At 38.6% G+C, this 240136-nt stretch overlaps 1 protein-coding gene across 1 annotated transcript; it reads left to right on the top strand.

Moving 5' to 3' along the window:
• Positions 1 to 60550: 60550 nt before the first annotated feature.
• Positions 60551 to 197094, top strand: TMC1 (transmembrane channel like 1). Its single transcript, XM_065907857.1, has 20 exons — positions 60551 to 60671; positions 95225 to 95272; positions 98822 to 98984; positions 105659 to 105787; positions 124232 to 124322; positions 126016 to 126097; positions 133610 to 133716; positions 137596 to 137694; positions 150746 to 150888; positions 156048 to 156192; positions 156803 to 156997; positions 160451 to 160630; positions 160750 to 160911; positions 170478 to 170606; positions 180144 to 180211; positions 186459 to 186698; positions 191478 to 191603; positions 194958 to 195036; positions 195143 to 195194; positions 197072 to 197094. Exons 1-20 carry the CDS (start codon positions 60551 to 60553, stop codon positions 197092 to 197094), a joined length of 2382 nt encoding a protein of 793 aa, XP_065763929.1.
• Positions 197095 to 240136: the final 43042 nt, after the last annotated feature.

Here is a 240136-nt window from a genome sequence, read left to right on the forward strand (position 1 = left end):
AGTTTGTCCTCTACATCTGTGACTCTACTCCTGTTTTTTAAATATGTTCATTTGTACCCCCTGTTTTAGTTTCCACAGACAAGCAATATCCTATGATGTTTGTCTTTCTATGTCTGACTTACTTCACTCAGTATGGTCCATTAAGTTGCTTCAATTTTCTTTCTTTAAATGCAGCATTATATTTTTTGAGATTTATCATGTAGCTTCATTTTACTCTTTAAAATCTACACTATGGTACAGAATTTTACTTTTCTGATAATACAGTGAGGATAGCACTATATTATCAACAATGCTGTAAAGTGTATCCTTGAACACCTCTGCTTGTATGAATATGAAAGACTTTCACAGAAATGAGACTGTGGGGGGTACCCATACTCAGAGAGTGACAGATGACTTTCCAAAGGGGCAATACCGGCTTATATTACCACCAGTCATTGGTACAGTTTCCTGATTCCTTTCTTTCCTTGCCAATGCTTGATTTTTTTTAGATTTAAAATTTCTGTCAGTCATGTTGAGTACAAAATGGTATCTGTGATGGTAGTTACTTTTATGTGTCAACTTGTCTGGGTCATGCCCAGATATTTGTTTAAACATTATCTGTGTCTGTGAAGGTGTTTCTGGATGAGATTAACATTTGAACTGGTAAAGTGAGTAAATTGCCTCCGCCAGTGGGGGTAGGTCTCACCCAACTCATTGAAAGCCTGAATATAACAAAGAAGAATAAGGAAAAATTCTCTCTTCCTGCCAGTCTTTGAGTGGGGACTGGGATCTTCTCTTGCCTTCACAATACGACCTCGACTAATACTTTTACCATTGACTCTCTTGGTTCTCAGGCCTTCTGACTTAGACTGAAACCATATATGGGTTTCTCCTGGGTCTGTGGCTTGCTGGCTATAGAGCTTGGGACTTTTTGGCCTCCATGATTCATGAACCAATTCTTTATAATATATCTGTATCTGTATCTATCTATCTCGCATATCCTATCAGTTCTGTTTCTCTAGAGAACCCAGACTAATACAGTATCTCATCGTTTAAATAGGCATTTCCCTTGATAACTAGTAATGTTGAGTATTTTTTTCCCACATGTTTATGAGCCATTTGGATTTTCTCTTTGATGGATTTTCTATTCATATACTTTGCCCACTTTATATGTGTCTAGTCACAGCCCATTCAGCTGTTCTCTCCCTCAGATACTTAACTTTAGGGACATTCTTTCCAACTTCACCCCCTGTGGTGGTGTGTTAGTTGCCAAGTTGTGTCTGACTCTCACCCTCTATACCGACAACTTTAAATTTCTTATCTGTTTAAATGTAAGTTGAAGGAAAGGAAGACTAATTCAGGATAAAGAAGGGTGATGTGGGCTGATGAGCAGTGTGTCCTTCTGTAAATAAGGGGTTTAGAATAAGAGAAGGTAGAGTGAATGTGCAGCCTCAAAATCCGCCACTGATGAATGGCCTCAGAGAACATGATGACATTGGCATGCTGTGCTAGCCTTTCCTACCCACCACAGTGATTCAGAGTTGTATGCGGACCTTGGAAGAGAACATACCTCCCTTTAAGCTGTTAAGGAAGCAGGTAATAGTTTCCTGAAGTGGCTAGTCTTGTTCTTTGTATGGTTTATAATGATCCTAAATCACTCTGAGGAAAAAAAATCTCATTCACTTCATACTCTTTAATTAAGATGTCTGTTTTGGCAACATTTTAGTGGTATTTGGGTCAAATGTCTACTTTTTAGAATGTCTCCCTTTCTCTGTCTTTTTTTTTTTCTTTCAGTTTTCATTATTTCGTTAGGCTATAACCATACTCTGTGTTCTGCATGGGTGTTCCTTGGAAACAAAGAATTTTTGAGATGGCAGGATTGGGACTAGTAAAAGAGAACAGGAAGATCCTTGAGCAGAGTCTCCTCCGGAACAGATGGTCAAGGAACATAGACAGGGGAGTGTGCTCAGTGGCCTTCATTTAACGGGGTGTCCAGGCCCCTGGAAGGTCCAGTGTGGGTGGCCATCCTAACTGACCCCGTGGTTTTAGAATTGCTATAATGATATCAGGGATGCAAAACAAAGATCTAAGTATGCTGCAGAGACTACTCCCACTACAGAGGCCGTATACTTCTCCAGTTGAAAATTTTCCTTTGCCATAGTCCTAGTCAAACCAGATTGAATTGATGATCCAGTTTCAAAAAATGTTTTCTTTTATAAAAGGCATTTCATATCACTCTTCTCTCCAATAATAAATATGGAATCAGTTTTGAAACCTGACTGGAAACCTTACCTGTCCATGGGGAGGTTGTAAAAGGTTGCTGGTAACCAGAGGAAGCCCATACTGATAGAAGGAGCCACGCTATTCAAGGTGCTCAGTTGCGCAGTCGTGGCCGACTCTTTGCAACTGGACTGTAGCATGCCAGGCTCCTCTGTCCATGGAATTTTCCAGGCAAGAATGCTTGAGTGGGTTGCCAATTCCTTCTCCAGGTGATTCAAGGTGAATATTGGTTATTTCCTTGTCACTTTCTATACCTATCCTTGCTCTGGGGTTATGAGAGTTATGATACATGCCAAAGGCAAAACTTAATAAATCAACTCCTCTGAGAAGTATTCTCTTCTCTCTTTTCCTACAGTCCCCACATACTCTCACACCTTCCTGTGTATTAATCAGGGTTTTCCAGAGAAACAGAAATAATAGGATGTGTAGAAATATATGGAAGAGGAGATCTATTATAAAAATTGGCTCCCACAGTTAAGGAGGCCAAAAAGTCCCACAGTCGGCTGTGAAGTTTAGAGTCAGGAAAGCCAGTGGTGTAATTCATTCAGAGTCTGAAGGCCTGAGAGCCAGGGGAGCCAACCTGTGTGGGCAGGAGAAGATGGATGCCACAGTTCAGACAAAGAGATCAATTTCGCCCTTTCATTTTTTATTTTTTTTAATTCTATTGAGGCTGTCAACAGGTTGGATGATGCCCACCTGTATTGGTAAAGGCAGTCTTCTTTACTTAGCCAACTGACTGAAATACTGGCCTGGAAACACCCTTACAGAGCACCAAGAAATAATGTCTTACCAGCTATCTTGGCATCCTTTAGTCCATTCAAGTTAACATAGAAAATTAGCCATCACACTGTATTTGCCCCCATTGTTAGAATTACTTACTCATTATAACTGTTCACTTATCTGTCTCCATCATAGAGCTTAGACTCCAGACTCCTAGAAAGGTAGAGCTGGTCCTATCTGTTTGATCTCCCAGACCATGCCCCCTAATACTTGTGGGACAATTTTAGTGGCTAGAATTGTGTGCAGGGAGAGGATTCAGCTGCCAACTGTCATGTAGCTTCTATACTTCTTTTGGCCAGACTTTCCCTCCCAACCCCCACCCTGACCTCCCTTTTACCTCCATCTTTCTGCTTAAAAGGAGATAAATAATACTACACTTGTACAGTGGGTTTACATGTATTGTGTCATCCGTATTATTATTCCACAATAGTAGATGAAGTTTAAAAACTAAATACCATGTTCTTAAATTTGCAAATGTCTGGAACAAGAATTGGGAACAATGACAATTGTTGAGCTTGTTATTTTGAGCTCCCCAGAAGGTAATAACTATGGGGATTTTGTGGACATCTGAGAGAAGTGTATGCACAGATGGTTTGCCTTTTATTGGCCCATTTTGCCCAGAAGGCAACACTAGCTGAAACAAAGGAGCCTTACACCAGAAGGGTACAGGGTCACAGCCTTCAGGGTGGCCCCGGCTCCTTGCTCTGTTCTCTCTCTCTCTCTCTTTCTCTCTCTCTCTGGCCTGTTCTATACTGCTCATCTCGTTACTTCATAATCTGGGACTTGGGACACTTTTCTTCTCCGGACTGGAAATGACAGAGCTGTCAAGCATTCATTTCTGGTTGGTGTCTCTGAGTCAAGTAAGTGATTAAAACTGGGCTCACACATGTCCTCCCAACAGCCAAACAAGCATTTGGAAGTATAAGAAGAACTTGTTGGGGGAAGACACCCAGGAGAATGTTTTCTATGGTAAAGTCAGTGAGAAGCAGGTTTCCTTTGTGCCTAAAGAGATGACGCCACTGGGCAGGCACCCTGTGGCAGACTCTCCATTAAGATGTCAAAGTAAACTGTAAGAAATTGCTGCTAGAAAGCAGCTCAGATGAAAAAGCCCAGCATCACAGAGCAAGAACTGTGATCATGGTCAGCTCTGACAACTATAATATAGTTGGCCAAGAGGGGAAAAATGCACTTGAACTCTGAGGAGGCCCATGATATCTTGGATAATCTCATCCAAATGTGTCATGGTCTTTTCTTTCTCTCTTCCCTCTCCCTTTTCTCCTCCTGCTCCTCTTTTCCATTCCCTTTCTTTTTCCTTCTTGACCTCTTTCTCTAGACCTTCTTCCTTCTGTTCCTTCCCTTCCCTTCTCTATCTTTGCTAATCATTCCTTCCTCTTCTTCAAATGCTCAGTGCCGCTTTGCATCAACAAACATGTACCAAACTACTGCTTGTGCCAATTACCATGCTAAGAGCTGGGCTATCAGGGTGAATCACTTCCATTTCCTGCCCAGCACCACGGGATAATTTGACGGGTTTTACTCAGCCCCTTCCTGCATCCCCAACTCCTATTTCCTGGAACACGTTCCACTCACCAGTCTTGGCATTCTTAATACGTAATATGGGCAACTGGGATTTTTCTCAATCTTACCAAAATTATCCTCAGAAAAGCTTATTTTTTTTTTTATTGATGTATAGCATATATTATAAGGGTAAATGTGCTCATTGTACAACTTGTTTCTAGTCAAGTCCCTGGGGTACAGCCTCCAGCTGTTCCTTTTCCAGTAACATCTCTGCCCATTTCTCTCCTCTTAGAAATTCTGGAGCTGCCATTATTCCTGCCCTCAGGTAGTTTGCCACCTAGGGGAGCAAAATTTAGATTAATTGCTTTAAAATTTTTTGATCACTCTGATAATCGATAAGACTAGCTGACATAACTGATTTAGCAATGCTCAATTTAGCAGACTGTTGTGTTTGGGACCCAGGAAAGGGTGAAGCAGAGGAACAAGAAGCCAATTCTCAGGGCACTCACTAGGATTGCATTAACAGCGAGAAGCATCAGTTAACACAGGTTCTCGCCAAAACACCCATAATGCCTTCATTTCCAGCCAGAGCAGAAACAGTTCATTCCGTAAGTAAAAAATAGCTTAGTTTCTGTTGCTGCCTGATTGAGATCAACCAACTTTTAGGCAAGGAGCATGACTCTTCCTTGCTAAAGCTTTTGGCAAACTCTTTTCAGCTTTATGCAAGAGATTAGGTTAACTCTTGCAAAACTGGTTCACCAGGAACAATGACTAAGTGGATTTTTTTAGTATCTGGCATATTATGTCTGAGTGGCTATAAATATATTTACAAGCTGGAGTTTCAAGGGAGGGGAGTATTAGCTTGCTGGAAAACAAGCCAACTGCATTATGGACCTACACCCAGCCAGCAGGCTGTTTTCATCTTCACCTCTTGTACTTTTATTTTCTTTCTCAAGGACTTTATGTCATTTTTTTCTTTAACACTAAGGATTTCTCTCTCCCTTGTTCTTATTGTGAATGTGCATATCTGTTGTATGTGTGTGTATCTCTCTACGAGGGGGTGGAGAATCCTGTGCAGGTGTGTTCATGTTATTAAATGTATATCTGCTTATTAATCTCTCCAGTGACGAAAGGCAATCGACAAACAGGTGATGCTCTTATCCCTCCCTTTTTGCAGGTGGTGAATCTGAAAGCCAAGAGACGTTTTCTTTCAAACAGGAAGTGTTTTGGAGTCTGAACAATTTTGCATTTAGACAGAGCAGCTTTCAGCTCCAGATCTTGGCTGTGGGGCAAGCAGAGGGTGTGTCCGCTGCAGACTTCGCCACAGGGCAGTGTTTCCTGCTTCTGTTCCCAGGAGCCACTGGCAGGAGGGATGATACCAACAAATTGATTGAAATAAGGATTTCCAATGAGGGAAATTTCTTGAAGTATAAAATATACTAATGTGCTTTGGGCATAGTCAAGAATGAGTTAATAGTACTTGTCATTTTTCATATTTATCATTGAAACCACATCACCTGCAGTCTTTCTCTAAGCCTAGCATTCTGAGAAACACTTTAGCAGTGCCCCAGGGCACACGAAAGGAATGGAACGCGCGAGGCATCGCAGAATAGAAAACTAACCCGTCATAGTTCCTGTCGGTCGGTAGATAGTTTTCCACTTTTCACCACTGGAATTGATCTGAGGAGAGTAGACCAAATTGGGGACTCCTGTTTGAGGATACAGGGCTTCTGGAATTTTCTCTATTGCTTTATACTTTGCTCTATCATGTTCACTTTGAAAAATCAACATATTCCATTTGACTACAGAACCAAACCTTTCTCCAGAGTGAGGGGTTTTAACCACACATCTAGTTAGGTGTTATTTTTTTATCTGTTACTTTGTCATTTTTTAAGTTCAGGTCAAATTCTGGTAACCTAGGCACATACTGAAACTGATCCTTTTACCACTCCTTTCTTCTCTGCAAGCTGCTTTCTCTGGTTTCTTCTAACTTATTACTACTCTTGAATTGACAGCCTTGTCTTCCCAGTTCCCTGCGTCATCTGCTTGGTCTCTGCTGTCCAGTTCTCTGCCTTGGAAATCTCAGACTCACATTTCTACGTGTTCGTGGTCTCCACTCTGACTGGCCTCAGAATCCCCCAGTGTCCATGCCAGTTCTCCTGATACCCAGTGTTTTGACTCAAGGATGAGACCCAGAAGTCTCCACATCTAAATGATACCCCAGTGGATTCTGATGCTCACCTCAGATTGAGAAACACTGCTGTAGGTTCTGGGCACATAGGCTCCTATCTTTTTTCCTGGAACTCCTCCTGGATCATGATTCCATTTCCCCTTCCTCTGAGCTCAGAAGGAATAACAATGGAAATATTTGTAAAGTTTCTACTAGGTCTGAGACGCTTGAAATATGTTGCTTCACTTAATCTTCACAATACTCTTCCAGGGTATATATCATCATCTTTAAGGATGAGGAAACCAAGATTCAGAGGGTCTGGGTAATTTTCCCAAAGTGCACAATCAGGAAATAACAGAGCGGTAGTTCAGACCATCACGTGTCAGCATCTGCAGCCCTTACTACTTAAAATGTGTCATTCCCGGATCAGCAGAATCAGCGTACTTTGAGATCTTGCTAGAAATTCAAATACCTGGGTGTCATCTCAGGCCTACTAAAACAGTTTCTCTGGGTGTGGAGTCTAAAAATCTGTATTTTACCCTAAGAAGCACCAACCTAGAGTACCATTTATTTCCCCACTATATTGTCTGGTGTATTTTCCCTCATTTCTTGCCTCGAAATAATTGCCCTATTTCTTTCCCGGTAACACCGCTCTCTGCTCACTGTGAAGTCTCACTCGTTTCTTTCTCAAACAGCAGTTTTATTACATACACCCTTCTCATTTCCTTTGTAGTCATGGTATCTGACTGGACGCACACAGGGCTCCGGCCCAGCTTGAGGTTTTGCCTTGCTTTGACTCCATCTCTCAGTATCTTCGCTTGCGCAGTTTAAGGCTGACTTCTAAACTTGAAGGTGCTCATGTACCTATGGGCACAGGCTACACATGAAGACTTAAGTTTGATCCTGCAAACTAGTTGCCTCATTAATGTCTGTGCACTACAACTAGAAGTATCTCCTAGTGGTAGTCTACTTCAGCTTCGGGTTTCCAGACAAGAAATGCAAACATCCAGTGGCCTTGGAAGGAAAGTTTCATTTAACATTGAACTGTGTCTCTTCCAAGTGAAGCAAGGGTGGGAAGATTTTTGAATATGGATCTGCTGATAACATGGCACCTCCTCAAAGCTATAATCTCATTCAGGGGTGGATTATATCTAAATCAAACCAGAAATACTCCCATGATACTCTTCCCTTAGTCAGAAGTTTCAGGGTGGCAAACACCTCTTGGTATCTCTGCCTCTGTCTACATGTGCAGAAAGTTCAGGTTGCTCGGCAAAAGTCTGATTGCTCTAGAAAACATTTTGATTCTAACTTCAAAAGAATTTTTATGCTATTTGGACTATATTTGAAAAATGAATTTATGCCAATATCTTTAGCCTCACAAATAATAATGATTAGCAAAAGATTAGCATTTTGGAGTTCAAATTATATAAAGTTTATTCAGATGGTTGATGCATCATTGTCATTTATTTATATTGAAGTATAGTTGATTATAAATGAATTCATATTAGCTTCATGTGTACAACAGTGATTCAATATTTTTATAGATTAGACTCCATTTAAAGCAATTATAAAACAATACCTCTATTTCCTTGTGCTATACAATATATCCTTGCTGCTTGCCTATTTTATACATAGATTTGTATCTCTTAATCTCACACTTGTATATCCCCTGTTCCCACCGCTGACTGCTAGTTTGTTCTCTGTATCTGTAATGCATCATTGGTAGAAAAAGACGAAATAGAAGGTTGACAGGAAAAACTTACTTCAGGGGTCTTTAGTTATTTTTCTTCAGTTACATTTAGCTTCCCAGATTGCTTCTTCAATGCCACCTTTCACAAGAATATTCCATGAATAAATATTAGGTTCTGTCCCGGGCCATCTGTAATGGTCATGTTATTCTGTTCAGTGACTTGTTTATGGAATTGTATCCTAACTGGAATTGCAGTTGATACTTCAAGATGCATAGGATACATTTATATCTTTCTTCTTTATTTCTAAACGTTTCTCACTGGGTTAGAGCTTCTAGCCATGAGTCCTCATGAGTCAGCTTAATTATTAAAAGAAGAATTATAGTTTTACCATATAGTGACCTCGCAAGAAGCATTAATGCAGCTTGGCTTCAAATTCTGTTCACATTTAAGTGTATTTTTTGATGTATTTTGTTTAGCAGTCTATTCACCTTCTCACTACCACTGTTTTTCCTGAGCATAGAACTCTATACCTAAACTCAATAATAAGAAGTTACACAGAAGTCTGGTTATTTTATTAGTAAACTCCACATCTCACATTCTTATATCCCATAGAACTGTAAATAAGTCTGAATTTTTTTCCTTTGGGTTAAGAGACAATTTTGGAGATAACGGGCAGAAAACAAAATTAGTCAAACAGTGCTATCAATTTTTTGTTGAATAATTTTCGAGAGAATGATGGCATCTTATATTTAACAATAAACATGCAAGGATTTGTAAAAGTTGGCAAACTGCAAGAAGAACACATTTAGAAAATTGTGCTATGAGTTAATATTCTGACTATACAGCTTATTTTTTTCTTTTCTAAATGTTTAAAATGAAATTTAAAGTACAATTGATCTTGGCTTGCGTAGGCAGTCTGTATATTAACTGGGGATTTAGTTAATATCCAAAAGCTGATCTACTTCTGACAGTGAGGCCCAAATAGCCCCCTTGGAAGTTTCCACAGAGGTTGATTAATCTTTTTAAGTCTCTCTCCCTTCTTGTTGGCCTCTGCCTTCTTTAGTTGTGTGCTAATTTGCTACATTGAATCTTGATTGTATAAAATTGCTACCTTGATGTATGGGGGAAAAGAAAACTTAATAAAACCCTTGATTTTGAAAATCTTGAATTTTTCATATTAGATTTTTTGAAGGGAAATCATTTAAATTTATTTCTGTTTTAACAGTAAAAGACCCTGATGCTGGGGAGGATTGAAGGGGGGAGGAAAATGGAGCAGCAGAGGATGAGATGGTTAGAAAGCATCACCAACTCAATGGACATGAGTCTGAGCAAACTCCGGGAGATAGGGAAGAACAGGGAAGCCTGGCAAGCTGGAGTCAGTGGGGTCACAAAGAGTTGGACACGACTTAGCAACCGAACAAGAACAAAATGGTGTACTGATTAGATGAAGATTTGTTCAGTATGCTTTTTCAGTGTTTTACTTCTTAAACCTCAGACTGAACCTCAGAAATATTGAGTCAATGATCTCTAATTCCCTGTTCAAAATTTCCATAAAGCAGAAACCTAAATGTCTCCTTTGTTATGACAAACAAAACCAATAACAACATCAAAATTTTTAAACTTCTAGGATTTTGTGTTAGGCGTTACATGGGTTTTACTTCTTAGATATGTTCTAATAATCTTTGTTATTAAAGAGCAGATAAATTAACTTCACTACTTTAACCTCTTTGGCTCTGCCTCTTGCCACATGACTCATTAGCAGTCTAAGAACAAATTATGCATCAGAATTTCAAATAAGAGTCCTTGTTTGCCTATTTAATATCCCCTCTGAGAAATATTGTGTGAGACCTTTTGTTTCAGAACTAAGTGCTAGGAAAATTTTGCTTTCCTCAAGTAATGGCATTTTTTTTTTCCTTCTGTATAATGAGATCCATGTAAGTGAACATATTTACCTTTGTGCTTTGGCTGCCAGGAAGCTCAGAACCAAACTTGTAGCCCAACTTCTATGGCTGTATAAGGTTCTATGGCCCACCTAGCTGGGCTCTTGATATTGATCTTTAGTCTTGACTTTTGTTGACAAATTATGGCATTATAAAAAAGTTGTAAAAGTTCTACAGGCTGTCTGAAATTATGATAGATTAAAGTAGGCTATCAATAAATCCATCAATTCATTGTTTAAAAAATAATGCAGTTATTGCAGGGAGATGAATTTGTGAATGCTCTTTGGATTCATAGTCCAGAATGAATCCCATATCATTTCAGCATACATTTCATGTGCATTTACCATTGCCAGACAAATATGTTCTGGCAGCAGGGTAGTTTCTAAGCGTTAGCAGAGTTAAGTTTCTCAAGGATCTTTAGAGACTCTACAAATTAAGTAAGGCTAAATGAGATAGATATTGAATAGCAATAAAGTTTTGATATGAGAGTACAGGGAAACAGACAGTTTATTCTCCAACAGCTTAAAAGATAGACGTTTTTAAAAGGCAAAAAACTGTGGTCATTTCAATTCAAGGAGTTTGTAAGAATAAAGCATAATGTCACTAAATTGCAATGAGTAATGACAAAATGATGTTGCTACAGAATATTATTAATAGCAACAGATTATCATTAACACTGCTTCTTGGGGAAGATAGGTTTATATGGAGGTAGGTAGAATTTTTTAAAGGGGACTTCTGGAAATTTCACTACACTAGTCTTTATCATATGCATTTCAGCTGAAAAATTGTATTTCTCCTAACAGACTCACAGACTTAAGAGAACAAACTTACAGTTACCAGGGGAGGGTGAGGGGGGAAGGGATAGTCAGGGAGTTGGGATGGACACAGACACACTGCTATTTTAAAATGGATAACCAACAAGGACCTACTATATAGCACAGGGAAGTCTGCTCAACATTATGTATCAACCTAAATGGGGAAAGAATTTGAAAAAGAATAGATACACACACACAAACATATATATATATATCTGAGTCACTTTCTTCTATACCTGAAGCTAACATAACATTATAAATCAACTATACTCCAATATAAAATAAAAAGTCAAAAAAAAAAAAAAAAGAGTAATAGACATTGTATTTCTCTTTTTTTCTGGATAGAAGAGTATCTCTAATGCCTATCAATCATAATTTGGGCTATTTCTGAGTTGACAGTAACAATAAAGAGAGGAAGCAAATGAGGAAAGGAGAAGATAGTACAAGAAGAAACAGGAAGGGAAAAATGATGACAGGATTAACTGTATTTTCCTGAAGTGGAGATATCACATGAAAATATAGGGTATGTGAAAGTTTTCAAGGTAAAGAGTTTCTCAGGATTAGAATTGACCAAAACAGAGAATGCTAAAGAGACTATGGGTATGGAAATTTCTCGGGAAGGATGGCAGTGAAAAATTATTAGATCAGATTGCTCTTTTGTTAGGGTCGAACATGGTCGCAATTTGACAAAGAACACAGTCTGATACAATTAAGCCATCAAGCTTAGGATGTGTGCTGTGTAGGGATGGGGCAGTGGGTTGGGGCACAGGTGGGCAGATAGGAGAAATCATGTATCCTTTCCCATGTATTAATGCTGGATTCTGCTGACCATGTCACCACCTGAACTGGTTGGTAACTAATTTATAACAAGAAGAGTTGCTTGAGCAGAACCAGAGGGAAATTTCATAAGCAGCAATTGCAGTGATTCCTACTGGCTGGGTGTTTTCAGAAACAATTTACACAAGGGCTGATTCTGACATGCACTAATGTATACAGTTTAGCTGGTGTTTTACATGGAAACTGCAATAAACCATTCTAACTGCTGCTTAATTTACATAGATTAGAGAGTTCCACAGGCCCACACATTCATGCTTGGGGATTTGGGGTCTTTTAATGGAGATGCCAGCTTGATTCAGATAAATATCCAATTTTAGGAGATCCAGTTAAAGTTTGCTTGATACAAACCAGACCATCTTATTTTATTTTAATTTGCTTTTTATCTACCAAGTTATTTATTTGGCCAATGATTGTAATATTAAAAGCTTGGAGAAAAATGTCCATCAACAAGGAACTGATTATCTAGTGTCTACCCATGAAATTAAATGTGTGCCTTTAAAACAATGAGGCGTGTAACAATAGCACACCATCTAAGATGTGTATTTAAATTAAAAAGGAATATGCAGAACAATGTGTAAATTATGCTAACATAAGTGTTTAAAAAGTGATGGCATCCCGTGTATACATATAACCTGTATATGCCTGGCGTTCCAATGGAAGACCACTAATTAGAGAAACTAAAGACAGTGGCTGGCCTGGAAGGAAATATTAGGGGCCGAGAGTAGGAAAGAGACTTAACTTTTCACTGTCTCTTTTCAAACTAGTCAGTCTTAACTTGAGTTTCTTTTACTTACTCTTGTCTAGGGCGCTTAAATTAGCTTTCCATCTCTTTCCAAGATTCAGGACAAAGAGAATCACTGTGTCAATATCAGGCAGGAGAACTTTGACTTTTCTAGTCCCATTCTATATATATCTGGATGTGTCCCCCACAACCTGGATCAGAGCATCCCCAGCCTTAGTGTGATTTTTGTAAAAGGTTCTTCTTCTGCCAGATGGATGAGGACGATTTCCTCCTTCTGCTTGGAGATAGCACAGTGAGCAGAGTTGGGTGGATCTCATCCATGGCTTATCTCTGAGGTTAGGTACTGTTGTGGAGTCTGCACACTGCACTACCATTTGCGGTGGCCCTGATCTGTGTCACCTTGCAGAGAGACTATGAGTTCCAGGTTCCTCACCTGGTGTATCACTAACAGAAAACCCAAGCTCTGGGTAGATCACTGCACCTGCCCTAGTTTTCCACCTGCTCTCACAGTCTCCCAGGTGACAGGGTCCAAGGAAGTAATTGTAAGTTGATGTGATGAATGATATATAGCCCCTCACAGCCCTTCAATCTGTGAAGGGCTTACAAAGAGTGAAGAGGAAGCCACTCTGATGGTGGAAGTTGCATCAGGTGGGGCTGTCTAGGTCAGAGTTTCTCAACCAGGGCCCTCTAAGGGACCTCTAGTGCACTTCGGAGACGTTTTTGGTTGTCTCAGCTGGGGGTGGTGGGGTTACTGGCATCACCAGTGGATGAAGGCTAGGGATGTTGTTGAACATCTTTCTGTGCGCAGAATAATGTGCCCCAACAGAGAACTATCTAGCCCAAAATATTAATAGTGCTGACATTGAGAAAGCTGGTCATATGCTGTGGTGGCAAACAATTTTTTAAAATCTCAGTGGCTTAACTGAACAGATAGTGATATCTCCCTCATGCTGGGTTGGCAGTGCAGCCCTGCTCACCGGCATCACCACCTTTCAGCCTGGCTGGTAAGGGAGGCCTGGGGAGTCAGACTCCTTCCACTGGGGAATCTGGCTAATGGTGTCCGTGTGGACTTCCACCATCACTGTGACAGGAGAAGGGAATTTGGTGGATGGCACAGGAGATTTTAGACGTCTGCCCAGAATTGGCACATATAATTTCCGTTGGCGGTAATCTATCATATGACCAAACCTAAATTCACAGCAGGTGGGAAGTGCATTTTTGTCTTGTACCCAGAAGGAGGAGAGAGTGGGAATTGCTTTGGACTGCCCACGTGGCTGCTATACTGACGGTCGTGCCGGCTGTGGTGATGGTGCAGGGATTTAAGGGAGTCTGCTGCTGCCTAACAAACCACCCCACACTTTGGGGCTGAAGATAACAGCAGTCATTTAATTAGCTCATGAAGCTGAAATCTGGCTAGGTCTGGGAGGGAACAGCTCATCTCTACACCATGTGGCGTCAGTTGGGACAGTTCGAAAACTGGGAGCCGGAATCATCTGAAAGCTTGATCGCTCATATGTCTGGCAGTTGATACCGGCTCTAGACTGAGACCTCAGCTGTGACTGTCAGCTGGACCACCTACACTTGGCCTCTACATGTGGCTGTTTGGCTTCCTCACAGCATGGTGGCTGGGTTCCAAGGCAGAAAGTAAATGCTGCCAGTTTCTTAAAGCCTGTGTCTGGAAACTGGCACAGCGTCACTTCTACCGTATTCTCTTTATTGAGAAGTTACAGAGCCCAAATTTAAGGGAGAGAACATAGATCCCGTGTTTCAATAGGAGGAAGGCCGAAGAATCTGGGGGCTATGTTTTAAAACGTTCTCAGTTAAGTGACACAGTAGAAGAAATGGCAAGATTTCTTTAGGTGGAGTTTGGGGAATGAGCATCCTGGACAAAAGCACATGTAATCTGAATTAATTCTCAGTGTTCTAGATGGTCTTGCCTCCTAGCTACGCACTCCTAGTGCTGACATAAGCCTTATAAAAATGTTTCAATCCATTTATAAAATATATACCAAATGTGCTGTTTTAATAATGTGGAGTGCAATCCAGGTTTGTTCTTGTTCAGTCACCCAGTCATGTCCGACTCTTTGTGCCCCATGGACTGCAGCATGCCAGGCCTCCCTGTCCTTCACCATCTCCTGGAGTGTGCCCAAGTTCACGTTCATTGCATCGGTGATGCCATCCAGCCATCTCACCCTCTGACATCCTCTTCTTCTGCCCTCAATCTTTCCCTGCATACTTTACTAGCATGGGAGATGAGTGCAATTGTCCAATGGTTTACACCTTCAGACCTGGGGGACTCATCTTTTGATGTCATATCTTTTTGGCCTTTTATACAGTTCATGAGGTTCTCACAGCAAGTATACTGGGGTGGTTTGCCATTCCCTCCTGCAGTGGATCATAGTTTGTTAGAACTCTCAGCTCTGACCCACCCATCTTGGGTGGCCCTGCACGGCGTGGCTCATAGCTTCATTGAGTTATGCAAGTCCCTTCGCCATGACAAGGCAATGATCCATGAAGGGGCAATCTGGGTTGATTTTGATTTAATTGTCTAAAATTATACATGCTTTATTCTAATGCAAACAAATGAATTTTAAAAATCAAATTCTTCTGTTAAATGTTTGTTTTCTTTAGTAATAATAATAGTTTAGTTCATAATAATAGTTTAGTTTATCTCGATTTTGGGATTTAGCAGATTAGTGGCACTCACTCTGCTTTGGATTCATTTTGCTTTCAACCACATGGTTCAATTTTGACTTTAAAGCAGGCTGGACTTGACCTGAAGCACTTTCTTCAGGAATCAGATGCAACAGGACTTGAGGAATAGCATAAATGGGCCATTGTTTTCCTAATTTTGAGAAGGGGATTATAACTGCTACCTACGTGTTTTCCTATCTTTCCAGAGTAAACCCTAGTAGCATTGGCTGTGGGTCATGGAACTACAGAATTATACAGCAGAGAGCATCTTTCAAGGTCATCAAAGTTGAGCTTCTTCATCTTGCATGTGGGAAAAGTGAGAAGCGATGAAACAAGGTGACCTCCTGGAGTTACAGCTCACTGTTAACACCGAAACAGCAAGTGCAGTTGGTACATGCGGAGGGGACCCACTGATGAATCACAGGGAACTGACAGTTTCCCTCTGTGTTCCACTGGGGGATAAACAGCTTCTAAGCTTCTGCGGCATTGGCTTCTCTTGTGACCCCATCCCAGCCCTTGGCTGCATCTACTCCACATCCCCAAGCCTGGACCATTCCATCTGCCTTCTGTTTATGCACAGACAGCTGCCTTTCCCCTCATCCTTTGTTCTTGTCCTTTCAAATACAAGGGGGAGCTGCTCCAATGATAGCGAATTCAGTTCATGAAAAATTCTATAACAAGTGTACTTGACAATTTGATCTCTGGCTTCTCCCGCATATTTGCCCTTTATACCCTGAGAGCCATAAACTTCATTTCCTTGGAGCAGATTGCAGTTTCAATGGAAAGAAAATAACTGTGTAGCCTTCAAGCTGAGCTCAGTTCAAATAAGAATTAAGCAAAGCTCAACCCTGGGCATTATGGATACTCAGGCACTAAATCAGGCTATGAAAATCTCTCTGAAAATCACTCTGAAAACACAGCTTTATGTTTATGGTGTTGGAAAACTCCTGACATGGGTTCAAATTCCAGCCACACCATTTCCTAACTGTGTGATGTGGGCAAGATGCTTAAGCTCTGTAGACTCAGTTACTCCTTATGTAATTGGGAACACTAATCAATGTGTCCAAAATGTTGTTTAGCCATTCAACAAATATTTGCTAATACATCCTGTGTGTCAGACTCTTACAGTTTATGATCCAGTGAGGCTGCGGAGTCACAGTGAGTTCAGCAGCAGTACTGGTTCTCAGGCTTGGTCTTCAACATGAAGCTCTTACACAATACCAAAACCTGGGCCCCATCGGCAGTGATTTGGATTTAGTTGTTTAGAGTAGATTCTTGTAGATTGTAATGGATGCCAGGGCTGAGAATTACTTAGAGGGAGGCTTTAATGGATGTGAAGAAGAACAATAGCAAAGCTACGACTGTAGCCCAGAGAAGAAATGATGGAATAGGTTTTTGACAGTAGCAGGGGTTTCCCTGATGGCTCAGTTGGTAAAGAATCCACACGCAATGCGGGAGACCTGGGTTCAATCCCTGGGTTGGATCCCCTGGAGAAGGGAAAGGCTACCCACTCCAGTATTCTCACCTAGAGAATTCCATGGACTGTATAGCCATGGGGTTGCAAAGAGTCAGACACGACTGAACAGCTTTCACTTTCAGGGACCCTGTACCTGTAGCTATAGAGCAGTGATTCTCAGACTGTACAGGACTTCCAATCACTGGAGGTGTTGTTAAAATGCAGATATCTGGGCCCCCTTGATTCAGTAGTCCTTGGTTGGGACCTGAGGATTTGCAATTCTAACCAGTTCCCTGGAGATATTAACATTGCTGGTTTGGAGACCACATTGGAGAATGACTGATCTAGAGAAAAGCTGTCAGATTTGGTAGATAAAATGCACAAAATTTGGTGATAGAGGGTCTGTGTACCTAAGGGTGAGGGAGACTGCAGGGATTCTCTTTGGTTTTCTGAATTTTGCCACTGGAAGTATGGGTTGTGCCATTTACTGATATTCAGGGAACAGCCCATCAGATCAGAAAAGATCATGATTTCAGTTCAGTATTTGAGGGTGTCTTTGAAACAACTAAGTGGATATATCAAGTAGGGACATATATAGAACTTGGAAGAGAGAGTGATTAGAGATTTAATTTGATAATCATTATATACATGGTCCCTGAAACCAAGGACTTATCAATGGGACCACTCCATTTTCCAACTTTCTTTTGCTCTTATCCTTAATTTCAAAGCTCTGGCTTCTCTTTTGCTTAGCCTGTCCAAAGTGCCATAATCCTTCTAGCCTCTGTCCCTTCTTAAATGCGCTTCCGTCTGTTTGGAAGAATGCTTCCTCTCCCCCTTTAAATTTAGCTCCTTATGCATTCCATCCCTCAGGCTTGGTCATTAGCAGCCAGGAATCTTTGCTTCTTGATTTGTAGCACAAATCAAAGTTGGTGATTATGTGTTTGTGTGGTTATTTTCTGAACACTCATCTCTCTTGCTAACATCTAAGAGAACACCACTAAGGGCTTAGCTTAACATCTAATTTCACTTAAGGAAACCCTCTGAGACAGTTGTTAAGTGTCCAGCAGGTTAGTTACAGAGATGGTAGTTGTTAAAACTGGTAATTTCTCAGGAACGAGAAGCAGCAGCAGTTGGTGTTCTTTCATTAACGAGATTAAATTTTGCAGGACTCCATGTGTGAGAGAATTAGCAACAGCGCCATCTGGTGGAAATGAGTGATGCAACAACTATGACCTGGCAGTCTAGGCCTAGGGTTGTTAAAACAAACACTTTAAAAATTTGAGTAATACTTGTTAGAGTGAAGATGGACTTTCTTTTTGACAGAAATAGTTGGAAGAACTGGACATTGAAAAAGATGTTCAGTTTTCAAAAGAGAGTGGCAGTGTAATTCAGAGGGGTTTATTCAAAGGACACATATGAAAGGAAATAAGGGAAGTTGGAGATCTCCACCCAAAACCAGCTTTACAGAAAAAAACGGGAACAGGCCTATTGCTGGGCTTCTCAGACGGATTTGCATGTTGGAACCGATTGTTCAGTGCGGATGTTGCTGTCTAGCTGTCTTGTAGCTCCCTCGATGGCAGATGCAGGCCCAGTGACTTTCTTCTCTCTTGCTCCTCCACTCTGGGCCTTCCTCCTTCGGGGGCATCGTGTTACTAAATGGTGATGTCAGGGCTACACAACTGGTCAGTGATGGTAGGCTGAACGTATGAACGTGGACTCATAATTTTTCTTTGTTTCTAAATTTTTTGCAGAACAGGGAAAATATATGGCTTTTCAGTTTTGTGATAGAAAATAAAAACTGTACCCACAGTTTATGAAATTGATTTCACAATATGCAGCTCTCCTCTGCTTCTAATTCAACTATTCTTGCTGTTACCAGTGGACTTACTGAAGGACTTGAAGCCAAGCGGATTGATTTTGGTCAGTCTGGATTTAATGTCCCTGGATTTAATGTCCCTGTGGACAGAACTTCTGTATCCAGCTGCTTCACAGACCATTACCCAGCCTGCATATTGTTTGCTCAGAAGTCTGGTGCCCTTCCTTATTCCATTCAGACACAGCATTGTTGGGGGTCATATAGTACAGAATATAATCACTGTACCAGTTGAGTGGTTTTGATTCAAATACCTTAAATTATAAGGGAATTTATTTCTTATATAACTGGTAAGTCTAGCAGTAAAATGGCCTTTCCGTGAGAGATGCTCCAGCGATTCAATGATTATCAAAAGCCCTGTCTATTCTTCCACTTTGCTATCTACAATGTTGGCTTCACACTGAGGCTGTCTCCCTTTATTGTCATAGGGTTCGTACAGTCAGGCTCAACTAGATTATGCTACAGTAATATTATAAACTGAGTGTTTGTGTACGCTTAATCCATATGTTGAAGCCCTAATCCCCAGTAGGACAGTATTAGGAGGTAGGACCTTGGGAAGGCAACTTGAGAACAGAGCCCCGAAAGGGGAGGTGACCTTATAAGAAGAGGAACAGACACCAGAGTTTTCTCTCTGTCATGAGAAGACACAGTGAAAAGAGAGCCGTCTGCAAGCCTGGAAGAGGTTTCTTACCCGACACCGAATCTGTCAGTAACTTGATCTTGGATTTCCAAGTTCCAGAACTGTGAGAAAAGTAAATATTTGTTATTTAAATTACCCAGTCTATGGTATTTAGCTCTGGAAGCTAGAGCTGACTAATATAGAAATTGGTACCATGAAATGGAGTACTGTGGAAGTGGCTTTGGTACTGGGTGGAAAATGGAGAGTTTTGAAAGGCAAGATTACCATAAAAGGATTGTTAAAGGTATTTCTGGTGAGACCTCAGAAAGAAAAGAGGAGTTTTATAAAGAAAGCATCCATCTTCATAAAGCATTTAAATAATCATGAATAGCATGATAGAAATATGGACGCTAAAGGTCATTCTGGTAAAGTCTCAGGAATGAGAAATATGTTATTGGGCAATGGCATCCTTTGTCATAAAGTGGCAAAGAACTTGCCTGAATTTTGCTCACGTTCCAGTGTTTCATGGGAGGTAGGACCTGTGAGTGATAGACTGGGTGTTTAACTAGTTTTCTAAGCAAAGTGTTGATGAAGCAGTTTGTTTCTCCCTGATGCCTTATAGTAAAACACAAGAAGAGAGAAATGAACTGTAGAAGCAATTACTATGTGAAAAGGAACCAGAATTTAAAGATTTTGAAAATTCTCGGTGTCTGTCAATATATTGGAGAGAGCACAAAGGGTGTGGTGGAACATCCGTCTGAAAGGATATTAGTGGGATGTGAACCATGGACCTGATCAGCCACCCCAGCAGAAACTCTTCCAGTTTGAGCTGAAAGGGATGGCTGTGGGACTTCTTAGATGCTATAGCCTGGACCATAGAGTCGTCTGGCTGTGAAAGTGTGCTCTTCTTCAAGACAAAGGAAGAACAACCTCAAAGGTGATTCGGAGATCGTCAGAGCTGCCTACCTCCTTGATTTTCTCCCCTTCCTTTCAGGCATTATATTCCCTTCTCTGTAATATTCTCTTGTGAAAATGAAAGGGATCAGATTCAGTCATTACAATAAACTACACTAAAGCCTTAGTGCTCCACGTTCACCAAGCTTCATTCTATGGTCTCCATGGAAAAGGATTGCTCACTCCACTGTTCTTCTCTTCCTTTCTTTTCCTGCAGCTAGGAGCTGCATCATCCCCTGTCCCTCGTGGCTGTTCCCAGGATATTCTGGTAAAGGTGGCACTTCCCTGGTGGATCAGCAGTAAAGAATCCTCCCGCAATGCGGGAGACCTGGATTGGATCCCTGGGTTGGGGAGATTCCCTGGAGGAGGAAATGGCAACCCACTCAGTATTCTTGCCTGGAGAATCCCATGGAGAGAGGAGCCTGGCAGGCTATAGTCCATAGGGTCACAAAGAGTTGGACATAACTGAAGTTACTTAGCATGCATGAATTTGTTGGGGTGGGATTGTCTAGCATAACCTAGATTGTGAGCCACTGACCTAGAGGTTCAACCCCAGGGAGCCACTGTCCCTCTGCTGACACTGTTGCTTCTGACCCTCCCCCAGGTCTTTCTCCTTGAGTCTGTTTGCCTTAGGACACATCGATGTTTCCTCTACTTCTCTCCAGGACTCTGGATGACTCAAGGCCAGTGCTTGTAATTACCTCTTTTTCAAACCCTCAGAAACTTGGTGATCGTTTTCCCAGTCTCTAAAAATGGAGACTGCATTCTCAGTGACTGAGTGTCCTTACTCTTTGGCGTGTAGAAGACAAGGTAAAGAGTGATGCGGGAATTATCAGGTATCTCTTAAGTGGAGGCACCAGGGAAGCAGATATGTGCTACATTTAGTTTTTCATGCAGGTGTTTATTTAATTGCTCTGCTAAAGGTGGGATATTAGTTTGTTTATTTTAATGCAGTATAACTTAAATGCTCACCTGAAACTATTTTTAAGCAAATAAAAAAGCAAGTACCAAAAAAAAAAAAAAACCCACAGTTTTAAGTGTACAGTTTGACAAGTTTTACATATGTTCACATTCATGTAACTACCACCCAGATCATATGGAGAGCATTTCTAGCCTCTCAAAAGTTCCCAATGCCCTTTCCTGGGCAGAACATGCCCCAAGGTATTTACTTTTGAAAAGAATTATATTATAAATGTTTCAAACGTAAAGTATGGAGAAGAACAAAGTGTACTCCTCTACATATCATTCTTATACTTATTACCCAGATTATAAAGATTTTGCCACACAATATTTATCTATTCCCTTTCTCTTTATTCATAGATGTTAACTATTTTAAGCACACCTTCAATATCACACCATTCTATTTTGATATACATCTTCAAAAATGTGGATATTTTCTTACAGAGTCATAGCTTTATTGTACTGTATGTTAAATGATGTGGGATCATTTAACACTCAGTACATATTACAGTTTTCTTAATTGTCTTTGTATAATTTATTTGGTCAAATTGGAATCCTGTTAAGGTCCATGGTAGTTCTCTCTTTTGTCCTTGTCATTGACTTGTTAAAGATACTAACGAGTTGACCTGTAGAATGTCCTGCATTGTCTGTTTCCTTTAGGTGGTATTTAACTTGTTTCTCCAGATGCTTTAAAAAAAAAAACACTGGAACTCAGTTCTACAACCTTGATCCAATTCAGGTTCAGTTTTTTTTTTTTTTTAGAAAATGACATTATATGTTTCACATCACATCACTTTAGGAGGCACATTGGATCTGGCCATTTCACTTTAGTGATATAAATATTGATTCTTGAATTCAAATATTCACAGCCTGATCACTCCCTTTCCTTATTAACCTATCATCTAATAGTTTCCACATTAGCTTTAAACATTTATTATACAAATATTTGTCAGCCTCTCCACTGAGCACTTGTACTGTACAAGACACTGGGGTTATCAAGGTGGACAAAAGGAACTACTTGCTTACAAGTGAAAGGATTGTTTGTATATCCTCAGCCTAAGAGTATTACCCCCGCCCGCTCCTCCCCACTATGGGGTTTCTCTTTTAGAGCAGTTTTTCTAGCCAAGGAAAGGGGTGAACGGAAAATACAATGATAGCCCAGAGCTTCCTTAAGGGTTAATTAAGCCCATTACCTTTTCTTCCTTTACTTCTTCCTCATTTCATTTCTTTCTCTTCTCTCTTCCACTTTTCAATTATTTTGCTTTCATATTATGCCGGGTATACTGAAGTTTGGTGCTGGAGGTATGGTGCACTAACTCATTCTTCTTTGTATGCCATGGTGACTCATGAGGGAGCTGGCTAGATAGAAGGTCACACGACAACCTAATTGCGTGAAGGAGAAAAGTGAGATACAAACCTTGTTGCTCTTCCAAGCTTACACAATAACTGACCCTAATAATGAAGGCTGTCTTTATTCAAAGAATACAGTAGCACACCTTCTGGCAAGCAGCAAGGACTCTACCACCGAGAAAGAGAGTCAAAGGCACATGATGTAAATGTACCCCAAGGCACACCTGAGAAGGAACTGTGTGCCCTGCCCCCTCTGTAAACTCAGCATACTGTGCGTTGATCACAGTTGCTTCGGGCAGCTTAAAGTAATTGAGTTGTATTATCATTAGGTCTGATGCTGAAGCTGAAACTCCAGTACTTTGGCCACCTCATGCAAAGAGCTGACTCATTGGAAAAGACCCTGATGCTGGGAGGGATTGAGGGCAGGAGGAGAAGGGGACGACAGAGGATGAGATGGCTGGATGGCATCACTGACTCGATGGGCATGAGTTTGAGTAAACTCTGGGAGTTGGTGATGGACAGGGAGGCCTGGCGTGCTGCATTTCACGGGGTCGCAAAGAGTCGGACACGACTGAGCGACTGAACTGAACTAAACTGATTAGGTCTTCTTTGTGGGATTCAAATATTATTAAAAACTTTTACTCCACCTTGAGGAAAATACACAACTAACAGAAGAAATGCACGTTTAAAAAGCAGGAAAAAGCAGCAGAGAGAAACCCACTAGGGTCTCTGAAAAGAAGGGTGTGAAGTAGGTGCCGAAGGCCCCTATGTCCTCACTTCATACTGTGACAGGTAGAAGGCACATTGACCGCTAGTGTCCCGGGTGTGTATCTGTGGATTTGAATTTCACAAAGTGAAACACCACCAGCTGAGGGCTTTGCTGCTACTGTTACAGCGCTGTGGCAACTATCACAAAACCCGCCACGTGGGGGAATTCTCAGACGACAAGATGTGGAATTCCTAAAGAGAAAAGTTGATTAGCAAAAACTTTCTAATGCTGTCTCTTTGGAGAAGCACATTTTACACTGGTTTAGGACCCAAGTTTTAGCTGTTGACTTCTCTTCCCGCACAGAGAAGAAAGGATGGCATGAATTAGTGCTGTTCACGTTGGACAGGAGACGTGCTCTTGCCAAGCGGGTCAGCAGGACTCGGGGACTGCACGCCTCACAATAGTGCAGATTGGCTCAGATGTACTCAGCTCTGCAGACTCTCAGTGCTCCCTGACAGATTTCAGTTTCTGGAAAAGGAAGGGTCACCTTGAGGGCACCTGCTGTTTACCCTCTATTAGCTTAGGATCTAAGAACGATAGTAGCTGTTTGTAGCAACTTGGCATGAGGTGATCCTGGCTACCCACAAGTCAGCTCCAGGAAATGGCTACCTTTTCCAAGTTGTTCACCACATGGCCCTGAGTAGGAATTAAAGTCAGTGCTTACTAGGGGCAAGTAGAGAGTTGATAATAGACCTCTCACAAGTCCCTGACCTAGATATAGGGGTTATCTTGCCTTGGATGTTGTTGGCAGCTGCGTTGTGTGTGTTCTGTTTGGCTCCCTAGTGGAGAATAGTAACAGTAGCAACAGTATTAATAATAAAACCCAGATGTCAGCACAGACCTTCTGTTCTCTGTCTTCTTCAAGATTTCTGCACCTTTCCAGGGATTAATGTTGGTTCAGGGCTGGCTCCTCCTTCTTGTTTCTGGGAGAACTGATTCCATGTTCCTAGCCTCTCATCTCCCACACAAGTTCCCTTGTCTCTATCCCATGCTGAACTAACTCTGTACACTTCCCCTTCTCCATGAATTACGTGAAAAAATTACCCTTGTGGGACACTTATGTGTAATAGTCTTTACTGCACATGTGAGAATGCAGAAGGGTGTTTCTATCCTAGCAGAGCAAGTATCTTAAACAGAAAACATGAAACAAAGCAATTCTCGGTCACCACAGTGCTGCTTTCCTGTTATCTTTTTGCTCCCTCCTTTTTGTTTTTTCTTTGAGTTTAAAAAGAATGTGATTAATGAATGTATCTTTAGTCTGTGCTAAGTCTTTGTTGCTGTGCATGGGCTTTGTCTAGTTGTGGCGAGCAGGGGCGACTCTTCAGTTGTATACTCAGGCTTCTTATTGCGGTGGCTTCACTCATGCAGCACAGGCTCTAGGGCGTGAGGGCTTCCGTAGTTGTGGCTTGTGGGCTCAGTAATTATGGCTCGCAGGCTCTAGAGCACTGGCTTAGTTGCACCGCAGCATGTGGGGTCTTCCCAGACCAGGGATCAAACCCATGTTCCCTGCATAGGCAGGTGGATTCTTGTCCACTGTACCTCCAGGGAAGTCCATCTCCCTTCTTCACTTCTGCTGCATCCCCCTTGGAGGTGGAAATAGACCCTACTATCCTCAGTCTCTGCTCTAGGGATCTTCTTGTATACCCAAAGACAAATGAATGTGCTCTTGCTCTGCTAAATTGTCTCCTCTGGTCTCAATCCTTCTTACCTATCAGTCTCTGCCATTGAAAGAGGGCAGCATAGACACTTATTTTCCCAGTAACGTAAATTAATTCCTCCCCCTGTTCTTCCAACTTGGAAGGCAGATTTAATTATAGTTAGTTTTGATTAAAAACAAGCTTTTCTTCCCCTTCCACTACTAGAATAATAATGTAAGGGAGCATTGTGAGGTATGATTATTCTATGTTCATAATGTTATCTATTATTAATAATATCTTTTTCTCCTCCCAAAGTTTGCTGGATAATGTAGCAAATACAATGGACTCAAAGCTCTGATAATAAAATTGCAGAATTCTCCAAGGCCAAGGGCCCAGTTTTAAGTCATGATCTTTGCTCCTACTGCTTGGAAAGCCAAACTGGTTTCCCTATCTTTATCAGTCAATCACATTTAAGGAAGGCCCAGAGAGAGGAAGATGATGACTTTTGAAAGAATGCAGAATTCATATAGTGGAATTCATATTGTCCTACTCAAAGAAGGACTTTAGACTTGCTCCTCTCTTTTTCCTGTACATATTTGGGGATGTCAGAGTCATCCGTTCCTTCTTCTCCACGTGATCTCTTGTTTTAAAGTTGCTTTCTATTGGACCAGTAGAGTGTTTGATACTAACTGGGCAAGGAGAAAGTGGTAGGAAAGACACGGCTGAGCCAGAGAATATCTGCATTTCCCACCATTTTATTTGCAAAGACATTTAGATTATTCTCCATTAGGTAGATGCCAAAGAAGATGGAAGGGGCAAAAGCCTTCTTGCAGGTGTCTCCCAGAAGGACTGTGGGAGAGTGGATCCCAGTTACAAAAAGTCTGTAGGTTAAATGTCACAAGGAAAGGGGTGGGGAGTAGAGGTCAAGATAAAGCTGGGTTTTCCATATCAGACCCTTTGTAGAGGAAGACCCGTCAGGACCCTCCAGTGAGCCAACAATGCACATCCAGTACCGTACACCTCTCACAAGGCAGAGAAGGCCTTGTCAAACTGGTGGATCAGAGACAGCAACAACCACCAGAAAAAATGCACCTGCAGCGAGCAACTTGCTGCACCTCAAGTAAGTCAGTGTTGGCCTTTCCTGCATCAGTTACCTGAAGTTCGAGGGTAAATGTGGGTTGAAGAATCAGAGAGGAGAAAAGGAGAAGGCAGTCATGAAAAGACAGACCATGCCTTCAGTGGGGTGCTGGAAACAGTTCATACTTGCTCCGGAGACTAAGTTTAAATTTTCAGAAATGTTGCCAGTTGTTTGTTGGTAGTTTGGATCAGCCCTGGTGGGACTAGTGTGTATAGCATCAGTACATAGTGGAAATCAGCCAGTGCCACAACTGGGGTCTTTAGCTTTTCTCTCTCCTAAAGAGCTGGTCCACACAGGTGCCACTGCCTTCTCCCTACCCTGGCACGTGCTCTCTGGGGGCAGTGAGAGCCCAAGGGGGTAACGTAGCTGATTATTTCAAGAACAGAAATGAAATTAAATTGAAATGTAAGTTAAGAATCTTGCACCCCAGCAAGAAAAGGGAGGTTAACAAAATAAAATTGTGTCAGTTATTAAAAAAGCAAAACCCATTCTATAGCCTTACCAAAATGGGCTTCTGTACAGGAGGAAAAGCAACTTCCCTCTACTTTTCTGAGTTCTAGAACTGGACATGGAACAACAGACTGGTTGCAAATAGGAAGAGGAGTACATCAAGGCTGTATATTGTCACCCTGCTTATCTAACTTATATGCAGGGTACATCATGAGAAACACTGGGCTGGATGAAGCACAAGCTGGAATCAAGATTGCCGGGAGAAATATCAATAACCTCAGATATGCAGATGACACCACCCTTATGGCAGAAAGTGAAGAGGAACTAAAAAGCCTCTTGATGAAAGTGAAAGAGGAGAGTGAAAAAGTTGGCTTAAAGCTCAACATTCAGAAAACTAAGATCATGGCATCCGGTCCCATCACTTCATGGAAAATAGATGGAGAAACAGTGGAAACAAGTGGCTGACTTTATTTTTCTGGGCTCCAAAATCACTGCAGATGGTGATGCAGCCATGAAATTAAAAGACGCTTCCTCCTTGGAAGAAAAGCTATGACCAACCTAGACAGCATATTAAAAAGCAGAGACGTTGCCAACAAAGGTCCATCTAGTCAAGGCTATGGTTTTTCCAGTGGTCATGCGTGGATGTGAGAGCTGGGCTATAAGGAAAGCTGAGTGCCGAAGTATTGATGTTTTTGAAGTGTGATGTTGGAGAAGACTCTTGAGAGTCCCTAGGACTGCAAGGAGATCCAACCAGTCCATCCTAAAGGAAATCAGTCCTGAATATTCATTGGAAGGACTGATGCTGAAGCTGAAACTCCAGTACTTTGGCCACCTGATGTGAAGAGCTGATTCATTTGAAAAGACCCTGATGCTGGTAAAGATTGAGGGCATGAGGAGAAGGGGACAACAGAGGATGAGATGATTGGATGGCATCACTGACTCAATGGGCATGAGTTTGAGTAAACTCCCAGAGTTGGTGATGGACAGGGAGGCCTGGTGTGCTGCAGTTCATGGGTTGCAAAGAGTCAGACGTGACTGAACAACGGAACTTAACTTTTCTGAGTTCTAGCTGATGCTTCTTTAATAATAGACAGATTAACAAAAGAAAAACAAGTTTATTAACATGTATACCTTATGTATACGTGGGAGATACACAGAATAAATGGTTAGCTCCCTGAGATGACTTAGAATTCAGACTTAAATGCCATCTTAATAGGGAAAGGGGAAAAAGGATGTAGACTTCTTAGTAGAAAGTGGATGATTTTTAGGAAAGTTGAACGGGTCCTTAGAAGAACATATATGTGAGACATGATAGTTTGTGGCAAAGTTTGTTTCAGCGTGGTGTTGACCTCTAACCTTCTCTCCTGTAATAGGAGTCAGTCTTCTCTGCCTAATGAAGCCCCTAGGGAAGAGATTTATGACAAGTGAGTTCCTTTCAGAAGAGCTGTGTTTAGACACACGTGAGGAGTTCAGAGAAAGCCTCTCCCAGCATTTGCTGTTTCTCAAGTGCCTTTGGCTCAAAATAGCCAATACACCAAAGTGACATATTTTGGAGTAGCATGTCCTAAGCTCCTACAGTCATATTTTAAGGTAACATATTCTGCTATCTCTCACTTCTGTTATGGCTTGAATCGTGTTCTCCCCAAAAGATATATTGATGTTTTAATCCCCAGTACCTCAGAATGTGACCTTATTTGGAAATGTAATCTTTACAGAGGTGATAAAGATAAAACGAGGTCATTAGTTTTATTAGGTCATTAGTCCTAATGCAATAGGACTGGTGTCATTATGAGGCATTTGGACACAGACAGATAAGCGCAGAAAAGGAGATGATATCAAGACACACAGGGAGAAGGTGGCCATATAACTACAATGATGCATCTACAGGTCAAGGACCCGAGAATTGCTGGCAACTGCCAGAAGCAGAAGAGGCAGTGTAGGCTCCTTGGTAAGTCAACAGAGAGACCGTGGTCCTGTCAGCGCTGATTTTGGACTCCTAACCTTCAGAACGGTGAGACAATAAGCTTCTGTTGTTCTAAGCCAGTTTTGGTACTTGTTATGGTAACCCTTGGAAACTAATATGGCTGCCAAAATTCAGCTGCAAAATGGCTACTGTTTATTAGTGTTAGTCCCTCAGTCGTGTCCGACTCTCTGCGATCCCACAGACTGTAGCCCGCCAGGCTCCTCTGTCCATGGGATTCTCCGGGCAAGAGTACTGGAGTGGATTGCCATTCCCTTCTCCAGAGGATCTTCCTGACCCAGGGATCGAACCTGGGTCTCCTGCATTGCAGGCAGATTCTTTACCATATTGATTATTTACAATGTATGTGGTGTGTTTCACCACCTAGATTTATTTATATTAACTGCATTAATCCTTACGGAAGCCCTGTAAGGATGAGAAAACAAGCTTCTGTTAGTCATTGCTAAAGAGCATCACAGATGTTTCCAGCAAGGAGGAGTCTCGGATATCTCAGAATCAGCAACAGGGAAAGGTCACTTGGTTTCTCCGGGTAGACAGTGAGGAACTGGTACTTACAGGGAGAGTTATTGTCATTCCATCCAGACCCATCCATTGCTCCAATTTACTTAAAATCTGAAAATGTGTCCTTTGGCTTAAGGGGTATGGCAGTAACTAGGGAGATGATAATGAGCAACTAAACAAATAGGATATTCTCAAACAATTTGAGATTAATTCGAGGTGTTGGTGCTCAAGCACCAAGTGCTTCAGGGACAGAACTGGCTTAGATAGCTTGCTGGGTGTTCCAGCTACCCCAGCCGAATGCTTTGAGGCCGAACAATTTAGCAAGAATGAAATATCAGGGGCACACAGCAGAGCCAAGTGGAGAAGGGAAAGTATTCTAAAATGCTAATCTGAGAAGTGAAACGGTAGCATGGCTGTGAGGGAAGTCAGATGGAGAGTGATGAGTTGTAGATCAGCAAATATTAATAAGTACCACGATTCTGGAGTCAGGAGGTTTACTTAGTAGGCTAACAAATGGGGGGTCAGCTGCCTTAAAAATGCTAAGCCCAGCTTAGCTTTCAGTTTTGACTTAACTCCTAAAACTATAAAGCTCATGGCAAACTGCCTGAGAGAAAGTTTGGAGGTTTCAATGAATATCCGCAGATATAGTAACTTTGGGGGCCAGAATGTCTTAAATGAAATGAGTTTTAGTGGCTCTCAGAAGATAGTGGGAACAGGACATTCCATCTTGGAGACAGTCTGTCAGAATGAGGATGACACTGGAACCTTGGAAGTGGCAGAGCTTTTTCTCAAAATTCAAAGATTTTGGTCCTAATATGGAACTAAGAAAGAGGCTCCAGGTGATGGCTGTATTTTCCTGGGCTGATCTCTAGCTTATGTATAGATCTTACATTTTAAATCCACATAATATCTTTATTTATTAAGTGTCTGTTTTGTACTGGGCTTTATGCCAATTGCTGGGGACACTAAAATGAAAATTGCTTCTTGCCATCAGTAACAGTCAAGTAAATGTCTCGTTTAGAGAGAGATGTGAAAACAATTATAATGTAATGTAAAAATGACTATTAGAAGTCTGCACGTGGTGCTCCAGAAGCTGTGAGTTAGGAAGGACCAACTCCCCAGTGATAGGGAATGGATTGTCAAGGAAGGCTCCATAAAAAAAGGAGGTATAATTATAGGACTGAGGTCCATGAAATAGGTCAACAGGTGCCAGATTACAGAGACTCTCATGCTAGGCTTAAGGGAGCCATTTAAGTCTTTCAAGTTGTTGGGTGACATGATTAAATGTGTTCTTTAGAAACATCTCTGTGGCAGCCGTGTGGAGACTGAAGTGACAAAAATATACACTGTGGCTTACTTTGTTCTAAAAGGCAGTTTTACCTTTAACTGTGTATATACCTTATTGACTATATTCAAGCCACAAAATGCGCAGACTTAGAAGCCCTGCATTACATGCCTGTACCTAGGTTTGTCGCTGATTCACCATATGCCTATGCTGTAATCTTACAATCACATGATCTTGTTTGTGAAATTGGTTAAGACTAATGAGTAATAGACTGTGTTCAAATGTTCAATCTAATAATTATCACCAATACTATAGACTCTCTCTTTTAAGTGAGTTTTTCTATTGTATTCTTGGCTTTACAAAGTACCTTAACACAATTTAATAATAGATCTCTTGGAACATGGTTGTGTAATATAAAGTAGCAAAGCAAAGTCAAAAATAAGATGGGAAGTTATTCTATGGAAATCCTATTGTTTTCAAGCCATTGCTGCATTTCTTTTTCTAGTTATTTGGAAAGAAAGAAAATGAAGCATTCTCTTGCATTTAAGTAGTCACGAAAACAGAAGTTCTTTTTTTTTTAAATTTTTTAATTTTTAATTTTAATTTATTTTTAGAAGTTCTTAATGATAACTTATGTTAAAACTTATTTTGGTTTGTTTGTTTTACCCTATATTCCACAAGCATGGTTCTCAAATTTCAGTAGTTACCAGAATCACCTTCAGGACTTGTTAAAACAGAGTACTGTGTCCCGCCCCCAGAGTTTCTTATTAGTCGGTCTGGGATGAGGCTTGAGCATTTGTATCTTTAAGCTTCAGGTGATGTTACTGCTGCTCGTCCAGGGGCCACACATGAAGAGCTATCAACCTGAAATAATAATGTACACGTGCAGTTGCTCAGTCGTGTCTGACCCTTTGTGACCCCATGGACCGTGGCTCACCAGGCTCCTCTGTCCATGGAATTTTCCAGGCAAGGATACTGGAGTGGGTTGCCATTTCCTTCTCCACTAAAGTAATAGCTAACTTTTATTGAGTACTTTCTGTGTTCCAGCTGTGTTCTGAATACCTTACTTTTCCTTAGCTCACTAAATCCTCATGACAACCCTAAGACTCTCCATTGGTTAAGAGTGTCTCCCTTTGTGTACCAGAAGGAGAAGTTTGGCTCTAAATCACAAGAGAATCTTATCAGTGGAGAAGGTACCCACTTAAATCTGCATAACAAACTTATCCTTGTTTACTGTGCTAATAGCCTCCTGTAACTAACCTTTTCTCAACTTTCCTTCTTTGGTCTTTAGATGAAGATGATATTTAGGTCAGAATTCTAAGCCATGCTAGAGAGTTACTCATTTCCCCCTGTGCATCTACCATGTAAACATGAGGCATACATGTTAGTACATTTTTTTTTTTCATTTTTCTCTGATTAATCTTGTTTTCATTATAGAGGTCTCAGCTAGAACTCAGAAGAATGGAGGGAAAATTATTTTTCCTCCTTTAAAATCATCATAACAAATGAAGAAACAGACTTAAGAAAGTAAAATAACTCAAGCTCACTCAGACAATAAGCAATGGGTGAGGACTATTAATAAATCCAGATTTATACATGTTGGTGAATTATTGTGACTTTCCTGTTGGTGAATTCCTACCTGCCAAGCATGGGAACCCTGAGAACATTGTATTAACGTGTTTTGTGACCAGTATTTCCTTGTTCTGAGATGAACATTATTCTTCATAAAAATATTCAAATTTTTAGGTAGAAACTTACTTCCTCCCCAATGAACACTTCTGACTAGAGAGAAATTGCTGAACTTGTTGACTCAGAACAAAAATAAAGAGCATCTACTATTCAGTTTATGGCTTTTATTTTGGGGAGGTGGTAGGAGGAAGTCTAGACTGCCACCACTATAAATCATTTCATTTTTATCATATTCAACATCATTTTACAGTACTGTACTTAGAGGTGGTCTTGAGAGCTTTGTGGAGACTATTTTTTTCAATAGCACAGATGGTTCTGATAAATATTTAAGGCATCTTGGGGAACAAGAACATGATCCTGAGTCAGGGGAACTCGGTCGTGTAAATCACGTTGTTTTAAGTCCTTTGGCCTCTAAACATCTAAAATGAGCACATAGTTTATTGGCTGATTAACTAATTGCTGGAGTCACTGAAGGCCCAAGCTACAACCTCATGCTTGACCACACACCAGGGATTTTTTTTATTACTTATTTTTCTGGATCTTTGCCTATCTTCCTCTATCCGTAACCACACATGTATAATGGCTAGTGAACGCTCCCTCACAAGCACACACGTTAATACATCACTTTTCATGGATATGTTAGGTCAGAACATTTTCTGTTATGAATCTAAGTATTAATATAAAACATCTTCTCTCACCAAAGGAATGCCAAATTTAGGTTTAAAGTTGTTTTGCCAGAATATAATGGGAGAAAGAGCCATCATCACTTGGAGATGAAGCTTCCTATGAAGGAGAAAACACTGATGCCTGGTATGCTTTTAATTTTCACACTAGTGTGTCAAAACTGAATACACTGAATATAATTCATCTGCTGATAAACTCTCATTTAATCCTGAATATAACTGCAAAAAGGAATTATACACTGAAATTCATCATGAAAATTACCTTAGAAATGAGCAAAGCTAAAATAGGACTATATCCCCATACTCCTGAAAGTTTACAAGATTTGCTAAAAATTATTAATATGGAATAATTATAAGAGCCTCCTCTGTTTACTAGCTCAATATCCTCACATTTCTACTCACCATCTAAAGGGAGTTGATCATGGTCAGAAATGTTTCTAAATCTGGAAACATGGTATATTTTCCATCTATTTGTGTCATCTTCAATTTCTTTCACCGGTGTCTTATAGTTTTTGGAGTACAGGTCTTTTGCTTCCTCAGGTGGGTTTATTCCTAGATATTTTATTCTTTTTGATGTGAAGGTAAATGGGATTGCTGCCTTAATTTCTCTTTCTGATCTTTTGTTGTTAGTATATAGATATGTAACAGTTTTCTGTGTATTAATTTTGTATCTTGCCACTTTACTGAATTCGTTGATTCTCTCTAGGAGTTTTCTGGTAGCATCTTTAGGATTTTCTAGGTGTAGTATCATGTCATCTGCAAACAGTGACAGTTTGCTTCATATTTTCCAATTTCAGCTCCTTTTACTTCTTTTTCTTCTCTGGTTGCTGTGACTAGGGCTTCCAAAACTATGTTGAATAAAAGTGGTGAGAGTGGGCATCCTTGTCTTGTTCCTGATCTTAGAGGAAGTGCTTTCAGCTTTTCACTGTTGAGCTGTGAGTTTGTCATACATAACCTTTATTATGTTGAGTAAGGTATGTTCCCTCTGGGCTTCCTAGGTGGCTCAGTGGTAAAGAATCCACCTGCCAAGCAGGAGATGTGGGTCTAATTCCTGAGTGGGGAAGATCACCTGGAGAAGGAAATGGCAACCCACTCTAGTAATCTTGCCTGGAAAATTCCATGGATAGAGGAGCCTGGCAGGCTGCAGCCCATGGGACCTCAAAAGAGTCAGACATGACTTAAAGACTAAACAATGATAAATGTTCCCTCTATGTCTGCTTTCTGGAGAGTTTTTACGATAAATAGATGTTGGATTTTGTCAAAAGCTTTTTCCTGCATCTATCAAGATAATCATATGATTTTTATTTTTCAATTTGTTAATGTGGTATATCACACTAATTGATTTACAGATATTGGAAAATCCTTGCATCCCTGCGATATATCCCACTTGATCATGCTGTATGATCTTTAAATTTAAAAACTTTTGGATAGCAAAAAAAGCCATAAACAAAACAGAAAGACAATGTACAGAATGAGAGAAAATGTTTGCAATGATGCAACCGACAAGGGTTTAATTTCCAAAATACACGAACAGCTCATACAACTCAATACCAAAAAAACCCCACAAACCCCTAATAAAAAATGGGCAGAAGATTTAAATAGATGTTTCTTCAAAGAATACATACAGTGGCCAACATCTCTAATTATTAGAGAAATGTAAGCCAAAATAACAATGAAGTATCATATCACACTGGTCAGAATGGATGTCATCAAGAGTCTACAAATAATAAATACTGGAGAGGGGGTGGATAAAAAAGAACTCTCCTACACTACTGGTGGAAATGTAATTTGGTACAGCTACTATGCAGAACAGTATGGAGATTCCTTAAAAAATCTAAAAATAGAGTTACCATATTACAAAGCCATTAAAATGAATGAAATAATGTCATTTGCAGCGATATGGATGGACCTAGAGATTATCATACTAACTAAAGTAAACCAGACAAAGACAAATATCATATGATATTGCTTATATGTGGAATCTAAAAAATAATACAAATGAATGTACTTACAAAATAGAATTAGAGCCACAGACATAGAAAACAAACATGATTACCAAAGCGGAAAGCATGTGGGGGAGGAATAAAGTAGGAGTTATGGATTAACACATACACGCTACTATATATAGAAATTGTTAACCAACAAGAACCTACTATGTAGCACAGGGAACTATACTCAATATTTTGTAATAACCTATAAGGGAAAAGACTGAAAAAGAATAGATTTCAGATTCTTTTTTTTGCCGACAAAGGTCCATACAGTTAAAGCTATGGTTTTTCCAGTAGTCATGTATGAATGTGACCATAAAGAAGAACCATAAAGAAGGCTGAGTGCCGAAGAATTGATGCTTTCAAACCGTGGTGTTGGAGCAGACTTTTGAGAGCTTGGACTGCAAGGAGATCAAAACCAGTCAATCGTAAAGGAAATCAACCCTGAATATTCAGTGGAAGGACTGATGCTGAAACTCCAATACTTTGGCCACCTGATGTGAAGAGCTGACTCATTAGAAAAGACCCTGATGCTGGTAAAGATTGAAGGCAGGGGAGAAAGGGATGACAAAGGACAAGATGATTGGATGGCATCTCCGACTCAATGGCCAGGAGTTTGAGTAAGTTCCAGGAGATGGTGAAGGGCAGGGAAGCCTGGCGTGCTGCAGTTCATGGGGTCGCAAAGAGTCAGATATAACTGAGCAACTGAACAACATAAATGAATCTCTTTGCATCTGAAACGAACACAACATAAATCACTAAACTTCAGTTTTTTATTTTTTTTTATTTTTTTTAAAATTTTTCAGTGAGTTTTGTCATACATTGATATGAATCAGCCATAGAGTTACACGTATTCCCCATCCTGGTCCCCCATCCCACCTCCCTCTCCACCCAATTCCTCTGGGTCTTCCCAGCCCACCAGGCCCGAGCACTTGACTCATGCACCCCACCTGGGCTGGTGGTCTGTTTCACCACAGATAATATACATGCTGTTCTTTCGAAACATCCCACCCTCACCTTCTCCCACAGAGTTCAAAAGTCTGTTCTGTACTTCTATACGGATATATATGCGGAATTTAAACTTCAGTTTTTAAAAAAAGAATCTATGGTGCCAAGGAAGCCAGAGGAAGAAGTAAATTAAAAGGGAAGGAATAATGGCAAGATCTTTTTCCGCAAAGAAGTTAAATTTGATAAGGTTTTGGGAGAAGTCTATCAGATTTGGTGATTACAATATTCCAGCAGTTTTATTTAAGGGCTGAAAGTCATGGGGAGCTGAGCAAGCAGGTAAGCCCTGGTTACTGGGATACTATGAGGTTTGTAGTGGATTCAGTAATCAGAGTATTTAAACTTTTTCTATTAATGTTTAGCAGCTTAAAGACATGAGCAGAGGATGTAGGGTGCAGGGAAGGGATGGGTATACCTGATACTTGGGATCGAAGGTTTGAATGGTGGGAATGGGTCTAAGGATTGAAATTTGTTAGAAAAGACAGCATTGAAATAAAGGAGACAAAGTCAGAAGGCCAGAAGAGGATTGAAGAGAATTTTCAAACTGCATTCTTTGTTTCAACTTGGACCAGTGGGTCAGAGATAAGGCCAACGTGTACTGACCTCAGTAGCTCCCCCCACTAAACATCACAAAAACTTTGCTTTGATCAGTGTTGGTTATTAGGGCTTGTGTCAGACGGTAAAGAATCCACCTGCAACATGGGAGGCCTGGGTTCCATCCCTGGGTTGGGAAGATCCCCTGGAGGAGGGCATGGCAACCCGATCCAGTATTCTTGCCTGGAGAACCCCATGGACAGGGGAGCCTGGTGGGCTACAGTCCACGGGGTCACAAAGAGTCGGACATGACTGAAGCACCTAAGCTCATCACAGTACACAGCCCTGCATGCTACGTTTCCTTGCTGTTTGCTCCCCATTTCCACTTTCCACCCTTTTACATTCCGCTCTGTGACCTGGTAGGCTGAAGAATAGGGACCATAACAGTGAGTTTTCTTGCTCTTCTGCTTCTATTTGTATTTAGCTATTGGGGAGCACTGGTCTGAGACTGGAGGGAGGGAGAATGTGAGGGAGGTATTCACTCTTCTGGCTCCCTTATATAAGGATGTTTGGTCTTCTTTCCTTCAGGCCTAGAGACAGTAATAATGCCCAGCTCTCTTAGCCCTTTGTGATTTCTCTATTCTCTGTCACACATTTGAAATTTCCTATATATGCTGCATATGCTTTACTTTCTCAAATTACCCAAGTTGAAAGTTCCATCTGGACCCTGTCTGACACAATTTTTATGTGAGATTTCATTATAAAATTTTGCATCACTAAAAAAAATGTTTGAAATTGGTAGACTAGTACAGGAGCTGGCAAATTTTTTTCCTAAAGAGCCATACAGTAAATATTTTTGGCTTTACAGATTATGCAATACCTGTCATCATTCTTCAACTCTGTCCTCTTAGTGATAAAGCAGCATAGATAAGAAGTGAATGAATGTGCCTATGTTTCAATAAAACTTGATTTACAAAGATAGGCAGTGGGTTTTACTTTTGGCCTATTAGACTGTAGTTTACTGATCCTTAATCTAGGACAAGCAGTCTTCTGCTTGATTCATGAGAGTGATTCTCAATCTGGGAAGACTTTGACCCTTAGGGTATGTTTGACAGTATCTATAGACATTTTTGATTATCACAGCTGGAGGAGGGTTATGCTTGGGGAACGTGTCCCTGAGCTAGTTCTTTTGATTATCATCTTCTGGGGCTCTGTGTTTAAGACTGGATATCTTAACATTTCAGAAGGGGAAAAAGAGGAACTGATAATGCCAACATAGTTATTATACTATGAGTTTTATTTATTTTTTGTACTATGAGTTTTCAATGAAGCTACATATTATCCTGAAGCTATAGAACAAAATTACAATATTTGTATTCCCTGAACTGAACTGACATTTCTTTTGACTAATGTCCTTATTTACTGACAGGGGACCATGCCTCACTCCTCACTCACCCTACCACCGTATCATTAATTAGAGGACAAGATGAAGAACAAGGACACACACAGAAATCTGTGTCTGGATGACATCATGCTTTTGATCAGCTTAACGTCTGCCAGTAGTTCTGAAGAGATGCTTAACTTTTGGAAATCACTTCTTTATTGCAACCAAAGCTATTAAGTTTAAAGGTCCGTAAAGATGAGATAAACAGTCATAAAGACCTTTTGAAATTCATACACAGTGTATTAAATGGATTTAATCACTGTCAGTTAAAAATGGTGATGTTTTAGCAATGTCCATACTCTGGCAAAAATCAGATCACTGACTGCTTAATGGGGGACAAAAATCTCAGTGGATGAAATGCTGTTTATTTGTGACTTCTGAGTCATTTTTACAGGGTTTTCAAGGGAATAACTTGACCTTAGTGTACTACAATGAAAAACAGCTCTATACCTAGGCTCATTCTTTTTAAAATTAATTTTAGAGTTCATTTTTTCTAGTAAACACTTTTATCATAGACTAATTTATAGATTGATAATCCTTAAAAGATCATTTTAGAATAATTCTGACCTTGAATACCAGGAAAAGAAATGCAGTTGAAAAGTTAAGCCAAATTTAGCGAGTGTATAAAATACACAGTATAATCTTAATCCAGTTAGTATTGATTGTTTTCTATGTGCCAGACAGTATACTAAACAGTTTTCACAGATTACCTTTTTAATTCTTTTGGTAAACTGGAGGTATGTGCGATTATCATCACACTCATTCTCTAGATGAACAGAACTGGGGCAGGAAGAGATTACGTAATTGGTTCAAAATCACACAGTAAGGAGTGCTGTTGCAATTTGCACCCAGGCAATTTAATTTCACAGCCTACACTTAACCACTCTCTTATGCTGCTTTCCTTTGCTGTACTTTGGTGGTAAATATGAGAGGATTATTTTGAAGGTATTATGGTATATTTGATCTTAATAACCCAAGTAATGGTTGGGATGTCTATAATACAAGTAAGTTGTGTGGTCTTGGGAAATCACATAACTTGCATCAGTAGAATGAGGGATAATACTGAGTGATTTCTGTTCCAACATGGTGTTTCCAAGATAATGTATACTATTTTTCAACCATATCATTCAATCAAATGGTCATCCTTTTAGCATTAAAATGATTGGAATAAACACTTTCCAAATTTGCAGAAAAATTTCCCAGTGCTTTTTGACCTCATTGGTTGGTGCTTACATGTAATAAGAAACTCCATAGCCAAAATAGGAATAATATTGTTTAAGTCATTATTCTTGTAATAAAAGAGATGTTTTGCCAGTATAGAAATTTCATAGAATTTTAGATCTGTAAAGGCTTTAGCCGTAATCCAATCTGCCCTTATTACATCATAAATGCATAAATACATAAATATATAAATGTATTACATCATAAATGAGGAAGCTGAAATCCAGAGAGGTTCAGGGATGTGTCCAGATTCACAAAGCTACTTCATTCGTAGTAGAACTAGACTACAATCATCTAGGGTCAGATCCCAGATCTCTTTCAATGCATCACAACTACTTCTATCTTAATGTCCCCGAGTCATGAGAAACCACTGGCCAGTTTTCGTCCAGGTTTATTGGAACAGAAAGATCTGGGTTTGAGTCTCAGCTTTTTGCTTACTAGACGTGAAATGCTGGGGAAAGTTAAAATGAAAATATGTGCATATATGTTTATATATAGATATAGATATATACATACATTATACACTAATCCTTCAAAGATAATGAGGGATGACTTTATATAAACCCTGAACATTATATAATATATTATATATATGATGCATATAATATATTATGCATATAATCTATGCATACATAATGTTCACCCTGGTTATTATAGTTCTTATATAATAATATATATTATATATACATTATGTTGACCCTGGTGAACACTGTATATATATATAATATGTATTATATATATGAAATATGTGCATACATAATGTATATGTAAAGGGTTTATATAAAGTCATTCCTCATTATCTTTGGAGGATCAATTCCTGGACCCAACTCCCTGTCCCCAGTGGATAGTTGTTGAATAGAGTGTAGTAGCATTATAAGTCTGTTTGCTTTGGGTCTGGGAAGTCTTGTTATTATATAAGAACTATAATCATAAGCCGTTTACATCTCATTTTGTATTACACATTTAAATTAAGAAAAATTAAGTGAAAAATTAGAGAATTTTTTTTCAAGAACTCTTCATTCATTTTCTTTTAGGCATGAAAAATGCTTGATAGTCCAGTATGAGGACTCCTTTTAGGTGATAGAGATTTTCGTAGACCCTCACATGATGGCAGCTGCATGTTTCAAGCATACTAACTGAGACAATGCCAAATGTTAAAAGACCACTGTGAATTTCAAAGCTTCCAAAATAATTTCATTCATCACACAAGCATTTACATGCATTTTACAAGATGATATCACATGAAAAGGCTATTCACTGCAGCATGGTTTTTAAGAGCAAGAATGGGAACAACTCAAATGACCACCAATAGAGATCATGAACGCATGATGTTATATCAATATTACAAAAATTATGCAGGTGAGATAGGGATGAGAACTACTTCTATCCATAGCCAGGGGTAATCTCAAGGATAAGTTGTTAAGTGAAAAAGCAAGATAGAGAAAACATAACTCATAAACCACCATTTGTCCAAAAATAGTATGTAAGTGTGAGTATGTGTTTGTGCCTATACATAAGAACATATGAGTATAAATATACAAGTGTGTATACGTGATGGTTAATTTTGGATCATCTTGGCTTGGCTGTGACGCCCAGTTATTTGGTCAAACTGGTCTAAATGTTGCTATACAGGTATTTTTTTAGGTGTGAATAACATTTAAGTCAATAGACTTTGAGTAAAGTATTAATAGATTATCTTTCTAATATGGGTGGACCTTATTCCATCAGTTGAAGGTTTTAAGAGTAAAGATCAAGGGTTCCCAAAGAAGAAGGAATTTGACCTCAAGACTGCAAAATCAACTCTTACCTGAATTTCCAGTTTGGTGGCTTGCCTTACAAGTTTCAGACTTGCCACTCTCCATAACTGTGTGATCCAGTTCCTTAAAATCAACCAACCAGTCTCTATCTCTCATTCTTATACACCTGAATGGAAATGAAAGGGATGAAGAGGATGGGGATAGAAGCAAGTGAGACTTCGCTGGGTATAGCTTGTTAGTAGGTATGACTTTAAATCAAGTTAATATTTTCTATAACTAGAAAAACAGCAAAAGAAAAGAGGAACAATTTCTTAAGAGAAAGTGAAAATAAACATATTAACTGTGAATCAAGGTGGTGGCAAGAGAAATTATTTCAAGTGATTTTAAAGCATAATAGTTTGAGTGCACAGCTCTAGTGAGATTAAAAACAAACATAAAAGAAAACATACAAAAGGTCCCTGCAATATTGATTGTACCAAGAAGCAGCAGAGCTATGAACGACTCTAGGGGTTTTATCAAAATAACTTGAGTCCCCAAAAGTGACTCCCATCATCCAGAGATGAAATAATTTGAACATTAATAAAAATAACAATAATTAATTCATAATGTTATGAATGTAATCACATCATAGATATTCATAGCAGCATGTTTAAAAATAATGAAATATCAGAAAGAAGCTAAATATTAAAAAATAGTAATGTGTATTCAAATGTGTATATCATAAAATAGTAATGCGTATATCAAAATGTCATTTAAATCTTGTCAAAAAACAATTTATGATTTAGGAAAATGTTTATAATATATTATTAAGTAAAAAATAAATTATAAAATATGTCTATAGTATATTTTAGTTTGCTAAAAATAATACATGTATAAGAATGTGTATAAAGAAAACTTGATGAATATACTATATGAATATACTTCATGTTAGTAAACACTCATATACTAACTATATGAATACACAACACACCATATCTATATGGCAGGATTCAGGAGATTTTGTTTTATCTTCAACTTATTTTCCAATTTGCTGTAGTTAGCATGCATAATTTTATAATTTTTTTAAGTGAAAGAGGCTGTTTAGCAAGTATTTATGAACTAAAAAATTCAAGTATTTTTTAAAGAGATAGCATGTGAATGGAAAGATTATTATTTTCAGGCTATAAATAATGCCTGTGCTTAGAGATTTGATACTCTGGATAGAAAACTACTGATTGAGTTCAACTTTTTCATTTTGAAGACAGACAAAAAAGACCCCAAAAAAGTGAGATGACTTGCCCGAGGCCATCATTACAAAGCAAAGAGAAAAAGTCCAAAGTAGAAAATGTGATCATAGTTTTAAAATTACATTTCTCTTAATTTGAAGTTAACTTGGACCTGTTGTATTTCTGTTGTACAAAGCGTTGTACTTGTCTCCTAAACCTAGAGAAAAATAGCCAAATTTGGTACAAGTGAATTTCTCATGCACTGATGAGTAAGTGACTAAGAGACTGACCTCCAAGAATCTCAAGGTCTGTTCAGTGTAGATTTATAGTGATTATCTTGCACCACAAGGGTATATTGATATATTGGTATAACTAACTGGTACTTCACCATTTAGAGAAATTTGGCCTTAGAGGGGAATCCTTCTGTAGAGAGTGTCTCATATGGTTCTAAAGAAACTGACACCATAAGTTATCAATCCCAATTCAGCCAAAGAAAGCACTTTGACACAGGAGGGATTGTGTGAGTGTTTATGTCTGGCATCTTCTCTGTCCATGGAATTCTCCAGGCAAGAGTACTAGAGTGGGTAACCATTCCCTTACTTGGGGGATCTTCCTCACCCAGGGATTGAACCCAGGTCTCCTGCATTGCAGACAGATTCTTTACTATCTGAGCCACCAGGAAATCCCAACAGAATATATAGTTAGCCACAGTTTAGGGGAAAACCAATGGAGAACGAGAAAGAAATTTCAGTAGAGAAATGACCTCAGACTCTGATCTTCAAATTGTAGTTTTAAAAATTGCAAATTAGAACACATTTGTGTTACAAAAACAATTGAACAACAACAACAAAATAATCTAGATAGAAGAAAGCAAAAATGAAGTTAAAATCTAAGAGAATAGACTTGTCTTGATTCTGGAATGGTCGGCGGACTGTTTAGCCAGACTAAGGAAAGCAAAAGGACTTTCCACTGCTGCTCCCTCCTATCTTAACTGAATCCAGAAAGCATCACTGAGGAGCTTTTTCCTGCCCCAACTAAGGGTTCTGTTTTCTCACCTTATCAGACTGAGTTCTGCTCTAATTTGCTTGGGATGTTGACTGAACTGAAGGTGCAAGAGAAAGCAAAACCAGAAGTCTCACAGAAAGAAAGCCAGTGGTTGTCAGGAACTGGGGAGAGGGATGTGGGGAGCTACTGTTTAATGTTAGGGTCTCTTTTGGGAGTGATGAAAATGTTCTGAAGCTTGATAGTCGTAATGGTTGCAAAACGTTTGAATGTACTAAATGCCATAAACTTTTCACTTTACTGTGGTTAAACAGTGTATTTTATATTAGTGAGTTTTACAGTAAACAAAATCAAGGTCTCAAATGTAGTGCACTTGAGGCTTTAATTTTTGTAGTAGTGTAGTGGGGAATGATATAGGGAAGAATGAGGAGGTGCTGGCATCATGGAAACCAAAGAGAGTGAGTGTGAGGGGCTCTAGGGACTGAGCTAATATCGGTGGGACACCTGGCTTGGAGATGAGTCCTGATTTTATTTGGTGAATCCACTGTTAGTAGTTCTTTCTTAGCATTACCTCAGCATCTAATTCAGTTCACCCAAAATTATACAGAAGTCCTGAGTGGGCTGTCTAATAGTCTAATGTGGTTTGTGAATTTTTCTTCCTTAGCAACATCTTTTATTTTATTATTTATTTTAGTTAGTATAAATGTCTTTAGATGGAGTATGCTTTCTCCAGTTCTATATGTTCCCTGTGGATCCCTATAATTTTAAATTATTCTTGTTTCATTAATTTATGATAACATGCCTGGTCCATGAAAGCATTTGTATTTGCACTCCTGATTTTTAAGTAGCTTACTCATTTAAAGCACAATGCTAGAAATAGTTTACTCCAAGTAGGTTTTTACCTCACAGAGTGTTTTGAAAATGAAGACACGTAGGCAGGGTAAATGCCCAAATGATAATAAAAATTAAGTGCATTGGAAACAAAGTCAAATGCAAAGACCATGTAATATCTGATTCCCTTCCACTTTTGCTCACTGCATTGAGATTTTGTTGCAGTGAATGTAAAGACAAATGGTATTTGTTAAGGAGCTGGGGAAAAAATACCATCAAATCTGGAACTAATAGTCATCAGGGCATAACTATATCATAACATACTTATAGCTTGGAAATGAGGAGTGCAATTACATCTTTAATGAAAACAACTTTGGTATATATACGCATGTATATATATGTGAAAAAATATTTATTTTTGGATTCTTAGCAATTTAACAGCAATGCTCTCAGGAAATAAAGCAACTATTTATTGAATCCACCTGGGTGCTTTATATATGTTATTTTGGTCCTCATAACAACCCTACAAGTATGAGAACCTTAACATTAGTGAGGGGATGTATCAAATATTTCCCAAGCCCTCAATTTCAAAAATGTGAATGTGGATTTTGGCTTTCCTGAATCACATGTTTTTAGAAAATCAGATGTCATTTATGTGTAGTCTCATATTTCATTAAAAGTTTTTTTTCCAACTATTAGAATCTTAATTTTATCTCTGCTTTGCTAGTCATTTAAATAAATAAACAAACAAACCAAAATCACCTTAGAGAAAGACTCCATGAAGAAATGAGCAGAGCAACAGGAACTGACTTACCTAGGCAGTCAGCTAAGATCACTCACTGTCTAAGGATTTGTTCCAGTACATCAGCCTCCTAGAACTGCCAGTGTGTTGATTCTTCAGACAATTATCTTCTGCCGGAATAAGCATAAATGTTCACACCCTTATGGAGAAGTTTTAAGTGTCTGAATCTTTGACCTTGGTAATTTATTCTACAGGAAATAATTGTGAGACATCCATAAAGATTTATGTGAATTTTGATAAAGTTTTAGCTATAACGGTGAAAACTTGCAAGGTGCCAGTTATCATTTTATTGTCCTGAGCTCCAAATTCACCCTTCTTTGTCTTCCTTTGTGTTACGTAGCTGAGTCCTGTAAACGCTTCTTCTGCCAGCTGGTGGGTTATTCACTTCATCAGTAGAGGGCAGTGTAGAGTAGTTGCAAGAAAACACTTCTTTTCCGGGTTCTAGACTCCAGATATGGAGGAGCCTGGTAGGCTGCAGTCCATGGGGTCGTGAAGAGTTGGACATGACTGAGCGACTTCACTTTCGCTTTTCACTTTCGTGCATTGGAGGAGGAAATGGCAACCCACTCCAGTATCCTTGCCTGGAGAATCCCAGGGACAGGGGAGCCTGGTGGGCTGCCGTCTATGGGGTTGCACAGAGTCGGACACGACTGAAGCCACTTAGCAGCAGCAGCAGCAGCAGCAGCAGACCTCTAGATACATTCTGAGCCCCACAGCCTTAATCAGGAGCTTGAGCGGCGCCCTCAGGCCATCTCTCCTTATCTGCAGCCACTTGAGAACAACCAGCAATACTGGCCACATCTACCGCCACACTCCGGCCTATCGGTACTAGCCAGCAAAGGGATGCCATTCCTGCCAGTCAGCTCCCACCTATCCACACCTACCGGCGATGATGAGCTGTTTTTACAGCTAGTTCTCTCAGCCAAGTGTTTCTTTGTTTTTGTTTTCCTTTTGCCATAGTAAGCTGCCTGTGGTAGTGATTCCTGTTGAAGAGGTTTGAATCCAGCCTTGGGTCCCAGAGGGCATCTCCTAGTCCCTTATTGTCCCTCTTCCTCAGTCTATAGACAGTACCTGCTCTTTTTAAAATTTTATTTTATGTTGGAGCATACTTGATTAATGGGGCTTCCCAGGTGGCGCTAGTGGTAAAGAAACTGCCTGGCAGTGCAGGAGATGCAAGAGACATGGGTTTGATCCCTGGGTCTGGAAGATCTCTTGGACTAGGAAATGGCATCCTACTCCAGTATTCATGTCTGGAAAATTACATGGGCAAAGGGTCCTGGTGGGCTACAGTCCATGGAGTTGCAAAGAGTTGGACGTGACTAAGCAACTGAGCACATAGTTGACTAGCAATGTTGTGTTAGTTTTAGGTGTACAGCAAAGTGATTCAGTTATACATATGCATGTATCTATTCTTTGTCAAATTCTTTTCCCATTTAGGTTATCACAGGATATTGAGAGTGTTCCCTGTGCTATACAATAGATCCTTATTGGTAATCTATTTTAAATATATAAGTATTTTAAATATAGAAGAATCTATATAAATATAGAACTTTAAATATAGAAGTTTGTCAATCCCAAACTATCACAAATTAAAAAGCAGGGAATTTAAAGTTAGAGCCTCCTTGAGTTCAGTTCAGTTCAGTCGCTCAGTCATGTCTGACTCTTTACGACCCCATGGACTGTAGCATGACAGGCTTCCCTGTCCATCACCAACTCCCAGAGCTTGCTCAAGCTCATGTCCATTGAGTCAGTGATGCCATCCAACCATCTCATCCTCTCTTGTCCCCTTCTCCTCCTGCCTTCTACCTTTCCCAGCATCAGGGTTTTCGCCAGTGAGTCAGTTCTTTGCATCAGGTGGCCAAAGTATTGGAGTTTCAGCTTCAGCAACAGTCCTTCCAATGAATATTCAGGACTGCTTTCCTTTAGGATGTACTGGTTGGATCTCCTTGCTGTCCAAGAGACTCTCAAGAGTCTTCTCCAACACCACAGTTCAAAAGCATCAATTCTTTGATGCACAGCTTTCTTTATAGTCCAACTCTCACATTCATGCATGACTACTGGAAAAACCTGACTAGACAGACCTTTGACTAGATGGACCTTTGTTGGCAAAGTAATGTCTCTGCTTTTTAATATGCTGTCTAGGTTGGTCATAGTTTTTTTTTCCCCAAGGAGCAAGTGTCTTTTAATTTCATGGCTACAGTCACCATCTGCATGATTTTGGAGCCTCCCAAAAATGAAGTCTGTCACTGTTTCCATTGTTTCCCCATCTATTTGCCATGAAGTGATGGGACCAGATGCCATGATCTTAGTTTTCTGAATGTTGAGTTTTAAGCCAACTTTTTCACTCTCCTCTTTCACTTTCATCAAGAGGCTCTTCAGTTCCTCTCCACTTTCTGCCATAAAGATGGTGTCATCTGCCTATCTGAGGTTATTGATATTTCTCCCGGCAGTCTTGATTCCAGCTTATGCTTCATCCAGCCTGGCATTTCTCATGATGTACTCTGCATATAGGTTAAATAAGCAGGGTGGCAATATACAGCCTTGATGTAGTCCTTTCCCAATTTAGAGCCCCCTTAGAGCCTACTTTTACCTGTTTTAGTAGTTAGTTTTTTGAATATTTATTTTTCCTTGTTCAAATAACTGTGTGGTTTCTGTCTCCCAACTGTACCTTAATTAGTATGTATGTTAAATGTTCAGCGATAAAGGATTAGTTGAGTAATTGTGGATATATCCATTTAATGGAATAATATTGGGATCTATCGGTGCTCTTCAATCAAAGTCCACCAGGAACACAGGTGTAGCTAAACAAGCTGAGGATTTATTATTTGTAGCAAGGGAAAACACACATCATGGGAAACTGGGGTGTTTCAGTAGGAAGATATTAGAAAGAACCTTTTAGAGGCCTTGGGAGTTGGTTGGGCAATTTGTGGGAAGGTTTAAGAAAGAGATTTGATCTAGATTGGGTGTTGTCAGAATGTGGGGGTCATTCTATGATTGGATATTTTAGAGGTGCCAGAGTGATCTTGTTTTCATCTATACTTATACAAGATTATGAAGAGGCCTTGCTTTATATAATCCTGTCAGGATGTCAGAGTAACCTTGCCTAAGTTTGGTATTATATGAGATTGTTTATGTCCAGTAGGAAACTAACATGGCCTTACTGGGAATGTCAGATCATTTCTGAACATTAGTTCCTTTTCAGGGCTTTCAGCTATCATTTAATAAGTCTGGCTACCCTCAGGCTACCACCTGGAGTGACCACATGCTTACATTTATAGAGAGATGGCCCAGAGTTCAGTCTCCAACTATTGAATGCTGTGTAACAGACAACTGAATAAAGAAGATGCTGAGCTGATCTCAGCCCCAGTCATTGTCTGACCACAACTGTTTGAGGGACCTGTATGCAGTGAGAACTGCTTAGCTGAGCCCAGCTGGCCTCTAAACTGGTGAGAAAAATAAATAATTCCATTGATTTACTACTTTGGAGTGATTTGTTGTTCAGTAATAGAGAACTGTTACAATATCTGGTAGGCAGTTAGCTCTATAGTTCTGGAGCTCAAGAGAGAGATCAAAGCCTGGAGGGAGAGGTTAGGAAGTCCTTTAGCAAGGAGAAAGCAGTTACAGTCATAGATGAAGTCATCAGGGAGATAATGTACATTGAGAAAAAGGGAAAAAAAAAAAGAATCTTGAGTGTCACCTTTAGCAACAACTCTAAAGGGATCAAGATTAAAGAAGCATTTGCAAGGAGACTGAGAAGGAGTTATCAGACAATGTCCGGGAGGGATGATGTCAGGGAAGGCAAGAATGAGAGTGTGCAAAAGGAAGGGCATTTTCCACAGAGTCAAATGCTGTGGAGGGAGGTCAATTAAGACAAGGACTGAAAAGTATTCTTTGAATTTAGCAACAATGAATTTACCTTGTTGGCAGAAGTTGTTTCAGGGAAACTGGAGGCTAAGCAGTGATGGAGACAGAAACCAGGTTGCAGAGATAAGCAAGGAGGAGAAGATAAGAAAGAAATATCAAAGTTCATGCTGTTTCACCACATTATGCTGACTTTCTCCATACTATTCATTGGTATATAATTTTTTCTGCAATTCAATAACCCATAAAACAATCACATCATGTCATGAAACTTATAATTCCAGAATAACATGGATTTATCACATCCTGGTATATATTTAGTGTTATACTTTAACCTGCAGTTTCCAGTTATAAATACATTACTCTGTGTGTTTGCCTTTATAATCACTTTAAACCTCTCATTGTTTATTTCTCTTGAAAGTAAAGTAGTTCATCATTAAAAATAGGACTCAATGTTCATCGGTGCCATGTAGTTACTTCAGAAACACTTTCAGTTTAAAAGTTATAAACACTTGAGGCATCTTTGCAGAAGGAATAGCTTACTTTCACCAGAAAAGTCTGGGGGAAATATTCTAGTCTGAGCCTGCTATTTTGTTGGTTTGATTATCAGGGCTTCCATGACAGTTCATTCTCTTGGGACACTGATATGGACTCTGCTAATGCAAGGGGGAGGTCAAGGCCTTCTTGGCAACAGGGAATGAGCTACCAGGGGGTTGTGGAAAGAATCTCTTCAATTCAACCTGTAAGTAGATCTGGACATAATGGCCTCATTTGACTCCTCTAAGTTTCTCTTTCCCACTTATTTTCAGGGAAGATCTTACCCCTAACTCTTTCTTTATTTGCCTGTGGTTTCCTTGCCATAAATGTGTGGCATAAATGTGTGGCACTATGATAAAGATCAGAGTAAGGCTTTTTGAATGAAGAGTTTACATTTCAAAGGACTTGAAATTTATATTTCAAATGTCGCTTCCAAATGAGCCTTTCCACACAGACAAAACACAATGAACATATTTAGAAGATGAGGAATAACACGCATGTTTAGCTCCTGTTGCATTTCTGGACTACAGTGGCTGTAATATCTTTTTACAAATCCTATAGTTGCCTTGTAAATATTAGCGCTGAGTATATTATATTTAAAAATAGTCTTTTGTTAGGTGTAAAAGTTTAAAATCTACTATTATTGTTAAAAATCTGGCTTTGGCATTTTTTCATATTTTAGGATGTTAGAAACCTCTAAAATGGAAAAATTGTGGGCATTGCTCAGTATTGGAGAAGCTCTGCCAGGGGCAGTAATTTTGACCCTGTGTGGAAAGGTATGGAGGACAATTCTGTGAGTGCTCAGAGGGATTAGAAAAGTTAGAAATGAACATTTATGCACTGAGCACGTTTTGTTGGGCTTAGCACTATACTAGGGGCTACACAGTCTACTGCATTTAATCATGGAGAATTGCCTGGAATGAGGCCTGAGAACACGAAGTCCTGGTGGAGATGGTCCGAGCTGTCAGCACAAAAGAAACTGCAGCATGTGAAACTTAAAAACAGCTTGCAGGGAGTATCGGGCAAGGGTAGAAGGAAAAAGATCTTGGCAGATTTATTCTGCACAAATACTTGTGTCATCCTTATTTGTGCAGACTTAGTGACTTTTTCCCTGAGTTCATCTGGTTGGCAAATGCATGTAAATGCTTTTTAGGCTGGAGGAAGGCATACAGAAGGCACGTGAGGATCTTGGCTGAGCGAGAAACAGAAGCCACGCTTCAGAGAATTTCTGGGATGTGTGCATGTTTGTGTGTACGTTGTGTGCACATGAACATGTATGTGCATGTGCACAGGCTGAACGAACCACGGGTTTACATCTGATTTTCAACTGGAAAGATTTCACATACTTCTTTAGTGTGGCTCAAGTGAATTATTTTTGATAATGAAAAGTAGAGCATGCTCCAAAAGTTCTTTTCTTTTGCCATCAGGGATAGCAGTACTTTTATTTATAGTAATTTCAGGTCCCCGAATACCTTCAACAGTATTAATGGGGCAAACAAAAAAAAAATAATTAAGTAGCAGATGATTAGATCATGTGTTACTTTACAGAGTACTCTATTTTTCTTGCTTTTAGAAAATACAGGTCTTCTTTTCTCAACTGTGGTTACAGCTAATTCTTTACTAAGATTTATTTAAAAGGAATATTCTTGCCCATGCAGCAAGAATATGGTCAGTACAATTGACCTTATCTCTTGGTCTTGATGATTCAAGGAAAAATATATACATAAGAATCAAATCCTTTGAATTGGTTAATACTTTTATAACAGAACATACATGGAATGGAAATATACATGGAATGAAGTTTTAATTATACAGAAGTAATTTCCATAGTGTTATAATGGAAATATACAGAAGTAACTAGAAAATATCTATTATTTATTGAGCCACTACTATGTGCTACGTTCTTTCATATACTCATTACCTAATTTATACTCAAATAATCCTAGTAAGATATGTTTTGTGATTACCATTTGTTCCAGTTCAGTCTCAAAGATAATAATATTAGGTAATGACTCCAAGGACAGTAGCACAGCTGGGACTTTGAACCTAAAGTTTGACCAACTCTGAAATTTATATTCTTTCCACTCAAACAAGCTGCCCCTCAGAGTTATGACAATTATTGGGGGTGACATTCAGTTCTATCACTGGGAATACAGCTATGTTTATTTTTCAGTACTGTTCATATTCACAGAACCATTTGCTGAGTTTCTACTTTCTTCTGCACATGGTGACAAATGATGTGGAATCTAGAGATCAAAGATGAGATGTCCCTGCCCTCACAGAACCCACAGGTTAGGGAGAAAGTCTAGAAAGAATATTAATTATTATGGTGTAGGATGTTAGACATTATGAAAAATGTAGCAATAAGCTATTGGTGGAGCCTGGGAAAAAACATAGGCTCTATGTGCATGTGTGGTATGTATAGTGTGTTTGTGTGTGTTTGAGGTAAGATAAAGGACATTCAAAAGGAGAGTATGTGTAAAGTCAAGTGATTGAGAGCACATGACTGATATGAGAAACTGCAAATTGTTTGGTTTAACTGGAACATAGTGGTAATGGGTAGTAGAGTGATGGTAAATGAGAATAAAATTCTTTGAGAATGGTGAAATCAGGAATTCTACTTTTTGTAAAGACTATAAACTTTCAAAATTGTCTTGATAAGGTAAATATGTTCCTTCTTATCTTCTGGAGACCCACTGTACTAGTCATAATATTTTTCCAAAGAGTAAATGCAATTAGTACACAAGTATATGGGGAAAATAGTCATACTGGTAATCCAAGTAAAGAAAAAAAATTAACCAGTAAAAAATAAAACTGATAAAAATATCCAGTATTGTTAAGGATAAGTCGAGCTAGGCAAATTTGTGTTTTGCTCATTGTTCTATAAACTGGTTGGACACTTGTAAAGCTCAATAGATGTTATAAGTATTTATGCTCTTTAAATCAATGGCACTAGTTTTGGAATTCTGTAATAGGAGAGTTATTATAAATTATAGATATTTATTGCAAATATTTTTAATGGTGAGTCACTGTTGTTCAATATCTCTTTGTGACCCCATGGACTGCAGCATGCCAGGCTTCCCTGTCCTTCACCCTCTCCCAGAATTTGCTCAAGTTCATGTCCATAAAGTTGGTGATGCTATATAACCATCTTGTTCGCTCCTGCCCTCTTCCCCCTTTGCCTTCAATCTTTCCCAGCATCAGAGTCTTTTCCAATAAGTGGGTTCATCCTATCAGGTGGCCAAAGCATTGAAGCTTCAGCTTTAGCATTAGTCCTTCTAATGAATACTCAGGGTTGATTTCCTTTAGGACTGACAGGATTGATCTTGTGGTCCAAGGGACTCTCAAGAGTCTTCTTCAGCGCAATTTGAAAGCATCAGTTCTTTGACACTCAGCCTTCTTTATTGTCCAGCTCTCACATCTGTACACGACTGCTGGAGAAGTCGTAGCTTTGACTATACAGACCTTTGTCGGCCAAGTGATGTCTTTGCTTTTTAGTAGGCTATTTCAATTTGTAATACCTTTTCTTCCAAGCAGCAAGCATCTTCTAATTTCATGGGTGAAGTCACCATCCACTATGATTTTGGAGCCTAAGAAAACAAAGTCTGTCACTCAGTCAGTCAGTTCAATTCAGTTGCTTCATTGTGTCTGACTCTTCAACCCCATGGACTGCAGCACGCCAGGCCTCCCTGACCATCATCAACTCCTGGAATTTACTCAGACTCATGTCCATTGAGTCAGTGATGCCATCCAACCATCTCATCTTCTGTCGTCCCCTTCTCCTCCTGCCTTCAATTCTTTGCATCAGGTGGCCAAAGTATTGGAGTTTCAGCTTCAGCATCAGTCCTTCCAATGAATATTCAGGACTGATTTCCTTTAGGATAGTCTGGTTGGATCTACTGTCCAAGGGACTCTCAAGAGTCTTCTCCAACACCACATTTCAAAAGCATCAATTCTTCGGTACTCAGCTTTCTTTATAGTCCAACTCTCACATGCATACATGATTATTGGAAAAACCACAGCTTTGACTAGATGAACCTCTGTTGGCAAAGTAATGTCTCTGCTTTTTAATATGCTGTCTAGATTGGTCATAACTTTTCTTTCAAGAAGGAAACATCTTTTAATTTCATGGTTGCGGTCACCACCTACATGATTTTGGAGCCCCCAAAAATGAAGTCTGTCCATTGTTTCCCCATCTATTTGCCATGAAGTGATGGGACCAGATGCCATGATCTTAGTTTTCTGAATGTTGAGCTTTAAGCCAACTTTTTCACTCTCCTCTTCCACTTTCATCAAGAGGCTCTTTAGTTCTTCCTCACTTTCTGCCATAAGGGTGGTGTCATCTGCATATCTGAGATTATTGATATTTCTCCTGACAGTCTTGGTTACAGCTTGTGCTTCATCCAGCCCAGCATTTCTCATGATGTATTCTGCATAAAAGTTAAATAAGCAAGGTAATAGTATACAGCCTTGATGTACTCCTTTCCTGATTTTGAACCAGTCTGTTGTTCCATGTCCAGTTCTAACTGTTGCTTCTTGACCTGTATACAAATTTCTCAAGAGGTAGGTCAGGTGGTCTGGTATTCCCATCTCTTGAAGAATTTTCCACAGTTTGTTGTGATCCACACAGTCAAAGGCTTTGGCAAAGCCAATAAAGCAGAAATAGATGTTTTTCTGGAACTCTCTTGCCTTTTCAGTGATCCAGTGGATCACAACAAGCAAACTGTGGTGAATCATTAGACTCAGCCTATGTAGCCGTAGTACACCACTTTGATGCAACCTAACGTACCTTTTGGAGAAGACAATGGCAGCCCGCTCCAGTACTCTTGCCTGGAAAATCCCATGGACGGAGGAGCCTGGTAGGCTGCAGTCCATGGGGTCGCTAAGAGTAGGACACGACTGAGCAACTTCACTTTCAATTTTCACTTTCATGCATTGGAGAAGGAAATGGCAACCCACTCCAGTGTTCTTGCCTGGAGAATCCCAGGGATGGGGGAGCCTGGTGGGCTGCCGTCTATAGGGTCACACAGAGTCGGACACGACTGAAGCGATGCAGCAGCAGCAGCAGCAATGTACCTTTAAAATTATATTTACAAATAACATACAAAATGCATTTAACACAATTATAGCTTAAAAAGTGGGACACTAAAATTATATATATATACATACTATACATACATACACACCTATTTCTTTCCCCATTCCCCTAAACTATATAAAACTATGCATTTTGTATATATACTTTTATGATTTTTATATATTCTTTAATGAGTGTTTAAATTTCAGGAATACTAGTAAATATTTTGTTAATGAACAAGACAAATGCTTGTTCAGTTAAGAAATTCAAAAAAATTCAATTTTGTTTCCTGATGTCTTGGTAAACTATTCTCAGATAGAACTGGCCAGCAAGGGGATAATTCACTTAAAAAATTCCAAGTATTGGCAAGTTTTCTCTTGTTGTAGCTCTGCTGAACTCAAATGAGATCTTTTCTGCCTAAGACCCTTGCCCTCCTGTTTTTTTGAAAGGTGGAATTCATGAAAAATGACCATCTATAGTCTACAAATTGCTGTGCACTACAGGGTCTATTAAACAGTATGACATTTAATTTATTTATTTATTTTTTCATTTATTTTTATTAGTTGGAGGCTAATTACTTTACAATATTATAGTGGTTTTTGTCTTACATTGACATGAATCAGCCATGGATTTACATGTATTCCCCATCCCGATCCCCCCTCCCACCTCCCTCTCCACATTTTATTTTAAGAACTGTATATCCCAGGCTACCATGCTCTGTAGCTAGTCTCACGTCAAATGCAGTCTTCCTGAACAGCCATTTTCTCAAAGTTCCTATGTCTGTGTAAAGTAAGTTGTTAGGAAAGTAGGATAAAAATCTGGTGGCTGAAAACATCAGCCATCCACATGCTCTTCCTCTTTGAGAAAGGCAAATCTGAACATGTGTCTCCTTGTCAAAGATGAACAATCACGAAAGGCTTTCATGAAGCCCATGAAAACAAGAGCAGGGTGTAGCAAAACATGACCATTATGAAGCAGCACAAAGTTACTAGGGAAGAACAAGCCAGGATGAGAAGATGCCCAGTGAGATTGAAAGAGCTATGGGAGAGATCCTTAAGAGTGACAAGGAGCTAAAGCAATACAAAAACAAGGAGACATTCATGCCAGGAAGTAAAGAGCACATCCAATGATGCAGATACTCTCGTGGAAAACAAACTTGAGAAATTTTTGCAGAACACAGAGTAAAAGGATAAGAAGAAGCAAAAAGAAAAGGTCATGTATATAGAGGGCAAAGAATGGAATTTAAGCTAAAGCTAATAATGTTGAGTACTCCTAAGGAACCAACAAAGATAATATAAACAGAATAATTACTAAAACTGTAATGGGAGAAAAAACTTTGTGTTGAAAAAAGTCACATTCTAATAAAAAGCATTCAAAACAGACACTCCCCCCCAAAACACTACAAAATCTATTCTTGCAAATATATTATTAGGTTTTAGAAAAAATAAGTGCTCATGCAGTAGAAAAAAAAATTTTCAATGAAGGAATTAAAATTAAGCTTTAATTTTTCTTATGTAACTCTAAATTCCAGAAGAACATGGAAACATATCTGTACGTTTTGCAAGAGACTAGGTTAAAATGCAGATATTCAAAATTAGGCAAGCACACTTTCATTGACAAAGATAGTAGAAAGATGTATTTTTAGATGTACATAGTAGCTCTCTAACTACCCTATATGCTTTTTTTTGCAAAATATAAGATAAAATATAACTAAAATAAAATAGACTTGACAATGTGCATTAATTACCAAGAGATGATTCAAAACCAGAATTTAATAACAAGAACATTAGCATTTAAAAAGTATGTAGAATTTTTCCTTATCCACTTTGCTCAACAAACCCATGGATCCATTATAACCTGATATATTTTGTGGCTTAAAGGAAAAGGTTGGCCTTACCTTTTTTGTTCTTGCTCCTTTCCTGGTATAGGAGATATATCTTTTTGCTAATCTGTTACTCACCCTATATTTAAGCTGGCATTTGTGGCCCTTTTGGATGGTTATTGAGTTAGATTAAAGGTAGTTTCCTGCCACACGCCTAAGCCACTTTAAATGTTGTGACATGGCCCTCAGCTCCTAATGTGGGGACCACATGCTTTGTCCTACTTGGGTGCAGCCAAAATTGGACCTTGGTGGGCACCTGACCCATGACCATCAAATTATCGGTGATTAAAAGAATGGAAACTGAGTCAGACTGTCTGGGTCCAGATCCAAGATTTGCCCACTTAACTTTGATCTTCATTTTCTTCTTTCATGAAATGAGCTTAATGATTTTTCCTATTTGGTTTGTCTGAAGTAAGGATTAAGAGTTAAGGCAAGCACTCTTTGGTACATGATACTTTATCCTGTTGCATGTTATTATTGTTATTATTTTTTATTGGAAGATAATTGCTTTATAATATTGTGTATTTTTTATTGGAAGATAATTGCTTTACAATATTTATCAACATGAAGCAGCCACAGGTATACAGAAGTCCCCTCCCTATTGTTATTATTATTTGAAAAGATGGGAGAAGTCAATCAAATTCTCTCTTCTTTCTTGAACTGGATTTGGGTAACTCAGAGTCAGCAACTAGCAATGAGAACAGGAGTTTAAAGCATGCACAGAGAGGAGTTATGAAATAGACTTGCAAGGGGTGTTGGCAATTTGGAGTTTGGAGGTAGTGGAAACTATGATTAAACAGAGTGTATCTTTAGGCAAATCTGATATAAGCCCAGAGTCACATCACCTCACTGAATACATGCCCTAAAACACTTGTCTTAAGCATATACACATTCATCCTTTAGAGATTGTCTCTTCTATGACTGTTGGACTTTTCAGCTTCACCAAATAAGGTAGCTCCCTATTATGGACTGAATCAATTTGTATTTCCAAAAAATTTGTAAGCTGAAATTCCCATACTGTGATGATATTAAAGAGGTGGGTGAGGAGGCCTTTGGATGGTTGTTAGATCATCAGGTGGAACCTTCATGAATGGGATTAATGCCCTTACATAAGAGACTTCAGACAGATCTCAAGCCCTCTCTCTGCCATGTGAGAGTACAGTAGGAAGACTATAATATGCAACTAGGAGAGGATTCTCATAGGAACCCTACCATGCTAACTCTCTGGCCTCTGACTTCTAGTCTCCAGAAATAAATCTCTGTTGTTTAAAAGTCACCCAGTCTGTGGTACCTTGTTTAGTGGCTTGAAGTCTAAGACACTCCCTTTATATAGGGAAATCTGCCAGGGTTAAAGGTAAGAAAAGGGAATCTGGGTCTGGGATCTAAAATGGGGTTGACGTGATCTTCCATTCTTTCTGGGATGTCTAGTCTGCCTTTTGTCTCTGCCAAGCAACAGATTAAAGACCAAGCTTCTACACATAGAAGTAAGGCCTGACTTGATTGACGGAGGGTCCAGCTTAATGTAACTTTTCTAAGTGCATTCAGCTGAGAAATTTATGTACATTTCTATTAATAACATATCCAACTTGTTTGGACTTGGACAATTTCTAAGAATAATTATGAACTTTGAGTCATTCAAAAGGTTCATTTTATAAGATTTCAAGATATAATTAGCAATGTGGTATGGAATAAATGAAAGGGTACAGCTTCAGGGTTGATGCCTTGTATATTTATGTCTCAGACCATTCCAGTGCTTTTAATTATTTTGATGATAAAGAATCCAGCAATGAGTGGATCTTTGAGTCTGTGGTGTATAGTAACTGTGAGCCTGGGGCAGTGGCTCTCAACCAGGGATGGTTTTTGTCTCCTGGGAACATTTGTCAATTTCTGAAGACAGTTTTGGTTGTCATAACTTGAGGGCTTATGTGATTGGCATCTATTGGGCAGAGGCCAGGGATGTTGTTAAATATCTTACAATTTAGAGGATGAGCCCCCCTCCCCCCACCACCCTGCAAAAAAAAGAATTATTTGGTCAGATGTGTCGATAGGGCCAATATTGAAAAACTCTGACCTAAAACAGAAGCTTAGGATTTCTACTGAATGTTCTTTTTTCAAGCAACTAATGAGAAAAAACAAGGGGGAGACAAAAATGTCGGCAGTTCTCTATGGTATTGAGTCCCTCAGGTTCGAATTTCAGATGTTTGCTGTTTACCAATGGCAACCAATTTGTTTATTTTCTAAAGTTCAGAGATTTCATGGGGACTTATTATTAAACTGCCTGTTATTTTCTCTTTTCACAAGCCTATTTTAATGGCCTCGTATTGAGATGTCTGACATAGAGATCTTTTTGTTCTGAGTGCTGGATCTATTTTCACTTACTCAAGATTTTTCTAGACAATACATCCTTCAACCTGAAAATTCAAGAATTATAAATCCTCCCCATGGTTCTGCCCTGTCTCTATCCCCAGTTGGCAGGCCTTCTACAATCTCCACATATACGTTGGACATAGCGCTTCCTAACAGCTTCATAATTAGAACGCCCTATTCCTTTGAACTATTTAATTTTTAAAATTAATCTCTCTGATAAGCTATAACCATTCAACTCTGAATCATTCTTCTAGTGTCAGAATAGCAGTCTAAACGGTTACAATATTTACAAGACTAATCAAGATCCCCAAGAAAGCCTTATGGATGTCCCACTGTGTCATATGTAGCATGTGATAGGCTCAGATAGGTCTTGAAAATTTACCTGACAAACACCTTGACATATGATTTTATTAATGAATCCTAGAAACTCATTGGAGAAATTCCTTCTATTCTGAGTTATTCAGGACACTGTTCTTGAATATAGGGGATTCTGCATAAACATCTTCATAACTGGAAAAGTATAAGAGAATGAGTATTTCATCAATAAAGAATCCATTATTTTTTTAGAAAATAAAGATAGTCTAGCACAGAAATGGTTACCTAGTGAATTTTGAAGGGAAATCTGAGGGATGGTTTGGTGGGTTTGTTTGCAATTTGTGGGATATGAATTTCAGAATGCATGCAAAGATATTTTAAAGAATGCTAGTTGTAAGGTTAAGAAAGTAGGCTTCATAAATTTAAACATGGTCCACATAGTTAATAGATATACCCCTAGAACTGGACGACTGAGCAACAACAGAACCTTAGAGTACCCTAGGAGTTTGATCCTAGCTCTGGAAGGCGTAAGAAACCTGATAGCCTCTGTCAAGCAGTGGCTCCTAGCCGAGTACTCAGCACTCCTCCAGGAGAGCCTCTCAAGAAGGAACTGTGTCATGGTAAGAGCTTCCCTTCCTATTGAAAGTGAATTGAGAATCTGTTCTGTCGACCTACCTCTGCCGTGGCTCAAACTCCCAGTTTACTCAGGGGCATGCTTGTAGCCGAGGACTAACCTGTCCTCGAGTTCACTGTCTCTAGAAATGCAGGTGATACAAGGCCCTGTAGAAAACGGAGGTTCTCCAAAGTCCTTGGCAGGCCCTGTAGGCTGTTGAGAGAGGATAGTGAAAATTCCTCCTGATGCCTGGTACACAGAGGGGTCTAGTAGGGGCAACCCATCCACATGGGCTGCACTTGCAATTCAGCCCAACACTGACACCATCTGGATGGAAACAGGAACAAACCATTGTAACCAACGGGCTGAACTTGGAGCATTTTAGCTGGTACTCAAGAACCTTGGCCATTACCCTTTGCACTGGAAGTTGGGCTATTTTAAAGGGATTAATCCTATGGCTTGGACAATGGAAAACTGATGGGTAGACGATCATGAATAAGCCCTTGCAGGGGCAGGGCAGGATATATGGAAAGATATTTGATTTCTCCTCCAAGAGCCTGTGACAGTCCTCACTGTTTTCCACATCCCAGCTCACAAGGTGCTGACACCCCCCGGTAATTAGGAAAGCTGATGCTCAGTAGATACGGCAGCTTGTATATGTAGAAAGAGTGGCCGCCCTAGAGCATGGGGGGATGGTGTAACGCCAAGGAAGCCAGATTGACCTTGAGATACCGTGACGCGATGAATGCACTCACAGCACATCTGTGTGTTCTAAACAGTGCACAAGGCAACTCCCAAAGGACTCTGGGACAATGCCCTTGATTTCCCAGCTGGCTAGGGACTGGCAAATTGTATTGGGACCCTCCTTCTGAGTGAGGGTTCTAGATATGCCTTGGTTTGTGTGGACATTCTGTCTGGTCTAACCCAAGCTTTCTCCTGTGCCTGCATAAACCAGGTTGTCACCTTGTGTGATTAGAGAAACGGAGTGTCATGTTTGGATACCTTCACCAAAGAGACAGAATGTGGGTCACAATCTGAAGGTTGTGTGTGCAAGACCGGGCAAAAGAACATGACAGCCAATGGAGGATCTATCTCCTCTATAACCTGTAGGCAGTGTTGTTGGTAGAAAGGAAAAATGGAATATTAAAGCAGCAGATTAAATTAGCAATAGGTAAAACTGCCTTGGCTGGGTGACTAAAGCACTTCCTCGGGCTTTAATACATTAGAATGATTTGAATGATCAACCAGGGCATGATGACCCAGATGCCAGACTTGGGACCCCTGCTGAGATACCCCACGTTGTAAAGGCAAGGTAACGATGGAATACAGACACTGCCCTGCCTCTCACCTTGCACCAAAGTGCTCTGCTGCTAAGCCCCCATCAAGCTGGGAGAGGCCTTACCTCCTGGAGTTGACAGTGGGATGTTCCACCGGGATGGGTGAGTTGCTTTGTACCCCTGAGTGAGGAGAACTGCTCAGGCTCCAGTAGGATCCTGCTTCCTGCTGCAGATCAGGCCTATTGAAACGTGCTGTGCCTGGGATGGAGCCCACAGCGCTGAAAGAGCGGAGAAGGTATGTGTCCTGGTCTGGCAAGTTCCTACTAAAAGGAATCAAGAAGCCCATACCCATACTGCTTAAGGTCTCAGTCTGAGTTCCTCTAGATAAGACTGGAACTTTCTTATGTTTAGTTACTCTGTGTTCCTTCTGCGAAATTACTGCTCATAGTTTGTTCATTTTTATTAGATTTTATATCTTCCTATGTGGAATATTTGTTCAGATCTTTTGCCATTTATTTCCCTTTCGGGGGTACTAGTTTTCTTCTTGCTGATGGGTAGAAATTCTTTGTTTTTTATGCTAATGAAGTGTTGTGTGAGTTGTAAATATTTTCTTCTTTAAATTTTTGACATATCTTTTTATGTATAGAAAATTTTCACTTTAACATGCTTGAGCTAATCTATTTTTCTTTTTTGGTTTCTGTTTTTAATCTTTTGTATAGTATTTATAATTTTCTGGACACAAGGCTTGAAAAACATCTTTTGTTAATTTGTTTATGTTTACTATGGTTTTTGTCAGAATAGCGTTTAGAGTTATTTCACATTTTTTTTTTTACATAATCTAAGTTCATATAAATTAAATTGCAGTTTGTCCTCACTCTAGAGCATAGGGCCACTAATTTGCAACAAAACTTCTCAGTTTCCTTGTAAATTCCCAAGTTAAAGAACCACTTTAACTTTAAATGTAAGACTTTAAATGTAAGTACTCATATCAGCTATATCTTATCTTACTATTATAATTGAGATCTAGTGTCCAGAATAGGAGAAAACTGAGCCTCACTCTATAGAGCTTTGTTTTAAACTATAATTCCAGGTGTGCTACACACTGCTTTGGCTGAAATCTACGTAGTAGGCTTTACAGTCTAGGAGGGTCAGATGTGTACAGGAATCCGTCCATGAAGCCAAAAACTGCTCTGGTGTAAATGTGCCACCAGGATCCATTTCAAAACAGTGCTTCCTCTTGCCAAGGTCAGTGGCTATCACCGAAGTAACCAGAGAATGCTCATGTTCTCCCTCTCAAAGAGGCAACCTCTTTGCAACATTAAATTTCAGCACTTTTTGTCCCTTTCTTTTCAGTGATGGAAATCTTTTTTTTTTGTTTACCCTTTCAAAGAAAAGATTACCACCTTCCTTTGAGAAGTGTTGACAGAGAGACAAATTTGTTTTTAATTTCCCAGAAAATGTTTCCTTATTTTCTGGGAAAGTTTTATTTTCAAAGAAGCTGAGAAAATGAAAACAATATCTCCAGGTTTCCCCACATTGGGATTGATTGCTAAACTGAATGTGTGTCAGCTTTGCTGCTTAAACATGAACTCTAGATGTAAGAGTATCTTCTTTATTTACTCATTTAATTTACTGATTCAACTTAGCAGTCAGTATTTCTCACCTTTCTAATAGTGCTTTTCCATACACTGCCCTCTGCACATGTAATTGGGATAAAGCCCTAGAATTGGAGGCATTTAAAATGAGGCACATAACTACATATGGGATGAAGCCAGATTTGCTTTGAATACCACTTACATGATCAGTTTAGTTTTGTTTCAAACATGAGCCTCACATACAGCCCTTTTGACCTGAGCACTCCATCCCTAAATGGCAAACTAAACATTCATGAAAATTTAATGGTGAGGAAATTAGTACCTTCTTATGTTTCAGACTGTGAACTGGTACCAGGGAGCACTTTCAGCAACAGGCAGAAGTGTGTGAATGTGCTGGACCAGACCTGAAACGTTTGTCCCTCCAACCTGTCTTTCCTTTTCAAGTTAACTGGCAGCTGAGACGTTCTGAAAGGATACCACCAGGATGCCACCCAAGAAAGGTATTTCAAAATAAAGACCTCATTGTAGGATATTCTACCTTTCTTAGAGATTAGGCACTTTAAAAAGTTTGTTTCATAATTTTTGTTTTCCTTTTGGGGTAACTCCCCTTTCTATTTTTCTGTGGGTAGGGGCTTTTTGTTTCTTGAGAAACTGGGATGGGTTCAATATTTCTTCAACTTCTTTGCTTTAATGAATGTGTGATTTCACCAACTACTAAGTGCTCAAATTTACCTTCCTTTCATTTAGGAAGACAATGGGGGGAAATCAAAATACACTGAGATTCCAGTGCAGCAACTCAGGCTAGGGGTTTAGTCCATAGCAGTGATCTCTTGTTGGATTGGCGCTTGGAGAAACTTTGTGAGGGAGACCTGTCTAGCTTCAGTTTGTGAATTAGATACAGTTCTGAGTTCAGTAAAGTTGATGAGCAGAGCAAAGAGGATTAAGACAGAGAAAGCTAAGAAGAGAGACATAAAACCCTATTGGGGGAGGCATTTATATGAAGGGAAGCAATGTGATGAAGCACTTTTGGTTCCTATGACTTGTCATAGAGATGCATTTTCAGTACCGTGGAGATAGTGGTTAGCATGTTCAGCTGTTATTCTATGATGCTAACACAGTTTGATCTGTTGTCAGCCTCATTTCAGTCCTCAAAAGACAAACTGGTAAAAATTTTAAATATGGAAAACCTGGAAATACATATCTGCTTTTCAGCATAGAACTTCCAATCCAAATGGCCTTGGTCTCCATCATTCCGTTAACCAACATATTTAATCTTAGAATGGAAAGTGGAGAAACTAGAGATCTCATTTTGCTGTTTAGTTTCTAAGTTGTGTCTGACTCTTTGCGACTCCATGGACTGCAGCATGCCAGGCTTCCTTGTCCTTCACTGTCTCCCAGAGTTTTCTCAAACTCATGTCCATTGAGTCGGTGATGCCATCCAACCATCTCATCCTCTGTCATCCCCTTCTCCTCCTGCCCTCAATCTTTCCCAGCATCAGGGTCTTTTCCAATGAGTTGGCTCTTTCCATCAGGTGGCCAGAGTATTGGAGCTCATTTAGAGATAACCTATTAAAGTCATCCAGACCTAGCTCTTAAGAGTCTGAGCAGTATCCTATTTAATATGTTCACTTATTTTGTTGACTTCAAACATCTGGGCAGTTTTAAGAATATTATTATCAAAACAAGTCATTGCTTTTAAAATGCAAAAACAAAATCAACCACTTCTTTTGAATCTCAGCACACTTTTCCAAAGAAGCTATTAGACATAGCTCATATTTGTATATTAACTTTTAACAGGTAAGGTTGGTTTTTCATTATAAGTGTAGGGTTCAAATTTTATATCAGATGTTCAACTTCAGCACCTTTAAGATGTTCCAACCTGGAGTCCTCAAACTTCTTAGGCTATTTTTGTAGTGAAGGTATTGGCAGGCTCTTTTTGGATCTTCAACAATTTTTACAAAATCTTACAATATGGCTGCTCAGGCTATCTTAACCATTTGTAAATGTGATCCTAATCCTGAATTGTAATTTGAAATGTTGAATATTGAGATCTTTCCCCACTCTCTCTCTCTTAGCTGTTTGAAACAGATTAACAAAGTGTTAACTGGAAAAGCTCTTGGAAATTTTCCTTCACTGCATCAATAGATTCTGTGATTTACAGACAGAAACTACCTATTGATAAATGGTGGTCCTAGATGTCTTAGATGAGTAATGTTTGTAAAAGCTATTTGTAAACTTTGATATAACATACAAAATAAAAGTGGCAATCACCATCATGTTTCTTTACTATTGTTTGGCCATATGATTTTTTCAACAGTACAAAAATTTGTGGTACTCTAATAAATGATCTTTTATCATATTTAAAGTTGGAGAGATAGCATTTTCTGTAAGACACAAATAATATATACTTGTGTTGGGATTATTAATTCCCATAGAAATATATTTTATTTGTTCATTCATTTGGTCATGTATTGGTGCATTCAACAAGCAATTCATTTGATTCTTTTTATGTGCTTTGGGAAGAATGAGATGTGATAAAGTTCTTTTTCTCGAGGAGTTTATAGATTGATGTGTTTGGGGCAGTACTGAATAATTATCAAAAGAAAACTAGAGTCAGAAACATTACTTTGCAAGTTCTTGAGGGCCTTGAAAATTAGGAACATTGAGGTGTTTGATTCTAACTTGGCCTGTGTTTTAAGGATTTCCCTGAAGTGGAGAGCACTTCCTGGGTCTAAAGTGCCCATTAATGATGACAAAGGATGGTATTCCTATGACTGATAAAATGTTGGCATTGTTTTATTTTCATTTCTTTCATTCCACTTTAAAAGATCATGTCATTGAGTATAATTTGTGCACATTGAACTGTATACATTTAAAATATACCATTTGTCATGTTTTGACAAATGTATACATGACATAATGACCATCACAATCAAGATTTCCACTTCCCCCAAATGTTCCTTATGCCCTTTTGGCATAAATGCACACAGTTTTCACCTACTTCATATATAAACCCTAATACGGTTTTTTTCACTGTCAATTATCTTGCATTATATAGAATTTCATGTAAATGGAAACATGCAGTATGTACTCTTTTGTGTCTGCTCCCTTACATTTAGCATACTGCTTTCAAAATTCATTCATATTTCAGTAGTGTTTCTTTTATTGCTGAGTATTCCATTGTATGGTACACCACAGTTTGTTTATCCACTCACTTGTTGATGAACATTTGAGTTGTTTCTAATTTGGGCTACTATTAATAACATTTCTGTGGACATTTGAGTATGTGTCTTTGTGTGAATGTGTGAACTGAATGTACGAATTGAAATCAGATTGATTATATTCTTTGCAGCCAAAGATGGAGAAACTCTATACAGTAAGCAAAAACAAGACCGGGAGCTGACTGTGGCTCAGATCATGAATTCCTTATTGCCAAATTCAGACTTAAACTGAAGAAAGTAGGGGAAACCACTAGATCATTCAGCTATGACCTTAATCAAATTCCTTACAATTATACAGTGGAAGTGACAAATAGATTCAAGGGATTAGATCTGATAAAATGCCTGAAGAACTATGGACAGAGGTTCATGACATTGTACAGGAGACAGTGATCAAGACCATCCCCAAGAAAAGGAAATGCAAAAAGGCAAAATGGTTGTCTTGAGGAGGTGTTACAAATAGCTGAGAAAAGAAGAGAAGCAAAAGGCAATGGAGAAAAGGGAAGATATACCCATTTGAATGCAGAGTTCCAAAGAATAGCAAGGAGAGATAAGAAACCTTCCTCAGTGATCAGTGCAAAGAAATAGAGTGAAACAATAGAATGGAAAAGACTAGAGATCTCATCAAGAAAATTGGAGACACCAAGGGAACATATCATGCAAAGATGGGCACAATAAAGGACAGAAATGGTATGAACCAAACAGAAGCAGAAGATATTAAAAAGAGGTGGCAAGAATACACAGAAGAACTATACAAAAAAGATCTTCACGACCCAGATAATCATGATGGTGTGATCACTCACCTAGAGCCAGACATCCTAAAATATGAAGTCAAGTGGGCCTTTGGAAGCATCGCTATGAACAAAGCTAGTGGAAGTAAATGAATTCCAGTTGAGTTATTTCAAATCCTAAAAGACGATGCTGTGAAAGGGCTAAACTCAATATGCCAGCAAATTTGGAAAACTCAACAGTGGCCACAGGACTGGAAAAGGTCAGTTTTCTTTCCAATCCCAAAGAAAGGCAATGCCAAAGAATTTTCAAACTGCCACACAATTGCACTCATCTCACATGCTAGCAAAGTAATGCTCAAAATTCTCCAAGCCAGGCTTCCACAGTACGTGGACAGTGAACTTCCAGATGTTCAAGTTGGATTTAGAAAAGGCAGAGGAACCAGAGATCAAATTGCCAACATCTGTTGGATCATCGAAAAAGTGAGAGAGTTCCAGAAAAACATCTACTTCTGCTTTATTGACTATGCCAAAGCCTTTGGCTGTGTGGATCACAACAAACTGTGGAAAATTCTTAAAGAGATGGGAATACCAGACCACTTGACTCACCTCCTGAAAAATCTGTATGCAGGTCAAGAAGCAACAGTTAGAACTGGACATGGAACAGCAGACTGGTTCCGAATAGGGAAATGAGTAGATCAAGGCTATATATTGTCACCCTGCTTATTTAACTTATATGCAGAGTACATCATGAGGAATGCCAAGCTGGATGAAGCATAAGCTGGAATCAAGACTGCCAGGAGAAATATCAATAACCTCAGATAGGCAGATGACACCACCCTTATGGCAGAAAGTGAAGAAGAACTAAAGAGCCTCTTGATGAAAGTGAAAGAGGAGAGTGAAAAAGTTAGCTTAAAACAACATTCAGGAAACTAAAATGATGGCATCTGGTCCCATCACTTCATGGGAAATAGACGGGGAAACAATGGAAACAGTGACAGACTATTTTTTTGGGCTCCAAAATCACTGCAGTTGGTGACTGCAGCCATGAAATTAAAAGATGCTTGCTCCTTCAAAGAAAAGTTATGACCAACCTAGACAGCATATTAGAAAGCAGAGACGTTACTTTGCCAACAAAGTTCCATCTAGTCAGAGGTCCTTCTAGTCAGGTTTTTCCATTAGTGATGTATGAATGTGAGAGTTGGACTATAAAGAAAGCTGAGCACCAAAGAACTGAAACTTTTGAACTGTGGTGTTGGAGAAAACTCTTGAGAGTCCCTTGTACAGCAAAGAGATCCAATCAGTCCATCCTAAAGGAAATCAGTCCTGAATATTCATTGGAAGGACTGATGCTGAAGCTGAAACTCCAATACCTTGGAGTATGCAAAGGACTGATGCAAAGAACTAACTCATTGGAGAAAACCCTGATGCTGGGAAAGATAGAAGATGGGAGAAGAAGGGGACGACAGAAGATGAGATGGTTGGATGGCATCACTGACTCAGTGGACATGACTTTTATAAGCTCTGGAGTTGGTGATGGACAGGGAGGCCTGGCATGCTGTAGTCCATGGGGTCGCAAAGAGTCAGACACAACTGAGCGACTGAACTCAATAGAACTGAACTAATGAATTGAAATTGCTGGATTGTATGGCAAGTGTTTGATTAACTTCATAAAATCTGCCAAATTAATTTCTTAAATGGTTGTATGATTTTATGTTTTTACCAGCAGGATCACAGTGCTGATGATCAGTAGCCTCACCATGTTTGATATTGCAAGGGAATCTTTTTAATTTTAGCCTTTTGAGAAAGTGTGTGGTTTTTAACCCATCTTTGTTGTTTTATTCTCATAACTTCTTTTGGAGTATTTCTTTTAAATTTTATTTTATTTCTTCTGTTGGTATATTAACTCTTTTTTGTTGTCACTCTATTTTAGTGAGCTTACAATATACATCTTTAGCTTATCACATCCTACCTTCAAATAATGGTATTCTACTTTACATAAATTTTAAGAACATTACCATAGTATAGTTTTATTCCCGTCTTCTATATGTCATGTTATTATTTTTGTATATTTTACATCTATTTATATTATAAACTCCACAATCTATCTTTATTATTTTGCTTTAAACACCTAGTTATCTTTAAAATAAATTTTGAAAAATAAGAAAAAAATGTTCATATTTATCTGTATATTTACCACTTCCAGTCATTTTTCTTCCACATTTCAGATTCAGATTTCTATCTGATATCATTTTCCTTCTGCATGAATAGCTTCCTTTAGTATTTTTTGTGGGGTTTCCCTTGTAGCTCAGCTGGTAAAGAACATGCCTGAAATGCAGGAGTCCACCTGGAATGCAGGAGACCTGAGTTCAGTTCCTGGGCCTGGAAGATCCCCTGGAGAAGGAAATAGCAACCTACTCCAGTATTCTTGCCTGGAAAATCCCACGGACAGAGAAGCCTGGTAGGCTATAGTCCGCGGGATTGCGAGAGCTGGACATGACACACCAATACTTTTTGTAAACCATACCGGAATATTTTTTGTATAACAGGCTTTTTGGCAATGAATTCTCTCAACTTTTGTTTGAAAGAGTTCTACCTTAGGTTTTGACAGACATTTTTCAATGAAAATAGGTTTCTAGCTTGAGAGATTGTTTTTTGTTTTTTTCTTTTAGTGTTTAAAGATTTCTCTCTTTCATAGTTTCTGGTGAGAAGTCTTATCTTTATTATTTTTATCTTTATGTCATTTTTCTTTGCTTTTAAGATGTTCCTGTTACTAATGTTTATTTTTACAATTTGTTTTTACTGTGTCTTTTACAGTTTTATTAATCTCTTTTTCTATTCGGAATCTGCTGAAATTTTTGAATATTTGGTTTATAGTTGCCACCAAATTTAAAACAATTTGGTCATTATTTCCTCACTTTTTTCTGACTCTCACTCTGATTTACATATATTTGAGATTGTTTACCATCATCTTATAGGTCTCAGATGTTATTTTTAGTTTTTAGTCTTATTTATCTTCTATGTTTCATTTTAGATAAAATTGATGTCCTCAAATTGGTGTTCTTTTCTTCATCAACATCTAGACCACTGTTCATTCATCCAATACATTTCCCATTTTACATACTGTATTATTTATCTTTAGAGTCTGATTTGTATTTTTAAATTTTTTAATTTTAAAAATTATGGTCTTAAACATATGGAGTCTATTTATAATAGCTATTTTACTATTGTCTACTAACTCTATCATGCTGGATTTTACTGGATCTGTTTCTATCAATGGATTCGATTGCTCTTCTGGTTGGGAGGCATTATTTTCCCAACTTCTTTGCTTACCTGGTGATTTTTTAATTCACTGTTGAATATGTTAAATTTTACATTTTGGAGTCCTGGATTTTTCTATATTCCTTTAAACATTGTTGGATTGTTTTCTGGGATGCAATTAAGTAACTTTAAATTAGCTGGATGCTTTAGCGATTTGGTTTTAAACTCTGTCAGGGTGTTTTCAGAGCAGAGCTAATTTGGTCTGGATAATAACTTTCTGAAGACTATAACAAATGCTTCATGAGTTCGGAGGTTTCTCCTCTCTGACTGGCGAAAAGTCTGAACTCTTCCTGACTCTTGTGAACTTCAGAAACTATTCTGTTCATCCTTTCTAGTGTTCTTTCTCTGACCTTGGTAATTTCCTCACATGTATGCACACACCGGGCTTCTCTGGTGACTCAGTGGTAAAGAACCCACCTGCAATGCAGGAGACCAGGGTTCGATCCCTGGGTTGGGAAGATCCCCTGCAGAAGGAAATGCCAACTCAGTCCAGTACTCTTGCCTGGAGAATTCCATGGACAGAGGAGCCTGGTGGGCTACAGTACATAGGGTTGCCAAAGAGTCAGACACGACTTAGCAATTAAACAACAACATGCATGTATCAGTACTCAGCCAACATTTGAAAAGGTTTGCTTGCAGATCTAAAGCTTGCCCTCTTTCTCCCCTTTTTTCTTTCTCTCTCTCTGTGTGAAATCAGAATCATGTCTCCTTAACTGAGGGAGACCAAAGACTCTGTGTATGTTCTTTCTCCCTGTGTTACAGCCTAGAAACTCTGCTCAGGCAAAATGTTCAGGCAGTATTCTGGGTGATTCTCATTTGCTTTTTTCTTTGAGAGATCACTGTTTTGGGCTGTCTATTGAGCAGAGTCTGAAAAGAGATGTTTCATGTATTTTTCCTGGGTTTCTAGTTGCATAAGGGAAGAAGGTTGTACATTCTTAGTTGCTTCATTGTGGCTAGAAGCAAAAATTTGAATATTGCATTTATAGTATGCTCTGGCTTGACTGTGTGAGGATTCCCTTTAGTTATTACAGCTGTCAAATGATGTAAGGTAAATACCTTCAAAACATATTTTTTTACTTTGGAGTAGTTTTCACGGGCCTGTTTTTTTTTTTCACCAAAGATACAGATTTTTAGTATCTGAGTTCCATATGCTAATATTCAGAAGCGCTAGGCATTAATATATTAATATATTTTAATGGGGAAAAAAGATAAAATTACACTCTTGTCTGATGTCTTCATAGGTCTTAGAAAGACTTGAAGAAGGGGCATGAAGTTCATAAACCATCGAGTGAGAGATATTTAAATGATCCAAACCAAAGTTGCCCTAGACAAGAAAAATATCTCTGTGTAGAAGTTGAATCTCTAAGGCCTTTCCTCATGCTACAACAATTGTTTCAGTTTGGACATCTATCCCTAACACTTCCCTGATAGCTCAGTTGGTAAAGAATCCACCTGCAATGTGGGAAACCCCAGTTTGATTCTTGGGTCGGGAAGATCCCTTGGAGAAAGCATAGTCTACCCACTGCAGTGTTCTTGGGCTTTCCTTGTGGCTCAGCTGGTAAAGAAACCACCTGTAATGCGGGAGACCTGGGTTTGATCCCTGGGTTGGGAAGGTCCCCTGGAGAAAGAGATGGTTACCCACTTTAGTATTCTGGCCTGGAGAATTCCATGGACGAGTCCATGGGGTCGCAAAGAGTCAGACACAACTGAGTGATTTTCACTTTCAAATATCTAATGTTAGTGTGTGAGAATTTTTCCTCCTCTTCTCTTTGTGGTATGGGGAAAAGTCAGCTCCCACCAATGCGGAGATTCATATTTGCCAGTACTGTTATTAAATTACCTTATTCTCTTGTGTTTGAACAAGGTGTCTTCTTTAATTTTAATTCATTTAACACAATACACACAAAAAAATAATAGAAACTCCTTGACTTCAAGAAGCTCATAACCTATTTGAGGAGATGAGACAAAGAGTAGAAAATATTAAAAAGCAGTACCATTATGAGAAAGATGCTTGAGTGCAGGATATGAAGTATCAATTGAATTGCAGAGGCAATGTATACTATGCACCTTTTCTCATTTCCAATTACTTAATCCTCTTCTATGACACCCTACTGAACATTCTTCAGTTTATCCAGGTCAACCCTTAGCTATGGAGCTGAAATTTTTCAGGAGATACAAATCTGGTAGGTCCTGGATATGTTTGGATGACCATTTTAAAGTTCTGACTACTACAGTTCTGTTTATGCCAAACCATAGGTGCTCATTCTTACCACCACATCATATCATTATCTCTTGGCAGATATTAGGGTTAGGACAATTAGGGTTAGGGTTAGGGTTAGTGGGGAGTGGAACAAATATTGGAATCATGCAGACCTGGGTTTGAATTCAATCCTTGCTTCACTTCTTCTTGTAAGCTTTAGATCTTATTGGTTAAGGGCAATTTGGTTACAGACAACATATCCCAGGTTAGCTAACCTAAGCTAAAAGATCCTGGGATGGGTGGGTGCAGGGAGAGAATCCAAAGAAAAAAGGAGGGTGAGTGTCTGTCTCAGCTTGAACCAGAAACTGAAGCCCTACAGCAAACCCAGGAAATTCTCTTTGTCTCTTACTTCTGTACATCCACTTCATTCTTTCTGGTTGCATATGGTTTTCTCTCCTTTTGTAGTAAACATGACAGGTAAGACTAAGGCTTATAGTGCCTAAAACTTCCGTTTTCTCAGCCATATGGGTGAATAAATGTGTGTATGATTATGTCAGGATACAATTCACAGAAAATGTTGGGGAGGTAGTAGAAAAGTTCCCATAGAAGCAGAGTAACTGGGATAATAAAATGATAGTTGTTCACTGCTGCTGCTGCTGCTAAGTCGCTTCAGTCGTGTCTGACTCTGTGCGACCCCATAGACGGCAGCCCACCAGGCTCCCCCGTCCCTGGGATTCTCCAGGCAAGAACACTGGAGTGGGCTGCCATTTCCTTCTCCAATGCATGAAAGTGAAAAGTGAAAGTGAAGTCTCTCAGTCGTGTCTGACTCTTAGCGACCCCATGGACTGCAGCCTACCAGGCTCTTCCATCCATGGGATTTTCCAGGCAAGAGTACTGGAGTGGGTTGCCATCATTCCACTTCTTTTAGTTCAGCTTACTTCTTTATAGGAGATCTTCCATAAATATTAATTTTCTTGTCCCTTACTTCCTTTCTAGCCAATCTTCACTCTCTATCCTAAACAAGTTTCAGCTAAGAGTATATAATATGTACTACCCTCAAATAGAAATATATCTCAATAAAACAGAATTCTTGAGAACAGCTTCCATTTCCATCATTTATCAAGGGAAGAATTCATATATTCTTCCTGGGCCACATAGATACAGTGGAAAGTATCCGGGATCGAGTCATTTGAATGAGTCTTCATCCAAGAAGGCTGCTTGTTGGAGTGAGGTTTGTACAGATACAGAGGCTGCCTAAGGGATGAACTGCTGGGGTTGTACTTCTAGGAGTGCTACAAAAGGCCCTCAGGAGAATGCATTAACCAAGTCTTAGACTGAGTACTTTAGAGTGCACTGTGCATTGTAATGCCTTGATACTGGAAAATGAATATGGCTTATCAGAATGAGGCGATTCTTATAACTGTAAATTACCAGAAAGCTGAAGGATCTGCCTGAAATCCAGCTTGGAAAGTGAAATCTCATGGAACATGATTAAAGGTAGTATTTATTTACTTTCTAAATTAACAATCTACATTTACTGAAGTAGCTACAGTTATAGTTAGTAGGACACGTAATAGATTTTGATGTAAATCATTTTGGTTCAGTTCAGTCGCTCAGTCGTGTCCAACTCTTTGTGACCCCATGGACTGCAGCATGCCAGGCTTCCCTGTCCATCACCAACTCCTGGAGCTTACACAAACTTATGTCCATTGAGTCGGTGATGCCATCCAACCATCTCATCCTCTGTCATCCCCTTCTCCTCCCGCCTTCAATTTTTTCCAGCATCAGTGTCTTCTCCAATGAGTCAGTTCTTCACATCAGGTGGCCAAAGTATTGGAGTTTCAGCTTCAGCATCAGTCCTTGCAGTGAATATTCAGGATTGATTTCCTTTAGCATGGACTGGTTGGATCTCCTTGCTGTACAAGGGACTCTCAAGAGTCTTCTCCAACACCACGGTTCACTCAAAGCATCATTCTTTTGTGCTCAGCTTTCTTTATAGTCCAACTCTCAAATCCATACATGACTACTGGAAAAACCACAGCTTTGACTAGACAGACCCTTGTTGGCAAAGCAATGTCTCTAATGCTTTTTAAAATGCTGTCTAGGTTGGTCATAACTTTTCTTCCAAGGAGCAAGCGTCTTTTAATTTCATGGCTGCAGTCACCATCTACAGTGATTTTGGAGCCCCCAAAATAGTCTGTCACTGTTTCCATTGTTTCCCCATCTACTTGCCATGATGTGATGGGACCAGATGCCATCATCTTAGCTTTCTGAATGTTGAGTTTTAAGCTAACTTTTTCACTCTCCTGTTTCACTTTCATCAAGAGGCTCTTCAATTCTTCTTCACTTTCTGCCATAAGAGTGGTGTCATCTGCATATCTCAGGTTATTGATATTTCTCCCAGCAATCTTGATTCCAGCTCCTGCTTCATCCAGTCCAGCATTTCTCATGATGTACTCTGCATATAAGTTAAATAAGCAGGGTGACAATATACAGCCTTGACGTACTCCTTTCCTGATTTGGAACCAGTCTGTTGTTCCATGTCCAGTTCTAACTGTTGCTTCTTGACCTGCATACAGATTTTTCAGGAGGTGGATCAGGTGGTCTGGTATTCCCATCTCTTGAAGAATTTTCCACAGTTTGCTGTGATCCACACAGCCAAAGGCTTTGGCATAGTCAGTGAAACAGAAGTAGATGTTTTTCTGGATCTCTCTTACTTTTTTGATGACCCAGTTCTTTTTCTTAACGGAGCCAGTTAGAAGCTTTGAATAAGACAGCTAAGGAATCCCTTACGGGGTGGTATGGCCCATTTATCCTGTGTGTCATCCTGCTCCCTGTATGATCTGGCTTGGGCTCTCTAATTCTAAGACCTTAATTATGTATGACAGAGTTTTCACAATCTTTGCTTTTTAACTCTGGGAATGACTTCATGATGCTCTCTTTTTATGCACCTGAGGGCTAATGGTTTATCTGTCTTATTCCTCACGTTTGTTCTTTCTCCTTGAAGGTGAAGATTGTCTAAAAATTGTGCAGACTGAAGAGGCCTTCCTGCCCTTTGAGTGTTGTTCCCACCTGCTGCTGTTAAGTCTAAACTGAAAATGGGTCCCTCATTTATGCAGCACCATGACATTTCCTGGGTAATGAACAGTCTTACAGCAAGAGTAGTTCATTTTGTTTTTATCATTCCACAGCTAATATTATGTGCAAGTTAAACTTGCAATTAGTCCACACCTTAAAATATGGTGATTTTGTGAAATGGAATTCTCTGACTTCAAATAGACTTCCTTTTCATTGAACTGACTGAATTACATTCAAGTCAATAATTCTGTTCTTAAATATCTGGTTTTTGAGAGGCAGTGACTAATACAACAGAATCTCCTACCCCAATTCTATCTGCCTTTAAGAAAATATTTTTGACTCAAAGGAAAAGATATGTTTTCCTGCTCTTCTATTTCTGTTCCACCTCCCCAAATATGCAAAAACTCCGGGTTTTCACAACTCCAGAGTTTCTCTGACTCCACATAAAAGATTTCAATATAGAAACATATCGATAATGCTAACCTCCCACAGAATACTTAGAAAATAATGCAAGAGTCTTCTTGCAAAAACGTCTCCTGGGCCCTGCAGGAGATACTTGCAAGTTCCAGTCAAACTTATGATGTAGCCCTAGATTTGTGTCCTCGTGTGGCTTCTCCTTATTATAATATCACCGTTGTGATCTAGGATCCAGTACTCTAAATTCTCTGTCCTTTTCATTTTAGCTTGCATTTATTATTTTTATCCAGGTATTTGGGTGGAAAATATCAATATATTATTTTTACACTAGAATTTAAATTATTGATGGGTAAAGGAGTGCTTTTTAGTGTTCTTCTATGGCTCATATTTTTTCAGACCTTGCCTAATTCCTAGATTGTCATTTCCTTCTGTCTCTTCCTTCATCAGAAAGCTTAGATGGTTTCTGTCGTTGCCACGCAACATTTAGATTTCCCAAACCACTATGTCAGAGTCTTCTGCCATTTGAACCTAGTTTTACTCTATGTTCTTATTTGATCTGCTTGATCCGCTTTCCATTCCTTACCCGTTTGATTAATAAGTACTAGCATCACTTCTCTTTTGGCTTCCCACTTTCTGTGCTTCTTTTTCTGACCAATTCTTTTCTTTTGACTGCTTTTGTCTTTCAAGTATATCAATAACATCATTTTAACTACTTTTTCTGCCCTGGGAGCCATTCTATCTCTTTAGTAAGCTTTTGCCTGTGTCATATCTCATCTTTTATGTTTTGATGTTTAATAGCAGGCAGAAGTTTTATTTTCTTTTGTTTTAATAAAATGAGGAAAGTGTCCTCACTTAATGTTACATTTTAAAAAATTGTTACTTTAAAAAAAATAAAGAATAGAAAATTCAACAATATGTCATAGCTAACAAAATATTTGTAATCAGGACTCTTCTAGAAATTTCAAGATGTATCTTATCACTGATTACACTGGAAGACATGGGAAAGCAGGGGGATGGTTGACTTTTAATACCATATATCTTCTACTGCCATAAGAATACTTAAGACTTAGTATTTATTGAGTGACCGATTGACTGTACTGTGATTAGGTACGTGGATAGTGAGTAGAGTGATCCTTGGCTTTATAAGACACCTCCTAAGACCCATTTTCAGGTAGGTGTAAGATGTGAGTGTAATCTAGGACCCCACTCCTTGTTCTTAGCTCACTTTCGCAGGGAGAATTAGAAAAGGAGGTTGGCCTCTGATACTATTTTCCTTGGTAGGTTATATGAGATCAAAGGCAGAAATTAAGGAAATAGGTCTATTTTTAGACTTGGTGACTTATTTAGATAGGTTGCTGTAGAAGGTGGTGCAAAGATATTCACACATAGAATATCACATCAAGGGTGCTTTAACACTGCATTCCAATGATCTGGGCGGGGTTGGGCGGAACAAGTCTGGAAGCAGGTGACTCAGGCTGTGGGTCAGGAGACCTGAATATTACCTCTGGCACTATGATGCTTCCTTAGCTTATAGACTTTGAGATTAATCTAATAGACCTCTAATCATTTGTTTTATCTAAAAAAATCTGTGGAGCTTTTTGCTTCTCTTTAAACTTCTCTGGTCTATAGGTGAGGGCACCAGATGCCTATGAGCTTATCAGCACTGACCACTAGGAAGAAAAATTATCCCACTCATGAGAAAGTGACATTTGCTTTCTCTGTGAAGAGGAATGATATGTGTAACTGTGTGCAGAAGTGGGAACACGGCCTGCAGTTCCCTGCCATGTTCCCCTCCATCCCCCTGCAGTTATGTTTCATTTGTGTGGAGGAGGCCGGGGTTATGTGAGGAGCAGAGCTGCCAGACTGAACAAATGCTATAGTGAGAAGGCAGGAAATTCAAATATCAAAAATTTCAAGGGGAAAAATTTACACTAGCTACATTAAAAAGTGCTTTGATGTTGAGAGGTACGAGAGATGCAGTTAAGGAAAACAGGATCTTCTCTAAGGAAGTTAGGAAAGGAGCCTAAAGAAGCAGCTCTCATCTCTTGGGGCACAGCTCTTATCTGTTCCCTCCACGGCCTGTGCCTCCTCCTTCCTGTGACTTTGCTCAGTATCTTTTTTCCTCTTGGAAAGGTTTCCTATATTAACCCAAAGGCCCCAAGCAAGACTCAGGGGGAAATACGGTAAGTCTGAGACTGGAAGGAATTTACTGTATAATATCCCTATTGTTCACTGGTGGACTGGTTTATTCATTCATTTATTCATTCACTCATTTGTGTTACAAATATTTACTGACCGCTACAGTTTGCCAGGCACTAAGACAAAGAGTTAAAGAAGGCCAGCAAAGGTTGATCCTGGAGCTTACAGCTTGTAGAGAAAATGAACAGTGGCTCAGTTTACAAAGAGCTGGACTACATAGTGTCAGACCGCGACAGTGCTCTGAAGAAAACTAAAGCAGGGTAGAACTAGTGATACCTGGTAGTTTTTTATTTCTCCATATTTCTAGTTGCTCTTGCAGGTAGCATGGCGAAGGAAATTTCCAGCATTGACTTTCAAGTTAGGGCATTTTTCTACCCTATATCTCACCCCTACATTCTCCCTCCAGCCTGTAAGATCTATTCCCTTGGATTTTGCCGTGTAAGTCAGCTTCCTTCCTCTTGGCTGCCACATATTCACTATAAAAATGTACATGCACTACCTTCCTTTGCCTAGAGATACCAGACTTCTCTGTTCTCTCATTTTTGAAATGTAGAGATCGCTCATCTGCTGATATTCCTTCTTTCCCTTTGTCTTGTGGATTTGTACCTTTTAAGATTCCTTCACTACCATTAGCTAGATCTTGGGAAGTACTAAAGGCAAACCTATATACAACCCACTATATTTAAATGAATTTATCCACTTAATCTGTCTAAAATTTGAGATAATAACACAACCATCACTGGGTTTCTCTGTGGGTTCTGGACATTTTTTTTTTTTTTTTTATTTAATTTTATTTTATTAGTTGGAGGCCAATTACTTCACAACATTTCAGTGGGTTTTGTCATACATTGACACGAATCAGCCATTGAGTTACACGTATTCCCCATCCCGATCCCCCCTCCCACCTCCCTCTCCACCCGACTCCTCTGGGTCCTCCCAGTGCACCAGGCCCGAGCACTCGTCTCATGCATCCCACCTGGGCTAGTGATCTGATTCACCATAGATAATATACATGCTGTTCTTTTGAAACATCCCACCCTCACCTTCTCCCACAGAGTTCAAAAGTCTGTTCTGTACTTCTGTGTTTCTTTTTCTGTTTTGCATATAGGGTCATCATTACCATCTTTCTAAATTCCGTATATATGTGTTAGTATGCTGTAATGTTCTTTATCTTTCTGGCTTACTTCACTCTGTATAATGGGCTCCAGTCTCGTCCATCTCATTAGAACTGATTCAAATGAATTCTTTTTAACGGCTGAGTAATATTCCATGGTGTATATGTACCACAGCTTCCTTATCCATTCATCTGCGGATGGGCATCTAGGCTGCTTCCATGTCCTGGCTATTATTAACAGTGCTGCGATGAACATTGGGGTGCACGTGTCTCTTTCAGATCTGGTTTCCTCGGTGTGTATGCCCAGAAGTGGTATTGCTGGGTCATATGGTAGTTCTATTTCCAGTTTTTTAAGAAATCTCCACACTGTTTTCCATAGTGGCTGTACTAGTTTGCATTCCCACCAACAGTGTAACAGGGTTCCCTTTTCTCCACACCCTCTCCAGCATTTATTGCTTGTAGACTTTTGGATAGCAGCCATCCTGACTGGTGTGTAATGGTATCTCATTGTGGTTTTGATTTGCATTTCTCTGATAATGAGTGATGTTGAGCATCTTTTCGTGTGTTTGTTAGCCATCTGTATGTCTTCTTTGGAGAAATGTCTGTTTAGTTCTTTGGCCCATTTTTTGATTGGGTCATTTATTTTTCTGGAATTGAGCTTCAGGAGATGCTTGTATATTTTTGAGATTAATCCTTTGTCTGTTTCCTCATTTGCTATTATTTTCTCCCAATCTGAGGGCTGTCTTTTCACCTTACTTATAGTTTCCTTTGTAGTGCAAAAGCTTTTAAGTTTCATTAGGTCCCATTTGTTTAGTTTTGCTTTTATTTCCAATATTCTGGGAGGTGGGTCATAGAGGATCCTGCTGAGATTTATGTCAGAGAGTGTTTTGCCTACGTTCTCCTCTAGGAGTTTTATAGTTTCTGGTCTTACATTTAGATCTTTAATCCATTTTGAGTTTATTTTTGTGTATGGTGTTAGAAAGTGTTCTAGTTTCATTCTTTTACAAGTGGTTGACCAGTTTTCCCAGCACCACTTGTTAAAGAGGTTGTCTTTTTGCCATTGTATATCCTTGCCTCCTTTGTCAAAGATAAGGTATCCATAGGTTCGTGGATTTATCTCTGGGCTTTCTATTCTGTTCCATTGATCTATATTTCTGTCTTTGTGCCAGTACCATACTGTCTTGATGACTGTGGCTTTGTAGTAGAGTCTGAAGTCAGGGAGGGTGATTCCTCCAGTTCCATTCTTCTTTCTCAAGATTACTTTGGCTATTCGTGGTTTTCTGTATTTTCTGGACATTTTTAATCCCTGTAATTTTTCAATTGCTTGGCAGTAACATAGTCACGTATGTTGACCTAAAACAAACAGATTGCCAGGTATTTCTCCACCAAAAAGAGATTTATTGGGGATCTACAGAAAATTGCAATTAGGGGTCTGCAGTCATGGTGAGCCACATGCAAGTTCCTGCATGGAGAGAAGGGGGACACTTTTAAAGAGAGGAAAAGAGGGGGGTGTAAACTGGGAGACTGGGATTGAGACATACACACTAGTGTATATATATAATAGTGGAGAAGGAAATGGCAATGCACTCCAGTATTTTTGCCTGGAAAATGCCATGGACAGAGGAGCCTGGTGGGCTATAGTCCACGGGGTTGCAAAGAGTTGGACACGCTGAGCACACACACAGCCACACACATACAAAATAGATAACTAATAAGCACCTACTAACTCTAATCAACACTCTGAAGAGTGAATTAATGTATATGCATCACTGATTCACTTTACTGTATAGCAGAAACTAGCGCAACATTGTAAATCAACTATACTCCAATAAAAATTATTTTTAAAACTGTGATAGAAAGGAAAAGGAAATCGATAGGGCTTTAGTAAGCCAAGAGTCCATGGCTTCTCATTGGCTGAGTCTGCTAGGAAAAGAAACTGTCTTCCTACTGGGCTGTTTTGGTCACAGGGTGTGAGAGCTCCCCCTTCTGGTCTCCAAACTCTATTTAATTGAGGTTTTTATTTATTCATTTTTCATAGCTAACAGTGCCTATTGCTATAAATTCCAGCCCCCATCTTGTCTACCTCAGAGGGGTGGTAACTTCCTCTTTACCAACTCTGCTTCTTTTTTATTAAGATTATTTTTTTTTTTTACTTCTGTTTTAGGGATTCAGTTTAACTCTCAGAACTGTTCACAGGGAGCCTTCAGCAGTTGATCTATTACAGTTTCCATGGGGGGTTCTGCTTGTAGATTTTGCTCTGGTAAATTGTAATACTCTGTATTAGCTTGTCTCTCTCTGTCTAATTTTGGGGGCTGCCTTGTGACCTTGATTCTCTGACTGTTGTTAGAAGAGTTATTGACTTTCAGTTTTAACAGCTTTTTTCTTGTTTTGGGGGTGGGAGTGATGACTTCCAATCTCTTTACATCTAGAGAGTCAGTGGGAGTCTACCTCTTTAATGCAGCTTGTTCTGACTATTTCGACTCTCTGGGATGTTTCCTCTCTCTTAGCTCCTTATTTTTGACATTTAATATCAGGGTACTTACATTCCACCTTACTCCAACTATTTTATTTGTGCGTAGCCTATCTTCTAGCTAGACTGAGCCTCTTTAAATGAAAGAAAAACATTTTATTTACTTTACGGTTCCCCAGATTTCATTAAATTATTATAGATTTTGAGTACTTCTGTATATCAGACACTGCCACATACATTTTATGTATTTAATTATCATAACACTCCTATGAAATTATTTGCTTTTACAATTTGTTGAAATGAAAGCTGATGCTCGGAGAGGTTATATGTAGCCTGTGGTCATGCTTTTTGAAGTGGCAGAACTGGGTTTTGAACTCAGGTCTCCCTGATTCTAAGAAGAAGACAGTTCCTTCAGCTAAGCTATAAAGTCCTTCCTAGTGCTTTGCTGAATTCTTGTTGATTGAGTGAATTAATGAATGAATTATCTGGATATTTCTGTAGTGTTCTCTCTCTAAGTGAAGATGATGGCAGGTACTTGACATGTGAATAAAACAGTCAACTGAGATCTCCTAATTTGGTAACCAAGAGAAAGTAGAGTTAATTAACTGAAACTCTCTCCCATCACTTCTCCTTAAACTTGCAGGAAGTCCGAGATATTTTTCTGAGCTCCAGTAGAAGGTGGAACATTTTAGCTACTTCTGAAGAAAGCACTAAACATTTTCTGAGTTGGCTCTTTCTTCCTAACACTGTGGGAAAAAGTGTTGTTTGCTAAGTTCTGGCTGTTTTATTCCTGTTTTTTTTTTTCTTATGATGCTTTATAATCCAGGCCTTCTTTACAGGGACACAGGGGTGGTTTATAACTGCAAGGGTCAAAGAAATAAGTTTATGTGAGAGTCTAGAAGACATAGTGAAGCAGTAACCTCTTACTTTCTGTAGCTTTTTTCCTTTTTTTCCCAAAAATTTCCTTTATTTTTTTGTCTCCCTAAGTCTCAGTCTTAAAATAAAAAGCAAAACACAACTTTGCATTTTGAAGTATCTTTAAAAGTGAATATGGTAAGTAATAATTTACCATAATAATAATTTGGAAATACAGAAATAATCTAAAGAAGAAGAAACTTTCTCACAGTTTCATCATCCAGATGTGTCTGCTAACATTTTGGCATATTTCACCTCAGCCTGCACACCCTTTTTGCATAAAACATTGATTTCTGATCTCTAATTACCTGAAGGTATTGGATATGAAACAAAAAAGAAAGAGCCAGGAGGCAGCCAGGGCGCTTGACTCATGTTTTGTTTTGCTTTGTTTCCCACATGTGGAAAAAAAACTCAACCTACAGAATGCTAGAACATTTAGCATGAATAGATTTCTTGTTTGGTCAAGATACTAGATTTACTCTCCTCTCTGAAATAAATTTTTAAAAAGTGGACAAAATATATGAAACAACAGTTTTCAAGACATTATACCTCAGACAACAAAGGATAGTAACCTCTAGGAGATGGAAGACAAATGAGGTGAACCCTACAACTGCCCCAGCTACTGTCTAGAGAGTCTCCAGGCCGCAGTGTGGGGAGTAGGGATGTATGCAGAGATTAATGAACTCCCTGGGTTGAGGAGATACAGCTGAGAGCCCAGGGACACTAAAGCAGCTAAAATTCACAGGGCTGAACAGAAGAGAAAGCTGAACAGAGAGAGAGTGCATTCTGGAGAAAAGAAGAGAAAGCTGAACAGAGAGAGCATTCTGGAGATTTGCAGGGTTTCTATGCAAAGAGTCAGCCACGACTGAAGCGACTGAGCAGGCACTGACACTTCAACTGAATAATGATCTTTGCTTGCAGGTGTTTGGGGAAAGAACCCCCAAAAGGCTTAGAGGCAGAAATCACTATAGCCCACACAATTCTGGGAATAGTTTGTCTTTCTATCAGCAAGAATCTAAAACCTTATAATTCATGGAATCCAGGTAGAGTACTCAGAAGAGTTTTTCCTTAGCAAAAAAAGTTAGCCCTAGACCAAATGTTGCTCTGGTCCCACCTAACAGCTTAAAAGTGAATCTCTGAAGAATAAAACTACTTTAAGGTAACTTAAATGCATACCCAAAACAAAATTGAAGAGTGTTTATAGGAATATAAAAATATTTAACACTCAATAAGGGCACATTTATAATTTCTATTATGTAACCAAATATTATCATGAATATAAAGAAGCATAAAAATACATATAATTATGAAAAAAATCAATGAAACATAATTACCCAGATGATACAGATACAGATAATATAAATAGTAGACAAATAGTTATTATAACCTTATTACACACATTCAAGAGGCTAATGGGAAAATTAAGTAGAGGCATAGATGAAATTAAAGAGATAAAATTAATCTTTTACAGACAGTGTCTAAGATGAAGCATATACTGTATGAGATTAACATCAGACATAAATGGTATAAATACCCAAATTAATAGTTAGGAACAGTTAGACTAGAGTCAAAAACCAAGATTCAACTATGTGTTGCCTATGAGAAACTCACTTTCAGTATAAATATACAAATAGTTTAACAGTAAAAAAGATGGGGAAAAAAAAGATGTATTAGATTAATTCAAAGAAAGCTGGAGTAATCATGTTAATATTGGTCAAGTTCTATTTCAGAACAAAGTATGTTACCAGGATTAAAGAATGCCATTTCATACAAATAGGGGCAAATTAATCAAGAGGAAATAACAAATTTAAATATTTGTATACCTAATAACAGAACCTCAAAATATATAAAGCAAATACTGGTAGAACTGCAAGGAAACATACACAAACTCACTATTATAGTCAGATTTCAGTACTTTTTGTAATAATTGATAGACAAACAAAAAAATTAATAAGCATATAGAAGGCCTCTACAACACTATCAACCGTTTTGAACTAACTGAAATTTATATAAGTCCACCTAAGAATAGCAGAATATGCATTCTTTTCAAGTGGATATAGAACATTTAGCAAGATAAACCATATTTTAGGTTGTAAATAAATCTCAATATATTTGAAGAGATTCAAATTGTACAAAATATATTCTCTGGCTACAGTAAAATTAAACTAATTAAATTAAAATCAGTAACAAAAGACTTATCTGGAACCCACCAAAATTTGGAAAGTAAATATCACACTTTTAAATTACTCTTGGGTCAATGTTCATCGCAGCACTGTTTATAATAGACAGGACATGGAAGCAACCTAGATGCCCATCAGCAGATGAATGGATAAGGAAGCTGTGGTACATATACACCATGGAATATTACTCAGCCATTAAAAAGAATTCATTTGAATCAGTTCTAATGAGATGGATGAAACTGGAGCCCATTATATAGAGTGAAGTAAGCCAGAAAGATAAAGACCAATACAGTATACTGATGCATATATATGGAATTTAAAAAGATGGTAATGATAACCCTATATGCAAAACAGAAAAAGAAACACAGATGTACAGAACAGACTTTTAGACTCTGTGGGAGAAGGCGAGGGTGGGATGTTCTGAGAGAACAGCATTGAAACAAGTATACTATCAAGGGTGAAACAGATCACCAGCCCAGGTTGGATGCATGAGACAAGTGCTCAGGGCTGGTGCACTGGGAAGACCCAGAGGGATGGGATGGGGAGGGAGGCAGGAGGGGGGGTCGGGATGGGGAACACATGTAAATCCATGGCTGATTCATGTAAATGTATGGCAAAAACCACCTACAATATTGTAAAGTAAAATAAATAAATAAATAAAACACACCTTAAATTGTGAAAAAAAAAAAAAAAAGAGTAAAAAATAAATAAATAAATAAATTACCCTTGGGTCAAATAAGAAAGCAAAACAGAAATTAGAAAGTGTTTTGAACTGAATTAAAATAAACATATAGCATTTAAAAATCTTTTGGAAGCTGCTAAAACAGTATTTAAAAGAAAATTTGTAGCATTATACACCTATATTTAAAAAAAAAGGAAAGGTCTCAAATCAGTGATCTCAGTTTCTACTTTAAGAAACCAAAAAGAACAGAAGAGTAAATAAAACTCAAAATAAGCAAAGGAAAGGAAGTAATACAGGCTGGAGCTAAAAATCAATGGAAGATAAAAACAATAGAAACATTGACACTAAAAACTTGTGTTTTGAGAAAATCAATAAAATTGATAAACTTCTGGCCAGACTAATCAGGAATTTATCAAGAGGAAATAATTTTAATTGAACATAATTATTCACCTAGTAGAAGACAGAAATGAGAGAAGTGACACCTCTACAAATCCTATTGACACGGAAAGAATAATAAGGCAATATTATGAACAACTGATGCTGAAGCTGAAGCTCCAATACTTTGCCCACCTGATGAAAACAGCTGACTCATTAGAAAAGATCCTGAGACTTGGAAAGATTGAAGGCAGGAGGAGAAGGGGACAACAGAGGTCAAGATTGTTGGATGGCATCACTGATTCAATGAACATGAGTTTGAGCAAGCTCCAGGAGATGGTGAAGAACAGAGAAGCCTGGTGTGCTGTGGTCCATGGGGTTGCAGAGAGTTGAACACGGCTGAGTGACTGAAAAACAACAATGAACAACTCATGACAATAAATTTGACAACTTAGGTAAATTGTACAAACTACTTCTATGATAGCCTGCTAAAGCTGACTCAAGAAGAGATAGATAATCTGAATAGAAATTGAATTTACTGTTTAAAACTGGTCCACAAAGAATATTTGGCCAACCAAATAGATGGTGAGAATAATGCAGAGGCTATGAAGAGAAATCTAGGATTCTGAAATTTTCCTTGAGGCTTTTAAAATTCTCTTTCTCTTTCTCTCCCTCTCTTCCACACACAAACACACACACACACGCTTTCACAGTGACATCTCATGACACATGAGACAGGATGTGAAACTGAACAGTTCTGATGAATGTCTGAGTGACAAGATCTCACTTCTAAGAGCAAAGAGCTGAAAGGCTACTCTGGCTCTGTAAGACCTAGAAACTGGTTTCTTGGGGAATACTTGATTACATTAGGTAGACCAAATAGCTTCTGAGGCTACCATTACAGTTTTAGCCCTACCTTCAACTGCCTGAAAAATGTACTATACTAGATTAGGAAACTGAGTCTCGTGTGGTCTGGTCTCATGTGGTCTGGTCCTGCTTTCTGGATTTAGGATGTGGTTTGTCTCAATAACCAAAGTAAGTCCGTCTTATGGAAAGAAAAGCAGGGAATAATGGGAATTTGAAAATGTAATGAGCACCTGAATTTGTTTCTCTTTTAAAGGGGTCTTTTTTAATAAGCATCAGCTTTCTATCCTGCCTCCCACCTGGCTGTCATAGGACTAAATTTAGATCTTAATATTTGACCATTGCCCTTCCCTATGAGACATTAATAGTTACAATTATAGTCCCAACCTTCTGGCATTTAATCAAGATAAAATTGATTACCTTTAACTGAAAACAAAAAAGTCACTTTTGATCAGGATGCTGATTCCAATTTTTAGTAGACTTAGCAGACTGTCAGGTACTTACTGAGTGCTCCTCATCCTGTTTCTCTCTTTTCTGTTGCTACATAGTCCTAAAAGCTTGTCCTCTGGATGTCAGAGTACTGACAAGAAAGGAATTTGGAAGCTAAGTAAGAGAGGATATAAAAATCTCTCATTCCAAAGTCCACAGACTTCTCTTTGTATGAAACTAATTTTCTGTGTCACTGGAAGATGATTACTCACAATGGCTATTGGTCCCTTGTTTTTTGTTCAACTTAAACCTGTGCTACAAATGCTCCAATTAGTGACAAGCAAAAATTGGCTAATGAAGTTGACTGTTGGCTCAGAGAGCATGACTTTCAACAGTGGCTGTTGTCATAAACAGGTGTGGTGAGGAGTAAAGCTAAGAGTATCAAGAGATGGAGTGTTTTGGCTCAAATTTTATTCCTTGTTTTCATTTTTTGGTGATTAGTCTTAAATATAATACCAGACTGAATATTATGGCAATTTTCTTACTTGCAGAGTGCAAGATATTAAAGTAAAGCTGTGTCTTCTTGTCTTCCTAGAATTTTACGTGAAAGATGTAAGATTTTTTTTAAGTATGCATAAAAGCATTTGAACCGTGCTTGTAGATTACTAGTCCTGAAGGAGATCAGTCCTGGGTGTTCATTGGAAGGACTGATGCTGAAGCTGAAACTCCAATACTTTGGCCACCTCATGCGAAGAGTTGACTCATTGGAAAAGACCCTGATGCTGGGAGGGATTGGGGGCAGGAGGAGAAGGGGACAACAGAGGATGAGATGGCTGGATGGCATTACCGACTAGATGGGCATGAGTTTGAGTGGATTCCGGGAGTTGGTGATGGACAGGGAGGCCTGGCATGCTGCAATTCATGGGGTTGCAAAGAGTCAGACACGACTGAGTGACTGAACTGTAGATTACTATAACTTTTGCTATGTGTGAGGCACTATATTATATGCCAGTATTTGTTATTACATTTAGTTCTCCTGGCATGATGGTTATTATTCCTTCCTTTCTCTAAGACATAGAGAATTTAAATGAATTATCCAAAGTTATGGCATAAAATTGTGGCAGAGCCAAAACTCAAATATGAGTTTGCCTGACTTAAAACCTCAGGCTCTTTCTACTAGAGCCAGCTGCCAACTTGAAAGCTCAGAGATGCCTTTTCTAGTTCTATGATGTGAATGAAATAATCTTAGGAACCCAAATAAGCATAAGTCCTTTTCTCCTCCTATTATCAGTAGTAGGCCAGTGATAGAAATAAACTTTGTTCTTTATGGCCATGATCTTGAAGGAATTGGAATTAATCCAAATGGAATTAAGTAGTGAAACATGTTCATTTGTATTGATTAATGTTCTGCTTATTTCCAGAAATATTTAAAGAAATGTGACAAAAATTGAATATCCTGAAGTCCTAATGAGCATAATCTCACTCTCTTATGAACTCTAATAGATATTTATAGAGTTCTAATATCTAATAGATATTTACAATAGACATTTATGCTTGTATGTCTCTGGGGAACTTGCCATTATATCTTGTGTTATTGTTTCTAGTATTTATCTAATTCCATCAAAATGACCCTGAAGGCAGATACTCTTTGTATTAGTCAGGATTCTTTAGAGAAACAGACCAATAGTTCTCTCTCTCTCACATTTGATTTCATGAAGTTCACTTCTAAGAAGCATTACTTTACTTAACAAATCATCTAGTGTTAGTTTGAGGTAGAGATGGCTGAAGTACTTCTGACTAGTCTTTTGGATGTTAAAACTTCATTTCACTATTGTGGATTACTAACTAGAGTATTCATATGTTAACCAACTGCCCTTAGGATATAAATGAACACATATATCACATTTTATGTGAGCTATTTTAATAAAATGACAGACTACCTACGAATTACTTAAGGGTTTGGTCTTATTGAATATTATAAATTGAGTCTGTGAGGAAGAAATTAACATGGGTGGATAGTTGATCACAATAATTACAAATTCCTAAGTGTTAGTCATTCAGTCCTGTCTCATTCTTTGTGACGCCATGGACTGTAGCCTGCCAGGCTCCTCTGTCCATAGGATTCTCCAGGCAAGAATACTGGAGTGGGTTGCCATTTCCTTCTCCTGGGGATCTTCCTGACCCAAAGATTGAACCCAGGTCTCCTGCATTCCTAGGGAAGCCCAGGTGGCTCAGATCATAAAGAATTTGCCTGCAGTGCCGGAGACCTGGGTTTGATCCCTGGATCTGGGAGGTCCCCTAGAGAAGGGATGGCTACCCACTCTAGTATTCTTGCCTGGAGACTTTCATGGACAAAAGAACCTGGCAGCTATATAAACTCCTGAGGATACTTAGAATTCAGAATTCTTTTTCATTAACTGATGACAGTGTTATCTAATATCCCTAATTGAGTAGCAAATCCTATAATGTGTAATTGTTCCCAAACAGCTAAAGAGCAGAAAAAAGAATGATTCTTTCTAGTCAATGACTTACTTTTTCTAAGGAAAAATAAATTATTTCATCCTTAATCCTATTAACATTTTGTCAGAGAAACAAATTCTTAATTTCAGAAAATAAATTCAAGTTCTAAGCGGCTCTCATTTTCTTTTTTCTGCCTGTCTTGTTGGAGCCCTTCTCTCACCATTCAGCTTTCATCTTGACTCTCTGCCCCCACTGCCTTTTGTTCTTTAGAAGACAGTCATTAACATTTGCTAATGTATGCTAATTAGTATTAATAAGCATCTTCTGTGTGAACAAAGGCTGGTGCTAGAAGGATGGGTAGAGACTGTATAGAGTTCAGTCAGCCTTGCCTCATACTTTTTTATGCTCTGAGAGCAATCATCTTCTTTCAGTCGTTTCAGAGTTTTTGTGTTTTTTGTTTGTTTTGTTTGTTTACCCGTGAATCCGGACAATCCTTCTTCTTCATGACTGGGAATATTACAGAAATTTTATGGGCGACAGAAAGATTCCTTTTTGTTCTAAGCAATCCAAGGATATAGAAGAAAAGTCGTCAGGGTTTCTAACACACTATTTTCATTGGGTTAATAGCCACAAAAACTCTCACAGGAGAATGTATTTTCATTTTAGCACATTTATTTACAGCGGTTGCCCTTTGTTGTGGTAACTGTAATGTGAGAGCATACACTCTGAATATATATTATGACAGCATGGCTAAATAAGAAATGTCCTTCCCCCCAAAATAATCTAAATGCAAAGAAAAAGAAAGACACCACTTACTTTTTTGTAACTATAGAGAACTCTAAATGCCTTTGTAAATAGCTATTTATTTCCTGGATATAGTTAAAATAAAGACAACCCTCTAAACCACATAGAATAAGAGTTGCTTTGTTCTTTCTGTAGACCATGGTGTCAAGAAATATCTGATTGCAGCTTTTTGCAAACACTCCTGTATATAATTTGCCATTTGAAGAATGATGCTTCATCATTTCATATTTGCTCTTGACGGTCAGGGGGTGAGTGGTAGAATATGGAAACATACCAGCTACCCATTTCACTCAGCCTGTTTAATTTTAATTTTATATACTATGGAAACAAGGAAAAAGTGCCAAAAAATTTGGTGTGTATCCCCTCTTATTTTATTTGTGCAGTTTGCTCAGCGTTCAAAAGTTCTTTCAATGAATTTGTAGGGGAGAAAGTGGTCTCCCCATCCTATTCCTCCGCTATCTTAGCTCCTCCCCGCCTCTTATTTTAATTGTGAAAGGATAGAAGGTGTGATCTTTATTTTGAGTGAATTTTCATTTTTGTCTTTGTTTATCTCAGGGTTGTCTTGCTGGAACCTTGTGGTAAAATGTGTTTCTCCATAGACTTAATTCTCTTCTATTTGGCAAATACAATATTTTATATTGTGTTTTTAATAAAGCAGGCATTAGCAGCTACTTATTTTCTATTTCTTAAGGGCCACAGAGCCTTAAAAATAAATATAATTCAAAAGGAAAGACATTAGAGAATGACAGTTACTACAGCAGTTATATATATATTTTTGCCTGCCTCCCTCCCTCCTTGAGTGAGTCTTAACAAAAACCAAAATTATTATTCTTTTTTTGTGATTTTGTAACCACAGAGATGTAAAATAACTATTTAGTATCTCCAAGATATTATAATGTTTGAAAATATGACCAGTCTTTTGGCATTTATTATACAAATTTCCATTAGTGTATTGTTGAACATATGCACCCCATGATTTTTTCAGTGGTTTTAAGGAAGACCTTATGATTTTAAGGTTTTTAATGGTATTAAGGAAAGATGCTGGCACCTGCAGAAAGAATATCAGCCTAGGTCTGTCAGATTAAACCTTTTCCCAAGATACCTTATTGACAGTTGTGTAATGATCTCATTCTTTTATTCCTAGTTCAAAGGGTTTTTTAAAATGTCTTATAGTTTACAGGTTCATTAATGTATTTGATGGATATAATGGCTAAATAATTGTTCTTTTTACTCTGTGGCTTCCAGAATATCATGCTCAAGTCCATGACTTGAAGGACTTTGGATTGTTAGAAACAAATGTCCTGAATATCTTTGAGTGCATGTGTGCTAAGTCACTTAAATCGTGTCTGACTCTCTACAATCCTATGTTCTGTAGCCCGCCAGGCTCCTGTGTCCATGGGATTCTCCTGGCAAGAATACTGGAGTGGGTTGCTGTGCCCTCATTCAGGGGATCTTCCCAATCCAGGGATCGAACCTGAGTCTTTTATGTCTCCTGCATTGGCAGGCGGATTCTTTACCACTGGCACCACCTGGGAAGCCTGAATATTTTCTTATCCTGACCTAAAACTAGTAAAAAATAAATGGAGCTGCTGAGTTGAGCTGAATCAGATCTTATGTCCTTGGTAGATATATGAGAAGAAGAAAGATCACATTCCATCATTTTTGTTCACTTTCATGGACAGTGGCTTCCATTCCCTACTTAACATCCACCAATGATAGTGTTTTGATAAATTAATGGAAGCCAAGTGCTGGGCCATTCTCTGTAGGGGAAATGATACCTCTATATGGTTTGGTGATTTCATCTAGTCAGATTAAACTCCTGAACTTCAACAGTTGCTACTTAACCTATTTTCCCTAGAGCCTGCTATCTCTCTTTCTTGCATCTCCACTCTCCCAGTTACCCAGGCCAGAAGCCTTGGAACTATCCTTGATTCTTCTCTTCCTCTCACATCCCACATCATACCACATACTGATGACATGGGTTCTTCACTGAAGACTTGGAAATGTGCTTGTTATGGCATGGATTAATGTCTGTCTCAGGGCAGTTTAGTCTGAGCTGAAAGGTTTATTTTTTTAATTTAATTTTTATATTTTATTTAATTTATTTTAAATTTTTCCTTAAGTAATACAATTCTAATTTAATTAATGAACAGTTTCTTACCATTTTGCAGGCAAACATGAAAGTATGTTTATATGCCCAGTTTTGATAAAGGCAGTACTTTTGTTTTAAATATCAAAGTTTATTTACTTCCTCTTATTGTTTGTGACTTTTTACATCATTTTTCATTTTTCCATTTTTAAAAGGTTATACTCCATTTACAGTTATTATGAAATATTAGCTATATTCCCTGGAAATGTACCCCATTTATATGGGAAGAACTGATGTTGACATTTGCTCATACACAAAGGAACCCTAAAAAAATAACACTAGTACATTGTTAATATGGAGAAGGAAATGGCAATCCACCCCAGTACTCTTGCCTGGAAAATCCCATGGTCAGAGGAGCCTGGAAGCCACCGTCCATGGGATCGCAGAGAGTCGGACACGACAGAGTGACTTCACTCACTCACATTGCTAATAAACATAACTAGTAGATTACTGCAATAACCCAAGTAAACTAGATAAGATATTCATACCTAAACTTGAATCTCATCGTTATAAAGTCATTCTTTTCCATGAAATAGCTAGTCCTTAAGGACTATCACTTTTCTTCTAGAGTCTACAAACTACTCCAGAACACTTTGCTCTACAGATCCTTGTAAATGCACAATAAATGCTAATTGAATAAAAGAATTCTCAGTTTCCAAAGGAATGACCCGGTGCTGCAATAATCCCTTCATGAGCTAAATGTGGGTCAGAGGAACAGGTGATATCATTCAGCTCTTTCAGCTACTTGGCCACTCTGATCCTGAAGAACCATAAAATATTTTCAGTGCTATAGACTGAAAAAGAAAGCCTGGAACAACATTCACTTTTCTGAACGATTCCAGTGCCTCTAAAATGTGACATTTTACTGTTGTTTCTTTTTACTGTTTCTAATTACTGGGTCTATTTGCATGAAATGAGGATCTGGGTTGCCTAGGAGTTCATCTGCTCCTATTTCATATTCTTCTCTTAAATAAGCATACTTCAGTGTAGTTTTGCTTGCTGCCTTCAACATTTAGAAAGGACCCTCCCCCCCCCCCAAAAAAAAACTGTCCCACTCTCCTCCCATCACTCCCCAGGAGAGAGGTAATTTTTAAAGTATATAATCAATAGACTTTGGGAAACATCCAGAACATGAGAAGGTCATATGATTGGGAGCAAGCTACCAGGGATTGCTGAGAGAAGGGATGGCAACAATCCATGCCAAAAATTGTCTGAGAAGGGAAAGACAGTCTGTAACTCGCATTTAAGTGTTCTGAGTTATTCTTTTGCACAGGTTTTTGTTTGGGAGGGGCTTTTCAGCTTGGTTCTTCAGCATTACTTTGAGTTTCAGTAGCTTCTCAGACTAGATAGCGTTACATTAAAACCAAGCTTCATCTGAGGCTCTTGATGGAGTCTTCAATCTCCTGGCCATGGTGCTGGTATGTAGTTCCTGATGCTGATGCTGCCTTTGCTGAAGGTTTGAATCAAGAATAAATCAGTTATGGTCACAATACTTATAAAAACAATGGCTCTATAGCTCCTGACTCAACTGCCAGACAAAAGAAACATTGTTAAACAAAGAATGCACCTACTGAGAATGTGCAGATGATCATGCACAGATGAGTATCGCTATTGGAAAGTCACCTCAAGAGGAGTGAAGAGGCTATTTCTGCAATACTGTCCGTTACATCACTCAGAAACCATAGCTCTTTTTTCTTCTCTACTTGCAACCACAGCAGAGCTATCTCCTCTTATGGAGTTTTATTTAATGGCAATTTATAACTATCTTTCCTGTACCTTAGAAGATGATCCATGACTCCAGCCCTGCATTTTCTCTCTTCTGGTTATCAGAGGAAATTGATTTGTCACTTATCTCCTTGGCTGGGACATTTCATTTTGCTGTTTTTGTTTCATATGATTGTAATCCTTGCTAATGATTTGCTTGTATCTCTATTATTTAGTATTTTCCTCCATTTCATTATTTAACTTTAATCATGTCTAGTGAGTTGATTATTAAAAATCAGTTTAGCATTTTGTGTGAATTTTTGCTTTGGCTATGCATGGTGCAAAAGAGGCTGTGTGTCAGCCTTTGCTATTTGTCCTCAGCTATTCCTATATTATGCCACTGATCAGACCTTAGTCTAAGGCTAATCTTATATCATTAAGATGCCTTCCTAAGTGAATTCTTCTTTGACTGAAGAAATTTGGTGGTAGCATTAATTGCAAGTAAAGACCATGACTTATTGTTGAACATAAAATATCTTCTGAGAAGTGTCTGTCGTCACTACTGTGAACTCTCAGTAGTGACATAAAGACTTTTGTCCCCTGCAGATCCAGTTACAGCTAGTGACAAAGGCATATGTCCACTCTGAACAAAGAACACTTATTTTCCTATTCCATGGCTGACATTGAGTGATAACATTTTTGCATATTGTAAAAATTTTTATGCATATGCTGTTTAAAGGCAAAAAGTGCTTTTACAATAATCTTCTTTGTGAATAGAATTTAAACTCTGTATGTGCAGCCTCTTCAGTATGGCTGTCAAGCTCTGAATAATAACCTTTGACAGTGCTGAGCAGAAACAAAACCAGGGGTTGTTTCCTCTGTCCACAGCACCATTGTTTATTATCTTTGCTGTTTTGGACTTAGGTTCATCCACCTTAAATAAAATATGTAAATTAATATTTTAAATGAGTTACTAGACTGTGGTTTAAAGAAATAGTCTGCTCTGATTTTTGCCATGGCAAGTCATAGATCTTTGTCTCTGGCCAACTCAACCTGTGATGAACAGACAGTAGTTGACAAGGGGGAAAAAATCTGCCAATTAATATATTTTCTGATATTATTGTACCATTACATTTTTATAAAATTTGTATATGCCTTTATAAAAATGGAGCTAATCTGAAAACAAGACCCTGAGGATGAGGGGAGGAATAAACAGAAAAAACATTCTTTGTCTTGAAAGAACTGTTAAATCACCTGTCTCTACATTGTCAAAGTAAATCATATATGGGAAAATTTAGGCTGCATATAATATGTATAGAAATAGTTAAAATAGGAAATATCAGCTTTTAAGCATTTTTGTAAGGTTCTTTGACACTGAGTAACTGGTTAGAATGAAATATTCTCTATTTTAATAAGTTAATTTGGTTATAATAACCAAATGGTCTGTACATGTGGATATAGCTTTGCTAACAATTTTCTTTAAAATACAATGAAATGATCCAACAAATCCTAAGTCAACTTACTGCAGAACAAAATTTATTTTGGTTGAAGTTATTTTGAATTGAACTGACAGGCTTATGATTAACATGTTTTGCAAATTGTTGAAGGTGATGAAGCAGAAAAGTCCTTGCACAACACTCTATAAGATGCTGTAGCTATATATTTTTAATAAACAATATTCGTTTTGACAAGTTTATTGAAAAAATTTAACTGCACAGAAAACTTTACAATGAAAGTAACAACAGTAAAAACCAGTTATTAGCAATTGTGCTGTCATTTAAAGAATTGCTATATTTTTTTCTTTCCTCGACAGTGCAAATCCAAGTGGAGGAGAAAGAAGATGATACTGAGGAAAGTTCAAGTAAGTGGGGATGGACCCAGTTGGGATATGTTTCGTGTGGAATAGCAGCAAATTTAGGGGATTTGTCTTCTTATCTTGTGGGAATATGAGACCCTGTGCAAACACAGGAGCACAAGTAGATGATTTTTAGTGGTCTCACAAGAGCAATCAAGCCCATCAGATAGACTCTTCACTTGAGAGTCCATTCAATTGGCACACACACATTCCACTCAATTTATAAACTGCTCATCATTAAGTGGATGGTGGTCCAGAAAAATTTGCTTTTTTATTTCTTTACTATTTTCTTTGTCCTAAAACATTTTCCCTTAGGTTGAATCTATTACAATATAACAGATTGGCCTTTTTTGACTAAAGTGATCAGATTGCTCAATAAAAATGAATAAACCTGTTCTTTTAAATTCATGAATATTTTGTCTAAATTGTCCTGTTATTTTTACTTTGAATAGGTTCAACTCAAGAGCCTGGATTGTGACCCCTTCCCAGGCATGCAAACCACTCATGGACTAGAACAGAGAAAGATCATTTTATGAGCAGAAGTTTTGAGTTTATCAAAACTGAAAGTGCAGCATTTCAGGGAGAGTTCAATTAGAGAATACATCAACACTATCAATTAAAAACCTGAGCCCAATATGACAGCCAGCGAATGTTCATGGTGACAGTTGTTTTCATTGATTTGGTGCATTGTGCATGCAAACAGCCCAGAGTCTCACATAGATCCTAGAGGCTCTGACTAGACTACTATAGGGAAGGAAAAGTAATTTTTCCTTTACCCTTCTGAGTTTCTTAACTGATACTCCTATAATCTGAGACAGTTTAACAAGAAAACCAAACCAAAACAGAAGTTTATTAACATATACACCTCATGTATACATGGATGATACCCAGAAAAATACTGAATAATTGTGTGAGGTGGCTTAAAATTTAGACTTAAATGCCATCTTAATAGGGAAAAGGGAGGGGTATGCAGGTCTCTTGGAAGAGAATAAGTTTTAAGAGAATAGATAGGAGGTATGATAGTTTATGATAAAATATGTCTGCATGTGGTGTTGACCTATAGTCTCCTCTATAGAACACTTCTGTAGTGTTCCTTGGGGACGAAATTCCTGGGGAGGGGATTTATGACAGTTGAGTTCCTTTTGGCAGCTGTTTTCAGGCAGACAAGAGAATTCAGAGAAAATCTCTTTCTGCATTTGCTGTTTTTCAAGTGCTGTGTCTCAAAATAGTCAATACACAGAAGTGGCATATTTTGGGGTGGTATATTCTGAATGTCTTTTTGAGGTGGTATATTCTGCTACTGTTCAAAACTAAAATGAGCCCATTCCAAAAGGTAATGTTTATGCAAATCCACCTTTAGTAGGCAACTGTAAAACACTCCTTGTATAAAGAATTTGAATGTTTGGAAACTAGTGAAAACACTAAAGACAACCTTTTTGTCCAAAGTGCTAGAAGATAAATATAATGATATACTTTTCATCCATGGTAAAACTCTGCAAGTTTAATAGCTTAGCTTTAATGTAAAATATACTAAAATGCAGACTACCAAGTGGCTTCTTGAATTTTTGAGTTATTTGAGGGTGAAATTGTTTCTCAGTTCCTATGAGGTTCTTGTTCTTTCTATGATTAGTGACTGAAATGAACAATAAAGGCTGGGTAGATTTTCAAAATGCCAGAGTGGGGTTTGAATATCATGCAACATCTCCCACAGTATTTAACAAACTTTTGGTTTTGATGACAAGAGTATAGTTTTCAAAACCTAGTTAGAAAAGTAATTGTTCTGTTTCTCTCTGCTAGTCAAACTTTAGTAATATTGGTAATGTTTAGATCTTATTTAGATTTGGAATATCAATAAAGGTTTAACAAGTAATGTTGAAAAGATAACAAAATTTATAAAAAAATAAAATGACACACACTATGTAAAAATGAACATATTTAACTAATAAATGAGGAATCCGGTGAGCCATTCATAGCAGTTACCAGTTCAAAGGAAAATTAAAAGAACAGATTCATTTATAGATCAGGAATATTGAACTGATTGTGCAAGTGAAGACTTGACTGTTTTGTGGGGTTTTTTCCTTTTCTTTCTTTTTTGGTGGTGGAAGGTTGTCCGCACTGAAAAGAGTTCACTTGCTTGTCTAGGGACAAGAACTATTTTGCATTGCTATCTAGTGATCTCAACTTACAAAGTTACAAAATAGCTTCCATAGAAGCAGCATCAGACAACACAGAAGGGTATGGTACAGACATTTCATAGTTTTCCATTAAAGCACAATTTTTTCCCTATAGTAGCTTTTATTTTAAAAGATAGTGATAATTGTGAGTAATATTTGTTTTTTTAAATAGTAATTAAGTCTAAATATCAGAAGTTAAAAAGCTAAAGTGAATGTGAAGTAGGATCGTCTGTTATAAGCAGTGAAGGAAGGAAATGAATTCTCCCCCTACTCTTTACCAGAAACCTTCCAAAGAAGTTATGGATATATGAGGCATAAATTGTCAGTTGGTGAATAAAATAATATTATTTTCTCAATCTTATATTAAATTTACTAGTTATCTATTTCTAATCAAAAAGATAGAATGATCAGCAAAGTTTTTTACTATCAATTTCATCTAAGAAAGAGAAAGAAATTTAGGAAAAATAAGTATTTGAAGTTAAGAATGAAAATGATTTTACATAAAATAGATAAGCAACAAGGATTTATCATGTAACACAGGGAATTGTATTTAATATCTTGTAAAAACCTATAATGGGAAATAATCTGCAATATATATTTTTTATATATATATGTAAAACTGAACCACTTGCAGTACACCTGAACAAGTAATACAATGTTGTAAATCAACTATGCTTCAATTTTTAAAAAAAAGTTTAAAAATAAAGAATGAGAATGATTTGAATTAGGAAGGCATTTGAATTATGTCAAGGCATAAATTAATTTCTTCAAAATTATTCTAATTTATAGCATTTCCTTGCATTCTTATTGTTTGTTCTAAGATAGAAGTAATATTAGCACATAGTGATTAAAACATTCAACCCTTATGTATTGAATTGATAATCTACAATTAGAATTATGTCAAGGCATAAATTAATTTCTTCAAAATTATTCTAGTTTATAGCATTTCCTTGCATTCTTATTGTTTGTTCTAAGATAGAAGTAATATTAGCACATAGTGATTAAACACTCAACCCTTATGTATTGAAGTGATAATCTACAAACTTGGTCTGAGAGGTCATGGTATGATATCAAACTCCCAAGTCATCTAGTTATACAAGTAAATGAAGGCTGGAATTCTAAGCATTGTTAGAATTTGGGGATTGATACTCACATATGTGAGTAGATAAACCACAAGAAATGAGAATGTAGATAAGTGTATTTAAATGGCAGACTATGAAATATATATGGCATGGTGCATTTTATATTGATATGACAAATTGCTAGACTATGGTTTCAGAGGTGTGTTAAAGATAAGTAAAAAGTAGGACTGTATTTGGGATCGGGAAAGCACTTTTCTGAAACTACTCACTGAAGCATTAACTGCTGTGTTTAGGCGAAGAGGAAGAGGAGGAAAACAAACTACCTCGAAGAGAGAGCATGAGACCAAAGAGGAAACGGACCAGAGATGTTATCAATGAAGATGATCCAGAACCTGAACCAGAGGATGAAGAAACAAGGAAGGCCAGAGAGAAAGAGAGAAGGAGGAGGCTAAAGAGAGGAGCGTAAGTTAGTTCTGATCTATAATTGACATTATTTTTCATTCATAAATGCCTGATGCTGAAAGATCACTCTTTAGGCACTCCCTAGCCTTAAAATTGGTAACTAAAACTACTTTCAAAAAAACAAGCTTAGTCTGATACCACCATTTTATTTTACTTAGTTAAATGTATTTTGATATTAAAATAGAATTTTTAAATGAATATATATTGAGAATGGACTTATGAGAGATTTCCTTATAAGAGGTCGAAATTGTCATGGGTCATTAACATAGTTAATTTAAATATTTTAATGTTATTCTGTTAGTTAAATGCATCATTAATGAAGTTAAATGAAAAACATAAACATGATCCCAAATCACGTATCTTATAGAGCAGGAGTTAGAAAACTATGGTTAATTTCAACCCAAGAGACAAGAATGGTTCTTATCATTTTAATCAAACTGTAATTTAAAAAAACACACAAAGAGGAATATGGGACAGAGCTGTATGTACCTCCCAAAGTCTAACGTATTAACTCTCTGTCCCTAGAGAGGATTGGATCGTCCTTTCCTTTTTAACATAACTCTTTCACTTCTAGCAGGCCAATGATTTTCTGAGTGCTGCCTTTGTCTAGAATAATACATTAAATGCTGTTTAGGGGAAAAAATCCAAGAAAATAATTTTCTGGTCTTTGCTTCCTGGAAAATTGCAAATGGTAAGCAGGTGGAAAAACTGTATATGTGAAACACACTTATTAATAGGAAACCTAGGCCACTTGGAAAGGATTCAAGAGAATAACTCCTCTGCCACCCCTAGGTGGGGCATGGGACTCACCATGAGGCGATAGGATCTCTCCTCTGAAACAGTCCTAGAACTTTAAATGCTGAAGAACTTTCCAAGATTTCCTCCCAAGATGACACCTTGTGGTATTCAATAACTAGCTATTATTTGTGAATATTTTGTCAATAGAGAAGTTCAGCATTAGTTGACGATGGTTTCTGTTAAAATAAGAGTAACCCCACCCATTTCTTCATTGTATTTTTGTTGACTTAAGGTTTTAAATCTCTTCCTCTTCTTTCTCCTTCTCTTCTTTTTTCTTCTTCTCCCCAATATCCTCTTCTTTCTTCTATCCTTCTTCTATTTCTTCTATCCTTGAATCGCCTGCTTTCCGTTTTACTCTGATTTTTTTATGTCTATCTTCAAGTATTTTTATGTTTTGTTCTTTTCAAAAACAAAGCACCCTTTTAAGTTTCATGTCTTATTGTGGTTGTTATTTCTATTATTAGGTAGTAATATTTCCTACTAGCAAAGCTGATGCTTTCTGACAGTGGTATTTCATTGAGGAAACATCACCAATAGACATATGAATGATATAGATTGTGTTCCAGAATTTGCCTTTTCCTCTCCATCTGTGCTTCAGAGAAGTCGCTTTTAAAATATGACTCAGATGGGTATTCCTTTGCTTTCTTGGTCTGCTCAAGGCCCTCCTGTCAAGGCTCAACCTCTAGAAATAGGACCATGTGAATCAACTGGGTCTTGGCACCTGCTACCTGGGGCAATCTTGTCCCTGTGACAGGGTCTTCCTTAGCTGGTCCCACTCTCATCCTGATTCTGAGAAGCCAGAAGCACCTGTCTCCCTTCCTCCCCTCTCCTCTGCAGAACCAGTCTTGACTAAAATGAATTTTATCTCCATAGGTTTTACAAATTATATTATTACCACCATAATTTTTACAACTATTTTAAATAATATAAATTACTTAATGATGATTGACAGTTTTGATCACTATTTCAGGGTCCACATTCTATTGTTCACTTTGAAGATAAGCCCTTATGTTTTTAAGAAAATGTATTAGCAAATATGTTTTGAGAAAGATTAGTAGGCAAATCATGGCACATTTATTTAGGTTAATTAATTCATGATCTTCTTTTATTTAAATGTTCATGTGAAACACCTTAGGGAATTTTTCTTGCACTGAAAGAACATTTGAAACCAACTAAATCCAAGGTTGTAATGCTAACTGTCTTTGGAGATGGTTAACAAAAACTGCCTTGTGTGTTGGCATTTTGAAGTATTTCTAATAATATTATATGCTTTTCTTGACCCAGTTTTAAGTGAATAAGTAATACGTTTATAGCAGTGAGAAATTCAGCACATTATGCCTCCTTTTTCCTAACAACTGTTGTTTAAATAAATCAAAACTAAGATAGAAAGTCATTCCTACACAAATTAGCCCTACATTTTAGAAGCAAAGCATGCTTGTGCTATGCGCTTTTAATATGATTAGCACTTTCTTTGAGTGGTTTCCTGGAAAAGCAGTTTCCCTGTAATGCAATGTTTAATTATGCATTATTATATTTAAATTATGCAAAAAATGTAATGTCTTAATTACCTGCATATTTGAAGGTAACTTAGCTGACAACAACTATATATTGTAGCACAGCGTGATCTTCCTGGAACAATCGACAATTAACAACACAAAGATTTTTTTTTTTCCAGTGGGTTTTGTCATACATTGATATGAATCAGCCATAGAGTTACACGTATTCCCCATCCCGGTCCCCCATCCCACCTCCCTCTTCACCCGATTCCTCTGGGTCTTCCCAGCCCACCAGGCCCGAGCACTTGATTCATGCATCCAACCTGGGCTGGTGATCTGTTTCACCACAGATAATATACATGCTGTTCTTTTGAAACATCCCACCCTCACCTTCTCCCGCAGAGTTCAAAAGTCTGTTCTGTACTTCTGTGTCTCTTTTTCTGTTTTGCATATAGGGTTATCGTTACCATCTTTCTAAATTCCATATATATGCATTAGTATACTGTATTGGTGTTTTTCTTTCTGGCTTACTTCACTCTGTATAATGGGCTCCAGTTTCATCCATCTCATTAGAACTGATTCAAATGCATTCTTTTTAATGGCTGAGTAATATTCCATGGTGTATATGTACCACAGCTTCCTTATCCATTCATCTGCTGATGGATATCTAGGTTGCTTCCATGTCCTGGCTATTATAAACAGTGCTGCGATGAACATTGGGGTGCACGTGTCTCTTTCAGATCTGGATTCCTCAGTATGTATGCCCAGAAGTGGTATTGCTGGGTTGTATGCACAAAGATTAAAAATATACCAGTCTGAGATCATTTAGTGTAGGAATAAATATCTTTTCATAACTTGGAAGACATTGTTATATTTTATTTTAGTGTACTTGTTGGTAATCCCGTCACCCAGAAAAATTCTGCACATAAACATTTATTTAATAAATATTTATTCAGCTCCACTTCTGTCGAAGATAATTTGCTAATTTCTTTGGAAGATATGGATGTGAATGTGAAATTGCCTCCATTCTCTACAAATTAATAACATAGTAAGGGAGAGGCCACTTAAGACACAATTATTATGGAATAAGACTGTATAAATGTGCCAGAGAAGTGAAAAGTGATTTAGAGTCTTAAAGAAAACTATCTCATAAGGACAATCAGAAAAGGGTATTGAAGACATTTCATATGATTTTTGAAGGAGTCATAGAATCTGAATGTTAAACATATAAAGTACTGGGTTTAAGACAGCAGGAAACTACATAATTAGTATTAGGAACATAGAGAAATGTAGAGAAATAAGCTTTAATTACATGGTAAATCCAAACATGAAATAGATCATTCTTTCATTCTGTATAAGTATTTTGTTATCTTCGTACAGCACCATAGGATTTTCTATGTGTGTGTGCTTAATTGCTCAATCGTGTCCGACTCAGCAACCGTATGGATGGTAGCCTGCAAGGCTCCTCTGTCCATGGGATTCTCCAGGCAAGAATACTGTAGTGGGTTGCCATGCCCTCCTCCAGGGGATCTTCCCAAGTCAGGGATCAAACCGGCCTCCTGCATTGCAGAAAGATTCTTTACCATCTGAGCTACCAGGGAAGGATTTTTATATAATAAACATCAAATATTTAAAATAAAAACAACTTAACGACATTCAGAGTTGTATCTTAGTATGAGTGTACTTCCATAGTTCACTTAAACCAGGATTACTATTCTAAGAAAAATATCGTAATTGGTTAAAAAAAAAACCAACAAAACTATCAATGACAAACGTTATTTTAGAGGGTTAATTAAATTTCTGTTTCAGTAACCATGACCTGATTAAAAACTCTGGTGGTGGTTTAGTCACTAAGTCGTGTCCAACTCTTTGTGACCCCATGGACTGTAGCCCACCAGGCTCCTCTGTCCATGGGATTCTCCAGGCAAGAATACTGGAGTGGGTTGCTGTTTCCTTCTACAGAGGATCTTCCCTATCCAGGGATCGAACCTGGTCTCCTGCTTTGCAGGCAGATTCTTTACCAACATAGCTACAAGGGAAGCCCTAAAAAAAAAAAAAAAAACCCTAAGAAAACTCTGGGTTGGTGGGAAAGAAAGGAGATTGTGAAGTTATTTTGTAAGGTGGGCTATAAAACTATGGGTATGTTCTCCTATTATTCAGCTGAAACTGTCAAAAACATCTTTTGCCATAGCCCTACTGTGTGTGGTCATGAGTTTAGTGAACAACAAAACATGTTTCTGACTAACCCTGAGTCATATTACACCTTCTTTGTCAATCAAGGTCTAGTTAGGAGAAAGGAACTCCAACAGTTAATCAAAGAGAGAGTGTTTAATAAGAGGACTATTTAGTAGGTGCCAAAGAATTGATGCTTTTGAACTGTGGTGTTGGAGAAGACTCTTGAGAGTCCCTTGGACAGCAAGGAGATCCAACCAGTCCATCCTAAAGGGAGTCAGTTCTGAATATTCATTGGAAGGACTGATGCTGAAGCTAAAACTCCATTAATTTGGCCACCTAATGCAAAGAACTGACTCACTTGAGAAGACCCTGATGCTGGGAAATCTTGAAGACGGGAGGAGAAGGGGCCAACAGAGGATGAGATGGTTGGATGGCATCACTGACTTGATGGACATGAGTTTGAGTAAGCTCAGGGAGTTGGTGATGGACAGGGAAGCATGGCATGCTGCAGTCCGTGGGATCACGAAGAGTCGGAATGACTGAGCAACTGCACTGAACTGATTTAGTAGGTATAAATAATCACTAGGCTAATAATAATTAGGTTACTGGAAAGGTGAAAAGAAAATACTAAGTATCATGGTAATAGCAACTATAGGAAGCAAATAGCACACCAGGGCCTGGAGGAACAATGGAAAGAGGTTGAAATTAAAACCTAAAAGCATAGAGGAGAGACCTGGGGAGTTGAAACTACTGCAGTGGGGGCAATGCTCAAGTGGTGCTGGTGTCTACAGGGCGAGTGATGAAGCTCGTTCTGCTAATGTTGGGGAAACTGGCAAACTAGTCTCATCCGCAGCTATGGGAAGGCCCTGCAGCTCTTGGGGTGAAGAAGAATTGCTGAAGGGTAAGCATCCACAAGAGGCAAACAGGAAGCCGAGGGAAAAACCAAGTCCCTTCTTAGTATACTCTACTGGCAGCCGATTATGACAGCAGAATATTGAGCCAACTGACAAACCAGAAATGGGTCCTACAGAGTCACAGCCACAGCATCACAATATTAAGTCTAAAGGGGTAAACTGGAAGTTAAGTGACCATGTTGTTGTTGTTTAGTCACTAAGTTGTGTCTGACTCTTTAAGACCTCAAGGACTGCGCCACGCCAGGCTTCCCTGTCCATCACCAACTCCCAGAGTTTGCTCAAATTCATGTCCATTGTATCAGTGATGCTATCTAACCATATCATCCCCTGTCACCTTCTTTTCCTTTTGCCTTTAGTCTTTCCCAGCATCAGGGACTTTTCCAATGAGTCTGGCTCTTTGCATCAGGTGGCCAACGTATTGGAGCTTCAGCATCAGCATTAGTCCTTCCAATGGATATTCAGGGTTGATTTCCTTTAGGATTGACTGGTTTGCTCTCTCTGCAACAATAACTCATAACTGAAAAAATCTCTTACCAAAAACATTGTTCTCTACAACAGGGCATTACATTCTTCAATTTAAAAACCTTGTCGCTCATGTTTAGATTTTGTTTTCTTTGAGTTTTGGACCCTTTGATATTTTTTGCAATACTAGGAACACAGAAGAGAAAAGATCCATCTCATTTGCTCAGTGAGAAACTAAATTCCTTTGAAGGCCTCTTCAAAGGATTGACTTCTATCAAGTACACTTTGAGTTCAATTTTATCAATTGAAGTTTTGAGCTTAATTAACAGATTAAGTTACCTTAGAGGAATAGATTCTTTTTATTTTTTCCTATTTCAGTTTTTTTCTTTCTCTTGAGACAGGGCTAACAAATTTTTTAAGGGCACTTCAAAGACACTTTCACCTCTAATTTACTATCCTTGTTGAAAAATAAAGTTTTTAAATGAAACGTAGAATTGGAGGGGGAAGGTGTACAGTGGAACAAAGAAGAGAAGAAAATATATTAATAGCTTTTTATTTCCACGGATTTTCTGAGAATTTGAGACTATGGACATAAAATGGTTTCTGGACTTCAGAATACAAATACTATTTTTTAAAGTTACAGTAATTCCAGAAATCCTGCCTCAGCGTTCAACTACGAGCTCTAAGGCTTATGGATCTCAGCATTCACTGTATACAACCAAGTTGTTACGCATTAATCAGCTGAGTCTATGATAGCATTCTTTAAGTTTGGAAGTCAGGCAAATCTTAACTTTACTAAAGAAGGTTTTTTGTTTTTTGTTTTTTAAAGGGAAGAAGAAGAAGAAATAGATGAAGAGGAATTGGAAAGATTGAAAGCAGAGTTAGATGAGAAAAGACAAATGATTGCTACTGTCAAATGCAAGCCTTGGAAAATGGAGAAGAAAATTGAAGTTCTCAAGTATGATGCTACTTTTCATAATTAGAAACAGTTTCCTTGTTATTGATTTCCAAAATTCTCTATTTTCTATACATTATAGATAATACTATATGTAGTACATCATTTATATAAAGCACTCATTATATATAATGTTCACGGCCATATATACATAATTAATGTATCAAATGTTAACATATCATACATGTACATACACACATATATATCATACATGTGTACATGTATGATATATATATATCATATATATACATATATGATATATATGATACATATATATATATCACTAGAGAGGCTGGGATAATGATTATAAAAGAAAACAACCATAATTAAATTCATTATTTGGAATCTTACAACCTCTGATCACTTTTAATTATTTGCTCCTTGAACTGAGAATTTCCTTAGTTTAATACATTCATTACTATCTCTCTGAAAAAGATACTATATTTGATTTTTACAAGTTTGTTGGATTGCACACTCTAGTTTCTCTGCAGGGTTCCAGCATCAAACAATGTATTCATGTGACAGCTCTTATTAAAGCACAGGGAGGATGGTAAACCACAGAACAGTAAACGCGATTCCAATTAAGGCTTATGCTAATAGTTATTCCCTGGTAACATGTCAGCAACCTAGTTTCACTCTTATGTTGAGTGTTGATGCACTCAGAGACACATAGATTTATAAACTCCTGATAAAAAAAAGTCAAATGATTATCCCTTTCCTGGGACTGCAAGCGGATTTGCCTCAGAGGATCACACTTTATTTCCTTGCCACAGTGGTTGGGGAAGCGGGGCATGAATAAAAAGGATGTGTCTGTGATAACAACCATGTTTGCATCTCACAGATGTGCTACAGATTACATTTTCCCCACAGAATCAGTTTTATAAACGATGGTAAATTTCCAAAGCTATCCCTCCACAAGTCTATTTAACTAATAACATTAAATGTTTAGTGTATATATAATACAGAGATTAAATAATAAATAAATTAATAGATTAAATAAATAAATACAGAGATTAAATACAGAGTTAAAATTAGAGAAAAATGTTACTGTCTCTGGTGATGAAAAAAGAACTGAAGCAGCTATCAGGGTAATTCACTACTAATCTTGGCTCTGGAAGAGGCTGTGCATTATTTAAAGAAATAGCTTAAACTTCTGGGACCTCAGTTACCCTGTATTCAAAATAAAACAAGATATTCCAGCTTTCCCCTATGATGTGGGAACCTAGGTATCATTTCTAACAGTATTGTTTTGTGGAATAAAGTTTTCCAAGTTCCAAAGAGTGGCCTTCCCAGAAAACTTCTGCAACACCACACAGCTGTAGGCTGGGAACCGCCTATGCTTGTTGATGTACACCAGTCACAAATGAGGCCAAAGATAAGCAGCATTTCTGGTTCCATGAAGCTATTAATGTATATGCATGTGCATATACGTGTGTGCGTGTATGTGTGTTTGTTAAAATGGTTTCCATTCAATGAAGTGATAGTGATGCTAAATAATAGGTTTAAAAAATATCCTTACTTAGCAAAATAGAAGTTTGGCAACCTTATGTTGGTTCCCAAAATACGTCTTAAAATATTGCTGACCATGAAATCCCCAAACCTGGAAATCACAGGTAACTGTATGTGGAAAGTTGTAAAATTATATAGTAACAATATTTTGAACTTTCAAAGTATGGTGTGAAATTGAGTAAAAATGCCAAAAAATATATCCTTCCTTTCCATCTGCATGGAGGTGTAGAAATAGCCCTTATTCTTCCTGTCTGCATTTCCCATATAGAGCAGTGGAGAAGGGATGGGCATCAGGCTTGAGTCTAAATCTCAGATCTTCCATTTAAAAGCTGTGCAAATTTGAATGAACTGTGTAGTCCTCTGACCTCAGGTTTCATTTGAAATTTTACTAATTTACAGGGTTACTGGATTCATAAAGTGGGTTCTTTCATATGAAACACTAATCAGAGTGCCACAATATTGCACAAAGCTGGGAACCACAACTTGTAATTATCATTTTGTCTCAGGGCAGACTCAGTGTTGCCTGATTCCCTGCAGTATAACAGGAGAGATGGGGAGGGTATAGGGCTTGGCAAGACTGGGTGGAAGCATACTTAGCCACAGGCAACCCCAGGAGCCTTGGGGGATGGTGGCACATCCATATAGCAGTCTGGACAGTCTGGCAGGATGGACAACTGATTTTGATGCTCCAAGGAAGAAAAGAGGGTATCTTGACAGTTCAGCAGAATCTATGGTCAGCCACTTCTAGATTTTTCAAAATGTACCCACAAGGTCATCTTGTAGCAGATTCCAGATCCTGGGGCCTTAGGCTGGAGTCCAGGGATTTAGCCATTTTTAGACACAGGGAGAGATAAAGACTGGGATAGAAGGAAGGGCAACACAGGTCCTATTACTAGAGCAGAGGTCAAAAATGGGGAGTCTGCAGCTGAATCTAGATTATAAATGGTTTTTATTTGGCCCAAATGCTTTTTGTTTCTTTTTAAAAATTATGATTAAATATATGTAACATAAAATTCAACATTTTAATCATTTAATAAAAATCATAATTTTTTTCTTTGTTCTTAAATTTCAAAAGTAGATTTCACATTTTAAAATTCAGATATTCATCTTTTCCTTGACAGGAAGACAGTCTGGTCCACATTGCTACATGAAAATAATAACTGGGACTAAGCAATTGCTGTCCCCTACTAACAAGTATTCACTCTTCAGTGTGTGCAGTTCCCAAGCAATCCACATCACTTATTCATGCTCCTTGGCTGGACCTTATAAGCATTCATTTGTTGCCTCCTACACCATGCATCTGGGGAGCACGTTAGGCATGCTACCGAGACAGTGATTCAGAAAGTTGGAGTGAAAGCCAGCTTGCAGAATGGAAGCACAGATTTAGGCCCAGAGAAGAAACAACTGTGGCTTCTCACCTGTCAGCAATGCTCATTGTCTTGTGATGATTCTCCATAGCCAGAAATGGCTCCTGCTTTGTGGCTTTGCGGTATTCTGCACAGCTGGTACCATTGGCCATGATCAGCTTGATTCTCTTGGTTTCGGCCTCTGTGATAAAACTGTTGGTACTACAGTGCCTGACCTATTTCCCTTTGCAGGTTTCTGAATGCTGTATTGAGGTTCTCCCCCAAGGAACCTAATTACATACTAGAATCAATACTTCATAGTATTTATATGTAGGTAAAGTTTTCCCTGGGGCTTCCCTGATGGCTCAGAGATAAAGAATCTGCTTGAGGTGCAGGAGACATGGGTGCAGTCCCTGGGTTGGGAAGATCCTCTAGAGAAGGAAATGGCAACCCACTCCAGTATTGTTACCTGGAAAATCTCATGGAGTCACAAAGAGCTGGACATGACTTAGTGACTAAACAACAACAATAAAAGTTTTCCCTACCCCAATGTTATTAAAACATGGGAGCCGGGCATCTTTCCTCCCACCATTTATTCCTTTCAGAGACTTCAAACTCTGACAGCGTGTGTCAGTGGACTATGTTATTCTTGGAAGTAGCCTCCAGTCATCACTTCTGGCTAAGTCGATGGAATCCAAGACACTAGGCTCAATATAACTGGAACAGATATTTTCATCATAGGTTTGGATCTGTATCTGGGTTCCAAGTCTTCCCATCTGGCTCTGGACTCTGAAAAACTTGTGAAACTTCTAAAACAGATTTTTACAGAGGGTCAGGGTTTTAAGACATGTTTTAGAGTAAAGCCTCAGGAATGGAGGCTTATGGTTCTGAGGATGAATATTGTGGGAGACCCAGGTACAGTTCTCATAAGCCATACTTCATCTTGGGACTCTCAAAAATTTTTGGAGATGGTCTTGTCCATCTCCAAACCCTCATGGTCATCATTGTCAATAACTAATTATTTCTAAATCAAAGAGCTGGAATTCAGATTTTGACTTCAGATTGTGGAGCTCCCTGATTTTTTTAATCAAAAGCTTTAAAATTCTGTTACTATAATTACCGGAGCCATTGAAAGCTTTGAACATAGAGATGACATGTTCAAAGTGGTATTTCAAAAGAAACTTAAAATGCAAAGTCATTCCTATTGTACAGATGAGAAAACTTTACAGAGGTAAGGTAGCCTCACACAGCTAATAACTATTAAGGTAAACATTCAAATACAGTTTTCTTCATTTGCAAAACCTCATAATTTTCCTACTGTCATACTATTTCTCATTTGAACCATGTTTTCCAGCAAAATAAAGAGTCTTCCCTAGACACTCTGGTAGACTTGCTCACTTTGCTTCAGGCCCCTCTCCATTTGTCTGCAGCCTATGCTTCTTTCAACTGAGTTCTATCCCCTTCATGAATTATTGTCTCCCTGTGGTCTTTTTTCTGCCAAATCCTATAGAAAGAGAACTCAGATAGTCTCTCTATTACTCATTTGGCTCTGTTGTTATGCTGCATTATATTGCATTTTAAAATTGTATATAAATCTCTTTTCCTTTAGAATAGATTGTGAGCTCCTAAGAATATGACAGGGGTCTGACAGCTCTTTATTTCTTCAGGGTCTAGCTTGTGCTCTGTACATCATAAGCATTCAATTACTGTTTCTGAGTATCACTGTTCATGGTGACTTCTTTTGTTTTTGGACACTCATTCCTAAACCAAGAGAATCATTAACATAACTGAGACCTATTAAAGGCCTAGGTAAATGTGTGAGTAAAAGACAGGAATGTGCTGAAACTTTGATTCATAGTGTTTGCCAATTTCCATGGTGTAAATATTCCCACTATGATTAATTTCAAGCTACTAACAGTTTAAGAACCAGCTCACAAAAGTCATGAAAATTTAACAGTCAGTGGCTGAGTCAGCTGTAGCACCTCAATGGGGGGATCTAGTGATGCCCTTTGATTAAGCTTATATTAGAGAGATCTTAATCTGGGGCAGTTAAGAGCAGAAGCTAAAGAATAGAACCTATTTATTATGATAGAGCATACTTCCTTTATTTAAATTCTAATCAACAATGAAATGCTTAAATTAGGACTACCTGTAAGAAAAAAAAAATTACAATTTCAGGACTCTAAAGTTCAAAGTGCTGTCAACTGATGATAAAAAAACAAAAAGTCCCCCGTACAACCCCAAAGTTCCAAGTTATACTTTATTTGGGGACTTTACTGAGTACTATAGTCTGGGAGACAGCTTCTCAGATAGGTCTGAGGAACTATACCAGAGTTTATGGAGGAGCCAGCATGTATAGGAGTTTTTGCTGAAAACAAACAAAAAATGTGGTCAAACATGAGAAGATCACCGCTAATCACAGAAAAACAGACATCTCACTTGAATGATTTTAGTGCTTTTTTATGTATGGGAAGATGCAAGAGTCCAGGCTCACTGAAATTATTTCTTAGATATGCATCTTAACTATCTAGGGTCAGTGTTCAGTTTTTCTCCACCTGAAGTTCCCTTAGGTTCAAAGGTAGGAGGTGACTGCAGTGACTGATGGCTTGATAGCAGGCAGCATTCTTTGTTCACTAGAGTGACAGCAGTTTTTTTTTTTTTTTTGTCCGCGGTGCATTAGTAACTTCTTATCCTACTTATTTTATCTTATCACCATGCTAAATTTCTTTTTTAAGCATATTTAGAGATTTTCAATCTTTCTTTCTTCTTTCCTCCTATTCTGCTCTTTTCAAAATTCATTTTAAAGAGGAAAAGATTTTATTCAAGAGTATTCAGTTCTTGATTGATTTCAGAAATCATTTACCTTAGAGTTCACCTGCCACAATTGTCTGTCTCATCATTTTCATGGTTTTAGAAGGAACCTTTCCATATTAAATAAGAACAGTGTCCCCAACAAGTCTTTCTGTCTTGGGATTTAGACTGTTAATATTTGCTGTTTTATTGTGAGTCCTTAGAAAATTATTGTGGTTATTTTAATAATGCTTTTCTAATAATATTTTGGAATTCTCCCTTGAAGGATATTGAAAGGAACCAAATGAGAAAGTGACTTTTTTTGCTTGGGACTTGTATGTTCTGGAAACTTTTTCAATTGTTAAAAAAGTAGTTCTGAATTATTTGAGAGAAACATACTTTTGTCTACCAAGAATTCTCTTTCTTTATTTGTTTCATGACTCATTGAATTTTTTTTATCCATATTGTACCATTTTACCATGGTTGCCTGGAGATGTTATGTTCTTCATCTTGGTTTGGCAAGCTTTTCAGGTGGCACATGGACCTGTATACATGCTCCTATATCTTTTGGAGAGCTGTGGAGGAATTTATGACTGTTCTATCTCAAAATCATACAGGCTAGTTAAATCAGCCTGAGATTCTGCCCATATGGCTGGTGGAAGTATATTAGTCAATGAAAAAAATGGGTTAAAAATGCTAATATTCAAGGATGCTTACCAAGATTCTTGGCAATCTTATTTGCTACCTTCCATGAACATTTGCTTATCCAGAATTCAAATAATCCTACAGTTTAAAGAAACAGGGATTTTTTAAATGGCACACTATAATATAATAATTATAATAAAAATAAATGTTAGCAACAAAGAAATTCCAAAGTTTTCTTTTAGATAGGTGACATATCATTGTTTTCATCTTCTTCTTAATTGCATTTCATTGTACACTACTTTCTCATTGTATTATCAGTCCGTGTATTGTATACGGTAAGACACACTGAGTTAGTTTTTCCAGCTTACCAAATAACATAGCCTCCCAAAATTTTTGATAAATAGCAATTTACCTAACTTGCACTCCTTAGAATTTTAGCTGTCAGTGATAGCCAATTTTCACAACTTGTTCTTAGACTGTCCATAAATACATGATCTTTGGAAACTGATTAAAAGGAGAAATTCATTGACTATGACTTAAAATTTTTAGGAATGCTATTAAATATATTTGATGTAATACATTAACAGTAAAAAGAAAGCAACTCTGCACATGACAAGCACAAAATAAACTTAATTTGAGAAATGTGTCCTTGTTGTTTTGGGAAAGTATGATACAGATATCAGATAAGATACTAATTATGAAGATAGCCCTTAACTTTTTCAGGTTTATAATAAAAGAGAATAACTAAGGCATTTTGAAAATGCTTTTATCTATATAACCAAGAAATGGCAGGTAGACCATTACTTCAGGGGACTTATATAAGCTTGTTGCTATAGAACAAAAACGGTTACATTTTGTTAAAATGCATATACTAGAAGTAAATTCAGAGAACAGTATACTAGAATATCATAAAAAATAAGATGAGCTGAAGAAAGGGGAATAGTCTTTCATATTCAATATATTATGTCGAAGATGTCCTGATTTTAGAAACTTTTAAATTAAATATAAATTATTTCTTTCAAATAGTCCTGTTAATTATGCTTTTGTAATATATGTACACACATGTGTATGCATATGCTACTGAACATATACATACATATTCACATTCAAATATCTATAAGAGATACATGATTCTTTGGATGAATTAATTTTTATATTTTATGCATACTATTATAGTGTTTCTTGGCCAGTGGTTGGTCATATGGGTGAGGAAAGCTTAGAAGGAAGGCTATGGGAGGAGACTGTGAAATAGTAAGACTCCAAGTCAGTTCAGCAGAAAGATTAATTCACATCGGAATATACTATGCTCTGTGGATGACCTTGCATAAGTTGTGTTGACAGATGCTCAGGAGAGACCTAGATCTAAGTGTATCTTGTAGCAAGCAATTTACCAGGTAGTCTTCATTATTTGTAGAGTTTACTGAACTGCCGTCATTTAAAGTTTCTTGCCCACTCTTGGATCAAAAGGCAGAACACACTGTTCTAACAGAAAACTAAGGCTTTCTGGCATTCCTAAATATCATCACACAAAATTTTGAAAAAAAATATTTCACAATACTTAGAAATGTTGACCAGGGACTAAATATGAACACACAGGTGTTGTGCAGAAATATTTTACCAAAACTTTCAAAACAGAATGGTTCCTCTCATTCTGAGGCAGTGCCCTGTGAAACCGTCTGTTTCACAGTATTCAGAATTCATTAAACATGCTTCATTAGAATGCATATAAACCAACCAAGCGAAATTAGCACAGTCTGTCTACAATCCCTGAATGTTAGTATATCTAAGAATATGAGATTGTACTTGAGATTCATGGTGGAAATATCTCCTTTGTTGAGGAAATTTCTGCAAATTTATGCCTGAAATGCCTTTCTCTGCCTACTCAAGTCTATAAGCCCTTTAATGTCCTGTTTAGTTCTTATCTCATCTACAATGTCTTCAACAAGCTCTCAAGCCTCCACTGCCCTCTCCCTTTTCACTTCAAGGATGTCTAGCACTGTTGTATAACAGTTTTATGGGCCTATATCTCATTTTTTGTTAATGGGATTTACGCTTCAGGAAGGAATCTCCATGTTTCTTTTAGTTTTTTGAACCACTTAAGTCTGCTAAAAACATAAAACACTCTCAATGAATACTTAGAAAAAAATGGCTAACTAGAAAGGAGAATGAAAAATTATAGAAATAAATTTCCTTGTTGATCAGAATTTCACATAGGCCCTTCTTACATCTATGTGTAGAAATCTACATTTTCAGTGCTATTTCTACCTAACTGTGAGTATAATTTTCCCACAACGAAGGTAGGGAGAGGATACACTGCTATTTTGAAAATCTTTGGGGTTAAGAATAGTCAAGATAAGATTTTAGATTTCACTTTTCTTATTACTCTTGAGCTCTTGATTTTAAGATCCATTTGTGTCTTTAAGGACTTGTTCTCCTTAAATCTCATTTCTGCCCCAAAGTCAAAGCAATAGCAATATACTGGGATATACCTAGCTGTCTTAGGTATATGACCCAGAACTCTGCAGCCCACGTAATGCCACCCCTACTTTCAAATTTCAGTGCTGCTAATTGCATGCTCATTGATTCATTAAAACAAGACAAAAACAAAAATAAAACAAAAAAATCCTTGATATAGAGCTTAATAAGATCTGGAGAGATATATATAAAGTTACTGTTATAGATTGTTTTAGATGGAAAAAGAATTCTTTTTAGCAACTTATTTGCACATCATCTCTGCCTACAATTTACAAATCTTAGAATTTTTTGGTGTCCTCATAAAGCAGAAAACTAGTTTATGTTGTGACCAATATCTAAAACTCAGCACAAACTTTTAGCTCCTGGGAAAATCTATATTGTCTTCTTTCTCCTCTCTCTACTATTATAATAAAAAGGACTGCTGTTAAACAGAAACTGATTTTTAAATTAATCAGGTAGAACAGAACTAGGAAAACATTTAATCAGCAAGTAGAAAGAGGATCTAGTGTTCTTTCTTTCTTTATTAAACTACTAAAGCCCAGCTATGTTGTTTCTCCCTTGATTCATCTAAAATTACTCTGAGATGCCTGACTGACCTCTAGGGTACAACTAAATTATGTTTGAGTTTTTAATTGACATTTAAGCCAGTCATCAAAATTAGCATTGTTCTATACTCCCAGGGAGCAAAGAAATTATCTTAGTTCTGAAGAATTTCTATGGGTAGTAACTTTGAACTTAATACAGATTTGACCTACCCAAGCTTTGCTTTAGTTTTTTACCAATACCAGCAGCTGGCTTTGATGTATTCTTTTTTTATTGAATTTTATTTTATTAGTTGGAGGCCAATTACTTCACAACATTTCAGTGGGTTTTGTCATACATTGACACGAATCAGCCATAGAGTTACATGTATTCCCCATCCCGATCCCCCCTCCCACCTCCCTCTCCACCCGACTCCTCTGGGTCCTCCCAGTGCACCAGGCCTGAGCACTCGTCTCATGCATTTGATGTATTCTTGCCTAGAGAATCCCGTGGACAGAGGAGTCTGGTGGGCTGCTGTCCATGGGGTCACACAGAAACGGACGTGACTGAAGGACTTAGCATGCATGCATGCATTGGAGAAGCAAATGGCAGCCCACTCCAGTATTCCTGCCTGGAGAATCCCAGGGACAGAGGAGCCTCGGCTGCCGTCTATGGGGTTGCACAGAGGTGGATATGACTGAAGCGACTTAGCAGCAGCAGCAGCATGAATGTCATCAGAGCTGGTGAAAACAGATCATTGTAATGTTTATTGCTGATGAAATGTTTAGAGGTGTTAATGATCTCTCTTTCTCTCTCTCTCTAATATATATATAAAATCTGTGAAACCTGTGAAGGGATGCTATTAAAAGGAGGCAGACCAAAATAAGCCACACATATAGGCTAAGAGGTTATATGAATATTCTGCCAACATTTTTGGTGTTCTTTGTTGCTTGTTTTCAGATTGTTTCAGAAATTTTTAGTCAGTTTCCTTTAGGGATACAAGATAGAGTGAGCTAGTTATTTTTCAAGATAAAGTTATTCACCAAAATAAATTTATCAAGTTTCAAAATATGTAGAGTATTGTCAATGCCAGGGTACACCAAAATAATCATATTTGATATAATAACTTTTTAGCCCAACACTCCAGCAACTTTTTGGACATATAAAAATCTCTTAAGTTTACTAGTCTCAACAAATAAAATTTGGTTTAGTTCTGAATTTGATCCTCAACTTGTTTACATTGGAATCATTTAGGGACCTTGGAAAGTATTGTTGCCTATGTCCCATCCTTAGAGATTGTGACTTAAGTGGACTGGGGATGGGGACACTTGACCTTTGGAATTTTTGAAAGATCCCACAGTTATCCCACAGCAGACTATCATCTAGTCTTGGAGGTGTTCATTCATTCAAACAGCATTTGTTGAAACTTACTTCTATGCCAGGTGCTATATTAAATATTGGGAAATTAGAAATTGAGACAGTGGACCTTGCTCTCAGGAAATCCCAGTGCAGCGGTGAAAGTGGATCATGGGTTAACTTTAACATGCGGTGTAATTACTACATAAAGGGCAGAGGTTAAATCACCCTGACATGTGGCTGGATGTAAGTGTTAGAAGGGAAAACCAGGAAGGAGCTTATGCAGGAGCTGTAGTATGGACCTGGCTGTGGAACTGAAAATGAAAAGGAAGAAATCATGTGGTGAAGAGGGGAAGGGCATTCCAGAAAGAGGAAGCAGCTTGTATAAATGCGTTAGAAAACAAGTTATTAATACATCCAGCCTCTCATTTGGTTTTCCTCTAATTCATCTTGCAAATCATTCTTGCAACATTTTTCGGATAGCACATTATACTGCACGTATCAGTGTCCTGCTAAAAAAATGCTTGTGGTCCTTATTAACATCGGAATGAATTCTGCACTGCTTAACCTGGCATTGGGCATGCCGACTCCTCCTTGAAGCACTTAGACTGTTTTCTTCATCACCCATCTGAAGGCCCCAGATATATTTCCATCTCTGCACCATTGTTCACACCAGTTCCTTGCGCTATAACATCCTTCCAGCAACCTTGACTATGTATCTGAATCCTCCTTTTGTTCAAGTTTCCTTCTAACCAGCCTACTCTTTCATCTGAATTTTTCTAGCCCTTAATTTTACGATTTACTCATTTGGTAGCAATTAGATGATTCCCTGAATATTTATCTATGTCTTAGCTTTCTAATGAAATTAGAAATGCCTTGCGGAAAAGCACAGACCACATTCTTTTTTTCCTTCATATGGCACACACAGTGCCTTGAAACAAATAAAAACCTGTATTTTATTATTGTAAATCTTATTACTATAAACAAAACTGCATGACAATATTATACATTTAGAAGATAGAGGAGCTAATTATTTGCATAATTGCCCAGTGTTTGGCCATTGGCACAGATAATTTTTACAGAGTTGTAAAGATAGTGTACATGCGTGCTCAGTTGCTGAATCATGTCAGAATCGTTCTTTATTCTGGAGTTTTATTGAGTGTATTATATACACTTCCCCAGAAAAATAATAAATATTTTTGAATGCTAATCAAAAGTACCGTATACCCCTGGTATACCAAGAAACTGTTTTGTTTATGCTGTCTCACCTTTTATATGTCCTTATGCCAATCCCATGAGGTAAGTAATGACGTTATTCTGAGGAAGCTGGAGATACAGTTCCTAGCTGTGCTGTGCCACTTATTCTGGGTAAATTTGGACACCTCTTTTACTGACCTAATCCTCAGTTTCCCCATCTCTGTGATGGGGATAACAATAGTTCCCACCTTGCAGGATTTGGTGGAGATTAAATGAGATGATGGATGTAAACTGCCTGGCTTATGGCAGACATTCAGTACATTAACTGTCACTGCTGTGACTTTTCCCTGGTCATATTTTATAGGCGAAAAAGCTTGGGATCAACAATAGCTCCTCAAAAGCACACGGCTGATTTTAATATGTGACAGAGCCAGGACTCAAATCTGTGTCTCAGTTATAAGATAGAGATCACAGAATTGAATAGAAATGTGGTCCTAGTCAAGGGAGTGTGTGTGTTAGTTGCTTAATCGTGTTCAACTCGTTGTGACCTCATGGACAGTAGCCCATATTATTTTCCAGGTGAGAATACTGGAGTCGGTAGCCATTCCCTTCTCCAGGGAATCTTCTAACTCAGGGATCAAACCAAGGTCTCCTGCACTGCAGGCAGATTCTTTACTGCCTGAGCCACAGGGAAGCTCTTTTTGTCTCCTATCACAGACTCCCCAGCTGTCCAAGCGTCCTGTACTCTGCAATATCACAGCAAGGCAGGAGCAGGACTTGGGCTGGCACCTAGCACTGCGCTTCTCCCAGGAGCATTGTATCCGGGGCTTCTGAAAGCGGACACCTGGGCCCCCTCATCAGGTCAGATGTAAGGCTGAATTCTCTCCTGCTCCTTTGGTAATAAGGTGAATTCCCACTATACTCATATCTCATTATGGTCACAGTGTAAGGGGAAATGGACCGGTTTTCCGCAACTGCCTGGAAGTATCTAGTCCTCAACTTTTTACTTATTTGGAGAGTCAGCACAAAATTGGTCAGCCTTATTAGTTCCATTGCTGTTAATGATAGTTACTGTTTCTGGTGATCTTCCTGTTTTCCATGGGCACACTACATACATTTTCACAAAACACATCATAGACATTCTTTCCTATAAAGCATAAACAATCCTTGGGATAGATATTACTATTTCTATTTTAAAGATGAAGCAGCTGAATATCTTACCCATTATGACTACTGTCACCAGCATCTTTGTTTTAAAAGCACATGTTTTGATCATCAGTTCCAGTATTAGGATGATTTAAAATAATTCTGCCAGTCTAATTATGGAGTTATATTATCTAAGAAGGTCTATAATCCTTATTTTCAATTTCTGTACATTAGACTATCTTCTTATCTCCTCAATTTTCTTTCAATTACTCAGTAATATTTTAGGGAATGTTAAAGGTCTAAGTTTTAGTCAATTTAAATTGATCAGTGTGTGTATGTGTGTGTGTGTGTGTGTGTGTGTTTTAATGGTGGTGCTTATTAGAAAAAGACTTCATTCTTCTGGTTGCTTTATTGGGAAGTAGTGTTCATGAGCGCCAGTTTTGATGGCAGTTGGCTTAAAGACCAGTTTTGAAATGTCTTTCATTTACTTGAGCAATAAATGGGTTGCTCAATGATACCATCAAACTGAAAACAAGAGGAAAGAAAAGTCAACTTAACCTAACCCAAATGAGGAGCACGTTTCCTGGGATGAGAATGTGTCAAAGGCTGCATAGCATGTCCTAACTCCCTTGTGGAATCAGGGTTGTATCACGTGTTAAGGGTAAATTATCTATTTTGTAAGTTAGGCCAAAGTGTGCTCCTTCAACTAACTGTGAAAGCCTTCTTGAATGCCCATGAAACTTTATTATTCTAATTACCAACAAAAGGGGTTGATAAATGAATGATGAAGCCAGGTATTATTGTCATTAAATAGACCTTGCTCAATTATTTATCCCTGGATCTGGGGTTACAGCTCAGAGAGCTGAGCATATTGTACCAGGGCTTTGAGCTCTGAGACATGGAGACTGGATTACAGACTTGGCAGGCAGCTTTTGTTGAATGCAGTTCAAGGAGATGACACACATTTTTCAGTCAGATATTTGGTTGGTTTGAGGCTAGTAGGTGTTCAGAATTTATCCCCAAAAGCCTATTTCATGTTAGCCGTGAAAAATGGCTAGAAAAATCCCTTTAAATTATTCAGAACAATACAAATGGATAAGAAAATAGATTCATTACAAGAAAAATATAATTTTTTTTTTTTTTTTTTGTCATTTGGTTTTCAAAGACTCTGCTGTTTGTCTTCCTACATTCTGGCATCTGTTATGGCTACTTTAGTGTCATAAGTATCACTCAGTGTTTATCTCCATATTGGATATTTTCTTTTTGTATCTTGTTTCTAATAGCACAGTTAGAAGATATTGTCTTCTGGTTAAGAAATCTGCTACCAGGAAGGATGGGATTGGGTGATGCTAGTTTCTTCCATCCTAAAATCATGCCAGCTTATTGTAAAGGTCAGCCCTGAAAATAATATAAAAATTTGTTTTTTCTCTGAGCTCTTCCACCTCAATTTCCCCTCTTCTGTGCTCAAAAGAAGCAAGATGCTTATACCCCAAGTGCATCAGATTAAGGCGATCAAGAATCTGTTCTTGCTTAACAATTCTTCTCTGCCCACTACCCCTGGTAGGTATTTGGGCCTGGTGGGCAGTGGGGAGCCGGAGGAGCTAGAATGGCTGGCCAAGGAGCCCTTAGGTGTGAAACTATGAAACTTGGGGAAGACCTCTTGGAGATAGAGGATGGGTGGGGTACTGTGCTGTGCTTAGTCACTACTCGTGACTGACTCTTTGGAACCCCATAGCCTGTGGCCCGCCAGGCTCCCCTGTCCATGGGGGATTCTCCAGGCAAGAATACTGGAGTGGCTTGCCATGCCCTTCTCCAGGGGAACTTCCCAATCCAGGAAAAGAACCTGGGTCTCCTGCATTGCAGGCGACTTCTTTATCAGCTGAGCTACAGGGAAAAAAAAGTTCATATTTGCAATTATATGGAATGAAGTGAAGTCCAGACTTTTGCTTGAAAACTCAGGATGTGTATGTATGTTGAGGGTGGGGTAGGGTAGCACTGGAAGAGAAATATGAAACTACATCTAGCACAAGGGAGAATTTGGTGATTTAAGAGACAAAAAATAAAAACGGGTTTAGATCATTCAAAGGAGAAGTATGTCTGTAATAACTGATTTAAAAACTCTTATGAAAGCCATGTAAGTAAGTTTCTGTATTTTATAATTTAATTTACAATTAATTTTTTGGTGACTTCAATTTGGTTATAACCTTGACTTTCCTGTCTCTTAAGTTTTGCTAGTTTACTGTTCCTGTAACATAATTATCAGCTCACAAAATTTAAAACCTATGGTGTAGAATAGCTATTTCTTTACACTTCTGATTGCTTAGAGCAGTCTGGTTTTCTAATTGCCCACTCAAGTAGAAAGCAATATAATTCTAATAGGCCAAACTGATGTTCTTTAATTATATCCTAAATATCAAGAGCTGTGGATATGTCTGTAAAGTGGTCACTTTATTATATTTGAAAAACAAATTTTGATTTTACTACTAAGAAGAATTTTTGGTTCTCCATTTATATATTTTTATTATAATAGAGAATGATGTGATAATTCCTACATGTACTTGGTCTTAAGAATTTCAAAATTCTTGATGCCAAATAATTGTTATAACATGATGAACGGGTTCCTAAAAATCACCACACCTTGAAGATTGGGTAATGAAAACTACAGGGCTTACAAAATAATGGGAATGGGGCATAATATTCAGGAACATCATAGAAAACATATTTTAAAAAGAGAAATTTAAGAAAATGGCAGCAATATTTTACACATGTTAAATGGCTGAGAAGTGCATAAATACTGCAATAAATATGGCTATTTGCCTTTAAAAAGATCTGAAGTTTGCTTGTGGAAATGGTAAGACTGCAGTTTGTGAGTTATTGTAAAGCCTGGTAAGGAGGGTCATTGTAAGTCAGCTCTGAATGGATGTGGCTTTTCTGACACATGGGGTGTCATGAAGTAGCTGATTGATGAAGTGTGTGCATTTTGTGTATACCCTTCTAGGTTAAGGTGGATGTGATTTTTCTTTTCTTTTTTTTTTGCATTCACTTAGTGTTTCTTGTAGATAAAAATCACACATAAGCAAACACAAAGTTTGTGTTATGTTCAGGTTGTTCCATAGTACAACAATCATGTGAGAACAGATTCTTGGTTTCAAAACAAGTGTTACAGTGGAACTGACAGTGTAGCAAAGCCTTCAGCACATTCACATCTATGGTCACACCTTGGATTTTCACCAGCACCCAAGCAAGCAGGAAGCATTTGTTCAATTTCTGTTTGTTTGTTTGAGAATCCTGGACCTGTTAAAAGCTGCACAGTAACTGAAGGAATCTGTGCAGAATTTGCTCAGGTGTGTGCAAGTCCTGAGCAAGTGCACTTTCTTTTGAAAAATAGGATTCTCCTCAGCATGGGTATGAAAGAAAGTGAAAATGTTAGTTGATTCGTTGTGTCCGACTCTTTGCGACCCGAGAGACTGGAGCCCGCCAGGCTCCTCTCTCCATGGAATTCTCCAGGCAAGAATACTGAAGTGGGTTGCCATGTCCTCCTTCAGGGGATCTAACTTGGGTCTCCTGCATTGCAGGCAGATTCTTTACTGTCTGAGCCACCATGGAAGCCCCAGCATGGGTATAGAGAGTGACGAAAACATGGACCAGGTTATAGAGACAAATCACAGAACTGGGTTAAAATCAGGTTACTTGATTTTCAGTTTATATCAGTTCAGCATTTTATAAAGTGTCTGCTAGGTACCATACTCACTTCTGTCTTGTCATCTGTATAACACATAGTTAAAGCTTAACTGGGATATGCTTGGTTTTGATTGCCTGCATTTAAAACCCAGCCATGAGAGTTCAGTTTATACTTGTTGATATGGCTTTATCGAACATCTTAGACTGTGTAGAATGTTTTAGAAACTGTTTTTCAATTAATCTTCACAGCCCAGAAGTCCTGTCATATGTCAGAGTGTTTCACAAGGCCAGCCTAATAACTCTTCTTCATTTCTAGGAAGCTGCCCTATTTAGTTTCTGAGAAGACAAAAGAGAAGGGCGTGATTCCAAAGTCTAGGAATGACTTTGCCTTCGAGCATTAATTGATGTGGATAATACAGTTTTTAGACATTCCCCTGTTTCCATCTACCTGAATGATGCCAGTCATGTCTATTTCAAGTTTACTTGAAAACAAGTTTACTAAACACCTCTTATGATCCAAGTAGTGAACAGTGCTGTGGGAGAAAAAAGGATACGATATTGTCCCTGCCATCAAAGAAATGATGTGGGGAGTCTGACGTCTGAAGAGAATCTTCTCCATTGTGCTTGTGTTTTTATGGCAGGCCATGGGTAGGTGTCCATGTATGGGTGAATAATGGGGCACCATTGTTTAGTTATCGCCTAAGGTAGCAGGCATGTGCTATTTTGATCACTGGGTATTGTAAAATCACGAGCTTAGCACTGATACTGAGGAACACAGAAATATCCCTCATCACCTTAAGGATGAAGTTTCATCTTTCACGTTTTAAGGGATACTTTGTGTGTTGTTTGTAGTCGTGTGTCGAGGGGCCACCCAATTGATGACAGTGTTGTATTTGTAGAACCAATGTCCAGGTTTGGATTATCCCTTGGTTCTCTTGGGTTATGCCTTTTATGGCCCCTGAGAGGTCAGGGCAAGTCTGGACTGCCTCTGTTTGTAAAATTCTTCCCAAATTGCAAACAGACAACAATAGCAAAAATGACTAAAAAAGGTTATAAAAGTTGTAGTATATTTAACATGTTCACTCTATCCATTTTGATGAGTTAACGCTTTTTATCACACACACAACGACACTAATGTGACTACTGCAAAAGTACAAATATTTGGGAAGAATGTTAAGGTTTAAATTTGAAACCCTTTGAGAATGTGAGGCCAAAGATTATGCCTTTCCTTTTCTCTCTTCCCTAAAGCCTTTTGCTTTATGTAGTATGATTTTTCTGTTTTAAGTCATAATTGCTTTTATGAGATTAAATACCAGGTCAATAAGTGTGTTCTATGTCAGTTTGTCCCAAACTCTCTGCCCTATTTTTTTTTTTAAAGCAATCCTTAAAAAAGAAGAAAAGTATTTTAAAATAAACATTCTGACTGCCAGAATCTGAAATAAAGTTCAGATTCAATATTTCATGTGGTAGAAATGAGAACTGGGGTTTCTATTTTGATGTTTAGCGCAAATTCCTTGCTTTTTGATGACTCCAGCTGATTAATAAGTGAAACTAAAACATCTTATTCTTCCTGGCCAGAATTTTAAAAACTTAAACACTTGGCCAGAATTTTAAAACTTAAACATCTTTTACAAATCCCAAGATTGTGAAATTCTGTCACTTGTTAAGAGTTTAAAAGGGTCAAGGAGAAATAAAGCAGTAGACGTAATAAAATTAAATATCCACTACCTATATACTATATTAACCTCCACCCAAATTTTATTTTGTTTTATTTTCTCAGGGAAGCAAAAAAATTTGTGAGCGAAAATGAAGGGGCTCTTGGGAAAGGAAAAGGGAAACGGTGGTTTGCATTTAAGATGATGATGGCCAAGGTAAGTATTTTCATAGCTCAGTCAGTTTGATGTCATATAAACTCTGTGGAAACCACATTGCCTCCAAGGGGCTGTAAAATTGGTTCTGTTCTGAGAGAGTGAAAAAAAAAAATCTGACATGTTATGTGTATACTTAGGTACATTATACTAGATACACAGTACTCTGTGTTATTGAAATTTGGAGAAAGGGGTGATTCAGGAAAAAAAAAAATTGTCCTGAAAGGCTCTTTAAAGGAGTTAAAATGAAAAATAAGTTGAGAAACATTGATTTGTGGCAAAAGATTGACTTGTATGATTTTATCACTTCCAAATGTAATAGACTGTGCCCCTTTCGTTTTTATTCACTGGGAGTTATGTGGTTCTGGGTCAACGTTTCTTTCTCAAATGTCTACAAGTTACAGAGCCATGTAACTCTTCTCTACTAGGTACATCAGCTATAAATTGGATAGTAAATAAGAGAAAACAAATGATATGCCAATATAAATGTAGATTTTTGGAAAAGATAGAAAAGAGACTAACATTTATTTAGCACTTACTATGTTCCAAGTACTGAGTTAAATCCTTCTATAAAAATTGAGTCCTTTTTATAAAAGTCCTACCACATTTAATTCTCACAACAAAGTAGGTATGTAGACATTATTATCTACTCTTTACAAATGTTATACCACCTGAGGCTAAATATGTTCTAATAGAGATGGAGTTTTGTGAATAAAGTTCATTTATCTTAAATATGAAATCTATAGGTAGATCTGATACATATTTATATATCATGGATTAGTTTTATCTGTTTTTACATTTTAAATAAATGGAATCATACAGCATTTATGCTTTTGTTTCTTGCTTCTTTGAGCAATGTTATTTGCATGAAATATGTCCATGTCATGGGAGTTATAGTACATTTTTATTTATATGTTATATTCTATCATATGAAGATATTGTAATTTACTTATCCATTCAATTATAGATGAACATTTGAGTTGTTTCTGGTTTAGGTAATCTTTTGAACTTCAGACTTGTATCAAATCTTATTTAGGTGCCACAAACCTATTTAGCTCATCCATTATCCCAGCATTATCTATACAAATGCAAATTTATCTGTCCCACCCTCATTCTTCTTCTTATGGGTAACCTAACATTGTTGGATAAAGTGGAAGGAAGGTCTTTTACAAAAACTAGTTTATGATTCTTTTTTTTTCTTCCCTTTCCTATAGCACCGTGCCTTTCCATTTAGACAACTGTTTTATCTCTACCAGAATGAAAAGTCATAGCACTTAACATCCTGTACGGTGTACTTGACCCAGAAGCCCTTCAAAGCAGGAACTATGCCTTATTTATATTTCCTTAATTTCTTCATGCAATGAATATTTAATTAAACACATACCTTATTAGGTGCTAACTCAGTCCCTGCTCTCTTATTGTGTAGCAAAATAAACAGATCATTTTCAGTGGTCGGCATATTTTCTGTAAAACAGAAAGCCAGTAAACATCTTTTAATTAAATTGGTGCAGGAGTGGGTGGGGAACAGGGGAACAAGTGAAACCTAGCATCTTCCTCTTTTACAAAAAGCACTACGTGATGCCAGAGGGATCTTTCCAAGTTCATTGTCATGTGATATTTTGGGGCGAGTGTGGGGGATAAACATCTTAACAAACAAGCAGTTGGGTTTTATTGTTGAACTTGGCTTTCTTTTCAGAAATGGGCAAAATTTCTCCGAGATTTTGAGAACTTCAAAGCTGCTTGTGTCCCATGGGAAAATAAAATCAAGGCAATAGAAAGTAAGTGCTCATTTGATCTCATTAGATGAGGAATATTGTCCTAGATAAATGTCTTATAAGCTTATCAGATGGTTTTCTCAGTCCTGTACTACTGAAAAGATTAAAAACAAGAAAACAAACAAATAAAGACATTTTATGTCCTCTTTGCTCACTGTGAAGCTTTGCTAGCACTTAGTAACTGCAGCACCGGAGACTCCACTCTCCTTTTCTGCATTAGACCAAATTATTCTCATTTTGACCTTGTATTTTCTTCTACACATGAAAGTCAGTATTGTGCACAATGACATTGAGTCATATCATTGGGAAAGCAGAGCTTTTATTTTGGAAATGAACATGACATTGAAAATACATAATCACTTGAAATATTGTAAATCAACTATACTTCAATTTAAAATAAACTCATATAGAAATATCAAAAAAAGAAAATATACATTCACTTGGATGTTAGACAATAATTAAAATGAGCCATATCTAAAAATAGTGGAGAAATCTTAAAGCATCATTTAAAAACAAAACAAAACATCATTTTCAAACCTCTGAAGTGAGAATAAGCAATAATCATCCAGAAACTCGCTATCTGAATATCATATTGTAAATTCATTTTGTACAATGTTCATAGTGTACAGAGAAAACAGAATATACTCAATCAAAAACCTATTTATTATAGTGCTCTAGGCTTAGAAAAAGGAAGATAAAAATTTTTAAATATTGTAAATATGATAGTATGTCATTTTAAAAATAATAAAAGAAAATTTTAAAAAGGGGATAACATTTAAAATAATTTTGAGCATAGCCTTGTTATATTCAGGTTTCTAATAGTTTTGAGTAGAATCTGATTTTCCTCCATACCCCTCTGGATAGCAGGGCAGATTTTCCTGCTGGCTAAATGTGGTGTTGCCTAATTAAAGTGGAGGCTCCATAGGGAGATAACACAGTTGATGGATATTTCACTGACAAGATTGGACATGTTTTAGGAGTGACGACCTCTCAGTCCTCTGTCTCTCATCATCAGATGGCAATGAATTAAAATACATCAGCTTATTAATCGAATACATAATACATAGTAAAATAAATCAGTTCATTAATTCCTCCCACATATTCCTGTGCCAGCCCTTTCTTGCTATATTTTTCTCCTCAACACTTATCACTATCTAAAATACAGTATTTTTCATTTAATTTAAAAAAGTATTAAATAAATAATAAATAAAATAATTAAATGAAAAATACAGTCATTTCAGTTCATTTTGTTCATTTCTTCCAATAGATATGAAGGCAGAAAATTTGTTTTGTTCACTCCTGGACCCCCAGAGCTAGAATATGCTTGGTCTTAATGAATATGCTGAATAAAATTAAATAGCAGGCATTTTCCAAATGGAAATGGAAAAGTAAATTTCTAAAACTCTTGCTGTTTCCATTTTGATTCCAGTAGGTCATGGATCCTAATACTAAAGTGGACCAGGTACTCGTTGACTCTCCACTTTCTTCCATATAAAAAATAGATTTGATAATTCTTGCTGTGAAGTTTTGTGTCATATGGTGATGCCATGGAGTTTTACTGTTACATCAGCCTTGTAAAAAGACCTTGCCTAAAACCCCATGGTTACCTGCTGAGAAGCACCTTATCAAACCACATTGGATTGCATATTTTGCTGAAGAAGCTGTACATTGGTACTCCAGGAGTACAGATATAACCTATAGTGTTACTATGAAAACCATGGATTAAATCATTGAATTTTTTCAAGTTGGAGATTACAAGCCTTTCTCAGAATCAAAATCTACTTCTTCCTAATAGTAAATTACAGCATCAAAGTTAAAGTGTGATACAGACTTAGAGAACAGATTTATGGTTGCCAGGGGAGATGGTTGGGGGGAAGGGATAGTTAGGACGTTTGGGATGGACATGTATACACTGCTATATCTAAAACGGGTAACTAACAAGGACCTACTGTGTAGCACAGGGAACTCTACTCAATGTTAAATGGCAGCTGGATGGGAGGGGAGTTTGGGGGAGAATGGATGCATGTATGTGTATGGCCGAGTCTCTTCTTTGCTCACCTGAAACTATCACAACATGGTTAACGAGCTATACAAAATAAAAAGTTTAAAAAAAGACAGTTTTCAGAAACAGGAGGCATAAAAAATAATTAAGGTGTGATAGACTACTTTTTTTTTTTAAGACCAGAAATAGCTTTAGACAGACAACCTTAAGCACAGAGTTTAAACTACATGTTTCCCTGCTGGCCTAAGGGCTCCAGAAAAATGTAAATTAAATTTGCCACATTTAATTCCCCATCCCTAGATCAGTTTGAAAGAAACTGTGCTCTGAATCCTTGCCTAACAAGATGGTATTTATATTGTACTTTACAGCAGGTAATTTAATTGGTCTTTTCCCATTTAGAAATGCTCATATTTATCTGCTTGTCTTATTACCCATCTGTTCAAGAGGAAATTATACATGATGACAGACTACAAATTACTCTGTCTTAATAATAAATATCCAGAGGGAGATATGAAACCTTAACATTAATTTAAAAGATACACAGGAAAATTCAAGAAAAAGAATATTGCATAAGGTTTAGACTTCATTTTAATAAATACCAAAAACTTTTAATATATTAATAATTTACTAATGAAACAGAATGTATTCATTAGATTAAAGAGAAAGGAATTGGTCATTGATGGGCACAATCCAGATTTGTAAATTTGATCAGCCTTAGCTGTTTGATGGATATTACCTATATCTATTCTCTCACACACACATTCATTGCATATTTATTCTATATAGCATAAAATAGTTTTTTTAAAAAAACATTTTTTAGATGAATTTAACTATGATTTTCCCAGGTGGCACTAGTGGTAAAGAACCTGCCTGCCAATGCAGGAGACATAAGAGTTGCAGGTTCGAGCCCTGGGTTGGGAAGATCCCCTGGAGGAGGGCCCAACAACCCATTCCAGTACTCTTGCCTGGAGAATCCCCATGGACAGAGGAGCCTGGCGGGCTGCAGTCCAGCGGTTCGCACAGAGTTGGATATGAATGAAGTGAATTAGCATGCAACTGTGATTATACTTGGGGAGCAATATTGCACTGTGGATAAGAGAAATGTCGATTTGGAGTCAAACATCTATGGATAAAGACTATCTGATTTAGAACTCTGGCTGCCTCATTTACTATTTACGTAAACACAGTGTAACTTGGCTCCATCATTTCCTAGATGTGTAACTATGGAGTTAAGTCTCTGTAAAATGGGAGTGCAATAGATTCTCTGGCAGGGATTTGTTAATAGTTAAATGAATTAATATGCAGATATCAGATAGATGTCTGGAACAAAATCATTAAACTTTAGCAATTATTATTATTAATAAAGTCTTGGATCAGTCAACTGCTGTGTTTGTTTTTGATTTCCCATTCACACAGTTGCACTAATAATACTTAACCTTACCAAATTGTCAAGGCAGTAAAATGAATTGATGCTAGTAAAGTTCTCAGTATATGTAACTGACCATCAAAATATGTTGGCTACTACTATTATTACTGTTCTCTACAAGAATAAGTCAGTTTTATTTGAGAGACTGAGCACATGGAAATGACTTTTTTTAATTATGCTCATTTAGCTTCACTATAGAAAGGTTTCTTTTTTTAAGGAAATGCCCTTTTCAGTCAACAATCTCTGAGAGGCTAGAACCACTGGGCTAAATGAATGTGAAGAGGGGAAAATGTCTTCTTTTTCATTTTTGTGTTGAGAAAGGCAAAGGACATATGGAACTTTGATGTCAACCATTGATTTGTTTTCTCCTCTTTATGATCTTTGCTCTTTGTTTCGTTATTGTTCTTTCCTCCTCTCGCATTGGTAGGTGTCACACAGAAGGAGCATTGCATTCTGGGCTCCTCAGTCTCTTTGACCTGTGTCTGGATCTTTCCTACAATCACTCTGGCTTTGATGAAATCTATTTTCCTACAATTCATTTTCTTTATACCTAGGATTTTGCAGAGAAAAGCCTTAGTTTTCACTTCTCTGCCTCCAAAAAAAATTGTGGTGAAGCCACTTTCAAGTCTAAAAACTCCAGTTTATAAGCTTTGGAGTTGAATGTATATAATATATATGGATTATATATAGGGCAGATGTGTTTGTGCATCCTCTGTTGCTCAGTTGTGTCTGACTCTTTGTGATCCTATGGACTGTAGCCTGCCTGCCAGGCTCCTCTGTCTGTGAAATTCTCCAGGCAAGAATACTAGAGTGGGTTGCCATTTCCTTCTCCAAGAGATTTTCCTGACGCAGGGATTGAGCCCAGGTCTCCTGCATTGCAGGCAAATTCTTTACTATCTGAGCAACCAGAGAAGCCCATATATCATGGAAGGAGTACTTTTTGAAATATTTTAATTTGCTTCTCTCTTTTGCTTTTAGGTATATTTACACTCATTTGCCAGGGATTGTGTTTGGGGAACTGGGAAAGGGTGGGCCCTGGTGCTAATTAGAAGAGCAAAAGCATAAAAGGCCAGGAAGGAAGGGAAGAAAAAAAGGAGGGAGGGAAAGAGGGAAGGATGGGTCAGTATCCTATGCTCAGAACTCTCTATCAGAGGGTTTCACGTGTGTTTTCAGGGAAAAGCTTGCCACGGAAACCTAGAGACAAATGTTCTCCAGTTAATGAGTAACTGTAATGACTAATAAGCTGGAAGTCCACTGCCTTCAATAAAACATGATAAGTGAACCTGGCTGAGGCAGCCCTTGGGTTGTTGTTGCCAGAGAACACAGATAACGACCATGAAATGATATGACATCACTGGGAGCCAGGTGGATGATCAGATGTCCTAGGAGAGGAGGATCTGCTCCAGCATTTCTGCAGATAGACCAGTGCATCCAGTTACAACACCTGGGGGGCATGTTTATCAACAGCACACACTTTTAGAAGTTTTGTAGAACTCAGTACCCCTCTACAAAATGAAATGAATTCAAATACAAAATGTCCAACTGGGGCTTCCCAGGCTCTGCTAGTGGTAAAAACCCGCCTACCAGTGCAGGAGACACAAGACACATGGATTCAATCCTGGAGTCAAGAAGATCCCCTGGAGGAGGGCATGGTAACCCACTCCAATATTCTTGCCTGGAAACTTCCATGGACAGAGGAGCCTGGCAGGCTACCTGTTCATACATAATGTTGCAAAGAGTTGGACATAACTGAAACAATTTAACATGCATTCATGCATGCACAATGTCCAATTAGACATTGAATCCCTTTTAAGTTTCTATAAAAACTGCCACTGTGTCCTGAGAGTAAGTAAGATGGTACCTAAAGAATAGACTAAATTCTGGAAATAGAGGTCGGACTCTCATATGAGCTTGGCTTTATCTTAGTAAGCAGAGGCTGAAATTTGCTCCACATTAACTTCCCTCCTCCTGTAATAAAGCTTCCCCATCAGCAATGCTTCAAAGCTAGAGACCCCAAGAAAAGCAGTGTTCCCCAGGAAGTGCTTTGCTGAGTGAGTCAGGTCAAAGGGCCTGATGCAGAGAGTAGCTGAGAGTGTTCCCTGGTTCTTCGTGGGCAATGAAAATGAAAATTAGGAAGACTGGGGAAACTAGCAACTTGATATTGAATCTTAAATGATTATCAAAGAATGCTGGCTTTTATTAATCTGTGAAATTTTAACCTGAGACTCAAATTCAGTTTTTTCTTCCTTTTCCATTCTCTGATTTAAGAGAATGCTTTTGTTTGGTTTTTCTTAGTCAATAAGAATTGGACAGATCACTTTACTTTCCCTGAGGTGTGAGTTGACAGCATATTCTTGCCTGTCCCCTCCCAGTTAATTCCACAGGCCTGAAGGGAGTGTTCAAATTGAAGTCTCCCCACCCACCCCCACTGCTTAACACCTCTTAGTGGCTTTTCGTCACATTTGAGATAAAACGCTCACTTTTTACCTTTCCTTAAGAGGCCCCCCACACACTGTGGTTTGGTTTCTTCACCTGCACCCATCTCCCTTTTCCTTTATTCATTGTGCTCCAACCGGAAGCCTTTAGGTTTGTTCCTCAATTGTCCTGAGCTCTGGCTTCCCTCATGATACATGTTCCTGCATTTTCCTCTGCTTGGGCTGTTCTTCTCCAGCCCCGGGCCTTGCTGCCTGTTCCTTCAGCTTCAGATCTCTGCTTAAATGTTACCTTCTTTCATTTCAGCCTCTGCTTACTAAGATGAGGCCAAGCTCACAGGAGAGTCAGACCTTCCTCTACAAACCCATCTAAAGCAACCCCTCTCAGTATTTTATCTTCTTCCCTCTAAGACTGATCTGGATAAATTTTTATACATACTTTTATAAATAAATGATTATAATGTAATGTAGTATATATTATGATGAGTGTATACTTCTTTATGTCTTTTTAAATTATTGCATATTTCTTATTTCCACACCTCAGTAAAACATAAGTTGTATTAGAGCAGCAATCCTGTCTCTGATATTATGTTTCACATCTAAGATAATTCCTGACAGAAGGTAAACATGTGAAAAATGATGAATGCACTTCAGCTTCTCCACTATCTGTGAAATGCCCCATCTGCTCAGAACACCACAGGATGGTCTATAGGATGTGTGTGTGTGTTCGTCACTCAGTTATATCCAACTCTTTGTGACATCATGTAGTCTGCCAGGCCCCTCTCCATAAAAGATGTGATAAACTTTGGAAAGAATTTTGCTGCTTGAGAAAAAAGAGGAAGAAGCACAGTAATTATAATTATAATAATAGCTAACTACTGGCCAGGCATTGTAGTAACTGTAATAGGGAGGAATTTTTGTGTTCTGTTGTGTTAACCACTAAAGGGATGTTGCCTGTAAGTTTAAATTATACATAATGGCCCATTTCTGGGAATCCTGCCTTCCAGGTAATGAGAGTTAAGCTAAAATATCTCTGTTTAGCTCATGAGGAACATTCTCACCAGGTCCACCTATGAATGACTCAAGGAAGGAAGAAATTAACACATTCCCTCTGAAAGCTAGTTGGAACTAGGAAATGTTTGACTTTTCCCCTCCCCTGTTAGTATAAAGGAAGCCTAAATTCTAAACCAGGCCAGATAGTTCTTTGGGGGCGTAACTTCACCATCTTCTTGGTCTGCTGGCTTTCTGAATAAAGTCATTATCCCTTGCCCCAACAACTCATCTCTTGGTTTATTGGCCTGTTGTGTGGTGAGAAATATGCGCTTGGGCTCAATAACGTAACCAGTTTATATACATTTTCTCACTTAACTGTGTTAACTCAAAGAATAAAATGGGCTCTTCAAATGGCAACTCTGGCTGCCGAGCAAAAGGCAGGAAGATGGACTCTAAAGATGTAGTCATTGTGTAGAATGCACATCTACTTTCATCATGTTAACATTTTCTCTTTCTAGATAGAAAAAAAAATTTGCTAGAGCCTTTAAAGTGAACAAAAATATCAATGTGTTGCAATGAGACGACTCAATTTGGAAGACACCAAGACTTGGCTTTTGTCTTGTTTGGCCCCCTCTCTCAGACTTCTATTTTCTTTTCAATAGGTCAGTTTGGCTCATCAGTAGCTTCATACTTCCTCTTCTTGAGATGGATGTATGGAGTAAACATGGTTCTCTTTATCCTGACATTCAGCCTTATCATGTTGCCAGAGGTAAGATTCTGACTTCTAGTTTATAAAACATGCTGTAACAAGCTTCTTATGCAAGCACTCTACTAAAAAACTCCACTCTTTGAGAGTAGAATGCCTACCTAGCTACCTATGCTGTTAGAGTAATAGTATTTGTAACAAATTAATCTTCAAAATGGTGTCCATCAACCAAAGGTCCTAATTTTTCTCTGAAGGGTATGTGGCCTCTTGAAATAATAAATAAAATGTGTGTGCATGTTTAAATGTACATTTCTAAGTGGAAAGGTTCACAGATTCTCTCAGATTCCCAAGGTGGCCCCTATGCCCAATATTAATTGCTCAAGAGAAAGACTTTGACATCTTGTGAGTTGCATGTATTTATTTTGCCAAGTTTGCTTTGAAAAAGATACTACTCAATGCAACTTTGCAAAAAAGCAGAGGAGAAAACAAAAGATATAAGCATCTGAATGCAGAGTTCCAAAGAATAGTAAGGAGAGATAAGAAAGCTTTCCTCAGCGATCAATGCAAAGAAACAGAGGAAAACAATAGAATGGGAAAGATTAGAGATCTCTTCAAGAAAATTAAAGATACCAAGGGAACATTTCATGCAAAGATGGGCTCAAAAAGGACAGAAATGGTAAGGACCTAACAGAAGCAGAAGATATTAAGAAGAGGTGGCAAGCATACACAGAAGAACTGTACAAAAAAGATCTTCACGACCCAGATAATCGCGATGGCGTGATCACTCACCTAGAGCCAGACATCCTGGAATATGAAGTCAAGTGGGCCTTAGAAAGCATCACTACAAACAAAGTTAGTGGAGGCAATGGAATTCCAGTGAGTTATTTCAAATCCTAAAAGATGATGCTATTAAAGTGCTGCACTCAATATGTCAGTGAATTTGGAAAACTCAGCAGTGACCACAGGACTGGAAAAGGTCAGTTTTCATTCCAATCCCAAAGAAAGGCAATGTCAAAGAATGCTCAAACTACTGCACAATGGCACTCATCTCACACGCTAGTAAAGTAATGCTCAAAATTCTCCAACCCAGGCTTCAGCAATACATGCATCGTGAACTTCCAGATGTTCAAGCTGGTTTTAGAAAAGGCAGAGGAACCAGAGATCAAATTGCCAACATCTGCTGGATCATCAAAAAAGTAAGAGAACTCCAGAAAAACATCTATTTCTGCTTTATTGACTATGCCAAAGACTTTGACTGTGTGGATCACAATAAACTGTGGAAACTTCTGAAAGAGATGGGAGTATCAGACCACCTCACCTGCCTCTTGAGAAACCTATATTCAGGTCAGGAAGCAACAGTTAGAACTGGACATGGAACAATAGACTGGTTCCAAATAGGAAAAGGAGTATGTCAAGGCTGTACTAAGACCAATTAACTAAGACCAAGAAACAAGACTGGGGTTGTGTACTTAACCATAAGAAGTTAAATGACTCTGACTTCTTTGGATGCTTACCATACATAAGTTGGGTTAGGCTTTACTTAACCTACAAAGGATCTTTCCAGATATCAGTATTTCAAAAGCCGATTTGTTCACTACACCATTGGCAACGGCCAAAACTAATTGAGTATTTTTTATCCCTGTGGTTTCAAATCAGAGCCAGCTTTTGTATCAAGCCTCCCCACAAGAATAATACCAGTGCCTTACTGCTTAATGAGTTTCAGTTTTTAGCGTGGAAAGTACTTTCACTTCTTTTACTCACTGAGCCTCTCAACAAATTTATAAAGTAGAATATAGTCGAGTTTTTCTTTCTCCATTTAAAAAATGTGGAATCTGAGTCATATAGTGCTGATTGGACTTAGCTGATATCACAGAGTGAGGAGGTTGTTATTTTATTTTATTTTTTTAAAGCTGATCTGGAATGAGTGTTCATCTTATGTAACAAGCTTATGCACCCTCTTTTGCTAGTTTTATAATCTTTGAGATAATTTGGGGGGTTATATGACTATCTGGCTCGTAGAAGATGGTGGACTTAGATCAAAAGTCCTAAGATGTCCAAGGTCATAAGTATAGTACATATCCTAAGCAAAAACTTTAAGCAATGCAGCAGAATGTATTTCACCTATTTCGAGTCAACCACAACATTGTTTTTGCTCTTCTCTAAGGAAACCTGAAACTATCACCAGTTACTAGGATGCTTCTCAGTGTCAGATGCAGGGTATACAGGGAATCTTATCAGCTGCATTTACTCTTTTCCCCCTCCACCATGCTGCCTCCCTGTGGAGGAATGACAGGTTGTTGCTAATTCATTCCAACTGTAGAAAATTGTAGGATGCTCCTGGGTTGGGAAGATCTTCTGGAGAAGGAAATGGCAACCTACTCCAGTATTCTTCCTGGAAAGTTCCATGGGCAGAGGAGCCTGGCAGGCTACAGTCCATGGGGCTGGGAAGGGTAGGACATGACTGAGCACCAATCACTCATATGTGGTGCAGGAAGCTAATACTTGTTCAGTTAGATGTGTTCCCAGAACTAGGAAGCATAGTGGTTTTGGATGCTTTTTTCCAGGTTGTGTTAGATGTTGAGGGGCATCCTGTTTTCTGGGCATTGATTACCAACTCCAGCAAGCAAACAGAAGAGGATGAGCTCCCTGCTTGCTGACTTTACAGAACCAACAGAGGGCAGGACTGGTTGCCTCCCAGCCACAATGCTGGATTTTTCAGGGGCCTCCACCCAGTAACCTTACTCAGCATTCCTCCGATGCATTTGCCCTTTTGCTCTAAGTTCCTGCTCCCTGTGCAAACCGGAGACCCTAATCTTCTCTGTTTTCTGTGGCCTCCAACTCTGGCGAAAGAGAGTGTGAGTGGAACCCACGCTCTCTTCTGTTCTGTCTAGGGAAGCCAGAAGGACTGCTGTGGAAGCTGTGCAGTTTGGGTGGAGGGAAGGAGTAGGGGCTGATTTTCAGCCGTTGCCCAGTCAATCTCTGCACCTAGGTTTCCATCCATGTTCTTCCTCTTCCTCCGGCCACAGCCCCAGAGAAGGGATGTTTTCATGTTACACAAGAAGCCGCATCTGCTTGGCCGATTTTGTGCCTACGCTGGGGCTAGAGCTCTGCTCCCTGCTCTGCTCCATCACTGACTTCCTCCACCCCTAATCACATGTCTTCTAATCTGGTAGCACAAGGTCTGGGCAGTAAACCTGAATCAGTGATGCAGCAGACATCACGGTCAGGGTGCAGTCTTCCCTCCTAGTTGAAAAGTGAAAGTGTTAGTTGCTCAGTCGTGTAAAACTCTTTGTGACCCTGTGGACTGTATCCCACCAGGCTCCTCCGTCCATGGGATTTTCTAGGCAAGAAAACTGGAGTGGGTAGCCACTCCCTTCTCCAAGGGATCTTCCCAACCCAGGGATCGAAGCCAGGCCTGCATTGCAGACAGATTCCTTACCATCTGAGTCACCAGGGAAGCCCCTATTAGTTGACACCCTCTAATTGTGTGAATGACTCTCCTTTTTCTTCTCTTCCTTGACATGAGGGAGAGATTCTCCACCACCCCAACCCCTGAGGGATATTCCCATCTGACTATGTGGGTAGTATGGTCTTTTTGAAAACTATTGTCCCCCAAAGGCCACCTCTCTCCTTTCCAGACCTCCTAAATGGGACTAGTATGGCAGTGGTGGTGGGTAGAGGGCTCTCAGCAAGCCTCTGGGCAAAGTGGGGGGTTAGATCGCTGGCGGTCTGCTGAAGTCAGAATGCAGGGTCCTTAGTGTTCCCTTTGTTCTGAACTCTGGATTTAGTAGTCGGTTCCCAGAAAAGGGGACCCCACATGGAGACCCGCAGAGTCCCCAGGAAAAAGTTTCAGAAGAATTCTAACAAAAACCATTTGTGATCACGTGTGTGGCTCAGACGTTGTCTCCAATTGTTAACTGCTTTCTTTGTTTTTCCATGTAGTACCTCTGGGGTTTGCCATATGGCAGTTTACCTAGGAAAACGGTTCCCAGGGCTGAGGAGGCATCGGCAGCCAACTTTGGGGTCCTGTATGACTTCAATGTAAGTATTTCCGCACAGCTGTGTGGTGACAGACTTTTCCGTATTCTGTAATTCCATGGCCCCTCTTCTGTAGCTGAATGAAGGTCTTAAGGGAGAGGGTTCTGCCCCCTTTAAAAAAAAAAAAAAGAAAAAGGAAGGAAAAGTAAATGGAGTTTAGGAATATGATAAGATGATTAAATGGGAATATAGATTATTGAATGAAAGTTCAGTCCAGTCACTCACTCATGTCCAACTCTTTTTGACCCCTGGACTGCAGCACGCCAGGCTTCCCTGTCCATCACCAACTCCTGAAGCTTGTTCAAACTCATTTCCATTGAGTCAGTGATGCCATCCAACCATCTCATCCTCTGTTGTCTCCTTCTCCTCCTGCCTTCAATCTTTCCCAGCATCAGGGTCTATTCAAATGAATCAGTTCTTTGCATCAGATGGGCAAAAGTGTTGGAGTTTCAGCTTCAACATCAATTCTTCCAATGAATATTCAGGACTGATTTCCTTTAGGGTGGATTGGTTGGATCTCCTTGCAGTCCAAGGGACTCTCAAGAGTCTTCTCCAATACCATAGTTCAAAAGCATCAATTCTTCAGTGCTCAGCTTTCTTTATGGTCCTACTCTCACATCCATACATGATCACTGGAAAAACCATAGCTTTGAATAGGTGGACCTTTGTTGGCAAAGTAATGTCTCTGCTTTTTAATATGCTATCTAGGTTGGTCATAACTTTCCTTCCAAGGAGCAAGCATCTTTTAATTTCATGGCTGCAGTCACCATCTGCAGTGATTTTGGAGCCTCCCCCCCCTCCCAAATAAAATCTCTCACTGTTTCCATTGTTTCCCCACCTATTTGCCCATAAGTGATGGGACTGGATGCCATGATCTTAGTTTTCTTCATGTAAATATTATTGTCTCTGTTTGGAAAAGGACAAAGCAAGAGTTTGCAAAGGTGCTTTTTGGAAAATCTTGTTGTATTCCTCAGGTTTTGATATTTTGTATTAGCTTCTTCCCTTCTTACATGTGTCTATTTAGCATTATTGAAGAGTCAATACTAAATAAAACTAGATAGTAAATACTAAATAATACCAAATTCTAACTTTTATATAAAATGAAAATGAGTATCACTCGATTGTGATACCCAAATGGGGATTATCCAATCATAGCACTAAAATGAGCATTACACTTTGAGCTCCCCTGGGTGGGGATTATTATGGCAGGGATTCATTGTTGCCTATTGAAAAATCATTTTGGAGCGTGATTCAAGTCTGTGACAATGATTCAATTCTACACATTCTTCTTAAATGTGTAGTGGCCAGATTAGAGATGTTCCGAAGTATATAGGATCAGAAAGTAGGATGGGGGAGATTGGGGAATTAATAATTAGGAATCTTTGAAGGGTAGCAAGTGAGAATAAAATTTTATGTAGAGTGGGGGATGAAGGAAGGAGAGAAAAACAATGGCCTTCATATTTATACTATTTATATGCATATTTCACAGATGTTTTGAATTCTACCCTCAACCTCTCTAAATTGTGAGTTTCCTAAAGAAGGAATAACATCTGCTGCATCTTCGTTGAAGTCCTTGACATAATACTCAACCCGCAGAGACTTAATGAATCTTGTTTCCTGGGAATCCTGAGCAAGGGGGAGGATTTGTAGAGCATTGAAATAAGAACCAAAGAATTTGATTGATGTGAGCAGTACCGGGAAATATAAATTTAGGAAGGGTTCCCAGCCTCTGACTCAACAAGGCAGTTATAGAATAAGCACAAGCAGAGTGACAGCCTCAACTTTGTGGCCTTTGGAATTTTAATTTACACCTGTCAGTTGGAATTTTCACTTAAATTCAACATTTATTAAATATAGACAAGCCCTGGTTTTACAAAGATGAATGTGACATGGTTCTTGACCTCAAGGTAACTATGACAGTAGAAGAAAGCTCTTGCACAGGCAACTAGTATACAATGTGTTCTGTACTTAGTAAAATGAAGGAGAAAAAAATACTGGGGAGCCCTGAGGAAGCAGGTTGTTTATTTCGCTTGCGTGCCTGGGTTTCAGAGAAGATACGGCCTTTGAGTTAGATTTGACTTCTTATCTTTTCTTTCTCCTTTCCAGTACTTCTACTTCTTCTATTTCTCCCTCTCTCTCCTCTCCCCATTTACATTTCAATTAATTTATTACTATGCCTCCAACATACTATTTTTTTTCTCATTCTCTTCCTCTGATTAGTAACATAGTAAGCTTCCAGTCTGGTTAATAAGACCAAGAACTAATAATATTGCTGGCATTTTCTGATGTTTTAGTCCTATCAGGGAAAGGGAGAACTAAAAGTATGAATAAAAGGCATTTTGACTTCTAAACACATATTTTTGAAGGTTCTACACTTGCAGATTTGTCAAGTAATGGAAACGAAACAATGTCCATTTTGCAAACAATGTCTGTTTGAGATTTTAGAGGTGTTAATTAACTGAGAAAGACAAAGAGGAAGGTGACGCAGGGAGAGTTGCTAGGGAGTGGACTAGAGAGTCTAGGAGGTGAACACAGCAGGAGACTAGAGGAAAGGTTTGGGCAAAAGTATGCTTTCTAAGATTTTTATTATTGCCCTCAACAGCTTTCTCCTGTCCGGTTTGGTGAAGTATTATTTTTTATTTGTGCACCAGGTCTTAGTTGTGGCATGCAGCATCTTTTCATTGCTGTGTGTGAGATCTAGCTTCCTGACCAGGGACTGAACCCATGCCCTCTGCACTGGTATCACAGAATCTCAGCCACTGGACCACCAAGGAAGTTCCCAGTTTGGTGAAATACTATTTACCATGGATAGAAGAAGATGGAAACAGGAATATCCTATAATATTCACTTAGGCCAACCTAGAAATTATTCTAAGGCCATGAGAGATTATTGAAAGGTCAAGAAAAAAAGTCATTAAAGTGATGGTATGCACTTATTTCTTTCTTAATTTTTTCTGAGGACTGTGATCACTCAATTGTTTGACATATCACAAATAATAGATTTAAGAGAGTAATGAGAGCTCTAATCCCATAGAGACTTTCTATCCCATGTCCCACATTATGAAGTTAGGGAAATGTTGAGTCATAGAAGCATGTTTAAGGTCTTATGGCTAATAAAAGCCTCTTAATCTAGTGTTCTTTCTCTGTCGTGTATCACATCAGTCATTTTTTGGTCATAATTTCCAACATCCTTCTCATTGACAGTTTCTGGAACACAGACTGACTCCATTTAATGTTGTATCTTGCAAGGGAAAAAGGAGTTGAGCAGTTGGATCGCATTTCCACCTTTTGTAATAAACATGCAATTCTTAAATTAGCTTCTCAAGTAAAAAGGTTCAATATTTAACCTTGCCTGAATTCTTTACTTGCTGCTCTGAACAGTTACCTGATAGAGATGTCCTCTTTGTATTATCAAGTGATCTAACTAGACAGCCCACTATTTCATCTATCATAGTACCGTGGCGGAAACCTTTGGCCAGATGTCCTTGAGGTCCCTGGAAACCCAGAATTCTGTACTTCCAAAGAGCCCAGAGATGCCAGGAGAAAAAGTTTTAGGCCCAGGGTAGAGATGACTGGTGCCCAAATGGTCTAATCAGAACATGAACTTTTTTCCCTTCATTTAAGAATTTTAATATATCAGATTAGGTAAGCAGTGTCATATAGACACAGGTAAAGAAAAGCAGAATCAACTTATAGAACACTGGAAAATAGATGCAAGCATGACCTCTTGTGGTGGAAGACCCTGTAAGTCAGAAAGGATCAGAAAATTTTCAGGTGGAGATGGCAAGTTTGTGGGGAGCTGGTTTTCTGTTGAGTTCATGTTAGAACCTTGGAATTTCTCTCTGGATGCTCCCCCTCCTCATTCAGAAGGTCATCCAAATTCCCTTTAATTAATAGCAGTTGCGTACTGTTTGATACATGCAAGGCCAGCCAGTCTTATGGATTCTCGAAGTCACCATTTACAAAGCACCAATTTTTAATTTATTTTTATTATATACCCAGTGGTGGGTCTTGCTGGGTAAGAAGAAAGTATATTTTATTAAAATAGTAAGAAATAAGAAGGTGGTATAATATGGATATTATGAATCAAATTGACAGAAATAGTATTATTTGAAGCAATAGAACTAGAAGAACAGGTTTAAGTCAGTAAGAAGAGGATGTCTTTGTTGGCATGATATTGGAGACACAGAATGATGTAGGAATGATGAAGAGACTAGAGAGCTTTGATATTCTTGTGAGAGAGAAAGGGAGGAACTGAGGTGGAATTTGGAATGAGCTTGAGCTGTTATCAGACAGTGAGATCATGTGGATAAAGATTTGAGTTGTGAGTCAAGGGAAATGCATTTAGCTTTCCAGCTTGAGGGCATTTTGTACCTTGTGGATGGAGATAAATGATGAGTCAAACTTTGTCTTCCCTTTTCCCCTGGTCATCATAGATATGGGGGCTGTGGAGAGGAGAGGAGAGTTTATATCCATTATGTATTAAACAGGCACATACATTAAATTTTATTTTTATAACAATCCTTCAAAATGAAGATCAATAATCTTTTTATATTTGAGGAGACTGGGACTCAGGGAGATTCACTGGTTTCCCAAAGATGGCACAGATAATTAATTTCTTTAATTGAAATTTTGAAATTCAAGCTAAAATGTGGCTGACAATGTAAAATTGTTTGTTTTACTCTAATATATCATCCCAAGTCTGTGCCTTCTTCCCACTTTTGCCACATCTCATTTTTGAGGTTTATCCTCAAAGGAGACTGTCACAGTCTAAATGTTAATAAACAGCAGTTCAGGTCCTTGTTTTATTGGCATCAATGTTTCTTTTAAGTAGTGATCTAAAGCGAGAGTGTCCTCTCAGACAGTCTCAGTTCTCGAAGTTCCTTCATCTCTTACTGTACCAGCCACACTTAGAAGAGATATTTTTGTAATTCACATTTGGAATGATGCATCCTTTCTTTAGAAATATTTCAGTAGTTCAAATGCACTTTTGTTTTTAGGGAGCTCCCCCTTTTTACAATTGAGGTAAAATTGACTAAAACATTATATTCGTTCTAAGGCATCATGATTTAATATTTATACATATGTTGCAAATGGTTACCACAATAAGTCTAGTTATGTCTCTTACTGTACATAACATAGTTACAGAATTTGTTTTTCTTGTGATGAGAATTTTTAAGATTTGCTCTGTCTACTGAAAACAATGCATAACCTAAAAGTTGAAAATTGTGCTTTATTCGGTGGCTTTACTGAGGTTCATAGCCTGGGGTGGCAGTCTGTCAGATCGCTCTAAGGGATTGTTCCAAAGAGGTAAGGGAAGAGTCAGGATATATGGGAGTCTTTACTGGGAAAAAACAAAAACAAAACACAGCCCATATAGTGGAACATAAAAGGATTACTGCTAATCACAAAAGCCAAACCTCTCAAGTTAATAATTTTAGTGCATTTGTTTGTATGAGGAAGATGCAAGAGTCTGGTTTCATTGAAATGATTTGTTTGATATGGTTCTTAAATATCTAGGACTGGTCTTCTGAATTGTCTTAAAAGTGTATGGTTGAGGGTACCTGCAGCGGCGAATGGTTTGATGGCTGCATTGTCCTCTGTTTACTAAAATGGTAAGCAACTTTGTCCATGATTGTTTAGCGATTTTCAGATATGCAATACAATATTATTAACTACAGTCACCATGCTGTATGTTATAGCCCCATGACTTCCTTATTTTATAACTGGAAGTTTGTATTTTTTGTCTCCCTTTATCCATGTCACTGTCTTTTGAAGGAGGTCTTAGCAGCTGCTATATTGTTGTTGATGGTGTCTACTCTTGAGACCCCAGGGAGGGTAGCCCACCAGACTCCTCTGTCCTGGGATTTCCCAGGCAAGAATATTGGAGTGGGTTGCCATTTCCTTCTCCAGAGGATCTTCTCAACCCAGGGATTGAGCCCGTGTCTCCTGCATTGCAGGCAGTCTATTCTTTACCCACTGAGCCACCAAGGAAGCCCATATTGGGATTACTTAGTTTCAACAAGTTTCAAGGCATGGCCCCTTAGCCAAGGCTATTGTCTCAGCCTAGCCCAAAGCTGACTCAGCAGACTCTGAAATCCTAGAACATAAATAATTCCCCAGTGAGGGCAAAAGTATTACCCCATGCCAGGCTGCTAAGCCTCCTGTAGATTCCCAAGTCCATCCAGAGATATGGCTCTTCCCTGGGATGGAGATCCTCAGGTTGGAAGGGGTGCGCATCCTTTCACCTGTGGACTTGATGAAACTCTTATGAAGGCTGCGCTGAAAGAAGCAGCTGCCGCTCAGGCATATGGTGCTGGGATTGGCAGCATCTAAGGACTGTCTACTCCTGGCTCCCACATTTGCTTTACTTCCTCAATGTCCAGTGCAGATCTCTCTGATTCAACAGGCTCATTAAGGTTGGTTTAAAATGAGGCATATCAAATTCTGCTCCCGTTCATAGGTCTTTTTCTTGCTTCATAGGCTTCTTATCCTACTACTTCTGGACTTGTTTATGACACATTTATAGCCTCTAATAGGAGAGATCCTTGGGTTTACTCTTAGCTTTCTTGGTATCCTTTTGTTCTCCTGAATTTGGAGAACTGATTCCTTGGGATCTTCTTTCTTTGCTTCAGCAACAACTCCTAGTTTTCAGCATCTCCTTTAAACTGTACCTGCCAAACAAAAGACGAACTTTCTTTTTGCAAAACTTTGGAATGCCTATGATCCTAATACTATACTTACAACATGAAAATGTTGTTTTCTTCTTTAGAAACGATCACAGAAACAAGTCTTCTTCTGATTAACTAAGTGGACATTTATTGAAGATTTTCCAGGTGCCAGGTAGTATGCCAGGCATTAAGCAAAGGTGAACAAAAACCAACAAAACCTCTGCAATCAAATAATCATAAAAATAAATGTAATTGCAACTGTGCCATGTGCTAAGAGAACATGTATCAGGAAGCTTGGTTTATGGCCTAAGAGAGGGAGGTAGATAAGAGCAGGAGTTTTTCTGAGAAAGTAACATTTGAATTGGGCTTTGAAGAACCAGAGAGAATAGATGTTCTAGGCAGTGAAATCAGCATCTGCAAAGGTCCTGTGATGAGAGAGGGTTGCCTTATTTAAAGGACAGAATGGAGGCTGGTGAAACTAAAGCTGAGAATGTGAAGGGGCATCAGGGACAGATATCGTTAGAGAGATAAAAGGGTATTAAAGCATGTGAGACCATCTCGAATCTAGACCATAACACTTTACTTTTTCTCAGAGTAATTGAAAATAATTTGAGTGGTGAGTGAGTAGTGACATTATCAAACTTGGATTTTGAAGAGATCAGCAGGTTGGAGAAAGGCAAAATTGATGTGAGGAGATCAAAGGTGAGTCTATCAATATGTCCAGAGGAGAGAGACTAAGATTGTTTAGAAGAGCTCAGTTTACCTAGGAGGAATTTGCTGATATCTAAATATTGGCACCAACCTAATAGGCTGAGCTTGGTAAATTCAGCTGAAAGGCTGAGTTGTTGAGTTAGATTAGAACCTTACAACCTATTAAATTATATTCTGTAACATAACAAGCAACCCCAAGTTATGAGTCTAATACTTCAGCTGTGACAAGTAGATTACCTAAGTTTGCAAACTTTTGAAATCAGTAAAAACTCTGTCTGATATTTCATCATCATATATTACTTATGGATATTATTTGCTTATATATTGTACTTGAAATTATTTGCATTTGATAATCTTAAATATTTGAAATAAAATGTATGCTGTTCATATTGGATTTTAAAACTTCTGAATTTAAGTTTTTTCTAAGTCATTTCAATATTTCCTCTACATTTTGGGGGTACTTTTATTTCTTCAAAAACTCCTTGTTAAATACTAAGATAATATTTACATACTAGGTAATACTAAAGTGCTCCCAGTACAACCTGTGTCTAGACAACTACTTGGATCACTTTTCATGTATGACTTGACATTTCACGACTTTAAAGAAGTAGTGGGCAGATTTATATAGAACAACAAAACCCCATAATATAGTCCCTTTAATCTCCTCTTGTGAAATAAAAGATCGTTTTTCCTATGTAGAAAGAAATCACATGTAGCATCTCATTTTATAGCACCGGGATTGTCTCATTTAGAAGAGTTTTAGGCAATTAAACAGTAGGAAAAATTGAAGAGTTTTGTCAGATATTTTCTGGGTGTTTTGACTCATTTAATCCCAACAAAAGATCATTATTTTCATGTTTCTGTCTTGAATGATTTACTCTATTTTATTAAAATGAGTAGTAGAGAGCAGAATGATAGAAAAGGGTGGTTTAGATGATAATTTGAAGGAGCTTCACTGCAGCTATGAAATTAAAAGACACTTACTCCTTGGAAGGAAAGTTATGACCAACCTGGATAGCATATTAAAAAGCAGAGACATTACTTTGCCAACAAAGGTCTGTCTAGTCAAGGCTATGGTTTTTCCAGTGGTCATGTATGGATGTGAGAGTTGGACAGTGAAGAAAGCTGAGTGCCAAAAAATTAATGCTTTTGAACTGTGGTGTTGGAAAAGACTCTTGAGAGTCCCTTGGACTGCAAGGAGATCCAACCAGTCCATCCTAAAGGAGATCAATCCTGGGTGTTCATTGGAAGGACTGATGCTGAAGCTGAAACTCCAGTACTTTGGCCACCTCATGCAAAGAGTTGATTCATTGGAAAAGACCCTGATGCTGGGAGGGATTGGGGGCAGGAGGAGAAGGGGACGACAGAGGTTGAGATGGTTGGATGGCATCACCGACTCAATGGGTATGAGTTTGAGTAAACTCCAGGAATTGGTGATGGACAGGGAGGCCTGGCATGCTGCGATTCATGGGGTCGCAAAGAGTCGGACACGACTGAGCGACTGAACTGAACTGAAATGAACTGAGGGTTGCTAATGACTACCAGAAGCAATTTCTCTGTTCATTTAACCATTCCACAAAGATGAGTGTGGGATGCTAGAAATACAAAGATGATATATACTCCCTGTCTTCAGGGACATTATGGTCTATTTGGACATGCAAACAAATGAATGCCATACAAGGTGACAATCTCAAGCTCACAGATGTGTGTCCTGGGCACATGGAGGCATAATGAAGGAGGATTCAGGGTTGGAGTTTACTGGGATTCAGTTTATTGGCTTTCTTAGAGGATCCAGTAAACAGTAACTCTGTTTCTCATCTGAATTCTAAATTTGAAAGGCGAGCCAAGTTAATTCACTGACCTATCAGAGACATCACTATATCTTCCCTGGGGTGGAGTGAGTAAAAAGCTAGAGGAGGGATGGGGTGAAGTTCATCTAGTGGCACTTTGTGCTAATGAAAGAAATGATCATTCATTTCCTCATACACCTGGCTGTGGTCTAGAGGTCAGTAAAGTCTTTACAAATGCATTTTCACCTATTTTAAAGAAATAGAAGGGATAACCTGGGCTCTGAAATGGGGAGAATAATAGGGAATAGTATTCTTAGCAGAGGGATCAGTATGTACAAAGATATGGAGGCAATAAACAGTGCTGTGCACTCAATATCTGTGAGTGATTCAGCCAAGCTTGTATGTAAGGAGAGAGAAGAGTGGTGGAAGATGAGCGTGCCATACGAAAAACAAGGGTATAATCAGGCAGGGCAGTCTCATTCATTATGCTGAAGACTCAGACTTTATTCACTAGGCAGTGGAGAACATGATGGTTTTGAATTAGGATAGAAACATGGTTAGAGTTACCCTTTAGAAGACTCTCTGTGAATATGGTACGGGTTTGTTTTCACAAGTTGAAGGCAGGGAGTCCTGTGAATGGTGCTGGTGTACAGAGAAGGGATGAGTGTCAGATAAGATAATGAAGCAGAAACTAAGGGCTTAGTGAGTGGCTGCATGCATCTTATGGGTACAAACATGGGAAGATGTGAAAATGTCCAAGTTTCTGGCTGAGGTAATCGTGGGTTGGTGGCTCATTTCCTGAGGTAGGAGGGAAAAGCTTTTAAAATGTGGGAGAACTTTTAAAATGTACTACAGTCAAGATTCCTGTGGAATATTCAAATGGAGTGAGATGTGTAATAGGTGTTGGGCATATGATCTAGAAGTTCCACCATTTTTGTCAGTTGTGGGTCATGACACAAAAGGCAAATGGAATTTTTCTTTACAGAAGCCGATATGGCTTAAAAGGGATTTGCATGTAGAACTTTTCTTAAGGGTCTCTGTAATCCAGTCTCCCATTCCATCTATGTATAACATTTAGCAAATATGTTCTCATTAAAAATTAGATAAATAAGTACATGATTACCTGTGACCAAAACATCAAAACATTCTCGTAGATGTGTGTTGGTGACTATACTCTAGACCAGCAGCAGCATAGCATTCAGACCGAAATTAGGGGCTTAGGAGATGATGTGGAAGCATGGAACCCAGAATTGGACAGGAATTTTCTGTGCTCATTTGAAACTTGGCTCTGACTGTGGTTTCTCTGTCACAGATTTGGGGATGGAAGAGTGTTCCCACAGGAAAAGCCATGTGCGCTGACATGGAAACCGAATGGAACCTTGGCTAGGCTAGGAGTCATTGCTATTTTAGTCACTTCCAGATGTCTGCTGTTGGAGCTTTAAGGGAAAGGGAAAGATGTATGGCTCGTGGTGGGCCCATAGGGTGGAAGGGAAGGGGGAATCTTCTTTTAAGCCTTTCAGCATGTTTAAAACCACCCCTCAATATGCCACTGAGAGGGACTGGATAAAGCTTTTAAAAATTGTGCTCTTCAATAGTACCTCCTCTTTCATTTACATGCTTCACTGCATAGGTAGAAATAGGCCGACTGAAGAAACCTTTGTGAAATAATCAGGATTCAAAAAAAAGGGGCCTTACCCACCTTGGTTGTGATCTAATATTTATGTAGTGCCACCACTGAACATATGCTGAGTAATACATGTGCCAGATGAGCTAGCTGCCCTGGTAGCTATTGTGCTAACCTAGCAAGCTCACCAGATGTTTGCTACATATCTCCTTTCTCCTTTTATGTTGTTTTGGAGGTGGCTTTTAATCCCAGTACTGTTGTTATGAATTAGAAAAAGAAGTCAGCTTGTAATGTTTATAGATGTGAGAATGAGGCCCTTCAAGGATGGGGATGAGGCCCTTTGAAATCTTTTCAAAAGGGGTGTCGAGGGGTCCTGGAACCACTCTGAACCAATCCAGGGGTCCTGGGGCTTCAGTTTCATTGTTTTCCTGGATAGATAAGACATTAGTATGATGCAATACCTGGTAGGCAAAGAGAACATAGGAGAAGCAGTATAGCACAGTGGTTAAGTATACAGATTTAAAATTAGACCCAGGTCAGGTTCAGACTGTTGCTTTCTAGCTGCGTGAACATGGACAAGTAACTTAACTTCTCTAAAACTCAGTTTCTTCATCTGCAAAGTAGATATAAAACTATAGTGTCTTTTTGCAGGGGGAGAGTCATGGTAAATAATACCACATGCGTTGTCAACTTGGGTTATAAACTAACCAGAAATAAGACAAACAGACAGATGGAGGTCAGCATGTCACCTTTATCATTGTTAAAGCTGGGATATTGAAGAATGTGCATCTTTTCATGGGCAAGTGAGCTGCAGAACAGTGTCCTACCCAGCTGTCCTAGACCAGGACAGGGTGCCCCTCACAGGGACAGAACACAGAGGGTGATCTCAAAGGAGGAGGAAGAGTGGTATCCCACCTTGTCCCCATTCCTCAGCCATGCTCTATCATCAGATGAGGTTCTCCTCCCTGGAGCTGGTAGGAGGCAGTGGAGAGGGGCTGGGAGTGTTGCACTTATGGGTCTTCTTTATGTGGAAAATAATAAAACTAGAGGAAAATGATTGCCCCCAATGGGAGCCACTTCAAGAGGGTGCTTGTGAGGATTCTGTAAGATGAAGTATTCAGCCAACTCTAACTGCTCAATAAAGTTTATTTTTATTAATTTTTTAAAAATGATCTGTTTACTTTGTTTCTTATTTTTGGCTGTACCCTGTCTCTGTGGTGTGCGGGTTCTCACTGCGGTGGCCTCTCCTGCTGGGAGCTCTAGGCTCAGCAGTTTGGGCCCATAGGCTCAGTTGCTCCCTGGCACGTGTAATTCTCCCAGCGCAGGGATCAAATCCATGCCCCCTGCGCTGGCAGGCGATTCTTACCCACGGTGCCACCAGCAAAGCCCTGCTCAGTCAGATTTATTGGCTGATATTATTACTGCAATTATCCTCTCACTTCACAAAGCATAGTAGTTTTAAATTATTGCCAGGGAGAAGAGGGGCAAGTGGATGGATAGTAACACAGAAAGAAAGCCTCCAAACGAAGAGTGAAGAACACAGGGAATGAGAGGAGAGAAAGATGAAGAATATTATAAGGGAAACAGCATCAAAATTTGCAATGTTCTATGTATAGAGAGCAGTCACTTAGTTGGCTTTGGAAGACAGTGATGCCAACCCTGGCAGATAATTTTTGGGAAAGAGCATGTAGTTGTATGAATAAACATGCTCATTCGGGGAGAATAGTCTTGATGAATAGAAGGTTGTATATATTAGCTCCAATGTCATCTCATCTGCTGCTTGTTTTTGCTAAGTGTGAGCCGAGACATGGCCTCTGTAGCTTATGGAGAACAAATCTAACTGTGGCTTAGGTGACTGAAAGTGGAAACTTGCCATGAAACTTTGAGGAAGCACATTTCAGATTTCCCCCAATATTAAGCAAACTCTTAAAATTGTAAATCTAATGACACCTTGAGGGGTGTTTTGATGTTTCAATCAATGGGCATTTCACGGTAATGGCTCCACAGCTGAGCCAGCCTATATTTGGTTAAAAATTTGATCTATTTAAAAGTCCCTGAATTTCAAGGAAACCAAGAGGCTGTCAGTCAGCGTGGCAGCTGAAACAGTCACTCCATGAAACAAAACAATAGGGCTCATGTCAGAGCCATCTCCCAAGTTTGAGAATTAATGTCATTTTGTTATTCTTCTTAGAAGTCGATCTTTTTTCTTTGAGTTTCTCTTCACAGCATCTGTTAAGCGGCTTTGTTGTTGGATTTTAGGGCTTGGCTCAATATTCCGTCCTCTTTTATGGCTATTACGACAACAAACGAACAATTGGATGGATGAATTTCAGACTGCCACTCTCCTATTTTCTGGTGGGGATCATGTGCATTGGATACAGTTTTCTGGTTGTCCTTAAAGCGTAAGTTTCATTGGTCTCCTGGGAAGCAAGCAATGATTGCTGGAATCAAATGGGAAAGTTAATTTGGGAATTGGATTTTTTTTTTTTTCTGTTTCATGTCTAGAGAATGCAGAGTATATAAGAGATAAAATGTGGTTTTAATACCTGTACTAATGTTAGACTACTACATCTCCCAAACAAAAGGATTGAAAACAAGGGCAAGCCTTTGATCATATCACTGGATCACAGTGATGATTGTGTGCCTATCCTGTGGTTAAGCATATTTTAAAATTGTGCTCTTTTGTATAATTTTAAGGTGTACATCAATGTTGCAAACAAGACAGGAAGACAGCTGCTGACCCCTCTTTAATGTGCAGAGAGGTCTGTGACTTGCAGGATCAGCTCAACAGGCAGAATCTGTTGTTCTCTGGTCATTAAAAAAACAACAGCATAACACCCACAAGAAACAGAGTAATCACTCATCCAAAAAATTTCAGCTGTGTAAGACAGCAGAAAAAAATGGCCCTCAATGAGATTGTCATGATCAACTGTGTAATCATGATCAACTGTGTTTATCTTGGAGGAGGATTTATTAGAGCATGGGAAAGAATTTCATTGGGGGAACTGATGAAACTGCAGCTTATTTTTCCCCCCTGTTTGAGATATATTGTTAAAACCTCACTTGAAGACATTGCAGAAAGCTCGCACACTTATTTAGGGCTCTGAATAACCTAGCTGTTAGCTAATTTTCTGAACCAGTTTAGCAGAAGTGTTGAAACATCTCAATGAAGTCTCCCTTTTGTTTAACTATGCACAAGGTAAACTGGGCTTTTGCTTCATTGCAGGGAAGGGCCTTTACTTGAGGGTCCAAGTCCTCTTGAGCAGGAGTTCTCTGGCACAGTCTGAAACATGCTTTGCGTCCTGTCCTGCCCAACTTATTGGTTTCTCCAGAGAAAATATCACATTTAGATTTTTAAGCCCTTTCAGAACTTGAAAAAGGCCTTAATGGAGACCCTGTATCCAAAATCTCTATCTACTTGTCCAAGTGTAATCAGAGACCCTAAGTATGTAAAGTATCTGTCTACCTGCTAAAATAGTACCTCATTCCAAAAAATCTAACATATTTCTGGTCTTTTAGCCATTTAGATTTGGCAGGATTAAAGTCAAGGGTACCAATTATATCACACAGGCCTTGTGAGTATCATTTCAAATCGATCCTTTAGTCTCCATTTTCCCTGAGGAAGCATACCTATGGATGTCCAACTCCTCAGTTTCTTTTAGTGACTTTTCAGAGGCTATATACTCTAATGGTCTCTTGAGCCATTCTGGTGGTGGTTTAGTCACTAAGTTGTGTCTGACTCTTATTGTCCCATGGACAGTAGCCTGCCACACTCCTCTGTCCATGGGATTCTCCAGGCAAGAATACTGGAGTGGGTTGCCATGAGCCATTCTTCATGAATTCAAATACCTGCTCTAGCCCATTATAAAAGAACTTTGACAAATTGTTCAACTGCTCTGTTTTCCTGCTTCTGTGATGTGCTTAGTCGCTTAGTCGTTCAGTTGTGTCTGACCCTTTGTAACTCCATGGACTGTAGCCTGCCAGGCTTCTCTGTCCATGGAGAGATGAATTCTTGTCCAGGCAAGAATACTGGAGTGGGTTGCCATCCCTCCTCCAGGGTATCTTTCCAACCCAGGTATCAAACCCAGGTCTCCCACCTTGTAGGCAGATTCTTTACTGTCTGAGCTACCAGGGAAGTCATGAATACTGGAGTGGGTAGCCTATCCCTTCTCTAGGGGATATTTCCAACCCAGGAATCAAACCAAGGTTTCTTGCATTGCAGGCAGATTCTTTAGCAGCTGAGCTACCATGGAAACCCTTTCCTATTTCTCATAGAGGTGTAATAACACCTTGATGTTAGGATGGCCATGGGGACAAAATGAGTTAATACATTCAAAACACTTAGAACATGGCTGGCATGTGCTAATATGACTGTTTTATTAGGATTATAATTCATAGGCTTACTGAAAAACCAAACAAAGCCAGCATGATAGGAAGTAAGGTCATATGATAGCCCTCACAGTAAGGTGGTTATGCATGGTTATGTAGTTGTACATTAACAGATTTGTACATTTATTATAATTTCTGGCAGATGAGTATGAAGCATCTAGAATAGCATTATGTAAAGAAATATAAGACAAGGGACACGCAATTTAAATATTCCAGCAGCTATCCCAAAAAAATACATAGGCACAATATATTTTAATAATATGTTTTATTTAACTCTATATATCAAAACTGTTCCTTCAACATATAATCAATCTAAAATTATTATTGAGATATTTTCTGTCTTTTTTTGGTACTAAGTCTTTGAAACACCAGTTACATTTTAAGTGCTCAGTAACCACATATTGCTGATGGCAAACTTACTGGCTAGGGCAGCTCTCCAGGAAATGGAAGCTATTTCGAATTAACTCAAAGATGCCATTTAGGATACCTGCAGGGTCCCAGTTCCACATTCACCCTCAGTCATCCATCTTATACCACCAAAACAAGCATGACTTTGGTTCCTCCCTCTGGCAGGGGAGCTTTGGTTGTTCACTACATGATTGGCAAGTGGTTTAAGTTCACTGGCCTTTATGGCAAGACAATTCCAAAGCCATTTATGACTCCTAGCTGCTCCTAGTCCTGGGGGGCAGAACTTGGTAGAAAAACAATTGGTGGGATATAAGTGATTGTACAGAATCCTTTATCATCTCTCCCCCTGCTCCCCACCAGTGCCAAACAAATACATTCTTGGAATAAACATGAGTGGCTTTATGGGATACATGCCTCAAATGAAGTGAAACTAAAACTGAGTACTTAAAATCAACCAGGCAACTAAGGGATTTTGTCCTCTTGCTTATACTGTTTGTTGCAGATTCCTCATCCATAAAAGGGAAGCAGATATCTGTTTTGATTAATTAATGGGGAAATTGGCTTGTCTGGTAGCACAGTCAGTAAAGAATCTGCCTGCAGTGCAGGAGACCCGGGTTTGATCCCTGGGTTGGGAAGATCACCTGGAGAAGGAAATGCAACCCACTCCAGTATTCTTGCCTGGAGAATCCCTTGGACAGAGGATCCTGGTGGGCTACAGTCCATGGGATCACAAGAGTTGGACACGACTTAGCAGCTAAACCACCAATGGGGAAATTGGAAGGAAAATTAGATAGATATACAAGAAAGTACTTTGAGATTTTAAGATAGGATGGCTAACTTTGTTGACCCAGGACTCTATCAGCTTTAGCACTGAAAGTCTTTTGTCCTGGGTAACCACTCAGTCCCTGACAAAGCAAGATGGTTGATCATTCTTCATCCTTCCTCCACTTCTTTCTTCCTTGCAAATTGTATGTTGAGATAGTTTGAGATACAGTTGTTCAAAACTATAGCCCCCTTGAAAAAGGAAGAATTTTTGTTTAAGTATGTACACTATTTTTCTCTGCAGCCAAGGGATGGAGCTGTACATGGAACATTTTATAGCTATCAGGGCCATCTCAGTAAAAATGTGTTGCTAGTGGAGTTTGTCTTCAGTATCCTTCCTTATGCATTTAGTATTCCACTCCCTTTCTTGACAATTCCCATGTGCTAGATGTCCCCAGTTTGCTTGTCAAGCTTGAGCTCCCTTCTCTGGGAGGCTGACTTCAGGTATAGAATCTTGCCAGTGATAAAGGTCCATGCAAAATCGTCTGTCAAGTGATCAGTTTTACCTGAGACTCTGCCCTTTGCTCAATGACTTTGCACAAAAGGAATGATGGCATCTTAATCAAAAACATAATTTTCTCCCTAGGTTAAATCATTAGGAATGTTTGATTTCAACACTTTTCAACCTACAAAAAGGCATCGTGTATGGTTCAACATATCTCATGTTGTCCTAGCTTGGGTACAAGAGCGAGGTCAGAAAACCTGAGCTCTTGACCCACCTCGATTTACTTCTGAATTATGTCCAAGAAATCACTTCATAATTTTACCCTTCAGCTTCCTCATCTGTAACAGAGAATAGTATCAACTACCTTGACCTCTCATTAAGTTTCTGAGAAGGACAAATATGATTATACACATAAATAACATTTGCAGAGGGTAAAGTGGTAGAATAAGTAATAATTTGGTAAGTAATAATTATCACTTACCAGGTAATAATAGCTTGGTAAGTAATAATTATTTTTAGTTATTTTTCAAACACATGAGCCCATTTGAAACATATAAACCTCTGTAAGAGATAGGACTAACAGTGGTGGAATTTAGATGACCTGAGAGATGTCTGCCAAACTATAATGTCATCTTTATGTCCTCATTCTCCTTTCGTTTTTAATTCCATAGCACTGTAAAAAACCAAAACCTTATAGGATCATTATGTAATATGTATCATATAAAGTTTTAATTTTGCTATCTATGGTGGTAGGGGAAACAAGGAAGTGAGGCAAGTTGGATATAGATTTTTAACCACTGTAATAAACCTTTAAGTAAATGTATTTTAAATGGTCCAAGCAAAAAACAATTTTTTAAACATAAGTTATTAGAATATATGTAACCACTTGGCATTAAAGTTGTATAAAAATCTTGATTTTTGGTCGAGTTGTAGAGTATGGAAAACTTTCATGCATTCAGTGTAATCACTCTTTGGGAGGAGATTCTTAGAGGATTTGAAACCTATAAAGGAGTTTCCTGATCTGACCTGGGTTAATATATCCCTATGCTTTCAACTGTAAACCAACTAAAATTGTGTACAACCATTTTAGAGCCTATACATATTTTTTCCCTGGGTAGGGGCCCAGTGGTTTTCATCAGATTTCTAAAGAGATCCTTGTCCCATAAAAGGTTCAGAGTCCAGTATATGACCCTAAGAAAACAGTTTAGGAAAACAAATAAAAACATATTTTTATATAACCTGTTTAATTGTTAAAACCATCAATGTTTAGTAGTTTTCTAATCCTGAAAGCCTAGAAAATGAAGTTTAAAAAGTTAAAACAAACCAAAATTTTTTAAAAATAAACTTTTATGGTTATTAGAACAAACTTAATTGAAAGTATATGTCTTTTTGATATTGCTTCTCCAATATCCCTAAAATTATGATGTCTTGCTATTCCCTAATCTCTCCCTTTCTGTTTGTATTTTGGCTGCTGAATTAAACCTCCTGTTTGCATAGGATGACCAAAAATATTGGTGATGACGGAGGTGGTGATGATAACACTTTCAACTTTAGCTGGAAGGTGTTCACTAGCTGGGACTACCTTATCGGCAACCCTGAAACAGCAGACAACAAATTCAATTCTATCACAATGAACTTTAAGGTAAAGATACCAACTTCAAGAGCTTTTTCTTGGTATTTGTAAAAGTAAAATTAGAATCATTCCAAATGGTATGTATAGCAAAGTATCTTGACAATTAAAAGAAAGATTAACTCACCATTTCTTCCTACCAGGATCTGGGCAGGGTTCTGAGTATGACTGGAAAATGATTAATGACTTGTGATAGCACTATTTCTCTCTAAATTTGGTAATAAAACACCATTGGCTTGGAATAGCTAACCATTAGTAATCAGAATCAAATATTTTAAATAATAGAACAATGCTCACTTATTATTTACAGGAATATATTAGCTCAATATTTAAAATAACTCTAAAGTATCATTTTGTAATTGTTTTAAAAAGCCATACTAGAAGAGACTTTAGAATGAAGACTGTCTTAATATTAGATCAGCAAGAGTTTGTAAGAATTCTTCCTTTTTTCTCTTACATTTTCTCACTTGCTGGCAATATTCACCTGGTTTGTGGAATCCCAGATTTAGTTTACACTTTCATTCCTCACATTCTAATGTTTGTGAAAATAATTCCTAAGTTCATGATATTTTTTGTAGATCAGATAATTCTTTTTTTTTTCCCCTGTTTTCCTTGGGTACAGGAAGCTATAATAGAAGAAAGAGCAGCCCAAGTAGAAGAAAACATCCACTTGATCAGATTCCTGAGGTTTCTTGCTAACTTCTTCGTGTTTCTAACACTTGGTGGGAGTGGATACCTCATCTTTTGGGCTGTGAAGCGATCCCAGGAATTTGCGCAGCAAGATCCTGACACCCTTGGGTGGTGGGAAAAAAATGAAGTTCGTCTCTGCATGCTTCTTATATAAGTGCTTAGAATCTGACATTTAAGGTTTTGTGAGTTGTGCTTCAATCTGGAACATGAAATTCACCCACTCTTTACCTACCTCTGTCATCTTGCCCTGAGAGTGAATGAACCTTGGCACACAGTTCTTTATTCCAGCCTTATTTCCAAATCTGTCTACTGTGTGTCTGTTTCTCACTTTGCTACATTAGGTAGAGTTGGAAGAGAGATTAGAACGCATATATTCCAAACAGTATGTTTTATAGACCGACATAATGAATCTCAGGTTAGGTGATGTGTTCATGGTCACAGAACCATGGAGAACAGTGAGAGTTAAAATTTAAGAATTTTGATTTCAAGCCCAACACTCTCTCCACTGAACCTATTTTGCACTCTCTGTAGATCCTGGTTCTGTCTTTGAAAGATCCAGTTGTTGCCTGAATTCTTTGACGTGGGGATGATAAAGTCCTGGATTCTTATATTCTCCCATGGGAAACATTCAGATTGCCTCCCGGACTTTGGGCAAGACTGGGCCTCTCTCTATTTTTGACCAGCAGCCTAACTGCTCCACCTCTTTGTCCCCCTACCCTATTACCTCCCCCTCCAAGTGCTATTCAAATGAGGAAGGCCAGCTCTTTGCCAGAAATTAAATATTATCATTGTGATTTGTCTTCAGGGTATCTGCCAACTTAGCAGGTCCAAGAAAAGAGGTCAGAAGTAGACATTTAGAATCAGGAGATCATTGGTCATGTGTTGTTTCTTGGGCCTGTTCCCTTTCATAAAATGTTCCAGAATACATTCTGACATCATTTTGAACTGGGGCATTCTCAAAGAGTATGAAGATTTAAGCAGTGGGAAGTGTAGATTTACAGCACTTAAACTTCTGCAAAGCCTTATAGACCAAACAGATTAAGAAAGTATTCATAAGCATAGAATTTCCTAGAAAAATCTTGGACAGAAGATGGTATAGCACACTTAAGACAGAAGGTTCCAAACAAAAACATTCTAGGTATTTCAGAAGCAATAATGCTGAAGATGGAAGACCATTCATTTAAGAGACTATGAAGACATAAATATTTCATGGAATCCTGTAAAACAGAGTCATTAGGTAGGGTCTCACTAAAAACTAAAGGGGAATCTCACAGTATTACTAAGTTTGCTTTTAAGATTATCTTTTGCAGTTATGATAGCACTTGTAGGCAAAATTATCATAGCACTTTGGTTTGTGGTTCATATTGATTATATTTTTGTATCAGTGAACCACAAAAGAATGGGTAATTGATTATCATTAAAACGGTCACTCTTTATAGGAACTTGGTTAATATCCATCTTTAGTTCAGTTCAGTTCAGTCACTCAGTCACGTACGACCCTTCACGACCCCATGGACTACAGCACGCCAGGTTTCCCAGACCATCACCAACTCCTGAAGCTTGCTCAAACTCATGTCCACTGAGTCGGTGATGCCATCCAACCATCTCATCCTCTGTCGTCCCCTTCTCCTCCTGCCTTCAATCTTTCCCAACATCAGGGTCTTTTCTAATGAGTTAGCTCTTCGCATAGGTGGCCAAAATATTGGAGTTTCACCTTCAACATCAGTCCTTCCAATGAACACCCAAGAACTGATTTCCTTTAGGATGGACTGCTTGGATCTCCTTGCAGTTCAAGGGACTCTCAAGAGTCTTCTCCAACACCACAGCTCAAAAGCATCAATTCTTCGGTGCTCGGTGAGAGTCCAACTCTCACATCCATACATGACTAATGGAAAAACCATAGCCTTGACTAGATGGACCTTTGTTGACAAAGTAATGTCTCTGCTTTTTAATATGTTGTCTAGGTTGGTCATATCTTTCCTTCCAAGGAGTAAGCTTCTTTTAATTTCATGGCTGCAATCACCAACTGCAGTGATTTTGGAGCCCCCAAAAATAAAGTCAACCACTGTTTCCCCATCTATTTGCCATGAAGTGATGAGGCCAGATGCCATGATCTTAGTTTTCTGAATATTGAGCTTTAAGCCAACTTTTTCACTCTCCTCTTTCACTTTCATCAAGAGTCTCTTTAGTTCTTCTTCACTTTCTGCCATAAGGATGGTGTCATCTGCATATCTGAGGTTATTGATATTTCTCCTGGCAATCTTGATTCTAGCTTGTGCTTCATCCAGCCCAAATGGATTAAAAAACATCCATCTTAGGGAACCCCTGATTCTAGGGACCAACAAAGGTAATAATGCAGATTCATGAAAAACTTTACAAATTTGATGAAACAATTCAAACTTACCTTAGACTGCATAGGCTCTGCCAAGATTTTGCTTTAGGTTGAAATTATATTATGCTGATTTTATATACATCATGCTGACTGTTAGCTCCCACTAGTCATATTTACATAATGTTCTTAGTCAAAAGCAAAAAAAATATTGATAATTATTTTCTAAATATAGCCTGGGAGTTCTAATCATTCAAAACATGGAGTCCACCGGGGGAAATGGGAACTCACAGTAGTGACAATTTGAGCCAGCTATTCAGGCAAAAGAATTGCCAGTGTCAACTGGAAGTTTTTTTAAAAATAAATTTATTCATTTTAATTGGAGGCTAATTACTTTACAATATTGTAGTGGTTTGCCATACATTGCCATGAATCAGCCACGGGTGTACATGTGGAACCTTTTTAAAAAATTTATTTAAAGGTTTTTCTCCCCCATTATAAATATGACACATGCTTAATTTACCCTAATAATATATTCATAAGTGTGTCAATCAATACGGAGATATGAACCACAGATTTCCAGCTTGTCATATTTTCATTTTCTCTCTCTTTCATACTTTTCTTACTTTTGGCATTATAAGTCAGTTCTTTATTTCTGAAACTTTTCTGTCTTGACTTTGATGACATTATGCTATGTATTCTTTTGTATTTTCTGAACATCCTCTCTGTTTTATTTGATAAAATCTATTATATTTTCTTTCTTTTTGCCCCCAGCAGTTTGCATTTCCCCTAACTCAGTATTCCTGAGCCCATCTCAAGGAATTCATCCATTCTAGTTGATTAAACTAGCCTATGTGTTGATGGTTGTCAAATTAGTATTTCCTATTTGAACCCATTCCTCAAGCAGATAATTTTTCATTTTCTTTAGAAATCTTGTTGTGAAGTGCAGAATTGTTACCATGTAGACCAATGTACTATCTGCATTAAAAGTAATGTAAATCATACCCCTTGTATACTAGGAAATAGACTGTTATTACTGGCATGTCCACAAACTTGTGCACATGTACATCTTAAAAGTATGAGTTGAATATTGTCCCTATTTTATTAAGATCATATTTTAAAAATGCATGAAATAATTTTTAGTCTTATAGAATATCAAAGGAATCTAGTTGGAATCTTGCAAATTTGGAAGAAAAGAACAATAATTTTTAAACACCATCAACTTGGTTCACCCCTTGTGTCTTCTTATAGATGAACATGGTCATGTCCCTCCTGGGGATGTTCTGTCCAACACTATTTGACTTATTTGCTGAATTGGAAGACTACCATCCCCTCATTGCTCTGAAATGGCTACTGGGACGCATTTTTGCTCTTCTTTTAGGCAACCTGTATGTATTTATTCTTGCCCTGATGGATGAGATTAACAACAAGGTAAATCTTGTGTCTGGATTGTCCTTGCCATCAGCACGTTGTTACATTCCCTGTCTCAAGATTGCCAGAAATGCCTTCAAAATCTGTTTCAATTTTGTTTCCAATACTTTCCTTTCTAGATTGAGGAGGAGAAGCTAGTAAAGGCCAATATTACCCTATGGGAAGCCAACATGATCAAGGCCTACAATGCATCCCTTGCTGGAAATACCACCGGGCCACCCTTTTTTGTGCACCCTGCAGATGTACCTCGAGGACCCTGCTGGGAAACAATGGTGGGGCAGGTAATGTCACACCCAGGAGTGCATAACAATTATTGGATTAAAAAAGAGCAGAGTCGAAATTTCTTCTGTAAGTGTGACCTGGTTTATATTGCTTATAAATGATAATTGCTAAGACTTACTGACTGCTCACTATATGCTGGCTGTGAATTTCATATATATTAACTCTTGCAGTCCTCAAAAGCATCCATTCAGGTAAGTAGTACATTTACACCCCTTTTACTGCAGCATATAAAGGAAAGGTGTTTTAAAATGGCCTGAGGAGATATTTTCTATATATTATAATAAAGCACCCAGATTTAGCAACCAGGCCCAAGCAAATATTGAAATGGTACTCTAGTTAGTGTTACCTATTTTCCCTAAGAAAAAGAGAAAAAGTTCATTTGGGAGCATACACTAAAATTTATTTCAATAATGTTGAGTTTTGTCAAATAATTGCCCCTTAAGCATTAAAGGAAATGCTATTTTAGGTTTGTTGTTTTCAGATGACTGTGTAAATGACCCCAGTTCAAGACTAATGATATTTTAGCAGATAAAAGAAATAGTGTTTCCTATGGCTTTCTGTTCAATAAAGGGAAAACAAACCAAACAAAAACAAAAACGTACTTCAGGTCTCTTCAGTCAGTTCAGTTCAGTTGCTCACTCATGTCTGACTCTTTGCGACCCCATGAATCACAGCACACCAGGCCTCCCTGTCCATCACAAACTCCCGGAGTTTACTCAAACTCATGTCCATTGAGTCGGTGATGCCATCCAGCCATCTCATCCTCTGTTGTCCCCTTCTCCTCCTGCCCCCAATCCCTCCCAGCATCAGGGTCTTTTCCAGTGAGTCAACTCTTCACATGAGGTGGCCAAAGTACTGGAGTTTCAGCTTCAGCATCAGTCCTTCCAATGAACACCCAGGACTGATCTCCTTTAGGATGGACTGGTTGAATCTCCTTCCAGTCCAAGGGACTCTCAAGAGTCTTCTCCAACACCACAGTTCAAAAGCATCAATTCTTCAGCGCTCAGCTTTCTTCACAGTCCAACTCATGTTACATGACCACCGGAAAAACCATAGCCTTGACTAGACAGACCTTTGTTGGCAAAGTAATGTCTCTGCTTTTTAATATGCTATCTAGGTTGGTCATAACTTTCCTTCCAAGGAATAAGCGTCGTTTAATTTCATGGCTGCAATCACCATCTGCTGTGATTTTGGAACCCAAAACAATAAAATCTAACAATGTTTCCAGTGTTTCCCCATCTATGTCCCATCAGATCTCTTATCTCTATACAAATCAAATTTATATTTTGAAATTCCTTTAATTTTATCTCATTAGAATTGATTCCTCATGTGCATTTCATTAACTGATTTTGAACTATGGTGAACAGACATTTAAAGACATGTCATAGTGCTTCTGTCTGTTAGACAACAACTCAGTTTCAGTAGTAATGTGATCTTTGGGAAATTATTTGAATACTTTTTTTGTTTTTAATTATTCATATTATTATTTCCATAAATTTTGTATGATAAATAGAAAATTGAAAATTAGCATTAGTCTTATAAAACTAATTTAAACAAATATAGATATCATTAGTTGTCTTTAGTTTCGGATACTCATCTTACTTAAGCGACTCATCTGTGATTTCAACTGTGGAAAAAAATACAGAAAATGTGTATAATGCTAGACAGACATCATTGAGAACTAAGTCCAAAGAGTATAAATAAGGACTCTATTTTTTAAGCTTTCAGGGACCAGATAGGCCTTCCTTTCCTGGTTGCATGTTATTGCATTCTCAATTTTCAGATATCCATGTTTTATACGTTTATAGGAACATACAATGTATGAAATAATAAATGAAAGGAAAACTGCCTGTACTTGCTAGAGAGATACTTGTGATACATGGTGTGGTAGACAGAATAAAAGCTACTCCAAAATGCCCATGTTCTAATTCCTGGAAATTGTGAATATGTTACCTTACATAGTAAAATGGAGTTTACCAATGTAAGTAGGTTAAACATCTGGGGATAGGAAAAGTATCCTGGATTATATAGGTAGCCTAACAAAATCATAACATGCTTATACAAGGGAGACAAGAGTGAGAAAAACTGGATATGACAGTGCGACAGAGGTTGGAGTGATGTACTTTAAAGGTGGAGGAAGGAGGCCATGAGCCTGTTTTTATTCTTTTTTTTATCACTTCTAGGCTGTTCCCTAAATCTTCAGCAAAAGTTGAGAGAAATGAAAAAAACAAAACAAAACATGTAGTTTTCACAAACTCAAAAAGTTTGAGACATTTTCTTAATGGACATCCCAGAATGTAGACTGGCATGAGGGCTAAGAAACTTATTCTTTACCAAGAAAACACCTGATTAAACAGGATTAATAGAACTAACTGTAAAGAATAAGGTGGAAGCTGCTCACTTCTGAAGAGGAGGCAGCAATTAATTAGACATGAATGTCAATGCAATCTAGAAAACATGTTTCTGATAATGCAGAAGCTTCTGTGATAGTCTTCTGCATCCTGAATTAAAATAAAGAAAAAAATATTTATTTAATTATTCTTCTCGGAGCCCCTGTACCATGCTGCTTGTCTCGTTCCTTTTCATTTTTAAAATCCTGTCCCTAGTGGTTTTCTTTGCTTCATCATCTTTTCTTACTGCTGTTGTAGTTGGGGTTCCCTTTTCTCTTTCACCTTCCTTTCTTTAAGGGAACAGGCAGCACTAGTGTGAAAGCTTGTGGGAGCTGGAGGCGGGAAGGGCTGTGATTCTAAACAGAATGTTGATGAGGCAGCTGGGATCCATGGGGGCAAAGAGAACACAGGGGATGTAAAAACCCTGAGTGCTGGGAAGGCCTGGCCTTTAAGAGATCAATATGTATATCCATGCACCTGGAAACATGAATTTCCACCACTTTTAAAACAAAGTCATTCCAGAAGAAATCGTATCAGCAGCTTCTCTGCATGGAATGTTAGAGATGCACCCCCAAAGAATTGTTCATTGTTCTATGAGAACATTCCAGATGTTTCCTCTTTTTCTCTGTGGATGTCCTCTCCTCTGTTTTCCCTCAACGATACTGTGGAATTCGGGCTCTCTCTGATTATAAGAATTTGGTGACTCCTTTACGTCTCCAGGAAATTTCAAGGTGTAGTCACTTAGTCTCATCTCCAACGGCATTTGATAGGTAAGCAGCGGAACAGTTCTTGGGAGATCACTATTTGAAGCTGTATACTGAGGTCAGCATTTTGGGTATAGAGAGAAAGCCGACTCCAACTGAAGATAATGATAACAATGGCTCACATTTATCAGATTCTTCCTGTGTGCCAGGCATTGCCTCTTTGAGTTTTTATTAATAAATTGCCCTCCAAGTTGTATCATTATCCCCGTTTTATAGATGAGGAGACCATAACTTAGAAAAGAGACCTTAAAGGAAGACCTTAAAGGAGACCTTAAAGGAAGCCAGTGATTGAACCCAAATTTAACCTACAGAGTCTGATTAGAGTTTGTGTCCTTCTGTATAGTGCCGAATCATCCTCCAGAAGCATAACTAGCATCAATGCATGCTCCTCAGGATCCTGCCATGGAAAATCTATAGTCTATGTGATACGCCTTCTCTATTATTTCCCTGGTGGCTCAGACAGTAAAGAATCTGACTTCCGTGTGGGAGATCTGGGTTTGATCCCTGGGTTGGGAAGATCCCCTGTAGAAGGGACTGGCTACCCACTGTAGTATTCTTGCCTGGAGAATTCTATGGACAAAAGAGCCTGAATGGGCTACAGTCCATGGGGTTGCAAAGAGTCAGACACAACTGAGAGACACTAACACTAAGTCTACTTGCTAATGATAGTCTTAGATTTATTGATCAAAGCTACCCAAGCATTTTATTGCTACATGTCAGAAGTCTGAAGTGTGATATGTGGAGTGCAGCGCTCTGCAGAAGGCCTGTGGGGAAGTCATGCTCCATCCTGACTAGCAAGCTAGGAACTGGGACTGAATGATGTTCCTTTGGTGGGCTGGACCACCATTTGGGAATTTCCTTTCTTGTAAAGCAGTGTATTCCCTCTATGGTGTGTTAATAAACATTTTCACATGATGTTTGAATCCTCTTCTGCTATTTTATGTAAAAGTTAGGATACTGCTTAGGGGAAGAATCAGACTTCAACCGTTGGGATGAGGGTGCTTAGGAGTTTGTGGAGAACTTCAAAATCACTCTGAAACTGTCTCTTACTGAGGAAGTCTTTTCAAGATCGTGCTGGAAACCTAAAAATATCCCTTATAGCCTGCCACTAATGGATGCTAATTATTAGAATCTGAACTCAAGTTTCCTGGGGAATGAAAAGAAGAAAAAGAGTAGGGAAGAGAAAAGTTATATTCAGTAATAACTGCAAGAATTGATTGTCACTCAATCACTCACTCCATGTTCATTAAGTGCATATTAGTATTGGGCATTGTGCTAGATACTGGAGGTACAGTGGGGAACAAAAGTGTATCTCTTCTTTGTCCTTGTGAGAATTATAATCTCTTAGGAAGAACAAAACCATTAATTAAATAAATATATAACGTCTATGGACGGGTCATGGTGGAGAGTTCTGAATAAATGTGGTCCACTGGAGAAGGAAATGGCAAACCACTTCAGTGTTCTTGCCTTGCGAACCCCATGAACAGAATGAAAAGGCAAAAAGATAGGACACTGAAAGATGAACTCCCCAGGTTGGTAGATGCTCAATATGCTACTGGAGATTAGTGGAGAAATAACTCCAGAAAGAATGAAGAGAAGGAGCCAAAGCAAAAACAACACCCTGTTGTGGATGTGACTGGTGATGGAAGCAAGGTCCGATGCTGTAAAGAGCAATACTGCATAGGAACCTGGAATGTTAGGTCCATGAATCAAGGCAAATTGGAAGTGGTCAAATAGAAGATGGACAGAATGAATGTCGACATTTTAGGAATCAGCGAACTAAAATGGACTGGAATGGGTGAATTTAACTCAGATGACCATTATATCTACTACTGTGGGCAAGAATCCCATAGAAGAAATGGAGTAGCCAGCATAGTTAACAAAAGAGTCTGAAATGCAGTATTTGAATGAAATCTCAAAAATGACAGAATGATCTCTGTTCATTTCCAAGGCAAATCATTTAATATCACAGTAATCCAAGTCTATGCCCCAGCCAGTAATACTGAAGAAGCTGAAGTTGAACAGTTCTGTGAAGACCTACAAGACTTTCTAGAACTAACACCCCAAATAAATGTCCTTTTCATTACAGAGGACTGGAATGCAAAAGTAAGAAGTCAAGAAACACTTGGAATAACAGGCAAATTTGGCCTTGGAGTATGGAATGAGGCAGGGCAAAGGCTAATAGAGTTTTACCAAGAGAACTCACTGGTCATAGCAAACACCCTCTTCCAACAAAACAAGAGAAGACTCTACACATGAACATCACCAAATGGTCAACACCAAAATCAGACTGATTATATTCTTTGCAGCTAAAGATGGAAAAGCTCCATACATTCAGCAAAAACAAGATTGGGAGCTGACTGTGGCTCAGATAATGAACTCCTTATTGCTAAATTCAGATGTAAACTGAAGAAAGTCAGGAAAACCACTAGACCATTCAGGTATGACCTAAATCAAATCCCTTACAATTATATAGTGGAAGTGAGAAATAGATTTAAGGGACTAGCTCTGATAGAATGCCTGATGAACTATGGACGAAGGTTCGTGACATTGTACAGGAGACAGGGATCAAGACCATCCCCAAGAAAAAGAAATGCAAAAAAGCAAAATGTTTGTCTGAGGAGGCCTTACAAATAGATGAGAAAAGAAGAGAAGCAAAAAAAAAAAAGGAGAAAAGGAAAGATATTCCCATTTGAATGCAGAGTTCCAAAGAATAGCAAGGAGAGATAAGGAAGCCTTCCTCAGTGATCAGTGCAAAGAAATAGAGGAAAGCAATAGAATGGGAAAGACTAGAGATCTCGTCAAGAAAATTAAAGATACCAAGGGAACATTTCATGCAAAGATGGGCTCAATAAAGTACAGAAATGGTATGGACCTAACAGAAGCAGAAGATATGAAGAAGAGGTGGCAAGAATGCACAGAAGAACTATGCAAAAAAGATCTTCATGACCCAGATAATCACAATGGTGTGATCACTCATCTAGAGCCAGACATCCTGGAATGTGAAGTCAAGTGGGCCTTAGGAAGCATCACTACAAGCAAAGCTAGTGGAGGCAATGGAATTCCAGTTGAGTTATTTCAAATCTTAAAAGATGATGCTGTTAAAGTGCTGCACTCAATATGCCAGCAAATCTGGAAAACACAGCAGTGGTCACAGGACTGGAAAAGGTCAGTTTTCATTCCAATCCCAAAGAAAGACAATGCCAAAGAATGCTCAAACTACCGCACAATTGCACTCATCTCTCATGCTAGTAAAATAATGCTCAAAATTCTCCAAGGCAGGCTTCAGCAATACATGAACCGTGAACTTCCAGATGTTCAAGCTGGTTTTAGAAAAGGCAGAGGAACCAGAGATCAAATTGCCAACATCCGCTGGATCATCGAAAATGCAAGAGAGTTCCAGGGAAACATCTATTTCTGCTTTATTGATTATGTCAAAGCCTTTGACTGTGTGGCTCATAATAAACTGTGGAAAACTCTGAAAGAGATGGGAGTACCAGACCACTGACCTGCCTGTTAAGAAATCTGTATGCAGGTCAGGAAGCAACAGTTAGAACCGGACATGGAACAACAGACTGGTTCCAAATAGGAAAAGGAGTGCATCAAGGCTGTATATTATTACCCTGCTCATTTAACTTATATGCAGAGTACATCATAAGAAATGCTGGGCTGGATGAAGCACAGGCTGGAATCAAGATTGCTGGGAGAAATATCAATAACCTGAGATACACAGATGATATCATCCTTATGGCAGAAAGCAAAGAAGAACTAAAGAGCTTCTTGATGAAAGTGAAAGAGTAGAGTGAAAAAGTTGGCTTAAAGCTCAACATTCAGAAAACTAAGATCATGGCATCTGGTCCCATCACTTCATGGCAAACAGACAGGGAAACAGTGAGAGACTTATCTTTGCGGTCTCCAAAATCACTGCAGATGGTGATTGCAACCATGAAATTAAAAGATGCTTGTTCCTTGAAAGAAAACTTATGACCAACCTAGATAGCATATCAAAAAGCAGAGACATTACTTTGCCAACAAAGGTCCATCTAGTCAAGGCTATAGTTTTTCCAGTAGTCCTGTATGAATGTGAGAGTTGGACTATAAAGAAAGCTGAGTGCTGAAGAATTGATGCTTTTGAATTGTGGTGTTGGAGAAGATTCTTGAGAGGTCCTTGGCTGCAAGGAGATCCAGCCTGTAAATCCTTAAGGAAATCAGTCCGGAATATTCATTGGAAGGTCTGATGTTGAAGCTGAAACACCAACACTTTGGCCACCTGATGCGAAGAAATGACTCATTTGAATAGACCCTGATTCTGGAAAAGATAGAAGGCAGAACGAAGAAGCGGACAACAGAGGATGAGATGATTGGATGTCATCACCGACTCAATGGGCATGAGTTTAAGTAAAGTCTGGGAGTTGGTGATGGACAGGGAGGTTGGCGTGCTGCAGTCCATTGAGTCGCAAAGAGTCAGACATGACTGAGCGACTGAACTGAACTGATAACATTTACAAATAATAGCATCAACAGATAGTACAAGAATGCAGTGCATGCCATCTGAGAAGATTGCATGTACTTTAAAGTAGCCATTTCAGTGGTTTTTAGGATATGTTTACATTGTTAATCACAATAGCATTTATTTTTTAAGAGCTCACAGTATTTCATTGTGTTGACATCCCTTTTTATTTTATTTCCTTTTGAGTGTATTTAAATTATTTCCAATTTTGATCTGGGAGAAACAATGCTTTCACAATTATATGTATAGATTGGACACTTGTCATAAGATACATTTCTAAAAGTGGATTTTCTTGATCAGATACCACACACTTTACAACAGGATGGATCTTAAAAGTCCTGCCCCCTCGCCCCACCGCAAATGATGCACCAGTCTTATTTTCCCATCAGTTTATGACAATGCCTGTTATCACCATAATCTCATCAATATGGAAGAGCATGGGTTTTAAAATATTTATCACTGTGTAAAGTAACAACTGTATTTTTATAAGGAATTAAGTCCTTTTTTTTTCCATTTATTTTTATTAGTTGGAGGTTAATTTACAATATTGTAGTGGGTTTTGTCATACATTGACATGAATCAGCCATGGATTTACATGTATTCCCCATCCTGATCCCCCCTCCCACCTCCCTCTCCACCCGATTCCTCTGGGTTTTCCCAGTGCACCAGGCCCGAGCACTTGTCTCATGCATCCCACCTGGGCTGGTGATCTGTTTCACTTTAGATAATATGCATGTTTTGATGCTGTTCCCTTGAAACATCCCACCCTCGCCTTCTCCCACAGAGTCCAAAAGTCTGTTCTGTACATCTGTGTCTCTTTTTCTGTTTTGCATATAGGGTTATCGTTACCATCTTTCTAAATTCCATATATATGTGTTAGTATGCTGTAATGTTCTTTATCTTTCTGGCTTACTTCACTCTGTATAATGGGCTCCAGTTTCATCCATCTCATTAGAACTGATTCAAATGAATTTTTTTTAACGGCTGAGTAATATTCCATGGTGTATATGTACCACAGCTTCCTTATCCATTTGTCTGCTGATGGGCATCTAGGTTGCTTCCATGTCCTGGCTATTATAAACAGTGCTACGATGAACATTGGGGTGCACGTGTCTCTTTCAGATCTGGTTTCCTCGGTGTGTATGCCCAGAAGTGGGATTGCTGGGTCATATGGCAGTTCTATTTCCAATTTTTAAAGAAATCTCCACACTGTTCTCCATAGCAGCTGCACTAGTTTGCATTCCCACCAACAGTGTAAGAGGGTTTCCTTTTCTCCACACCCTCTCCAGCATTTATTGCTTGTAGACTTTTGGATAGCAGCCATCCTGACTGGCGTGTAATGGTACCTCATTGTGGTTTTGATTTGCATTTCTCTGATAATTTTTGTAAGGAATTAAATACTTTTGAATGTTTTAATTGTATATTTTCTTATTTTTTATGTGTACGATTTGCCATTCTTTTCCTTATTGAATTGCCCATCTATTGCACTGATTTGTAAAAGTTTTTAATGTGTTAGAAAAACTAGTCCTCTATCATATATGCTACAAGTACTTTTTACAAGTTTGTCTTTTAATTTTATAAATAGCACTGCTTGTCAGACTAAACTGCTAAACTTCCGTGTTGTCAGTATTTTCCTGTTTTGTGTTCTTGTATCATGCTTATAAATGTTTCTCAATAGAAAGACATTTGATCCAGTGGTTTGGGCGCAGGAAATAATTATTTTTAAACTAATAAAATAAGGGTGAAACATTTTTCACTGGCTCAATATGGCTAACTAGTTTCTTTACCATTAGTTGCAGTTTCAAGTTAATACTGTTTAGAAAGCATGACAAATTCGATGTCAACTTTAGGAATACATGAAGGGAGAAATGCTTGTTTTAATATGCATACTGTTTCAACAGGAATTTGTGCGACTGACTGTTTCTGATGTTCTGACCACCTATGTCACAATTCTCATTGGGGACTTTCTCCGAGCATGTTTTGTGAGGTTTTGCAACTACTGCTGGTGCTGGGATTTGGAATATGGATATGTAAGTGTGATCTTCATCTTTCTCTTATCAGATCATTCCTTTGTGACTCATCATTTACACATACAGCGAAGAAGAAAAATTAGGAGGTAGGATGGTCTTTCAGATGTCAATAAGCAAAGACCAATGAGGACGGTTTTAATTCAGAAGGAGATAAGACTTGAATATCATAGCTTGCAGTAGTCTAACAAAATTAGATTCTAGTAAAATTATAGGTGGCTAAAGCAGTGACTTCAACCTATCTGTTAAATTGGTGAACTCAGTAAATCTTGGGCCCACAGTCTGTACCCTCCCCATGAAGTTTGCTGGCATTTCTAGAAGCAGGGCAAGATGAGTAGTATCAGCTGTACATTTTCTGTTAACTCCTTTGAATTCTACTAAGCAAACTCCTGGACACTTATCAAGTGCATCACTGTGCAGTACACTGGGGGCTGAAGGCATCAGTGAATATGCTGCTTGCCTCATAAAGCTCACAATCTAATAAGCGCTCAGCAGAGACTCAGCAGGGGGCTGTGAAAGGCCCAGGGTGCTGCTAGGGCTCTGGTAAGTGGTGGAGTAGAATTCTAGCAAGTTGATTTGCTTCCCCATAGCAACAGCACAGGTTTCTATGAGTCCCACTGGTGTTGATTCCATCATTAACCCCCGTCTTTGTTCAACACCAGATTCCCCCACAAAGTTTGAGAGTGGTAGCAGAACACACATCTCTGTGTCCTCCTTTTGCACATGAAACCTATTATCTTGGGAAACAGGGCCTGAGGAGTTGATAGTACTTATTTGCTCAAGTATTTCCAGTGGTTTCTAAATATTTAGAATGAATTTGAGTCTCTGTCCAGGGCCATCAATACCCTTTGTGATCTGATTTTTTCCCCTCTGAACTCATCTCCTACTGCTTTTGATCTTGCTTTGTAAAATCCATAAACATTGGGGTTCTTGTTATCCTCAAACACAGATGCTCCTTGCATCTGCCCTAGCTGTTCTTCCTTCTAGGGGTTCAGTTTCCTAGAATTTGCTGGCACTGATTCTTGTCATTAAGGACTCAGCTTATAAGTCACCTCCTTCAAACTTTTCTCTGACCTTCCAATCTAAGGTGGCCCATCAGGCACTCTCTGTTTCAGCATAGTTTTATTTTCTCTATACACTGTATAACTACTTGACATCTTCTGTTTTGAAAGTGCTTATTATCTGTCTCCCTCTGTTGGAATGAAAGCTTTCTCAAAACAGAGGCCTTGACCTCAAGCTTTGAGCTGTGCTTGTCACATAGCAGGAGTTATTTTGACTGGCTGACTCAGGGTTGAACTTCCACATTTGAGCACCATTAAGGCAACACTGTCTGCTGACAGAACTCTGCTTGCTTCCAGGGATGTGCCCTGGACTCAAGTTCTGCCCTTGTGTTCTTGAGCTAATGATGTTTCTCTTCTCCCCAGTGAAGGGATATTCTTCCCTGCTGGTCTTCTTGTCTCATGCCCTCTAGTTTCTGATCAAGTCCTATATTCAGAACTATTTTCAAGACTCCAGGCTAGATCCTCTACCTGACTTTGAGACCGTACCTTTTATGAGGTCATCTCTGTCTTTCTTCCAGAAAGTGCTTCTTTAGAGGAGCCAGAAGGTCATGTTGTTTGGTAGACGATGGTGAGGTAATGCTATAGATCCAGGATGCTCTTGTGTTGTTTCCCCCTTCTCCGCTGTGAAGTATTCAGCTGGCTTGGTTTCATTTCTATTTTCCTGGCCTGATTCAGCTCTTCTGAAGCAGGCATAAAAATTGCCATTTCTTTCTTAGACCATCACTAGGCTTATGCTTGCCTTTTATCCCTGACTTCTTTCTTCTTAAGTGCTAGAAAATGTTGCTTCAAATATGAAGTCAATATAACATGACCTGGATGCATAAAAGCTGTAATTAAATGACTAATTTATTATTTATGGAGAGCTGACGGTGCTCTTGGGTTAGTATCAAGTATAGGAAAACAGACAAATTCCTGTGAAGTCACAGCAAGTGAATTTTCTTCCATGTTACCTTTGGAAGGATCATCAGAGAGAAACTCAGCAGTGAAATAAGTTTTGAAACATTAAGGTTGGATGCTGGATCTTTGATATGGATTTTATTATCACTGACCCACCAGGTGGATAGTTTACAGAGCTGAGTGCCTGCTGGTCACAAACTATCATGAGCAAACCTCTGTGCCAGCTGATAAGAGGATATAGAGATGTAAAAGTTGTAAGCCTAAGAAGTTGCAAATGTGGGCCTGCAGGCTAGATTCAGCGGACAGATATTTTTATTCTGGTCTGCAGTATTGTTTCTTTCTTTCTTTTTTTTTTTTTTAAATGAGCTAATATTTTAAAGCTCGGGGCTTTACATTTAAAAAATATGGATTTCTTATTTTTTCTGACTTATTGAAAGGCCCATATTCCCATGCTGGAGAAACTGGCAAGAGCTGAGGATACTGCCCTCTTTTGGTGAAATATTCATTCACCAATTCTTCACACTGCTACAAGCCTCCCTTGTTAGCAAAGAGCAGAAAATGTAATTGCTGGCTCTTACAATGTAACTGCACATTGGAGACACCATGACTTCTGTTGGGGTTGTGAGGGAGAGATCAATAGAAATGCAAAGACAGGGTGAAGTAAGAAACATTTGAGCCAAATCTTGAAGAAGAATCAAAATTTCAAAAGACTGAGATGGAGGAAAGCATTCTCAGTGGACGAACTGATGGAAGGCAGGGCCCAGCAGCTAGCAAGTATGGACAGAGCAGATGGAGATGCAGAATCTAAAATGGTGCTGATTTAGAGAAGAACAGAATGGTGAGAATGCTTCTCTGATCCTCTGGACTTACTGATTGGCAATATGTCCAGGAAGTACCTGTCCTGAAGCAAAGGAGAATCTGAGATGGGCAGAGGAGATGCTTTTAAGAATCCTTTCAGGAATGAAAGAGAAAAGATGTCCATTTCTGCTACTAAAGAAATTTTTTTTCTGAACTCTAAAATTAATACCAGTTCATTGTTAAAAAGTCTGTAAAAGGTAATAGAAACTTAATATGAAAATAAAAATCACAGGTTATCCTACCATTCAGGACATTACTTCATTGACTTGTAAAGTATTAATATTTATTTAGGTATGGATAAACATGTACTGTAGATTTATATGTTTTACTATAGATTTTTGTAAATACATATAAGCATGTATCTTATTGACTAGCTACTTGCATTTTTCACCTAATGGTGATCTTTCTCTATGTTATTAACTGGTGTTTTATAATTTTTAAATGACTGTGTGTGATTCTATATATGAATTTACTATAATTAGCTATTTTTTATTTGTTGTCAGTTAATTGTACCCAATGGTTTGTTATTATAAAAAACATTGTGATCACATTTATTTATATCCATGTAGATAAATATCTCCATAGATAAATCATAGTAGTATGCACAAATTATTTTCTTATGAGAAATTTCTCTAAATTGAATTGCCCAGTCATAGAGAAGACATTTTTGAAAAAGTACATTCACTTTTTCTACAACAACTAACCTCTATAAAATGCAAACTCTTCAGACTCCAGCAATAGACTCAGAGATCCATAAAATGTTAATGTTAGGTGAAATTTTGACAAAATAAGTCATAATGTTTTTATTTTGCCCATAAAAAAAACAAGAGTCTATGAATTGAAGTGAGTTGCTTAAGTTTAGTCAGAGGATAAATAAGTTTAGTTGCTTTATTTAGTCAGAGGATAAATATGGACAATGAAGTGTTTTTTGTTGTTGTTGTTTTTTCTTTGGAAAAGTCATTATGTTTAGTATACTGAATTACATACTGATTAAATCTGAGTAAATTGGGTTTAAAGTGACCCTATATATTTTTCCAGTTGTAAATTCACAGCCAAAGTATCATAACAACAAACTTATGAGGATGAATTGAGGTAGGAAAATTACTGGCTAGGAGCAGACTATTAGACCATGTAATGTAAGTTAATCTTTCTGTAAGGCTTCTCTGAGCATAGCAGATGGTTCTCAATGTTTCTAAAGAGTTCACTGGCTCATGGAAGTGGAATGCTTTGCTCACAGAAAGAATTTTAACCACCCTGATTCAGCAAAATCACCCTGAGGCCTCTTGTAAACTGGATTTTCTATAATGGTTCAACACTACTCTCACTTTAATTTATGTTGGCACCATCCTTGCCATTTGTCAAAGAAGTAAGTAAAGAGCATCCAGGAGGACATGGATTGAATATATGGCATGAGGTAAGAGTATATTCAATCAAATTAAAACCTCAGTGTCTTGTTTAAAGTTACATTTTTAAGGTTGTCCTCGTTAAATTCCACTTTATGTAAGTGGAAAATATGGGAGATTTCCGTGAGGTCTGATGAAGGGAGTACTAGATGACCTATAAATAAGAGGCATATGATTCACAGACCATCAGAGGATATTCCCAGTTATATTACACTGTGTTATATTTTTATGTAGTGCTTACTATGTGTTAGAACATCTACAAAATACGTATATTATTCAGTGTAATCATGCCAGCAACACTATGAAGTAGATATTTTCCTCCTTTACAGTAAGCTGAGAATTAGAGATGCTTAATAATTTGCTCAAAGACAATTTAGCTGGTCAGTGGTGGAGCTAGGACTGAAACCCACATCTGATTGACTCCAAAGCCATGAACCAGCCTTCCATCATATTGAATTTTTGCTGCAGTGCTTACCCCTAGAAACATCAAGGACTCTGCCAAAGCATGACTAATTCACAAGCCAATCCATGGCATTTGTTACGTAAATGCTTAGACAGGTTTCTTGCTGTAGAATGGAATTGGCAGGAGGAGCTGGGATGTAGAATTAGGAGATAGGGAGATATTCCTTATCTGGGAATGAGATACTATTCAGGGATCCAGGGAAGAGGGTATGATAAAGAGTCAGTAAGAAACAGAGTTTCATGGGTCCCCAGTGAGGGGATGAGAACATGCGCAAGTGGACAAGAACAGGCTGGGTTGGATGGAATCTGTCTGCAGGTAGTGAGGGTTAGAGTACAAAGCCCTGAGGTGCTGAATTATCCTAGAAGGTGAGGCTTGGATTTGTCCAAGGTTAGTAGTTCTCAAATTTGAGCATCTATCAGAGTGCTCTGAAGGCACATGAAAATATAGAGTTTCTGATTCAGTAGATCTGGGAGGGGTCTGAGAATTTACTAAGAACTTCCCAGGTGATGCTGTGGATGGTCTGGGGACCACCATTGCATACCATTGCCCCAGAGCCCTAGGTCAGGCCAGCCTGCAGCTCTTAGCAAGGTGATTCCAGCTGTGGGGAGTGAGATTTGTGTGAAGAAAGGCAGGTCACTGCAATGACAGAATTGCCTCTGAGATCCTGAATTTCATTTCACAATATCCAGAGGTTGATGATTTGCCAGAAATAACTAAACTTGCAGACAGAGAATGGATTTTCTCAGCCAGTGAGCACCATATGTCCTCTTTCTGGGTAGCTAACTGACTCTAGCCCACTGCAAACAAAGGTCTAAAAATAAAGCAAGATAATTTCTAGTTCCTTGACTATTATGGACCTCAACCCAAATCCAAGTAGGTTCTCCTGTTGCTAGTTCCTAAAAATCTTATTACGGGTGAGCAGCCCTTAGAGACTTCTTTACGTTTATTCCTTTTGAATCATTTTGTTATCTCAGGTTTCAAGAAAACCTGTTTTTTTTTCCCCTCAAGCATCATTTAGTTTTAACCTTTTTATATTTTAGAGGCAAACTTTGCAAATTGGTTTACACTCATGAATCCATTGGCTTAAAAATGAAACTATAATGTTATCTCACATTTAAAAAAAAATTCACCTTTAAAAGAATGAGCCTTGAATTTCACACTCTGTGTGTATGTGTTTGCTTTCTTACATTTGTTCTCTTTTTAGAGTGCGGATTTCTGAATTTAATACATGGAATATAAATTCCATTTTTAAGGTGCTTAGAGAGAAGCAATTCTTTAATAACTGAGTCAATCAATAACAGATTTTAGATTAGAAAAGGATCTTAGAAATTATCTAGAAGTAAGCAAACTTCCTCTGTAAAAGACTGCATAGTAAGTATTTGCACTTCTGCAAGTATGTTATTGTGATGTAATAAGAAATATATTTTGGTTTTCATCCCAGTTCTTAGCCAGAGCTCCTAAAATCTTTGTAGTTTCCTAAGCATTGAAGGTGCTAAGAACATCTTGTATTCTTATATTTGGTCTTTAGCCCTGACTCTTGATGCAGAGTTCCTAAATTCCTTTGGATATCTTGGATGATAGGAGCGTTATTTGTTCCAATGAGGCAGCTCCTGGTGGGATTCTGGATAGGAGGCTGGTGAGCAAAAGACCTGGCCATAATTAGAACCTTGGAAATTTAAACCTTATTCCTCCATCCACCAGAGAAAGGAGAGAGGCTGGAAACTGAGTTAATGATTGGTTTTGTCCGTGTGATGAAGTTTCCATAAAAATCTCTGAACCTTGGGGTTTGGAGAACTTCCAGGTTGCTGAATGTACTGAGAGGCTGGGAAGAGGGTGCACTTGGAGAAGGCAAAGAAACCTTGTAGTCTTTCCCCTGCACTTTGTCCATGCATCTTTTTTTTTTTAAACTTGCTATTCCTGAGTTGTATCCTTTTATAATAAACCAGTAATCTAGTAAACAGTTTTCCTGAGACCTGTGAGCTGTTCTAGCAAATGATCAAACCTGAGGAGGGAGACATGGGAATCTCGTCAGCATAGAAGACAACCTGAGCTTCAATGAATGAGTCTTGTGGGAACGAGACCTTAACTTGTGGGGTCTGTTAGTGTCTGAATTGAGTTAAATTGTAGGACATTCAGTTGATGTCTACAGAGAGAAATGCTTGGTTTGCGGGGGTGGGGGTGGGGGGAGTATTGTGAATAAGTGTAGTCATAGAGGAAAATGAGTGATTTTCCTTGCATCAAGCGTTATGGTCTCTGTTGTGCCTATTAAACTCCTGTTTTCATCCCAAACAGCAATAGACAATACATAATGCAGCTATGTTCTAAAAAAAACTTTATCCACAAAAACTGGTGGTGGCCAGATTTGGCTCCTAAGCCGTAATGCGCCAACCCCTGATCTAGTTCATTCCATCAATCTGTCTGTGAGGAAACTGAGACCTGAATTAATCAGCTCAGCTCACCCAGCTAGGAAACGGCAGGCAAAGTCTCCTACTAGGATCCGAATCCCAGGCGAGTGTCTGTACCACAAACCCGCTGGCACAGTAGGGGCCCTCTACCTTTTCTCTGAATTGAGTTAATCAATTTATGCATCAAGGATGTCATTCCTTCAGCTGCCCTGCTGCACACACAGTATGAAGCCAGGGGTTCCCAGTGTCTTTGTGGTTTTCTAGTCACTTGGTTATAAAAATATCTCATCTCAAATGGCCTTTAAGAGGTTTATGTGCTTATGAAAATAAAAGAAATGTACTTCTGAACGTTTGAATTTTTTTCATTTTCCTCGGTTTAGTGGGCTAAATCTGACACTCTTCTAAAGAGGCCAAGGTTGAAGGTTTGATTCGTCAATGGACACAGAGAGGAGCCGTTTCAAGGCCACAGATGGCGCAGGCCACCGACTGAGCATTTATCCCATGTGTTGTGTGATCTCACAGGGTTCCAGGAGAAAAGGGAAGTTGATGCAGGGCAAAGGGCTCCTGAAAAAGAGAAAGACTCAGAGCTAACATTTCTCCGGATTAGAAGCAATTCATCTTCATTTTTCCATGAAAACCACATTTTCCTCGTTGATTTTAGAACAAAAACTATCAACTGAACCTCTTTGCATCTTTCATTAAGCTTCTCCATCTGCAAACTAAGTGAAACACTCTGTATATTCTTTAATAATATCTTTAGTGAACTTACCTTGAAATCCTCTGTCATCTTTGTCCTGCCAAACATATAGGGTTATTTATTATTTCATTATGCATCGTATTGTTATTATATCTTGCTATTTAACCATTCTTGTTATGTCAGATTTGCCGTTTACTCCCTGACTCTGTCACGAGGCACCTCGTCCGTATCTTTCAGTTAACTAGGAGAGTACTGCTGCCTTTGGGGAAGTGACAAAGTTGATGCCCGAATTCAAGAATTCTTGAGGCAGAGTGTTCAAAATTTGTGAAAGATTTGTTGGGGTTCCAAATCAGAGACCTGTTCTGTCTTCTTACAAACATATTTTTGGACTCTTGGGTTTAAGACGAAGGAGACACTCTCAGGTTATCTCTGTGTGTATGTGTGTGTGTATGCGTGCACGCGTGTGTGTGTGTATATATATGTGCTGAGGAGGGAGTTATTATGAGGATACACATGGTATGAAGCCACATCTGCAGATGTCAGGATCTGGGGCCGTAATCGGGTCCTGCCACGCTATTACTCTGTCTTCATGCTCCTCTCACTTTATATTTTTTACTGTTCTCTTCTTCTCTTGTTACCAATTAGTCAATTTCCTGATTGATTATTCCCTATATCAAACGGAGCCAGCTTTATTGTGGCTAACTAGCATTACTCCATGGGTAGAGTTTTCCTTCTAAGATGCCTAATGTGTCACAAGGAAACCTTTGGGCTGAGATGCCCAGCTCACTTCCAGTTGGTGGTGTCTGCATACAAAGAACAACCAGGTGCTGTTGCCCTAAACATGATGGTATTATCTAGGATATGAACACTAGAAATTGAGTTGAATGACTTCTTTAACTTTGTTGTATCTCTAGCTCTACTTTTTTTATTGTAAAAGAAATTCACATTTTTTGTTGAAAAGTATTTTAAGTATGCAAAATTTAAGAAAATAAGGTATAATCCATCACCTACATATAGCAACTATTAATATAGTGATCACTTTTAAGTTTTTTCTTTATGCATAGTTCTGTATTGAGTTGAAAAAATAATGTTTACATATTTTTTGTTTAACCTTACAGCACAGTTTTCTCTTCGGTATATAAATATCCTTCCAACAGTGATTGTAATTGGCTGCAATATATACCATACTATAGTTATACTGTATTTAACTTATCCAATGTTGCACATTTAGATGGTTTCATCTCTGCTTCTTAAAATTTGTCAGCATTTAGGATTAATTTATTAAAACAAATTTCTGGAAGTAAATTTACAGGGTCAAAGAGAATCAGATATTGTCAAATTGTTTTCTATAAACATATGCCAAGTTTTACCTTTGCCAGCAATGTATGAGAGCCTGTCTTACTACACTTCCACAGCATCAAATGATAGCATTTAAAAATGAGTCTTGGCAACTCTAAACATACCTTTATGTCCATGCTACAATATCATTCAGGGTTCACTCAAGAAAAGAGAAACCAATTAGTCATTTTAATAAAGAGAATTTAATACAGGGAAAAAAAAAATGAGTCTTGGGGTGTTGAAAAGGATGCCTTATTTTATTTATTGCTAGTTATTTATTATATTGATTATTCTGCTGCTGTTGCTTCTATAAAGTAGTTGAGAGTCTAATCATACTTATATAAAAATATGAAAAACTTACCTTTCAATTTTTGCCATTTGAGGTGCTAATCCGTTTGTGAATATCTGTCTCCTCTAGCCTTCATACACTGAGTTTGACATCAGCGGCAATGTCCTTGCTCTGATCTTCAATCAAGGAATGATCTGGTAAGCCAACTGTGGACAATTCATCACTTGAAACAAGCCTGCAAGATCATTATTGCACAAAGCACTGTAGCCTGGTGTCAGAGAAGTCCACAATCTGTGCCTAACTCAGCATGTGTTTTTCAGAGTGAATAGCTATGTAAAGTTTACTTTTCTGCCCAGATTTGAAGTCTTATTTCTATAAGGCATCTGCCTGTGTTGCAGAGCACATTTTTTCATCAAATACTGGGAGTCTAGGTTCTGGCTTCTCGATTATTTGAATGCTTTTTATAGTTTTATGTCTTGTGACACTGAGATCTCACAGTGAAACATTAATGACCCCATGACTGCATGTTAAGAATGAAAGAAATTAATATAAGACCTTTCTGAGAAACTTATTTGTGGTCACTATTGAATATATTTTAAATGCAATTTATAGCTACTTTAAAAAATATTACCTTACCAAATTCAATACTTGATAGAGATGAAACACATGTTTTAGGAAGGTTTAGTTAGAAATATAGGTTTTTTTGGTAACTTGTTTCATGGGTCCATTTGCACATCAAAATTATTTCTTCTGATGTACAAAGGATTGTCATATCTTTTATTAAATGAAAGCATTTTCACTGTAAATCCTGACAGGTTAAGATGAGCTGATACAGTAGAAAACATTTTTGACTATAAAAATTGCATCATAGCAGGAAATTCATCTGGGGACCATGTGTCTTGAAAATCTGTCACTCTTAACTAACACATATCAACCAACAAGCAGTCATAACTGAGCTTCCTTATCCCATTGACACAGGACGAATAATTGTGCCAGTGATCACACCGTTGTCCTAAGTACATATGCTAGTTACTGGGGTCAGTTTTGCATGAACTTCATATGTTACTTGGAGAAGGCAATGGCAACCACTCCAGTACTCTTGCCTGGAAAATCCCATGGACGGAGGAGCCTGGTAGGCTGCAGTCCATGGGGTCGCAAAGAGTCGGACACGACTGAGTGACTTCACTTTCACTTTTCACTTTCATGCACTGGAGAAGGAAATGGCAACCCACTCCAGTTTCTTGCCTGGAGAATCCCAGGGATGGGAGCCCAGTGGGCTGCTGTCTGTGGGGTCGCACAGAGTCGGACACGACTGACGTGACTTAGCAGCATATATTACTCAACTCATATAACCACAGCTAGTCTGAATTATTAAACAGTTGTGAAAGCAGACCTCTCTGTAAATGTCAAAATGATCTTGCTTAAATAAACTAGAGTCAAGGGTTCCATCATCCTGTGTTGGGGCCCATCAAATTCCTGGTCCTCACTAGGTCAAGCCCCGTGAAGAGAAGACTATAAAGAGATCCTCTTCTCCATTGTCAGGTATGTTTAAAAATGTGATTCCTGTTCTCTTGATTCAAGTTTTACACATTATTTATGGCTTATATGTCTAGAGAATCATTAAGGAATGAGAGGGATCCTTCTGCAGGCAGAGAGGAAAGTCAAGGTGGCTCCATGTGTGACTGTCTACAGAGACAGCAAACGGCTCACCTTCTGATCTGTTATGTCCTGCAGGGGATTCTGCTGTCATGGCAGAAAATGGCTAACACTGCTGTTGGGATAATGGGAAACCAGTGCCTCCTACCAGTTTTAAAATTCCTTGGTTCTTACGCAGAGTGTCATAAATCCCTCAGGCCTGGTGGGCACCCCTTGTACAGACATATGCTGCGTGTCTCTCTTCTGTGCTGTCATAGTGAAGACAGCAGATTGACCTAGAAATTTGTTGTCATTGTGAGCAAAGCTCTTATAATTGTGTCCTGATTGGTTTCACCTGTAATTTTGCCACTTTTTAGTCCACTATTACTCATATTGAAATTCTTAAATATCCACACGAAAAAAGTGCTCTTCAGTTCTCTGGCAAACCCATCATCAGAATCTTTGCAGTATCATTACACTATCACTTTCTCTATATTCATCCTTCAATTATTGGTCAAATCTTGCTTCTGGTTAGTTTGAAGAGGACTTTAGAAAGTTATTCTGTTTTTTGAGTGTATAAGACATTTACACACTTCCCAGAGTTCTAGAAGCAAAAAGCTATTATTCACTTTTGGGTCAACCCTTTGTACAAATGGTCTTTTCCTCCCTCCCAGAACATCGGTGAGGGGATAGGGATGTGGTGTGGGGAGTGTGCAGTCCAAGTTTAGTAGACTCCCTTGTACTCACACTATTTTATGAGGCATAAGGATCTGATACCCAAATTTGGCCATTTTCTACAGAAACGATTGAAAGACTGTGGAGATTTTATGTTCAATATTACTAGTTTGTGACTGGAGACGTTCAGTAACTGCTTTAGAAGTTTCTGAATAGTGAAGGTGATTTACACAGATATAAGCAATTGTCAAAAAATCATAGGTAAAATCCATTTTGTTATGAATTGGCTAATATGATCAGTATCAGCTCCTTGGAAGAAAAGCTATAAGCAACCTAGATAGCATATTAAAAAGCACAGACATTACTTTGCTGCCAAAGGTCCATCTAGTCCAAGCTGTGGTTTTTCCAGTAGTCATGTATGGATGTGAGAGTGGGACTATAAAGAAAGCTGAGCGCCGAAGAATTGATGCTTTTCAACTGTGGTGTTAGAGAATACTCTTGAGAGTCCCTTGGTCTGCAAGGAGATCAAACCAGTCAATTGTAAAGGAAATCAGTCCTGAATAGTCACTGGAAGGTCTGATGCTGAAGCTGAAACTCCAAATCTTTGGCCACCTGATGCAAAGAACTGACTCATTAGAAAAGACCCTGATGCTGGGCAAGATTGAATGCAGGAGAATGTGGTGACATAGGATGAGATGGTTGAATGGCATCATCGATTCGATGGACATGAGTTTGAGCCAGCTCCCGGAGTTGGTGATAGACAGGGAAGCCTGGGGTGCTGCAGTTCATGGGGTGGCAATGAGTCAGACAAAATTGAGTGACTGAACTGAACTGATCAGTAAAACTATATTGCACACATATTTTGAAAACAGACAGCACAGTTTTGTGATCATATTTTTAAATGATGGAAGCAGATCATGTCTCTATCAGAGCAGGATGTAGCAGTAGCAGAGAACACAGTGAGAAAAAAGATGGGTTTGGACATTGTTCCAACACTGTCTCCTCTATCTCCCTGCCAGTCTTGTCACAGTCTGCTATCTCATTTTCTCACTTGATCAAATGTGAGTAATTTACCTGACACGTACCATGTCACTAGAATAATAAGGAGAGCTAAATAAAAGAAGCTTTCATTTGCTTTGATCTTCTTGGAAGAAAAACATTTTATAAGGCTAAGGTATTACAGTGATCTTCAACTGACAGATGATGGGATCAGGTCTGGGTAAGGAACTTAGTGAGCTGAGCTGATTAGTGAGTAGCAGGCAAAGATGGAATGAGCTTTAAGATTCAGATATCACTATGCTGGCATCTCTCTTTCTAGGTTAATGTTCTTGAGTCATTTGCTCAAAATGCCTGTGTGATATTTATTTTGAAATTCTTTTTATTTTCCATTTATTTTTATTAGTTGGAGGCTAACTACTTTACAATATTGTAATGTTTTTTGCCATACATTGACATTAATCAGCCATGGATTTATGTGTGAAATTCTTAAATTTATTTACCTATATATGCACTTACATATATGAGTATACGTGTGTGCATACAGATAAATGACACATGCCTATGTATAGATACACATGTATGTGACATTAGGCAAGTTTGCATCCTGAATTATGTGCAAAACCGTGTCTTAAGATCGACTAAGTTGTGTACCAAAAAATATTTATCCCCAAATCTTAGCGACTTAGAAAAGGAAAAGTTTATTTCTTGTTTACTCCAGTGAAATGTGAGTTGGTAAAGGATTCTGCTCCTGTAAGTTACTCTCACTATAGACTCATAGACCGGGACAGAACAGGATCCTTCTGGAGCATCACTGGTCAGAGCAGTAGAGAGAGAAGAGAACAAAAACCCCATAGCGTTATTAAAGTTTTCACCCAGTAGTGAGACACTTCATTTTTATCTCTAATTTACTGGCCAAAACAAATCATGTGGCTAAGCCTGACTTTGAGGAGGGGGCAAGCATAATCATCTGTAAGTATGTTGCATTACAAACAATGACATTTGGGAATATATTCTAGTGTTTTGTAATTATGACTCCTCAGTTGGGACTGTCACTCACTCACCTGCTAACATTTCTGGGGTTCCATGTTGTTCCAAAGTTTGCCTTCATTTTTAAAAAGCTAATGGCCCTTATATCTTAGAGAAGTTAAAGGTTCACTGCAACTTTGAATGGAAAGTACAGAGTTCCCATATACCTCCTACACCTACCCCTGCACAGCCTCTGTTGACATCTTCCACAATACTGTACCTTTGTTATAATCGATGAACCTACATGGACAAACCATCATTACTCAAAGTCCATACCATTTTTTAAAAAATAGTCCATCTTTCTGCAAAGTCTTTGGTCAATTTAGTATGTTTAAATATTTTTAGAATATTTAAAAAATATTTTAAAAAATATTAAAAAAAATAAATAAATATTTTTCAGATCTGTTGTTTGGGAACCTACCAACAAGACAACACAAATTGTAACAAATGATCACTTTTCAATGAAATGGTTTAATGTTGGGTTGCACAAGTTCAGTTATAGCAGAAAATAACTTTTTCATCTAACTCAATCCCTTACGCCTTCAGTTCAGCCGCTCAGTCGTGTCTGACTCTTTGCGACCCCATGAATCACAGCACGCCAGGCCTCCCTGTCCATCACCAACTCCCGGAGTTTACTCAAACTCACGTCCATCGAGTCAGTGACGCCATCCAGCCATCTCATCCTCTGTCGTCCCCTTCTCCTCCTGCCCTCAATCTTTCCCAGCATCAGAGTCTTTTCCAATGAGTCAGCTCTTTGCATCAGGTAGCCAAAGTATTGGAGTTTCAGCTTCAGCATCAGTCCTTCCAATGAACACCTAGGACTGATCTCCTTTAGGATGGACTGGTTGGATCTCCTTGCAGTCCAGGGGACTCTCAAGAGTATTCTCAATACCACAGTTCAAAAGCATCAATTCTTGGGCACTTAGCTTTCTTTATAGTCCAACTCTCACATCCATACATGACAACTGGAAAAACCATAGCCTTGAGCAGATGAGCCTTTGTTGGTGAAGTAATGTCTCTGCCTTATAATATACCAAATCTATATTGGATTGATTAAAACAATTATTCCATGTAACCAGGAAATAGAATGTGCAAACCCTAACTAAAATTGGTGGATTTTATTATATTTGGGACAGTTTAAAAGATAGGACACTGCTTGTATTTCTGAAATAAGTGTACATGTATCCAGTTTTGAATTTTGGATTAATAAATTGCCATTAATGTGATTTTATGGTGCTAATGGATTTTCTCATCAATGGAAGTTGAAATAACCACTGAAATCAGTAAGTTAAGAGTGCCCTTACCCAAATGGTTCCTATTTAAAAGTGGCATTTTAAAATACTTTTTAAAAAATTGCATGTACAGATCAGTGGACTTCCAGGACAAACTAAAGTAACAGAACAAACAGATAAACAAAATTAAATGGATGTGTCGAATTTTCATCTAAAAAACACATAAAGCTTGGAACTGAATATCAAGAAAACATAGTACCTTATTAGGCACAGATACACAATTCCCATCAGCTCTAAAATACCATAACTACCACAAATAGAAAAGAACATAAGAAAAACTTATTTTAACTTTTTCTTTCATTAAGTAAAAATTAACTAGCCATGACAAAATAATTAACACACATTTGCAGTTTATTTGAATATAATGGGTAGCTTTAAGAGTTACTTATGAAAAAAGCTAATTTTTAATTTTTGGGGGGGAGTTTTTTTGAAGCTAAATTTTTTGAAATATTAACCAATGATATGAACATTAAGGTAAAGTAAACTGTTTTTAGAAGTAGAAGAGAGAAGTAAAACAAATGTAATATATTGTTTGGTCTGTTGTTTAAATTTACCAGTGATAAGTGGATATAGTGAAAGATCAACATAGTTTCTGTGAAAGACATATATGCAATACCTGAAATAATCAGGAAGATGGTAGAATGTGTACAAGACATGGAAATAAATTAAGTTTGTTAACGTAAAGGGTTTATGTGAATAAAAGTGGCAATACATTTCTGCCCTTGGCAAATAAACATGATGTAAAATAAGCAGATGATTGGTGACTTTGTTGTGGAGTGAAGCTCCATGGTGAGAAGACTTCTGTTCTTCCTTCTAGGATGGGCTCCTTCTTCGCTCCCAGCCTCCCAGGCATCAATATCCTTCGGCTCCACACATCCATGTACTTCCAGTGCTGGGCGGTGATGTGTTGCAATGTTCCTGAGGCCAGGGTCTTCAAAGCTTCCAGATCGAATAACTTCTACCTGGGAATGCTCTTGCTCATCCTCTTCCTGTCCACCATGCCCGTTCTGTACATGATCGTGTCCCTCCCACCATCTTTTGATTGTGGCCCCTTCAGGTTCTTACCTTTGCGATTCCTTTTGGGCATAGTTTTCTTTCAGAGGTGGAGATAAAAATGGTCACTCATTGTATAAGTGATCATTTTTATTCCCCCAAACAATGACATTTTGGTCTATAGGAATGATATCTTTGGGATATTCAGACTCAGTATGGGGCATGGAAATTCTTAGGCAAGATCCATCTATTTTCATTGGCAGTCATAAAAGGGAAAATAATTTAACTGCTTCAAGCTCCGCCCACGTGAAATATGTACAATGAATCTGAGCTATTTCCATGTAAGGAGATAGCAAAGAGAAAGGTTTGATTACACTACTCTAGATGTGAACATTTTCTTGGTGCTAAGGCATCTCGTTCAGACATTGGGAAGCTACTATTACTTCTAACACAAACCACTTAATTGAAAAAAATAAAAATAGGAAGGAAGGCAGGAAGGAAGGAAGGGTCAGAGGGAGGGAGGGATGAGGGATGAAGAGGCAAGAGAGAGGGAGGAAATGAAGGAAGGGAAGGAAGGAGGGAAGGAAGGAGGAAGGTGGGAGTGAGGAGAAAGAAAGAAAGGTTACTCCACAAGATACTTAGGAAGTGGGATCGTTATTAGATAATAATGTATATAAAGAGAGTCACATCATTTATAATCCAAATTCTACATGCTTGTAAAAAATTTAAGGATGCTCCTCATATATATTCTCAAATAACAAGGATAAATCACTCAAGTCAGTAATAAAGAGTCAAGAAGGCTCTTTAACTTAGAAATATACTTCTCTACAGTTCTCTATGACAGAGTTCTCTCTGTGACACTTAACTAAGAAAGCAAAGTTTCCAGGTCTGGAGGATTGATTTCATTCTACCACAAGTCCCCCCATGAATCTCCACATGTTGAGTCACTGATCAGCATGCATCTGAGTTATTTCTACTTTTCAGTGAGGAAATGAGAATGTGATAAGTCATGTGAATGACAAGCATGATGCAATAATGGACATACGTAATTTCTCCTTCATGCCGTCAGAACCAAGTTGTTAAAGTCAAATTTCCTTGCTCACAGACTTAAGTATGAAAGAGACATTTTCATTTTAATAATAGTCTGTTATTATTGCTTTACTAGAAAAGAAAGAAAGAAAACGTTAAGCCTACTGATTAAGCCAAAACTGCTGGAGCCCTGTCATACATATTCAAAAAGCTGAAGTTGACAAGTCCTGTTTCCCTGCCCCACCCAATAAATAATGCAAATAGTGACATCTGGAGGCTTAATGTGAAACTGCAGTTTTGAAAGCAATTGTTCAGGATAGAAAGTTCAAGAGATGAGCCACACAAAAACTTTAGTTAATTGGAAATTACCCACACAATTAAATACCCAGGATAAGTTTTAACTTTTTAATTGGAAGTGGATCCTTCTCAGAAAAATCGAAGGAATTTATGTCTTCAAGGGAAACCCTACTAGGCCAACATGGAGTTGGGCAGTGGTAAGAAATGTCCATTGATATTAAAAATATCATTGAGCTAGTTACTGCACAGTTTTAGCTTTTGAAGCCCAATTCTTCTTCATCTCTTTAAATCACACTGAATTACTATTGTTTTAATTAATAAAAATTAGTCTGTATCTAAGGAATAATGTCTGATTTTGACCGTTTCCAAATTGGCAAACTTTGGCAAATTAACAAACTTTGGCAAGTTAACAGTATGTGTGTGTGTATATATATATAGTTATATAACTATATATATATATAGTTATATATATATATATATAGTCATATATATATATAGTCTATACATAGTCATATATATATATATAGTCACTATATATATATAGTCATATATATGATATTTTGAGATCAAGAAGGAAATGTAAATATTTTTAGTGGAGCATTGAGAAAGGGGTATATCTGTACTATTTAGTCTAATTTTCCTGGAGCAAAAGAATGTATACTTGGTTTATTCATTGGATTTTAAAGTTGAAAGCATTTTCTTACCTTGGTAGTGAGGTGAGAAAGCTTGTAATAGTAGGAACCTCATGGCTTGCCATCCTAAGGGATCCTGAGTTTGAGGTGGTCTGCCCAGCCTGCCTAGAGAGGGGTGGGCACCTGGGTGGGCAGCAAATTGATAAACATGCCTTTGAGGTAGATTAATGGGGACATGGTCATGGCCAATCTCTCCCAAGTGCAGGCACATTTTCAGGTAAGATGACTACAATGTCTTAGAAGACCAATTCTGCAAAGCAATCTGATGAGATATTCTGCTTGTTCTGGTTTCATAACAACTGGTCAGGGAGGGTGAATTTTCCAGAAAATTATTCCAGTAGGCCATGAAGTGAATTTACCTTAACAGTTTGGCAATTAAAAAATGATTTCTTTGGTGTCCAGATGAAGAAAATTCTTCTAATTGCTTTACAACATGTCCTGACACTTGATGCTTCTCCCCACAGTGCCCTCACTAATAATCCTGAACAATTTCTAGTTCTCTAGGTTCTCACACCTAGGGAAGGAAATGGCAACCCACTTCAGTATCCTTGCCAAGAAAATCCCATGGACAGAGGAGCCTGGGGGCTACGGTCCATGGGGTCGCAGAGTCAAGAAGCCTGAAGCGACTGAACACACACACACATGTTCCCACATACCTCCTTGCTACGTTATGGTAATGATAACTTTATATATTTTCATCTAGCTGCAAAGGTAACATGTGTTTATCCTAGAAAACCTGGAAATTATAGAAATATTTTCACATGAAAACACACACTAGCTATAACCCCAAAGACCCGAAATAGCAACGCTCAGCATTTTGGCATTTTGTGTTATGGTGTTCTTTCTTAGGCAGACTTCAAACTGAGATCATATAATATGTATAGGTTTATATTGTATATCATGACACTGCTATTACATTACTCATTTGATGTATCAATTTTTCTTAATAGTGTAGCTGACGTCTACAGCTTGAAAGTGAAAGTTGCTCAGTTGTGTTCAATTCTTTGTCACCCCATGGACTATACAGTCCCTGGAATTCTCTAGGCCAGAATACTGGAATGGGTAGCCTATCCCTCTTCCAGGGGATCTTCCCAACCTAGGGATCGAACCCCGGTCTCCTGCATTGCAGGCATATTCTTTACCAGCTGAGCCACAGAGGAAGCCCTAGAGCTTGGGGACAGAATATTTTCATTTCAAAAGTCCAAACACAGTAGAGTGTTGGCCTGTAATTTGAATTAATGAATGAAGAATGTTTCTTGCGCACTAAGCACTAGAGGAGATGTAGGGTATGTTGGGCATCAGTTATGGTCAGGTGGGCCTTTCCATCTGGCTGAAAAGACAGACATAGACTATTTTAATCTGGGGTGGATGGAGCTATGCCCAGCAGAGATGTAAATTTAAGTTCAGTAGCATTTCACTTAGCTGTATACTCACAACAGGCTGGAAGAGACTTCTGGGAATATGATAAAGTGGCATATTTTGGTTAACCTGTCAGTAAAAGGGACTGCTGGGATTTGTAGATATTTCTAAAGTTTGTGTATAATAAAAGATCTGGTCTCCTGGTAAGAGACCTAACCTGGAAAAGGCACCCAAGAATCCTCAAAACTTCACATTTCTTATACACTAGATGCAGAGAAGACTTTAGGGGTAAGAATGATTTTGTAAAATTCCAGTTTCTCCAGTCTGATATTCATTAGCCACAGCCTGAGAGGCTGGAGAAGGGTGGGGGGTGGGTTGTTCTATCTTCTCTTGTCCTCCGTGCCTCTCTCCTCACTCTGGCTATATTCCATATGTCATGGTAAAGCATGGTCATCTAGAATGGATGAGGAAAAATAAACTTTGGTGGGATAGGTTGATATAATCCTAAATTGTCAATAAGCTTCATTCCCTTTTATGTATCATAGGTTTTGCTAATTAGTGTGTAGATCTATAGTTTGTGAAGCAAAATTTATATCTCTGTAGTCTAGTGACTCCTGACAAGACACTTGAAGTCACTTTCAGTCTACCAAAAGATACAATTAGTTAGATCAGGAGAGAAAAAAATCTGGAACTTATGGGTCACGTTTATTTAGAGGATAAGAATGTATAAAGATCAAAGGATAAAAGGAAAATGAAAATATTCTACTCAGTGTTAGGCCAACCTTTATTCTCATGATACCTGCAATTTGCTGGTAAAAAATTCAATATCTTTTCCTAAAATGACACATTTTCATAGCAAAATCTATATGCATAGTCAGAAAAAAATAATTTTGCATGATGGATATTACTTTATATATTCATATTTTCTATATTTATTCACAAAGTAACCCAAACCTTAGAAATATAACTTTAAAAAGTCTTCTCCTGGGGTAGAGAGATAAATTGGGAGATTAGGATTGACATATATACACACTACTATATATAAAATAGATAACTAATAAAGACCTACTGTATAGCACAGGGAAATCTGTTCAATGACCTACATGGGAAAAGAATCTAAAAAAGAGTGGATGCATGTATATGTGTAAATGATTCACTTTGAGGTACACCTGAAACTAACACAACATTGTAAATCAACTATGTTCCAATAAAACTTAAAAAAAAAATCTCCTGATTCCATGATTAATTTCCTAACTTCTTGGCCTCTGTGTTTGCATTGGTATAACATTTCTCATATCTTATCCATATGCTGACAGTATGAATTTGAAGGATCAGGAGTTGTAGCTAAATAGCAGATTTCTAACCTGAAAGAGTACTCAGGCAGTGTTTGAGAAAAATTTCTCGTTTTTTTGTTGTAACAATGGTTTTTACATCTGTTTAAAATAAATGTCTCTCTCTTTTTCCAGTGGCAAAAATAGGATGTTTGAAGTCATTGGAGAAACGCTGGAGCATGATTTTCCAAGCTGGATGGCAAAGATCTTGAGACAGCTCTCTAATCCTGGACTGGTTATTGCCGTTGTTTTGGTCATGGCGTATGTGCTTTCCCTCCTCAGAGAAAGAGCTTGTGCGATGTTCTTCCTGCTCCTTTTAAGTTTCAGTGTTTTCAACTCTTTCTCCCCAGGGGTTATGCTGTAACCTAACCAAATTCAGCACTGATTACTCGGTGGTGAGAGGCTAAAATTCATGAGCCATATTCTCATCCTGTTGCATGTAATTCATAGCCATCTGCATCTGTGTTTGCCAGCCTAGGATTATAAGATTTGTTCCCAAGTAACCAAAATAATTATCAGTAAACAGCTAAAGCAAGGGAAACATAAATGCTAAATCTAATCATCACATCAGGCTTCCCTCCCGCCCCTGCCCCCCACCTCTTTTACCATAAAGCAGATGGCTGTAAACACATAGAAATGATGAGCCTCTGAGTTAATATTCCCCTTGAGGGCCCTATAGGCTGTATTTCAGGGCTGAAGGCTTAAAGGGTCTTAAAAATTACCCTGTCCTTGTTCCTAGAAGGCCATCAATAACTGTGTCTGCCCGTAATAGAATCAGAGGACCAGAAGGCTCTTGGAAAGGTCATTTAGTCTTTCCTTTCAAAATCAGAGGTGATATTCAATGGGCAACTTGAGAGGGGGCATTTGTTCCCAAATGACTTTCTTTGGGTTCTGACTTTTGGCCACCACAGATAAACTTACATTCTAAGCAAAGAAAATATGCTTCCTATAGAAGAGCTACAAAAAGTGCCCCAGGCTTTCCTTTTAAACCCCAAGTCCCTCATAAATGAAAAGTCTGGAACCGCTTTTAGTCAGTGAAACCACTCTTGTGGACACTCTGACACTCTGATTTGTTTAAATAAAGGTAAAACTAGGAAATCTCAGGGGAAAACTCCCAGTGGTTTAAGTCAATAAACTGGGTTCTGGGCCAAGTTGTTGCGATCATCTCTGCACCGGTTGTGGTCACAAGCTACATCCATGATGACAGGGGTCATCTTCAAGTTGATAAATTGAGAAACGGACTTAGAGGCAGGAACTGGTTTTTCCCTAGGTGAGAATACAGCAAAGTGATAGGAAGGCTTTGACAGTAAACTCAGCACTCACCTCTTACACCTTCTTTGAGGGAGAGCTAATAGCCTGTAGGGATAATTATACAGTAAAACAGATCATGTATTACAGAACCTTGATCATGGGGCGGCATTAGGAAACTGATAGTGAATCTCTGGTGCAGATGTGTTAGAACATAACCTGCTGGAGGCAGCATGTTTCCCCAGATAGCCCTGGAAATGATTTTTCTTCTCCGAGTTTTTATGATGCAGCAGCTAAGGAGACCATATTAAGTGTCATGTGGCTTTTGTGGTATAAAGGAGGTCTTGTTTTAAAACACACACACAAAACTTAATGTCAGATTTTATGACTATATTCTTAACTTAGTGAGAGACAGATTTATTTCTAAGCAAAGGAGCAACATTGTTCTAATGCCACTAATTAAAGATTTAATAAGCTGCCTTGGGGGTATGGGAGAGGAATGAACACTACCCTTGTTCCAAGCACGATTCATATATTAACCCATTTAATTTCCACAATAACCTTAAGAAGTTGGCCACATTAATCATATTATTGAAAGCACATGGAAGATGTGCCCCAAATCAAATGGCTAATAAGTAAATTCAAGCCCATGTATTCTTATTCCCCACCTCATATTCCCATCTACTTATTTAGCACCAAACACTCAGTTTAGGCTGAGTGAATATGCTCATAAGAGTTGGAAGCCACTTGTCTGAGATGTTCTACACCCGTGGTCAGCACACTTTTCCTTAAAGGGCCAAGATATTAATAGTGGATACTTCAGGCTTTGTGATCCAAGAGGCAAAGTTGAGGATATTATTTAAATACTTCTATAACTATTTTAAAATATAAAAACCAATCTTAGTTCATGGGTCATACATAACAGGCTGGGAGTCAGATTTGCCCTGGAGGCCATAGTTTGACAACCCCTGATATAGACTGTCTAGATGGAAACTGGCAGGATTTAAGATCAAATAGATGTCCCACAATGTTGATTTTAGTTCTGACATTCTGATTTTAAACCTGAATTTCAGTTTATTGTTGATTTGATATTCCAGATACTGAGATCTCATCTTCAACACTTAATGGTGTCCATACAATTTGTTTTTCTTTTTATTACCTTTAATTAGAGAATGTTTACAAGCATTTTGAATTTCCCCAGTGAATCATATTCAATCAGCTTGAATGGTTTTGGGGTAACTGAGTTTAAGCTAATTCTCTGCAGGCAGCTTCATTCCTTTGGAGACTAAAAAATGATCTATGAGTCTTCCTCACTGAAGGTGCTTCTCAGGGCAGAAAAAGTGATGAATGAATAAAGAATTACAGTCTGCAAATGATTTGTGAGGTCTTTGAGTTCTCCCTCCAAATCCAGGCACTTTTCTAAGAAAATTCTTGTAATACACATACACATTTATTGAGCACCTACTTCATGCCAGATATTACACCAGATGTTTTCAGGTATATAATGTCATTCAAACTCCCAACACTTGTATAAGAAATAAACCCAGCAGAAACAATATCAATAACGATGTTGCTAGCAGCAGATGGCTCATAAAGGTTATGATCTGACATGCTGGAGTAGAGGCAATGTATTCAGTACCCAGTTATTTGCAATAAAGGGCAATGCCAGTTACCTTTTTTAAAAAAAAAAACTGCATTTTTTCCCTTTGTTTATTTTGCTTTAAGTGAAGATGAATGTGTTTATTTTTGCAAAAATGTTTGGCTGGAATTTGCTCTTTTGAGAAATGTAAATGTCACTTATATGCAAAGACTATTCTTTTCTGAGACATTTTCTTTTGAAGGAGAAAGAAAGGCAAACAACACATCCTATGGATAAAAAGGCCGTGTTAATTAACTATGACTGAGGATTATAGTCTTAGTTGTAAAAGCCCAAGGAGAGAATTTAAAGTGGAGAGTCAGTCTCCTTTGTATTCTACACATTCCCTAAGCTTCAAGAGATTTCCTCTTCCCTTGGATGCCATTGGTATCAATTTAAAATGCTGTTTTCCATTATAGCATAAAATGATATTACTGAATTTCCAATGAGCAGCTAAAATTAGCAGTAAGGTATATCAGACAGAATGCCCTGGCTGTGAAGGAGAAGCCTTAGGTTCCACTTTCCAGGTCCATCCTAGTCACTGTGTAGTTCTGAATATGCTTCTTCACCTATTAGTACTTCAGTCTTCTATCTACATAATAGAGGTTCGGAGTAGAAAATATCTTAAAGTCCCTCCAGGGCCAATATTCTATGATTTACTTAATGTCAATTTAAGCAGATCTTGAAGAACTGAAAAATACCATACATTTTATTTTATTTTTTGAATTTAGTTTGACCATCTATTACCTCAATGCCACTGCAAAGGGCCAGAAGGCAGCAAATTTGGATCTAAAGAAGAAGATGAAACAGGTAGGATACAATATATTTCAGAGAAATATTTGTCTTCATTCATGTCAAGTTGTAGAAAACACCAGGAAATCTCATGTTCTCCTTCTTTACTATTTTTTATTGCTAGCAAGCTTTGGAGAACAAAATGCGAAACAAGAAAATGGCAGCTGCACGAGCAGGTTTGAGCTCTGTTATGTTTGCATTCTTTTTCCCCTATAAATAGTATGCTCTTCCTTTTTTTTCCCCTCTCAAAATGGGGCATTTTGTGCAGAGAGGCATTATTGCCACAGCAAGTCATCTTATACTCTTTACAGTCCACCTTTTCAGCCCTTTCAGGCTTCAGATCCAGAGACTTCAGTTATTTTCCAGTGGGAGAAAGAAAAGACAAAAATTCAGGAACATAAAAGTAGCATTAGTGATAGAAAAGGACTTTTACTAATTGATGGAAGACGAAGAAAACATCCCTCTAGTTATACAAATAGCAGAGACAGATATACAATCTCTCCTGCCCATTTTGACCATTTTTATACATAGATGGTGGAGAAGGAAATGGCAACCGACTCCAGTGTTCTTGCCTGGAGAATCCCAGGGACGGCGGACCCTGGTGGGCTGCCGTCTATGGGGTCGCACAGGGTCGGACACGACTGAAGCGACTTAGCAGCAGCAGCAGCATACATAGATGGACGCATTGGGAAGATACTAAGAGGATCCTCTGGGCTCATCATTATTGATTTCCCAACGCGTTCTCTAATTCATTAACCTCTTTTACTTTTGAACCTCTTTAATTTTTAATTTCCTGTGTAGCTCAGTTGGTAAAGAATCTGCCTGCAATGCTGGAGACCTAGGTTTGATTCCTGGGTCAGGGAGACACTCTGGAGCAGGAAATGGCAACCCATTCTTGTCTGGAGAATCCCATGGACAGAGGACCCTGGTAGGCTACAGTCCATGGGGTCACAAAGAGTCAGATACGACTTAGTGCTGTCTTTCTTAATTTTTAAACTATTTGCCAAAATTACTGATATGTTTTGCCTTATACATGGAAAAGGGATGAATTTTTTGAAAATCTTTTCTAACTCTTCCCTCATTCATAATTCTAAAACTATATTAGTAGGACTTCTCTCTCCCCCATAATTAATAATGTTAATAATAAAAAACCTTAACCCAAATTAGCTTAAGTAGAAAATAAATTTATTAGTTCACACAGATGAACAGGAGTGTGGTATGTGATACTTCCAGTCACATTTTACCCCAAGTTTAGAAGCAATCACGACTGAGCCCCATTTCTCTGTGGGTCTATCAATACTACATTCTTATTATGTTGGCCAACATTTATGGCAGCATAAGCAGATGTAGAACTTCTAATGCCATGTCCTTGGATTATATTTGTCTTATGTTTTGTGTGCTTTTTTATTTTTTATTTTTTGCATTCTGGTACTTGTTTCTTAACTGTATTAAAAAAAATTTTTTTTAGCTCTATTGAGGTATAATTGATAAAATGTTCTGACTTCTAAGACCTGAATTCTAGCTAAGGCATATTGATTTCTTTATTCTTTTAAATAGTGATATGATGTTATTGCATGCTGTTTTTCTGAAATTTTCCCATAATTTGTTTAAAAATGTGTATAACCTTAGTGAAGACAGAGACTATTTAATTTATAGTTGTTTCCTCAGGACTTAATATAGGACTTTATATATCAGTCACTCAATTAATACCTACTAAATATCTACCGGACAATGAGGAATTCTTTTACTGGGAAAAATTTGAAAGGAATACATTTCTATATTAATTACATAAGCAGTAATGAATGAATAAATGTTAGCAAAAGAGAACTTTTATTCTCTTGTCTTTAGAATTTGTGCAGATTTTGAAAATAAGAAATATAGAGATATTCAGCAAAAAGTATTATGGCAACATGGAGTACATTTGGAAGATACAGATTTTTAAGCCATCTCATTCAGAACCATTACACACGCTGAAACTAATTTTTGCTTATCTCTTCTTTATCTTCTTTCTCTGTTTCTTTCTCTCTCTTATTTATTTATTTAATTTGAATAGCTGCAGCTGCTGGTGGCCAGTAATTTTCATGGATATTCTGGAGGCCGAGAAGTGTTCCTCATCATGCATTTCCAAGTCAGTGACTCTCGTGAAGGCCCAGAGGACAAAGCATGAAGAGTTGATGCTACCATGTTCTAAACCTGATGGATTATCAAGGTCTCGCTGATTAATCAAGGCATCACTTGCCCTAACTAAAAAAAACAAGAGTCTCTACCTTATTCCAAATTAAGGATTTGTTCCCCCACCACCACTTTCTCCCCTGAACCACTCTCCTGACATTTTCTTTAATGAATTGAGTTTAAAAGTGTGTGTGATCCTCCAGTATGGATCACTAGTTTACTTGCTGGGTTAATTTAAAAATATTTTGCTCATATGGACTTTCATTTTATACATTTATTCTGCCTTAGTTTTCTTAGTCTGGAAATGGGGATATTTCACCCTCTTTTTTTCTTCTAAATTCAGAAATATCTTGATAAAGTATTCATTGTAATCATTCATTAACTCAGTTTTTTGAAATTATCTTGTTTTCCCTTTTCATTCTATCTCCCCATCCATGGTTCATCCACAAATGCATACCCCAAACCTTTTTGTTTATGCTGGATTCAGTATGAGAAGAAATGGGCTTTTTAGAAGAAAAATCCCAAGTGAATTAGGGGCCTGATCAACACTGGGTTGAAGGTCTTGACACCTTGAGGAGGTATATGAGTCTTACTTTACTTTAAATCGAACTTTGTGAGTTAAAAGAAAAATGACAACATTAAGTGAGTACTATTCCATCACAGTCTGATCATGACCTCCAATGACCATATCTCCTGAGTTTGGAGTCTAAAATTCTATACTTTTTCTTTGCTTTTTTGTTAAGGTTAGGAAAACACATACTATTATAGGGGAGTGATTTATACCTATGTTTAAGCATTATTGTTTTGTTAAAATTTAAATTGATTTTGACTAGTAACAGTCAATGCACTTAACCAGCTTTGTTTCATGACTTCAATTATATCTCTTAACTCAGTGTCTCCACCATCACCCCTACCCCATCCCCAGCTAAGCCAATTTGCCTGCCATTCGCTACAGTTGATTTACTAATTTTGTATCACTCTCTCTTTGAGTTTTTCCTCCTGGCCATAGAGTGAGCACTCTGTTCTTCTGCCAATCCACGTGCTCATCACTTCCATCAAACCAAATTCAAGATTACTTCCTCTGGTCAAATTTGCCTGACTAGCCTCCATCATCATATAACTCTCTTTATAGGCTCCCTTTGGACTCACCTGTCTTTAACGCAGAGTTTGTTATTCTACTGATTTTTCTGTAATTTGTAATTAAAAAAAAATTAAATGCATGAATCATCTTTCCTATCCAGATTGTACACTCCCTATGAGCAGGGATCGTATCTGCTAATTTTTGTATGCCTCTTATAGTGCTGTGCACATTAGGCACTGAATAAATGCTTGTTAATTAAATTGAATCAATTTAACTTACAGCAGTAGCATTGTGAGAAGAACCTTCTGTGATCAGTATGAAAAATTTTACTATGCTGTACGAAATGGAATTCGGTTGACGGGCTGAATTTATTATCTCATTAGATTATAATGCAGATGAGTAAATAAAGCTAGTGCTTATTTCTACTTGGATTACTTTTGTACTGTGTAGTAATAAGATTACATTATTGATTTACACATGTCACCAAACGGGTGAAACTCCCTTGTCCTGATCTGCTTTACAAGGAAGATGATGCAAGATGCCAAACTGTCCCCAAAGGGCTTCACCTTCAAGGACTTCACCTTCTAAGTGTGTTAGTCACTCAGTCGTGTCCGAGTCTTTGCGACCCCATGGACTGTAGCCTACCAGGCTCTTTGGTCCATAGGATTTTCCAGGCAAGTTTACTGGAGTGGGTTACCATTTCTTTCTCCAGGGGATCTTCCCGACCCAGGGATCGAACCCAGGTCTCCCACCTTGTAGGCAGACGCTTTACCGTCTGAGTCACAAGGGAAGCCCTTCTAAAGGCAATGTATTTTCCAAACAAGTGCTCATGGTGTAGAAGCATTAGGACACCATATGCTAACTTCCAGTTTTTCTATAAATTAAAAACTAAGTTAGTTTTTTATAGTATCTAAGTATCTGCCGCTGCTGCTGCCAAGTCACTCCAGTCGTGTCCGACTCTGTGCGACCCCATAGACGGCAGCCCACCAGGCTCCCCCTTCTCTGGGATTCTCCAGGCAAGAACACTGGAGTGGGTTGCCATTTCCTTCTCCAATGCACGAAAGTGAAAAGTGGAAGTCAAGTCACTCAGTCGTGTCCGACTCTTCGCGACCCCATGGACTGCAGCCTCCCAGGCTCCTCCATGGAATTTTCCAGGCGAGAGTACTGGAGTGGGTTGCCGTTGCCTTCTCCGACCTAAGTATCTACCTGATTTAAATAAACATTTTAAAGAAATTTTAGTTCTTTCAGTCTCCAGAGAGCTGCTGAAAATATTCAATATTCCCATCTTATGACATGGACAAGCATCTGAAAGAGGGAATGCCACTTCCAAACCTGTTTTTACAACTAGTGAGAGAAGGAAACAGCATTATGGGATGGTGACAAGAGTTCTTAAGCTCCTATATAAAATTTCTTTTTCTCAAAGTTCTCTTGTCATGCATTGCCTTGGATGGTACAGCTGCCTTTATCAGAATGGGTCCTGGTGACTTAGTAATTATGAATAATGGAACAATGTGTCTGTGAAACTCTGGACCTGAGATACTTGACCTCTTCTGGGAACTTAAATGTTATATAACACACATCTTCATATACACCCAGAAGTTTTCATACAAATCCTTGGTCATTTAAAAACCTATAGTAGTGGCACATTTTCATTAAAGCAAATTTGGAAAATTTTAATAAAATGTAAAAAGCAAAAGAACTCTTAATTCCAGCAGCCAGAATAACTTCTGTTAACATTTGGTGTATTTTTTTCTCAGATTCATGCACACACACAGACTTGATAAAATATTTTGAATCACAAGATGTATTTAGTTTTTATCCTATTTTCTTATTTAACATTTTCCCATGTCACAAAAATTATTCCAGGACATTTAAGAATTTCTGGATCATTCATTGTGCATCATATATAAACTAATAGAAACTCCCTAAATCCAAATGAAGTTATAGAATATTCCATAACATAGCAGATTAGTAATCAATCATGTCAAGTGGGTCATGACATTCAAATATATCCAGCTTAAATTCGGAAGGTGATTTAAGTTCTGAAATCCCCAACTGACCCTCTGAAGATTTCCCCATGAATTTTAAGGGGAAAATAGCATCTTGAAAGTAGATTAGAGATACCCATGCTCCTTGTAAGACTCTAAAATGGTAACTCTCCATAAATTGCCTGAAAATAACTGATTAGGTTCATTGATTACTTTCTCAACATCAAAGCCACTATTAAGAGCAGTCTCTTATCTGTGGATAAAAGTGGATTTGAAAGGTCTAGACAGTATAAGACCCTTTATTACAGTCCATCTTATGTGTTAGCTTTCATTTGTAAACAAAAATTTTCCACCCCAGCCAACACATTATACTAAGGGAGTGATGAGGATGAACTGTAAAGAGTAATTAAGAGATCATTTAATGCTTCATATAGGACAGCACAGGCACCAATTTGCCAGTTAATTATTGGTAACCATTTCGGATGCCTTTTTTCTGCTTTACTGTACATCTAAACTCTGGGAAAAAATTGAGAGCACTGTTAAAAAGAGAATTTGTGAAGGTCATATTATTTTTATGAATGGAAAAATGAAATTTTAATGGTTATCCCTAATATCTAATTTTAAATTAAAAAAAAATTACTCTTAAAACTCTAAACTTTCAAGCATGCCGAAGTCATGCTTTCTGACTCCCAAAAGTCATTTAGAAGATGCTTCTTTCTGGAAAAAAAAAAATTCTGCATTGTTGGTTTTCTAAATACCCGCTTACTTGCTCTGTCAAGTAATCCAGGCATGGAATTAGCAATCTGTAATGCAGGTGGCACAGTGGTAAAGAATCTGCCTGCCAATGCAGGAGACACAAGAGACATGGGTTTGATCCCTGGGTTGAGAAGATCCCTTGAAGAAGGAAATGACAACCCACTCTAGTATTCTTGCCTGTAAACTTCCATGGACAGAGGAGCCTGGCGGGCTACAGTCCATGGACTCACAAAAGAGTTGGATGCAACTGAGCACATACACATGTACGTAATGCAGATGTCCTTATAAATTAGAGGGCATATGTCTATATGCCCTATAGACATAACAAGTATTTCAGGATTTATATACATGGACTGAATACATGAGGACTGTGAGTCAACAAGAGCAGAGAGTATTTAAAAATTTTAAAATCCTAAAGTGCTTTTTTTTTTCTTTTGGGATCAAATATCTCCCACATGACTTGATAATGGAAACAAATGGAGGAAGTGGATTTATTATAAATTTTTAGAAATTACTCTATGTGTGAAGGCAGGTCAAATTGAATGACATTAATTAAGAGACATTTTATGCATGATGGCATTTTATGACATTTTATGTTGTTATGAGTGATGAGAGGATAACCCTGAAAAAGATGGTAGATTAACAGGCCTGAAGGGTAAGGTGCTTAGGGGATTGACTTCAGAATTAATAAATACATTTGTAGTGGAACATGATGGAATAACCAAATAGCAGGTGAAAATTAACCCAGTGCAAAAGGGATCAAGAGATGGAATTACAACTGATCTCAATGGAACATGGAATGAATTGATTCCATGGGAAATGTTTGTCCCCAGGGAAACAGTAGATAAGACCAGTGGAAACACTCAGCCTTTGGATCTGTGTCACAGAAAAGGTTCCATGTATTTCAAGTCCACAGACAACTAAATAATTGTGGGTGCTGGGAGGTAGAGGGAAAGAGTACAGGCCCGGGATTCCGGGCCAAAGCTTAAGTTTTGCTTTGAAGAGTGTCACTCAATGGTCATGTAATTTTTTTGTAGTCATTATTGGTTTTCTGACTCAGGCTACTTACTTATCCTCACTGGCCTTCAAATTATCTCATCTTTAAATAGATAATTGTCTCCACTCAAATTGCTGCAGGGATTACATGAGCTGAAGCTGAAAATCACTGAGCACCGTTTAGCATGTAGCACATCATTTAGCACCTAGTTAAAAGCTGAATAAATATTACCTCTCATTCTCCTTTTTTGTCAAATATTTTCTTTTGAAAAATTTATTCATGTTCTAGTTTAAAAATGAGATATTAATTGATTTACTTCAAGGAGATATCAAAAAACAATTGCAAGGAAGATTTTTTCAGTTGGAGAAACCAAATCTTTTATAGACCAACAAAAACAACGGTCCAAATTATTTTGCCACATTCTTAGTTATTTTTTAGATAGAACTGTTTTAGTAACAGAGTGGCTTAACAAATTTAAGATAAGCAGCACTAAATGAATAAAAATGCATATGATTGAGCATCAGGATCTCGGGGTTCAAGCCATGTCTCTGCTGCTGGTTAGCTGTCTGACTTGTTGGAACTCATGTAACCTTGTAGTCTCATTTGCAAAATATTTCAAAATTTTCAAAATTCTTTCCTATGCTACACAGCTGAGAGACCCAATATGGTAACCACTAGCCACATGTGACTATTGAGAACTTGAAACATGAAACTAAATTGTGCTGTACATATAGAATACACACTGATTTTGAAGATGGTATGTATGAAAAACTAATGTAAAATATATCATTAATAATTTTTTTCATTTTGATTATTGGAGAGATTATTTTGCATGTATTTGGTTAAATAAAAAAAGTTACTAAAATTATTTTCATTTCTTTTTCTTTAATGTGGCTACTAAATTTTAAATGACACAGAGATGGCACTTGTGGTTGTGTTCCATTTCTATTGGACAGTGCTGCTCTAAAAACCGAGTTTATAGAATAAATTTTAGTGAAGGTTTCAATTAAATTGTACACAGAGCTGGGCTTTAGCACTACTAGGATGTTTCTGATAAGCTGATCAGAGCTAGTGGCCTCTACTCATCTGGAGTAGTTGATTTGCATTTGGAGGTTGGGTGGGGGGAGGGAAGCTGCCTTTCAGGAAGCTGGGAGAAGATGGCAATCAATTAGAGTCCAGCAGAGACAGAGTCTGCAGACAATCAGATGGGGCCATTTGGTGCAGGGAGGATTCTGAGGGTACATGTGACGTTCTGTTGGTTGTTGGAAAGCACATATAATGTACAGAAGGGAAGAGAGACATCCTGCTCACAGTGACCCGAGCATGTCACTGCTCTGACACCATCATCAAGGGGCAGCCTTTGGAGCATGGGGAGATGGTCCACATGAAAAGATGCCGGTGTCCTCAAGGCAGACGTCCATGATAGGCACTTCTCAGGCACTGGTTTGAAGAACTGGAGGAGCAAAATAAGAGTTCAGAGCAAGCTTCACAGTGAATGAGCCTCACTGAGCAGTTCGTAGACTATAGCTCAACAAACAGGTGTCCCTTTACAGAATATTAATGTTTATTTCCCCCATAGTGGGCGCAACAATACCCAGGACCTTAATGTTAATAAATACCTCCTTTGGACCTAAGGCTGGTAAAGTCTAGGGAAATTTTTTCAGCTAAGTAGCAATAACAATCTTTTAAAAATCAAAGTGTCTTAAAAGCAATGACATTTCAGGTCAAAGGGAAGGTAGCAAGCTTACAGTGTCTTGTCCGGGGTGTGAAGGAAGATCTGACAAACATACATAGTCATTTTTGAGCTATCTTTTCTAGTGCTTCATAATCAGTGGAGTATAAATGGGGAATCATAGAGATTTTTGGGATACAGGAGTAATATTCCTGAGTCAATGAGAAGGTTGAATGTTAAGTCATACCATTTCCTGAGCCTATCATCAAAAAAATTAAGTTATCACTTTATGACAAGCATCTGTGGTTAATTTTCCTTAAGCATGTTGGTCACATGGCTTTTGATTGGCCTCTTACTGTTGTTGATATGCACACTGATTTGTGATATACTGCAAAATATTAAGAGAGAGATTTGGCCCTAGGGATGAAGACACTAGCTCTCTTCCCATTTTTCCAAGTTATTTAATTCTAAGACTCATCTTGAAGTTTAGAACCAGATCCAAAAAATTATGAACAATAAATGTAACAACTCAAGTCAGTCACAAGCGATACTGAGTATTCTTAAGTGAATCCAATAAGCCCCTCTAGGAGGAATCTTGGTGTCAGGTTCAGGCTCAGACTGACTGCTGAGATGTGATCCCCACCTGCTTGTGCACTGCCCAGCAAGGTGACTGCTCGTCTCCTTGGTTCTAGGGGATGTCTCTTTTCCTTCCTTGAGAACATCAGCTGGACTTCTGACATGCTCACTTGTCCCTCCTCTTCTAACCTCCTTGGAGACAGCACGTGAGACTGTACAACCAACCAGTCTTCAGTATAGCTTGGGAAACACTACCTCCTAAGACACCGATGCATCCGTGGGCAGTTAGCATCAGGCACTGGAATAGGTTCTAGAACACAGCGCTGAACATAGCAGATCTCTTTCCATAGGGAGGAAACACACAAGAAATCATTACAAAAACAAAGGAACGAACCAAATAACTGAAAGAGTAAATGAAAAGAAGAACAAGGCTCCCAAAGGTTCGTTTGCCTGATGCAAAGAAAGACAAAACACGGAGACACCGAGGTTTGTAGCAATGAGAGGGTTTATTCACCAGGCAGCCAAGCAGGCGCAGAAGGCGATGGCAACCCACTCCAGTACTCTTGCCTGGAAAACCCCATGGACGGAGGAGCCTGGTGGGCTGCAGTCCATGGGGTCGTGAAGAGTCGGACACGACTGAGCGACTTCACTTTCACTTTTCACTTTCATGCATTGGAGAAGGAAATGGCAACCCACTCCAGTATCTTGCCTGGAGAATCCCAGGGACGGGGGAGCCTGGTGGGCTGCCATCTTCGGAGTCGCACAGAGTCGAACACGACTGAAGCGACTTAGCAGCAGCAGCAGTCAAGCAGGCAGATGGGCGAACATCCACCTCCTGGAAGACAGGGGGCTCAGGGTATATTGAGAGGATACAGAATAAAGAATAAAGAAGCAGGGGGTCTGAGGTGGGAAGCGGGGGCAGGGTGACAGGAGAGAGCGGCGGGAGTCGCGATTCTGCGCAGGCGTAACTGGGCGACGGGTCTCTCCATGAAGGGGGTGGAGCCTTCCTGCCCGCCGGGGTCAAAAGGCACGCGCCCCGCTGGCGCCGGGCGGTCCTATCCAGTCCTAACCAGCTCAGCTCTGACTAGACACAGCTAACCGCCAGTTTCTGGGAAACAATACAAGCCAACTTCTTGTTTAGGTTACCTGCCACTTGAAGAATGTGTAGGTCGTCAACCGACCTTAATTGGTGAAGGTAGGTGAAGTGGATTTATTCATTTACTCATTACCCATGGTTTCAGCAACTGCTTCTGCTGACAATGGCTAAGAAAAAGGTGCTTGTTTGTTCTAAGTCGCCTCCGACTCTTTGCAACCCTGTGGACTTTGGCTCACTAGCCTCCTCTGTCCATGGGGTTTCCCAGGCAGGAAGGCTGGAACGGGTTGCCGTTCTCTTCTCCAGGAGAGCTTCCTGACCAAGGGATCAAACCCGAGTCTCTTAGGTCTCCGGCATTGGCAGGTGGGTTCGCTCCCAGTAGCGCCACCTAGGAAGCCCTAAGAACAGGGTGAAATAAGGTAAATGACTGGGAGGGTTGCTTTAGCAAGGTAACCAGGAAAGCTTGTCTGAGAGGATGAGCCTGGAGTTGAGACATAACTGATGAAAGAGGGACAGAAAAATTCTTCCAATTTTTTCATTACTTAAGATCCCTTGGGGATTAAGGGGGGGGGGTACAAAAAGTGTTTAAATTACCATGAATTTAGATAGTTCGAGAAGACCATAATTTGCCCGTTTTAGAGAAATAAACATCACTTTAAAAATAGTATTGTAGAGTATAATCCATACCTACTCTACAAACTACTCTATTTTAGTGAAAATAAAAGCTCAGCCTGATTGGATGAGCATAGAAAGTAATGAAAACGTGGAGGCTAAAATATATAGGGCCATTTCCCCTCCCCCGCCAAAGTGATCCAGCCAGGATATGACAAAGCTGGGAAGCAGACGGGTCTTTTATTCCGTGGTTTATGCTTTTTCAATTATATTGGAGCCTTTCGGCCTTCGGCTTCCTCCTTTAACAGGGATTCAAACCCAGAGGCCAGCAACAGTCAAGAGGGCAGCAGAATAAGTGCAGTTATTCAGTGGGACTGTCGTGAGATGAAGAGCTCTGTCCTGTACTTAGGAAGGGTGAATACTCAGTTCTTGCTAACTGTTGCAGACCTCTGGCTCCCAGATCTTCTGCTTTGTCAAAGATAAGCTGGAAACCTGGACTTGCATGTACGTACTAAAATAAGCATTAGTTATTATCACAAATTAATACACACATACACTCCATCTCTTGTCAGGATGTTGTCCAAGGATGCGCTCTGATATTCTTATATTAGAAGTCCCTCAGATAAAGAGTCCTCTTTTGCACATTTTGAAACCATTTGTCAGTGTTTTTCAGGTCTTTTTCTCCTTTGAAAAAAATGCAATTTCTCTCCTGGCTTATTAAGACGTATCTGTACTTTCCTTCACCAGGAACCGGAAATTTGAGTTCAGCTCTCATCAACTACCACAAGGGGGAGCTCAAACTTCTTTTTTTTAACTTAAGTTTTACCTGTAGTCATCATTAATTCATGCAAAAACTGAAACTATTTTCATGTGACATTTTAGGTTACCTCTTCCTGCTAAATTTGCCGATGTGGCTTGATTTTGTTAAGAACTATTTCACTAACTATAAAAATAGACAGCAAACTCCCCTAAAACTCATCTTAAAGCCTAGCAGTCTAATTTTTATTTTACATTTTACGGTTTTAATTTTATATATTCAATTTAACTTTCTTAGATCATGATATATTCTCAAGGCAGAGGTAAAGAAGCAAAAACAATATAGAGTTTGGAACCACTCTGTAGAGTCCTATAATTTACAATTCAAATTTAAATTTAAAATAGAAAAAAGGAAAAAAAAAAAAAAAACCAACCCAGGATTCTGTGAGACAGGGAATATGTTTTCCTTTTGGCAAAGGAAAACCAATGGTTATCCCTAGTGGGCCGAAGTATCCAAAGATGCCACTTTGGCTTAGAACCTAGTCTTTTCATAGGTTTCCAGCTTTATCTGCCCTCTTTCTTTTGGAGTTTCCATGAACCTCTCTTCTGTTACATCAGCCCACACATCAAGCCCTGAATGGAGATGTGATTTCTTTGTTGTTTCTTTTCTTGGTTTCCTCCCCTGTGTCCTCCCCAGTAAAGCCAGGAGAATAATAGTACTTCAAGAGGCTTAGCAAGCGGTTGTTGAGTTGAAATCTGTGAAGTGCTCCATGCAGGGTCTGACACATGGAACTCCATATGTGCTAAGAATTATTATAGCAGACATTGGAATTGAGTGCATCTTATTGAAGTGACATTCCTGGGATTCAACTGTGACATAGTTCACAGTGTTCAAGAGAACTTAAAAAAAAAAAAAAAGCTAGCTAAATTGTTAGTATCTTTAGCATAACGAAATTCAAGAATTAGTTGTTGACTAGCAGTGCTAACACAGGCCTTGACTTTGATATACACTTCTAATCTTGGCAAATACTCCGATATATTTACATACAAAAAAAAAAAAGATTTTTGAATAACCAGATCCCATTTTTATATACAGTATATGCAGTGTGAAAGTGAAAATCACTTAGTTATGTCTGACTCTCTGCGACCCCAAGGACTGTAGCCTGCCAGGTTCCTCTGTCCATGGGATTCTCCAGGCAAGAATACTGGAGTGGGTAGCCATTCCCTTCTCCAGGGGATCTTCCTGACCCAGGTATTGAACCCAGGTCTCCTTCATTGCAGGGAGATTCCCTACCATCTGAGCCACCAGGGGAGCCAGATATGCAGTGGTGTAGTAAGGATGAGCAGGTAAATACGATGAGAAAACAAGGCTATTTACTTTGACCTGCTTATCTTATAGCTAATCAATATATCTGCATCTCCTGTTAACTTCAGCTAAGATAATCTTTACCATATCCCTGAAGAAATTGAGAACTTCCTATTAAAGCTGACTCTTCACTCACCCCAATTGGTTGAAGTTTAAAAAGATAAAAATGGTGTGCAGTTATTTTATAAAAGTTTGTTTATTAGGATTATGGCAGAGAATCTATTTTTCAATTACAACATTTTCTTTACAGGAAAAAAGTTTTGCAAAATTTTGACTTATGGAAAAAATGCCAGTTCCAAATAAAAGTATTCTCTGTTCCTCTCGTTAATTAATGTCACACTTTAATTTTTTTAACATCTATTTATTGAGTGCCAGGTATGTGCTACTGTTCTAGCTAAGGCATGCTTCCTACTTTGAAAACAAGAGACCATTATACTTTTTTTTTTGGTTTTACAGTCAAAAGCAAGTGAAAAGATAATCATAATAGGTTAATTAAGGCATTTGACAGGTTAAATATCTTAATAGTTTAAGACTAAAAATCTAAGAGGCTTCTGAATTTGGTTCCATCAAGTTCTCTAGCCTTGTCGGGTTTCAGAACTGAGCGCTTGTGCTCACTGCTGCCACCTGCTGGCAGCCCGTCATCTCCTCAGGTACTGCTCTGTGAGGTGGCTAGGAGCCGTGATGGACCTGTCTATCTGGTCTCCGGTGTACTGTCTGCCTTCTGGCTTTCACCATTTCTGGGTTTCACCATTATTATAGGGTTTCCAAATTAATATTTCTAGGGTCTGGGAAAGAAGAATCAGAATTCCCAGGAATTCTTGAAATGATAATATCATTATGTACTTTTAAAAATTCTTATTTACATATTTTGAATTAGTAGTGAATTTGTGGTGTAAGATGGCGGAGTAGAAGGACACACGCTCATCTTCTCCTGCGAGAACTCCAAAACTACAATTTGCTGCTGAACAACCATCAACTGGAGAATGTTGGATCCCACCAGAAAAAGATACCCACGTCCACGGGCAAAGGAGAAGCCCCAGCAAGATGGTAGGAGGGGTGAAATGGCATTTAAAATCAAACCCCTTACCCGCCAGAGACGCTCAGGGCTCAAACAAACCGTGTGCGCACCAGGACCCAGAGACCCGACAGAGACTGAGCCAGAACTGTGTCTGAGCGTCTCCTGCAAAGGTACGGGTCAGCAGTGGCCTGCCACAGGGCCAGGGGCTCAGGGTGCAGCAGACCCAGGTATGGCATAAGCCCGCTTGGAGGAGGTCACCATTAACCCCACCACAGAGCTGCCTGAACTTACACAGGACTGGGGAAACAGACTCTTGGAGGGCACAAAGAACCTGGTGCGCACTAGGACCCAGGAGAAAGGAGCAGTGACCTGACAAGAGACTGACCCAGACTTCTCTGGGAATGTCTAGGAGGCTTCCGCGGAGGCGTGGGTCAATGGTGGCCTGCCGCAGCGTCCAGGGCATGGAATGCGGCAGTGCAGCGGGTGGGACCTTTTGAAGGAAGTCGCCATTATCTTCATTACCTCCACCATAGTTTGGCCTCAAGTCAAACAACAGGGAGGAAACACAGCCCTGGCCATCAAGAGAAAATTGGATTAAAGATTTATTGAGCATGGCCTCACCCATCAAAACAAGACCCAGTTTCCTCCTCAGTCACTCTCTCCCATCAGGAAGCTTCCATAAGCCTCTTATCCTTCTCCATCAGAGGGCAGACAGACTGAAAACCTCAATCACAGAAAACTAACCAAACTGATTACATGGACCACAGCCTTATCTAACTCAATGAAACTATGAGCCATTCTGTGTAGGGTCACCCAAGATGGATGGGTCATGGTGGAGGTGTCTGACAAAATGTGGTCCACTGGAGAAGGGAATGGCAAACCACTTCAGTATTCTTGCCTTGAGAACCCCATGAACAGTATGAAAAGGCAAAATGACAGGACACTGAAAGGTGAACTCCCCAGGTCAGTAGGTGCCCAATATGCTACTGTAGATCAGTGGAGAAATAACTCCAGAAAGAATGATGAGACGGAACCAAAGCAAAAACAACACCCAGTTGTGGATGTGACTGGTGATGGAAGTAAAGTTTGATGCTGTAAAGAGCAATATTGCATAGAAACCTGGAATGTTAGGTCCATGAATCAAGGCAAATTGGAAGTGGTCACACAGAGAAGACAAGAGTGAGCATTGACATTTTAGGAATCAGCGAACTAAAATGGACTGAAATGGGTGAATTTAACTCAGGTGACCATTATAGCTACCACTGTGGGCAAGAATCCCTTAGAAGAAATGTAGTAATACCCTCATAGTCGACAAAAGAGTCCAAAATGCAGTACTTGGATGCAATCTCAAAAACGACTGAATGATCTCTGTTCATTTCCAAGGCAAACCATTCAATATCACACCAAGTCTATGCCCCAACCAGTAATGCTGAAAAAGCTGAAGTTGAAAGGTTCTATGAAGACCTACAAGACCTTCTAGAACTAATACCCAAATAAGATGTTCTTTTCAGTATAGGGGACTGGAATGCAAAAGTAGGAAGTCAAGAGATACCTTGTGTAACAGGCAAGTTTGGCCTTGGAGTACAGAATGAGGCAGTGCAAAGGCTAACAGAGTTTTAACAAGAAGACGAACTGGTCATAGCAAGCACCCTCTTCCAACAACACAAGAGAAGACTCTACACATGGACATCACCAGATGGTCAGTACTGAAATCAGATTGAGTATATTCTTTGCAGCCAAAGATGGAGACACTCTATACAGTCAGCAAAATAAGACCAGGAGCTGTTGTGGCTCAGATAATGAACTCCTTATTGCCAAATTCAGACTGAAATTGAAGAAAGTAGGGAAAATCACTACACCATTCAGGTTTTACCTAAATCAAATCCCTTACAATTATACAGTGGAAGTGACAAATGGATTCAGCGATTAGGTCTGATAGAGTACCTGAAGCACTATGGATGGAGGTTCATGACATTGTACAGGAGGCAGTGATCAAGACCATCCCCAAGAAAAATGCAAAAAAGCAAAATGGTTGTCTGAAGAGGCCTTACAAATATCTGAGAAAAGAGAAGCAAAAGGCAAAGGAGAAAAGGAAAGATATACCCATTTGAATGCAGAGTTCCGAAGAATAGAAAGGAGAGATAAGAAAGCCTAATCTCAGTGATCAGTGCAGAGAAATAGAGGAAAACTGTGGAATGGGAAAAACTAGAGATCTCTTTAAGAAAATCAGAGATTCCAAGGAAACATTTCATTTAAAAATGGGCATGATACAGGACAGAAATGGTATGGACCTAACTTAAGCAGAAGATATTAAGAGGGGGCAAGAATACACAGAAAAACTATACAAAAAAGATCTTAATGACACAGATAACCACGATGGTGTGATCACTCACCTAGAGCCAGATGTCCTGAAATGAGAAGTCAAGTGGACCTTAGGAAGTAGTGTTTGACCATAATAGTAAACAAGAGCCTTTTTTTTCTCACAGAGTTTTTGCTAAAAGTTCAGAGATTTTTTTTTTTATTATTCTTATAAGGTAGTATATTGAAACAAAATTTTATGTTTTAGTAATAGATTCATCTCTACCTGATATTTATATTTTGTTATAGAAAACACTGAAAGAGGAGACATAAAAACAAAAATGTCAAAAATTATTTTAAATGTAAAGGTTATACCATATATACTTAATGTTTACAAGTTAAAATTCTTGAATTCTAAGATCAAAGCATTAGTTGCCTTATCCAGTACTCTTGATTTTTGTTTCATGACAAAATTTGTTTTTATTACATTGATATTTGCATTGATAATGCAATGAACACATGCATTGATACTTGTTCACTTGTCAAAAGCATCTTCAAGTTGGGTATAAGACTACTTATTGCTTTCTTTAAGCTTATTTCCTTTTGAAACAATTTTGAGTTTTCTGTTTAAATCCGTTTTACAAACTGTGGCATTTTCATATATTTTATTAAAAATTACAAACTAGAAATTTGAAAGGAAACAAATAATAAGCTTGAGATAAAAATTGAGATCTTTAAAGATACTTAAATGGTAAATCCTAATCTATTCATAGCTCTTCAATGATGTCTATAATTGAGAAGGATAAGAATATGTTCAAAATGATGGAAAGTTTTAATGTAGTGGACATTTGTCAGTTTGGGGATATCTGGTATCCACGTGTCCTGCCTGTATTAATCACTGTTTTTCAGAGAAACAGAAATAGAATAGGACTAATAAGATATGCGTGTGTATCTGTATCTATTAACATATATATTTATTCATTTATAGTAAGGATTTGACTTACATGATTATGGAGGTTGGCAAGTCCCCCAAAATCTCTAGTTGGCAAGCTGGTGATCTAGGAGAGCCAGTGGTGTAGTTTCTGTCAAATAGCTGGCAGGCTTGAGACCTGGGAAAAGCCAGTGTTTCATTTTTAGCCTGAAAGCAGGAAAAGCTGATGTCCAAGCTCAAAACAGTCAAGTAGGCATAATTTCTATTACTTGCAGGAAGGTTAGCCTTTAGCATGTATTCAGACTTTCAACTGATTAGATGAGGGCCACTCACAACAAATGAGTCCTATCGTCTTCATCAGATTCACTGATAAGGATGGGAATTGTCATTAAAAGTGCTCATTAAATATATACATTTCATACCTCTACCTTTTTAGTTTTTCAATCTCTGCTGAGTGGAGCCCTAAAATCTGACTTTAATAGCCTCTGTAGATGCATTTGTGCCCAAACATTCAATTACTCCTGTCTATTTAGACTAATGGGATGATGTAAAATGAGGTCCCTGGAATAAATGTGTTCTCCACTGCTCCCAGCCCCCACCCCTGCCCCAATCCCAGGAAGAGGTGGAGTTAGAGGGAGCATGGAATTTCTTGGATTGTTGAGCTTGTGTTAAGAATTTCAGTTGCTAGTAGTGTTGAGGCAGTGCCAAGTGATCTCTACTATCAAGATCATATGAGAACATTTAACACTGGAATACCACAGGGACTCTTCTTCAGAGGGACTCTGCTGTGTGACTGAAAATGTAGTCATGATTTGAAAGTAAGAACTGGGCTAGGCTGGAAGGTCCAAGATGGCCTCACTCTTGTGATGGTGGTGGTCACTGGCTGGAATGCTTCATAGTATTTTTAAGTCTCGCTAAGCCTTATTTCGTTGTAATTTCAACTTAGTGTTTCTTTTCTCCTTCTTTTTATTTTCCCAAAGGCTGTTACAACATCTACTTACATTTAACCATGTGTAGAAAACTTGTTTAAAAAAATATCAAAGTATATAATAGGAGCCCTGAAATTCATGCTTGTTATGAGCTAAAAAGTGAAAGTAGAGTTTGTTCCTAGATTAAACATCACACTTTTAAAAATGTATATTCTGTTTGATTCCTGCAATTGAATATATAGTTAGAGGGAAAAAATTTTAAAAACTCAACTACGTATAATGTAAATATAAGGCCAATTTACAGAGCCATATTTTACATAATTTGAAAAACAGAAAGGGGATGGGATTAACACTGCTACAATATTTGTGTTATTTTCCTCCAGTTTTTAATCCATGTGTTTTATAATGTCATAATTGTTCTAAATGTTGCCTTTAAAATGAGTTGATGCCATAAATATTTTCTTTTCTTATTTCTATATCATATTTTAAAGTATTTTTACTGGAGGATTAATTTTCTATCTAATGAATAAACTATAATTTATTTAACCAATTATACATAAGTGAACATGCAGGTTGTTTTCAATTTTGCTGTTGTTGTTTTGCTTCTTTTTCATTATTACCTAAGACCAGATTCCTATAAAGTCAGTCAAAGTTTATCTGAACAAGTTTAAAGACATTGCTAACTTCAGTTTCAAAGAGTTGCATCAGTTTACTTCCCCATCAATAATACATAAGCAATAGCTTCTGTCTTCCCTTTCCAGCATTTCCAGGATTCACAAAATGTTACCCTCTCAATAATTTATTAAAAAATGTTTATTGATCACTTTACTATGTGCCGGAGTCTGTATATACAAAGAAGAACAATGTCCAAAGGAGTTTGTGATTAAGTAGGAGAGACAGATGTCTTAAAAGTATATATTTCCAGTTTAATTTTAAAAGTTCAGTAAGAGAGATTTTCCCAGTTAAGATGGCACTAGATAATGTGAGGGCAATGCCGCATCTACTTCACATATATAATAATGATAGGTAAAATATAAAAATAAGAAATTCAAAAGGCATGGCTAGATTCAAAGTCGAATATAGCTGAAGTCACATGCCTGCTAGGCTCCTGGTCTCTTAAGTATCCATAGTGTTGGTGCTGGCGGAGACTAGTGTTTTGACAAATCTTTCCCCCAACCCCAGTGAATAATACATCCTCCTTTAAGTGTGTGACATTTTACAGAGAGAGTCAAAGGTGTTAACGGGTCCTTTAGCTCCATGAAGGAAAATGCAACCTTCTCTTTTATTTTGTTTAATGCTTAATTCATTAAACCTAAAACCATTTTGTTATAAACATTCACTTAAACATTGAACACTCACAATCTCTCTAAATATTTTTATATTGCTTACAAGGATAATCCATCAATACTTACAGAGTTCAGTTAAAAATATCTCAAATATTTAAATGATTGTGAATACATTTAATTTTACTCTTCTAAATATTTAGTTGAAATCAAAACATGAAATACAAAATTCTCTTAAAGGCTTTAAACAATTTGAAGAGCAGAAAATCTACACATAAAATATATCAATTACAAGTATTACAGTAAAACTGAAATAGTTATAAATGCGATGATGAAAACATCATAACTACATACTAATGATTTCATTTAACATTTATCTTCTTATTTTTGCTCTTCTGCTTTACTGTTCCAAGATTATAGTAATCTTGCCAGATGCTAACTTTTTAACCTTTTTATTTTATGTTGGAGTATAGTTGACTAACAATGCTGTGTTAGTTTCAGGTATACAACAGAGTGATTCAGTTTTATATGTATCTATTATTTTTCAAATTCGTTTCCCAATTAGATTGTTAACTTGTGGTTACCAGAGGGGAAGTGGGGAAGGGAGGGACAGTTAGGGAGTTCGGTATTGACATGTACACAAGGCTATATTTAAAATGGATGACCAACAACGACTTACTGAATAGCACATGGGGAGATGTTGACTTTTATACCTCCTTTAAGGTGGAAATAATCTTTCCAAACTCCAAAACAGAAGAATACTCAGATTTGCCAAGGTCTAGGGGTTACTCTCTTGATAAGTTGATTCTTAGCAGTTTGCAGAATCCAAAGTGACGCAAAACGGAGCCACTTACTTGGGATATATCCTTTCTAATAATGAATTTCCCTTGTTTGGTTATGGATAGTTCAATTTATGAATAATATGAAATTTGTTTTTGAAATTCTAGGAATAATGTACACTTTAAAATGGACCACAGTACTAATTCATTGTCCTGTTGTTATGAGATTTTTTTGGCAAAAGCAGTGTAATCGAGATTTGCACAGACTTTCATCTTCTTTCTCTATGGCTTGGAAAGAGTTACTCTCTGAGGGACCCTGTTCCCCTATAATCCACAATAGACCAGAATTTAGATTCTGGATACATCTGGGTGGTGGGGGTAGGAAAATATTAATTTAGCCTCTTTGAATTGGTTATGTCCAGTAACTCTATGCTAAATAGCTGCTGGGAGCATCAACAACCCTTCTGAAGACATAAATGAAGGCAGTGGTTTTGCCAGACACAAGATCATGGAGAAAAGGGCCGGCCTGAGCCACTGTTGAAACCACAAATGATGAGGGTGCTGGGACTGGCTGAGAGGCTGCTAATTCAGCAGTGATGAGACTCTTGGCTGCATGTGCTGAAAGATGAGGATAGTGTTGGCTCTCTAGTTGTTAAAATACCAACAGGTTCTATAACAGGAAGCAAACCCCCTTCCCTGTTCCTGCCCTTTGAACTTCCATCAGTACTTCCCATTGGTAGAAACTAACCAGAAGCTTGTTGGCAAGTATCTGGGAAAATGGAATAGGCAGCTCCCTGGACTCTTAAAATACCTTTCAGTACATAGAAGGGTAAAAATGGGAGCCAAGAGTAAAAGGCAAAAATGATCATTCAACCTATTTCTTCTCAGGGACTCTTAAGTGGGTAAGACAAATCTGTTTGGCTTTGTGAGTATGTGTCTTCTTTTCGAGAAATCCACTGGGTGTGCTTATTTATTCTGCTTTGAATTGGTTTGTCTCCCCAGGTTTCTGTGTCTCCACCAGGTGGAGTTAGAGGCTAGTTTATTAAAGGGTTAAATTTAGAAAGTTGAGAGTTTCATTTTCAGATTGGATGAAGCAAAGATTAAACAATACCAAGGGGACTACTTTCCTCTGACATTTCCTTTTAGAAAATGTTACCTTGTTATTATCATACTTGCTTTGTCTGTTATGTCAAAGTGCACAATTCTCTGGCTGTGACTTGGGATACTTGTGTTGCAAGGAATAGAGACTCATTCCAGCTGGCTCAAGAAAAGAGAATACTATTATAAATACACAAGAAGGAATATCACAGACGTTTTTGGAAAAGAAATGAAATATAGCCAAGACCTACTGGGAGCAGGGGCTGCTCTTTGCCTCTCTTAGGGAACACATGGTCACTCTCATTTCTGCTTCTTATTTATTCATTCACTGAATATGCACTGAGTCTCCACTCTGGTGCTGAAGACTTGAGATACAAGGATGCATACGGCAATAAATGAACATTAAATGGGAAGAGAGTCATTAAGCAAATAAATACACATCCATACAATTATAAATTGCTATAAACGCTATGAATAAAATATGCAGCTTTCAAGATAGAGTGTAACATGGAAACTTAACGGCAATTAGGAGGTAAGGGAAAAAAATTTTTTTAAGTAACGTTTAAACATAGACCTAAAAAGGCAACTAGCAGTCAGCACAATTAGAGTGGAACAGGAAATTTGCTCAGCTAGGAAGTGTTTGAGGAAAATTTAATCAGTTCCTATGTATTCATGGGCACTGGGCTTATTCTTTAAAGAGCTTATTATTTTAATATGGGTGAACACATTTGTGGTGAACAGAGGAAATCCTCTCAGAATTAGGGAAAGCACTTAGTTGTGGAAATCTGTGAAATAGACAGTTGTCATCCATTCAGACTGGGTCTTCACTTTATATTTGCTTTAGGTGGATATTGAAGGTAGAGATCATAAATTCATTATTAGCACAGTTTTCCTTAACATTTGTTCCTAACAATTTAAAAATGTGTGAAGATCACTTGCCTTGCATTTTAAGTTGGCCAAACTCCTTGCTTCTTGGGGAAATTTTATTTCATTAACTAGCAGATCTGTCTCTTTTTCTCACCACCAAAATGGCACAAAGGCAAGCTTCAACCAGGTAGATAAATAGTGTTCTACCTACAGATGATTTTTCTTTGAAATCAAGTCATTGAGAATCCCAAGACACCACCTGACATACATCTGGTATTGCTGTGTCCACTAATGTGGACTTGACTGTCAGAGATCTGATGTCCAGTCCTGGTCCCCTCTGACCCCTCGCTTGTAGTGGGCTATTTATGAATTCATGTTTTGGCTACCCTGAGTCAGAATGTTATTTTTCCTCAAGTCCTGATTTCACAGACAAGAGTCTCAAACCCACCGATTTCATACAGCTTCAGTGCCAATTCTGATTCCTATGTTGATGTTCCTAGGAACACCTACTTAGTAGATCTGGGATAATGTACTAATAGACCATAGATACAAAGGAAAAAATTGTATAATCAAGAAGCAGATCCTAAGCATTTACTTGAGTAAAAGAATGAATATAAAATGATCAGTATTCTCTCCTAGCTATCTCAGCCAAGGATATGGACTATTTAAATACCCTTCGTATAAAGGAACTATTCCACTTAGAATTTTCTGAGAAATACCTAGAAAATATAACTAATGTAAATTTACTTGCATCATTTGAATGATAAAATTGGCAATGTAAATGAGCACTTTGTAGTAACCCTGAATGAAGATCTTTTCAGGTATTTATTTAAAGAAGAGAAGACTTCCAGGTTTGCTTTCTGGCCTATTGTTAAGTCATTCCAATAAAAACAACTCTATATATTTAGTCTCCTCAGTCAATAGTATTTTATTATCTTTAGGGATTGTTTTCATCTCCACACAGAGGTTGGACTGCCAAAAAGATAAACCAAGATATGAAACTTAATCTATTCTTCAAAATTAAAAATTATTTTCCCTGGCTATATGGGCATGACTCCAAACTGAATCATCCAAAATAAACTAGTTAATTAGTTCCAGGATGGATAAGACAGACTATTCACAAAAAGATTATACTACATATAAGCTTATAAATATTCATTCTCTTATGTTGATAGTTCTATATTTAGTTTATGGATGTGTAAAGAAAGTGAGGGAGCCTAGTAAGACTTTAAAAATGTTGTTCATCTCAGTGCATTGATTAAGATGACAGGCCAGGATTCAGATTCCACCTCTGCCACCTGCTGTTGTGTAAGTATATGCTGTGTGTGTTCTCTACTACTTGTGTTCTTTGCTCTCACTTCCTTCTTCCTTCCTCTCCTACCCCCACCCCAAACTCTCCTGGACCGTGATCTCCCTGGGGTCAAGTTCTGGTTCACCTCTATCACAGCTCTACCTGCATTGTCCAGCCTGAGGCTTGGCCCAAAGGACTCCTCAACAAATGCTTGTTTAAAGATGTTTTTAAAAATGCTTTTCAGAAACTCTGTAGCAAAAGGCTAAACTTCCCATTGTGGACTGTGCATGGTAACTATACATTTCAAACTAAGCTCAGGACATTTATTCTGACAAGGTATGAGAATGTTTGTGGCACAATAGAGTGCATGTTTTGGAATGAAAAAGACCTAGGTTTGAATTCTGCCCTGAATTTACCACTTAGCCTGCAACTTTGACCAGTTATAAAAATGTTGGTTATTGTTCAGTCGCCAGTTGTGTCTGACTCTTTCTCATCCCATGGACTGCAGCACGCCAGGCTTCCCTGTCCTTCACCATCTCCTTGGGTTTGCTCAAACTCATGTCCATTGAGTGAGTGATGCCATCCAGCCATCTCATACTCTGTTGCCTCCTTCTCATCCTTTCCTCAGTCTTTCCTAGCATCAGGGTCTTTTCCAGTGAGTCAGTTTTTCGCATCAAGTGGCCAAAGTATTGGAGCTTCAGCTTCAGTATCAGTCCTTCTAATGAATATTCAGGACTGATTTCCTTTAGGATTGACTGGTTTGATCTCCTTGCAGTCCAAGGGACTATCAAGAGTCTTCTCCAGCACCACAGTTTGAAAGCATCAATTCTTTGGCACTCAGCCTTCTCTATGATCCAACTCACATTCCGTACACGACTACTGAAAAAGCCATATCTTTGACTAAATGGACCTTTGTCGGCAAAGTGATGTCTCTGCTTTTTAATATGCTGTCTAGGTTTGTCATCACCTTTCTTCCAAGGAGGAAGCATCTTTTAATTTCAGTCATATTTATTCTAGGGATGCTCTGAAGTTTTCACCAGACAGTCAATGTGAAGTGGCTAGTTCAGGATAGTAGTTCCTAGCAGCTAGAACATGCCATGACTTTGGGCTAATTCCATCCTCACCGTCCCAGCCACAGTCTTCATCTCTGGAATGAAGATAAGAACTTCTTTGCACTAGCTGCAGGAATTAGATGAAGGCATGATGTGCTTAGCAGAATTTAATAAACAGTAACTATTATTATTATAATACCATTTTTCTTTCTAGGGGCAAGAACTCAAGAAAAGAAACAATTCTCTGTCTTTTCCTTTTCACTTTTTCTATCTCCTTCATTCATGTTCCACAAAAAGCACCGGGAAGAAACCAAAACAAAACAAGGAAATCAAAGGGTGATATTTTAGAATACTTTTGACATATTCTGAAATGGTGAGGTGCATTGAAAGCTTCTTCAGAAGAAGAGTTGAACACCCTTGTTCTTGTAGCAATAGCAGCTAGATAAGCACCAAGGCCTTCTGCTTGTGTTTCTGGGCCATTCTTCAAAGTATTGAGTTAGCCCAGAGTGATTTCTTTCTTTTCTGGGACATGTGACAAGAAGAAATCATTGGTGATGATTACTGTCATCTCCAGCCCCTCTCTCTTTTATTATGCATACGTGAAGCTGCCAAAACTTTGAAAAGTGGTATATATCAAACATATGGCAGTGCAGGACAGAGGAAATATTGCAGGAAATTTGGAGCCTATACTGCCACTAACGTAATATGGGAATGTTTCCTATTTGATTGTGAGTGTGGGTATGAGTATGTGTATGTAGGGGCAGTGTGAGAGAGAGAGAGTGAGAGAGAGTAAGAATTTGATTTTAATAAAAAAAAATTTCTCAGGTCAGAGATACCACTTAAAAAGTAACTTACTGGCTTACTGAAGCTTACCATGGGATGGACTCTATTCAGGCTAGATTGAGTTTTATATTCAAACCTGGGGAAATCTCTAGGAAAAGGGATGGAGTATTTTTTCTTTCCTTCCATCAGGAGACTGGATTTCATCACTGTACCCAGAGGATATTACAGGCCCCCCTGCAAATCTTTCCCTTTTTAATCTTTTCTTTTTTTTTTCTAATTTTGTTGTTGTATGAGACCCAGTTTATTATCTCTCTTATGGGACATATCCATCATTGCAAGAACTGAGAAATTTTAAAACATCATAATGCATTGGGGACTTCCCAGGTGGCTCAGTGGTAAAGAATCCACCTGCCAATGCAGGAGATGGGAACCCCTTGGTCAAGAGGACCCCCTAGAGAAGGGAATGGCAACTCACTCCAGTATCCTTGCCTGGAAAATTCCATGGACAGAAGAACCTGGCGAGCTGTAGGCCAGAGGGTTCCGAAGCAGTAGGACACAATGTAGCAACTAGCCAAGAACAGCAACATCTATTGGCCGCTGAGAAGCGCCCCTTAGTGGTAAACTTAATGATGCCACAGAGTTGCTCTTGGTGACCCTGAGGGTCTTTCAGAGTCTAACACGCAGTGCATCCCACTGGGACCCTGGGCTACCCAGGCAGGCATGATAGCCAGAGAACTTGCTAAGAGAAACGTTTTTAAAAAGGTCTTTGGGGACCTAGAATTAAGTCCCTGGAAACCAGAATTAAGACATTCACACAAAAGAGGGCCTAACTCTGGTCTGAAGAAGATACCATGTCCTGCTCAGATTCATCGCACAGAATATGTTCTTGATAGTTGTTATTGGTTGAATGAAGGAAGATGGGGTGAAGTTGAAGCCATAGCTTCAATTTGAGATGCGGGGTTGGAATGTGAAGGCTCCTGTGAGCACTGAGTCACACCACCTTAAACTATCAGGCCCGTTTCAAAAGAGGGAGGAAGTCAATCCAGTCCACAAGTATTCAACCTTTCTCTAACCCCCTTTCAACTAAAAACTTGTTGCATGCTATGTGAATAGAGGCAGGAGGAGATGCTCTGGTTGGAGCTGGAGGGGGTGGGAGGGGCTCTTCAAACCAATGAAGCTGGCCATTTCCTGCCTTGCCTCACAAACACCCCCTGTCCTGCTCCACCAAGAGGATCTGTGGGGCAATTTGCACAAACCAGAACCGATGCACTAGAAAGGAGATTGTCCCTTTAAAACAAGACTCTATGCTACTAAGCCAAAGAATGATAATCCCTTAGAAGCCAGCACATCAAAACTGAGCTGCAAGAGGCATTATACTAAAAGAGCAAGACTGGTTGCACATGGGGTGAGCTGTCACCTTCAATTGGTCCCAGATTAAGCAGGCTGTTGGTGTGGAGACCTCTGCAGTGGGGCAGGGAATGGGAAGCCAGACACCCGCAGTAAGCAATTGTGTGGGCACAAGGCTGCCTCGTTAAGGCCACGGGGAAATGAGAGGCAGGCAGGCAGTGCAGGGAAGTGTTAGTTCCTGGGGCCTCAGGACCCAATGGAGGGACCTGGAGGGCTGAACACCCCTGGCAGGTCCCCCAAACAGTAGAAGGAAGTGAGAGGGGGGAGATTCAGAGGCATTTTCTTTGTATAGGAAACCTCCCGAGGAGACATCAAGCAGGATGGGAGGGGCATGAGAAACCCTTGGGAACTGTTGCCAAATACTCTTTACCCTGGACATAGTGTTCCAGAGGCTGCCTGCCTTCCCAGGCAGGCAGATCACTTTAGGGCAGTCATCCAAGTTGGCTTCATAGTGCCCTGATGACAACCGGGGAATTTTACAGGCTGTTACCTCCTCCATTGACCTGAAAGCTTGGTCCTCCAAACCGCCCAGCTCAAATTTGTTCCCAATTTTGACTTCTAAGAATGGAGTAAGGCCTGTGACTATAAAGCCTGCAAGACTTTAAGCCCCTTGAAAGTGTTCTGGGTTCTGCAGGCTCACAAATTTATATTAAAGAGTGAGTTTGGTCAGCAGTTTATTAAGCAAAATTGCTGTCAGATATGTTTAGGGATTGTGGTCAGTCTTCCTCATATATGAAAAAAGAGAGCAAGGAAGAATTAATTTTATTTTATGATGGAGACTTTTATTTATGACTTTGTTGTAGAGATGATGAATTTCTTCTCTCTTCTTTCCACAACAGGTCTGTCAGTTTCGGGGTCTACCTGGGACACCTGTTCAGAGCAATCACTGTGTTCCTCACCCCATGTCCCCTCAGGAGTGACCCAGTTCCTCTACAGTCACTGTTAGACATTTATCATGCCTGTTTATTCTCAGTACTTATAACCATTCAAAATATTCTTTATTTATCTATTTCTTTATTAGTATCTCCCTCAGTATTCTTTGCTGTGTCCCTACTGTCTTGAACCTTGACCATCATGTGTCATGTGTTCCAAGTGTTTCCATGATCCTGTTTAACTTTCTCAACCAATGGGCTGAATACCATCTTTATCCTTACACTCCAAGTGACAGCATTAAACTTAACTTGATCAAGGTTTCACAGTAAGAACAGGTAGAACCAGGATTTGAACTCAGCACTGCCTAGATTTCGAGACTTCAGCTTTTAATCTATGTTCTTATCTGCGAAGTTCCAGTTGAATTAAAACCACCCTTTTGATGAGAAGACTCTTTTCAGGTGTTTTACGGCCAGTCAGTCTTGTACCACCGTTTTGCCATAAAACAAGTAGTGGTCCCAGTAGCTGGGGAGCTGGGTGTGGTGGAATCGGTCTGGAGTCCTCATGACTCAGAGGGATGGGCAGAAAGAGCGTTTGAACTCAGGAGTCCCTCTGGGTGTGGAGGTTTGACTAAGGAGTGGGTAAATAAGAAGATCATTCAGAAGTAGGGAAAACAATAAGAGAAAAAAAGTTGAGTTAATGAATGAATGAGTAAACAAGCCCATGAATGAAGAAATGAATGCATTAATTGGTGGCATGAAAGCAATGTAAGGACTGAGGGAGCAGTATTGTTTTATTCTTAGTAACCTGGCTGCTTACTTCGGGGCTCTGATGACAGAAGAGACAGGCTTCAAGCCTCCTGTCCCCTCATTATTTATTTTTCAGCTTTATTGAGGTACAGCTGACAAAAATTGTATGTATTTTAGGTGTACAATGTGATGATTTGATACAGGTACACGTTGTGAAAAGATGACCACATTCAAGTTGATAAATGCATCCATTACCTCACATAGTTATGTATTTTTGGAGAGGGGTGTGGTGAGCACATTTAGGATCTACTCTGTTAGCAAATTTCAAGTACACAATCCAGTATTATTAACTCATTATTGACCAGAGACAGAGAAGGCAATGGCACCCCACTCCAGTACTCTTGCCTGGAAAATCCCATGGACAGAGGAGCCTGGTAGGCTGTAGTCCATGGGGTCGCTAAGAGTCGGACACGACTGAGCGACTTCACTTTCACTTTTCACTTTCATGCATTGGAGAAGGAAATGGCAACCCACTCCAGTGTTCTTGCCTGGAGGATCCCAGGGATGGGGGAGCCTGGTGGGCTGCCGTCTATGGGGTCGCACAGAGTCGGACATGACTGAAGCGACTTAGCATTGACCAGAGATATTTTAATACATCTTTTATTGCCTGAACATTATTGATTGGAGGTATATCAATATTCACTTACCTAAGAAATTGACAGCCATAGGCATTAGTTTCTGCAAAAAATCCCCAGTCGGTAATATGTTAACTATTGTCACCATGCTGTACATTAAAGCTCCAGAACTTACCCATCTTATAACTGGAAGTTTGTACCCTTTGACCCATCTTCCTAATTTCCCCATCTCTGGCCCTGAAAACTACCATTCTAGTCTCTCTATCCATTCCTGCCCCTCCCTGCAGCTCATCTATCTCTTCGCTCACTTTCACCACAGGTTGACTGGTCTAGATGGAGCAGAGTCAGCCATGTCTGTTTGGAATTCTTTAAGAGGCTCTGGAGGAGGTCTTCTGTTCTGCTTTTTTACTCTGTTGAGAGGGACTCCCTTTGACTTGCCCCAATCAGGGTATGAATGCCAGCTTCCCAACCTACTGGGCTTAGGACCTGGAAGAAATAACTTATCCTCTTTGTGCTTCAGTTTCTTTCACTACATAATGAAGATTCTTAATTCCTGTGTAACATCACCAGGATGATGAAAAATTGTACAGAATACACATTTACACCTACACTCACACACACACAAACATACACCCACAGAGCCTAGTGCCATGCCTATAGTTAAATATATGTAGCTGTCATTTCTTGAGACAAAGAGAAGGCAGAAAAAAAAAAAATGGGAGGGAGGAATACATCCCAGTATAGTTGTCCTGATTAATGTGATTGATATGGGCAAATGAGTTTCTGAGTAGCAGCTTGTCTTCCTCTTCCACTGACATTCCAGATACACAGTTTTCTAACATCCTGTATTTTCTTACTGAAGGATGGGGCCATTTGATAGCTTCTATATTTCTTTTACTTTTGGGCTTTTCACAGTAACTTATTTTGATTAATGTCTAGTTAGTTATAGATTCTTACTTTTTCCTAAATTGCTTTAGAGAATTTATAGAATCATGTTATTAATATTTTGATGTGTAGATGCTTGAAGTTGGAGTGGTTTGTTCATGGATTTAGATGTTCTATTTGGCAATGAGGTGATGGAAGCCATAAACATCTCTGGGCTTAGTTGCAGATTCCATACAACCCAAGAAACCAGGTATCTACAAGAAGAAGAAATGATGCCTGATGAACTCCAAATTAGAATCATCAAAAGTTTTCCTCTTCTAGACATTTTGCTAATAACTTAATCTGTTATGGGTTATGCATTGCTGCAGTGATGGGAGGCTTGGGAAACATACAGAAAAAAAATGGCTGAGCTTATTTAATATTTAGGAAAATATACTGCTTTGAGGTGACTTTGCAACATAATGCATTTTTCTGTGATAGTGGCAGGGTTTATAATTAAGTATAATTTCTTAAAGTTCTGTTAAGTAGATTGTATATGTAGTGCATCACCTCTGGGCTGAGGCAGTTGAAAGCTAGCATGCATCTTTCATCTACCTCTTCCCTTAAAGTGGCTACCTTGAAGGTCCTGTGTCCCAGATGGCGGAGCTGAAAGATGCAGGAAGGCTGAGGTACTGACTTGATACTATATGTGAGAGTAATAAGACTTCATTGTGCAAAAGCCTCTGCGATTTGGAGGTTTATTTGTTATTGTAGCAGATTGTAGCCTATCCTGACTAACTCAGGGCAATTAGAAAACACTCATGAGACAAAGCCATGGCAGAAAAAAAGGAGTGCAAAAAGAAAGAATAAAGTCATCCTGCAGAAATTGACTTACGTTTGAATCCAGGGTCCATCACTGTCTGTGACTTTGTATTAACACCACTAAACCTGTTTTCTCATCCATAACGTGGGAATAAGAATAGTATGTACTTCAGATGTTTGGGATAAGAATAAATGAGGTAATTCAGGCAAAATCAAACTATTCTTTGTAGTTCCTGGCACATATAAGCACTTTAAAAATGTTTGAAAATATAAAATAATACAAAAACTCATTCTGCCTTATGCAGGATGTCAGTCAATATTATGAAAGCCAGTTCAGGCAAAACTACAAAAGAGAGATTCTTACGTTATAAGACCTACAGATGGATTTCAGAAGGTGGATAAATGCCATGAAATTGTATACAAAATTAAGTGCATAAGTAAATGTCTTTTATCTAAATATAATGAATACCAAGTGAGAGTTTTATTGAGAATCTCACTTGGTATAACAGACCATAGGAACAGATAATCAAGTTGAGATATAAAAGATATTAAAGTGAAAATATTGACAGGAAATGAAGACAGATTAGATTATTGTGCAGCTCAAGGATTCGAAAGACTTAATCATGTAGGACTGTGCAGTGGTAAAAGGTTGCCACTTTTGGCTCTGAGCAGTTTGCCTCTCTTGAAATGGCTTCAGTCTCTATTTATCCCTCCTCAGTCAAATGTCCACACCCAGAGGGACTCCTGAGCTCTAAGGAGTATTCCCATCCAGCCCTCTGAGAGGTTGAAGATGTTAGGCTTACACCACCACACCCAACTCTGCATCCTCTGTACCCACTACTGACAGCTTTATGACAGGACAGTGGAACTGACCACTCAATAGGAAAACACTTGAAAATGAGGCCCTAATTGTTTGTTTTATTTGGAAATGAAGAAGCAAGCAATGAGAACACTTCAGAGAATGAGCTCTGTAGTTGGGTCGCTTAACTGAAACATCCAAAGATAGTTTCTATTCAGGTATGTTTGAATTCAAGAGTGTGAATTATACCAAGACTCTGTCCATCTACTGGGTTTACTTTTCCTTCTCAGTTGACTTCTTTCATGTCTAGGCTCTTGCCATAGAGGATGTGATTTTACATTTCAGTAAGTAAAAGTTTCAACATCTGAGGTTCAATATCTGTTGCCTTAGAAAGAGGTGCTAAACCATATGTGGAATTTGCAGAATTAACCAAAGGTGCATTATATAATGCTAAAAATATCTCACCTTTAACAAACAGGTTGATTTATGCAATATTAAGGAGGAAGTAGGAGAATGATTTCTTTGGAGAAAACAGTTTGTGAGAAGGTATGAGTGAGGAGCTTTAAAAAAATGTACTCCTAGAGCTTGCTGTGCTGTCTATAATCAGTTTCCCCTGCAATATACTACTATATGAGTCTCTTCTGAGGAATCTAGAGGATGAGAGAAGAGTTGACCAGCTTTCCTGGAAGCAGAGTGTGTTCAGCTTGCACTTCCAAAGCTTGACAGCAAGAATGGTGCAGATGTGTCTCCCTTGGACTGTGTGTTAATCTTCTAGGGCAGCCCTAACAAAAGGCCTTAGATTGGGATGCTTAAACAACAGAAACTCATTTACTCACAGTTCTGGAAGCTGAAATCCATGATCAAGGTGTTGGCAGGTTTGGTTTATTCTGAGGCCTCTCTCCTTGGCTTGCAGGTGGCCACCTTCTTGCTGTGATCTCACAGGTCTTTCCTCTGTGCGACTGTGTGATCTTATAGTGATCTCTCACTATAAGACCAGTCATATGGGCCCACCCTACTGGTCTCATTTTAACTTTAATTGCCTCTTTAAAGTACCTTTACTCAAATATAGTCACATTCTGAGCTACTGGGGATTAGGACTTCCACCTATGAACAGGAGGTGTGGGGCACAGTTCAGTCCATCATAGAATGTGTGGGGCTGTATATCGGAGAGGGTTGTCAGGAGAGCTATCTTAGATTCTGCCAGAAAGAAGCTTGACTTGCAGACACTTTATGGCTGTGGTAAGAATAGGGTTCTAGGAGTAATGAAGAAATATTCCTCTGAATGAGGGCATGGGGGATATGAGAACTCCTGTGTTCAAGGTTTCCAAAGAACACATGAAAGTGCCCACAGGAGACAGACAGAGGCAGAGAGCGCAAAGCCAGGGCATCACAGCACCAGGCACGTAAGGCCTTCCCTGCTGCCTCACTGCTTCCTCCTGCCCTTTCATCCCTCCCTACTTCCAGCTTCGATTTGACCCTAAGGGGTAAGAAATCTGCTTAGTAAGTTGGGGAAGAAGGAGATAAAGTTCTAAGTTGGGAAAAGAGAGAAATAAGAAGAAAAGGACCATGTTCTCATTTCTTTCCAGTCTGTAAGTTTTCATCAACCACAAACTCTGGTTAGGGGAGGAGAAGTTATTGTGACTTTGAGAAAAGGTAGGCCTTTGACTAAGAAGCAGGCCTTGACATTCTAAATGCAGAATTACTTCTTAAAAATATAAAGAACTTTTTATTCTTTGAGAGTGAGAGAAAGCAAACAGTTCATTGAAGTCCTCATGGAGGGTTAGAAGAACTTCATTCAATGTATTTTCAGAGGACAAAGGTAAAATTTTAAAAAGCTGTGTACCATTTAGATCCTATGTGTGCTAAGTCACTTCAGTTGTGTCAGACTCTTTGTGACCCTGTGGACTGTAGCCCACAGGCTCCCCTGTCCATGGGATTCTCCCGGCAAGAATACTGGAGTGGTTTGCCTTGCCCACCTCCAGGGGATCTTCCTGACCCAGGGATTGAACCCATGTCTCTTATGTCTTCATGTCTCCTGCACTGGTAAGTAGATTCTTTACCACTAGCACTACCTGGGAAGCCCTTAGCTCCTGTAAGTTTTATTTATTCTATATGCTAGAGGTCTTAGAGGTCTTAGTGATCAGTCTTTGTGGTTCTAGCAGTTGTCTCAGACTGTGTTGATTGGCTTAGCTGAGAAGATGGACACTAATCCCCAAGTAAAGCAAGATAAGAACTGTCACCAGGCTTGGATTAATGCCCATCCCTAAAGTTAGAGGAAGTACATGGATTCCCATTTTTCCCAAACCAGTTTGGGAAACACTAGAGCCTCAAACACATGCTAAGCTGGCGAAACAAAGCAATGACCAATATGTGATCAGAAACTCTCAAGTCAGTTATATGTTTGGAAATATAACAGGTAGAATGATACTGGGAAATGTCCCAGTATACAAATTAGCAGTCCTGGATTTTAGTTATGATACTGCCACTAACTAGCTGTGTGTGATAGCAGCCGCCCACTTAACCTCTCTGAGCCTCAACAGCTTCAGCTACATCATGATGGGTGGGGCTAGATCCTTTTCCACTGTCCTTTTCTTCTGGCCATGCCTTGCCACATGCAGAATTTTAGTTCCCAATCATGTATCTAAGTCTCTGACCAGGGATGGAACCCATGCCCCCTGCAGTGAAAGTACAAAGTCCTAACAGCAGGACCACCAGGAAAGTCCCAATCCTTTTCCACTTTTAACCCCATCTATGGAGGTGTAGAAAAAGCTTGTTTCTAGAGAGAGGAATTTGACTTTGTAGTCATTTTATTTTAATTTCTTTCTCAAATCTCTGACAAACAATCTGTCACAACCCCAAAAAAAGTACTGGAAAGTTAATTGAAATGTGGATAACTTCCAGAAGCGATTTCATTGCTTCCCTTTTACCTGCTGGGTATAATCATGTCCTAGCTGTCTACATTTTTTTTTTTTTTTTTTTTTTGCTTCTAAAGCATCTTATAAACCAGCAGAAGATCAGATGCGACTTTTATAAGCCTGGCAAAACCACTCTCTTTCTTTAAATTGCATCGCCTGCATAATGGGAAAATCCTACTCAGTTTACCCCCTCCAGAATGTGACTTAAAATGATTGGAAAAAGAATGATAAAGCAACAATGGAGAGAATATCCTGCAATCCTTTAATATCCTCTGCATAGTCATTTTCTGCCTATTCTTGCAGTTTGAGATCACAGGATTCTGACAACCTAATAACCCTTCATGCCAATAAAGTCGAGACTGCCTTTTTCTTTGATGTTGCTCGGAACATGCAATTATCCAAGGGCAGGTTGTAGGGTAACGTTTTCATCTACCACAGCTCTTTCTGCCTGAGAGAGACTAGGACAGACCTCTCAGTTTCAGTGAAATGAACTGGCCCGGGATTTGCCAGGTTTGAGATTTTACCTTTCAGAATGCTGGATGCTGTAAATCCTATTTGGAAGAGATATTTTGGCTCTTTAAGAGTGACCGTTTTGCTTCCAATGTTTTTTTTAGATGGAAGATCCAGAAATTTCCATAGTGTCCTACTTCCATCACCATTTAGACTTTGTTTTGAAGCTTCTGTCCCTCTTTTAGATATGAAGGGATTTACAATCAGATTCTCAGACCCCTGAGAAAGCACTCTGGGATGGAGAGATGGTACTCTCAAGACAGACGGCTCCTTCCATTCTTACACTGTCCCCACCTACCCTGCCATTTGCTCTGTTTAATAGTAGAAACACTAAGAGAATAAAGAAAAATTAAGAGGTCCCAGCCTTCCAAAGGGAATATAAGCCTCCCTTTGTGGGATTGTCATTCCAGTGTTCTGAGCCCTGCGGCCCTTATCTCCACCCCTTCCCCATGCAGAGCTAACTTCAGGAAGCTCTCTTTTGACATTCCTGGGCTGTATGAAGGAGGGATGTTCCTGTGCCTCTGTGCATAAACATCACCTTCCTTCCTTCCTCCTTCCCACCATTTCCCCAACAGTGAACTACTGTTCTTTGCCATTGCTACTCTTTTTGCAGCCTCAGATGTTAAAAGCGCAGTGAGATAAAGAACAATTATAGATATGAAAATGCTTTCTAGGACCCTGGAGCAATAAAATCAGATTTCAGCATAATCTTTGCACCATTGTACCTTCCCTGTCTGAACTTGAACAAGTCAGTAAATCTCTTAAAAGTTAAGATTTCTTATATATCCAGTGGAATGACAAGTCCTTCTCAGCTCACCTCATGACATGTTACAAGAATCAAATACAATAATGTGCCATATGCAGCAGAAATGCTAGCTGTCATGAAGGATTGCACTGCTAATGATTTCATTGCTAACTCTTGTGAATCATGGACTATGGGCTGTTCGTTACTTACATGGATTCATTCACACAATCCCCTGAGTTTTTAGTGTTATGTCCCCATTTCACTCATGACATCAAGAAAATAAAATCTATAGATGGTTATTGGACTTCCCTCATGGCTTAGATGGTAAAGAGTCCTCTTGCAGTGTGGGAGAACTGGGTTCATTACCTGGGTTGGGAAGATCCCCTGGAGGGGGGCATGGCAACCCACTCCAGTATGCTTGCCTGGAGAACCCCCATGGACAGAGGAGCCTGGTGGGCTACAGTCTATGGGGTCGCAAAGAGTTGGACATGACTGAGTGACTAAGCAGCAGTAGCAGAATGGTTATTCTACCCAAAACAGTACAATTATTCACATCAGAGTTAGTAGCTGACTCTTCAAAGCAAGTCTGCATAATGCTGAAATCAGCTTTCTTGTGCAAATCTCTAAGGTATTTCCTATAAGAACTGGCCCGCCTGCCTGGGGCAATGAGGGTGTATTTCTGATCCGCTTCGGTGATTCTTCTCCACCTGCAGGCTATGCAGTGTAGCAGCTCTGGTTCTCTTGGCCTCCATCCTCTGACCACTGGTGTCCATATCTTTCCTTTATCCCCAGATTTAAGACAGGAGAGAGCAAATGGCAAAGTCCAGTTGTGACAAATCCAACTTATATGTTTTACATGTAAAACCCATTTTTTGAGGTGTAACCAGAGTTTGCAAAAGACCAAGGTGTCAGAGGGCAAATTCATTCTATAGCTTTGATTTGAATGCCTAATAAGTGCTAAACACCGTGCTGCATGGAGGAATGTAAAGTAAAAGCACAGTGTCAAATCTCAGGCTGTCATCTCTCAGTCCAGGATGTAATGTAAGCCAGTCAACAGAGGGTTACAGTTGAGAACAATGCATTCTAGGTGAAAGATTCACTGACTAACAATAGGACAGATGGGAAAGCCAGCTAACTAGATAGAATGGTTGAGAAAAAGTTTGTGAGGGAAGACTTCCGGATTGAGGTAACTACACACTTAAGTCTCAAACAATCACCAAAGTTAACATTATAATAAAATATTTTTTCCTCCCTTTTCAGGGCCTGTGCCTGCAATCTCATCGAGCTTTCCATTCCCTATTTCTCCGGATCTTCCATTGATTTTTCCCTTAGCCATAATTTAATTATTAAAAAATTTAAGTCTAAAGATTCCTCTTCCATCCTTTTCCCTTGAGACTTGATTGGCTTAAAAACTGTCAAATCCTTGTTGGAGTCAATGAGCCCTAATAAAATTCTTTTGTCCTTAAAAATCAGCTAAGAGTAACTTTAAAGTCCTGAAATGCCATAGACATACCCTAATCACTTCACTTGGCCTACGAGACCTTGAACACTAGACCACTGCATTGACCATCACTGGACAAGCAAATATCTGGGTAAATTTTTGGCTGGAAGAGCTAATGAATGAGAGAGATGACAACTTCTCTATTACGCTAATAATATTCTGTAAATTGCGATTGCTTGACTTAGACCTGATGCCTAGTTATTAAGGTTTATTGGTTCAGAATGAGGGAGATTAAGTTGTTAGACTGCCTGTCTTTGAATCTTCATGCTGCTGCTGCTGCTGCTAAGTCGCTTCAGTCGTGTCCGACTCTGTGTGATCCCATAGCCGGCAGCCCACCAGGCTCCCCTGTCCCTGGGATTCTTCAGGCAAGAACACTGGAGTGGGTTGCTGTTTCCTTCTCCAGTGTGTGAAAGTGAAAAGGGAAAGTGAAGTCGCTCAGTGGTGTCCGACTCTTAGTGACCCCATGGACTGCAGCCCACCAGGCTCCTCCGTCCATGGGATTTTTCCAGGCAAGAGTACTGGAGTGGGTTGCCATTGCCTTCTCCGGAATCTTCATACTAGTATTTACTAAATGTGTAACTCTGTCAAAATAGTTAAATTTTCTGAGTTTTATTTTCCTCAACTACAAAATAAGGACGGTACTACTGGTCTCAATGGACTATTGAGAGGAGAAAAATGAGATAATTTTCTGATGGCACTTAGTATCCTGACTGGAGTGAACGAAGTGTTCTGTGATGGGTGATGTATCCTGTGGTATTCCGTGATGTTCACTGGTGCTCTGTGGTGTACTGTGGTATTCCCTGGTGCCTGTGGTATTGTGTGGTATTCTGTGGGTATCGGTGGTGTTCTGTGATGTACTGTGATGTCTGTGGTGTTCTGTGCTACCTGTGGTACTATGTAGTGTTCTCAGGTGTCTATAGTGTCCTGTGATGCTCTGTGGTATTCTGTGGTGCTCTGTGGTGTCCTGTGGTGTCTGTGGTGACGTGGTATTGTGTGTGTCCTGTGGTGTCTGTGGTGACGTGGTATTGTGTGTGTCCTGTGGTGTCTGTGGTGACTTGGTATTGTGCAGTGTCCTGTGGTATCTGTGGTAATGTGGTATTGTGCGGTCTCCTGTGGTGTCTGGTAACGTGGCATTGTGCAGTGTCCTGTGGTGTCTGTGGTGACGTGGTATTGTGCAGTGTCCTGTGGTGTCTGTGACGACTTGGTATTGTGTGTGTCCTGTGGTGTCTGTGGTGACGTGGTATTGTGTGTGTCCTGTGGTGTCTGGTAACGTGGTATTGTGTGTGTCCTGTGGTGTGTGTGGTGACTTGCTATTGTGCAGTGTCCTGTGGTGTCTGTGGTGACGTGGTATTGTGTGTGTCCTGTGGTGTCTGTGGTGACGTGGTATTGTGTGTGTCCTGTGGTGTCTGGTAACGTGGTATTGTGTGTGTCCTGTGGTGTGTGTGGTGACTTGCTATTGTGTGTGTCCTGTGGTGTCTGTGGTGACGTGGTATTGTGTGTGTCCTGTGGTGTCTGTGGTGACGTGGTATTGTGTGTGTCCTGTGGTGTCTGTGGTGACGTGGTATTGTGTGTGTCCTGTGGTGTCTGTGGTGACGTGGTATTGTGTGTGTCCTGTGGTGTCTGTGGTGACGTGGTATTGTGTGTGTCCTGTGGTGTCTGGTAACGTGGTATTGTGTGTGTCCTGTGGTGTGTGTGGTGACTTGCTATTGTGTGTGTCCTGTGGTGTCTGTGGTGACGTGGTATTGTGTGTGTCCTGTGGTGTCTGTGGTGACGTGGTATTGTGTGTGTCCTGTGGTGTCTGTGGTGACGTGGTATTGTGTGTGTCCTGTGGTGTCTGTGGTGACGTGGTATTGTGTGTGTCCTGTGGTGTCTGTGGTGACGTGGTATTGTGTGTGTCCTGTGGTGTCTGGTAACGTGGTATTGTGTGTGTCCTGTGGTGTGTGTGGTGACTTGCTATTGTGTGTGTCCTGTGGTGTCTGTGGTGACGTGGTATTGTGTGTGTCCTGTGGTGTCTGTGGTGACGTGGTATTGTGTGGTATCCTGTGCTGTGCTGTACTCGGTAGTGTTCTGTCGCTCTCTGTTGTGTCCTGTGGTGTGGTGTTCTGTTGTGTTCTGTGTTGTCCTATGGTGTCCCATGGCAGCTGCTCTTTTCACTCTGCTGGTGGGTCTGGAGTGCTATTGAGTGCTCTGGTTGTCTTAATCTAATTAAGCAGCTGTGGGGAGAAGGAGACAGGCACAAATGGGGACAACCTACCTTCTTCTGGTGGGGGAGCAGCTGGAGTGGACCAGTCCTTTAGACCATTGTTAGGACCAGTATATTCGGACTTCTGAGGAAGAAGCCCCATGCTTTCTACCTCAGGCTTTCTGGGGAGGACTCTATATGAATAGAGCTAGATGAAGAAGACACATAGGGGTGACAATCTCCTCACCGCTGTGCTTGCCTAAGAACCTGAGGCACATGCTCTCATTTTTTGGGTCCCTGCTCTATATCCTTCAAGGCTTTGTTTCATTTCTAACTTGTCCCTTCTACTTTCTCAAATCTAACTCAGAACTTCAGAGGAGATTCAATTACATCTCTAGAAGCATAAAAATGAAACATTCTGTGTTTCTGCCAACAGATCCTCCTCCTGTTTTCCTGCCTTTTCACTGTCATTCTATACTCACACTTGGCTGGGGCACAATAAGGCACTTCAACTCTACTCAGAAGTCATTATGAAAAAGTAAAATAAAATTCTCCTTAGAGACATGCTATCTTAAAACCTGTCAAGATGATTCCCATTAGAAATGGTAAAATTCAGTCATATATTTAACATGAGTATTGTTCAATGCAGACAATAACTTCGATGAATATCCAGAGAATTATTCTGGCTGAAATAAAAAGCAATTCCAAAAGGTTACCATACTTTATGATTCTTGAAATGGCCAACTATAGAAATGGAGGACAGATTTTAAGGGATAAAGGAGAGGTGAGGTAGGAGAGACATGTATGAAAATAGAAAAACAAGGGATCCACAAGGTGGTGAAAATATTCCTTATCTTGGGCTGTAATGGCATCAATGTTTTGGTTGTGATATTGTATTATAATTTTGCAACATCTTCCTATTGGGGAAAAGGTGTGATCTCTTTCTACTATTTCTTACAACTAAATGTGAATCTACAATTATTTAAAAATTTAATTGGCAAAAATCTTAATGAATTTACCATTCACTTTAAAATTTTGCTTTGTCTGTTACATTTTATGACAAGTTGGAATTCAAGGTTTCCATGATCTTGCCCCAAACTGCCTGTCCAGCTTTATCTCCCAAACAAGCAGAACCTTCACTGTTCACCCTATAAAACTTGAACTTTTCCATTTTACTTTTGTTTGTATGCCAGAACACTTTTCCTGCTTCATCTTGTTCAGATCCTCCTCCATATCAGGCTGGGCCAGTTTCTGCCTATACCACAAAACCATGGAGAAACCGTTTTCCTCCCTCTAAACAACTGCAGATTTTTTTTTTTTCCTGTATCAATCGTGATATATTTTGTACATTCTGTCTTTTATTTCTATGATTTTGTATACATTTCTCATTTTTTCTATTAGATGTAAGCATTAAGAGAGCAGGAGCTTTCATTTTTTTTTTTTTTTTTTTTTTCCTCTTTGTCAGCCACGGCATGGTAGTGTGCTCTGACCCCTTTTATTTTTCTTTTTTTTTTTTTTTTAATATTATTTTATTAGTTGGAGGCCAATCACTTTACAACATTTCAGTGGGTTTTGTCATACAGGGAGCTTTCATTTTTATGTGATGCAAATAACCTTTGTAAATCACTAGAATTGTGTTTTCACAGAACAAGAACTGAATACCTGGTATTTCTTTTGCATTCCTTAGTTATTTTGTACACAGTAGATGTCCAATTACTGTTAAATCCATAAATGTAACAGATTTTTGTTTTTGAAACTATATCAAGGAACTTTGCTTTGCAGGTAAGTGATTGAAACTAATTTGCCTTATGTGAAGACTTATTAAAAAACTATCATTTAGAGTTGTTCCTTTTATAGACAGAAGGAATATATTCCAGAAAACAAAATATATACAAACAAAATGTAACAATGGGTATTACATAGCTTCATGTTTTTCTAGACACAAGGGCTATATTAAAAAAAATTAAATGATGGATGTTACATATTTAATCAAGTATCAATTAAACATCTACAGTGCCACGTGGGACCCAGGCAGTAGCATAGAACTAGGAGTTAGAATACAAGAGGGCGTTAGCCAGACTCTCCCAATGGTTATTTAGTGACTGTTCAAGGGTCTCGATTTCTCCATGCCTCTGTGAAGTTATTGGGCTAGAACACTAGGTTTTTTTCTAGTTCTGACAGTCTGTGGTTACTTGAATTTGGGATGACTGAACACTGAACACAAATGTTAAGCTATGTGCTTTTAAGTCCCCTAATCCTTCTCATTGAATTCATACTGGCTGGGGCTCTGACTCAATCAACGGGTAACCAATGTCATTGTGGGCTCCTGGGCGGCGTTTGAAACCAGTCTCTTCTGTTTGTTGTCTGCTTAGTCCTGCTGTCCCTGACTATTAATCATGATGACTGGTAACTCAGGGCTGAAAGGCAGTTGAGTTCATTTAATTAGAACTAACCCCACTTTGGGATTAAATGTATTCAAATTTCCAAACTCAGCTCTAAGCCAAGTTTTGTTCACATTCCTCTCCATCCTGTTCTGTCTTTGATAGTAAATTTTAACTTCTATTTGAAGGAAATTATTTTTTTAAGATGGAAAGGATGAGCAAATCACAATTATGGGGTTCTGACTGAAATTACTTTAGAAGCAGGCCCCTGGAAGACTGAGAAAAGGAGTGCAGAGAAGATACAGTCAAGGTCAAAAGAAAGATACTTTGTTTGATGTCTAAATATACTTTATTATTTTTGTTGATACTGTTACTATTAAGATATTAGTAAGTTAATAATGGGTTGGGCAGTTGTTACATCCTAGGAACCCTGCAAAACATTTTACAAACATTATTTCATTTAATAGAATAATGCAACTAGGTTAAGTACCATTATTGATTTCTTCTTATAGATAAAGAAACTTGAATTTAGAGAGGTTGAGTGTCTTGTCCCAAATCCCAAGGCCAGTGAGTGCTGAACAAGGATTTGAAACCATATTGCTGGGCTCCAAGGACCATGTGCTTATGTGGAACATTATAATTCCCCCCAAATATCAATAGCCCCCATTATCTGTTGAATGATTGCTAAATGAGAAAAGTTTAGTAATTAGCATAGGTTAATACCACTAGTGAGCAGTGGAAACAGAATTTAGAATTTCTTTGACTCCAAAGGTCAGCATCTTTATGTCCTCATTGCGCTTTGATAGGAAAGTCATTTAGCATGTTTCTATGTGGTTAGAGATTTGTAACTAGTTCAAATTAAGCTACCTCCTCAGATGTCATCAGAATACAAGCAATCTGTTATTAAGGGAAAATATTCAAGTAAGTAAGCTAGGAAATAGAATGAGAAAGGGCAATATTTCAGTAGTACAAATAAGGGACAGTCACTAATTTCCTCAAGAGAGCATAAAACTTTTCTTTAAAAGTGCCCAAGAGAGAAGGTATATTTTCCAATTTATAAATATCCTTGTCAGTTTACCATGGAGGATGGTAATTCATAATCAAATCTTGAAATGAAATATTATTCCTTAAAACTATTAAACCTGCTTTTCTCTGATTCTTGTTAACTCAGTAACTGTGAGTTTTATTTGTCCTGTAGGGTTCTCTCCAGGCCAACAACACTACTTGACAGAATATTCGATGTGTGTACGAGGTATAGAGCCATTATCAAGGAGCAGTAAGGTAAGAGGAAGCTATGGTTAAGTAACTGCAATGCATGGTCCTCAATTAACCTTTGGATTGAGGTGGGGGATATCATAAAGGACCTTAGTGGGACAATTAGAGAAAATTGTATGTGGTTTGTATATTAGATACGAGTACCTTGTCAATGTTAGATTTCCTGAATTAGATAATTATACTGTGGCTAAGATTTCATTATTTCTAGGAAAAGGTACTGAAGTATTTTGGGTAAAGGGACATGATGCTTAAGAGTTATTCTTAAAAGTTTGTCTCAAGACAAAAAAAAAAAATCTATATAGAGAAAGAGAATGAAAAAGTCAATGAAAAATATTAAAAATTAGTGAGTAAAAGATATATGAATTCTATGTGTTGCTATAGCAGTTCCTCCAAAAGTTTAAATTATTTTAAAATGACAAAGTTAAAAATTATTTAGCAGGTTAATCAGATTTGCATTTTTATATTTGTTATATTTCTCAAGGTCTGATGAATCTTTAAGTGACTTGAGAAAAATAAAAAAAAATCTAAAATCATGAAACTCTGGTGAAATCACTTCAGAATCATGCCTTGTGAGCCTCCCATAAACACTTCCATAAAATTCAGAGATGTTTATTAAAATACAACTAAACTAAACAAAATGAAAGAAAACTAAGTTAAATGTTTGTGAAACTAGTTAGCATTATTACACTGAAGTAATTGTGCAAAAAACATTGCAATACCCTTGGCATAGATATTCTACTAGGCAATAAAGTTGACTTTCTAGGGATTTTAAAATTATCCTAAGTGTTTATAGATGTTAATAGATGAAAATGCATAATCCTAAATTATGGATCATTAAATTATGGATCTTAAATTAACTAAATGGATGTGACTGTTTCTCTTAGAATAAAACAACCACCTAGAATCTAAAGAATGATTTAAAGATATGGTCTAGATAAACCTCAAACTCCCCTGGAAATTTTGTGGCCTTGCCTTCAGAGAGAGATGCCATCTCTCCCCTCACCCCTCTCACAGAATGTCAAAGGGATAACTGAGCTATTTCTCCTTCATTTGTGTCTTGATATCTTCCAGACTCCTACAGTCTCATCAGGTTACAAGAGTGAGCTTCCATGCCTTTCTGGTAGTCACTGAATTTTGGTACCCAGGGAATTTAGCTGTCCTCTCCAATTCTCCTTCCTCTATATTTTCTCACTATAAAAAAGGGAATACTCAAATACACCTCCAGAGAGCACTGAAAAACCCCAAGGTGAATCAACAATGAAATTGTAATTGGGAACTTAATGCTTCATGTGAAAATATAATCTGGCTGTTTGATATACCCTGTAAAAGTCACCAAAGGTAAGAGTTTACTTGATGACTCATGAGGACTTCTAGAAGTGAAATTATATACTCAGAATATTACCTGAGCCCAGGGAAAGGTGTCTTTGGGTCCCTTACTCCCCACTGAATTATGTGAAGAAATAACTAAAATTTCTTATTTTGAGTTAACTATATTTTTAGTTGGCCACAAGAATATAAGAAAAATATTTTCCATTTCTCACTGACTATTTCAAAATAAACCCAGAAACATGCATCCTAAAAAATGAAAGGAAAAAAAGAAAAGACACCAGATATTTGAGAATCCATTCTTGACCCCTGATACTGACTTTTCCTAAACAGTTACCTCTCACTCCTATGAGTTACTTTGGTGTTCCTAGAGATGAAAATACTTCTGCCATGTGGATATTGAAGGCCATGAAGTCACCATGAAGTCACATTTGTGACTGCAGAACTGAATTCTTTATGATAAAATTCCTCTTGTACATCCTGTAGTCATGGGTTAATAAGATACCCTTTAACTTTTCAATGTTTTAAGATTTATTACCAGTATAGCTTTAGAAATCAGAGGAGAAGGAACACAAATAATGTCTACAGGGTCAGAATGAGCCAATATTAAACAGATTTTTTTTTGTTTAATCCTGTAATGTCTTATTTATACAAGGAAGATTTAATTTTCAAATACTTAAAACTTGCTTCTGGCTTTTGTCATGTTCTATGTTCATCCCTCTTTGTTCAACATTTAAAA

This window comes from Muntiacus reevesi, chromosome 17 (assembly GCF_963930625.1).
Source record: "Muntiacus reevesi chromosome 17, mMunRee1.1, whole genome shotgun sequence".
Taxonomy (NCBI): Eukaryota; Metazoa; Chordata; class Mammalia; order Artiodactyla; family Cervidae; genus Muntiacus; species Muntiacus reevesi.

Bases quoted from the DNA above. Each gene is read 5' to 3' on its own strand.
- TMC1 (XM_065907857.1), top strand. From the start codon at position 60,551: ATGGAATACAGACACTGCCCTGCCTCTCACCTTGCACCAAAGTGCTCT. The intron at 105,788-124,231 runs GTATGATGCTAC...TTATTTTCTCAG, and splicing joins AAGAAAATTGAAGTTCTCAA to GGAAGCAAAAAAATTTGTGA. The intron at 156,193-156,802 runs GTAAAGATACCA...CCTTGGGTACAG, and splicing joins CTATCACAATGAACTTTAAG to GAAGCTATAATAGAAGAAAG.